The 288,358-nt window shown below is 44.0% G+C and overlaps 1 protein-coding gene across 7 annotated transcripts; it reads right to left on the reverse strand.

The window, feature by feature from the left end:
* Nucleotides 1–17,163: 17,163 nt before the first annotated feature.
* On the reverse strand, nucleotides 17,164–140,703 carry erg (ETS transcription factor ERG). Of its 7 annotated transcripts, XM_078409669.1 has the most exons (11): nucleotides 140,482–140,703; nucleotides 86,926–87,143; nucleotides 46,414–46,565; nucleotides 43,785–43,988; nucleotides 39,897–39,953; nucleotides 32,624–32,704; nucleotides 28,679–28,750; nucleotides 26,730–26,792; nucleotides 23,740–23,793; nucleotides 20,570–20,620; nucleotides 17,164–19,162 (listed from the first exon to the last, which is right to left on the reverse strand). In XM_078409669.1, exons 1-11 carry the CDS (start codon nucleotides 140,497–140,499, stop codon nucleotides 18,642–18,644), a joined length of 1,491 nt encoding a protein of 496 aa, XP_078265795.1. In that variant the 5' UTR covers nucleotides 140,500–140,703; the 3' UTR covers nucleotides 17,164–18,641. The 7 variants fall into 7 exon arrangements, with proteins under 7 accessions (XP_078265795.1, XP_078265789.1, XP_078265790.1 ...); XM_078409663.1 differs by lacking the exon at nucleotides 39,897–39,953 and having other exon boundaries at nucleotides 140,482–140,702; XM_078409664.1 differs by lacking the exon at nucleotides 39,897–39,953 and having other exon boundaries at nucleotides 20,570–20,617; nucleotides 140,482–140,701.
* Between the last annotated feature and the right edge of the window lie 147,655 nt (nucleotides 140,704–288,358).

Raw genomic sequence — 288,358 nt, forward strand, 5'->3', positions numbered from 1 at the left:
ATGGCAAGCACCTTTCACATCTGCCAATGGGATTGTGATCTGATTATCTGTTTCTGTGAAGGTATTTATTTCACAAAATGCTGGAGTAACTCAGCAGGTCAGGCAGCATCTCTGGACACACAGCCAGGACCCGTAGTCGGGATCGAACCTGGGTCTCTGGCGCGGTAAGCGCTGTAAGGCAGCAACTCTGCCGCTGTGCCACCGTGATGCCCAAATGTTGGATTAGACGTCTGTGCTTGGGGATTGGGGGGTGGGGAAGGGAGTCAGTCTCAGTCTACCCCATGACAGAAGGGGAAGGAGTTGTACAGTTTGATAGTCACAGGGAAGAAGCATCCCCTGTGGCATTCTGTCCTGCATCTTGGTGGGACGTCTGTTGCTGAAGGTGCTCCTCAGGTTGACCAGTGTGTCATGGAGGGGGTGAGCTGTATTGTCCAAGGTACTCCGCAGGTTGAGGAGCATCGTCCCGTCCAAGACCACCTCCCATGAGGTGGTCCAACGCCGCCCCGAGGACTGATGAGTTTGTTAATCCTGTTGCTGTCCACGGCCTTCGCCCACCTGCCCCAGCACACAACAGCGAAGAAGATGGCACTGGCTACTACCGATTGGTAGAACATCTGCAGCATCTTACTGCAGACGTTGAAGGAGCAGAGCCCTTTCAAAACGTACAGCTGGCTCTGTCCCTTCTTGTACAGGGCCCCAGCGTCCCTCTCTCCTCCTGTAGCCCACCACTAACTCCTTAGTCTTCACAGTATTGAGCTGGAGATGATTCAGCCTACACCACTCAACAAAGTCTGTATTCAGCTTCCCTCCCCTCACTGATGCAGCCCACAATTGCAGAGTCATCCGAAAATATGCTGTCGTCCGGATAAAAGATCAGCCACGATCGAATGGTGGAGCAGACTCGATGGCAGAGTGGCCTAATTCTGTCTCGTTGTCATTCAGGCCCAGAATCAGTTGGCTGTTTTTTTCCCAAGTCTCTTGATATGAAGAGTGAGTGAGGGAGGGAGGTCAGATTGGACGGGTTGACTGAGGTTGGAGCTGTAAAGGAGCTGCAGTTGGATCTGTTGAACCCACATTCCCCCTAAACTTCATGCCACATGAATCCTTCCAAGGAAGGCAGAGAACATACTTCATTATTTCCATATTTCTTACATGATCCCACCACCAGTCACATCTTCCAGTCATCCCATAGAAGCCATTGCCATTTAGAGAGCAATCCCATTTCCCCATTAGTTCTCCCTGGCATTTAATATCCCTGCAATGACCTCCAGGTTCAGGAATAACTTCTGCCCAATAAACCGAACACTACGAACACCAACTAAACTTCGATGTGCAAACTGTCTTGGTAAACCGAACACTACGAACACCAACTAAACTTCGATGTGCAAACTGTCTTGGTTGCACGAGGGACTTTGTTGCTTTTGTTTTGTTCAGCATCATATTGGGTGTTTTTATTGAAATTTTTTTGTTTGTTTTTTATGTTATCTATTGAGTACTGTGTTTACAAACCTGTTGTGCTGCTGCAGGTAAGAATTCATGTTCCGATTCGGTATATACAGTATGATAATTAACAGTACGTCACCCATTCCTTCTCTCCCGAGATGCTGCCTGACCTGCTGAGTTACTCCAGCATTTTGTGAATAAATGATAATTAAACACTCTTGACTCTCTTCATAAGTTCCAGGATCAGAATTAGGCCACTCAGCCCATCAAGTCTACTCTGCCATTCAATCATGGCTGATCTATCTTTCCCTCTCTGCCCCATTCTCCTGCCTTCTCCTCACGACCCTGACACCTTAACCCCATAACCTCTTGACTCTTGAACTCCCTGCAGATTCTGCCATTTACCTATACTCTGGAGGCAATTTGCGGAGCCATTTCATCTACCAATCTGCAAAACTCTGGGCCAACTGGAGGGAACCAATGCAGCTACAGGGAGCACATGCAAACACTGTACACATAGCACCACAGGTCAGGATTGAACATGGAACCCCCGAACTCTGAGGCAGCCCTTCTGCTAGTTGTGCCACTGTGCCGCCTGTAAATTAGCAATAGTCTGTATTCATTACAAAACATGCAAGGAATGCAGAAACAAGGAATGGCAGATACTGGTTTACAAAAAAAAAAGACAGTGTGTCCAGAGATGCTGCCTGATCTGCTGAGTTACTCCAGCTTTTTGTGTCTATCTTTGCTTTAAACCAGCATCTGCAGTTCCTCCCTACACACTTCCTGTCTTTCCTGCCTAACTTCCTTGCTTTCTACCCAATAACATTTTCAGCCACTCATGCTTACCTTCCACTCATCATCAGACTGTTTTATTATAACATTTGGCCGTTTTATCGTGGGCCGTTTTTCCAATGAAGCAGTCGGTTAGATTGCCCCACTGCTTTGATGGACAAAATCAGTGTTTCACTTTCACCTGTCATGAATGAGGAGTGAACTCTTGTCAATTCAAATTGTTAGTCACAAAGAACTACAGATCAATAGTCAATAGTCAATAGTCAATAGTCGTTTATTTGTTAACCAGAAAAAGACCCAAAGTATCGAAGGATTCCAATCCGAAACATAGCCTATCCATGTTCACCAGAGATGCTGCCTGACCCGTTGAGTTACTCAGGTACTTTGGGTTTTATTTGATATAAATTGCTGGATGTGTTCTTGCCTGCCATGAAGTTCTGTCTGAGTGTTCCCTAATAAGAAACATAAGCAAACCTCAAGTTCTACGCAAGTAATGAAAGTTTGGTTATTTCAAGTACAATGCAATGGTAGCATTAAGGAGACCTTCTCCCATTATATTGTGACCAAGATCACCATTGACATTCCTTGATGCCTCACTGCAAATCTCAAGACTGACAATCATCAGTCTGATATTATTCATGGTTACTTCAGCTGGCATGCTTTTTTACATCTTTCCCTCGACAACAGCCCCACTGGATCCTTCCCCATGTGAAGCTGCAACAATTCACACAGCACCTTTAGTGAAGCAAAACCTTGTAAGGTATTTTGCAGAAGTGTTATTAAATGTAATACCACACTGAACCACATAAGGCATTACGAAGACAGACACAGACAAATATCAACGGGGTTGGCAATGTGGAGAATTGTAGAGGAGTTAGAGAGACCCGGCTACCAATGATGGAGTCATTCATGGAGAATCAAGGAGCTGCAGATGTTGGTTTACCAGAAAAAGGCAAAGTGCTGGAGTGACTGAGCTATTCAGGCAGCATCTCTGGAGAACATCGATAGGTGACATTTTGGGTTGGCATCTCTGTAGAACATGGGTAGATGATGTTTTGGGTCGGGAGTGAAGAAGGGTACAGACCCAAAATGTCACCTTTCCAAGTTCTGCAGAATTGCTGCCTGACCCACTGACTTACTCCAGCACTCTGTGCCTTTTGTGGCATTATTCATGTTTAGGGAAATTTAAGAGGCCAGAATTGAAAGGTGATAGATGTCTCAGAGAGCTATAGTGGAACCTAGTCATGGATATTGATATGGTTAGGTGGAAAGGGGGCATTGATGGTGGAATGGATCAATAGAGCTGAATGGGTTATTTCTGTAGAAAGACACAAAATGCTGGAGTACCTCAGCAGGGCAGGCAGCATCTCTGGAGAGAAGGAATGGCTGATGTTTCGGGTCGAGACCCTTCTTCAGACGGGTTAGGGATAAGGGAAACGAGAGATATAGATGATGATATAGCGAGATAAAGAACAATGAAAGAAAGATATGCAAAAAAGTAATGATGGTTAGGGAAACAGACCATATATAGCTGTTCGTTGCGTGAAAACGAGACGCTGGTGCAACTTGGGTGGGGGAGGGATAGAGAGTGAGGGAATGCCAGGTTATTTCTGTGTGGGGACTCTTCAATGGTGTGTTGGTCGTGATCTCAGTACGAACACCCTTGGATCCCTATTGAAAACTGATGATCCAACATGGAGGGAAGTGCATGAACAACCATCTCAGTTTTGGAGTGAGTCACTTCTGCCAGTTGTGGAAAATCAGCCCTTTTTCACAGAACCCCTGCTTTTCATTCATATTGAAAACCACGCTATAATGAGTCAAGTCTTAATGTAGAAACAAGGAACTGGAGATGCTGGTTTGCACAGAAAGACATAAAGTGCTGGAGTAACTCAGTGGGCCAGGAAACATCTCTTGACACAGCATCAGTCAAGTCAATGTTAGATTTACACCCAGCCGGGAAGTAAAATCTCCAGCTCAAAGAATTTGACTGAATGATAGAGTGTGTGAGCAGTTTATCCAAAGAAACCAGTCCCAATTCACAGTATACATCAGGTAAAGTTTGTGGCACAAGAGACCTTGTGTCAGGGGTTATAGGGAGAAAGCAAGAGAATGGTGTTGAGACGAAAAGATAGATCAACGAAAAGATTGAATGGCGGAGCAGCCTCAATGTGCCGAATGGCCAAATTCTGCTCCTAGAACCTATGAACCTCCTTTAGCAAGAGCACTGTTAGTGGAGAAAAACATGCAGCGTCCACTTTTATCTGAAGCTTAAGCCTTCAAATTAATCAAAAGAATAACATCAGATATTAATCAACAAAATGAACTCCTTACATTTGCTCTGCTGGATATTGACAGAAGATTAATTTAACCCACACTACATCTCTCTCTTCGCTATTTTAGCAGAGCAGTTAACGCTTGGGTTAGCCTGTGACACAATGAGGAATTTTGACAACTGTGTTAAGTGTTATGTACTGCTGTGCCACATCCTTATTTCCAAATCGTTGGTGCATGAGATGTTACTAGATCAGTGTTAGGGCGGCACAGTGGAGCAACGGTAGAGTTGCTGCCTTACAGCGCCAGAGACCCAGGTTCAATCCTGACCATGGGTGCTGTCTGTGTAGAGCTTGTACATTCTTCCTGTGATCCGGTAGGTTTTCTCCAGGTGCTCCGGTTTCCCCCCACACACCAAAGACGTTCAGGTTCGTAGGATAACTGGCAAGTTGTACAAAAGTTGTGAAATTGCCCCAAGTGCGTGTAGCAGTGAGGATAGTGTGGATAGAGAGTTCTGAGGCATTGCAAGCCATTTACGGTACGGTTAGTGTACAGTGTGATGGCTGGTCAGTGCGGACTCGGCGGGTCGAAGGGCCTGTTTCTGCGCAGTATCTCCAAAGTCTAACGTCAAGTCAAGTCAAGTCAATTTTATTTGTACAGCACATTTAAACACAACCCACGTTGACCAAAGTACTGTACATCAGTTCAGGTACTAATAAACGAACATACAATGGCACATAAACATAACAGCACATACATAAACAGTTCATAGCATCCCTCTCCCCATCAGACGCTAGGGAGTAGAAATAGGTTTTGAGCCTGGACTTAAAGGAGTCGATGGAGGGGGCAGTTCTGATGGGGAGAGGGATGCTATTCCACAGTCTTGGAGCTGCACTGCAACCGCAAAAGCGTGGTCACCCCTGAGCTTAAGCCTAGACCGCGGGATAGTGAGTAGCCCCAAGTCGGCCGACCTGAGGGACCTGGAGATAGAGTGGTGGGATAGAAGATTTTTGATATAAGGGGGGGCAAGCCCATTTAGGGCTTTATATGTGATTAGGAGGAGCTTGAAATTGATTCTGTACCTTACTGGGAGCCAGTGGAGAGAGGCCAGGATCGGGGTGATGTGGTCCCTTTTACGGGTACGCGTCAGGAGTCTCGCTGCGGCGTTTTGGACCAATTGTAGGCGGGACAGGGATGATTGACTGATCCCAGTGTATAGGGAGTTGCAGTAGTCTAAGCGGGAGGAAATGAATGCATGAATGATTTTTTCAGTGTCGTCAGATTTGAGGAATGGTTTGATTTTCGATATGGTACGAAGCTGGAAGAAGCTGGCCTTTACCACAGCGTTGACTTGCCTGTCAAATTTTAATGCCGAGTCAAATATCACGCCCATGTTTTTGACGTGCGGTTTGACCAGGGGGGATAGGCTTCCAAGGCTGCCTGTTATCGTTTTAATGGAGTCGGGGGAGCCGAATAGGATGACCTCAGACTTGCTCTCGTTTAGTTGAAGGAAGTTCTGTGCCATCCAACATTTTATGTCCTCAAGGCAGTGCATGAGGCTGATTAAATTTGACCGGTTGTTGGGTTTCAGGGGGAGATAAAGTTGTGTGTCATCCGCATAGCAGTGGAAAGAAATGCCGTGCCTTTGAATGATTTGGCCGAGGGGGAGCATGTATAGAGAGAAGAGAATGGGGCCTAGGATGGAGCCTTGTGGAACCCCGCAGGAGAGGCTAGCTGGGGAAGAGGAATAATTGCCTACGTTGATGGCGAAACTCCTATTTTTGAGGTAGGAAATGAACCAACCCAGGGCAGTGCCATCAACGCCAACCCCGTACCGGAGACAGTCAATAAGGATGGTGTGATCCACTGTATCAAACGCTGGGCTGAGGTCGAGAAGGAGCAAGATAGCACAGTCGCCGGTGTCGATGGCGAGAAGCAGGTCGTTGTGTACCTTCAACAAGGCAGACTCTGTGCTATGGTGGGCCCTGAAACCTGACTGGAAACCTTCCAGGATTGTATTTTGGTGTAGGTAAGGCATTAATTGATTTAGAATTGCCTTTTCAAGGACTTTTGACAGGAATGGCAGTTTTAAAATGGGCCTGTAGTTGCTAGGTAAGGTGGGGTCTAGGTTAGGTTTTTTCAGGAGGGGCTGGACCACCGCGTGCTTGAAACAGGTTGGAACGGTGCCAGTGGCCAGAGAACTGTTGATAATAGAGAGGATGCTGGGACCGGCTATTGCAATGACATCCTTCAGAAGGGTAGTGGGGACAACGTCAAGGGGGCAGGTTGCAGGTTTCATGGTGGAGACCAGCTTTGCAAGGGAGGATAGAGTGATGGGTTGGAAATAGTCCAATTTAGATGAGCAGACCAGTGAGACAGCTAGGTCACGGGTGGGAGGGGAAATATTCATTCTAATGTTCTTGACTTTGCTGGTGAAAAATTTAGAGAATTCTTCGCACTTAGCAGGGGACCCAACTAAGCTGGTACTGGGGGCAGGACATATGACAGAGGTAATAGTGCTAAATAGGATCTTGGAATTTTGAGAGTTTTTGGAGATAAGGTCAGAAAAGTATTGTGCTCTCTCAGACTTTACTGTTTCCTGGTATTTGAGAAGATTGTTTCTCAGAATTTCGAAGGAAATTTGAAGCTTATCAGATTTCCACCTCCGTTCTGATTTTCAGCACTCCCTTCTTAGGGCTCTGGTGGTGTTATTGAGCCAAGGCCGACCTTTGGGCTTAGGCTTTTTCATTTTAAGAGGAGCAACAGAATCCAGGATGGAAGAGCAAGTGGTGTTAAATAAAGAGATGAGATCCTCAGTGCTGAGATGGGAGGGAGAAGCCTCAATAATGTAGATGTTGGGGGCAGCTATGAGAGCCTCGGAGAACTTACTGGCAGTCAGTGCGTTTATGTAGCGGGAGTAACAAACAGGGAGACGAGATTTGGCGGGAGAGAAAGGCAGAGATGCATCAAAATTAATAGCGCTGTGATCTGATAGACAAGCCTCAGTAATTTCAATATTGCAGATTGGGAACGCGGACGATAACACTAGGTCAAGTGTATGGCCTAGCTTGTGAGTGGTATCATATATCATATCATATCATATATCTACAGCTGGAAACAGGCCTTTTCGGCCCTCCAAGTCCGTGCCGCCCAGCGATCCCCGTACATTAACACTATCCTACACCCACTAGGGACAATTTTTTTTTAACATTTACCCAGCCAATTAACCTACATACCTGTACGTCTTTGGAGTGTGGGAGGAAACCGAAGATGTCGGAGAAAACCCACGCAGGTCACGGGGAGAACGTACAAACTCCTTACAGTGCAGCACCCGTAGTCAGGATCGAACCTGTGTCTCCGGCGCTGCATTCGCTGTAAAGCAGCAACTCTACCACTGCGCTACCGTGCCGTATGTAGAGTCAGATTGAAGGACTCAACCAGGTGCATAAATTCACTCACAAGAGGCTTAGTGGGACAGCAAACATGAATGTTAAAATCACCAAGAATCATGACCTGGTCAAATTTGGGCAAAATGCTAGAGATAAGATCAGCAAATTGGGTGATGAAATCCTTATGCATTTTTGGTGGGCGATATACAAGAACAATTAAGAGGGGATAGGCGAGGCCTACTTTAATAAGTTGCACCTCGAAACTGGAGAAATGATCAGCGCTCAGGAGGCGGCAGTCGAAATGTTTCTTAAACACAGTGGCTAGGCCCCCACCTCGTCCGGAGAGCCTAGGCGAGCTGAAAAAGTTACAGTCATCAGGACTAAAGCCTGAAAGTGTTTCACTCTGCTCTTTATGGGCTGCCTAGTTCAGATCCACACCCAATATTTTCAAAGTTGATTGTATTTTGAGAGCAGTGAGTAGATTGGAAATGTTTGGGGTTGAAGGTAGTTGAATAGCTGGGGGATGGTTGGAGGAGGATAATGCACACTTTGTTCTGGAAAATACCAGCTGTGGGTCCAAGAGGCAAAGGCACAAGTTGAGTTTCACATTTTACATTACAAGTCAAACATTTCTCTATCCTCATATTTCTGGCCCCACAGAGCATTTTTGAGTTGTTACATTAACAAAGAAATTGGAAGTATATGCTGGTGCCATTGAACTCATCCTGAACACTTCACGCCTCAAAAATTAATATATCAATGATATAACAGGAGGGACTGCAACTTACAGCAAAATTTCAGTGGCAAAAATAAATGAATGTTAAACGTTCTTTTACCAGGCTGACGTTGGAATTAAAGATTAAATTACATGGTGCGACTGAAAGGATTAACATTATATTGCCTGTGATTTAGAGGTTTTAGAGGTGATTATATCAAAGTTTCGAAGTTTACAAGGGAAATACTGAGAGGCCAGAGAGAAGATATTTCTACTGGTTGGGGATATGACACCTGGAACACTATCTAAAACCGGGGAGTAAGAGAGTGGCCAAGAAATACAAACCAAATGCAGAAGAAATTTGGAAGTCACCAATTGGTAATTGATGGTATCACAAAGTGCTGGAGTAACTTAGCAAGTCAGGCAGCATCTAGGAGAGAAGGAATGGGTGACGTTTCGGGTCGAGACCCTTCTTCAGACACCATTCCTTCTCTCCGAGATGCTGCCTGACCCGCTGAGTTACTCCAGCATTTTGTGATACCTTCGATTTGTTCCAGCATCTGCAGTTGTTTTCCTACACAATTGGTAATTGATGCTCAGTCAGCTATTAATTTTAATTAAATAGACACAAAATGCTGGCGTAACTCAACGGTACAGGCAGCATCTCTGGAGAGAAGGAATGGATGACATTTTGGGTCGAGACCCTTCTTGAGATGTCACCCATTCCTTCCATCCAGAGATGCTGCCTATTCTTCTGAACCACTCCAGATTTTTTTTTGTCTATCTTCAGTATAAACCAGCGTCAGCAGTTCTTTCCGACACATAATTTTAAATGTTACATTCATAGGTTTGTGTGAAAACTAGATATTATTAAGGAATTGGAGAAAAGGGAGATACTTAGAAGTAGGACCACCAAAATAATAATGTCAGTATTATTCACATTCAAGTAAGTACAGAAATCGGTGACGTTTTAGGTCGAGACCCTTCTTCAGACTGAGAAGTTGAGTCTGAAGAAGGGTCTCGTCCCGAAACGTCACCCATTCCTTCTCTCCAGAGATGCTGCCAATTCCGCTGAGTTACTCCAGCTTTTTGTGTCTATCTTCAGTTTAAACCAGCATCTACAGTTCCTTCCTACACATAAAAGTTAAGGCAATGTACCTGAAAGCTTACAGCATTCACAAGTAAATTAATGAATGGCACAAATAGAAGTAGACGGATATAGACAATAGACAATAGACAATAGGTGCAGGAGTAGGCCATTCGGCCCTTCGAGCCAGCACCGCCATTCTATGTGATAACGGCTGATCATTCTCAATCAGTACCCCGTTCCTGCCTTCTCCCCATACCCCCTGACTCCACTATCCTTAAGAGCTCTATCTAGCTCTCTCTTGAATGCATTCAGAGAATTGGCCTCCACTGCCTTCTGAGGCGGGGAATTCCACAGATATGCCCTTATTGTCATCATTAAAATGTGATTGCGGGGTAACCATAGGTGGGAGTGCAATATTCCATGGTTTTAACATTGATGAAGGATAGGAAAACGTGGTAAAGGAGATGGCGCGTCACTATTCATAAGGGGCGAGATCAGAGTGGTGGTGAAAAGTGCTCTCGACTCGAGAGATCATGAAGTAGAAGTAGGATCAATAAGGATCAAACTAAGAAACAGCAAAGAACAGACAAAATTGATGGAGTTATTTATAAGCTCCCAAATATTAGTTGTGACTAGACCAAGTGGACCCGTTGGGCCCAAACCTCTCCTCCCCCACTCCCCCCTTCCCTCTCCTCCCTCCCCCTCCCTCCCTAGGAGATATATTTAAACTTTAAAATGTGAATAACTTAAAAAATATAACACCGATTTCAAGAAACGTCTTCCATTAGCACCAAAGGGACGACGGTGAGTAAGGTGGGCCTAAAATTGTCACGCTATCATGTACCATTTTGGATGTAGTTCTGGAACAAACAAACAAACAAACAAACAAACAAGAGTTTTAGTATATAGATATTGCTTGGTATAATTACTGTTAGAGGTGCCTATAATAAGATAATTATGGCAGGTTACTTATAGACTAGGTAAATTTGCTTTAATAAGATGGAAGATTAATTCATGTAATGTATATGAGATGCTTGAAAAGAAGATTATACGAGGTGCTTACTATTAAGCTATTAACACTGGAATAATATGCCAGTGGAAATTCTGGATCCATTGGCTGCATAAACATTAGAATCTGCTGGGTGAACCCTAGCAGCATTTCCCCTGTCCCATTCACCTATCCCTGACGTCTGTACAACTTATACCTAAAGTCGGAACAAGGAACTGCAGATATTGGTTTACAAGAAACAACACTGAGTGCTGAAGAGTCAAGCAGCATTGCTGGAGAACATGGATAGGTGACGTATTGGGTCAGAAAGTCTGAAAAAAGGTCCCGACCTGAAACGTCACCGATCCATGTGCTCCAGAGATACTGCCTCACCTGCTAAGTTGCTCCAGCACTTTGTGTCCTTTCTTTTAGACAATAGACAATAGACAATAGGTGCAGGAGGAGGCCATTCTGCCCTTCGAGCCAGCACCGCCATTCAATTTATTTGTTCTGATGTTTTGAATTTTTTTATTATTTTTTTATTTTTCCTAGTTCTGATGAAGTCTTTGATTTGGAACAGTTTTCTCTTTCGAACAGTGATGCCACAGGTAGCGTAGTTTTCTCACAGGTCCAGGAACCCAGATGCGATCCTGACCAGAGGCATTGACTGTGGTGTTTGCATGTTCTCCCAATGACAACATAGGTTTCCCCAGATGCACTGATTTCAACCCATATCCCAAAATACATTCTAAATATCAGGATAATTGGTTGGAAATTACCCCAGTGAGAGAATTGGGAGCATATGTGAGAGAATAGAGAATTGATGCAAATACTCTGTGTGCTGGCAGGCACAGCTGGCTGGCAGGGTAGAATGGCCTTATTGGTAGGAAAGATAAAAAATATACCAGAGATATACAAAGTTCAATTCGCTTGCCCAGTGCTTGCAGTATTTTTCATCATCTGCAGTTTATTGGTTTTCTAATTAAGGAAACTGACAGATTGTGGGTGTTGTTTGTAAGTATTTTTGTGGTGCATACGTTTTTGCTGGGTAGTCCAAGAGCTTTGCTCGATTACATCCCTAGACAGAAGTGCCAGTATTGGGCTCAATGGAACCTACTTAGGAAGGTCCCATTTTATGTCTACTTGGCTTCATGCACAATGAAGACCTTAAAGTAACCCTTGCTTTTTCTCTCTCTCCATCCCTCCCCATCCTAGTTCTCCAACTAGTTCCACTGTCCTCCTGACTTAATATTACTGATTGTAGTCCACATTGTCACCTTCCCCTCAGCTAACAATGAACCATTCTACATTTCCTTATCACCATCTGCTTTGATCTGTCGTTTCCACGCCTTACCCTTCCATATCTCTAGACTCCCCCTCCCCCGACACTCAATCTGAAGAAGGGTCTCGAAGAAACATCACCTATAACATCTCGCCAGAGATAGATCCTGCCTGTCCAATTGAGTTACTCCAGTATGTTGTGTCTATCTTTGGTATATACGCTGCCCAGGGTCCACGTTTGGAGAAGAATCACAGATATGACATTTATTCTTTTATTCCATGTAAGTGAATATCTCTGAGTAAGTCCAGGCATTGTGTATGATAGCGCATTAGACACATGGAGGAAACGGAGGGAAAACCACAGACTTCAGAAGGCAGTGGAGGCCAATTCTCTGAATGCATTTCAAGAGAGAGCTAGATAGAGCTGTTAAGGATAGCGGAGTCAGGGGGTATGGGGAGAAGGCAGGAACGGGGTACTGATTGAGAATGATCAGCCATGATCACATTGAATGGCGGTGCTGGCTCGAAGGGCCGATTGGCCTCCTCCTGCACCTATTGTCTATTGTCTATTCATTCTTCATCACATTGTCATACGTGACAGGTCACAGTAATATTCGTTGCTTGCATACCTTTGGTATGCAAATATTCGCCCCATAAAGGGTGCTTACAAAGTTACAAACACCCCCCATGTGAACAATGTACTAACTGGTAAGATTTCCAATCCTTCCTAAAAGTCAAGATACCCTAAAGTCTAAAGAGGGTGTCAGGGGTTTTGGAGCGAAGGCAGGAGAATACAGTTGAGAGGGAAAGATAGATCAACCACGATTGAATGGCAGAGTAAATGATGGGCCGAATGGCCTTATTCTCATCCTAGAACTTATGGACTCCATTTTTGTTCCCCAGTTTTACAAGAACAATTGTACTTATATATAGCATCATTAAGGAAGTAAAGTATCCTGGCTTTAAAAAAAAATCCTGCATCTGTAACTTTGTGTGGAGATCAGGGCATTTCCACATGCCCATCTCTCTCACTTAAAAAAATATATAGAGAAACCCCCATGTAAACTTAGTCCAGACCAACCAACAATCACACATACTCTAGTTCTATCCTACACATTAGGGACAATTTACAGAAGCCAATTGACCTATGAACCTTGGGATGTGGGAGGAAACAGGTGCACGTACAGACAGCACCATTAGTCAGGATCAAACCTGGGTCTCTGGCACTGGAAGGCAGCAACTCTACCACTGCGTCACCCGCTCTCTCCCTTTTCCCCATCAGTTTCCCCATCTCTACATTTCCATCTCTATATATCCTGCAAACACAAGCATTCTCCTGGAATACCTACCCTTTGTACCTACTCTTTCTGGACCTCCTGCTCAAAGTAAACCAAAGTAACCCAGTCATCTGTTAACCCATGGCTGGGTCATATACATTTCCTATCTATCATTAAACCTCGTTTCACATTATCACCTACCTTCATTCCGCATCAACTCTGAAGGTCATTTAACCTCATCGCGGCACAAAATTGCAAGCATTTTCAGGTTGACTTGATTTTATGACAGTCTCTTTAAATCGGGCCATCCAGGGATTGGTTCTAATTTGCCAACATGTGGAATAACTGAGGCAAATAGCTTGCAGTCTTTTCAGAGGAACTTAAAGTGATTGATTAGGTTCGCTGAGATAACTTGGGAAGAGGCAAATGGAGCTTAAACGGTTGGGCCAAATGGTTTCTCTACCACAAAATGAAGGATAAATGGCAAGCAATTTGGATGCAATTAAAACAAAACTTTTTATTTTAAGTGAGCAAGTTTGATTTGGGACGGAAATTGTAAATATTGCTTTTGTAAATATTAGATATAAAGAGACAGATTGGCATACTGCACATTGCACTGTGTAACTTTTTATTTAAAGCCAGGACATGCAGCTTCAAAGTGTAATGTTCGTTATATAGTGTACATTGCAGATTTTGGTTTTGAATTAAAGGCAGATAGAATTTAAGATGACTTTTTCCAACTCAATTTTCATCAAAATCTGTAGTGTTAAGGCAACTGGTTATAGCCCAGCTTTAGTCGTGGTTAAAAGAAATTCCTCTGGAGATTACTTTTTGAACTCTGTCATTTTTTTGAACACATCGAGACTCTGCCTTTTTTTTTGATTTCTTGATGTAAAATTAGATGAGCTCTCAGGCTGAATTCAAAATGGTTTCTAAGAATAATATGTAAGGCAGCAAAGTAGTGTCGCTGTAGATCTGCTGCCGCACGGCATCAGAGACCCGAGTTCGATCCTGATCTCAGGTGCGGTCTGTGTGGAGTTTGCACGTTCTCCCAATGACTGCACAGGTTTCCTCCGGGTGCTCCAGCTTCCTCCTGCATCCCAAAGACGTTTGTAGGTTTAATGGCCTCTGTAATTAAAAAAACGGCCCTGAGTGTGCAGGGAGTGGATGCGAAAGTGGGATATCATAAAATTATTGTGATAGGGCATGTTTCTACGATGTATCATGAAACTAAACTAACGTTTCGAAACCAAAACATAATCTCTGCAAATATCACTTCCCTGATTAGATCACCAGTTGTTTGCATGTTGTACTTGCAAATGTAAAATGAACTTTTCCAGGGAACTGCAAAGGGGACGTACAACGAGTTCTGGGTGTCCGAGTGCATCAGTCACCGAAAGGAAGCATGCAAGTACAGCAGGCAGTGAAGAAAGCCAATGAAATGTTGGCCTTCATAACAAGAGGAGTTGAGTATAGGAGCAAAGAGGTCCTTCTGCAGTTGTACAGGGCCCTAGTGAGACTGCACCTGGAGTACTGTGTGCAGTTTTGGTCTCCAAATTTGAGGAAGGATATTCTTGCTATTAAGGGCGTGCAGTGTAGGTTTACTAGGTTAATTCCCGTAATGGCGGGACTGTCTTATGTTGAAAGACTGGAGCGACTAGACTTGTATACACTAGAATTTAGAAGGATGAGAGGGGATCTTATCGAAACATATAAGATTATTAAGGGGTTGGACACCTTAGAGGCAGGAAACATGTTCCCAATGTTGGGAGGTCACAATGTTGGGGGAGTCCAGAACCAGGGGCCACAGTTTAAGAATAAGGGGTAGGCCATTTAGAACGGAGATGAGGAAAAACCTTTTCAGTCAGAGAGTTGTAAATCTGTGGAATTCTCTGCCTCAGAGGGCAGTGGAGGCCAATTCTCTGAATGCATTCAAGAGAGAGCTCGATAGAGCTCTTAAGGATAGCGGAGTCAGGGGGTATGGGGAGAAGGCAGGAACAGGGTACTGATTGAGAATGATCAGCCATGATCACATTGAATGGTGGTGCTGGCTCAAAGGGGCGAATGGCCTACTCCTGCACCTATTGTCTAGTGTCTATAACTAAAAAGAAAAACAAAGAGGCATTTACACTATTTACAGAGCATGGAATATTCTTTTATCACACCCATGCCACTATCGTAGTGTTAATGAAGACTTGAAATGGGAGACAGTGGCTGACCGGATCCCAAACCAAAGTGAAATCCCTGACAAAATCTCACTCTGCTTCAAACTGGAGTAAAAAAAACCCACAAAGTGCTGGAGTAACTCAACAGGTCACGCAGCGGTTCCCGAGAACATGGATCGGTGACGCTTTGGGAGGGGACCCTTCTTCAGACATTGTAGGTTGGGGAGGGGTGGGGGGGGGGGGGGGGGGAGATAGCTGGAAGAGATGAGGGCAGATAAAGCCTGGAAGGTAATAGATTGATAAAAGTGAAGAAGGTTTTTTTAACAGGCAGATAATGGACGAAGGCCAGAAATGAAAAGAGCGAAGGTGTAAGACAAAAGGATTGAAAAGGTTTGAATTGTGAAGCTAGAGGAAGGCATGTAGGTAAAAGGGGAGAAATAAGTGCAAGTCCAGGTGGGGCACAGGGGAAAAAGGGGGGGGGGGGAGGGTGTTAGTGGGGAAGAAGGGAGAGGGGGAGGATTTTGTAGTTACCTGAAATTGGAGAATTCACTGTTCATACCTTTGGGTTGTAAGATACCCAAGTGGAATATGAGGTGTGGTTCCTCCATTTTGCATGTGGCCATGTGGCCTCCCTCTCACAATGGAGGAGGCCCGGGACAGAAAGGTCAGTATGGGCAATGGAAAGAGGAGTTAAAATGGTTAGCAACTGGGAGATCTGGAGTTTAGATGGCTCTGTAATCTGGATTACGTCACTCAACTGGAGAGAGGAACCAATGACAAATGTGCCTTGTACGTTGCAGCAACACTAGAAAATCCTCTGTTTTACATTTGTCACATATATTACGCATATATGTAATGAGAAAGAATAATTTTGGCTCCAAAGACTCATCCGTTGAAATCCTGTTAACCCATCCACCTCATTTGATCCACAAATTTAAGCTATGATTCTTTCATTGCACCTGCCTACAATAACTATTTATATCCTGATTCAGGCCACTATTATTTTACCCATATTACAGAAAGCAATGTTCTCTTAAAATGATGATACCTCAAATATCTGATTTTTTGGCACAATATCAATATAATTGAATAAAAATTACATGATTAAAAACAATTTTTTTGATTTTGTGCCAAAGCACCATCTTTTAAGGTGATTAGATCCAACTTATTGGATATTAAGTTACTTAAACATGTGGAATTCACTGCCTCAGAAGGCAGTGGAGGCCAATTCTCTGAATGCATTCAAGAGAGAGCTAGATAGAGCTCTTAAGGATAGTGGAGTCAGGGGGTATGGGGAGAAGGCAGGAACGGGGTATTGATTGAGAATGTTCAGCCATGATTACATTGCATGGTGGTGCAGGCTCGAAGGGCCAAATGGCCTCCTCCTGCACCTATTGTCTATTGTCTACATATAATTAGGATTACCATCCCTTCCGTTGGCCTATGCACACTCTCCCATCATACATGACCATACATGACCACACGAACAGATGCTGTCATAAGCTTGAGGTATCAACGGAATCAACTACACTAACGGAATCGAGGGATACGGGGAGAAAGCAGGAGCGGGGTACTGATTTTGGATGATCAGCCATGATCATATTGAATGGTGGTGCTGGCTCGAAGGGCCGAATGGCCTACTCCTGCACCTATTTTCTGTTTCCATGTTTCTATGTATGAGTAACAATGTGAAACAAACTCAGAAATGAAAGCCAGGCTTATTTTAATACATATATAATTTGCATCCTATGTGCTAAGAGTTTCATATGTAAACATAAAGCATATTTCATTAAAAAGAGTTATAAATCAAGGCTGTAACATTTAATCGCGCGTAATTTTTTTTTCTTTTTCTTTTTTTCTCCCATTTTTGTATGTTTTTTTAAAAACTATTTTGGTGTTCATGGTTGGCCGAGGTCAACTCGTAGTGTCAGAAAACAAAGGAATATATAAATGCATAAGTTACATAATAAGTTTACAATATAAAATGCAAATAACCTTGATTTGAATACTTATTTCTTACAAACGCACAGCGTTCGCGACTCTTCACAACTGGCGACCGCCTAGGTTTAAAAAAAATGCATTGAAATCTCCTCAGGTTTGATAATGGGCTTTTTCCCCAGCCCAAATGTGCTGGTATAAAAATGTCAGAACCCCAAGTTTCAGGTCCCGATCAGTTTTACATCAAGCACATTCACAAAATCCCGATTGTTTTCAAAATGTTATAATTCCAGACAATCCCAGTTTTCCAATTCTTAGAGATTTGCTTTAAAAAATTCATTATATGAGGAAGTGTTTTGGCTCCAGATTTCCGTTTTTGATTTCCCCTTCCTATATTCACGACTATGAAAATTATCCTGGTTTTTTTTGGTGACTTCTTTGGCGAAACTTTGTACATCCAATTGACATTGTCTTGTTTTTGCATGTCCATTTGCAAAACAAAACACACACGCACACCAGTTCATTCCTCTCTAACTAACTATTCTCCTGCTTCATTGCCTTCATCTAATTACCAGTCCATCACAAAGCCTTCTGCACATACTCAAAATCCAAATGTTTGGCTCAAACCATGCAAAGTAAGAAATCATTGTACCAAATCATTGCAGTTTTGTCCAACAGTCTCCCAGGTTTCGGAGATATCTTCCACAATTTTTGATTTTGATATATTTAGAATGATAAATCCTGTTAACAAATAAATTCCGGAAGGTATAAATATTTCATTTCAGAGAGCAAGAGTTTAACTACTGAAGAATATCCACGATGTTACATTTCAAGTCTCTCGTCGGTCGGTCCTACATTTATATAATTTTGACTTTTGTTTTCTCTTGCTGTGTGTTGATTTTTGATTCTTAAATTCCATAATCACAATATTGCATTCCATGCAACACTCATTTCTTCCTGATAGCCAAAGGTAACCAGTTTCTTGATCCTTAATTCTTTTTTTCTCATTTCAAATGCCCGTTACAAAATACTGCCCTTCCAGTAACCCAACTCCAATCTCCCACAGACAGATATCAAGTTTTTTTTCCTCAATTCGTCAACACACGGTTTATCTCTTCCAGTATTTGAGACTTATCTCATCTTCAGTATGTTCATGTAGTTTGAGTCTAAACTTTGGGAGGGAGGGGGGGGGGGGGGTTCTCCAATTTTAAAAGTCCATAGTTAGTAACACAGTGTTGCATTCCCAGAGCAGAAACTCTAGTCTTTATTGAGAATATGAGCTTTGTTCAATAGTAGGTGCCAAGATGGGGTGGCATGTGGGTGGCGGGATGCCTGGCATTTGGGTAGATGCTCCCAGTCGGAGAATTCCAGTATGGACCCGGTGCTGCGAAGAAACTAGACGATGTCACAGGTAGAGCCTGAGGATGGGAAGCCACAAAATTCATCTTTGGCTGATGTGCGTGATAGGAGCTCATGTACGAGATATCTGTTGGGTACTTGTACACAGAAGACTCGGGGGGGTGGGGCTGCAAGGCTTGTGCGATGCCGTGGAAGTCAAACTTGTAGGCATAGCGCTTGCCATGGACCTTGGTCATGATGTTCTTGTCGTAGTAGTAACGCAAGGCCCTGCTCAGCTTGTCATAGTTCATGTTGGGCTTGCTCTTCCTCTCCCCCCAACGTCTTGCCACTTCATCCGGGTCCGTCATCTTGAACTCTCCATTGGTCCCTTCCCAGGTAATGCAGGTGGCGTTGGTGCTGTCGGACAGAAGCTCCAGCAAGAACTGCCACAGCTGAATCTGACCACTCCCTGAAACAGAGCGAACGAGAGGATTACAATACAATACAATACAATACAATACAATATCTTATATTGTCATTGTACAAGTACAACGAGATTGAGAATGTCGCTTCCATATCGATGCTATCAAATATCATATCATCATATCATATATATACAGCCGGAAACAGGCCTTTTCGGCCCACCAAGTCCGTGCCGCCCAGCGATCCCCGTACATTAACACTATCCTACACCCACTAGGGACAATTTTTACATTTACCCAGCCAATTAACCTACATACCTGTACGTCTTTGGATATATAAATATATAAATAAATCACGGCAAAAATGAAAACAACAAAAGGGGGGGGGGAAAAGAAAAAAAAGGGAAACAAGATAAAGTGCAAAAAAAGGTTCATGCAGGGGTCAGTTGTGCCAGATGACCCTGGGGGGCAGAGACAGATCATGGCAGGCTCTCAGCAGGACCGATTCAGAGCAGCTATAGCTCTAGGGATAAAGCTGTTTCTTAGTCTGGAGGTGTGGGCGTAGAAGGCCTTGTACCGTCTGCCAGATGGAAGTAGTTCAAACAGACGGTGGCATGGGTGTGTGGAGTCTTTGTAGAAGCTGGTGGCTTTCCTGAGGCCAAATCGATTATGCCAAATCTTGACCAAAGGAAGCCCACAGCTTCAGTGTTTCCATTTTTATTAAAACGAAAGGGGAGAGATTCAAGACTTACCAGGCACAAAGCTGGGAAAGGTAAGTAGAAAGAAAAAATAAGTTCAGAAGTTCATAAATCATCAGAGCAGAATTAGGCCATTCGGCACATCAAGTCTGTTCCGCCATTTAATCATGGCTGATCTATCTTTCCCTCTCAACCTCATTCTCCTGCCTTCTCCCCGTAACCCCTGACACCCACATTAATCAAGAATTTATCAATCTCCACCTTAAAAATATCAATTGACGGTCTCCACAGCCTTCTGTGGCAATGAATTCCACAGATTCACGACCCTCTGACTAGAGAAATTCCTCCTCATCTCCTTTCTCAAGGCATGTCCATTTATCCTGAGGCTATGGCCTCATTTTCCCACTAGTGGAAACATCCTCTCCACATCCACTCTATCCAGGCCTACCGCTATTCGGTAAGTTTCAATGAGGTCCCCCCTCATCCTTCGAAGCTCCAGCGAGTACAGGCCCAGAGCTGCCAAAACGCTCATTATATGGCAAAATACATGCAGACGTTTCGATAGAGTGAGAAAGGCTGACAGAAGTATAATGTTTGACGGTATTGGTGATAGGAATAAACACAGAGACATGATGGTGAAAACCATCTTGATAGTAAAGATGAGAGAAGGAGAATTAATCAAGGAATTGATGAATGTTAATTAGTGTTAATTTTTATTCTTTCATTAAAACTGCTTTTTTGTTCCTTTCAACATACCTGGGTTTGCAAGTCTGCTGCTCGTTGGTCCAAGAATCTGATAAGGATCTGCTAACATTAGAACATATGTTTAAATGGTGACCTAATTCAGAATCTTCTGAGAATATTTAAAAACATAAATATAAGATTCATATTGCAGAAGCATCTACATTCATCTGCAGATTCAATTGGTTAATATTGGTTAATAATTTCACACAAAGGGTGATGGATGTATGGAACGAGCTGCCGGAGGAGGTAGTTGAGGCAGGGACTATCGCAATGTTTAAGAAACAATTAGGTAGGCACATGGATAGGACAGGTTTAGAGGGATATGGGCCAAACGCAAGCAGGTGGGATTAGTGTAGCTGGGACATGTTGGTTGGTGTGTGGGCAAGGGCCTGACTCTACTCTGTATGACTCTATGACTCTGTATCATTGGTGGTATTCCTGAGCCACGTGAACTAGAGAGGTTTGAGGATGTCCTCTGACCTAGTTATCTTTTATCAGCTAGAGCAGCAGTCTAGACACTGCATTGGACCCCGAACCAGCAAAATGTTTTCCAAGCCCCTGACCATCTGCGGTGTCGTTTCTGGCCAGAATCAGATGTGGACAATTGGAGAGAATGTGATCAGACCTTACAATGGGTCCATCCTCTCACCAATGTCCACCACCACCATGTCTCATAGAACATGAGCAAGAACTATGTTCCACAGGAACAAACCCTTCGACCCACAATGTTTGTGCTCAACATGATGCAAAGATAAACTAATCTCATCTGCCTGTACGTTTTTGTGCTTAGAACAGCACAGCACCATAACAGGCCCTTCGGCCCACAATGTCTGTGCTGAACATGATGCTAAGTTAAACTAATCTCCTCTACCTGCACGTGATCCATAACACTCCATTCCCTGCATATCCATGTGCCTATCTAAAAGCCTCTTAAATGCCAGTATGATATCTTCCACTACCACCCCAGGCAACTCATTCCAGGCACCCACCATTCACTGTGTAAAAATCTAGCTCTGTAAGCTTGCTACTTGAAACGTTGCCCCTCTCAACTTAAAGCTATGTTCTTTAGTCTTTGACCCTTTAGTCTTTCTCCACCCTGCGGAGAAAGGTTCTGACTGTTTCCCTTCCCAACCTTTTTAACCCCAATTCCTTTGTTCAATTGTGTGCCAATATTAGCTACCTCATTTCATACAGCAAAGTTGGCTAACTACCTAAGATATCAAAGGGCTTCTGGTGTTTGCAAAATTAGATCTTAACAAGAAGGCAGAGAATAAAACAATAGACAATAGACAATGGACAATAGGTGCAGGAGTAGGCCATTCAGCCCTTCGAGCCAGCACTGCCATTCAATGCGATCATGGCTGATCACTCTCAATCAGTACCCCGTTCCTGCCTTCTCCCCATACCCCTTCACTCCACTATCCTTAAGAGCTCTATCCAGCTCTCTCTTGAAAGCATCCAACGAACTGGCCTCCACTGCCTTCTGAGGCAGAGAATTCCACACCTTCACCACTCTCTGACTGAAAAAGTTCTTCCTCATCTCCGTTCTAAATGGCCTACCCCTTATTCTTAAACTGTGGCCCCTTGTTCTGGACTCCCCCAACATTGGGAACATGTTTCCTGCCTCTAATGTGTCCAATCCCCTAATTATCTTATATGTTTCAATAAGATCCCCCCTCATCCTTCTAAATTCCAGTGTATACAAGCCCAATCGCTCCAGCCTTTCAACATACGACAGTCCCGCCATTCCGGGAATTAACCTAGTGAACCTACGCTGCACGCCCTCCATAGCAAGAATATCCTTCCTCAAATTTGGAGACCAAAACTGCACACAGTACTCCAGGTGCGGTCTCACCAGGGCCCGGTACAACTGTAGAAGGACCTCTTTGCTCCTATACTCAACTCCTCTTGTTACGAAGGCCAACATTCCATTGGCTTTCTTCACTGCCTGCTGTACCTGCATGCTTCCTTTCATTGACTGATGCACTAGGACACCCAGATCTCGTTGAACTCCCCCTCCTTCTAACTTGACACCATTCAGATAATAATCTGCCTTTCTATTCTTACCTTCAAAGTGAATAACCTCACACTTATCTACATTAAACTGCATCTGCCATGTATCCGCCCACTCACACAACCTGTCCAAGTCACCCTGCAGCCTTATTGCATCTTCCTCACAATTCACACTACCCCCCAGCTTAGTATCATCAACAGAGCAGATGAAAATAACTACTGCTGATAACGGTGGCCAAATACTTCTTTAGTTTGTATAACATTTTCTGGTTTACTGTTTTAACAGTTAGTAGATTAGAGCTTCCACTTTAACATGCAATTAGCAATCTAGCCACATTACATTTGAAATTAAGCTTGTTTTTCAGTGAAATTGTGGTTTCCCCCCAAATATGTTTGCTTAATTATAATTGGGAAATGTTTTTTAAACTGGTGTGCAATCAGGTAATATCAGAATTTTATCTGCAACATCTATGTATTTTAGTCAGGTATCCTTTTGAAATTTTATTTGTACACCTGATTTTATGCTTATTGGCAGCAGTAATTATCACATGCGTTCAGCCTCAGATAGCAAGCACAGTAATTTTCTTAGAGAGGAATGTTTAGGGAGGGAGGTCTATTGTGAAATTCCTTCTCGCAGGGACGATGTGAGAAGACTTGTTGTCCTTTACATTTGACAAAGGTACACCTACAGAATCATGGAAATGTATCCGTGTAGGAAAGAACTGCAGATGCCGGTTTAAACCAAAAATAGACGCAAAATGCTGGAGTAACTCAGCGGGACGGGCACCATCTCTGGAGAGAAGGAATGGGTGACATTTCGGGATGAGTCTGAAGAAGGGTCATTATGGACTCCAACCCTTCTTGTGGTCACCTGTTTTGTTCTGGCCTTTTCTTGCCTCTAATTTTCCTCTCCCCCAACACCCCCCCCCCCCCCAACCCCCACCCCCATCCCCACCCTCACTATCTTTCAGACTGAAGAAGGGTTCCAACCTGAAATGTCACCTATTCCTTTTCTCCAGAGATGCTGCCTGACCCACTGAGTTACTCCAAAGACTTGTGTCTATCTTTAAGAATTAGTCGTGTGGGATCAAAGGCTCTGAAAGAATGCTGATATACCAACACAGCTAAACTGGCAGCCGGCATAGTTTAAAATGTACAATTGCATGTACCTATTGGTTGCCGGGGCTGGTCTTCAACTTTGGTCACATTTGTGGAAGGGGTTCCTGGCAAGGAAGAAAAGTTGTCAATTAAGATCTTTTAGAATATTTTCTTCCTACTGCGTTTTAAAAGACACCAGGACAGGTACATGGATAGAAATGGTTTAGAGCTATTTGACAGGCAAGGGGGACAGTTTAAATGGGGCACCTTGGTCGGCATTAACGGATTGGACCGAACGGCCTGTTTCCGTGCCATATGACCATATAACTTTATGACTCTATTCAGAATTCAAGGTTGCACCATTTTAATTGAAGCATCAAGGTTATGATGCTGCCACTAAAGTGTCACGTGACAGGAATAGGCAGCAGATCATTAGATGGCATCTTGTATGCACGGGCCAGCCTGCTACAACTCTCACAGCTTTTAAGGCGTACCCGCCCAGGGGGTCATGGATGAGTAAATAGATGAAACACTGGTCTCTTCCTTCCTACACAGTGGGACCCCAACCCATGACAACTGTAACTCACATCAAGAGCTCACACAAAGGTGGCCCTCATTGGGAATATGGGGAGGATAATTCCACACAGAGGGTGGTTGGTATATTTAACTCAGTTTAGTTTATTGTCGCGTGCACCGAGGTGCAGTGAAAAGCTTTTGTCACGTGCTGACCGGTCAGCCAAAAGACAACACGTGATTACAATCGAGCCTTATTGAACAAGTTGCTGGAAGAAGTAGTTGAGGCAGGTGCAATAACATTATTTCTAAGATATTTAAACTGGTGGGGGCGGCACTGAGGCAAAGCGGTAGAGTTGCTGTCTGACAGCGCCAGAGACCCGGGTTCGATCCTAACCACAGGTGCTGTCTGTACGGAATTTGTACATTCCCGTTATGACTGCGTGGCTTTTCTCCAGGTGCCCCCTGTTTCCTCCCACTCTCCAAAGACGTACAGGTTTGTAGGTTAATTGGCTTTGGTAAAATGGTAAATTGTCCCTGGAGTGCAGGACAGTTTATGGGGATCGCTTGTCGGTGTGGACTCGGGGGGCGGGTCTGTTTCCGTGCTGTATCTCTAAACACTCTCAATGTACGTACACAGGAAAGGTGCAGAGGGATATGTGCCAAACACGTATAAATGGGACTGGCTTCGATGGGGCATCTTGGTTGGCACGGTCAAAATGGGCTGAAGGGCCTGTTTCCATGCTGTGTGACTCCATGCCTTTAAAACTCAATATTGTACTATAGTCTTCCTCCTCAAAATGAAAGTGAGCATAAGCATCCTCTGCTGTAGCTTTTTCCCCGCTGTGCAATCTGCCTCCCAAATCTCCTCACAAGTAATTGGCAGACTGGGATGTGTGAAGAACAATAAAGCAGGACGTTGTTTAAGTGAAGTGACATGGCATAACTCAATGGCAGCTAGGCGTCTGTAGGGTAACACAAATTTGGCATCCATGTGCAACGAGTAATTAGCAAGGCAGATGGAAAGCTGGTTCATGCTGCAAGAGGGTTCGAACGTAAAAGTAGGGATGTTTCCTGCAGCTGTACAAGGTGTTGGTGAGAAAACATTTGGAGTACCGCATGCATGTCGATCGGTGTCCTTAATCGTGATGGAATATGGTGGCATTGGAAACAATCAGGGGAAGCAAAAATTGAAGATCATAAGACTGAAATAGAAACAGAAAATTATGGAGATGGTCAGCAAATCAGACGTCATTTGCTGAGAGGGAGATATTTAACATTGACTATTAAATATTCAGTTTTTCCTTTCATTGATGCTGCCTGACCTGCTGACTAGCTCCAGCACTTTCGGTTTCCATTTTAGGTCCAAAAAGGTTAATTCCAGGTTGGCCAAGTTGTTTTACAAGGAAATGTTGAGGAGGGTTTGGCCAGTACTCATCAGAATGCAGAAGAATGTGATCTTATTAAAGCACATACGATTTTGAAGGGTGGGACAAAGTAGACGAGGGAGGTTATTTCTCTTATAGGGGAGCCAAACATTACCAGATACAGTTTCAAAATAATGGGTTACCCACTTGAGACAGGTACTTAAGGCAGGGCCTATTGCAACGTTTAAGAAACAATTAGACAGGTACATGAATAGGACAGGTTTGGAGGGATATGAGCCAAACGCAGGCAGGTGGGATGAGCGTGGGTGGGAAATGTTGGTGGGTGTGGGCAAGTTGGGCTGAAGGGCCTTTTTCTACGCTGTATGAATCTTTGGATTACAGAGAAACAGGCAGAAAATAGAGTTAGCCCAAGATGAGAATAGCCATGGATTTTATGAGCAGTGGAGAAGTTTTAAAGGGATGAGAGACCTCTTCCTGTTTCTTCTTAGGCTGACACACTGGAATTTAGAAGGATGAGAGGGGATCTTATAGAAACATATAAAAATATTAAGGGATTGGACAGGCTAGGTGCAGGAAAAATGTTCCAGATGTTGGTGGAGTCCAGAACTAGGGGTCACAGTTGAAGAATAAGGGGTAGGCCATTCCCTACCCCTTAGGAAAAACTTTTTCACCCAGAGAGTTGGGAATCTGTGAAATTCTCTGCCACAGAAGGCAGTGGAGACCAATTTACTGGATGTACTCAGGAGAGAGTTAGATATAGCTCTTAGGGCTAACGGAATCAAGGAATATGGGGAGAAAGCAGGAATGGGGTACTGATTCTGGATGATCAGCCATGAACATATTGAAGGGTGGTGCTGGCTCGAAGGGCCGAATGGCCTACTCCTGCACCTATTTTCTTTGTTTCGATGTTTCTACCCGAGTAACTAGCTGCTTCCATTCAATTGAGCTCTACTGGTGGATTGACCTTTGGATCAGGTCGGCAGGGACTGGTGTCTGCCCATGGAACTCATTCCAAGGGTTGCATTCCCGACAAATAATCCTTGTCACCTTGACGAAGACAGACTTTACAGAAAAATAGTTGCCCTGCTGCAACTTTGTACGCGGTATCTGCGGAGACAAAGGCCCCCATTGATCAATGTAACCGACTGTAAACTAATTACCCTTTGGCGGAACTCCAGCGTGACCTCCCCACCCGGTTCGTCTGGTTGCATCATAAGGCAGATCTAAATATGGAACATGGAATGAATGAAATATTCATCAATGAACAATTTCTGACAGACTCTCTTGCAGGACTATGGCAGACCGGTGGGTGGTGATAACTCCAGACGTCTAGTGTGAGCAAAACACATTGGGATTATTTGTCCTTTTCAATGGAACCAAAAGGTGGGCGTCTGGCTGTGGGACTAGTCGGGACGTGCTCACTCGAGACCACCACCCGCACTTTGCCATTCATAGAAACATAGAACCATAGAAAAATAGGTGCAGGAGCAGGCCATTCGGCCCCTCGAACCATCACCGCCATTCAATATGATCATGGCTTATCATCTAAAATCAGCACCCCGTTCCCGCTTTTTCCCCATATCCCGTGATTCCTTTGGCCCTCAGAGCTGGATCTAACTCTCTCTTGAAAACATCTAGTGAATTGGCCTCCACTTCCTTCTGTGGCAGAGAATTCCACAGATTCACAACTCTCTGGGTGAAGAAGTTTTTCCTCATCTCAGTCCTAAATGGCCCACCCCTTATTCTTAAACTGTGACCCCTGGTTCTGGACTCCCCCCCCCCCCCCCCCCCCCCCCCCGACATCGGGAACATTTTTCCTGCATCTAGCCTTTAAGAATTTTCCATGTTTCTATAAGACCCCCCTCTCATCCTTCTAAATTCCTGTGAATACAAGCCTAGTCGACCCATTCTTTCACAATATTATCGCACTTTAGCAGACCTCCGGCTTAGATTGCACTGTTGGCCTTGTTGCCATCGTTGAGCTGTGGTTCACGGACAGTCACTGAGCTCCCTGCAGTGGATCCCTGCAAAAAGCCTCGGTTTTCAAGGCTCATGTTTGTGCACTCTCCACCAATGTTGGTCTTTACGCATGTCGAAGACTTTCCATGCAAGTCACATCAAAGGTGCCTGAGGAATCACTGGCCCCTTGATCCGACCTGAGCAACATGAAGTCCGTCATGGCAGGGGGACACAACTGGTGCACACCATCAGGTGCCCAGATACGTAGCAGAAGGCCTTGTCCTCTCTGTGCTCCGTTCTCTCTCATTTCCATGATAGAGCTTTGACTCACTGGAAGGTGGCTGCCATGGGCGAAGATAAATCCATAATATGCGTTGAACCAAGGAACTGCCGATGCTGGTTTACACATTCGGATACAAAGTTCTGGAGTAACTCAACGGGTTAGGCAGCATCTCTGGAGTAAATGGATAGGTGACGTTTTGACCCGAAACGTCACCTATTCCGTGTTCTCCAGAGATGCTGCCTGACCCGCACTTTGTATCCTCAAGCAATAATATGCTTTACAACACATTGCAAGCCATGGATGGAACCATTGCAAGCACTTGTTGTAGTTACTGATAGGAACAGCGCAGAAGCCATTTTAATGCAGAGACGCACAGCATTGTTTTTGATGAATCTGTGTCCAGTGTCTTGGATTTCCATGGGGAATTTGTTTGGGCATTAACACAATGGGGCGGCACGGAGGCACGGTGGTGGAATTGCCCCCTTAGAGTGCCAGAGACCCGTGTTCATCCCTGGCTCCAGGTGCTGTCTGTGTGACGTTTGCACGTTCTCCCCGTGAGCACATGGGTTTCCTCCAGTTTCCTCCCACATCCCAACGATGTGCAGGTTTGTAAGTTAATTAACCCTCTGTAAACTGCCCCAAGCATTTTGGACAGAACTGCTGTACGGTGATCATTGGTCAACGTGGACTCGGTGGACTGACGGGCCTGTTTCCACACTGTATCTCTAAAGTAAGCTAAATTAAAATTCGCTGGGCGTATTTATCACACTGAAAAAGGGTATAATTCAATCTCTGGGTGTATGTTCCAACAGCAATATTTTCACTGATAGTCCATCTCCCAGTTACATCGACATTGCAGAATCTTACCGGGTCGCACTGACAGTCTTTGGGTTGGTTCAGGATAAACGGATGGATTTGGAAAAATGAATGTTGCACCCCCTGAAAAGACAAAGAGGAAATAACAGTCAAGCAATTACGTGCAAAAGAGCAATGGACCAAATATAAGTGCATCAGGTTGCAATGCTGCTCAGGGCAAAGGGTGGCGTCCCTGATCCCAAGGTCACTGACTACTTGGCCCCAGTGCTTGGAAGGTTGGTGATTGCTGGTTAGTGTTTAGTCATCAACATCATCCAGCATCGACGTGGAGTCTGGGGGCGTGGGAATTGCGGGAAAAGAAATAACGATTGGCCTGAACGTGACAAACATTTCTGTGCAGTGACATTCAGAGGAGATCTTCATGAGCAGATTTACATTGAGAAAACAGGTAATAATCAAAGCATTTATCTACTGCAGTAAGGGTTGGGTCAGGCTTCTTTAGAGGGTTCCTCCTTTAAAGAAAGACATCATCACTTGTCGGTTGCATTCCACGTGCTAAGAACTGTCTCTTGACTGAGAGGGTCAGAGAATCTGCCACATCATGGTGTGAGTCACTGTGTTCTAGACAGCAACAGCGATAAACTGGAGGCAATATTAAAGGAGGGAAATAAGAGGTGGTGGTAAGATTCTCAGACCAACACTGGTGCAATTGCCCAGCCCTTTCACTTTGATGTCATAGAATGTGTAAGTTGATTCCTGCCAATTGTTGATCAGGCAACATTCATATTCTTGTCAAAGGAACAATGGCGATGTGAAGCTATTCTATTAGGGAATGCCTGATGGAAAAGGTGAGGGAGGTGATTATAATTGCACTGGGATAAATAATGTTGCACTCAGTAAAGTGGTAAAATATCCATCATCTAACAACAGACTGGGAGCCCTTTTGCCAAAGGTTGCTTGGAATCTACAGCACAGAAACAAGCCGTTCAGACGAAATATCCCAAGTCAGTCGTAAAAGTGCACACAAAGTTTGTTTGCTGTTATTTACCTGCTACCTACTTGCCGTGACCTCTTTGGGTGTACCAATGCTCCCATTTAACTTTTTCAACTTGCATCTAATAATATGTTTTACATTTTCATTGGTTTCAGTATACATATAAACGCCCGCTAAATTCTTAGCATTTAACTTCCACCCTGCCTTATAAATTCATGTTCACAAGTTCGAGGTGCAAAATTAGGCCATTCGGCCCATCAAGTCTGTTCCGCCATTCATTCATCTTTCCCTCTCAACCCATTCTCCTGCCTTCCCCCATAACCCCTGACACCCGTTCTGATCAAGAACCTGTCCATCTCCGCCTTTAAAATATCCATTGACTTGGCCTCCACAGCCTTCTGTGCCTCCCTACAAGATCTGCACTTACCTACCACTGGAATTGGTTTCTCTCCATCCACCTCATTAAACAATAGAGTCTTCTATTAGATTTCCTCCAAGTCATCCATTCTCTGGATAAGTGAACATTGGCCTGGTCGATTGTCCTCAATAGGATATCATTCCTAATAATATCTCTGTAAAATTTGGCCAACCTGCTTTAATGGATGGAGATTGGAAAAGACCTGCTCCTGTTTAGCCATTCCATCTTTGGTGTTATTCTCTTTCTGTGATTTTGGGGCATTATTCATCCAGAAATAAACCCCAATCTTTTGTTTCAACTTTTTCTCGCCTTATCAATCCGTTTCACGCCTTTCATGAATATTATCTCTATTCCGACTATTTCCTTATTTTGAATTGCTTTTAGTTCTTAGGTGTTGTTGGTATGATGTTGTATTTTGCCATACAGATAAGTTGCATTTATTTTTCATTCCTGGATTTCTGTGGAGTTGGCCTGATTTCTGACCAGAAAATAACACGGGAGAAATTGCAGATGAAGCTATTTTTCCCTCACATTTTCTGGGTGAGGAAGGAATCTCTCTCACTAGGGTCTCTTCTACATCCCGCAGCTCCGCTCTTGCTCTCCCTCCCCCCACTCGCAACAAGGACAGGATCCCCCTCGTTCTCACCTTCCACCCCACCAGCCAGCGGATCCAACATATCATCCACCAACATTTCCGTCACCTACAACAGGACCCCACCACTGGCCATATCTTCCCATCCCCTCCCCTCTCTGCGTTCCGCAGAGACCGTTCCCTCCGCAACTCCCTGGTCCACTCGTCCCTTCCTACCCAAACCACCCTAACCCCGGGCACTTTCCCTTGCAACCGCACGAGATGCAACACCTGTCCCTTTACCTCCCCCCTCAACTCCATCAAAGGACCCAAACAGTCTTTCCAGGTGAGACAGAGGTTCACCTGCACCTCCTCCAACCTCATCTATTGCATCCGCTGCTCTAGATGTCAACTTATTTATATCGGCGAAACCAAGCGCAGGCTCGGCGATCGCTTCGCTGAACACCTGCGCTCGGTCCGCATTAACGCAACTGATCTCCCGGTGGCCCAGCACTTTAACTCCCCCTCCCATTCCCAGTCTGACCTCTCTGTCATGGGCCTCCTCCAGTGCCATAGTGATGCCCGCCGGAAATTGGAGGAGCAGCACCTCATATTTCGCCTGGGCAGTTTGCGGCCCGGTGGTATGAACGTCGACTTCTCCAACTTCAGATAGCTCCTCTGTCCCTCCCTTCCCCTCCTCCTTCCCAGATCTCCCTCTATCTTCCTGTCTCCACCTATATCCTTCCTTTGTCCCACCCCCGACATCAGTCTGAAGAAGGGTCTCGACCCGAAACGTCACCCATTCCTTCTCTCCCGAGATGCTGCCTGACCTGCTGAGTTACTCCAGCATTTAGTGAATAAAAGGAATCATAAGAGTTGTATAGCAGAGAAACAGGCCCTCAAGACAACCATGTCCATGCTGAGCTTTTTCCCATCTACATTAATAACATTTGACTGTGTTCGGACTGTATCCTTCTATGTTTTGCATATTTAAATGTCTGGCTAAATGCCTCCTAAAAGTAGTAATTGTACCTGATTCCTCCACTTCCTCTGGCAGCATGTTCCAGATATCAACCAGTCCCCTGCATATAGAAAAAACTTACCCCAAGTTAAAACTGCTTCCTCTCACTTCAACCCTAGGTCATGTTGTTTATGATACACACACAATGGGAAAAAAAAGTCAGGAGGCTGGAGGGATAACACATAGAAGCAGTGGCAAGAGTGGCAGAAGAAAGAGAATACTGTTGGAGATTCATGCCGTCTTTGTAGATAGGAGAAAATATTCACCTGGTCGCAACGACAGACATTTACGTTACCAGTTGAAAATTAGTCGGGCCCATTAGTAGGTAACAGATAAACTCTGGAATCATCCTTAAAATTGAATATTATTATATAACACCACACACTCGATTGAACTTCCACACCTATGCGTATTGCAATATCACTTTGTAGACTGATGAGGAAAAACTGTAACAGCAAGGATTATAAGGTCTTGCATTTGCCACTTGTTAATAAATATCTGAAAAATGTACATTCTTTTGCCATCCTCCTCAGTAATGGGTACCAAAGTCAATAGGAGGGGCATGCAAAAGTTGTGCCTCACCAATTGCTGTGCATCCAATTTTGTAAAACTCATTGTCCATGTACAGCATCGAATATTCTTCCCGCCTGTCACAAAATACTTCAACACCTCTTCTCCACATCTCTAGACCCTCTATAGCCCAACCAAGATTCTGATATTGATATCTACAGATAACCTATATGCCCTGATCCGAATCTTATCGATCCAATACTTTGATACTGCAACCTAATTTTGAAAGGCTTATTTTACAGGGAAGGGGATAAACAAGAAAAGGTCTGGCTAAGACCTGAACATCTTGTGTTTTGGGCAATGCTAATATCGCCCGCAGTGGTTCACTGTATGTACTGGGATGTAAGGGCGAGGGGGGAGTGGGTTGAGGGGGGGGGAGGAATGGAAAGTTTGTAGATGACAGCTCAGCTTTAACATATTACCTGTGTTTCTGGCGTGCATCAGACGCGGAGAGTTTTGCAAGGCTTTATCGACATCATCTGAAGTCAAATGAGGAAGTGGTGCTGCAAAATAGGAAATGATTCGATTCAAAAGTCACCAAAACGTTATCCTATTGAAAAGTGACAGCTACACAGGAAGACGTTTGTGCCAACTATGGATTTATTTATTTTTTAAAAATTGATGTTTAAAATTTATTTACTGTGAGTTGGAGATGGGAGAGGGGCATAACATCGCAGCAAACCATCCACTGTTTAGCAAGCAAGGTCAATTTACTCAGAAAACAGAGACTGTTTAAAGAGCGGAGGAGAAGGAAACCAACAACAGCTTCTCCCAATAAAGGCAGGATAAGTGCTGCAGAACACCAAATTGCAGTGATTGGAATGTAGTTATCTCAGTTATATGGTATGGTGTGAGGCTGAGATCACCAAGTTTGATTAGCAGGGACATCGCCCGATTATCTCCATTCTGGCTGGCTTGGTATTGTCACTAAAACGCAACATTGAAAACATTTGTTCTGGCCTGCATCTGACTAGGCTGAATAAAGGCTCCCAGCCATCCTGCACCTCAGGCAATTTCCACGACTGCCAATGACCACAGCACTATTTTGCAAACCTCTAGTTCTGTGAATCCGTGGAATCTGGATGAGTTCGTAACACCGATTATCACCCGTTGGATGGGTATTATCAGTTCTCATTTACTATAATGTGTAGGAAGGAACTGGAGATGCTGGTTTGCACCGAAGGTCTGAAGAAGGGTCTCGACCTGAAACGTCACCCATTCCTACTATCCAGAGATGCTGCCTGTCCCGCTGAGTTACTCCAGCAATTTGTGTCCATCTCATGTATTATAAAGCTAGGATAAGCAGCTGAAGAGCCAAGATTCACTTATCAAGTATTCACCACCAGGGCTGAGAAGAGTAAAAGGCTGGTGAACCAGTGGTAGAGTGAAGGTTTTATGACGGTTTTAATGTCTAAAGTTTTCAGGTGGAAAGAGAAAATAGGGTTCACAGGTTTCAAGTCCTGGAAAAGAATGAGTTCAAGTAAATAGAGATGATACATCGTGTATTGATTTCAAGGGGGTGGGGAAGAAGGGAATATCAAAAATGCAGATGCCAGAAATCCAAAATGAAACAGAAAATACTATGAGGAATAAACAACTGTTTAGGCAGCATCTGTGGGGAGAGAAAATGAGCAACTGAAATGGTCATAGTAAGATGTTAGACAAAGCTCTCAAGTAGCATTTGCTTATTGATAACCTGCTCAACAGTTAATAGTTTGGGTTTCACCAGGACCACTCATCTCCAGATCTCATCACATCACAACTTTGGTCCAAATGTGGACCAGAGAGTATAATTTCAGAGGGCAGAAGGGGGGGGGGATTGCCTTTGGCATTATGGCAGATGGATCGGGACATCAAGGAGTTCCAGTAAAACTGAACGATGAACTCAGGGTGACCACGGCCATGGAGCGTCAGTCTGCAAGCAACACCTGTGCAGCTTCATATTGGGATGCAGAGGACAAAGTCATCAAGGGCTCATTCACGGATACAGGGAGAATGGGCTTTAGAATAAACATCTGCAAAACAAAGCTCCTCCAGCAACTTGCACTTGCTCCATAACGATGTCCTCCAACAATCAAAATCCACAACAAGATGCATGGAAATGGGCCACGCCCCATTATCTCAGGAGCCAAATCGCATTGAAGGCAGGCATGAATGTTCAAAGTCAGTGTGCCAGCACAGCCTTGGCTGTCTGAGGTAAAGAGTGCTTGAGGATAAAGATGTTAAAGCTGCAACAAAGTTCATGGGCTGGCCACAGAGCAGCACTCCTGTTCAATTGTGAAACATGGACTACCTGTAGCAGGTACCTGGTGGAGCAGCGTTAGAGGACATCAACAACATCGCCTGGCTATGCCGACCCCTGCGACTCTAACCCAGTGCCGCCGCCAGGACAACGGGCCCTTATGCCAAGAGAAGACTCCGTTTTTAAGAAGCTTGAAGGATACAAGATGTAATCCACTAGATGTAATCACAGTGTAATATGTATAGTTAGATTTTTACTAAATTGTATGCATCAAAGGCATTTCACTGTACCTAAGTACATGTGGCAATCAGCTACCATTGAGGCATTCACTGACCGAATAGGATTAAAAAAACTCCTCTCTTTCAGGCCTAAATCCCCAGCCTTACACTCGTTACACACAGCTGGCTCCCCTGAGCAAAATTTATTGATTGATATGTGATTGAATGACTGATTTGATTAATTGATGTGTGATTGAATTATATGTGATTAATTGATTGATAGGTGATTGATAGATAGATTGATTGATATTTGATTGATTGATCCGTCGATCCATCGATCCATTGGTTGATTGATTGATTGATCAATTAATTGATTGATCAATTAATTGATCAATCAATCAAAATTGATCGATCATATAATTGGTTGATTGATCGATCGATTGATCGATCGATTGATTAATTGATCGATTGATTAATTGGTTGATTGATTGATTGGTTAATGATTGATTGATTGATTGATTGATTGATTGATTGATTGATTGATTGATTGATTGATTGATTCTTTATTGCGTGATAGGAGATGTGTAAGAGGAATATTCAACCTCTACGCTCGAATGAGGGATTACCATATGGGCAAAGAAAAAGATTCAAAGACGTTCTCATAGTCTTCTTGAAGAATTGTAAGATTCCCAGTGAGTTGTGGGAAAGAGCACTTGGAGTTACCTTGAGTCCACTTGGTGGGAGGATGTAAAAGCACATGAGTGAATGGTAGAAGGAACCAAGCATCTCCAAAAGACTCACCCAACATCCAAAACCTTCAGTGCCACCTGAGCCAGAGATTAGAGTGCCCATTCAACCTCATCGGTACCTCAAAGTCCACAGAACCATAGTGGAAGCAAATTATTGTCACTCCCAAGGACTGCTTAAGAGCAAAATTATAACTCAAAATTGCAATCAAGGGATAGGCTCTCCATTTCTGCAGTCAAACTCTGCTCAAAGCAAAATGAGTGTAGTTTGAGGGGACCTATCATCAAGGTCCAGGACATCATGGCAAGAGTTCTTCAAGTGTTCTTCAAAGATTGAATTCCAAAATGAGCTGGAGGCTCATTTCCATCAAGCAGATGCTAGGCGACTGAGATTGGGCCTGAATACCATCACGGGCTATAAACCAAAATCAGGGACAATCTCTGGCAATTATGTATCTTTACCAGATTAGCTCAATGCTCTTCACTCCCATTTCAACTGAGGCACTTCCCTCCATCCCCAACTGGCTCTGTCCCATCCATCTCCATGGCAAGATTCAAATCTGCTTGCATAAAGGAAAGCAGCCAGTATGGATGGTGTCCCTGGACAATCTACTGGCCATAGTCATCATTGACATCTACAATCTCTTCCATCATTCCACTCCCCAGGAAAAGTACATTGACCTTTCTCAATGAGTACCAACCAGTAGATCTAACATTGGTGATATTGAAGTGTTTTGAAAGATTAATAATGGCCCAGAGTCATCCCAAGTCTCCCGGTCAATCTAGACCCCCTTGCATCTTGCATACAGGAAAAATTGGAGGAACAGCATCTCATATTTCGTTTGGGCAATTTACAGCCCAGTGGTATGAATATTGATTTCTCTCACTTCAAGTAACCCCGGCATTCCCTCTCTCTCCATCCCTCCCCCACCCAAGTCGCACCAGCTTCTCGTTTTCACCCAACAAATAGCTAACAATGGCCTGTTGCCTATATCATCGCTACTTTTTTGCATATCTTTCATTCATTGTTCTTTATCTCTCTACATCATCATCTATACCTCTCGTTTCCCTTATCCCCTAACCAGTCTGAAGAAGAGGTCTCGACCCGAAACATCACCCATTCCTTCTCTCCAGAGATGCTGCCTGTCCCACTGAGTTACTCCAGCTTTTTGTGTCTATCTTCAATCTTTACATTTGCTGGCGATACCACTATTGGCGGACGGGTCAACAATAATGGTGAGATGGAGTATAAGAAAGCTTTCGTGAGCTTTGTGCCATGGTATCAGAACAGCAACCTAGCACTTAACCTCAGCAGGACAAAAGAGTTAGTTGTTGACCAAAGGAAGTGGGGGGGGGGGGGGGGGGGCATGAGAAAGGGAGGGGGAGGGTGAACTCAACCCTGTCTTCTTCAATGGAACAGCTGGAGATGCAGTCGGCAGCTTTGAGTCCTTAGGCTTATCACCAGCAAGCTAACCTGGTCCCATTACACCGATGCGGTGAGCCAGAAAGTACATCAGTGTATTTTCTTGCCGAGGCATCTGAGAAGATTGGACACATCCGCAAAGGATTCTCCCGAATTTCTACAGATGCCCTATAAAAAGCATTCCGACAGGGTGCATCTCCGCCTGGTGTGGCAACTGCTCTGTTCTTGACTGCCTGAACCTGCAGAGTGGTGAAAGCAGCCATGGCCATCGCAGGCTCATTACTTCATTCCTGTCCACCGTCACGGTGCGTTGCATCAGGAAATGTCATAAGGTCATAAGGGATAGGAGTAGAATTAGGCCATTTGGCCAATCAAGTCTACTCCGCCATTCAATCATGGCTGATCTATCTCTCCCTCCTAACCCCATTCTCCTGTCTTCTCCCCATAACCTCTGGCACCTGTACTAATCAAGAATCTATCTATCTCCACCTTAAAAATATCCACTGACTTGGCCTCCACAGCCTTCTGAGGCAAAGAATTCCACAGATTCCCCACCGTCTGACAAAAAATAAATTTCTCCTCATCTCCTTCCTAAAAGAACATCCTTTAATTCTGAAGCTGTGACCTCTGGTCCTAGATTCTCCCATTAGTGGAAACATCCACTCTATCCAAGCCTTTCACTAATATCAACAAAGATACCTGTCATCCTGGGCATTCCCTCCTCTCTTCTACCTTCTGTGAGAAGATACAGGAGTTTGAAAGCCCAGACATCCAGACTTAAGTATGGTTTGTGTAGAAAGGAACCGCAGATGCTGGTTTAAACCAAAGATAGACACAAAAAGCTGGAGTACTCAGCGGGACAGGCAGCATCTCTGGAGAGAAGGAATGGGTGACCAAGAAGGGTCTCGACACGAATCATCACCCATTCCTTCTCTCTCAGCCTATCCCGCTGAGTTACTCCTGCATTTTGTGTCTATCTATTGTATAGCTTCTTCCCCACAGCTAATAGTCTCCTGAAACAACCACCTATTTTACACCCACTTCTCGAATGAGTGGTTGCCTACTCTCATTCTACTGCATCCAGTTCTTTTGTCATTGCATTTGATTATTTTATATATTTTTGCACTGCTTCAGATTACACTAAAATCTTCGCACACTTTTGCAGTTTTGCACAAATATTTAATGTGGTATATATCATTACTGTTTATTCTGTGAGCTTCATGTGAACATGGAATCTCATTGCATCCTGATGTACATGACAATAAGATGTACATGTGAATCTAAATCTAAATATGAATCTGAATCTGAATTGGAAGTCTTCTATGTCTATCTGCGTTTGGCGGCATTAGGTCTGTACTTGCTGGGGTTAGGAGGGAGAGATGGATCAGCCATGATTGAATAGCGGAGTAGACTTGATGGGCCGAATGGCCTAATTCTGCTCCTATCACATGACCTTATGACCTGATGATCTGTTAGAGTCTTCATCATGGGCCTTCTAATGAATGTTCTGATGAAAGGTCGTCAAACCAAACATTAACGTCCTTTTTCTCCGCCAATGCTGCCTGGCATGCTGAGTATTTCCAGCAATTGCTGCTTTATATTTGAAAGGGGACTGAGCTACTTGTGGGTGTAACAGCTGCCGACTGACAAAACAACCACAATGGTGTACCCTCTTGCCCAGAAAGCAGTGTATACTGTAAATTGAAAGAAGTCATGTTTATTCTACTGTGTACTCTAGTCTCTTTGAATTCTGAATGGTTTGCACCTTTCTGATCTGTGAAAGACCGAAATATACAGGAGGACACAGGAGTAAACTGGAGAAGATCCATAAGACTGAGCAATATCAACAGAGGTTTGGGACCTTAGGATAGACTGGAGGAACATGGCCCCTGAAATATTGAAAGGATACTACAAGTATCAGTGTCTACGTGATCAAAGTGACGGAGGATTTATTTAGGACAGATTTAGTTTAGTTTAGTTATTTTAGTTTAAAGATACAGTGCAGAAACCGGCCCTTTGGCCCACCGAATCCGCGCCGACCAGCGATCCCCGTACACCAGCACTATCCTGCAGACTAGGAACAATTTACGATTTTTACCGAAGCCAAATTGATCTACAAACCTGTATGTCTTTGGAGGGTGGGAGGAAACCCGAGTCTCTGGCGCTGTAGGGCAGCAACCCTCCTGCTGCGCCACCATGCCACCCCTATACATTTTTTTCTTTCTCCCTCCCTCTACCTCCTTCCAGATGTGAGGAAGCTGATTCATGCAACAAGTTTAAAGTGTGTGGACAAGATGTTGTTACCAAAATGATGGAATCATGCAAACAACATTTGGATGCAGTTGATGGGAGGATGCTTTCTGCTTGGATAAGTTAGGATGAAGACCGACTCTTGGTTTTAGTTTTGGTTTTAGAGATACAGCGTGGAAACAAGCCCTCCTGGCCCTCCCGAGTCTGCGCCGACCAGCAATCCCCATACACTAAAACTATCTATAAACACACTCCAGAAACAATTTACAAATATACCAAGCCAATTAGCCTACAAACCTGTGCGTCTTTGGAGTGTGGGAGGAAACCCGAGCTCCTGGAGAAAACCCATGCAGATCACGGGGAGAACGTACAAGCTCCGTGCACACAGCACCCGTAGTCAGGATCGAACTCGTGCCTCTGGCGCCGTAAGGCAGCAACGCTACCGCTGCGCCATCGTGCCGCCGACCCTTAGTATGAAGGCTTGCAAAGGCACTTTGGCTGCAAGTCACCTCCCCATCCATGACTCAGCTACATAGACCATTTTAGCGAGCTCAAAGCTAACCTGAAAGGGGACTTTGGGATCATTCAAGTGAGTTGTTGGCGGATGTCACAGTTCGAAAAGCGAACGAAAGAGATGAATTTCAGATTGACTTACATTACTGGCAGAGTGGAGGAGAAGGAGGAAGGGAATGGCTGGTGGGCGAGGGTGTTATTTGGGGTACAGGCTAGCACTAGCCCTTCAACGTGCTATGGAGCTGGGAGAATGGTTTTTGCTCCTCATGGCTCCCCATCAAGCTGTATATGAAAAAGACTCACCTTTTCGGTGATGGCTATTTCCTTGACCACAGGCAGGAGAGGAAAACCTGAGGAACACTTGAAAATGCATCGCTAAATTAGTCACCATTTGATGACCACTTAATGTCCACAAATAAAAATCACAAAGCACAACAGTTTCTGATCAAAGGTCACATAGACCTGAAACATTAATTCAGTTTCTGTAGACACAAGGAACTGCGGGAATCTTGAGCAAAGCACAAAAACAATTGAGAGTAACTCAGCGGGTCAGGCGGCATCTGTGGAGGGATTGGACAGGCGACGTGTCGGGACATTTCTCCAGACTGCGAAACGTTTCTGGTTAGGACCCTTCTTCAGACTCTGAAGGAGGGTCCCCACCTGAAACGTCACTTATCCTTTCCCTCCACAGATGCTGCCTGGCCTTTTTGAGTTACTCTATCGCTTTGTGGTTAACTCTGTTTCTGTCTCCACAGATGCTGACTGACTTGCTGAATATTTCCAGCATTCTCTGTATTTAAAACAGTTTTGACCTCAGGTTTTCCTGTCGTGGATATGGCTTAGCGATAGAAAGAGTGAAAATGTTTTAATTCAGCTCTACAAGAGTCACGAGGAGCAGGGTTTCTCCCTAGTTACAGAGCCGAATAGCAGATACCCCATCCTCCACCATCATTGCCCCTCATTGCACTCAAATTACCATAAAGGTAAATAGTTTCAAAGTGATCTATTTGAAATGGCTTCAGTATTTCTTGAGGCACAACAAACCAGCAGCCTATTACAGTGAGGCCTAAGGCCAATATTTTGCAAGGCCTTCAAACTCTGATCTGTATGTCGGTGGTTTTACGAGAAAATAAACCATTATTACTCTGTATCCTAACATTTGGTTTAAAATCAGTTGTAATTAAGCTTATATGGCATCATTACTTTCGACATAAAAATCAGCAACTTTCACATTTATCGTAATTCTCCTAACCCTTTTCCGCTGATTGTTAGCGTTTGCATCTAGCTGATAGTGATTATTCTTTCGTGGAGAAGACAGCACAATCCCAGGTGAGAACTCCAGGTAAAGATCTCGCTCCAGTACCGAAATGCTCCAGCGGGGGCAACTTGACTTCATTTGTCCCAGTTGACCTCATGCCAATACTAAGATGGCTGAAACGTGATGATAAATGAGCATTAATACCATAGCTGGTACTGTGCCCTCCTCTCCGCTCTTTACATTGCCATTCAGTAGCACCCTCAACCTTTGACTACGCAAATAAGTTGCAGGAAGAAGCTTCTTCCTTGTCAGCAATTCACTGGACACATCAATATGCAATTGATTGCTTTAATTTTGTTTAATTTCGAGATACAGCGTGGAAACAGCCCCTTCGGCCCACCGAGTCTGTGCCGACCAGCGTTCCCTGCACACTAACACTTTCCTACGCACACACAGGGACAATTTACAATTTTACCAAGCCAAATAACCTACAAACCAGTACTTCTTTGGAGTGTGGGAGGAAACCAGAGCTCTTATTAGGCAGGAAATGGTGTTGGGTAGACGGATGGGACTGAAGGCTGATAAATCCCCAGGGCCTGATGGTCTGCATCCTAGGGTACTTAAGGAGGTGGCTCTAGAAATTGTGGACGCATTGGTGATCATTTTCCAATGTTCTATAGATTCAGGATCAGTTCCTGTGGATTGGAGGGTAGCTAATGTTATCCCACTTCTTAAGAAAGGAGGGAGAGAGAAAACGGGAAATTATAGACTAGTTAGTCTGACATCAGTGGTGGAGAAGATGCTGGAGTCAATTATAAAAGACGAAATTGCGGAGCATTTGGATAGCAGTAACAGGATCGTTCCGAGTCAGCATGGATTTACGAAGGGGAAATCATGCTTGACTAATCTTCTGGAATTTTTTGAGGATGTAACTAGGAAAAATGACAGGGGAGAGCCGGTGAATGTGGTGTACCTCGACTTTCAGAAAGCCTTCGACAAGGTCCCACATAGGAAATTAGTGGGCAAAATTAGAGCACATATTATTGGGGGTAGGGTACTGACATAGATAGAAAATTGGTTGACAGACAGAAAACAAAGAGTGGGGATAAATGGGTCCCTTTCAAAATGGCAGGCAGTAACTAGTGGGGTACCACAAGGCTCGGTGCTGGGACCACAGCTATTTACAATATACATTAATGACTTGGATAAAGGGATTAAGAGTACCATTAGCAAATTTGCAGATGATACAAAGCTGGGTGGTAGTGAGAACTGTGAGGAAGATGCTATGAGGTTGCAGGGTGACTTGGACAGGTTGTGTGAGTGGGCGGATGCATGGCAGATGCAGTTTAATGTGGATAAGTGTGAGGTTATCCACTTTGGTGGTAAGAATAGGAAGGCAAATTATTATCTGAATGGTGTCAAGTTAGGTAAAGGGGACGTACAATGAGATCTGGGTGTCCTAGTGCATCAGTCACTGAAAGGAAGCATGCAGGTACAGCAGACAGTGAAGATCTATCCTATAGTTTTTGCAGCGATCCACCTACACATCCACTCCTCCAATGCATGTCAGCTATTGGTAGATCTATAATGCAGTCCTATCAATGTAATCATTCACTTCCTATTTCTATAACATCTGTCATGCTATTTCCTGCCTCCACCTTACCTCAAAATCCTAAAGAATGACAAGAAAAGTTGCCAATAAGCTGGAAAGCTCTTCCTGGCAATCAGGTAATAATCCCCTCCCCCAACTCCACCCCAGCACCACCCCTCCCCCCTCCACCACCACCTTCCCCCTCCCCCTCCCCCTCCCCCCCCCCCACCCCCCATGCCCCCTCACCTCCTTTCCTTATCTGCAGATCCACACAACTACAAAGCTTTAGGCATCACAATAGAAACACAGCCCCTCTACATAAATAACATGATCTCCGAGGATGACTGGATTACAGAGAAGAAGAAAGAAAAGACCAAAAAGAGAGAGTTTGCACCTCACCTCCCAGCTCCTACTTTGGAGACCTTTGAACTATTTTTAATCGGACTTGATCGGACTTTATCATGCACCAGATGTCGCACCTTTTATCATTTATCTGCACACTGTGGACGACTTGATTGTAATCGTGTTTAGTCTTTTCTTCGACTGGATGGCACGCAAACTAAACCTTTTCACTGTACCTCGGTGCACATGACAATAATATGCTAAACTAAAGTCCACCGAGAACGTGCATGTACATAGAGTTCAATTCAGGTCAGAGAGTGGCATGAAGGTGGAGCGAGATGCCAAGTGACACAACAGAGGTGACTGGCGTGGATATGTTTCAGGCCATGCTAGTAGAGTAGACAAGGAGGACAGAGGCGATGGATGGACAGACAGATGGGGTGAGAGGCGATGGACAGACAGATGGGGTGTGATGAGAAAGGACAAGAGAAGCCTCGTGCAGAGCATAAACCCTGGGATAGACCGGTGGCCGAATGGTCGGTTACTGTGCTGCTTGTTCCTTGCAAGTAAAAGCAGAATTTTCTGCCTGACTGAATGATTCGTCTCCTCCTCCCAACTAAATAACAGGAGGCATGGAACAGTATCCCAGTCTGAGTTGCAACCTTCACCACAGCAGAGGAGGTGTCTAATATGGGGCAAGGACAATGGAATTATTCAAGGGAATTAATTTTATTCAAATATCATAGCATCTTATTGAAGTGTTATAACTACACCTTAATAACTGTATTGCAACCCATTTTAGATTCACGTTACAACTAGTAAATTGTAAAGCAGTTAAATACAGTGCTGATGTTTCAGGCACATTGCTGCAATGCAATGTATAGGATGGGACAGGTTTTACTTTGAGTGATAGTTTAAGCATGTGAGAGAAAATAAAGTTGGACTTGCACAAAGGCAAGGTCGAGCCCAAACAGCCTTGAAGGACACTGAACGTTCTTACTCTCTCTGAGGTACTGCAGGTGTGACAGGAGGATGTCCGCATTGTAGCTTGGGGTGAGGCGCTGAAAATCCTCCTTGGTCATTTTGCAGAGCCCCTTGCCGTCCACGTTCTGAAAGAGCGGCACATCCACATCGATCAGGCCGTACTCCTTCATTGCCCACTCCAGCCATTGCTTCACATGATCTGTGGACCACAGTGTGGGATCTACATGTGAGGGAGCAGAGCGGGTTAGGAAGGGGGGGGGGGGGGGGGGGGGGGGGAGGGGTGGATAAAAACGAAAGCACAAACATTAGCAGTGTCAAACAATGAAGGACCTTGCCTTCCACAATGTCATAAGTTCATACCGAAGATAGACACAAAAAGCTGGAGTAACTCAGCGGGGACAGGTAGCATCTCTGAAGAGAAGGAATGGATGACCCAAAACGTCACCCATTCCTTCTCTCCAGAGATGCTGCCTGTCCCGCTGAGTTACTCCAGCTTTTTATGTCTATCTTTGGTTTAAACCAGCATCTGCAGTTCCTTCCTACACATACGTCATCAGTTCATAAGTCATTGGATCAGAATCGGGCCATTTGGTTCATCAAGTCTACGCCGCCATTCAATCATGGCTGATCTATCTTTCCTCCTCAACCCCATTCTCCCTGTAACCTTTGACACTCTTACTAATCAAGAACCTGTCAATCTCCACCTTAAGATGGCTTGGGTGTCCAAGTCACCTTGGGTGTCCAAGTCACCCAATGGCTTGACCTTCACAGCTGTCTGTGGCAATGAATTCCAGAGATTCACCACCCTCTGACTAAAAAAAATCCTCCTCATCTCCTTTCTAAAAGATGGTAGGTGTTCAATTCCCATGGGTTTCTTCCAGGGTTCTTGACATCATGTTAGTCCATATACGTATCTCCTGCCACTCATTATATTGACTTGAAAACTGAACAAATTAAAGGTAAGCAACTCTACCAGTTTCCATCTGGAAGCTTTTTTTATAGCATGTAGTATGACTTCACAATTAAAGGACTTTACAACTGATGAAATTAACTTTGTTACTAATAACCCCAGCAGTAATTTTCAGCCTTGACGGAAAAAAAGACAAATCAGCAAGGTTTGTGTAGAAATGGCACTTTTTACTGCGTTAAATTGTTCCCAAAGTGCTTTACACCCAATGAACCATTGTTAAAGGACAGGCACTCCAATAAAATGAGTAGAAAATGCCACAGCTGTCTTTCTCAGAGCCAGGTTCCATAATCAACCGTGAAATAAAGATCAGATAATTTGTTTTCTTCAAATTTCTTCAAATTTGAGGGACAAATATTGTCCGGGACACCAAGGGTAATTCCCCTGGTTGTCTTTGGAGAGCTCTACGGGATTGATTGTACTCAGCTAAGCGAAAGGGTGGGGGGTTTGGTTCAACAATAATTTCAAAGGACAGTACCTCAAAAAATGTCACACACGGTGGAGTTTCAGTTTGTTCAAATATCAGAAATGGTATTAGAATCCAATTGCTTTGTTTCAGAGGCAATAACTTCATAAACTAGGCTACAGCTCCATGAGCAAGGTTAGCACATTGGCCACCCCTAATTTCTCTTGAAATGAGAGGCTTTCATAGAAACATAGAAAATAGGTGCAGGAGTAGGCCATTCGGCCCTTCGAGCCTGCACCGCCATTCAATATGATCATGGCTGATCATCCAGCTCAGTAACCTGTACCTGCCTTCTCTCCATACCCCCTGATCCCTTTAGCCACAAGGGCCACATCTAACTCCCTCTTAAATACAGCCAATGAACTGGCCTCAACTACCTTCTGTGGCAGAGAATTCCACAGACTCACCACTCTCTGTGTGAAGAAATGTTTTCTCATCTTGGTCCTAAAAGACTTCCCCCTTATCCTTAAGCTGTGACCCCTGGTTTCTAGTCCTTTTCAGAGGGTGTTTTAAGAGTCAACCACTTTGATTGATCTGATTACTTTTTTGGGACAGGCCAGGTAAGGATTTCATCTCCTCAAAAATGTTAGTGAACCAGGAAGTTTTATGCAATTATCCAATAGTTGTGTTGTCATTGAGTGCATTAGCTTAAATTCTGGATTATTGACTGAATTTAAATTCCACAACTGCCCTAGTGGGACATGAACTCAGAATGCTAGTCAAAGCCTCTAGAATATCGGCCTAGTAAAATAACCAAAGCATCATCGCCATACTGCAAAGCCGAAGAAAGTTCCAAAATGAAGCAAAGTGCTGGAGTAACTCAGCAGGTCAGGCAGCATCACCAGAGAACATGGATGGGTGGCATTTCGGGTTGGGACCCTTCTTCAGACCGAAGATGGGTCTTGAGCCGAACCATCACCTATCCATGTTCTCCAGAGATGCTGCTTGACCTGCTGAGTTACTCCAGCGCTTTGTGTCCTTCTGTATATTAACCAGCATCTGCAGTTCCATGTTTCTACTCAGAAAGTTCCATCTGTTTTGCATTCTGTTTGCAAACACCCAATTTTGTCACGCTGAGAAGGTTTTTATTTTCTGGTTTTGAAAGCCTTGACCCATGCTGGGGTGTGCGTCTATGTGTGTTTGGCCTTTTGAGGCCATCTGTTGGGCAAGTTAACAGCCACATGCTTAAAAATTATCCCTCGCGATAATTACCTGCCGGTACAATCACTCTCCGCTCATTAGTGGTCATGTTGGGAGGTGGTACGTGCTTCTCCTCCATGTAGTTGCTGTAGCTCATAGGAACACTCTCCGGGCTATTGACCATCTTGCCCGCTTTGGCTATACTGCAGTGTTCTGGTGAGTTTCTGCACAAAGAACAAAAAAGAGGTTGCGCGAAAATCAATGGTATATTTACGAGTAGAAAGCAGGTGCTCTGTGGCAGGGAGAATGAGGGAGCTTGGCGATGCGTTCGAACGCACAGCCACTCCTAAGCTCACACACACACACACACACACACACACACACACACACACCCACACACACACACACACACACACACACACCCACACACGCCCACACACGCCCACACACACACACACACACACACACGCACACACACACACACCCAAACACTCACACTTAGCATTAGAGGGTATGAATGTTTTATTATGCAGCGTGTATTTCACGTCCCCCTAAAACAACAGATGCATTACATAAAACTCTGTGTAGGGGGTTCTTTTGGCGGAACAAAATGTTAGTGATTTGGGGTCTCCGAGGAGCATTAAACCATTTAACGAGACTACTTTTAGCAAAGGGAACATGAGATGCAGAGATCAAGTTCTGGTCAGCGAAACAAGGACTCGTTGGCTGGAAGGAAATGGCTTGCTAAGCATGAATCAACTTGAAAACACATATCGACGCATGACATTTTTTAGTAACTGTGTGGGTCTTTTTATCCTTTTGAGTCAGGTCCAACTTTAACCAACACCTTCTCCTTCCACCCCACTGCCCTGCACAATGGGATGTCCAAGCTGTTAACTTATTAGCAGGGCAGCATGCCTCTATGCAGATCGAGTGCCTCATTCCATTTGAACATCTTGATCTCAATAGTAGATCTCCACTGGAGACATGACAATTTCTGGCAATGTTGTTCGGCTCCTGTAGTGATCTGTATTGATGCGGGATTTTTAATGCCATGCTGGTTTGAGAGGGACCTCATTGAAACTTACCAAATAGTGGAAGGCCTGGATAGAGTGGATGTGGAGAGGATGTTTCCACTATTGGGAGAGTCAAAGACCAGAGGCTAGAGCCTCAGAATAAAAGGACACACCTTTAGCAAGGAGATGAGGAGGAATCTCTTTAATTAGAGGGTGGTGAATTTGTGGAATTCTTTGTCACAGAAGGCTGTGGAGGCCAAGTGAATGGATATTTTAAAGGTGGAGATTGACAGATTGTTGATTAGTATGGGTGCCAGGGGTTATGGGGAGAAGGCAGGAGAATGGAGTTGAGAGGGAGAGATAGATCAGCCATGATTGAATGGCGGAGTAGACTTGATGGGCCGAAAGACCTGATTCTGCTCCAGTAATTTATGAATTTATGAAATTTTCCAGAAAAGCTAGGTAGAAATAAGCATAACGATTCAGAACAGGGCAAGGAGGTTAATAAATGTCCTGTTTGACTTCTTTCTGGAACTCGGAATAAGACTGACAGGGGTTATATCCAAGAGTGGCCTCTTGTCATTCTGTCCCTGTCCCCGTAAATCAGTTCACATCATTCCTGCCTGTTTCAGCCAGGGATTGACTCTGCAAAATTACGTCGGGGCGCAGGAATGAAAGTGGCCCAAGTGTGGACCAACACTTGCCCTGACAAGGGCCCCAAAGCTGAGGTCAGAGCTCAGGTCTTGGGGGCTTAACATCCTCCAACAGTAAGGTGAGAGGTGGAAAGTTTAATGGAGATGTACAGGGCAATTGATTTTACACGGAGAGTGGTGGGTGGTAAAATACGCCCAACCTTACTGGGGTAACTGCTCATTCTTCCACACTCTCCTCCTCGCACCAAAGGGCCCTTTATGCACATGCGACACATTGGGTAAGAACCATCATTAAACCAGTTACAAGGTGCACTTGAACTCAATCCCATTCTTGCTCAGTGTCCATACAATTGTCGCTTCCTACAGAGGTCAAGACAGAAGCCTTGGGCCACTTTCACCTTCATTCATTGAAAGGTTGTTTTATTTTACTTTTTTTAGTTCTCGGGATAGAGCGCGAAAAGAGGCCCTTTGGCCCACCGAGTCTGCGCCGACCAATGATCCCCACACATTAACACTATCCTACACACACTAGGGACAACCTGTACATCTTTGGAGCGTGGGAGGAAACCGAAGATCTCTGAGAAAACACATACAGGTCACGGGGAGAACCTACAAACTCCGTGAAGACAGCACCCATGGTCAGGATCAAACCCGGGTGAATGGCGCTGTAAGGCAGCAACTCTACCGCTGTGCCACCGTGACGCCCCAGTTCTGATACTAATCATTCACATTTGAAGACTTTGTAATCTTACCTCTCAGCAGAAAACAGTGGTGCTTTTCAGTACATTGAAAAAGAACAGCGGACCACTCAGGAATACGTTTTATTTCTGTCATCTTTTAGACATTCTTTAAATACCATCTGCCACAAATTCCCCAGCAATTTACACGGATGGAGCTTTTTAAAAAATATACATTTTCAGAATCCCTGGGTCAAAATCTTGGCAAACCCTTATTCATCACGGAAGCACAATAACTTATGGCTGATTTATTTACTCGGATAGGGAAATTATTGTGGCCTTGCCAGAAACAAATTTTTGGACGGATTGAAGGGTACAATACAGAAGACTGGCCCACCGAGTCCATTCCGACCATTGATTGTTGTATGTTTATTCCGCTGACTGGTTAACACGCAACAAAAACCTCAGTACACGTGACAATCAATTAAACTCAAACTCATTTATTTGTCGTGTTATTGCATTAATGTGGCCTAAATGCTGCAGTAAGTAAAAAATGTAATTGTTCCATATAACATTTTAAAACTTTTTACTCATGATTCTTGACTCTTAACTCTTGACTCTTCATATGGGTGGAGCTTGAAGACAGCAGTTCATAAGTTCATAAGTGATAGGAACAGAATTAGGATATTCGGCCCATCAAGTCTACTCCCCCATTCAATCATGGCTGGTCTATCTCTCCCTCCTAACCCCCTTCTCCTGCCTTCTCCCCATAACCCCTGACACCCATACTAATCAAGAATCTAACTATCTCCGCCTTAAAAATATCCATTGGCTTGGCCTCCACAGTCTTCTGTTGGTGGGTGTTCGGCAGAGATAGATAACGAGAGATAGAAAGAGCTGATGGAGAGAGAGTGAAGTGGAGAGAGGGAAGGGTGGATGTAGATTTAAAGGATGGAAGGTGACAAGTGGAGACACAAAGAGGCTGCAGATGTTGGAATCTGATAAGTTAAGATGGTGATAAACAGAACCAGATAAGGAAAGAGCGATGGGCAGGTAGAATCAGATGGGAGATGGAATAGGAGACCCAGTAAATGAAATGTGTGAGTGATAAACAGATGGAACCAAACGAGGAAGATGAACAAAACTGGGCGAAGGGGTGTGGGGGGGCTTATGGTGGGATTGGTGGGAAAAGGGGATAGGAGAACCTGGGTCGATTGGAATGAGAAAGAAGCATGTGTGCAGTAGGTTACCTGAAATTGGGATTTTTGTTGCTCATACCATTGGGTTGCAAAATGCGCAGGCAGAATGTGAAGTGTTGTACTTCTCGTTTGTGTTTTGCCTCACCCTGGCAGTGGCCAAGGCCAGATAGATCAGAGTGGGAATGGGATGTGAGATTTCTAAAAATAATCGCTTTGGTTCACGTTCACAAGTTGTAGGAGTAGAATTAGGTCATTCGGCCCATCGAGCCGACTCTGCCATTTAATCATGGCTGATGTCTGCCTCCTAATCCCATTTTCCTGACTTCTCCCCATAACCCTTGACACCTGTTCTAATCGAGAATTTGTCTATCTTTGCCTTAAACATATCCACTGACTAGGCCTCCACAGCCCTCTGTGGCAATGAGTTCCACAGATTAACAAGGGGCCACAGTTTAAGAATAAGGGGTGGGCCATTTAGAACTGAGATGAGGAAAAACTTTTTCAGTCAGAGAGTTGTGAACCTGTGGAATTCTCTGCCTCAGAAGGCAGTGGAGGCCAATTCTCTGAATGCATTCAAGAGAGAGCTGGATAGAGCTCTTAAGGATAGCGGAGTCAGGGGGTATGGGGTGAAGGCAGGAACGGGGTACTGATTGAGAATGATCAGCCATGATCACATTGAATGGCGGTGCTGGCTCGAAGGGCCGAATGGCCTCCTCCTGCACCTATTGTCTATTGTCTATTGTCTATTGTCTACTACCCTATGACTAAAGAAGTTTCTCCTCACCTCAGTTCTGAGGCTATGACCTCTGGTCCCAGACTCTCTCATCAGTGGAAACATCCTTTCCACATCCACTGTATCTATAGCTTTCATTATTCTGTACGTTTCAATGAGGTCCCTCTCAACCTTCTAAACTCCAGCCAGTCGAGGCCTAGTGCTGTCAAATGCTCATCTCTTTGGTCTTTGCCTGAAATGGAGAACTGCCTTGCTGAACATGTTACCTCTCCCCAGCAGTTTTGAATGTACTAAATATAAAATAAATGATCTTTAGAAATTGATGTAAACTATGGTATATAGCAACAGCTGCTAAAATGAAACAATGACTGCTGAAGGTGACTCAAAAGTCTAAGATTGTCCTGGAGTTTCTTTGAATTCAAGATTAATCCCCAGGGATTTTGTTGCAGGTAATGCTGGAAAAATAACTTCGGGTGTTAACAAAAATGTTTTAAATTAATTTCCTTTTAAAAAAAAAGTTTATTAATTAGCTGTAAAAATATTGAACATGACTGGAAAGCCGGTTCTGACTGGGTGGTGGTTTGGATGTGAGACGTCTCACAATAGACAATAAACAATAGACAATAGGTGCAGGAGGAGGCCATTCGGCCCTTCGAGCCAGCACCGCCATTCAATGTGATCATGGCTGATCATTCTCAATCAGTACCCCGTTCCTGCCTTCTCCCCATACCCCCTGACTCCGCTACCCTTAAGAGCTCTATCCAGCTCTCTCTTGAATGCACTCAGAGAATTGGCCTCCACTGCCTTCTGAGGCAGAGAATTCCACAGATTCACAACTTTCTGACTGAAAACGTTTTCCCTCATCTCAGTTCTAAATGGCCTACCCCTTATTCTTAAACTGTGGCCCCTTGTTCTGGACTCCCCCAACATTGGGAACATGTTTCCTGCCTCTAACGTGTCCAACCCCTTAATATCAAGACTACATCCAACCTGACGAGGTTAGCTATCCAGCATTTACACATGGAGCAGACATCAGCAAACACATCACAGGACAGAATGTAGCAAAATCAATAACGTTTTTTATTTTATAAAACATAGAACACGGAACAGCACAGCAAAGGAACTTGCCTTTCGGCCCACAATGGTTGTGAACACCTTGCTAAATTAAACTGATATCTGCCTGTACATGATACCCTTCTATTCCTTGCACTTCTATTTGCCTATCTAAGAGCATCGTAAACGTTACTATCATATCTACCTCCACCACCACCCCTGGCAATGGGTTGCCGGCACCCACCACGCTCTGTGTTAAAAAAAACTTGCTTTGTGCATTTCCATTAATCTTTCCCCCTCTCACCTTATAGCCACGCCCTCTAGTGTTGGACATTTACACCTTCGGAAAAAGGTTCTAACTGTCTACCTTAACTGTCTGCCTCTCATCATTTTAAAGAGGATTTATATATATTTATCTGATAGGAATTTAGATAAACAAAGCAAACTCAAGTTGAAAAGTGGCACCAGCTATTACATGTTCATAAGTTCGAGGAGCAGAATTAGGCCACTCGGCCCATCAAGTCTACTCCGCCATTCAGTCATAGCTGGTCCATCTTTCCCTCTAAACCCCATTCTCTTGCCTTCTCCCCGTAACCCTGGACACCCATATCAATCGAGAACCTGTCAACCTCGGCCTCAAAAAATACCCAATGACTTGGCCTCCACAGTGGTCTGTGGCAATGAATTCCACAGATTCACCACCCTCTGGCTAAAGAAATTCCTCCTCATCTCCATTCCGAGGGTACGGCCTTTTATTCTGAGGCTTTACCTAGACTCTCCCACCACTGTAAACATCCTCCCGCATCCTACTCGATCCAGGCCTTTCGCTATTTGGTAAGCCTCAATGAGGTCCCTCCTTATTCTTCTAAACTCCTGTGAGTACAGGCCCAGAGCATATATCTCTTCAAATGATAGACTGATCCTACAGCAAATAAGGATATGTAGATCCGACAACACATGTATCATGCAGCCAGATATCAAATCGAAAACTCCTTCTACAATAGATGAAATGGGTGCCACTTATCAATGGCTCAAAACGCATTTTTTTACTTCTCCCAGCCATGGCTGTAATGTAAGGTTGTAAATTCTTAAGATTCGGTCTAATTAGTGATTCATAGTTCAATGGCCCTGTATTTCTCTTAAAAAAGAGTCACACTGCTTAAGTCACGGGCACACTGGCTTAAGATGGCTAAACATAACTTCAATCAAGATCACACACATGCCTCGAACATCAGGATGTTACAACGTTTTCGTTCATTTTAGAACGCGCAGCAGTCGTGTGGAGCTGGCACATGTAAATGAAAGGGAGGAGAATAGGAAGGTGGAAAGACCTTCCCTTCTGACGTTTGCCTTCACTACCAGTGCAATGAAACAAAAACTGTCGTCTTTAAAAAAAAAAAAACTACAGTTGTTTGGTCCTTTGGTGTGTACTTTGGACATTTCCTAACAGCCGACTTATAAACACGACTGCCTGGTTGAAACTTTGGACCGCTGCAGGGCCACAGCTGAATGGTGCCGCAGAATGCCCAGAGGAAGAGGATAGTTAAAATATGCTCGCTTGTCATCGTGTGCCAAGGGAGAGCTGGAAAGTCAGAGAGCAGAATAACAACTCACCAAAAAGAATTTGATTTGTTTTCGTACGAATGAAGCTTGATCGCAGGGCAGAATATGGCCTGGCTCACAGTGTGCCTGCTATTGTCAACAGTGGCGCAGCAGTAGAGTTGCAGCCTTACAGCGCCAAAGACCCCGGTTCGATCCTGACCACGGGTGACAATAGACAATAGACAATAGGTGCAGGAGGAGGCCATTCGGCCCTTTGAGCCAGTACCGCCATTCAATGTGATCATTCTCAATAATACCCCGTTCCTGCCTTCTCCCCATACCCCCTGACTCCGCTATCCTTAAGAGCTCTATCTAGCTCTCTCTTGAATGCATTCAGAGAATTGGCCTCCACTGCCTTCTGAGGCAGAGAATTCCACAGATTCACAACTCTGACTGAAAAAGTTTCTCCTCATCTCAGTTCTAAATGGCCTACCCCTTATTCTTAAAGTGTGGCCCCTTGTTCTGGATTCCCCCAACATTGGGAACATGTTTCCTGCCTCTAACGTGACCAACCTCTTAATAATCTTATACGTTTCGATAAGATCTCCTCTCATCCTTCTAAATTCCAGTGTATACAAGCCTAGTCGCTCCAGTCTTTCAACATATGACAGTCCCGCCATTCCGGGAATTAACCTAGTAAACCTACGCTCTCAATAGCTAGAATATCTTTCCTCAAATTTGGAGACCAAAACTGCACACAGTACTCCAGGTGCGGTCTCACTAGGACCCTGTACAACTACGGGTGCTGTCCGTATAGGGTTTTGTACGTTCTCCCCGTGACCACGTGGTTTCCTCCGGGTGCTCCGGTTCCCTCCCACACTCCAAATTTGTGCTGGTTTGCAAGTTCATTGGCTTGGGTAAAATTGTAAATTGTCCCTAGTGCGTAGGACAGTGTTAAAGTAAGGGTGATCGCTGGTTAGTGCAGATTCAGTGGTCCGAAGGGCCTGTTTCTGTGCTGTCATTCTAAGGTCCAAAGATATGAAATGTCTCCTGGTTGATATGGAGAGAAAGGGTATGGATTGTTGATGTAACGTACAGAATAATCCAAAGAGAAACGTGGTACAATCCTATATATTTGCTACTCCAGTTTGATATTTAAGAATTTAAAACATAAAACTCCTTTACTGTTTTCATAAAAATTGCCTCCAAAGTTTACTGAGTCTATAGTGGGATAGATAGACTAGGCTTAGAATTTGTGGTCAGATCATAAATCACAGCAAATTACTGCACTGACGATAATTATTTGATTTCAGCTGGCTCTATTGCTGCTTTCTCTCTCTCTCTCTTTCCCTTTTTTCTCTCCCTCTCTCCCTCTCGCCCTCTCCCCTTCTCTCCATCCTTCTCTCCCTCTTTCTCTCCCTCCCCCTCCCTCCCTCCCTCCCTTCCTCCCTCCCTCCTTCCCTCCCTCCCTCTCCCCTCTCCCTCTCCATCTCGCTCCTTCTCCCTTTCCATATTGCTCTCCTTCTATCTCTCTCTCTCTCTCTCTCTCTCTCTCTCTCTCTCTCTCTCTCTCTCTCTCTCTCTCTCTCTCTCTCTCTCTCTCTCTCTCTCTCTCTCTCTCTCTCTCTCTCTCTCTCTCTCTCTCTCTCTCTCTCTCTCTCTCTCTCTCTCTCTCTCTCTCTCTCTCTCTCTCTCTCTCTCTCTCTCTCTCTATCTCTCTCTCTCTCTCTCTCTCTCTCGCTCTATCTCTCTGTATCTCTATCTCTATCTCTCTCTGTATCTCTATCTCTGTATCTCTCTCTATCTCTATCTCTATCTCTCTCTCCTTATCTCTCTCTCCTTATCTCTCTCTCTCTCTCTCTCTCTCTCTCTCTCTCTCTTCTCTCTCTCTCTCTCTCTCTCTCTCTCTCTCTCTCTCTCTCTCTCTCTCTATCTCTCTCTCTTTCTCTCTCTCTATCTCTATACATCTCTCTATCTCTATCTCTATCTCTACTCTATATCTCTCTCTCTCTCTCTCTCTCTCTCTCCCTCTCAATTGCAGGATATTTTGACATCTGTATAGTTCCTCGCTCCTGACCTGTGTGTCGCTGCACATCCACACAACTTGGAGAAGCCACTGCCCCTTTCCTTCCCAGAGATGCCAAAATTTAATCTTGAGGCCTGTTGGGTTCATGGCCACAGGAATGTTTTGGGTTGGTCCTGATTTGAAATGTTGCCACAAGGCTTCCAACAACAGTTGGAAACAGCTGCTAAGACCAATCACGAATTCACAAAAAAATCTCTGGTTCCAATTTGCCTCGGGTTTTGCAGAAAGCAAAAGAAAAGAGACCAGAAGCCGGAGATTCTGACGCGAGGTCATGAACTTGAAATGATAACCCCGTTTCTCTCTCGGCAGCTGCTGCCTGACCCACTGAGCAATCTGTCATTTTCTGTTTTAGTTTGGAGTTTAGAGATACAGCATGGAAACAGGCCCTTTGGCCCATCGAGCCCAAGCTAACCATCGACCACTGGGAGTATCTTCAGCAGAAGAGCTGTAATAGTTCAAGAGGTACTCATGATTGTTTAGTTTAGTTTAGTTTAGTTTAGTTTAGTTTAGTTTAGTTTAGTTTAGTGAAAAAACATTTGTTTGCCTGCTATCCATTACAAGATTATACATGAATACAAAACGAGCCATCCGCAGTTCACAGATAAAGAATAAAGGGTACAAAGTTTACATATACAAGATATAACTTTGAAGTCCGGTAAAGTCCTATTAAAGATAGTTCAATGGTCTCCAATGAATAGGGAAGAGCATTCCAGATTTCAAATCGCCATAGTATGGAAATGAGGCATTCTGATTTAATGGTGAAATAATCTGCTATTTATTTAAACTTTTTAGTACTGTGATGAAGAAACATTTCTTTAATCTCTTTACTTGCTTGTGCATTCTCCTTGTGACCTCGTGGGTTTTCTCCAGGTGCTCCGGGTTTCTCTCACATTCCAGTGACAGACAGGTTTGTAGGTTTGTAGGTTAGTTAGTAGGTTACAGTAAGTCGTAACATTTTCCTGGTGTGTGTAGGTTAGCGTATGGGGTGATCACTGGTCAGCACGGATTTGGTGGGCCGATGGGCCTGTTTCTGCACTGTATCTCTAAAGTCTAAATGGAATCGAAAAGGTATTGGAACTGGGTGAAAAGTGAATGAGGTTCTGGATCTTATCGAATGGTGGGACAATCCTGCGGGTTTATTATGGTTATCTCTACTTTTTCTTGTGATCTCATAAGCTCACTCTCACTGTGAAAAAATAGATTCCCTGCACCCACTCTATCAAATCCATTTTATTTGGATCACCCCTTCAATCTTACACACTCTGACGAATATAATAGACAATAGACAATAGATGCAGGAGGAGGGCATTCGGCCCTTCGAGCCAGCACCGCCATTCAATGTGATCATGGATGATCATTCTCAATCAGTACACTGTTCCTGCCTTCTCCCCATACCCCCTGACTCCGCAATCCTTAAGAGCTCTATCCAGCTCTCTCTTGAATGCATTCAGAGAATTGGCCTCCACTGCCTTCTGAGGCAGAGAATTCCACAGATTCACAACTCTCTGACTGAAAAAGTTTTTCCTCATCTCAGTTCTAAATGGCCTACCCCTTATTCTTAAACTGTGGCCCCTTGTTCTGGACTCCCCCAACATTGGGGACATGTTTCCTGCCTCTAACTTGTACATAACTTGTATTTATGAAATATCTTCTCACAATTTCAATTTCTTTCTGGTGCGTTGGCATTGCACCCTGTCCAAAGACCAAACTCCTGAGGTTCAGCAATTTCCAGACATGGCCAAAACTGAACCCAATACTCCAGATGTGGTTTAAACAAGGCCACATAAAGTTTTGAAGCATCACTTCCTCATTTGAATCCCAACGCTCTCGAGATAATGAAGCGCATTTCAACAATCTTCGTGCTTTTGTAGAAATTCTGAAGTGGTTTGTGTAAATCATCATCCAAGACTCTTTGCTCCTCCAATTTCTTGGGGTCATCTCACTTGCAGAATATTCCAATCAGTGTCTTTAGGAACCAAAATGGATGTGCATGCACTCTTTCTGACCTTGAACTCACTGTCAGTTAGGATCATCTGTCTGATAGGTAGTATAATCTAGAAGGCACAAGGAATCAGAGGCCAAGTCAACGGATATTTTTAAGGCAGAGATAGATAGATTCTTGATTAATATGGGTGTCAGGGGTTATGGGGGGAAGGCAGGAGAATGGGTTTAGGAGGAGAGATAGATCAACCGTGATTGAATGGTGGAGTAGACTTGATGGGCCAAATGGCCTAATTCGATTCCCGTCACGTCAGAACTTATGAATCCATGCTATTTTGGTGAACCAGATGAAGAATTGGCTGGGTGATAGGATGGTGTGAGCTTTGGTGTTTTTCTGACTGGAATCTGTAACCAATGTTGTAGTGCTGAGACTGAAATAGGAATCATTGTTGCTTGTAATATATATGTGAATTACTTTTATCAGCATGTAAGGGGTATGATTGGTGTGTTTGCACATGACGCAAAAATTGGTGACGTCATGGATAAGGAAGAAGGTTGTTAAAAGATGTAGCTATACATTAAACAGCTGGAAGGTTGGGTAAAGTGCTGCCGCATAAGGGTGGCAGAGTGGTGGAGCAGTAGAAGTAGTAGTGGCAGTAGCAGTGCAGTACCTCAGGGTGGCGCACTGTTAGAGTTACTGCCTTGCAGCACCAGAGACCTGGGTTTGATCCTGACTACGGGTGCTGTCTTTGTACAGTTTGTATGTTCTCCCCGTGACCGCGTGGGTTTTCTCCGGGTGCTCCGGCTCCCTCCCACGTTCCAAGGACGTGCAGGTTTGTAGGTTAATTGGCTTCTGTAAATCGTCCCTTGGGTGCAGGATAGAAGTAGCGTATGGATGATCATGGTTGACGTGGACTCGGTGGACCAAAGGACCTGTTTCCACGTTGTATCTCTAAAACTAAAACTAAAATGTGGAATTTAATCCAGACATTTGCAGAGTAATGCGATTGAGAGGTCAAGTTCTTGTAGAACCTATATAATATATGGCAGGTTGGGGTACATATCATCATATCATATCATATATATACAGCCGGAAACAGGCCTTTTCGGCCCTCCAAGTCCGTGCCGCCCAGCGATCCCCGTACATTAACACTATCCTACACCCACTAGGGACAATTTTTACATTTACCCAGCCAATTAACCTACATACCTGTACGTCTTTGGAGTGTGGGAGGAAACCGAAGATCTCGGAGAAAACCCACGCAGGTCACGGGGAGAACGTACAAACTCCTTACAGTGCAGCACCCGTAGTCAGGATCGAACCTGAGTCTCCGGCGCTGCATTCGCTGTAAAGCAGCAACTCTACCGCTGCGCTACCGTGCCGCCCATACAGAGAGACATTATAATGCAAGTCCATAACCCCATGAAAGTGGCAACATATGTGGACAAGATAGTGAAGAAGCCATTTAGTAAGCTTGCCCAAGGCATTGAGGTTTAGAGTTGGGATGTCATGCTGCATTGGTTAGACTGCGCCCATGATGGGTATAAAAAGGATAGACAGTCAGAACCTGTTTTCCAGGGCAGGGGGGGGGGGGGGGGGGAGGGGGTCTAGGACTAAAGGGAACAGTTTTAATGTGAGGGTGAGGAATTTAAAGGAGATCAGAAGGGTACATTTTTCACATAAAGGGCAGTGAATATTTGAAATAAGTTGCCAGAAAATGTAGTGGTGGCGGATACGATTGCAATGTTGAAATTGCATTTGGACAGATACTTGGGTAGGAGAGGAGTGGAGATACATGGGCCTCATGAGGGCAAATGGGATTAGTGTAGATAGGCATCAAGTTGGAGATAGATGAATTGGGCTGTAAGGCCCCATTACTCTGCTGTTAGAGTCATAGAGACATTGAGTGAAACAGTGTGGAAACAGGCCCTTCAGCCCAACTTGCCCACACCGGCCAACATGTTCCAGCTACACTAGTCCCACCTGCCTGCACTTGGTCTATATCCCTCCAAACCTGTCCTATCCATGTACTGTTTCTTAAATGTTGGGATAGTTGCAGCCTCAACTACCTCCTCTGGCAGCTTGTTCCATACACCCACCACCCTTTGTGTGAAAAAGTTATCCCTCAGGTTCCTATTAAATCTTTTCCCCTTCACCTTGAACCTCTGTCCTCTGGTCCTCGATTCCCCTACTCTGAGCAAGAGACTTTTACTATGAATACTTCACTCTTAGATCTCCAATTTTTGTTTTAATGCTAACATTATTCCTTAGGTGCCATCCCAGATGGATACAAAAGAACCCGTGAACTTACCTCAAAGGACAGGAGGAGAATTCCCCCATATAACTTGGCCAATATTTATCCCTCAAACAATTTCTCTAACGCAGTTTATTTCATTGCCACTTGTGGAGTTTTGCCATGACAAATGAGAATACACTTTTAGGGTCTGGATAAGAGCTATAAAGCTTCCGCTACTCAAACCCCATGAAAAGCACTATGTAAATAATGTGCAAAACAGTTACTCCACCATATCCAGTACAACAACAGCCTGGGATTTATATATGTGGCAGCTCCAAGATAGTTCATTTATCACACCTTTGTAAAGGGCATTGCTTTTTTAAAAAAAGGCTATTCTTAATGAGAGTTGCCATATTAGTAATGTGTTGTTAACCAGACTAGGGGGCTGCTTCTTTAGATAAAGCTCAGTGTCATGCACTTTATAGAAATGAGTCGGGGTGAGTTTGTATGAATCTGCCGGAACTCTGCCTAATAACACGATGCCTTTAGGATCTTGCTCTACTTCCCAGCAAAAATATATTCTTATTTCTCGTTTATATTAAAACAATTATATTAAAACTCCATTCACAGTCTAATGTGAAAAGCCCTCTGAAGGTCTACATGGAATATTCTACTGCATCTGTAACTCAAAACTAGGAAACTGTGAGCATTTGTTAACTAATTTTAAAAATCACACTCAATGTTTTAAGAATTCATTAATGATCACACTATTTTAGTTTTGGTATCATAGTATTAAGTATTCATGAAGGTTCAACGAAAAAAAATCTTCAAATAAAAAATTTACAATGCCATCGATCTTCTGTGATTGATTCTTGGCCTAGAAAGATTATGAGGGTACTGAAATTGGCTCAGAAAATGGGACCCAGCGTGCTGGAGTAACTCAGTGGGTCAGGCAGCGTCACTGTAGAACATGGATAAGTGATGTTTCAGGTCAGGATCCCTCTTCAGACTCACCTATCCATATTCTCCACAGATGTCGCCTAACTCACTGAGTTACTCCAGCATTTTATGTCTTTTTTTGTTTTGTTAACTGGCATCTGCGGTTCCTTGTGTCTCACAAAATGGGGTTGTGTTTTAATTTAGTTTGCCTTTTAAAGTCACAGTTCAGGTGTGATCTTTGGAAATGTGGATTTCATAGGCACCAGTTATTGAGCTCCAGTTGTATATAAAAAAATAACTGCTTCTCTAACCCTGGCCCCTGCTCTTGGGTAGAGGCCAGGCTATCTTGGTCCAAAGAAACAACAGGAAATGACTGGCTTTCATTGTCATTTTTGCAGCCCTCTGGCAATTTGAAACTGAGTGTCCGAGGTGAACAGAACACACTCGAGATACAAGACTTGAACGTAGAATGAGTTAATCCCAGAATTGGCTTCAAGCCACAGGATAACCTTTGTCCCTGCTTTCTTATTCCCGGTGGAATCCTGCATCCTTTCAGTGACTTGTTCGTATCATAACGAAACCTTGCGACATTCACTTCCTCTGTACGTTTGGTATGCTCCTGTTGACTAATTCATGGTGATAGTCAAGGAATTATTTGCCACAGGAGGCTGGTGGAGGCTATGTCAGTGGATATTATTAAGGCAGAGATAGATAGATTCTTGATCAGTACAGGTGTCAGAATTTAAGGGGAGAAGGCAGCAGAGTGGGGTTAGGAGGGAGAGATAGATACACCTATGATTGAATGGTGAAGGGGACTTCATGGGCCGAATGGCCGAATTCTACTCCTAGCCCTTATAACCTCAAGGGTTTCTCTGCCTCTTTGTATTTGAGAAATATGGCATTAACTTTGAATCCTGGAATGAACCTTGAGTTACATATTCCCCTTTCCTCTCCCAGGAATTCTTCCTGACTTTCTCACCATGAGTCTGAAGAAGGATCCTAATCCAAAACGTCACCTATCCACATTTTCCAGAGATGCTGCCTGACCCACTGATTTGCTCCAGCACGTTGTGTCTTTTATTCCATGAGCAGCCTAATGTTAAATGTTAAATGAATGTTAAATGAACAAAATCTATGAAAGGCATCCTTGCCCCAGCTAAAAATCACACATTACGTTAGACCTTAGAGTTTAGAGTACAGCATGGAAACAGGCCCTTTGGCCCACCTAGTCCATGCAGGCCAGCGATCACCCCGTACACTAACACTATCCTGCACACTGGGGGCAATTTACAATGTACACTAGCCAATTAACCAACAACCCCACACATCTTTGGGAAGTGGAAGGAAACTGGTGCAGTCATAGAAAACCCACGCAGTTAGTTACAAGACGGAAGACAGTGGTTCCAAGGACCTGCTGCCTTTCACTTGTACCTAGTTTGGCTACTCCGCAAAAAGACCAAGAAGTATAAGGTGAGTGTGAGTAATTTGATTTGTTGCTGAGTACATAAAAGAATGACAGGATCGGACTTCTACGTTGAAAATCATACATAAACCATAAAAATTATGTTTGAGAGCAAAGAAAAATGCATGCTAAAGTAAAACAGAACCAAAAATCTACATTGAAATACAATGAGAACAGACTGCATGGAGAAAGGGAAATAACATTCAAAGGTTCAACGGGTCAATGGTACGATGGTTCTTTATTGTCATGTACACACAGCACAGTGAAATTCCTCAGACTGAATCAGGCAGCATCTGAAGAAGGGTCTCGACCCGAAACGTCACCCATTCCTTCTCTCCAGAGATGCTGCCTGTCCCGCTGAGTTACTCCAGCATTTTGTGTCTATCTTCGGTTTAAACCAGCATCTGCAGTTCCTTCCGAAGCAGTGAAATTCTTTGGCACTACCCACAAATGCACGGTCGTCATGTTTTGCTGCCATTTACAACGAAAAAGAAAAAACCAAAGAGAAAGTGTCCAAAGTCCGGTCCACATGTTGCAAGTACTGGAAGTACTGAAGTACAAAAAGCCAAAGAATCAGATAACAGGAGAAAGGAGCTCTTCGATAGAAGCTAGGCACAAAAAGCTGGAGTAACTCAGCGGATGGGACAGGCAGCATCTCTGGAGAGAAGGAATGGGTGACATTTTGGGTCGAGTCCCTTGGAAGCATCAGGGTCAGTAAAAGAAAGATCAAGAAACCAAACATTATTGTATCCATGGAGAGAGATTTGAAGTTTCTGGTCAATTAACTTTATTTCGAGTTTGAGAAAGAGAAGAGTCAGATGATTTTACGTGATCTCTGGCAAGGAAATCATAAAATGGGCTGAATGCTTATTTGTTGGATTTTTCGAACGTTGTATCCACAAAGAAATACCCCCATTAAACCTTTCGTTAAAAGCGGAAGCTTTCGTTTGTTAATTGTGCACGGTGAACTCATGCTACCATTTACCACCAACACATTCATGGATTTTAAAGACCCCAAGAGCAAAAACACTGCTGGAAATCTGAAATAAAAACAGAAAGATTTGGAAGTAACAATCCACTTCAAGTAGCAGCAGGAGAGAGAGAAACAGAGCTAGTGTTTCATGTTGCAAATTGCTTCGCGAGACTTTCCTTTGTGCAAATTAGTTGGCATATTGCTCTACAACAATAAGTGCAATTCCAAAGATCTTAAAGGAACATAAATTACTTTGGATGACTTTCAAATTAGGAATGACAATACAGAAACTTATCTCCTTCAACTTTTTTATTATAACGACGGTTTTACTGTCAAGATGAAGATGTATATATCACTATGCCCAGCGAGAGTCATCTTTCTTTCCAATGGTTCAATTCAATAGACAATAGACAATAGACAATAGACAATAGGTGCAGGAGGAGGCCATTCGGCCCTTCGAGCCAGCACCGCCATTCAATGTGATCATGGCTGATCATTCTCAATCAGTACCCCGTTCCTGCCTTCTCCCCATACCCCCTGACTCGCTATCCTTAAGAGCTCTATCTAGCTCTCTCTTGAATGCATTCAGAGAATTGACCTCCACTGCCTTCTGAGGCAGAGAATTCCACAGATTCACAACTCTCTGACTGAAAAAGTTTTTCCTCATCTCAGTTCTAAATGGCCTACCCCTTATTCTTAAACTGTGGCCCCTTGTTCTGGTCTCCCCCAACATTGGGAACATGTTTCCTGCCTCTAATGTGTCCAACCCCTTAATAATCTTATACGGTTCGATAAGATCTCATCTCATCCTTCTAAATTCCAGTGTATACAAGCCTAGTCGCTCCAGTCTTTCAACATATGACAGTCCCGCCATTCCGGGAATTAACCTAGTAAACCTACGCTGCACGCCCTCAATAGCAAGAATATCCTTCCTCAAATTTTGAGACCAAAACTGCACACAGTACTCCAGGTGCGATCTCACTAACGCCCTGTACAACTGCAGAAGGACCTCTTTGCTCCTATACTCAACTCCTCTTGTTATGAAGGCCAACATTCCATTGGCTTTCTTCACTTCCTGCTGTACCTGCATGCTTCCTTTCAGTGACTGATGCACTAGGACACCCAGATCTCGTTGTACGTCCCCTTTTCCTAACCAAATTCAATGATCAATGGTACATTATTGTCTCGTGTGTCTTTGTACAGTGAAACGCTTTGTTTTGCATACAACCCGGTAAAATCAGACAGCAGTACTCAAGAGTCGTCGAACAGACATATCTTCTGCTCTCAGCGGCACCCCCTTCAATCTCGCCACCCCACTGCCGAGTCCCCCCCCCCTTTGTTCTCAGTGGGTCCCCCCATCATTCTTGATGGCCCTCCGCCCTGACCCCGTTCAATCTTGGCGGCCCCTCGCCAGGTCCCCCCTTCGTTCTTGACGGCCCTCCTCACTTGCATTTTCATGCACCTGAAATTCCTTCCGCAAAGGGAGGCACCACAGAGCCCCCTCCATGCTGCAAGACTCGAGTCAAAGGCTCGGTGGAAAACTGCTTTCCTGAAAGAGTGAAGCTCCAGTGGCACTAGAAATGCTGGAATCCGTCCAAGATATAACTCCCTGTGTTCAACCCCAACCAAAGTTATTCGAGGAATTTAAAAACATTGTGATCGCTTGGAAGCCAGTCTTTTAATTGTCTTGGTGGAATTCAGTATCTCTGGAGAGAATGGGCAGCCAACGCTAAGGGTTGGGAGCCTTTTCTAGACTGTCCCAAAACTTTAGCCTGTCTACTACCTTCACAGATGAGGCCTGACTCACTGAATTCCTCCCGCGCTGTGTTTTGCTCACGATTCTAGCATCTGCAGTTTGTATCTCTAACCAACTTCATTGTTTGACAACGGATACAGGGAACCCTCTCTGGATAATAAAGCAAAATAGTAAATAATAAAGAACCTTGATTGTGAGGTTTTGCTCCAACAATGCAACAAGGCGGCACAGTGGCGCAGCGGTAGAGTTGCTGCCTTACAGCGAATGCAGCGCCGGAGACTCAGGTTCGATTCTGACTACGGGCACCGTCTGTACGGAGTTTGTACGTTCTCCCCGTGACCTGCGTGGGTTTTCTCCGAGATCTTCGGTTTCCTCCCACACTCCAAAGACATACAGGTATGTAGGTTAATTGACTGGGTAAATGTAAAAATTGTCCCCGGTGTGTGTAGGATAGTGTTAATGTGCGGGGATCGCTGGGCGGCACAGACTCGGTGGGCCGAAGGGCCTGTTTCCGCGCTGTCCGCTTTTCTCTAAATCTAAATCTAAAAATTTAGAGTCACTGCCTTACCGTGCCAGAGACCCGGGTTCGATCCTGACCATGGGTGCAGTCTGTATGGTGATTGTACGTTCTCCCCGTGACTGCGTGGGTTTTCTCCGGGTGCTCCGGTTTCCTCCCACACTCCAAAGACGTACAGGTTTGTCGGTTAATTGGCTTGGGTAAAATTGTAAATTGCCCCTGGTGTGCGTGGGATAGAGTTAATGTACGGGGGCCGCTGGTCGGCGCAGACTTCAGTGGGCTGAAGGACCTACTTCCGCGCCGTATCCCTAAACTAAACTAAACTAAACTAACAGCACTGACTTGGGAATTAAAAAGGCAAGTAAACAATTACCGGAGGAATGCTTGTGTGAATGCAGCGAGAACGAAGGAAATGGCATCAAATGACAAAGGAAACCAAGAGGTGATGCAACACAAGGTGGTGATGCAACAACGGTAACAGAGAGAGAGGAAGGTATCAGATAGTGGAAATCTAAACCTTCATTCCCTTCACTATCCACACACATGTGCATTACACAACACCCAGTCAGTTTAGTTTATTGTCACGTGTACCGAGGTAATTGAAAAGTTTTTGCTGTGTGCTACCCAGTCAGCAGGAAAGACAATACATGATTGCAATCGAGCCATTTAAATTGCACAGATACATGATAAGGGAACAACGTTTAATGCAAGGTAAAGCCAGGAGAGTCCGAGGGTCACTGAAAGATAGTCGTTCAGCACTGCTCTCTGGTTGTGGTGGGATGATTTAGTTGCCTGATAACAGCTGGGAAGTAACTGTCTCTGAATCTGGAGGTGTGTGTTTTCACACTTCTATACCTTTTGCCTGATGGGGGAGGGGAGAAGAGGGAGTGGCCAGGGTGCGACTCGTCCTTGATTGTGCTGCTGGCCTTGCCGGGGCAGCGTGAGGTATAAGTAAATCCACGGTTCATCAGCATTACTTTGACCACATTTACCAAACTCACAGCCTCCATCAACCTGGGTCAAGAACACTGCTTGCAAATTCATTTCCAATCATTTTTACTTGGAAATATATCACTACTCCTGCGTGTGGAAGCTGTGGAAGAACTGCAGCAGATCAAGAGAGCAGCTCGCTGTCAGCTTCTCATAGACAGTTAAGCGTAGATAATAACAGCAGGCATTGCTGCATTTATTGAAAACTGACTTTTGCAGAGTAAATCAAGTGTATGAAATCATGAGAGGAATACATCGGGTAGATGCACAGAGTCTCTTGCCCAGAATAGGTGATTCGAGGGCCAGAGGACATAGCTTTAAGGTGAAGGGGAAAATATTTAATAGTAATCTGAGGGGTAACTTTTTCACACAAAAGGTGGTGGGTGTATGGAACAAGCTGCCAGAGGAGGTAGTTGAGGCAGGGACGATCCCAATCTTTAAGTAACAGTTAGATAGTTACATGGATAGGACAGGTTTGGAGGGTTATGGACCAAACACAGGCAAGTGGGACTAGTGTAGCTGGGACACATTGGCCGATGTGGGCAAGTTGGGCCTGTTTCCATGCTGTATCACTCTGTGACTCCAGTTAGGATAACTGCATTCTTTTCAGGCTAGAGGGATATAACTTGTTTAACTAGTGGTGAATCCCCAGGATGGTTATTGGCCCTCAGTTATTTACTATTTACCATTTTATGTGCAAGTTATGTATAATTTATGAATGTTTTTGTGCATTCGGCCGAGTCCATGTGCCAGCGAAGTTGCTGCAAGAAAGTTTTATTCATTGTTTCTGTGCCTCACTCCACTTGGGTATATGACAATAAACTGGACTGGACGATTTGGGATTGTTGGTACCATGCCTACAGTTCATTTGAAGACTGAGTGCCACAGATGAAGGTCGAATTTACTTGATGCTCCATGTCCAAGTGATTAACAGTGAATGAGAATGACACCCAGTACCAGAGGTAGACTCACAATGCTGGAGTAACTCAGCGGGTCAGGCAGCATCTCGGGAGAGAAGGAATGGGTGACGTTTCGGGTCGAGACCCTTCTTCAGTCTGAAGTAGCGTCTCGACCCGAAACTCCACCCATTCCTTCTCTCCCGAGATGCTGCCTGGCCCGCTGAGTTACTCCAGCATTGTGTGTCTACCTTCGATTTAAACCAGCACCTGCAGTTTTTTTTTGTTCAGGAACACCTACCACACACATGTCAGAATGTTTACGGTTAAAGTCTCGCTAAAAATCGAGTCGATGCTTGCATTTTAGCATTGAAGGGATGACGCCCATCATCTCCGAAAGATGTGTCGTATCAGAAAATGTGCAAGAAAGAACTGCAGATGCTGCTTTACACCAAAGATAGACACAAAATGCTGGAGTAACTCAGCGGGTCCGGGAGCATCTCTGGGTAAAGGGAATGGGTGACGTTTCGGATCGAGACACTGTCTGACCCGCTGAGTTACTCCACCATTTTGTGTCTATCTCCAATCAGATGACGTAAGTTTGACCGATTGCAGATAGTGGCATTGGAGAGTTACACTGTGACTGTTAAAACAGACACAAAGTGCTGGAGTAACTCAGCGGGTCAGGCAGCATCTCTACAGGACATGGACAGGTGACGGGTTGGGACGCTTTTACAGGAAAGAGATTAAACCATTAAGGAGATAAGATAAATATATCGTGAGTGAATAGCTTTCTGAAATCTTTGTGAACTTTACAATGAATGTTTATAGGTGTGTTGTTCGGCTTTAACTTGACAAGATTGAATGGATGTTGACAACACTAAGGCGTGTTCAGAGCCCCCGGAGAAAACCCACACGGTCAGAGGGAGAACGTAGAAGATCCGCACAGACGGCACCCAAGGTCAGAATTGAACCTGGGTTTCTGCCGCTGTAAGGCAGCAACTCTACCACTCTGCCACTGTGCCGCCCAGATACAATTTAACTAAAAATTATTTATATGTTCGTGGGATGCGAGCATCACTGGCAATGATGACATTTATTGCCCTTTGCTATTTGCCAACTGTGGAGACAGCTAGCAGTCATCCACATTGGAGTTTGGATTCATATATATGCCAGGACAGGTAAGGATGGGAAAATGTGTAGGAAGGAACTGCAGATGTCCATGTCCTTTAAAGCGAAGATAGGCACAAAGTCTAAGTTTGAAGAAGGGTCTCGACCCCAAAACGTCACCCATTCCTTCTCTCCAGAGATGCTGCCTGTCCCGCTGAGTTACTCCAGCATCTTGTGTCTATCTAAGGATGGGAAAATCTTTTTTTCTGAAGAGGAACAGTGAACCAGATGGGATTTTACAATTCTCGGATAATTTCATGCCTACTGTTAGTAAAACTAGCTTTAAAAACAACCCAGATTTATTTAATTAGTTGCATCTAAATTCCCCAAATACCATGGTCGTCCTGACCTCTGGAAACAATGGTCCAGAATTCTGGCTCCTAGTCCATTAACTTTATCAATGCACTATCCTAAGCCAATTGTACATTGTATTGTAAACTGATTCTGCCCATATTTTAAACGCTTCTCTTATAATGTACAGGAGTTGGTACATCACCGCAGCATTTTGAAAGAGAATTTTGGAATTGTCTATCCCAATCAGGGGCAGCACTTGGACCAGCGGTAGAGTTGATGCCTGACAGCGCCAGAGACCCGGGTTCAATCCTGACCATGGGTGCTGTCCATATGGAGTTTGTACGTCCTCCCCATGACCTGCGCGCGTTTTCTCCGGGATCTCCAGTTTTCTCCCACAGTCCAAAGGTACATAGGTTTGTAGGCTAATTGCCTTGGTATCACTGTAAATGTTTCACTCGTGTGCGTCCTCGTGTTAGTGTGCGGGGTTCACGGGTCGGCACGGACTCGGTGGGCCATAGGGCCTGTTTACGCGTTGTATCTATAAACAAAACTAGACTGAAATCAAAAAGTCATTTCCCCATAAAATGAGGAGAGCTGAGCCCTGGTTTTACCTTCTTGACTTGTCATTCTGAGACCCATGAAAGGCGAGCAAAAAGAAACATAGAAAATAGGTGCAGGAGTAGGCCATTTGGCCCTTCAAGCCAGCACCACCGTTCAATATGATCATGGCTGACCATCCAAAATCAGTACAAAATCATCCAAAATCAGTACCGTTCCTGCTTTCTCCCCATATCCCTTGATTCCGTTAGCCTAAGAGCTATATCTAACTCTCTCTTGAAAACATCCAGTGAATTGGCCTCCTTCCTTCTGTGGCAGAGAATTGCACAGATTCACAACTCTCTCGAAGACACAGGGGCCTAAAAATTCTCACCACCAGCCTCCACCATTCAATCATGACTGACCTATCTTTCCCCCTCAAACCAATTTTCCTGCCTTCTCCCCATAACCCCCGACACCCTTACTAATCAAGAATGTGTCAATCTCTGCCTCAAAAAATATCCATTGACTTGGCCTCCACAGCCGTCTGTGAATGTTTTAAACGACATCTGGGGCATTCTCCCCACTGTGGCCCATTGGATGATAATCAAACACAGATGATTAACTCTTCCTCTTAAATTCCAGCCCTGTCCAAAATCCATTCCGCTGAATTATCACCATCAACTTTGGGAACAAATGACATTCTCTTCCCACCTCCTCAAACAATCGCACCTTTTTCTAATCTATTTTCTTCGTTTCGGTTTTGCAGATAGCAAGATGGGCGATTCGATAATGAATCCAGAGAGAAGCCAGCAAGGCAGAAGTAGATATGTTTTTTTAATTATTATCAAGGAATGAAATTTTGTGCAGCTAGGGATCTCAATCACACATTAGTTCATCACCATAAACAAGTGACACATTGTAAATCTCTAATCAGCTTTGGTACTGGCCGCAATTAAAAATAGATCACTTTGTGGTTTATTTTGGCAAAAACTGCAATTGGCTAGGGCTGTCCCTTAACTCAAGCACATGGCCGCCTGTCTTCACAACGGCCAGACATGCTATAAATATAAGCTGCAGCTCTCTTTATGTTAACAGTGCACAGAAGCAGCTGTTTTAAGTTTGACCACACACTATAATTTCTCCACGTCTCAACATCCAGGCAATGTGGCAGTTTCTTTTCATGTGTGATGCTGAACTAAAGCAATTAGACTGGCAAGAAATGCTCAGTTTGCAATGACGGGCACAAATATTCTCAGATGAGATCTTTAACCAGGAGAGTATGGGGTGATCTGGATAACATAAAGCAAAGGGAAATTTTAAAAACAAACGTTTCAAACCACAGCTAACTGCTGGGAAAAAGAGCACATTATGTTGAAATGGGTTAGAATAGTGCAATGGGTAAGGACACTGTTCGCTTGTGGCAGGTGTCAGCACCAACTTAGAACATGTGTAGGAAAGAACTGCAGATGCTGGTTTAAATCGGAGGTAGACACAAAATGCTGGAGTAACTCAGCGGGACAGGCAGCATCTCTGGAGAGAAGGAATGGGTGACGTTTCGGGTCGAGAAGTCTGGAGAAGAAATGCTGCCTGTCCCGCTGAGGTACAGAGGGCGTGGCTGTGTTCTGCAGCTGCGGCTCACCAGCAGTCTCTCTGTCTTTTTTTTGTTTTTTGTCTATTGTTACCGTTTAAATGTATCTTTTGATCTATTTTTAACTCTGTATTTGTGGGGGGTGGTGGGGGGGTGGGGGAAACCTTTTTTTCCAATCTCCTCCTCAACGGAGATGCGACCTTTACCGTGTCGTGTCTCCGTTCGTGCTACGGCCTAACACCGTGGAGTCGGTGGCCTCCAGCTGGGATCGACCTTGAAGACTCCGGTCGCAGGGCCTGGACTTACCATCTCGGAGGCTTCGGCCGTGGGCCCTGCAGACCGCAACATCGGGAGTTCGCAGGTCCCTGGCTGGCGACCGGCTTTCGGGAGCTCCAGCCGTAGCAGCTTCGACCGCCCCGAAGCGCGAGGTTTGATTGACCCGCTCGCAGGCCCCTCATCGCCCTGCGTGGCCTGGCCGCGGCACTTTCCATCACCCGGTGGGGGTCTCAGGACCTTCATCGGCCTGCTCGGCTCTGCCCTGGGTCTTTCCATCGCCCGTTGGGGGCTTCAAAAGTCGGGAGCCTCGATCGCCTCGTGGCACCACGGGAGAAGAATGAGGAGGAGATAAGACTTTTCTTTGCCTTCCATCACAGTGAGGGTGTGCCTGGAGCAATCACTGTGATGGCTGTTTGTGTTAAAATTGTAATTGTGTGTCTTGTGTTCTTTATTGTCTACTGCCGGACCCTGACGTGAGAGGACGCTGGCCCTATTTGTTCGCCGCTTCTCCGTCAGGACAGTTCGTTTGTTTGTTTTTATGTCATGACTGTTTTGTAAAGCGTCTTTGAGCATTTGGAAAAGTGCTATAAAAAATAAATGTTTATTATTATTATTATTATTATTATTCTCAGGATATTGACATTACCGGCAATCCCGCGCCCCCAGTATTTGAGCCAACTGAATAGTTTGTTCGGCCACATCAAAGTCAGCCACTTTGGTGTGGAACTGGAGTCGCATATAGGCCAAGCCATGTAAGGGCAATGGGTTCCTTTCCTGAAGGGCATTAGCAGAGGTTTCTAGTCCCAATAGTGAACTATGAAATACAGGTGCTCCTCAACTTACAATGGGGTTCTGTTCCGATAAACCCATCGCAAACCAAAAATGTTGTATGTCGAAATGCATTTAATACACCTGGTCACGTGGCCGCAAGCAAGCTGCAGGTCGCTGCCATCGCCCTTTGCACCATTGTAAAGTCGAAATATCGTAAGTCGAAGCATCGTTAGTCGACCAGCACCCGTCAGTAGTTACATTCTATTTGTGCTACGCCTACCTTTTCTCTTTATTGTATTCTGGACCCTGAGGCAAATGGTTGAAGCCATCAGAGGCACAGTGGTGCAGCGGTAGAGTTGCTGCCTTACAGCTCCAAAGACCCGGGTTCGATCCTAACTATGGGTGCTGTCTGCACGGAGTTTGTACGTTCTCCCTGTGACCACCGGGTGCTCCGGTTTCCCCCCACATTCCAAAGATGTGCAGGTTTGCAGGTTAATTGGCTTCTGTAAAAATAGTTCCCAGTGTGTAGGATAGAACCAGTGTGCGGGTGATCGCTGTTCGGCAAGGGGCCTGTTTCCACGCTCTATCTCTAAACTAAACTAAACCATCGAGTTATCTGTGGTGCAAATAGCTTGTTTTTGTGCATATATCAAATTGTATAAATAGTTAATTATTATATACTCTTGTGCTTCATACCTTATATATAAACATAGCACAAAAAGTAAGGAAATTTGTGTTTGGTAGATTATTTCTTTGTTGTAACAATGCTTCTTGGCAATAAATCTTATACCGTTGGAAAGCCTGTTTATTTCCCTTTTAAATGGTGCCACATTTGTAAGGAACATGCATTTGTGGGATGAGCAGCAGAGCTGAGTATATGGGTTGCGCCCATGAAAAATTTGCCAAATCTTCTCTGCCAATGCCAAACAGCTTATTCTGCTGTTGCTATTGACTCTTGTTTTGAGCTTCTGGTACCCCCAGGTGCTGACAAGAATGGGATGCCATCCCACAACAGTGTGTGACCAGGCTGGTGACCAGCATGAGGAGGAGGTGCCAGGCTGTTATGGCTGTGTATGGTTCTTCCACACGCTACTGTGGCTCCTGTTTATTAAATGAATAAATTGTTAAATTGCCAATATGTCTTGTTTCTTCAGACTTCAATCATCCAATCCACCAAACAACACCGAACAAGAGTCAATGGCAGAATAAGCTGTTTGGCATTGGCAGAGAAGATCTGCTGCTCATCCCACAAATGCATGTTCCTTACAAATGTGGCACCATTTTAAAGGGAAATAAACAGGCTTCCCAACGGTATAAGTTTTATTGCCAAGAAGCATTGTTACAACAAAGAAATAATCTACCAAACACAAATTTCCTTACTTTTTGTGCTATGTTTATATAAACCTACAATTCCATTGGCATTTTAATGATTTTTATTTTCATGCACTTTGAATCTTATTGTCTCCGTGCTAATTGTTAATGAAGAATTTCACTGTATTTATTTATTATTCATATTATTTTTCATATTTCAGATACAGCGCGGAAACAGGCATTTTCGGCCCACCAAGTCCGCACCACCCAGCGATCCCCGCACATTAACACTATCCTACACACACTAGGGACAATTTTTTACATTTACCCAGTCGATTAACCTACAAACCTGTACGTCTTTGGAGTGTGGGAGGAAACCGAAGATCTCGGAGAAAACCCACGCAGGTCACGGGGAGAACGTACAAACTCCTTACAGTACAGCACCCGTAGTCAGGATCGAACCTGAGTCTCCGGCGCTGCATTCGCTGTAAGGCAGCAACTCTACCGCTGCGCCACCGTGCCGCCTGTACTGAGGTATATTTGAGGTATATTTGACAATAAAGTACCAGTGGACATTCCTTCCATAATCAATGATTCTGGTGAAACAACCACTCTTGAAGAATCAGCATTCGGGTAAAATATCGGAAATCAAGCTTGGTATACCCCAGAAGATAACAGCCTTTTTAGAAAAGGTACAGAAAAAATGGGGACATTTCCTTAAATGTAGTTGCCTATTCTGCTGAGCAAACATGTACATGCACCTGACTTGATCGGACTTTGCTGGCTTTACCTTGCACTAAACGTTATTCCCTTATCATGTTTCTATCTATACACTGTAAATAGCTCGATTATAATCTTATATTGTCTTTCTGCTGACTGGATAGCACGCAACAATAAAGCTTTTCACTGTACCTTGGTATTCGTGACAATAAACTAAACTGTAACTGTAAACTGTAATAAAGACTAACCACAACCATCCTCTCTTAGAGGGTGCCGTAATAATGTAGCTCCATGAGCTGGATAAAATCAGCAGCTTTCTATATCCATTTAACCCCACCCCCACCCGAGTGACTCCATTAAAGAAAGTCTCAATCAAATTAAATTCAGGGACTACGGAAATGACAGAGACCCTGCATTTGGAAAAAATAAGATTTGCCTTAATTGACAAACCTGAGTTATTTTTTAAAATATGGTCTCCATTTATTGAATTTTTAGAAAAGTAAATGGGTTTGGCACAGGACTAAAATAAAAATTTAAAATTAAAAGTTGAAACTTGAGTTAGGGGTTGGATGTACAACTGTGGTTATTGTCTCCCGGATCTACTCCCTTTAATTTTTATAGTTATATCTTTTTTTTAATCCTCTTATTCTCTCTTCCCAATAGTTTATAGTTTTTTTTGTTTTTTTTTGTTTTTTTCCTTTCTTCTTTATTTTTTTATTTTCTCTCTTTAAAATTTTAAAATTGAAGCTATGTAAGAACTCTGTAACAAATGTGTCTTTTATTTCTACATAAACCCCAAACTTTCCAATCCCCTGTTCAAAAAAACATGACATTGGACCTTTCTCCAACTATTGGCTCCAACTCATTCTGGACTTCAATACATGTAACAATGAGACTATTCAGTATTATCCAACTGCTTCAAAAAACACCTCTACAATTGCATGTCAGCTAGAATTTTATTTTTAGAAGGAATTTTAGACACTGCGGCATGAAAGAACAAATGACTAGCCACAAAAGCACTATGTTATTCCTCCGGCACCCATCGCCATTTGTTATCGTTTAGTTTAGTTTAGAGACAGCGCGGAAAAAGGCCCTCCGGCCCACCGAGTCCATACCGACCAGCGATCCCTGCACATTAACACAAGCCTACACACACTAGAGACAATTTACACGTAGACAAACCCAAGCTAATCAACCTACAAACATGGACATTTTTGGAGTGTGGGAGGAGTGTTTGCATTCCTTCTCTCCATCCCTCCCCCACCCAAGTTGTACCAGCTTCAAAGACGTCTTGTTGAGTCTCATTGTCTGTGCTCATTCTCACCTAGGCCACAGCTAACAATGGCCTGTTTCCTTTATCATTGTTACATTTTTGCAGATCTTTCATTCATTTGTTCTATATCTCTCTACATCACCTCTCGTTTCCCTTTTCCCTGACTCGCAGTCTGAAGAAGGGTCTCGACCTGAAACGTCACCTATTCCTTTTCTCCAGAGATGCTGCCTGGCCCGTTGACTTACTCCAGCTTTTTGTGTCTATCTTCAATTTTAAACCAGCATCTGCAGTTCCTTCCTACACATCTATTCGGCCTTGTTCCCCATTAGTATCACCCAATCTGAAACGTTGCCAATCTATTCCCTCCCCAGATGCTGCCTGACCCATTGAATTCCTCCAGCACTTAGTGTTTTGCATATGCCTTCCGGGGCCTGGCCAACTCCCCTTTGATATGATACGATACGATTAAACTTTATTCATCTCCAGAGGGAAATTGGTCTCTCGACAGTCACAACACACAAAGTACACAAAAGCTTGAAATTAAAAGCCCAAATGTGCCATGTTTCAACAATCCTTACAGGCAGCAATTCGACGGAATATTGCAATGCTCTGTGAGTGACCTGTTTGTGGTTATGTTGTAACTTCACTTTCTGTATCTTTGAAATCAATTTTCAGATTAGTTACAGAATCTTTGCCAGATGTTTATTGTAAAAATCAGGAGACAGTCCACACAATTCAACTCTGAACTGTCAACATCAAAGGGAAATATGAAGAACAGCCTTCCATAATCAACGACTTCTGGAATTATAACTCCAATATGAAGTCATCTAGGTCTATCTGAGAGCAAATTAATTAACGTCTATGTTATGCAGTTCATTTAATTTAACAATAACAATGTATAATTTATTTCCAGAGGAAAGAATTAAAAATCTGTATAGAAAAAACAGTTGGTGATAATATGAGAGAAATTGTTTGAGTGGCATTTTTCTACCCATTATTCACTTGGAAGAAGGTTATGTCAACAAAAGACATCATAGAATTATTACTGTGTCCCGTAGTTTCCAGTCTGGTAAAGCATGGATACAAATCCAGCAAAGACTGGATTTTAACTCATGAATGTGCGTGTAGTGTGCAGGACTGCTGCACACAACAGTTAGTTGAGATATCCTTTGCAAAGCCCCTGATTCCCGTTCAAGTGAGGTGCGGCAGAAATTTATGTCGTTGTGGGCTTTCCATTTTGACTTGGTGAATGGTCTGTGATTTAAATCTATGATACTTAGTCATTGCCTGTCAAACTTTCCCACGAACCAAACAGGAATGGAACTAATACAATACAATACAATACAATACAATATATCTTTATTGTCATTGTACCCAGGGGTACAACGAGATTGGGAATGCGCCTCCCATACGATGCACTAATTTAGGTAATTTAGACAGCAGCAACCCAACGAAACGAACAGTTGTAACAGTTTTGGACAGGGTAAAGTGCAAGTTGATCTATGCGTTGTGGCCATCCGGCTCAGCAGGACCGGTTCATAGCAGCTATGGCCCTGGGGATAATGCATGCTGAATCACTACCAACCATGTTTTTACAGTGTCTATCTTTACTCATTACTAAACAAAATGAGAATGTTACATTAAAATCCCATTCTTTTTCATCTTTGTGACTAAGACTTATCAGTTAAAACTCCGTAATTCATATTTGTGAGCCAACATATACTGTACTAAATATCTTTTTTTTTTCGTTGCACTGCTCAATCAATTTTTAGGGAACACTTTAAATTCTATTGCCTTCCAATGCATGAAATACATAGCAACACAGCCCAAAGGACATAGGTTTAAGGTGTAGGGGAAAAAATTTAATAGGAAACCAAGGGGTAACTTTTTCACACAAAGGGTGGTGGGTGTATGGAACGAGCTGCCGGAGGAGGTAGTTGAGGCAGGTACTATTGCAACGTTTAAGAAACATTTAGACAGGTACATGGATAGGACAGGTTTAGAGGGATATGGACCAAATGCAATCTGTTGGGACTAGTCTAGATGGAACATGTTGGTTGGTGTGGGAAAGTTGGGCCAAAGGACCAGACCAAAGTCACTGAAAGTAAGCATGCAGGTGAAGCAGGCAGTGAAGAAAGCTAATGGCATGTTGGCCTTCATAACAAGAGGAGTTGAGTATAGGAGCAAAGAGGACCTTCTGCAGTTGTACAGGGCCCGAGTGAGACCACACCTGGAGTATTGTGTGCAATTTTGATCTCCAAATTTGAGGAAGAACATTCTTGCTATTGAGGGAGTGTACCGTACGTTCACGAGGTTAATTCCCGGAATGGCGGGACTATCGTATGTTGAAAGACTGGAGCGACTAGGCTTGTATACACTGGAATTTAGAAGGGTGAGAGGGGATCTTATTGAAACATATAAGATTATTTAGTGATTGGACAAGCTAGAGGCAGGAAACGTGTTCCCGATGTTGGGGGGAGTCCAGAACCAGGGGCCACAGTTTAAGAATAAGGGGTAGGCCATTTAGAACGGAGATGGGGAAGAACTTTTTCACTCAGAGAGTTGTGAATCTGTGGAATTCTCTGCCTCAGAAGGCAGTGGAGGCCAATTCTCTGGATGCTTTCAAGAGAGAGTTAGATAGAGCTCTTAAAGATAGCGGAGTCAAGGGATAATGGGGAGAAGGCAGGAATGGGGTATTGATTGTGGATGATCAGCCTCGATCACAGTGAATGGTGGTGTTGCCTTGAAGGGCTCAATGGCCTACTCCTGCACCTACTGTCTATTGTCTATTGTCTATTGACCTGTTTCCACGCTGTATGACTCTATGATTCTTTATGATCAAATGCTTAGCTAGCTCGTGAATAGCCAAAAACCTAGAAAAGTATTCTCTTGTAATCAAACTCTCCACCATTTCGATTGCTAAACTGGCTTTTAATTCATCATTATTTTAATAATCTTCTTTTAAAAATGTTCAGATTAAAGTACTTTTCCAACAGAATACCATCTGAAAGAATTGTTCTTTGCCTTTAATTTAAACATCTTGTGAAGGATTTTGCTATGTATCAAACAGTGATTGGCTCAAAGTGAATTTGCCTCAAATTAGATGCTTCCCGTGAACTTTAGCGCTGAAGCTCGTCTTTAGTATTTATTTTTATAAATGTAGATTTTAATTTCTTGCACACAGTCAGATTGAAGATGAAATATTTGACACCAACCATAGACTACATATTTATTGGTCTCACTTCCTCAAAAAACATGACAGTTATTACCTTTTGAAGCAAAACAAAACTGCAGGTGCTAGAAATCTGGATTAAAAGCAGGCTATGCAGACTAATCTCAGCCGGTCAGGCGGCATTTGTGGAGACAGAACCTTGAATGGAACTGGATTAGTGAGAAAACAAGTGTTTTAAATTGCAGAGAGGTGTAGACCATAAGACCATAAGGCAAAGAAGCAGAATTAGGCCATTCAGCCAATTGTGTCTGCTTTGCTATTCGATCGTGGTTGATCTATTTCTCCCTCTACCCCAGTCTCCTGCTTTCTCCCCATCACCTTTGGCACCCTTACTAATCAAGAACCGATCAATCACTGCTTTAAAAATAGCCACACCTGTCTCATTGGCTCCACACCAGTCTGTGGCAATAAATTATACAGAATCACCACCCTCTGGCTAAAGAAATTCCTCCCTATCTCCATTCTTTTATTCTGAGCCTGCGTCCTCTGGTCCTAAACACACCCACAACTGGAAACATCTCTCTGCATCCACACCATCTAGGCCTTTCATTATTCAGTAGGTTTCAATGAAATTCCCCCCACTTATCCTTCTAAACTCCAGCGAGAACAGGCCCGGAGGCATCAAACGCCCCTCATACATCAACACGTAAGGGTGGAGATAACAGGGGGAATGTTTGCGATAAGGAAGACACAAAGGCACGTGAGTGCAACAGATAGAGGTGCTGCCACATAGTTCCAAAAACCACGGTTTACTCCTTGGGTGTTGATCATGTTGGTATTCACCGTGTCAGTGCGGCACAGTGGCACAGTGGTAGAGTGCTGCCTTACAATGCCAGAGACCCAGGTTCGATCCTGACTATGGGTGCTTTTTAGATTTTAGATTTAGAGATACAGCACGGAAACAGGCCCTTCGGCCCACCGGGTCCGCGCCGCCCAGCGATCCCCACACATTAACACTATCCTACACACACTAGGGACAATTTTTACATTTGCCCAGCCAATTAACCTACATACCTGTACGTCTTTGGAAGACGTGGGAGGAAACCAAAGATCTCGGAGAAAACTCACGCAGGTCACGGGGAGAACGATCAAAAACTCCGTACAGATGGCGCCCGTAGTCAGGATCGAACCTGAGTCTCTGTCGTTGCATTCGCTGTAAGGCAGCAACTCTACCGCTGCGCCACCGCGCCACCTGCCCGTACAGAGTCTGTACGTTCTCCCCGTGACCGTGTGGGTTTTCTCTGGGTGCTCCGGTTTCCTCCCACATACCAAAGATGTGAAGTTTTGTAGGTTAATTGGCCCTAGTGTGCGTAGGATAGTGCTAGTGTACGGGGTGATCGCTGGTCGGCGCGGACTCGGGGGGGCCAAAGGGCTAGTTTCCGCGATGTATCTCAAAACCAAACTACATTCGCAACAAATCTTGCTGAATTGACGGAAAGGCCTCGTGTCTGAATAGTCATTAATGAAAGTTGCTCATTCATCCCCCAGTTATATTTTCTTTATAACCGTGATAAAGGGAGCTTCAAATGCTGGCCAACACATTAGTGGCCACTTCTCAGAAATGCAATTTGGAAGTTAAGTGTCCCAGTAAAGATTCCTGGACTCCATTTTTTCACATTAATCAACAAAGATTAGTAGCTACATTTCTCCAAATCACTCTGTAAATGAAAGAATGAACGACTTGCATTTGTCATCGCACATTTAGAACTCAGAAAATTAATAACCAACAAGTTTCTTTTAAAGCAGTTAGCAATGTTAGCTTGAGCTGTTAAAAAAAAACCCCAGTAGATTTGCAATCCAAAGATTTAAAATATATAATTCAAACCCACTGCATTCCACACATGGTATTTCCATGATCCCAATAGGCCTGAAGCCATAATATCCCAGAGGGATTTTTTCTCTTGCATAGTCGGTACAGCGTTGTCAAACTCGGCTTACACATTACCTTTATTAAAGCCGCTCAGATTGTTTCTACGATATCACCGGGGATCGATGTAAACGTCAGTTTGTTTTAAGATTCAATTTTCCAGAGTAAGCCATAATTTATCCCTTTTCCACACATGCCGTGCCTGTCGGTAAATCTATTTTTCCCCTCTCTTCTGCACTGCACAAGATACAGGGTATGTTTTCCAATGGCACTTTTCCCAGAAAGAAACTTAACACCTCGCACAAAAATTCCTGTATATGTGTTTTTAACATTGCAACAGTATCTGCCCGGCATCTACTAAATCAGCTAGAAAACTCTTTGAGCTTTTGGGATTGTTAATGGCATCATGTAAATAGAATTCCACTTTATTACTTAAGACATTGAGCTGTGTAGGAAAATAACTGCAGGTGCTGGTACAAATCGAAGGTATCACAAAATGCTGGAGTAACTCAGCAGGTCAGGCAGCATCTAGGAGAGAGGGAATGGGTGACGTTTCGGGTCGAGACTCTTCTTCAGGTCTGAAGAAGGGTCTCAACCCGAAACGGCACCCATTCCCTCTCTCCTAGATGCTGCCTAACCTGCTGAGTTACTCCAGCATTTTGTGATGCCTTCGAAGACATTGAGTTGATGATTTGAAAGTTAAAATATAATTAAAGCCATCAATACATTTTCATTAGGCAGTATTCCTATTAAATTTTCACAGACATCAGGATTCACATCAGGAAACAGGCCCTTCAGCCCACCAAGGTGGCACATTTATACTAATCTTACATTATTACCATTATATAATTCGTCCTCATTCCCATTAAATGCCGCTCGCCTGCACACGAAGTGGCCTATTCACCTACTGACACGTACATTTTTTTGGGATGTGGGTGTAAAACAGAACACCCACAAGAAAAACCTAGACAGTCGCACAAGAACTTGCAAACTCCACACAGTCAGCACCCAATGTTAGGATTGATACTCTGTCGCTGGAGCTTTGAGGGAGCAGCTCTACTAGTTGCACCACTCGGCCATCTCTAAATTTAACAATAAGTGAAAATAAACCCCATTCATAACTTGGTTACTTTGAGTACCTTGAATTTCCAAGGGAAACTGTTTCCCTTTCTTTAGCCGCCCATCAGCCACTGTATCATTGAGCAACCGGGAGGGCAGACCCTAGTGCTCCACAGAGTTCCACTGACATCAAGTCGTGGAAGGGAACCTAAGAGAGTGGGAATAGGGACAACACTCTATTCCCAACCAAGTACAGTCTGTAAAATTTTCACCAAGTGCGATCGATTGGAGAGCTGATATCTAACCCTTAAATCATAAGAACATAAGTGAAAGGAACAGAATTAGGCCATTCAGCCCATCAAGTCTACTCCACCATTCAATCATGGCTAATCTATCACTACTTCCTAACCCCATTCTCCTGCCTTCTCCTCATAACCTCTGACACCCATACTAATCAAGAATATATCTATATCTGCCTTAAATATACCCACTAACTTTGCCTCCACAGCCTCCTGTGGCAAAGAATTCCACAAAATAACACACCATGACCTAGCATGAAGAGGGACAAGGAGGGGCAGGAGGAGACTATTCACCCCATTGAAAGAAACATCACCTGTCCATGTTCTCCAGGGATGTATGTCTGACCCATTGACTTAGTCCAGCACTTTGTATTCTTTTTGCTTGTGGACCAGCATCTGCAGTTCCTTATTTCCAGCCCCCTTGAATCTGTTCCACTGTTCAATCAAATCAGGTACTTACTCATTCTTAAGGTGTGGGCAAACTCTGGTAAGGCAAGTATATATTTACTTTAGACTTTAGAGATACTGTGTGGAACCGGGTCCATTGGCCCACCGACTCCGTGCCGACCAGCGATCACCCCGTACACTAGCATTATCCTACACACTAGGGACAATTTACAATTTGCAGAAGCCAATTAAACCACAAATCTGCACGTCTTTGGAGTGTGGGAGGAAACCAGAGCACCCGGAGAAAGCCCACACAGTCACAGGGTAAACGTACAAATTCCGTACAGACAGCACCCGGGGTCAGGATCGAACCCGGTTCTCTGGTGCCGAAAGGCAGTAATTCCACCGCTGCGCCACCCCGCGGCCATATTCTCCATCCCCAAATGACCTTGAACTGAGCATTTTGACAAGATATTGAAAAATCAACTCCATTGGCACTGTCCGGAGTCTCATACAGGCAACATGCAGTAAGAAGGGCACACTTTCTGCCCTGACAGCACAGGTAAAAGACACGTGGCAGATCAGAAGGGTATTTACTCGTCATACATACATCTATACAATTTGTCGCCCATTGTCCATCCTAGGATTTGTCCTCTTCCCCATTTGATATTTAAAGAGAATAAAGTAATTTGAGTTTATTAAGACAGGTTTCATTTTTACCATGTTCCGACAGATACGCCAACTCATCATGTCCTGGAGATCCCAGCAGAGAGCAAAGAACAGACTGGAATGCGGATGCAGAAGAGAGAAGAGAAAGTTTCACAGAGGGAATAGTTTCAGTTTTCCTATTGAGTTGAGAGGAAAAAGTAGAATAGTTGAATTGGTTATAGAATGAGATCAGAGGAATCAAGTACATAGAGTATTGGGCATTACCTGAGCAAAGAACGACACGGAGCACAATCAGATTAATAACCTTCAACCTTAAATAATCCCCACCACTTTGATTTTTTTCCCCAGTGCTTGCAACATTTTTACTTTCCTCTTTGAAATATTTTTCTCCCTGATTTTTGAAAGGTCTATTGAATATGTTTATACTACCCTTTCAGGCAGTAAATTATCAAGCACAACTCTTTAATTTTTTTAAAAATTCAGCACCCCTGCTACTTTTACGAAGCATCTTAATTCATGTATCGTGGCTGCTGACCTTACTGTTTCAATTCTCTGTTTCCACAGTCAAAATCCCTCTAATTTTGAGCAGGAAGAATAAGATGTGACCTATGCCAAATGTATTATTTTTGGTAGTAACTTAATTTTGTGGCTAAGCTTATGAAATAGAAACATTTCTACAATTTTCCTAATCTCCATTCTTCACAGAAATTATTGAGAGTGTTTCCTTTTACATTTGCAGTTCACTCATTATTGCGATGAATGTTACATATTTATCATCTGAATTTTAGAATTTGTTTCAACAATTCTTCTGTGGTCCTCAACACACATCCAATAACCAACATCCGCAATTCCTTCTTTCTCCAATTACCAGTGTTGCAGAAATCTTCGGAATGAGATTTCCTTTCCAACTGAGTCAGATTACACCTATTTCTGCTGCATTTAATTTTAAGAGCACACCAAATTACTCTTTTCATCCAAAATGAGTAAACCTTAAGGTAAATGAACGACCTGGCAAGTTTAAAGTGGTGCTTTATGACCAAAGTGATAGGATTGCAGGCATTTCTTATAGTAAACCATTACAATGCATTAAACATACTGATCTTATAGAGGTGTATCTAATCTTATAGAGGTGTATAAAATCATGAGATGAATAGATCGGGTAGACGCACAGTCTCATACCCAGAGTAGGGAAATCGTGAACCAGAGGGCGTAGGTTTAAGGTGAAGGGGAAAGATGTTATAGGAATCTGAGGGGTAACTTTTTCACAAAAAGAGTGGTGGATGCATGGAACAAGTTGCTGGAGGAGGTAGTTGAGGCAGGGACTATCGCAATGTTTAAGTAGCAATTAGATAGGTACATGGATATGACAGGTTTAGAGGGATATAGGCCAAACGCAGGCAGGTGGGACTAGTGTCGATGGGTGGATGCATGGCAGATGCAGTTTAATGTGGACAAGTGTGAGGTTATCCACTTTGGTGGTAAGAATAGGAAGGCAGATTATTATCTGAATGGTGTCAAGTTAGGAAAAGGGGATATACAACGAGGTCTGGGTGTCCTAGTGCATCAGTCACTGAAAGGAAGCATGCAGGTATAGCAGGCAGTGAAGAAAGCCAATGGAATGTTGGCCTTCATAACAAGAGGAGTTGAGTATAGGAGCAAAGCGCTCCTTCTGCAGTTGTACAGGGCCCTGGTAAGACCATACCTGGAGTACTGTGTGCAGTTTTGGTCTCCAAATTTCAGGAGGGATATTCTTGCTATTGAGGGCATGCAGCGTAGGTTTACTAGGTTAATTCCCGGAATGGCGGGACTGTCATATGTTGAAAGACTGGAGGGACTAAGCTTGTATACACTGGAATTTAGAAGGATGAGAGGGGATCTTATCGAAACATATAAGATTATTAAGGGGTTGGACACGGGGGAGGCAGGAAACATGTTCCCAATGTTGGGGGAGTCCAGAACCAGGGGCCACAGTTTAAGAATAAGGGGTAGGCCATTTAGAACGGAGATCAGGAAAAACTTTTTCAGTCAGAGAGTTGTACATCTGTGGAATTCTCTGCCTCAGAAGGCAGTGGAGGCCAATTGTCTGAATGCATTCAAGAGAGAGCTATATAGAGCTCTTAAGGATAGCGGAGTCAGGGGGTATGGGAAGAAGGCAGGAACGGGGTACTAATTGTGAATGATCAGCCATGATCACATTGAATGATGGTACAGGCTCGAAGGGCCGAATGACCTACTCCTGCACCTATTGTCTATTGTCTAGTGTCTATTGACATGTTTGTCAGTGTGGGAAAGCTAGGCCGAAGGGCGTGTTTCCACATTGTATGGCTCTGTGACTCTATACAGCCGCACGTAATGAAATAGTTTAATGTGGGCCAAGAGGATGCCAATTTTTAAATAGGGTGCCTATGAAACACAAGGCCTGAGTTATGATATCAAATGGCAGAGCTCAATAAATCTAAATCTCGGAAGACAGCCCTTGACACATTATTGATTTCTGCATTATGAGGTTGTGTTTAGCCGCGTGCCTGCAATTCTACGTTTTACAAAAGGACAATAAATTCGAGCTTCAGTTACATAATTGCTCTGTAAAAGTGAGTATTTGGTAACAATGTGTACTTCATAGGGAACACACACTGATTCTACATTTGAATGAAACATGCATCGGGGACTCGATGCTTTAGTTTTACAACTTTGTACATGCCTAAAGTGAGGAAATCTTTCTGGCCAAAGTTGATTATTCCCCCTGAAATCTTCAACCATTTGAACTTCAGTAAATCTCAGGCTTCTGAACTGCCCAGTCTCCCTGGAATTCCCCTAAATCATGTTGGGGGGTTTGATCTTATAGCATTAGGCCTTAACATAGGATATCAGGCCCCATTAATATCAATAGAGAGTTTCGGCATGTCGATTATGAAGCAAAAGGAAAAAAGGTTCAAATATCTTGTTGTAATTAGCTTTTAGATAATTATTTCTGTGTGCGTTTCTGAATTTGCTGAATCTGATTTAAACCTGCATGAGCCAAATCATTAAAATAATAGTCATTCTATTTGAAGTTTTATACATAAATTACTGCTCAGAAATTCTTGGCTTTTTGCTTCCACTACATACTCTTGCTATGGATATTCTTGCTATGGAGGGCGTGCAGCGTAGGTTCACTAGGTTAATTCCCGGAATGGCGGGACTGTCGTATGTTGAAAGGCTGGAACGATTGGGCTTGTATACACTGGAATTTAGAAGGATGAGGGGGGATCTTATTGAAACATATAAGATAATTAGGGGATTGGACACATTAGAGGCAGGAAACATGTTCCCAATGTTGGGGGAGTCCAGAACAAGGGGCCACAGTTTAAGAATAAGGGGTAGGCCATTTAGAATGGAGATGAGGAAGAACTTTTTCAGTCAGAGAGTGGTGAAGGTGTGGAATTCTCTGCCTCAGAAGGCAGTGGAGGCCAGTTCGTTGGATGCTTTCAAGAGAGAGATGGATAGAGCTCTTAAGGATAGCGGAGTGAGGGGGTATGGGGAGAAGGCAGGAACAGGGTACTGATTGAGAGTGATCAGCCATGATCGCATTGAATGGCGGTGCTGGCTCGAAGGGCTGAATGGCCTACTCCTGCACCTATTGTCTATTGTCTATTGTCCATTGTCTATGGAGCCGAGTCAGCACTTTGTACTCTGTCTCTGAAATTTATTCCATTTTGTATTCAACTCCCCATGTGCTCTCGATTACTGCTAGGCTGTTGGAAAAATTAACGATTAACCTCAATAGAAATGTTTATATATTCTTGGTTCATTCAGTATATCATAATTTTTGAAAATGAACTGCATCAAAGCAACCTTCTGTATGTTTGTGCACTTAGAAATGCCACAACTGCACTAATTTTCAAGTAAAAGATTTGGCAATAAATAGTCTTAAGTTTTAACCCATTCTTTTTGAAAACCTTAAGTTATCCAAATCTGAGGAAAATATTTCGAACAAGTACACTCAGCCAAGTCATAAATAGTTGAAGCAAAATTGGATTGGCTGTGGACCTGGAGTGTTTGGGATAATAAATCTCTGATTTATTCTTTTTGAAACAAAATATAATATTTAAAAAAGGGGGATTTCAGAAATAACTTTTTTCACCTTGGAAATGTTGGTTAACCAGAAAATTGATTGGCAATCTAACCAAAATAACTTCCATACATCAGTAAAGGTTTATTATCTTTCTAACTTAAGTAGTGTGGAATAGACAATTTCCTTTACAATCACCTGATATCAGTGCGAAGAAATCCCAACCAATATAATCGTACACCATCAAAAAACTAAGTTGTAACAAAAGACTGTAAGTCATAGTTGCAATGAATTTCAAAGCCCAGAAGTGAAAGGGAAATGTCTAAACTTGTAACACCTTAAATTCTAGAATGGGCCCTGTTGGGTGCAATGATATCAAAATTGAGGCTTCACACAAAGATCGTTACCTGGATCCATTGACCTGATTAGGATTGTACTCCATCTTGATATTCACTCTGGCCGGTGGCTGTGATAACCACTCTTGCTGAGGAACCCGTGGGCTGATCTTTGAAGTCTGTCCATAGTCACTTGATGAAGAAGCTGTCATTTCCGTCTTGGCTAGGTGTGGCGTTCCGTAGGTACACTCAAATAAGGACTGGTCTTCACTGACTACCGATAATGCTTCCTGTGGGAAAGAAAGATATGCAGGTCATGTCTGAGATTCTTTTTCCGAATCTTAGTCTGCATTGAAACGAATGAAACATTACTTTTGAGTTTGGTTCACTAAGAATGTGCTTCAAGTATTACCATTTTGGTGGACAATGCAAGTCTTTTAAAATGATGTCTTCAAGTCAACTCTTTTTTAAAGAGGAGATAATACCAAACACAAAACACCAATGAAATTAATAGTCTGAAGAAGGGTCTCAACCCGAAACGTCACCCATTCCTTCTCTCCAGAGATGCTGCCTGTCCCGCTGAGTTACTCCAGCTTTTTTGTGTCTATCTACGGTTTAAACCAGCATCTGCAGTTCCTTCCCAAGCAATGAAATTAATATCTTTTTCCTGTAATTCAAAGTTACCAATTTCAAATGAATTGATATTTTAATTGAAAGATTTGGGAGTTAGTTCTGTCCCAATTGAACTCAATTGGTAATTCAATGTCAGGTTCAAAGAACCATGAATATTAGATTGCATTTTTATATTTCTCGCAACATCGAAAACCATTCAGCCTTCGAGTCTTCTTGGAGCAGTCCCATCAATTCTCTTCCCTCAACTGTTTACAGTGGAATATCTTTAGAATGAGGGAGGAAACCAAAATGCCTGGAAGAACCCCATGCAGTCACAAAGAAAATATGCTAACTCCACAGAGAAGGCACCTGAAGTCAGAATCAAACCAACGGCTCTTATGCTGTGAGGTAGCAGAGCAAATCATCGTGCCCTATGCCACCCTTGTCCCCTTGTCGTTGATTTGCTTTTGCCAAATTCCTTTGCTTCACTAAGAATTCACATCAATTTATGTGACCATGTTGGACAACACTTAAAAGTGAGTGATTATTCTGTTCCCGATTCAACCTTTACCCACTACATTCCATGAGGCCGCTGCAGGAGCTAAAATAAGGGCAGGTACACAAACGAGACAGTAACTGCAATTAAATTGCCCAGTGATTTTTCTCCAGCATTTCTGTATCTTCCACAATAGGCAGAAGTTATGCTCAGTAACTCATCCCACTTGAAATCTTTGAAGCCGCATTTTACTATTCTATTGCATGCAGCAAGAACCAGATCATAAATATCAAAATAAGTAAAATATTTACATTGCACAATATAAAAAGAAGGAAACATTGAACTAGTCTGTCTGTACTCTTGGAGTCATGGAATAGTCAGTTTCAGTTTAGTTTATTGTCACGTGTACCGAGCGAGGTACAGCGAAAAGCTTTTTGTTGCGTGCTAGCCAATGCAGCAATCATGCAGCACAGACACAGGCCGAGAACTTTAGTCATACGGTAAATGCACACAAGAGTCGATCATTGAAGCACAGTTTCACTTCCTCAGTTGCTGCCTGATCCATTGAGTGTTTTCAGCATTTTCTGTTTTTTATTTCAGAACTAGTACAGCTATCGTGGGAGAACAAAACCAAAGGACACTCTTCCTGCTTTACCGTTACAAAGTGTCCCTCTTCACTTGAATTCTTCCAGTTAGATCATCAGTGCCATGTCTAAGGACCTGTGTGTCCTCTTAACCTCTGGCCAATCCAGAAAATCGTTTCAATGGAAGTGGGTGAATGTAGGTTGCATTTACCACCACAATTGTAGCCAGTCAGTGTTTAGTTTAGTTTAGAGTTACAGCATGGAAACAGGCCCTTCAGCCCATCAAGTTCATTCTGACTATTGTTCACACTTGTTTCTAGGTTATCCCACTTTCTCATTCACTCCCTTGCGCACTGGGGGCAATTTTTACAGAGGCCAATTAACCAACAGACCCGCACGTTTTTGGGGATGTTTGGGGAAACCGGAGCACCCGGATGAAACTCACGCAGTCACAGAGAGAACGTGCAATACTCCACAAGGACAGCAGCTGAGGTCACCGGACATAAGGATCTAATCCAGGTCCCCGGCACTGAAGTAGAGAGCTCTTGTGTCATCAGACAGTTGAGCTTATAGGACTTGGTATTACAATCCCTACTGTAATCGGCACCTTCTTAATCTCTTGAGTGGGGGTAGGGGTAAAGACTTCATTGGGGTCATCAGGTGGGCACCCTCCTTCCTTGGTGTTTCGTTGATAGGCCTACGACACCTCCAGAGGGCTCAACAGCGATACCTGGCGTCCCAGGTGCCAGGGTTTTTTGCAGCCCAGTTGGAGTCTTTCCTCTTCAGCCACAGCCAGTTGCTGCTTCGCTCGGAAGCCTCTGACAGCGACCTGACGGCTTGCCGGAAGGCCTGTCCTCGGACTCCCATTCCCTTCAGGTGTCTTTCCAAGACATAGATAATCATAGAAGTAATCCTCGGTTGAAAATTACATCTAGATCGTGCTATCATGATCTATGTTCTATCCATATGCAGTTTTATAGCAAGGCAGTTCAATGCCAATCCCCCACCTTGGGAAAGTACTCAATGTGGTTGAAATTCATCTTTAATCATTGGTGTGCATGAAAGTGTACCCACTATAGCATGACATAAATTATACCCACTACAACATGACTGGAGCATTCGATCAATACAGTTGGCAGCCAATACTCACACACAGTTGATAATGGTAACCAGAATTGAATTTCTTTTCCTGTATGTCATAAAGCGGTAAATAACGCTTCATTTTTTAGAAAAATAATCACAAAAGTAAGAGCAAATTTAAATAGACAATAGACAATAGACAATAGGTGCAGGAGTAGGCCATTCGGCCCTTCGAGCCAGCACCGCCATTCAATGTGATCATGGCTGATCATTCTCAATCAGTACCCCGTTCCTGCTTTCTCCCCATACCCCCTGACTCCGCTATCCTTAAGAGCTCTATCTAGGTCTCTCTTGAATGTATTTTGAGAATTGGCCTCCACAGCCCTCTGAGACAGAGAATTCCACAGATTCACAACTCTCTGACTGAAAAAGTTTTTCCTCATCTCTGTTCTAAATGGCCTACCCCTTATTCTTAAACTGTGGCCCCTGGTTCTGGACTCCCTCAACATTGGGAACATGTTTCCTGCCTCTAATGTGTCCAACCCCTTAATAATCTTATATGTTTCGATAAGATCCCCTCTCATCCTTCTAAATTCCAGTGTATACAAGCCTAGTCACTCCAGTCTTTCAACATATGACAGTCCCGCCATTCCGGGAATTAACCTAGTAAACCTACGTTGCACGCCCTCAATAGCTAAAATATCCTTCCTCAAATTTGGAGACCAAAACTGCACACAGTACTCCAGGTGCGGTCTCACTAGGGCCCTGTACAACTGCAGAAGGACCTCTTTGCTCCTATACTCAACTCCTCTTGTTATGAAGGCCAACATTCCATTGGCTTTCTTCACTGCCTGCTGTACCTGCATGCTTCCTTTCAGTGACTGATGCACTAGGACACCCAGATCACGTTGTACGTCCCCTTTTCCTAACTTGACACCATTCAGATAATAATCTGCCTTCCTATTCTTACCACCAAAGTGGATAACCTTACACTTATCCACATTAAACTGCATCTGCCAAGCATCCGCCCACTCACACAACCTGTCCAAGTCACCCTGCAACCTCATAGCATCTTCCTCACAGTTCACACTGCCACCCAGCTTTGTATCATCTGAAAATTTGCTCATGGTACTTTTAATCCCTTCATCCAAGTCATTGATGTATATTGTAAATAGCTGCGGTCCCAACTCCGAGCCTTGCGGTACCCCACTAGTCACTGCCTGCCATTCTGAAAGGGACCCATTTATCCCCACTCTTTGCTTTCTGTCTGTCAACCAAGATGGGATGAATAAGGATGAATCAGAGAAACTACCAGTAATGTGTCCTTTAGGTCGATGTTCGGTATCCAGCATTTTCACAACTTGCCCCACTATGAATATGAAACCACAGATGTTGTCCAACATTCATGAAGTAAAAATATTGGTCTCTTCATCAAGGGAGTTCACCAGTTTACAAACCATTGGCCCAATTAGTCAGATCATGAAAGGGAGTAGTTTAGTTTCGTTTGGAGATGCAGTGTGGAAACAGGCCCTTCAGTCTACTGAGTCCGAGCAGACCAGCGACCATCCCATACACTAGCACTCTCTTACACACTAGGGACATTTTACAATTTTACTGAAGCCAAGTAACCTACAAACCTGTACGTCTTTGCAGTGTTGAAGGAAACCGGAGCACCCAGCGAAAACCCACGCGGTCACAGGGAGAACGTACAATATCCATACAGACAGCACCCATAGTCAGGATCGAACTCGTGTCTTTGGTGCTGTAAGGCAGCAACACTACCAGCTGTGCCACTGCGCGGCTCTCAGTAGTTACAAGCTTAAAGAGAATGCAGGCCAACTGCTTAGCTCAGTATTATCACCCCTGCCTCTGAGAAGGTGTGAAGTTAAGCCCCTGGCCGAGACATTGGCTTATCTCTCTCTGTGCAGTGTCATCTTTCACCTTAAACCAAACTCCCTGTTGGCCTTAACCGTAATAAGAAGGAACTACATTTGCTGGTTTAAACCAAAGATAGACACAAATTGCTGGAGTAACTCAGCGGGTCAGATGCTGAGTAAAAACAACAGGTCTGAAGAAGGTTCCCGACCTAAAGTTCTCTGGAGATGCTGCCTGACTCACCGAGTTACTCCAGCACTTTGTGTCGATCTGCTTAGCCTTTTTTTCGCTTGGTCAACATTTTGTTTTATAAAGTAGATTTATTGGTCATTTATATTATTGCTGTTGTGAATATAAGAAAATAACTGCAGATGCTGGTACAAATCGATTTATTCACAAAATGCTGGAGTAACTCAGCAGGTCAGGCAGCATCTCGGGAGAGAAGGAATGGGTGACGTTTCGGGTCAGTGTTATCTGTAATACAATAATACTTGTATCCTTGCACTTCATAAATATTTTTCAAAATCTATCCAGGCGTCATATATATTATCCTTTAACTATGAGCTTTGTCTTTGTTTATAATTCCAGTTTAAAACTATCTGCTCATAAATGAATGATAGGGCGGCACGGTAGCGCAGCGGTAGAGTTGCTGCTTTACAGCGAATGCAGCGCCGGAGACTCAGGTTCGATCCTGACTACGGGTGCTGCACTGTGAGGAGTTTGTACGTTCTCCCCGTGACCTGCGTGGGTTTACTCCGAGATCTTCGGTTTCCTCCCACACTCCAAAGACGTACAGGTATGTAGGTTAATTGGCTGGGTAAATAAAAAAATTGTCCCTAGTGGGTGTAGGATAGTGTTAATGTACGGGGATCACTGGGCGGCACGGACTTGGAGGGCCGAAAAGGCCTGTTTCCGGCTGTATGTATATGATATGATATGATAATGATCGAGATATCAGTTTAGTTTAGTCACATTTAGTTTAATTTAGTTTAGTTTAGATAAGTTTAGTTTAGTTTAGTTTAGTTTATTGTCACGTGTACCGAGCGAGGTACAGCAAAAAGCCTTCTTGTTTCGTGCTTTCCGGTCAGCTTAAAGACTGTACATGATTACAGTCATTAGTCAGAGGGTGGTGAATCTGTGGAATTCTTTGCCACAGAAGGCTGTGGAGGGCGTCAGTGGATGTTTTTAAAGCAGAGATAGATAGATTCTTGATTAGTTCAGGTGTCAGAGGTTATGGGGAGAAGGCAGGAGAATGGAGTTGGGAGGGAGAGCCATATCAGCCACGATTGAATGGCGGAGTAGACTTGATGGGCCGAATGGTCTAATTCTACTCCTATCCCTTATGACCTTATAACCCAATGACCTTAATCAAGCCGTCCACAATGTACAGAGACCAGATAAAGCGAATAACGTTAGGGCAAGATAAACTCCAGTAATGTCCGATTAAAGATAGTCCGAGGGTCTCCAATGATATCAAAGGATGATCAGGTTTCGCTGCATATTTTGCCCTGTTCTGTCCCCAAAACTGCGTAATGGCAACATAGAGGACTGGACATAATTGTATCTCAATCAGACTTTGGAACAATAGAGGAAAAACACACAGCAAAAAAATGTTGTGAAGTTCCATAGCAGAAAAGTAGTTGGGGACTTTACCTGACTTTATCTTGCACTAAACGTTATTCCCTTTATCCTGTATCTGTACACTGCAGATGACTGGATTGTAATCATGTATAGTCTTTCCACTGACTGGATAGCACACAACAAGAAGGCGTTTTACTGTACCTCGGTACACGTGACAATAAACTAAACTAAACTAAAGAAGTCTAATGTAAACAAATGTTTAGATCATTGATTTAGAGCAGATTGTTTTAAACTGAAATTCTAAAAGAAGAAAAAGCTCATTGTTACATGTAGGGAATTTAATCAAAAAAGACATAGAAAAGGTACTTGTCAAATGTAGCTAAGAAAACCATTATCTTTGTCTCCAGGGAAGGAAGGCAGCTAAAATAATTGCATTTGATTGATGTGGCGATGACATTGAGTGCAATGTTGCAATGGTGTTTTTAATGACCCAGGATCTTGTTTCAGTGCAAACCATTTCTCCACATCCTTGTGTTGTGGAAACATGGGGAAAAGTTTTCACAAACATTATTCAACAGAAGTTGAAAACAAATTGAAGTTGTTAACATGTGGCAAACCAACAAAATGATCACAGACCAACAAAGTGCTTTGAAAATATTTAAAAATCAGTTGGCAGATTTCGGAGTGCGGAGTTGGTGTCAGGAGGAACTGAAAGCGCTTCATGTATGCCTTGTGCAGAAACAGTCTGCTGACACAGAGTGGTTTAGGTTTGAGTTTATTATTGTCACATGTACCGTGAAAAGCTTTGTTTTGTATGCTATCCAAACGGATCAGATGCACCATGCATAGATATAGTCAGTTCAAACTCAAGTAAAAGAGATAGAGCAAAGAGGAAGATACAAAGTACTGAATATAGCAGAATATAACAGTGTTGGAGACAATGGAGGAAGCGCAATTAGAGTTTGAAAAGTATCATATTTAACTTCAGAAGTTATAGGAGCAGAATTAGGCCATTCGGCCCATTAAGTCAATTCCGCCATTCAATCATGCCTGATCTATTCTTCACAATGGGGGTCCTGGTGCTCTATTGTTAACAGGAATATCAGTGATTAGTACGGGTGTCAGAGGTTATGGGGAGAAGCCAGGAGAATGGGGTTAGGAGGGAGAGATATATCAGCCATGATTGAATGGTGGAGTAGACCTGATGGGCCGAATGGCCTAATTCTACTCCTATCACATGATCTTATGATCCTATGGTCTATCCTTCTCTCTCTCAACATTCTCCTGCCTTCTCCCCATAACCCCTGACACCCATACTAATCAAGAAGAATTCATACAATCTTGTAAATGTCAAGTTCCCTTTTGCTGGCAATGTTTTTTAACTGACCACATTTTTCTCTCAGCTAAAAGAGTTGGGATTATTACACCAAATCCCTACCTTTATTTCAGCAAGCAGGGTGGGATATAAAGTCTGTTGTGGGAAAAAGTTTGCCAATTCAACGGCCAAACCTGTGGCCAACACCATTCAAGAGTCTGTTCTTTCCACTGATATTGCTGTTAACAATTGAGCAGTGGGACCCCCATTGTGAAGAATAAACCAACAGAATGAATCATACTATTGTGAATGGATGTTCTTTCCAGAGTTAAATTGGACAACAATGCTGAAAGAGATTCAGCTGTTTTTCTACTGCTAAAGCCCCGAGTAGTTTAAAAACCCAAGGTTCGTTTAACTTTCCAGTAGAGAAACAGAAGGAAAGAATGCCATAAGGGGGTGGAAACCATGGTGGAAGGAATTGTACTACAAGGTCCCAAGGTATCAGGTTACAGGTTATAATGACATGAGCTCGGGAATGTAACGTGAATGGAAATCCTGGCGTTGATTAAATATGCCCTTGGCTGTAAGTCATTGGGTATTTTTAAAGCGGAGGTTAACGGTTTCTTGATTAGTAAGGGTGTCAAAGGTTATGGGGTGAAGGGAGGAGAATGGGCTTAAGAGGAATAGATATATCAGCCATGATTGAATGGTGGGGTTGATTTGATGGACTAAATAGCCTAATTCTTCTCCGATGACTAATGAACTTATGAATGTAAGTAAGCAACAAAAAGCAACCTTGCAAGTTGTTAAGAAAGATCACTGACCAAATAAATACGAGAATTTGGTTTCTCTCTCCACAGATGCTGCCTGCCCCACTGAGTAGTTCCAGCATTTAATATTTCATGAAAGGTAAAGATTGTTTGAATATTTTCATAACTGATCTCCGACTGGCTTCCTTCCAAAGAAAACAGTCCCTACTTATTCAGACTGCAGGAATATGGGATCCACCATCTTCCTTTGCAAACTGTAATTATCCTTACAACCTTTGATCTTGCTGCCAAGCAGATGTTCGTCCAATTATTATTGGAATGTGAATGAACACAATATCAACTGTTGTTTCTCGGGATTCTGTTCCACAGATTATTCTAACCTCTATTCTTGTTCTATTCCTGCAGTTTGAACCATTGGGCTAATATCCATTGTTACATCTAACATCTCGACCTGCCAAAGTTTTAAAAGACGGATATAATCTATCGTTTTGATTATCCTCCCTCGCATATCAACAGGTTGGGATTCGCTCATCAAATAAATCTGTTTTATCATATTTTTCTGAAATGTCCTCAATTAAATAGTCAGAGAGTCTTACAGAGTGGACACAGGTCCTTTCGGCCCAACTTTCCCACACCGGCAAACATGTCCCTGCATTTGGCCCATATCCCTTTACACTTGTCCTACCTATGTGCCTGGATGTACAAATATACCATGCACAAACGTGTCCATTTGTACCGTGTACAAATGTTGAAGATAAATGCTGAAATCCTGGTTTAATGTGGATTGCAGAAGGGCAGTCCAAGTAGCCCCATGCATACCGAAAAACGTCTGCCTCTCGGTGAAGAAATGCCTTCTCTCGCGTTTGGCCCTTATCCCTCTAAACATATCCCAACCACATACCTGTCCAAATGTTTCTGTACCCAGCAAAATAGACAATGGCTTAGAAGTTTAGTTTTCACTGATTTACCAGCGCGAACTAAACATAGAAAATGATCTCAGGTTGGGTTTCATTTGGGACATAGCCAAGTATTTTAATCCGATCCAGTGTTGGATTTGCCTGGTCAACATATGTCTTGCCAAGAATTACCAACCCAATGTGTGGCTCACCCAGCTGCGTTTAAATGGCCCTGTAGTCAGCTACCATACGGATTATTTTAAAATTAGAAACCTATCTGAGTTACTTAACTATGAGGGGAGATTTGGAAGAAGGGAAGAGATCCCTCTTTAATGTGGCTCAATAATGTTACCATCATTTGCAAAATGTTTACACCTACAATTTAGCATTAAGAAAGCATGACAATTATTAATTCCCCGAGCAGGTTTTATCACAACAAGGTTGAACTTTGGGTTCATTTGACAAAACTCCCTTCTGGAGTGTTAAAAAGAAATTGTTTGAAGTTGGATGCTGAGCAGTTATATTTTTCTGACATATTTTTATTGCTCTGCTTTCTATTCAAGCTTTTTCGACCTTGAATATGTTTGTGTCCATTTTTTTTGAATAGCGTTGCCATGCAAACCTATTTCCTGCGCTCATATCCTTTCCTACCTCATCCAAACGCCAAGAAAACAGCAGGAAAAGCAAGTGAGAAACTTGAAAACAAATGACTTCCACTGAACAATAAGCAGCAAGTAGGCAAAAAACTACTGGTATCTGGGGAATGGGGCAGCTTAATGCCTGCGATCAGGTCTTTTAACCCTTACAGGAAGCTCGGAGGACAATCGCAATATAGACGTCGTGTGATGCAAGGCTTTGTCTGTTTAAAGCTGAGAACTAAAGATATGGTGGAAGGTTTTAAATAGGACAAAGTTGACAGGATCATTCATTCTAGTATCTCACATTACAGTGCAGGATGTGAGGGGAACAAAATGCCACATTTCTCACCTTCATCTTTCAACATCTCTCTCAAATTCATTAGCTTCAAAATTCTTTGGCACTTAAAAAATAGCACGGGCCCCCGGGATCCATGCATATCTATGCAAGCGCGTGGAGAAATGATTTCTGATGTACACAATGTACAGGCAATCATTTTACTAAGAATGACCAAGCTCCATTATGTACAGAACTCATTATGTACTCAAGGGCGGCGCAATGGCGCAGCGGTAGAGTTGCCTCCTTACAGCGCCAGAGACCCGGGTTCAATCCTGACTATGGGCGCTGTCTGTATGGAGTTTGTATGTTCTCCCTGTGACCGCGTGGGTTTTCTCCAGGTGCTCGGGTTTCCTCCCACACTCCAAAGGCGTACATGTTTGGAGGTTAATTGGCTTCTGTAAATTGTAAAAATTGCCCCTCGTGTGTGGGACAGTGCTAGTGTGCCAGATGATTGCTGGTTGGCACGGACTCGGTAGGCGAAAGGGCCTGTTTCCCCATTATATCTCTAAAGTCTGCATTTCTGAATGATACAATAAATTAGAACAACGTAGAATAGACGTCAGACATGGGGGTGGCTCTTAAGGTAGAGGTTGGCAACAGGATCAGCCACTGCATGTGGTGGAATCTCGTTGGGCAGATTTAAGGTCATAAGGTCATTAGGGACAGGAGTAGAGTTAGGCCATTTGGCCCATCAAGTCTACTCCACCATTCAATCATAGCTGATGTATCTCTCCCTCCTAACCCCATTCTCCTGCCTTCCCCCCATAACCTGTACTAATCAAGAATCTATCTATCTCTGCCTTAAAAATATCTACCGACTTGGCCTCCACAGCCTTCTATGGCAAAGAATTCCACAGATTCACCACCCTCCGACGAAAGAAATGTCCCGCATCTTCCTCCTAAAAGAACGTCCTTTAATTCTGAGGCTATGACCTCTAGTCCTAGACTCTCCCACTGGTGGAAACATCCTCTCTACATCCACTGTATCCAAGCCTTTGCCCTTTTTGCTCTTTTTGCCCTTGAATGGTGGACCGCCTACAGGAGGAAGTACTGAAAGTCTCAGATGGTCAATGATTGTTTTGACTGAGGTGCTCTTAGGGAGAGAGCAGAACAAATTCCCTTAAGATGGAAGACAACAATATTGTAGAGACATAGCGTCATAGAGTCATGTAGTCACGTTGCATGGACAAGTTGCACTGAAGGGCCTGTTTCCACACTATATGACTCTGTGACTCTATGACTCAATAAGCTATGGCCCTTTTGAAGCAGGTGCGAGGAGCTAAATGATCCTTATCACGTATTGAGTCATGGAGCCATACGTCACAGAAACAGCTCACCGAGTCCGCACTGATCATCGAACAATCATTTCCTTCCTCGACCAAAACACTAATTCCATTTTATTCTCCTAGTGTTTTCTTGAACCTCTCCCAGATTTCACCACTTGCTTACACACTTGAGAGCCACTCATTGCAGCCACAGAAGCTACCTGCACATCTTCAGGGTGTGGGATGAAATGGAAGCCCTGGGAGGAAACCCACGCTGTCACGGGGAGAACACGTAAACTCCACACACAAATGGACAGGATGCTGATGCAGTAGGGCGGCAGCACTACTTCCTGAGCCACCCCATATTTATTATGTCTCAGTGTAACTTAGTAGGTCAGGCAGCATCTCTGGGGAACATGGATAGGCGATATTCGGGGGTCGGGACCCTTCTTCAGACCAATCATTGAAGAAGGATCCTGACCTGAAACGTCACCCATCTGTATTCTCCAGAGATGCTGCCTGACCCGCTGCGTTACTCCAGCGTTTTGTGTTGTTTTTTTGTAAACACTTAATGTTACGTGTAGTTTGACCGCATTGACAATAACTCACTCGGGTTGTTTTGTGTTTAAAATAGAACATAGAAAAGCACAGTACGGGAACAGGCCCTTCGGCCCACCATGTCTGTGCCGAACATGATGCCAAGTTAAATTAATCTCCCCTGCCTGCACATGATTTATATTGCTCCATTCGCAGCATATCCATATATCTATCCAAAATCCTCAAAAGTGCCACTATCATATTTGCCTCCACCATCATCCTGGCAGCGTGTTCATATCATATCATATCATATATATACAGCCGGAAACAGGCCTTTTCGGCCCTCCAAGTCCGTGCCGCCCAGTGATCCCCGTAAAGCTAGTCATTGATATATTCTATCTCTCTACCCCATCGATGCCTCTTATAATTTTATGTGCATCTATCAGATTCCCCCTCAACCTTTGGCGATCTAGTGAAAACAATCCCAAGTCTGTTCAATCTCTCCTTATAGCTAATAGCCTCGAATCAAGGTAGCATTCTGGTAAACCTTTTCTGCACTCTCTACAAAGCCTTCACATCCTTCCTTTAATGGGGGACCAATGCTGCATGCAATTCTCAATCATATATGATGGAGATACATCAAGATGCTGTCTGACCCGCTGAGTTACTCCAGGCTTTTGTGTCTATCTGCAATTCTCCAAATGCAGCCGAACCAGATTCTTGCACAGCTGCATCATGACTTTCTGACTCTTACACTCAATGCCCCAACTGATGAAGGCAAGGTTACCATATGCCTTCTTTACCACTCTATCTACTTGTGTTGCCACTTTCTGGGAGTTATTGACCGGAACCCTTAGCACAAGTGGCATAAAGTTGTGTTGGGTGGCACAAGTTGCAGGGTTTGGATTTGGATCAGCCCCTTCCATTTTCTCAATGTCAACAAGTGAAGGAAACTGGTGGGGTATCAGATCTCTGCACAGAGACGTTACACAGATAACTGCAGCCAACCTGCGCCAAGCGGTTTGCATCTAATCATCAACCATCTCTTCAACTGCAACTGAGTTCTCTGGAATATGTGTCGCAATGCGTTTAATTTGTTCTCGGGACAGGCAAGGTTTTATTTCAGAAGCAATAAATAATAACTTCTTGAACCAAGATGCTCGCACCACCCACCCAACGGTGGCAGGAGATACAAAGAACTGCAGGTGCCACTTTACACACAAAAAAGAAACAAAGTGCTGGAGTAACTCGGCAGGTCCGGCAGCATCTCTAGAGTACATGGATAAGTAACGTTTCATGTCGGGACCCTTCTTCAGACAGGTTGTTCACCCGTGAAGAAATGAGGGAGGACAGGGAAGGAATGGTTTTCCCTTGTTGGTGCAAATTATAAAAGACAACATTTAATCAATTAAATTTGTTGAATTTGCAAACTTTTTTCCCGACTACAAGGTCAGAAAATTGTGAGGACTTTCATGATGAAAAAAGTTGCAACTGTGGTTCCTTACGCAAACCAATTTCTTTGCATTTGCAACTAAGGAACTGTGCCTGCCAATGATTTATGGACCTAACCATGAAACTCTGTCTTGCATTTTGCTTTTCTCTTCCCTCTCTTACTCAAAACCATAAAGCGACTGCAATGTTTTGCAATACTCAGCTTCTTCATTTCACGAGGGTACATTTTAAAGAAAACAATAATCTCGTTCATATCCATAGCACATTGTTAAATTAAACCATGAAAATTAGCTGCATTAGTTCTGAATTTCTTTTCACCAGGAGAAATGAGCCCATTACGCTGTTTTTAGTTTAGTTTAGCTGAGAGATACAGAGCGGAAACAGGCCCTTCAGCCCATCGAGTCCGCGCCGACCAGCGATCCTAGTACCCGAGCACTGTCCTACAGACTAGGGACAATTTACAATTTTACTTAAGCCAATTAACCTACAGCCCTGGACGTCTTTGGAGTGCGGGAGGAAACCAGAGCACTCGGAGAAAACCCATGCGGTCACGGGGAGAATGTGCAAACTCCGTGCAGACATCACCCGTGGTCAGGTTTCGCTACCACAGCCACATCTGCTTTCTTGGGACTTGTCTGCAGCCTCCATCTTCTGCCCTGTTGCTCACCCGTGGTCAGGGTCGAACTCGGGTCTCTGGCGCTGTAAAGCAGCAACTCTACCACTGCGCCACCGTGCCACCATCATTATTGTGCATAAATCACGTGTAAAAATCATGGATCAGCACTTTGAATTACAAAGCATAGAAAATAGAGCAGTGCAGTACAGGACCAGGCCCTTCGGCCCACAATGTTTGTGCCGACCACAATACCAATTTAAACTGCACGTCTGCTTGCCTGTGTTTTACACCCCTCAATTCCCTGTCTGTTCATTGTCCATCTAAAAACCTCTTAAAAGTTGCTCCTGTACCTGTTTCTTCCACTTCCCAGGCTCGGCATAAAACAACTGCCTTGTAAATCTCTTTTAAATTTCCCCCCTCTCACCCTAAACCCATCCCCTCTTATATTTGACTCACTTTAATGCAGAAGTCTGAAGAAGGGTCTCGACCCGAAATGTCACCCATTCCTTCTCTCCTGAGATGCTGCCTGACCTGCTGAGTTACTCCAGCACTTTGTGAAATAAATACCTGTACCAGCATCTGCAGTTATTTTCTTACACTTAATGCAAATATCACTACCCCTTGTTTTTTCCCCCCTACTACAATCATCAATGTACCTGGTTCATATTAATTTGTTTGAACGGAAGTTGTATCAAAAAGCCATGCTTCATTACCGTCGTAAAAAAGCTCACAAAAAAATGAGGTGTACGTGATGAAGATATCAGTGAACTGTGTGTGAATTAGTATCTCCATTACATCTTTTTCTGTGTATAAAAGAGCATCATTGCTCATGGTCTGTGAGTCTGGAAGCTGTGGCTGATTATGAGGTTCAGAACTATTCATGCCACAAGCATGACTGGCCTGCTCTGTGTACTGGGGGCCAGGGACCCATGTGCTATTGGCTACCACAGGGATATGTCTTTAAAAGCAATCACCCGCGTCCCACAGGTCAGTACGCAAATATTGTGGCAGCTGCCAAACGAGCAGCTAGTCCCGAAAACACCCAGGTTAGATTCTAAAGCTCTTAAAGAGATGCAAACCAAGATAACAGGCGCAGGTGGCGCAGCGGTAGAGCTACTGCCTTACAGCGCCAGAGCTCCGGGTTCAATCCTGACTACGGGTGCTTGTCTGTGCGGAGTTTGTACGTTCTCCCCGTGACCTGCGTGGGTTTTCTCCAAGATCTTCGGTTTCCTCCCACACTCCAAAGATGTACAGGTTTGTCGGTTGATTGGCTCGGTATATGTGTAAATCGCCCCTCGTGTGTGTAGGGTAGTGCAAATGTGTGGGGGGTCGCTGGTCGGCACGGGCTGGTTAGCACGCACAAAAGCTTTTCACTGTACCTCGGTACACGTGGCAATAAACGAAGTTAACTAGCTAAAAGAGACATCTAAAACCAGAGGGCGAAGGTTTAGCATGACAAGTATTGGAAGGAATGTGAGGAAAATGTGGAACACACTGTCTGAGATGTTGGAGGCAGATATTCTCACTGCATTTAAAATGTATTTGTACATGCACTTGAGTCACCAAGCCATAGATGTGCTGATAAAAGAGCACCAGTACAGATTGGTACTCAGTGTGGACACTGTGAGCCAAAGGGCCTGTTGCTATAGTGTATGACTCAATGAATAATTTCAGGCACGTATACCAACCAGCAATTTATGAATTGAAACTTCCTAATACAGCGAGCAGTGAGGACTACATTTCTAACTTGAACCCAGACTGTGGTTAAAAATGAGGATCAGAGAAGACTTATTACAGTTTGGGATGTGGATTCGGTAAGGGTTTCCTCTGTTGGTCACCCACATTTACACTTACTAACCAAAATGACATGACCTCATTTTATTTAGAGTGGTGTGTATGTGTGAATCCAACAGAAAGAAACAGGTTGTAGTAAATGAGGAGTGATGAAGAGAACCTGAAATCAGAAAGCTCTCTGATCTTGTTACCACATCTTGAATAAACCACTTTAATGTGAACATTCAATATGAGCCGTTTTAAGTGCAAAAAGAAAGCAGCCCATACGAAAAAAGTCACCATGGCATTGACTGAATTAAAAATATCTCCAGATTGTTGCTCTCGACTTAACCCAAAAGCTACCAGGTCCCACACTCCAATAACGTACAGGTTTGTAAGTTAATTGGCTTCTGTAAATTGTAAATTGTCCCCAGTGCTTAGGATAGTGCTAGTGTACGAGTTTCCATGCTGTATCTCTAAGCTAAGCTGATGTTTACCTCAATTTATTGTGAGTTATTTACATAAGTCGTGCACTTTTCATTCAGTCTCTGTTGTTAAATGATGGAAGCGGCCGATCCTTTGCTTCTGCCATCTTATGTGTAAACTAGAATGGAGAGGCAGGGATGAATCAAGAGATGAACCAAGGCAGGGTAGTGCCAAGCTGAATTTCCTGATGGGTGGCACGCCAACAGAAAGTTGGTCCAAACAGGCACAACGGCCGTAAAAAATGTTTTCATGTTCACTTTATGCATAAGAAGGTAAAAATGGGTTCACAATTTCTAGGCATATGTGTTGAAAGCAAAGATAATTATTAGACTTTTTGTTCTTTCTCTCTTCTGCTACAATATCTTTTGCTCCTTCCTATTCTTATTTCCTTCCTCATTCTCCATTTTATTTGATATTACTTTTAAAATTATATATTTCTTGTTCTATTTATTTTCGCAAGTTCTGTTCACAGCCTTTACCTAACCCACCTGGTTCAGTCCGATAGGGACAAAATGCTGGAGTAACTCAGCGGGACAGGCAACATCTCTGGAGAGAAGGAATGTGTGACGTTTCGGGTCGTGACCCTTCAGTCTAGGGTTGCCAACTGTTCCGTATTAGCCAGGACATCCCGTATTTTGGGCTAAATTGGTTTGTCTGACACGGGACAGCTCTTGTCCCGTATTAGGATTGGACGGCGCTGTAGGCCCGGACATTATAGGCCCGGACACTGTAGGCCCGGACACTGTAGGTCCGGACACTGTAGCCCGGGGGCCGCAGCAATCCCGGATAGTGTAGGTCCGGGGAGCCGCCTAACGGAGGTTGCCTAGCAACCCGCCTCCCAGCCCGGGCGGCCGCCATTGGTGGAGCGGGAGCACGTGGCCGCTGGCTGGGTGAGGTCACGTGGGACGCGGGGCGGTGACGTCACCTTGTCCCTTAATTGGGAGTGAGGAAGTTGGCAACCCTACTTCAGTCTGAAGAAGGGTCTCAATCTGAAAAGTCACACATTCCTTCTCTCCAGGGATGCTGCCTGTCCCACTGAGTTACTCCAGCATTTTGTGTCTATCTTCGATTTAAACCAGCATCTGCAGTTCCTTCCTACACATTTGGTTCTGTCTGATGATACATTTCCACTCTCCTACCCAGGGCTAGCTCGATTAATATGTGATTTTGATGGGTTGGAACCCAATTTAATGCTTCTATTTTTGCAAAGATACAATGTTTGGAATTTTATATGTTTAACTCACAAGTCAAGTTTAATCTACATTTTTGTCCTTTCCTTCTTTGTGTTTTAATTGTATGTGTTAGATGTATGTTTTTAGTGTTCTTTAGCTTGTTTTATGTGGGAGGTGGGGAGGGGGGGTTGGGGGAAACCTTTTCTAATCTCTTCTTAACTCGATGGAGATGAGATTTTTTTCCATGTCGTATCTCCGTCCGCACTGCGGCCTAACATTGAGGTGTTGGCGGCCTTTGATGGAGACCGATTTTGAGAGCTCCACCGCGGTCGCCTGCGGACTTACCATCGCGGAGCCCGCCATCCCTTTGCTAGGGGTCAACCTCGGAACTCCAACCGTGGGTACTTGCGGACTTAACATCACGTAGCCCGCGCTCTCTAGTCAGAGACTGACTTTGGGAACTCCAAGCCTCAGGGGATTCGACCGCCCCGACATGGGAGTTTCGATCGCCCCGACGCAGGAGTTTCAATCGCCCTGACGCAGGAATTTCGATCGCCCCGACACGGGAGCTTCGATCGCCCCGATGCAGGGGCTTCGACCACCGGCAGCAGGAGCATCGATCGCCCCAACAGATGGTTCGACTGTTCCGACCGTGGGAGAATAAAGAGGAAGAAGAATGGACGTTTTTGCCTTCCATCACAGTGAGGAATGTGGGGAATCTGCTGTGGTGGATGTTTATGTTAACTTTTATGTTGTTGTGTGTCTTGTTGTTTTTTTTTCGTATGGCTGTATGGTAATTCGCATATCACTGTACCATACTCAGTACATGTGACAATAAAAGATCTTTGAAGCCTTTGAAAATACCATCAATTGGTAATGGAGAGGTAATGAACACAACAAAGGCTAATTGGCCATTCCCTATGGAGGACTGCTGAATGTGGCATTGAAGCAAGATGCTCAGTCCAATGGAACAATTAGTTTACATTAGTGTGGTATCAATTAAAATATCACATGGGTTCCTAATCGTAGCATTGAATTAATAAAGTCAGACCTCTGTAAAAATTCTGTGTAATGCCAAGCGGAAACAAAAAAAAAATTAATGGATATACCAGATAAATATAAACTATAGTATATTATTCACAAAATGCTGGAGTAACTCAGCACGTCAGGCAGCATCTCGGGAGAAAAGGAATGGGTGACTCAACATTTCCTCCATTTGTTCTGATGCAGAACAAGAAACTTTCCTTGTAATTAAATATTTCCATCCTATTCTCCCTACAAAGTTCATCCTGTATTTTCTTGTTGACTGTTGTATTTTCTTGTTTCCTCCTAAAACAAACTTGAAGCAGCACATTCATAAACCTGCAAGCAAATCCTGCTTTACCACCCTCCCCAAGATACATTTAGAACATACAAAATACAGAACAGCACAGCGCAGGAACAGTCCATCAGCCATCCTGCCAAACATGATGCTAAGTTAATCTAATGTCTGCCTGCATGTGATCCATATCCCTCCATTCTCAGTATATCCAAAAGATTCTTAAATGCCGCTATCGTATCTGCCTTCACCACCAACCCTGGCATTGTGTTCCAGGCACCCTGGGTGGCAAAAAAATTGTCCTTCACATCTCCTTTAGACTTTAGTCCTCTCCCCTTAAAGCTCTGTCCTCTAGTCTGACAATTCCACCCTGGGGAAAAAGGTTATCCTCTTTACTACGATATTACGCACTTCTGGATACCATGGAATTACCGCCTGTCTTAATTGCCACCTAATGTTTTAAAGAAAGGCATTCACACACTTACTGGTATATCTCAGCGGTTTTCCTCGGTTTCATGTTTAATGCGCTTTTTAAAAGAGCTGAGCAGAGTTAACCTGGGAATTGACATTTATTTCACTGCAGAAATCTCTTCCTTGACGTCATGAGATTCCATTTCAAGTGACATCATGAATGAAGGGCCAGCCAGCCCCCATTCATGATGCCACTGGAGAAGAGCTTTGTGATGCTGCTGAAGAAGTCATGCCCCAATTTGTTCAATTTACCTTTCTGTGAGGAATAGCGTCGAGCCTTAAAAAGAAGATCTTCGGTCGCTGCTGGGTCCAGGATCGGAGGAGCCGGGGTTTGGACGGGATGTTAAATCAAGTCTGCTGTCTCGGGTGTATATGCGTCACCTTTCCAGAAGGAAGATGGGGACTTCTCAGTTTATTCAGTTCAGTTTATTGTCACATGTACCCGAGGTACAGTGAAGAGTTTTTGTTGCGTGCTAACCAGTCAGCGGACTGGTTACAATCAAGCCATTTACAGTGTACAGATACATGATAAGGGAATAACAATTAGTGCAAGGAAAAACCAGTGAAGTCTGATCAAAGATAGTCCGAGGAGGGTCACCAATGAGGTCGATTGTAGTTCAGGACTGCTCTCTGGTTGTGGTAGGATGGTTCAGTTGCCTGAATACAGATGGGAAGAAACTGCCCCTGAATCTGGAGGACAGATTCTCCATATCATTGTGCCACCATCCATACCTCAATCGACATTAGAAAACTAAATGCAAACAGGTGCTGCTACATCACTGCACTTCAAACATTTTTGGCCAAGGGTTGCGATATTAACATGGGTCTCTTTCTTGTCTTTTACATGCGACGGTATCAAATGTAGGACAAAATGAACGGGCCATTTAATGCTGCAAAGTGCGACTGGGCACAGATTTTGAACAACTTTCAGAGCAATTCTCTTTAGTTTTACAGACTTCTGCCATTAATTTTTATTTTTCATTTTGCTTTATATTCTGTTTGTTCAGGTGTGGAATGACAACCTCCACAACCCTCTTCAAACCTCCTTCATGGCATTGGTTTTGGACATAAAACGTCTAAATGTGCATGCTGCAAAAATCACCTAGAGTCATAGTCATAGAGCGGTACAGTGTGGAAACAGGCCCATCGGCCCAACTTGCCCACACCGGCCAACATGTCCTTGCTACACTAGTCCCACCGGTCTGCGCTTGGTCCATATCCTTCCAAACTGATACAATCCATGTACTTGTCTAACTGTTTCTTGAACGTTGGGATAGTCCCAGGCTCAACTACCTCCTTTGGCAGCTTCTTCCATATACCCACCACCCTTTGTGTGAAAACATTACACCTCAGATTCCTATTAAATATTTTCCCCTTCACTTTGAACTTATGTCCACTGGTCCTCGATTCCCCTACTCTGGGCAAGAGATTCTGTGCACCTAATTCTGTGCATCACGTGGTATGTGTTTCAAGAGGCCTGCAATTTCTAATTCACATTTGCAGTTTGAACTGAGGTTAGGTTGCCTGGAAACCTGGCAACATGGGAACGGGAATGCTGGGTGCCCACAAAGTAATGACCATGGGTCTCAAACCAGGCCAGAGAGCTGCAGATACCACCACTTGATCCCACTGAAAATTGCCAGCTTGAATTGCCAGCCACTGCATCGTCCTACAACTACCTCAGTTAAGTCTTGGAAGAAGATGAATTGATAGTTGTGGACTGGTGGTGGGAGATGAGGAGAGAGAGAGGGAAGATGACTGGACATGGTTAGAACATGACCCGGGACTTTAATGTAGAAAAGCAAAACACAAAAATGCAGATGTGTTGAGAATCTGAAATAGTAACAGAAAATGCTGAAAACAGGGAGTATCTGTGGAGAGAGATATGGTTCAATTTGATTTAGTTTCTTTTATTGTCATATGTACTGAGGTACAGTTAAAAGCTTTTTTGTTGCGTGCTATCGAGTCAGTGGAAAGACTGTACATGATTACAATCAAGCCGTCCGCAGTGTACAGACACATAATAAAGGGAATAACTGGAATAGACAATAGACAATAGAAAATAGGTGCAGGAGAAGGCCATTCGGCCCTTCGAGCCAGCACCGCCATTCAATGTGATCATGGCTGATCATTCTCAATCAGTACCCCGTTCCTGCCTTCTCCCCATACCCCCTGACTCTGCTATCCTTAAGAGCTCTATCTAGCTCTCTCTTGAATGTATTCAGAGAATTGGCCTCCACTGCCCTCTGAGGCAGAGAATTCCACAGATTCACAACTCTCTGACTAAAAAAGTTTTTCCTCATCTCTGTTCTAAATGGCCTACCCCTTATTCTTAAACTGTGGCCCCTGGTTCTGGACTCCCCCAACATTGGGAACATGTTTCCTGCCTCTAACGTGTCCAACCCCTTAATAATTTTATACGTTTCGATAAGATCCCCTCTCATCCTTCTAAATTCCAGTGTATACAAACCTAGTCGCTCCAGTCTTTCAACATATGACACTCCCGCCATTCCGGGAATTAACCTAGTAAACCTACACTGCACGCCCTCAATAGCAAAGGGCGTTTAATGCATGATAAAGTCCAGGAAGTCCAATTAAAGAAAATCCGAGGGTTTCCAATGTGATAGATGGTAGGTCAGGACCGTTCTCTGGTTGGTGATAGGATGGTTCAGTTACCTGATAACAGCTGGGAAGAAACTGCCCATTAATCTGGAGCAATGCGTTTTCAAACCTCTGTACCTCTTGCCTGATGGAAGAGGGGAGAAGAGGGAGTATAACTTGCAATGTTACTGTTTGGTAGATTTTCCCATTTTTTGATAAAAGATCATAAACCTGAAACCCACACTTCACGCTGTCCTCGGGCAAGGCCTCCAGCATAATCAAGCACACGTCTCACCGCGTCCATGGAGATAATGGGAAAATCTCCAAAACAATAACATTGTACGTTGCGGAGAAGGGGAAGACCTGGGGAGAACAAAGAGATTGTGCGTGGCACGGTGAAGAATAAGACAAAATATGGATGACATACATTGATGTTGGATAGGAGAGGGTGATGAACAGGAGGCTTCAAAGTGGAGCAGGGCCAGCAGCGCTGGACATCTTGGTTCCATATTTAGACAAATATTATTTAAAGAGGCCTGCAGTGGCCCCTTTCAAGAAAGCTAATGAGGCCACATGGTTTTTCACGAATGCAGCCCAGCTGGACGCCAGCTGTGTTCGGGATAGCCCAAGTTTAAAAAGGAGGCCTCAATCAGGCATTGGACCTGTTAATCTTCATGATCAAAGGGTCTGATGTCTTGACTATTCCAACACACACTTCTGGTCGAACATTCAAAATCACGTTCTCCTGTTTACGCCACACTGCTGAACTGTGTTGGCTCTCAATTAAGCTACATTTCAAAAATGTTTACGCTTATTTTCAAAAGCAATCCATGCTTTCCTTGAGTCCCAGTTCTTAAAGCTTGCTGTCTGCACTCCTCTGATTCCGGCTGACGAACATCTCTGCATTTAATCATTCCACCAGCGCTGTCTTTTCAGTTGGCAATGCCCCACGCTAGAATCTCATCACAAGCCCATTCCCCTGCCTCTCCATCCTCTGTGCCATCGCTTGAAACCTGCCCCTTTAACCTTGAATTTGGTCATCTTTACCTGATACTTCCTTACGTTAATCGAATGTCAAATTTTGTTTGATGATGCTTCCTCGGAACATTTTGCTACTTTAGAAGCATGGGTGAGGAATGCCATACTTTGTCCAACATTTTTGTCCACAATGTGACAGGGATTGGATACTCTGTGCTGGCAAATCACTTCTGAGTTCTCGGTCCAAGTCCTTTGCTCAGACGACACCCACTCTACAACATGATATCAAATGACGTGCACGATTCAATAGATCTCACTTGCAAAAATGTTCAACCGTGCAAACAAGGCCTACAGTTCTACAGTGCAAACAACACTGACATAATCTTGGCTGCAGAACTGAGGCCTGCTTCTGCATTAATTAAATGACCTAAAGCTTTCTCGGCTGCTGCCAGAGAGTCTGAAAGATCCATCTTCCTCCGGCTATGTTCCGACTCCAACCTTTCACCTTTCCCCGGTTACCCTTTTATCCCCCTTTCTCATTGACAGCGTCAGGAAATCCTGAACACCCTTCCATCCCGCCGAACCCGTTCTGACCCCATCCTTCTGCTGGTCACCGCTGTTGCCCGCCGCACACTCCCGTCCATCCCCGGCCTTCTCAACTGCCAGAGTGGAGGCCTAATGCCAACTAGAAGAACGGCACGTTGGCGCAGCGGTAGAGTTGCTGCCTCACAGCGCCAGGGACCTGGGTTGCGATCCTGACCACAGGTGTTGCCTGTACGGAGTTTATACGTTCTCCCTGTGACCTTGTGGATTTTCTCCAGGTGCTCCGGGTTCCTCCCACACTCCAATTAATAGGTTAATTGGCTTCTGTAACGTTGCCCCTAGTGTGTAGGATGCAAGACTGGGAATAATGCAGAACTTGTATTTGGGGATCGTTGGTCCAAAGGGCCTGCTTCCACGTTGTAATTCTAAACTAAACTAATCTCAAGTCTTATATTCTGCCTGGCCAGTCTAAATCCAAGTGGTACGAACATTGACATTTCCAATTTCTTTACCCTTGTCTTCGGTGTTCCTCTTCCTCTCTCCTTCAGAATCTCCGGTCCTCCCTTTTTCTTTCCCATGCCTCTCCTCTAACACCCCATCACCCACTTTTGCCTGCCTTGCCCTCCTGGTTCCATTTACCTATTACCCAGATACAGCACTCACTTGATCCCCCCCCTCCCCCCCCATTTGGTTCCATGTCCTTCATTTCTCCCTTTTAAAGTTTCCCATTATCATAAGATGATACTCCATTGGCATCGGTCTTGTTTTGCTAGGTTGAGCGGTTGCCTGATGCTTTGTGTTTTAACAGTCATTTCTTTCTTAACAGATGCAACCTTTGTGTTCCCACTGATCATCCAGTGATATCTCCACCTTTATCCTCCCCTCTCTCCACCTGGCTCCATCAGCCTCTCTACCTTATCTGTTTTCACCTGTTGCCACCTCCCTCTGATACCCAGCTCCACTCCACCCCTTTCCTACACCTGGTTACATCTTCCCACCACCCTCTCACCTCTCCTCAGTCCACCTACACGTGCTAGCCCCTGCCTCACCACACCCCCTCTTCCCTTTGTACTGGCTCCCTTTTCTCTCTACACTCTCATCCTGACTGCATGCATGTTTTCGACCCAAAACATTGACAATTCCTTCCCCACCCCCCTCACCCATCCCCACACAGATGCTGCTTGTCCCACTGCGTTTCTCCAGCAATTTGTCTCCATCTCTTTGAACTTCCTCCACCTTTCTTCTGACCTTTTCCCTCAATGTTCTCTTTCTCCTGGCATTCACTTCACATTAGCCCACAACCCCTTGAAAATCATGGCTGTGATCCATCAACTATAAAATCATGAATGGAACAGATAGAGTGAATGCACAGAGTCTTTTGCCCAGGGTAGAGAGAATCAAAAACCAGCAGACATAGGTTCAAGGTGAGAGGGGCATCTTTCGCTCAGATGGTGGTGGGTGCATGGAACAAGCTGCCGGCTGAAGTAGTTTCAAAGACACTTGAACAGATACATGGATAGGAAGGTTTAGGAGGATATGGGCCAAACACAGGCACATGGGACTAGCTTAGATGGAGCATCTCGGTTGGCATGGGCAAGTAGTGCTGAAAGGCCTGTTTCCATGCTGTATGACCCCATGACAAAAGGTGTTCATGCAAATTTATGTGTGTAAGGTTTGTTCTATTATGTGCAATGCTTTAGCTAAGTTTAATGCAATCTAGCAGGCTGCAGAAAAATAGTATAAGCTCTCCACATTGAGTGGCTTTAACATGTACTTTTATGCACATTAATCTTCCATTGTGCTATCTAAGTATCTTGATTTTATTTTGCTTCAGACTTCAACACCCGACTTCTTTTTTAATGCATTTACCAAATATTGGGCATTGCAAATCTGGTTCAGAATCTGCATGCACACGCTGTACATCTGAAATGTTGATCACTTTAGCGGCAATTGAGCCCCAGTAAAATAGGCGCATGATCATTACATTTCTAACCAATACGAAGACATAGCCCACAATATTTGAACTGAATTGTTTGCACAGCAACTGAATGTAAACATTTTCACTGCTGTGTGTGTCTAAAAATGCAGAGCCTCATGAAAAATCAATATTTTACCAATGTTAACCAGTGTTGCAATATCATCATTGCCATATATTATGTTATAACTTCTTCTTCTTCTTCTTAAGCCCTTTGCTCCTCTAGCGAGCATAGGCCATTGACAAATGTCCTCCACCTCATTCGGTTGTTGGCGGTTCTTTCGAGTTCTCCCCAGTTGAGCCCACTCCCAGACATTTCTGCCTGGACACCTCTTCTCCACCTCTTTTCCTTTTTCCCTGGGGGCTCCTTTTCAGGGCTTGCCGAGTAATGTTTGAGGCAGGTTTTCTGAGGGTGTGTCCAATCCAACTCCATTTTCTCCTTCAGGTTTGTAAGTCAATGGGATCCTCGTTTGTTCTTTTCCACAGGTCCACCACGTTGCTTACTTTGTCTCTCCACCAGATGTTTAGTATTCTCCTGAGGCAGGTGTTAATGAATGTTTGCAGCCTGTTTGTTGTGTTTTTTGTTGTTTTCCATGTCTCTGATCCATACAGCATCACCTGCTTCCCATTTGAGTTAAAGATGCGTATTTTGGTGTTGACTGAGATGTGTTTTGAGCTCCAGATCTTCCTGAGCATGTTAAACACCTGGCACACTATTATAACTACTGGGTATACTATTTTTCCACAGAGCAAGTGCTATACTGCAAAATGAGAAACAGCAGTTTAAAAACTGACAGAGAGCAAACCAGCCAACCAATTTAAAATGCATCTAGCATGGAGGTCAAATTATCCTCATTCACTGACCCGGTCATGTTTGAATGGCCATATATTTGTCACACATCAGACCTGAGCTGTGGAAAACTCTGGAAAAGGTGGAAACAATAATCCCAAATGATTAATGGGATGTAGTTTAAAAAAAGGTAAAATGTACAAATTCTTCAATCTAAAGAGAAAAACAGAGGGTGCATAAATTATTAAATATAATTTTTAGGTTGGGGTTTCAAGATACAGCGCGGAAGCAGGCACTTCAGCCCGCCGAATCCTCGCCGACCAGAGACCATCCCGTACATCAGCATTATCCGAGACACAAGGGATAATTTGCAAATCTTTTTTACCGAAGCAAATTAACCTACAAACCTGTACGTCTTTGGAATGTGGGAGGAAACTGGAGCTCCCAGAGAAAGCCCATGCGGTCACGGGGAAAAGGTACATATTCCTTACAGGTTACACCCGTAGTGAGGATTGAACCCAGGTCTTTGGCACTGTAAGGCAGAAGCTCTACCGCTGCGCTACCATGCCACCCTAATATGATAAACTCTATTTTTCCTTGCACACATATGCCCAAACAGAGCACTCTTAATCCTCCACTGACACTACCCAGAAGCCGTTAAAGGGTAAGACTGTGTGTCGGGATATGGTAGCAACTATTTCAGAATATGAATGGAGGAGTAAAAATGGACGTCACCTTGTATTTGTGCCGATAAACGGTTTTCCATGCAGCGTTAATACCAAACTGAGTCTGCACAAAAGCTACGTTAAATCGTGACTTGTGCACATCCCACCAGGGGTAGTCGCCATTTATCACAGCTGTACCACTTTGCCAAGCAGCATTCTGGGAAGCCAACCATTAAAGTCAAGCACCTCATGGAAACCAGTAAACCACGAGAAAGAAAAACTATGGTGCCAGTGAATGAGATATCAGGAGGGAGAGCCCATATAAATACCAAGAAAAATAATATGGTTTCACCAGATTTGTGAAGGTTGGTTCCACAGCACTATAAATATGAAGAAGGGTCTGAAAAAAGGTTCTGACCCGAAACATCACCTATCCATGTTCTCCATACACACCAGAGAGCAGCCTTAGCTACTGTCTACCTCATCGGAGTCCCTCAGACTATCTTTAATCAGACTTTTCTGGACTTGTTATTTCTGAAACGTCATTTCCTTTATCATGTATAGGTACATTGTGGATGGCTCAATGACAATCATGTATAGTCTTTCTGCTCATTGGTTAGCACGCAATAAAAGCTTTTCACTGATTTTCAGTCATAGAGGTGTAAATCTGTGGAATTCTCTGCCTCAGAAGGGAGTGGAGTCCAATTCTCTGAATGCATTCAAGAGAGAGCTAGATAGAGCTCTTAAGGATAGCGGAGTCAGGGGGTATGGGGAGAAGGCAGGAACGGGGTACTGATTGAGAATGATCAGCCATGATCACATTGAATGGCGGTGCTGGCTCGAAGGGCCGAATGGCCTACTCCTGCACCTATTGTCTATTGTCTATTGTCTACACATGACAATAAACATAGCTAAAAACACACACAAACATAAAAAACACACTCTCTCTCTCACACACACACATACACACACTCATATTGATTCCCCAATATTCCACAGAATTGTTCCCCCACCCCCTTCTACCACCACCATCACACACATACCAAACTTACATTGGCTTTGTATCATCCACTGAAGCAGAAACTGCTAGGAATAGGAGGGTGGCCACCTGAAAGAGAAGGCAGTCCCTTTTCTGGTGCAACACAGCTTGGAGCTGGGTTAGCAGTAGCGCTGTGGTTTCTTGGTAGTTAAATTCAACAGAAAGGACCTTTTGCTAGTTTGAGCAGTCTGGTCACTCTGGGAGGTGCATGGGGATCTCCAGTGAGAGTTTCTGATCTGGCTTGTGGAGAATCACATTGTGAGCTGTGGACCTTTAAGTGGCGTCTAAAGACAGAATTCAACAGGTTGGGTTCATTTAGTTTAACTTATAAAAGGACTGGACAAGCTGGATGCAGGAAAGATGTTCCCAATGTTGGGGGAGTCCAAAACCAGGGGCCACAGTCTTAGAATAAAGGGGAGGCCATTTAAAACTGAGGTGAGAAGGAACATTTTCACCCAGAGAGTTGTGAATTTGTGGAATTCTCTGCCACAGAGGGCAGTGGAGGCCAAATCGCCGGATGAATTTAAGAGAGAGTTGGATAGAGCTCTGGGGGCTAGTGGAATCAATGGATATGGGCAGAAGTTGGGCACAGGTTACTGATTGTGAATGATCAGCCATAATCACAATCAATGGTAGTGCTGGCTCGAAAGGCCGAATGGCCTCCTCCTGCACCTATTTTTTATGTTTCTATGTTTCGATGTAGCTACTAAATGAAGGCCATTTTAAGGACACAGGAGCTCCATTTTGTGTCAGGAAGATTTCAAATATCCATGGCACAATATTAGATGTCTGACAAATGCTGGGAAACAGTCGAACTCAACTAATAATATTGAGTACAATTTCATGGCGCAACCTGAAATGCCCACTGAGACAATGTATAAGCAGTTAAGTTGGATCAGGTAATGCCAACAAAACAGTATTATCTAGTCCAATCTCTGCACAAATAGGTCGGTTTCGGCCCACCCAGTCCTTGCCGACCAGCGATCACCGCATACACTAGCACTATCCTACATAGTAGGGACAATGTACGATTTACAGAAGCCAATTTATAGACAATAGACAATAGACAATAGACAATAGGTGCAGGAGGAGGCCATTCGGCCCTTCGAGCCAGCACCGCCATTCAATGTGATCATGGCTGATCATTCTCAATCAGTACCCCGTTCCTGCCTTCTCCCCATACCCCCTGACTCCGCTATCCTTAAGAGCTCTATCCAGCTCTCTCTTGAATGCATTCAGAGAATTGGCCTCCACTGCCTTCTGAGGCAGAGAATTCCACAGATTCACAACTCTCTGACTGAAAAAGTTTTTCCTCATCTCAGTTCTAAATGGCCTACCCCTTATTCTTAAACTGTGGCCCCTTGTTCTGGACTCCCCCAACATTGGGAACATGTTTCCTGCCTCTAACGTATCCAACCCCTTAATAATCTTATACGTTTCGATAAGATCTCCTCTCATCCTTCTAAATTCCAGCCTTGTCGCTCCAGTCTTTCAACATATGATAGTCCCGCCATTCCGGGAATTAACCTAGTAAACCTACGCTGCACGCCCTCAATAGCAAGAATATCCTTCCTCAAATTTGGAGACCAAAACTGCACACAGTACTCCAGGTGTGGTCTCACTAGGGCCCTGTACAACTGCAGAAGGACCTCTTTGCTCCTATACTCAACTCCTCTTGTTATGAAGGCCAACATTCCATTGGCTTTCTTCACTGCCTGCTGTACCTGCATGCTTCCTTTCAGTGACTGATGCATTAGGACACCCAGATCTCGTTGTACGTCCCCTGTTCCTAACTTGACACCATTCAGATTACAATCCTGTACGTCTTTCGAATGTGGGAGGAAACCGGAGAAAACACATGCGGTCACAGGGAGAACGTACACACTCTGTACTGACAGCACCCGTGGTCAGGATCGAACCTGGGTCTCTGGCGCTGCAAGGCAGCAGCTCTACTGCTGCGCCACTGTGCCGATTCTTTATACTTGCTCCAATCTTGTTAATCCATGCAATGGCTGGGGTGGAGCAAACTATAATGTGTGATTTATTTTCCAAATGTCCCAGCGAGCTTTAACGCCCTAAAAATTGATGCAGATGCACAAATTCCATTTGAAAGCAACTTGAACTGGAAATTTTGGCTTCATGCTTAAAAAATTCTGATGACATAGAGCCTTTGATTCGCTGAGAAGAAACCAAACATTGATAGGGTCATGACAAACGCATTATGCATTTAAGAGCAATCTGCTGTGTTATTGTATAATCAGAAAACAGGGAGTGTTTTTTTTGTGAGCCATAAGTCAACCTCACTCTGCTGGCTGACAATAGACCTGAAGGCTGAGTAAGAATCAGTTTGAGGAAGAGGAAGTGGTGTCGGAAATGAGATTAGACCCGATCCAAGTGTTGAGCTCTGATAACCCATCTGTAAAAAAGAACTGCTTTAACTAAAAGAGCAATTAACCTTCGCCAGAATGGCTCAAGCCAACCGTTAAACAGAGCACAAAACAAAATAAGAGAGAGAGAAGAGAGAGAGAGAGAGAGAGAGAGAGAGAGAGAGAGAGAGAGAGAGAGAGAGAGAGAGAGAGAGAGAGAGAGAGAGAGAGAGAGAGAGAGAGAGAGAGAGAGAGAGAGAGAGAGAGAGAGAGAGAGAGAGAGAGAGAGAGAGAGAGAGAGAGAGAGAGAGAGAGAGAGAGAGAGAGAGAGAGAGAAAGAGAGAAAGAGAGAAAGAGAGAAAGAGAGAGGAATTAACAAACGCTGATTGTACGAACGCCTTACTGAGGTTCCCAGAGGCTGCCCATTGCACTGTGTGCAGGGCCCTACGTACATAAATCATGCTCTACACTGTATCAACACAACTGCAGTCAACCATTTTAACCAACTATGGCCCTTTATTAACACTGATGTAGGATCTCAAACTTTGCGATGGGTGGAACAAAATATTTCCAGAATACTGCCCTCCGTTGAAAGTTTTGATCAATAATGATGAGGGGGGGGGGGGTGACCTCAGTGAAACCTACCGAATAGTCAAAGGCCTAGATAGAGTGGATGTGGAGAGGATGTTTCCACTAGTGGGCGAGTCTAGGACCAGAGGGCATAGTCTCAGAATAAAGGGACGTACTTTTGGAAAGGAGATGAGGAGGAGTATCTTTAGTCAGAGGGTGGTGAATTTGTGGAATTTATTGCCACAGAGAGTTGTGGAGGCCAGGTCATTGGGTATTTTTAAGACAGAGATTGACAGATTCTTGATTGGTAAGGGTGTCAGGGGTTATGGGGAGTAGGCAGGAAAATGGGGTTGAGGGAATAGATCACCAATGATTGAATGGTGGAGTCGATTCGACGGGCCGAATGGCCTAATTCTGCTCCTATAACTTGTGAGTAGAAAAAAGTCATAAATTATTTAATTTGCTCTTCTTTGTTGGAAAGAACAGGCCAGAACTACAGTTGAGAGGATTAAAAGTGGAAAGAGAGTGAAGTCAAAAAGGCTTATATTATAGCCAGTGCTCGAGCCAAAGATAATGTTTCCTGTCCCTTCTGGCCAGATAACAGAGTGCAGGGTGGGGTAACCAGCGGAAATAAACAAATCTCTGAAGTGCAATGTATAAGTTCAAATCATGTTATGCACTCACTGAACATGTTTACCGTAGGATTTTGAAACTGAAAGATCAGTCATCCTAAAGGTAGAACTAAGTAACCTTGAGGACACAAAGCACTGGAGTAACTCAGCAGGTCAGGCAACATCTCTGGAGAACATGGATAGGTTTCAGGTCGAGACCTTTCCTCAGACCCTTCTCCACCTGAAACATCACCTATCCCCGTTCTCCAAAGATGCTGCCTGATCTGCTGAGTTCCTCCAGCTTTTTGTCTATTAACCAGCATCTGCAGCTCCTTGTTTCTACAAAGTTACATTTTGTATACCACCTTGCACAACCTGTGTCACACACAGGGCTTTAAACCCAATGAGATGCTTTTGAAATGTAGCCACTCCTATAATAGAGGGGTGCAGATATTGGTGATCCCTTTTTATTTAATTGGTAAATTTGTACTTTGATAAGCGTGTATAGATTTTGTCCCAAACAAACCTTCCCAGCATCTACACGTTGCTGAAAGAATCACAGATCAGGTGGACAGGACATGAACGTCTGATGGCACAATCCCAAAGTAGTTACTTTATGGAAAGTTGGCTGAGGGCAAAAGGTCATGTGGTGAACGGAAAAAGAGATTCAGACCGTCTCAGAACCCCCCTGAAGAGTTTCAACATTGACGCACATGACTGGGAACAATGAGCATTTGATCATCGTGTTTGGCGTACTGTAAACACGTGAAAAATGATGCTCGATCAAGTGGGGAAGCTAGAATGGAGGAAGCAAAAGAGAGAAAGAGAATCACGAAAATCAAGACCCGCTGATGTACAGCATTCCTACAACTCTTTCACTTATGTGGAAGGAAAGTTTGTGTCTTGATTGATCTAATTAGCCATCTTCCTGCACATCCCAACACGACAGACTAGATCCCATGGTCTTAATCGAGAACAAGGGGCAGCACGCTGGCATAGCGGTAGAGCTACTGCCTTACAATGTCAGAGACGCAGGTTCGATCCTGAGTACGGGTGCTGGCTGTACGGAGTGTGCATGTTCTCCCCGTGACCTGCGTGGGTTTTCTCCGAGATCTTCGGTTTCCTCCCACACTCCAAAGACGTACAGATTTCTAGGTTAATTGGCTTGATGTAAATGTAAAAAATGTATGTAGGGTGGTGTTAGTTTGTGTAGATCGCTGGTCGGTGCGGACTCGATGGGCCGAAGGGCCTATTTCCACGCTGCATCTCTAAACTAAGCTGCACTAAACTAAACTAAACAAGATGTGGATGGCTCGATTGTGATCATGTATTGTCTTCCTGCTGTCTAGTTGGCACGCGACAAAAGCTTTTCACTGTACCTTGGTACACATGACAATAAACCAAACTAAACTAAAAGAGGGAAAAATAACAATAAAAGCAACAACAATCCTTGAAGAAACATCCCTGGGCAATTCATTTTTCAGACAATGATGTAGTTATCAGATGCAGTAACTCTCGAAAGTTTAAAGCATATTTCAGCGAAAAATGTTGATCCTTTTTACTTATTATGTGAAACATGTTAGCTCATCAATTTATTTCCTCTCTGAAATGCACTTTACAGGTAACTCATCTTGTTATTTATTGTTACATATTACAGCGGAATGTTTGACATATATACAGTAAAGCATCTCTGCCACTGGAATTAGTTGAATAACAATGAATCAGGTCAGGTGGTGAGCTTGTTTTCACTGTTCATAGCGTCCAGCGACGAAAGATATTCACCAATTAAGAACCGAATTAGAATGGAGCTGACAAGTTTCACATAATAAGTATAAAGGGATCGACGTTTTTCATTGAAATATGCTTTAACCTTTCAAGAGTTACTGCATGTGATAAGTATGTTATTGTCGGCATGTTGGCATAGTGGTCGAGTTGTTGCCTTCCAGCGCCAGAGACCCGGATTTGATCCTGACTACGGGTGCGGTCTGTATGGAGTTTGTACGTTCTCCCCGTGACCTATTTGAATTTTCTCCAGGTGCTCCGGTTTCCTCCCACACTCCAAAGACATACAGGTATGTAGGCTAATTGGCTTGGTAAAATTGTAAATTGTCCCGAGTGTGTGCAGGATAATGATAGTGTGCAGGGATCACTGGATGGCAAGGACTCGGTGGCCGAAGGGCTTATTTCCGCGCTGTGTCTCTAAACTAAACTAAAAAACAAGAGTTTGGGCAGAGTGCATACTATTATACTGCTTCTGTAACAATCTCCCTTCTCACATCCCATAAACCACCACCAAAATTGAACTAGTTTGCTACAGTAGCTCCCAAATTGATAAGATTTTTTTCTGGATTACACAAATTGCTTCAGAGTGGCTCACTTCTATGTCTGGTTCACTTTGCCCGGGAAATTGGTTTGAGCATTCTGCTGCGCCTCGAATGGATGAGCATTAACAAGGCCACAACATATTACTGGTCCTGACTTTCCAAGGTGTGGTCCTTATGACTCAGAGAGCAGATAGTGTGTCAGTAGCTCCAACATCACTGATGCATCGGGGAAGGGAGTTCACACATATCGGGATTTCCAATCACAAAACGCTTGGGGAACTAGCCATCTGAAGTGAACTTTACATGGGAACCTCGGCCAAAGAGTGCGACCCTTGATCAATAAAATATGAATGTAACTTTTAAAACCTCAGGCCACTGGAAAAGTAGCAGGGACGTTCTGGCCTTAATACTAACGTTGAAAACGAACCTGTTGCGTGAACGTGCTGAATCCTCAGCAGTCTTGTCTGTCATTTTATTGGGAGGCAATTTCCTTTTTAAGAACACTGTGTGTGTTTCCTCTTCAAAACTGTGTATAGTACTTAGCATGCCCGGTATGTTGGTATGGCTATGATGAAAGTAGCCAATGTTTAGCAGCAAGTCTGCATATTTAATCAGAGATAAAGGGACCAAACTGTTACAGTTTACACTGGCAACGAAGATGAAGGAACTGGCAATGCAGTTGCTGTCGGTTCGAAAACGCTGTGAGTTTGTGTGCCACGATAAAATGAACTTATGCTTTGATTTTTGATTTGATTTTTTGCTTTGGAATTCTTGCAGCTGTGTCTGTAACTGGATCAACCTGCCAGTTAATTCTCCAGTTTCCAGAGAGGCAATAAACATTCCTAACTAATGTAATTAAAGCAAATCTTTGCAAATCAACCAACATTGAACATAAATAAAAACACAATAATGCTCAGTGCATTTGGTGCAGCTATATTGCATTTGATGGTTCAATGGTGCTTTTATTGTCACACGTGCAAAGCGCTAAGATAGTTAAAAAAATAATTCATACAAACAGCCCAGAAGACTATTGCCATACCCCCGATCTTCGAATTGCAAGTGTACGTTAGCACTCACGTCGTTTAGTTTTAGTATCGAGATACAGCGCGGAAACAGGCCCTTTCGGCCCACCGAGTCCGCGCCGACCAGCGACAATAAATCACCAACAATACCAGCAAACTTGTCCCTTCCCACCCAAACCACCTCCTCCCCGGGCACTTTCCCCTGCAACTGCAGGAGATGCAACATCTGTCCCCTTACCTCCCCACTCGACTCCATCCAAGGACCCAAACAGTCTTTCCAGGTGAGGCAGAGGTTCACTTGCACCTCCTCCAACCTCATCGACTGTAATCGCTGTTCCAGGTGTCACATTTTCTACATCGGCGAGACCAAGCGCAGGCTCGGCGACCGTTTCGCTGAACACCCCCGCTCAGACCATCTTAACCTACCTAATCTCCTGGTTGCTCAGCACTTCAAAAGACATTCTGGCCTTCCATCACAGTGAGGAGAGGACTGGAGGAGACTCACTGTGATGGATGTTTCTTTTTTTTGTGTGTTGGTTGGGGTTGTGTAATTTGCCTATTTTAATGCTTTTATTGTGTCATTTGCCTATTTTAATGCTTTTATTGTTGGACTGTGGGTGACTGAATTTCGTCCAAAAAATTGGATGACAAATAAAGATATCTTGAATCTTGAATCTTGAATCTCTTGAATCTTGAACTCCCCCTCCCTTTCCCGATCGGACCTTTCTGTTCTGGGCCTCCTCCATTGTCAGAGTGAGGCCCAGTACAAATTGGAGGAACAGCACCTCATTTTTCGCTTGGGTAGGTTAAACCCCAGTGGTATGAACATTGACTTCTATAACTTCAGATAACCCTTGCTTTCCCTCTCTATCCCCTCCCCCTTCCCAGTTCTCCCACTAGTCTTACTGTCTCCGACTACATTCTATCTTTGTCCTGCCCCCTCCCCTGACATCAGTCTGAAGAAGGGTCTCAACCGGAAACGTCACCCATTCCTTCTCTCCAGAGATGCTGCCTGACCCACTGAGTTACTCCAGCATTTTGTGTCTACCAGCAAACATATTGACTATATTTAATTCCACATAAGGATGCATTAGATGAGAAATGTTGGTTTGGAGTTCAATGAAAAATCTCATCCTGAGAACCAAACTTTTCTCCTTAACAATTGTATTGTCTTCATGATTTCCAATGATTTCCATCAGCATGATTTCCATCAGCAAAGCGTGTTCAATTCGTAACTGTTAGAATCCAATGTGCCTACTGTCCAGGTTTGTAGGTTAACTGGCTTTGGTGAAAAATTGTACATCATCCCGAGAGCTTCGGATAGTGTTAGTGTGTGGTGTGTTTGCTGGTCGCCGCGGACTCGAAGGACCGAAGGGCCTGTTTCTGCGCTGTATCTCCAAAGCCTAAATTCTAAAGTTCAAGTTCAGCGCAGAGAACTAGTTTCTGCCTGTCCCACTGAGGCGATCCAGCATTGTGTGTCTATCTTCGGTGTAAACCAGCATCTGCAGTTCCTTCCTACACATTTTGTCTGCTCCACTGCAAAATTTCCTCAAGTTTCCATTCCCCCTGACACTCAGTCAGTCTCAACACGAAACGTCACCTATTCCTTTTCTCCAGAGATACTGCCTGACCCGCTGAATTACTCCAGTATTTTGTGTCTCTGCAGCACAGACAATTGTGTTCCATCGAGGCAAAAAAGCGAAAAATATAAAATTGATCCGTATTTCACGCATCTGAGACAATTTGCCACAAAAATTTGAATTTTCTGTCTTCAGAGCAGAAAATGAAAAATATTAAAAGCTGTGTATCCTGGAAAGCGGAAACAGATACAGAAAAAATTGGAGATACTGAGCAATGTCTATGGAAAGAGAAATGTTTCAGGTCGAAGTCCCTTCTTCAGCTGAAAACGCAAATCATTTTAATTATTTGTCAAAATTGTTCATATATATATATATATACATATATATATATATATATATATATATAAGAAAATAACTGCAGATTCTGGTACAAATCGATTTATTCACAAAATGCTGGAGTAACTCAGCAGGTCAGGCAGCATCTCGGGAGAGAAGGAATGGGTGACGTTTCGGGTCGAGACCCTTCTTCAGTCTGAAGAAGGGTCTCAACCCGAAACGTCACCCATTCCTTCTCTCCCGAGATGCTGCCTGACCTGCTGAGTTACTCTAGCATTTTGTGAATAAATCGATTTGTACCAGAATCTGCAGTTATTTTCTTATATATATATATATATATATATGAACAATTTTGACAAAAGCCCTGAAAGACAATAGTTTATGTAGAATAGCCATGAGTATTCTGGGCAGAAAAGAAGCTCGACATCATGACCCTTTATGTCAGTAAGGTAAGCCAAATGAAAATCATTTAATAATATTGTAATGGCAGATGCCCCATACAGGAGAATGTCATGCTCAGAGAAAGCAACGAGTGTCATGTGGAAAACACAACAACTTTGCAAAGTTTGCTTTTCCCTACATCCATTCTTAGCATCAACACTGCTCTATCTCCTGAATCACTTGGCTTCTTGACTGTTGAAACCAGTGTAGGGGTCCACAATGTTGACCAATATTTATTGGCACCATCAGACACAGATAGACGTGCACGACTACAACTCGTAAATATACCAACAAAGAAGGTAGTTTACTTGGCCCACAAGGAACTGCAAAGAAGAAGACTCAAACACAACAAGGCAATGCCAAGATATCCCCTTTCAACGGCACAGCACCTTTGACAACTCTGGAACTGGTTAGTCAGAAATGGCGTTGAAAATCCATAAATGCTAAAAAAAATAGCTTGCTTTGTATTCTTAAGTGACCATGATGGTCTTCTACATTTTGACACTGGATCATCTCTTCACATTGTAGAGATGTAGTGCCGACAACCAAGTCAAAAGTGTTTAATTGTCTTATGCAAAAGTAAAGGAACTATTAAACTCTTACTTGCTACAGTTTTATAGGCACGTTGGTTTAGTTTAGTCTAGTGTAGTTTATTGTCACGTATACTGAGGTACAGTGAAAAGCTTTTTGTTGCAGAATGTTTCCTTACATGAAGGTGGGGAGAGTTGTAATATATTTTATGTTACTGTTATGGTAATACATTTTCTTCTTTAGAACATTTCCACTTTAAATCTCGATATGGCACTTAGCATTCAGACGCATCAATGAAAAAGCTGTTTTCATTTCACATTATGTCCAGCAGTCAATGACCAGCATAACTAATCTCTGATTTATGGGGTAAACTGTGCTTGGACCATGTAGACACAGACCCAGCAGAGCTTGTGTATTCTCTGAACGATAGGGAGTGCGTTTGCGAACCTTACGGTAGCTATCAGTCATCGGTCATACCACCAGTTTGAAGACAGACAAAATATTATTTGTAACATCTCGAACTGAATCCAACTGATTTGATTGCATTCTATTCCATTAACATTTTATAAAACGCCTTTGGTATATCTAGAAGTAGAAACAAGGAACTGCAGATGCTGGTTCAGGGGAAAAAAAGACATAAAGTGCTGGAGTAATTCAGCAAGTATGGCGGCACTCCTGGAGAATTTAGATAGGGCGATGAATCTGCACTGACCAGCGATTACCCAATGCACTAGCACTATCCTACACACTAGGGACAATTAGCAATTTTACCAAAGTCAATTAACCTACAAACCTGTACATTTTGGAGTGTGGAAGGAAACCGGAGCACCCGGTGGAAACCCATGTGGTCACAGGAAGAACGTACAAACTCTGTACAGACAGCACCCATAGTCAGGATCGAACCCGGGTCCCTGGCGCTGTAAGGAAGCAGTTCCACTGCTGCACCACCGTGCCGCCCTCCTGCGTCACGGTGCCTTCAACAGAGTTTCATAATTGGAATGATACTGTTACCTTGTGCTCTGCATACCCTCTTTTAGGATGTGCATACCCTCTTTAAGGACAGTATGCTGCAATCGTTTATTCTCAAGTTATATCTTCAGTAGAAATGATGGTCATCTTTTGGAAGCTGCATAAGCCTCTCTCTGCGCTCAAATGTTGCAAGCTGCCAAAGCTGCTAAAGTAAAGGCTTGATAAAGCAATCTTACAGTATCTTGCGTTCTGCCTTGTCATCAGAAACCACAATAAGTTTGACATCAACAGAAAAGGCCAGAAGGGGTTGCAGGAAAAGTTAACCGCACATTGCCCAATTGCTCAGTGCTTCAAAGCTGTTGCAACAATGCATAGGTTCAGTCCAGGCATAACCTGCACTTGACAATTAAATTTAAAAGGGTCGAACCTCATACAAGCTTCCCCATAATGCAAACATTTCCTATCATTTTCACTGCACAAAATTAGAATCCAAACCACCAAATATTATACCCATCTACTGAGTTCCAATAATTAAAAATCCAGCTCGTTGGAGACCCTTGGACTATCTTTGATCGGACTTTACCTTGCACTAAACATTATTCACGTTAATCCCTTTATCGTGCATCTGTATACTGTGGATGGCTCGATTGTGCATTGTATTGTCTTTCCACTGACTGATTAGCACGTGACAAAAGCTCTTCACTGTACAACGGTACACGTGACAATAAAGAAAAATAAACTAAACTAAACAAATCAATTTGGACCATTCATTTTTAATTCAGTTTAGGCACACTCTTTAATAATATGCAGACAATCAAAGGATAATGCATGGTATCTTGACTTTAATGTTCAACAGAAATGAAACCCTCCTGTTACATTTCAACAAGACACAAAATATGGTCAACTGCTCCATTTTCTCCAGTGTCAAACCATTACCTAATTATTTGTGCAAGTTATATTTTGATGTTACAGAGGAATCTTAGGATGCCAATCCATACTTTCCTGAAAGTGGCAACACAAGTAGATGGAGTGGTAAAGAACGTGTCTGGTGTGCTTGCCTTCATCAGTAGGGACATTGGGTGTAAGAGTCAGGAGGTCATGGTGCAGTTTTATAGGACTTTGGTTGGGCCACATTTGTAGTATTGGGTGCAGTGTGGACGCCCCATCTCAAGAAGGATATGGAGGCTTTGGAGAAGCTGCAGAAGAGGTTTACCAGATCAGATGGCTGCTTGGATCATATGGCTGGACAAACTTGAATTGTTTTCTATGGAGCAGAGGAGTTAAGGGGAGAGCTGACAGAAGTATATAAAATTACGAGAGGGGTGGGTAGGATGGACAGTCAAAAAAGTCCGAAGGCGGAAATATCATTAACTAGAGGACATAGCTTTGAGGACAGATTGGAAAAAGTTGAAGGATTTCTGTGGGCCTTTTATTTAGACAGAGAGCGAGGGTGCCTGGAGTACACTGCCGGGGCTGATGGTGCATCTAGAAAGGGCGTGCAGCGTAGGTTTACTAGGTTAATTCCCGGAAAGGCGGGACTGTCATATGTTGAAAGACTGGAGCGACTAGGCTTGTATACACTGGAATTTAGAAGGATGAGAGGGGATCTTATCGAAACATATAAGATTATTAAGGGGTTGGACACGTTAGAGGCAGGAAACATGTTCCCAATGTTGGGGGAGTCCAGAACCAGGGGCCACAGTTTAAGAATAAGGGGTAGGCCATTTAGAACGGAGATGAGGAAAAACTTTTTCAGTCAGAGAGTTGTGAATCTGTGGAATTCTCTGCCTCAGAAGGCAGTGGAGGCCAATTCTCGGAATGCATTCAAGAGAGAGCTAGATAGAGCTCTTAAGGATAGCGGAATCAGGGGGTATGGGGAGAAGGCAGGAACGGGGTACTGATTGAGAGTGATCAGCCATGATCACATTGAATGGTGGTGCTGGCTCGAATGGCCGAATGGCCTACTCCTGCACCTATTGTCTATTGTCCAAACTAAAATAGCATTTAAGAGGCTTTTAGATGGTCACAGGGTATGAAGGGATGTGGATCACACACAGGCAGAGGGGATTAATTTGTCATCCTATTCTAAACAGGCATTGTGACTCAAGGACCTGTGATTGTGTTGCACTGTTCAATGTTAGATGTTCTCTATGTGCCTTAATATCAATAACCAAGATTCGTGGAAAACACTGCCACAAATATGGTGGTCAAAATAAACCCCGTCTTTATTGAAGGGGTGGGAAATTCTTCAGAGCAGATCTCACTCACTCTTACCAGTAACTCACTGGACATCCAATGGAAACACTGCAGTTCAAGGAATTTCCCATCCTGTTTCTCAGCTATCTCAGCACCACATCAAAAATGCCACTCGCGACATTTATTTGCGGAGATAGCAGCCGTTTAAACAACTTCTAAATAAAACTAAGTAAATATTGAAAGAAGCATAGGTCAGCGATAACAGAATTATTGGCCTAACAAATGATTTCCAGTAACAGTTTGACTCATGATAGGCACAAACAGCTAGAGTAATTCAGCGGGTCAGACAGCATCTCTGGAGAAACGGAATAAGTGACATTTTGGGCCGAGACCCTTCTTCAGCCTCTACGTTCAGCTTCACGCTGAAGAAGGGTCTCGACCAGAAACGTCACCTATTCCTTTTCTCCAGAGATGCTGTCTGACCCGCTGAATTACTCCAGCTTTTTGTGTCTACCTTCGGTTTAAACCACCAGCATATGTAGTTCCTTCCTACACAGTTTGACTCACGCTGCTGAATAGGAAGAACGCAATCGGTTCCACAAATAGTGCCCCAGAAGGAACACCTATGCCTTCTTCATAAGTTCATAAGTTCTAGCAGCAGAATTAGGCCATTCGGCCCATCAAGTCTACTCCGCCATTCAATCGTGGCTGATCTGTCTCTCTCTCTCTCTCAGCCCCATTCTCCAGCCTTTTCCCCACAACCCCTGACACCGGTACTAATCAGGTAGCAGTTAATTATGCATTCATTAATTGTGAGTGTTTGCCCTAACCTATTGCATGGTTTCCGTGATAATAACATGATTTTGGGGGAGAATAAGAAAACCCCTCTTATTTGGCTATTGAAAAGAAGTCCCATTCTCCTGCGAGACGAAATTGCGGAGCATTTGGATAGTAGTAACAGGATTGTTCCGAGTCAGCATGGATTTACGAAGGGGAAATCATGCTTGACTAATCTTCTGGAGTTCTTTGAGGATGTAACCAGGAAAATTGACAGGGGAGAGCCGGTGGATGTGGTGTACCTTGACTTTCAGAAAGCCTTTGACAAGGTTCCACATAGGAGATTAGTGGGCAAAATTAGAGCACATGGTATTGGAGGTAGGGTACTGACATGGATAGAAAATTGGTTGACAGACAGAAAGCAAAGAGTGGGGATAAATGGGTCCCTTTCTCTGAATGCATTCAAGAGAGAGCTGGATAGAGCTCTTAAGGATAGCGGAGTCAGGGGGTATGGGGAGAAGGCAGGAACGGGGTACTGATTGAGAATGATCAGCCATGATCACATTGAATGGCGGTGCTGGCTCGAAGGGCCGAATGGCCTCCTCCTGCACCTATTGTCTATTGTCTTAGTCCGTGCGGAGTGGCTCAGAGGAGAAAGATAGCTGTAAGTCATTGGGTTGCTTTCTCTGCAGACCCTGAGGGTTTAGCTTTTAGACAGGTCATAATTAAATTCACTCCGCTTTCCCTTCTTGGTGAAAACGCTAATCGATTCACCACAGCCCATTTCACCTGAAATGGATTCCCCACTTCTCACCTCAGGCAAATTGATTTTGGACTGTGAGCACAATTGTTGACCCTGTGGTCAATCGGATGTGAATCACCTTAGAAATAACATCTTTTTTAAATTTCAAAAATAAAAACTGTCTTCATCAAAATCAATTTTTATACAAAAGAAATGCATGGCTTTCTTAATGTTCACCGTCTCGGTCAGTGATTCAGTTCAGTTCAGTTTATTGTCACGTGTACAGTGGGAAGCTTTTGTTGCGTGCTATCCAGTCAGCAGAACAATACATTATTACAATCGAGCCATTTAGTGTAGAGATACATGATAAGGGAATAACGCTTAGTGCAAGGTAAAGCCGGCAATGTCCATTCAAGGATGGTGTACACTGAGTTTAGGCACCGCCTGTGAACAGACAAAGAAGGAACTGCAGATCCTGGAATCTTGAGCAAAACACAATAGACAATAGACAATAGACAATAGGAGTAGGCCATTCGAGCCAGCACCACCATTCAATGTGATTATGGCTGATCATTCTCAATCAATACCTCGTTCCTGCCTTCTCCCCATACCCCCTGACTCCACCATCCTTAAGAGCTCTATCTAGCTCTCTGTTGAATGTATTCAGAGAATTGGCCTCCACTGCCTTCTGAGGCAGAGAATTCCACAGATTTACAACTCTCAGACTGAAAATGTTTTTCCTCATCTCCGTTCTAAATGGCCTACCCCTTATTCTTAACCTGTGGGCCCTGGTTCTGGACTCCCCCAACATTGGGAATAGGTTTCCTGCCTCTAACGTGTCCAATCCCTTAATAATCTTGCATGTTTCGATAAGATCCCCTCTTATCCTTCTAAATTCCAGTGCATACAAGCCTGGTCGCTCCAGTCAACATATGATAGTCCCGCCATTCCGGGAATTAACCTAGTAAACCTACGCTGCACGCCCTCAATAGCAACAATATTCTTCCTCAAATTTGGAGACCAAAACTGCACACAGTACTCCAGGTGCGGTCTCACTAGGGCCCTGTACAACTGCAGAAGGACCTCTTTGCTTCTATACTCAATTCCTCTTGTTATGAAGGCCAACATTCCATTGGCTTTCTTCACTGCCTGCTGTACCTGCATGCTTCCTTTCAGTGACTGACGCACTAGGACACCCAGATCTCGTTGTACGTTCCCTTTTCCTAACTTGACACCATTCAGATAATAATCTGCCTTCCTATTCTTACTACCAAAGTGGATAAACTCACACTTGTCCACATTAAACTGCATCTGCCATGCATCCGCCCACTCACACAACCTGTCCAAGTCACCCTGCAACCTCATAGCATCTTCCTCACAGTTCACACTGCCACCCAGCTTTGTATCATGAAGTGATGAAGGCTGCAGGTGAAAAGGAGACAAAGGTGTCAGATAAGGGGAGAAGACAAGTGAAGTGGGAGCACAAAGGCTGAAGGCAGCCGGGCGAGGAGAGGGGCGAGGGCTCGCTGGATGATCCGGATGGAGATGACGGCTGGAGGCCCTGAAGCAGCCTGGGCCTCACCTGGACCAGGCCTTTCCCCAGGAGACCAAGCCAGCGGACTGGACTAGACTTAGAAAAATGATGCCAAAACCTGGCGACTCTTGCATGCGGTCTCAGTGGGCTATTTCTATGCACTCTACACTAATCGAGGATTGTGCTTAGGTATGGCAATACTTTGCAGTGGTGCAGCGATAGAGCTACTGCCACACAGACCCGAGTCTGACTATGGGTGCTTGTCTGTACGGAGTTTGTATGTTCTCCCATGACCTGCGTGGGTTTTCTTTGAGGTCTTCGGTTGCCTCCCACAATCCAAAGACGTGCAGGTTCGTAGGTTAATTGGCTTGGTATAAATGTATAAACGTTTTTTTAAATTCTACAATGTGTGTAGGATAGTGTAAGTGTGTAGGGATCGCTGGTCGGAGCGGACTCAGTGGGCCAAAGGGCCTGTTTCCGCGCTGTATCTCTAAACTAAACTAACCTAAACTAACCTAAACTACTGAACTGTATGCAAAAAAAACAATTACACTGTATGTCTGTATATGTGATAATGAAGAACCATTGAACTTTGAACATTGACCATTGAACCAAGCTTCAGTGCATGCCTCGGCACGCACGCATGCAGCTTGGAAATGCGCTGGTTCATGCAGATTCACAGCTGCTGCACAAATCAGACTGCTCGGGTGCTGCAGGTCCCTGCAGCTTTTGTGAAACCATGGACTTTGTGCCTGAGCATTGGCTCAGGACCCCAGTACCTTCCTGCCTTGAGCAAAGAGGATGTTCTAAAGCAAACACGGTCTTTGTCTGGCTCTGCTTACTTAAAACACTCACATTTGTTGACATTTTTAATCCCAAAATGAGTGTGTGGAGGAAACGAGAATAAATTACATTTCAGACAAAGTAATTTTTGAGCCAGTTTCTTCCCCCAGTCAGTTAGGGTTCATTTTATGCAGGGAGGAACCGCTGATGCTGGCTTACACCGAAGATAGACACAAAATGCTGGAGTAACTCAGCGGGTCAGGCAGCATCTGTGGAGAAAAAGAATAGGTGACCTTTCGGGTCGAGTCTGAAGAAGGGTCTCGACACCTATTCCTTTTCTTCAGAGATGCTGCCTGACCCGTTGAGTTACTCCAGCATTTTGTGTCTATCCAGGGTTCATTTTATACCTGTCTGCATACTTGTTTTTTCATTCTGCGCAACAAAAGTACACATTGTAGGCTATCTAATGGTACACATTCTGTGAAATAATGTCACCACTAGCTGCTAAAGCTGAAACATGTACAAACTCCATAACACCATATAACTATATGCCCCTAGGTTCAGCGGGGGGAAATGGAGACAGCAAACCACACAAACCAACAAAGAGATGAATGTGGTGAGATTATGAGGCTCATCTATATCACACCCCTTTCCTCATCCTCTACCACAGAAACTTTCTTCATTCACTGGCATCCCAATCTTCAGTATCACCTATTGCTGAGAGAGGAGTGGACCATTTGAGGGAAGAAATAGAGAAAAACGTTTTTTTCTTTTCCTTTAGCCATCTAACTAAGCTCTGTGAAACCATGGATACCATGGTTGTCAGGGGTTATGGGGGGAAGGCAGGAGAATGGGATTATGAGGGAGAGATGGATCAGCCATGATTGAATGGCGGAGTAGACTTGATGGGCCGAATGACCTAATTCTGCTCCTATCACTTATTAATGTCATATTAATCAGTGAACTGATCCAACTCCCAGGAAGGTAAAGGCAGCAACCCAAAAGCCATTAGTTATCTCACTCATCCTTTTGTTCAATTTAGAGATACACCAATGAAACATGCCCTTCAGCCCACCGAGTCCACGCCAACCATCGTTCACACGGGTCTGTGTTATCCCACTTCTGCATCCATTCCCTGCACACCAGGGGCGGCTTTGCAGAGGGCCAATAAACCTACAAACCCGCACGTCCTAGAGATGTGGGAGGAAACCGGAGCACCCAGAGAAAACCCACGCGGTCACCAGCGAAACGTGCAAACTCCACACACAGGCAGCACCCAAGGATCGAACCCGGGTCTCTGACGCTGTGAGGCAGCAACTCTACCGCTGTGCCACCCTTTACAGTGAATCTAGCCAGGCAATCAGCTATTGAAGACCCAAAAGTCTGAAACTAATTCTATCCCTTTCACATGCTTTCTGATGAGACTCCCGACAGAATGATTAGGAGAAGGAAGCTTGGACAATTATTCTGTTTCTAATTCAAAGCACTTGGGTAAGTTGTAATGTCGCCCCTTCCCCAGTATTCTCAGGCAATAAACCTGAGACCTTCCAATTGTCCTTTGTCTGTGTTAAGCCATGAAGGCAAACACTTTCATTCTGATTCAGAATATTTTAATATTTGAATGAGATAATAGATGCAGAAAATCGATGCATTTTTCATTTCCTGATCATTTGAGAGAGTAAGTCACTAATTCTACGTGTTCGGCGCAGCGGTAGAGTTGCTGCCTTGCAGCGCCAGAGGCTCGGGTTCGATCCTGACTTTGGGTGCTGTCTGTACGGAGTGTGTACGTTCTCCCCGTGACCTGCGTGGGTTTTCTCCAGGATCTGCAGTTTCCTCCCGCACCTCAAAGCCGACAGGTTTGTAGACCGATTGGCGTGTTAAAATTGTAACTTTTCCCTAGTTTGTGCAGGAAACTAGTGCGCAGGGATTGCTGGTCGGTGCGGACTCGGTGGGCTGAAAGGCTTGTCTCCACACTGTATGTCTAAACTAAACTAAACTAAACTAAACTAATCTAAACTAAACTAAATTAAAGTTTTCAAATATGTAGAGCAGCAAAGCAAGGCTGTACATTGCACAGGGCCAAGTCAAACTACAGGTCTGAGCAGGTTAGGACGATTTCAGCTGTAGAGGAAGATAAAAGATTTCCAAGGATTTCAGGCAGTTGAGGTGACTGAGGTTGTTTAATTTCGCTGAGGACAGTTTTTTAAATTGCCTATTTCAATATCACTGGAATTTTTTTTAACTGAAATCACACAAACACAATGTTAATGCAGGCTGACTTGAAAAACATGAGCACCCAGGAGAGAGCTACAGATTATTACCTTACAGCAATTTTGGTTGTTTCATGTACGATAATGTACATCTGGAAATAAGTTGCAAACTCTAACCTAATCAGGTATTTATATATAGTCACACATGTGTGATTACAAGCTGAAATTCACGTTTAAAAAAAAACTGAAAAGTGATACATTACACACAGCCTTTACCCCAGAGAGTGTCTGTATATATACAGAGAGTGTCTGTATATATTCTGCATGAACATATAACATGATATTCACAGAGGTTTATTCCCCTTCTCGTTGTTCATTTCACAGAGAGTGCTTTATAGCTGATCAGATGTATAACATTAAAAGGAATACATTTTACTCTTTCTGCCTGAGGTGCTACTCCATGTATAAATTAAGTTGATTACTTAATAGTTAATAAATGAGTTAAGACACAGACGTTTTCTATTCAGATTCACTAATACCTAGAAAAAAAAAATCTTTTGTAGCCTCACGGAGTAAAATGGTAGCAGTTCACTTACTCTGGTTTTTACCAACAGCATTTTACTCCGGCTTTGTATTTTGTATAAAAGACACTGCAAACTATAGTAGAAACTGATATCCTTTAATGGAAATTACAGCTAGAATGAAGGAATATATGTACTCATAAATATTTATTCCACTACCATTACCTACCATTACTCGCAACTACAAGTCATGGATGACTTTTGATTTTTCCTACAATCAGTTGATGGAGTTCTAAGTTCAACTCACTTTTCTAAAGACCTGTGGCCAAACACATAAGAAAAGGCCAATCCAGCCTTCAAGCCTGTCCCATCATTCAATTAGATTAGGGGTGACTTGTATCTTAATACTGCATAGGCACAAAATGCTGGGGTAACTCAGCGGGACAGGCAGCATCTCAGGGTAGGAGGAATTGGTGACGTTTCGGGTCAAGACCCTTCATCAGACTGAAAATCAGGGGGGAGGGAGACACAGAGATATGGAAGGATAAGGTGTGAAAACGAGAGATCAAAGGGGATGGTGTTCAAGGAAAATGTAGAATAATAAAAGGAATGGGTGACGTTTCGTTTCGAGACCCTTCTTGACACTGAGAGTCAGGGGAGAGCGAAACACAGAGATATGGAAATAGAAGGAATGGGTGACGTCTGCTTATTAATTTTAGTTCCATATCCATCATAAGTTCATCCCAATGACCGTTTGGAGATTCTTCCATGTTCCTGTAACCATTTCTATGACTGGGTGCTTTATAACATCACACTTGAATTACATCTCAAATTTTCAACTTATGCCTTCTTATTCTCTCTCCTTCCATGCACATAAAAAAATGATCAAATTTTATCATCGGATTAGAACACTCCGTAATTTATGCTCTAGGCATCTGGAAATCATGACGCTCAAAGCTGATGTAAATTGAGGGTGTGTGAGGTGGATGGGGTATGGAAGTGGAGGTAAGTATCTAAAGACAGAGGGGCAATATAGTGGAGGGAATTGAAAGCTAAAATCAGAAGGTTAGATTTAATGCAGTGCTGACTAATAATTAAAGTTAGACACAAAATGCTGGAGTAACTCAGCGGAACAGACAGCATAACAACATAACATAACATAACAACACTTTATTGTCACTCGGCACAACACCGAGCGAAATTTCAGCAGTCACACAAAATACAGCAAAAAAGAAAAGAACACAGGACACCCGACCCCAACACAAACATCCATCACAGTGACTCCAAACTCCCCTCACTGTGATGGAGGCAACAAAACTTCCCCTCTCTTCCCCCCGCACCCACGGACAGGCAGCTCGACCCCTACCGAGGCAAACGACACGCACAGCCCCCGCAAGGGGATGGAAGGCCCCCCGGCCGAGCCGCCCCGGGCACCGAAACGTCCCGCAGCCACACCGGGCGATGTTAAGTCCAACGGCCGAGCCACACCGGGCACTGATACGTCCCGCGGCCGCACCGGGCGATGTTAAGTCCAGCGGCCAAGCCACACCGGGCACTGAAACGTCCCGCAGCCGAGCCGCACCGGGCACTGAAACGTCCCGCAGCCACACCGGGCACTGAAACGTCCCGCAGCCACACCGGGCACTGAAACGTCCCGCAGCCACACCGGGCGATGTTAAGTCCAGCGGCCAAGCCACACCGGGCACTGAAACGTCCCGCACCCGAGCCGCACCGGGCACTGAAACGTCCCGCAGCCACACCGGGCGATGTTAAGTCCAGCGGCCGAGCCGCACCGGGCACTGAAATGTCCCGCGGCCGAGCCGCGCCTGCGATGTTAAGGCCCACAGCCGAGCCGCGCCCCGGGGAAGAGACCCAATAAAAGAAAGGTTTCCCCCCGCCCCCCCCCCCACCCCACAACCCCCCACCCCCACCACACATACACAGCCAAAAACAGAAACAAAAACCATCCCAACACCGACACAAACAAAAAAAAAAGAAAAAAAGACAACAGACTGCCAGAGAGCCGCAGCCGTTAGGAAGGAATGAGTGACGTTTCGGGTTGAGACCTTGCTTCCTCTCTAGATAGAAGGAATGGCAGTTCTTTCCTACTAATAATAGACAATAGACAATAGACAATAGGTGCAGGAGTAGGCCATTCAGCCCTTCGAGCCAGCACCGCCATTCAATGCGATCATGGCTGATCACTCTCAATCAGTACCCCGTTCCTGCCTTCTCCCCATATCCCCTCACTCCGCTATCCTTAAGAGCTCTATCCAGCTCTCTCTTGAAAGCATCCAACGAACTGGCCTCCACTGCCTTCTGAGGCAGAGAATTCCACAACTTCACCACCCTCTGACTGAAAAAGTTCTTCCTCATCTCCGTTCTAAATGGCCTACCCCTTATTCTTAAACTGTGACCCCTTGTTCTGGACTCCCCCAACATTGGGAACATGTTATCTGCCTCTAATGTGTCCAATCCCCTAATTATCTTATATGTTTCAATAAGATCCCCCCTCATCCTTCTAAATTCCAGTGTATACAAGCACAATCGCTCCAGCCTTTCAACATACGACAGTCCCGCCATTCCGGGAATTAACCTAATGAACCTACGCTGCACGCCCTCCATAGCAAGAATATCCTTCCTCAAATTTGGAGACCAAAACTGCACACAGTACTCCAGGTGCGGTCTCACCAGGGCCCGGTACAACTGTAGAAGGACCTCTTTGCTCCTATACTCAACTCCTCTTGTTACGAAGGCCAACATTCCATTGGCTTTCTTCACTGCCTGCTGTACCTGCATGCTTCCTTTCATTGACTGATGCACTAGGACACCCAGATCTCGTTGAACTCCCCCTCCTCCTAACTTGACACCATTCAGATAATAATCTGTCTTTCTATTCTTACTTCCAAAGTGAATAACCTCACACTTATCTACATTAAACTGCATCTGCCAGTAAATGCAGAAGGGACATCACAAGCTAAATCAGAGAGGAGAGAATTTTGGATAAATAACTTTAAGGGAATCAGTTGAGAGGCAATCAGTCGAGCATTATCGTACAGTCAGTGACTTATTAAAATATTTATTCTGCCAATGTTGAAATTTTCAGGGCAGAATAGCCTAATTGTTGAACTCCTAGGAAGGCTATAACCTTAGACATACATAACCATAGTTCAGATTCAACTCCACAGCACAGAATGTGCACAAAGACTATTCATCAATTTAATTATTACTGGTGCCACTTAGTCTTCAATAATAAAATCCTGCTGAGGTTTAAGAATCGCCCCTCAGGGCATTTTGAAGCCATAACATAGCTTTATACAAGTGTAGTTAAAAGTAAAGTATTCATTTTTTCTGAATAATTCCTGGCGCTGTTAAAAAAAAAATTGTCAATGTCCCGCGTAAAGCAAGTTGAAGATTCTCACCTGGGACAGGTGGTTTACTGATGTTTCTTTTACAGGGAGAGGAGGGAAAATCCCAGAGAAAGCTGATGGACTGGTCACCTCTGTCTGCATTTCTCAGCAAGTGGGTGAAATGTGGGACATGTCGCCTTCACCCCAAAGCTGCAGTTCTGACGACCAAAGTAAGTGCTTCCATCTTTATAGCAGAGAATTTACATTTCAATAGACAATAGGTGCAGGAGGAGGCCATTCGGCCCTTCGAGCCAGCACCGCCATTCAATGTGATCATGGCTGATCATTCTCAATCAGTACCCCGTTCCTGCCTTCTCCCCATACCCCCTGACTCCGCTATCCTTAAGATAGATGGAAATTTAGTTTATACTTTAGTTTAGTTTAGTTTGGTCTAGTTTAGAGATACAGCATGGAAACAGCCCCTTCGGTCCACCAAGTCCACTAACACTGTCCTACACACTAGGAACAATTTTACGATTTTGCCAAAGCCAGTTAACCTATTTAGTTTAGTTTAGATTTACTCAGTTTAGTTTAGTTTAGTTTAGTTTAGTTTAGTTTAGTTTAGTTTAGAGATACAGCATGAAAATAGGCCCTTCAGCCCACAGAGTCGACACCAACCAACAATCATCCCGTCTGCCAGTTCTATCTTACACTCTAGGGGCAATTTACAGAGCCAATTAACCTTCAAACCCGCACATCTTTAGAATATTAGAGGAAACTGGAGCACCCAGAGGGAACCCACATGGTCATGGGGTGAATGTAAAAACTCCGTACAGACAGCACCCGTAGTCAGGATCGAACCCGAATCTCTGGTGCGGTAAGGCAGCAACTCTACAGCCACGCCCCTGTGCCACCCAGTACACACCAAATGATCACACCACAGTGTAGTCAGTAGCAATTTCTTATTCAAAAACATTTTTTCTGGCAAGGAAAAGAAAGCTAGTGGGGGGGAAAAGATTAGTGAAGAAATGCAAAGCCACCATAACACAAAGAGTTTGGTCAGTCAAAACCGTCAAAGTGAAACCAGAAAGATTATGATACTGCACATTTGCTGCGCATTCAAGCACTCAGTTGATTTTTGCTCTGTATGCCTCGGCTGCTCTGCTACTTAAATTGCAGCCCCAGCTGCGGTTGCCAGAATGTCCTGAATGGCAGGCTCTCTCCATGAGCAAGAGCGTGAAGCTGAAACCTGGGCCACCAAGCATTCATCCCACACACAGGCTACGCAGAAAAACTGCCTGTGTGTGCTGGAACATTCTACGCTAGCAGAGTTGGCATCTGTTTGCCTCGAGAATGATCTCTCGCTCACACTGTTGAAGCTCTCCAGCTCAACTTGGAATAACATAGACTTCAGTGAAATGTGACAGAGCTCTATGCCAAGCGCACTGTATTTAATCTGTGGAGACAACAGAGTCCGAGTGAGTTACATTTTTACAATTTATCGTCCGTTTTCAAGTTGGCATCTTCAAGATGGCCGGAATCAGTCTTGCTTGTGGGTCGGACGCTCAAATGCATCAGCGTAGAAAAACATCGAAAGGCATCAAAGTAAAGTTTTATTCCAACTTTAACTGGGACAATCCTGCAGAGGTTAACTTTCCTCATCGACCAGAGCTCATACAAATGGCTTCCCACTCTTAAATTTCGACAAGGAAAGGGTTCTTAGGAGCTCCAAAGTTTTCCCGCGTGTGGGCACAGTTGGAAACTAAAGAAGATACTTGTTATGCGTCTTCTTTAGGCTTTTTAAGTAGTTGGTTTAGGAATGCAAATGGGAAAAAAGGCTTGTAGCAATATCAAAACCCAAGAGTGGACCTGTGCTCCATTGACAAACAAGAACCAGCCATGCACATACACTCCACCACACCCAATGGACTGCTGGGCTGTTCACAATTTTCTCACTAGTTTAAAAATAACTTCAAAATATAGCAGTGGTGTTTTGTAAAAACCTATCTCAGCAACACTCATTGATCAGCAGCCTCACACATGAGGAATTTCGTATTCAGGACACATAAATAAATGGGAGTGTTGAATCAAATGGAGATTTAAGATAAATACAGATTCCACACACTTTTGCACAATCCTGACGTTAATGAAAACATCTTTCCTTCTGCTTCCTCGATGGTGCTTATTATTCTTTAGTGAGAGGCTAAATTTCTTGGAACGAAAATTGCTATTTTTAAAGTTGCAAGAATAAGCTGAATGAGCTTTTTTTGTATTAACACGGCGATTCACATTTATTAATCGCAAAAGATAAATTAATTCCGACAAATATCCTGGATTGTCTGTTGAAATTTCTCATCAACTTTCATCTAAACTAGGTAAGTTTGCAAAAACATTGAAGCCAAGCGCGTACTTGAGATAGTTTACGATGCTCTCAACAATCTGGCACCAGTTGACTCCAACTTAAATATTACATACAATCTGGAATATCTGGCAAGGGCAATGAAATTACCCGCTAACTCCGTGAAGGGAGTCAACCTTCACACTCAAACCTCGCTGGGCAGTGGCTTACCTTACTCTCCTTCTTTCAATTGATCACACAACCAAACTCGCAAAATTGGCAAAACCGAGATAGTGAGAAAACTCAAGAAAGCAATGTCTATGCATCTCTCTTCTGCCCAGGGCGTGCGTTAGAATCTCAATCTTTTCCTCAGAAAGATTTTCAGGCAAGCCAGACAGACCGGGTAGGGAAGAGGAAATTTTACAGGCAACACAAAGGATATCTGCTCATCGCCTTCCATTGTGAAAAAGAGGGTGTTGCTTTTTCCACCCGCTCGACGGATTTGGTGAAGAGCAATGATTTGCAACACAGCGTTTTAAAACAGAACTCGAGCGATTCTTACCTTTATTGAGGTGGCCATTTTCGCACAAAAGTACGTTCTTTTTTTTTCCAATCTATATACTGTTAAAGCCGCCTATGCCCAGTCAGAGTGGTTGAAGTTTTTTTTTAAGAGGCGGCGAGATTGTGCTAAGTCTGGGAAATGAAGTCAGGCTGTAGCAGGAAGAGGTTTCTATTGGTCCTGGCTGGCTTAGCTCGAAGAAGCAGGATATTTTGGAGTTCAGAGATAAGAGAGACCAGAAAACAATGTTGTTTTTCTTGATCTATAGTTGATGATTTCTTTTTTTTTCTCTGCACTGCATTTCTAAAGCTGGTCTTCAAGGCAGGTGCTAAATGATGCTGACTGACTTTTACCACAGGATACAGATGTCACACTAAAACATGAGCTTAAAAACCTGACCTTGACTTGAATGGAGTGAACAATATTATTATTATTTTCTCCATTCCTTCCCCACACCACTACATTTCCCACCCCTTTCTCTCCTGGAGATGGTGATTCATGTTTGTATGAATCTGATCTTCGCTTTCTCACAAGAGTTGTCGTTGTTATTAGTGGGAGAATGTTGCAGAGAAGATAACTGGCATTCAACAAATTATGTATACCAATATATGACAAGAAGAGGACAAATATATTGGCTCCTTACCAATCCAATGTAAGTCAATTCAAGTCAAGTCAATTTAATTTGTATAGCACATTTAAAAACAACCCACATTGACCAAAGTGCTGTACATCTGATTAGGTTCCAATGGAAAAAAAAGTGAAACATACAGTAGCACGCAAACAGTTCACAGCGCCTCCTCAATGAGCCTCAAACACTAGGGAGTAGAAATAGGTTTTGAGCCTGGACTTAAAGGAGTCGATGGAGGGGGCAGTTCTGATGGGGAGAGGGATGCTGTTCCACAGTCTAGGAGCTGCAACCGCAAAAGCGCAGTCACCCCTGAGCTTAAGCCTAGACCGCGGGATAGTGAGTAGCCCCAAGTCGGCCGACCTGAGGGACCTGGAGTTAGAGAGAGGGGTTAGAAGATTTTTTATGTAGGGGGGGGAGTGTCCATTTAGGGCTTTATACGTGAATAGGAGGAGCTTGAAGATGATTCTGTACCGTACAGGGAGCCAGTGGAGAGAGGCCAGAATCGGGGTGATGTGGTCCTTTTTACGGGTACCCGTCAGTAGTCTCGCTGCGGCGTTTTGGACCAGTTGCAGGCGGGACAGGGAAGATTGGCTGATCCCAGTGTATAGGGAGTTGCAGTAGTCTAGGCGGGAGGAAATGAAAGTGTGAATGATTTTTTCTGTGTCGTCGAATTGGAGGAAAGGTTTGATTTTAGCTATGGTTCGAAGTTGGAAGAAGCTGGCTTTTACCACAGCGTTGACTTGCTTATCAAATTTTAATGCAGAGTCAAATATCATGCCGAGGTTTTTGACATGCGGTTTGACTAGGCAGGATAGACTTCCAAGACTGCCTGTTATCAATTTGATGGAGTCGGGGGGGCCGAATAGGATGACCTCAGACTTGCTCTCATTTAATTGGAGGAAGTTCTGTGCCATCCAACATTTTATGTCCTCAAGGCAGTGTGAGAGGCTGTTTAAATTTGACTGGTTGTTAGGTTTCAGGGGGAGGTAAAGCTGAGTGTCATCGGCATAGCAGTGGAAAGAAATGCCGTGCCTTTGAATGATTTGGCCAAGGGGGAGCATGTATAGAGAGAAGAGAATGGGGCCTAGGATGGAGCCTTGTGGAACTCCGCAGGAGAGGCTAGCTGGAGCAGAGGAATAACTGCCTATGTTGATGGCGAAACTCCTATCTTTGAGGTACGAAGCGAACCAGCTCAGGGCAGTGCCATCAATGCCAACCGCGTACCGGAGACGGTCAATAAGGATGGTGTGGTCCACTGTATCGAACGCTGCGCTGAGGTCGAGAAGGAGCAGGATTGCACAGTCGCCGGTGTCGATGGCGAGAAGCAGGTCGTTGTGTACCTTCAACAAGGCAGACTCTGTGCTGTGGTGGGCTCTGAAACCTGACTGGAAACTTTCCAGGATGGTGTTTTGGTGCAGGTAGGGCACTAATTGGTTTAGAATTGCCTTTTCAAGGACTTTTGACAGGAATGGCAGTTTGGAAATGGGTCTGTAGTTGCTAGGCAAGGTGGGGTCTAGGTTAGGTTTTTTCAGTAGGGGCTGGACCACCGCGTGCTTGAAACTGGTTGGAACAGTGCCAGTGGCCAGAGAACTGTTGATAATAGAGAGGATGCTGGGACCGGCTATTGCAATTACATCCTTCAGAAGGGCAGTGGGGGCAGGATCAAGGGGGCAGGTTGCAGGTTTCATAGCGGAGACAAGCTTTGCAAGGGAGGATAGAGTGACGGGTTGGAAGCAGTCCAATTTAGATGACAGACTAGTGAGACAGCTAGGTCACGGGTGGGAGGGGAAATGTTCATTCTAATGTTCTCAACTTTGTTGGTGAAAAATTTAGCGAATTCTTCGCACTTAGCAGGGGACCCAACTAAGCTGGTACTGGGGGCGGGACATATGACAGAGGTAATTGTTCTAAATAGGACCTTGGAGTTATGAGAGTTTTTGGAAATAAGGTCGGAGAAGTATTGTGCTCTAGCAGACTTTACTGCTTCCTGGTATTTGAGAAGATTGTTTCTCAGAATTTCGAAGGAAATTTGAAGCTTGTCACATTTCCACCTCCTTTCTGATTTTCTGCACTCCCTTCTTAGGGCTTTGGTGGAGTCATTGAGCCACGGCCGACCTTTGTGCTTAGGCTTTTTCATTTTAAGGGGAGCGATAGAATCCAGGATGGAAGAGCAAGTGATATTAAATAAAGAGGCGAGATCCTCAGTGCTGAGATGGGGGGGAGAGGCCTCAATAGTGCAGATGTTGGGGGCAGCTGTGAGAGCCTCGGAGAATTTACTGGCAGTCAATGAATTTATGTTGCGGGAGTAGCGAACAGGGAGATGAGATTTTGCGGGAGATAAAGGCAGAGATGCGTCAAAAATGATAGCGCTGTGGTCCGATAGACAGGCTTCAGTAGTTTCAATGTTGTTGATTGGGAATCCGGACGATAACACTAGGTCGAGAGTATGGCCTAACTTGTGAGTGGGTCCCGTGGTGTGAAGAGTCAGATTGAAGGACTCAACCAGGTGCATAAATTCACTCACAAGAGGCTTAGTGGGACAGCAAACATGAATATTAAAGTCACCAAGAATCATGATCCGGTCAAATTTGGGCAAAATGCTAGAAATCAGATCAGCAAATTGGGTGATGAAGTCCTTATGCATTTTTGGTGGGCGATACACAAGAACAATTAAGAGGGGATAGGCTAGGCCTACTTTAATTAGTTGCACCTCGAAACTGGAGAAATGATCAGCGTTCAGGAGGCGGCAGTTGAAATGTTTCTTAAACACAGTGGCTAAGCCCCCACCGCGTCCGGAGAGCCTAGGCGAGGTGAAGAAGTTACAGTTATCAGGACAGAGTTCCACGAGTGGAGCAAGCTCACCAGGGTTAAGCCAGGATTCTGTGAGCAGTAAGAAGTCCAATCCACGGGTGATGAAGAAGTCGTTGAGGATGAAGGTCTTGTTCTGTGGGGATCTTGCGTTGATCAGGGCCACTTTAGCAGGGACAGCAGGGACAGCAGGTGAGCTTCGGTCCGGTAGCGGCTCCCACGCCAGCGGGCGGAGGTTCAGGGAGACCACGCCGCTGCGCTTCACAGATGGCCTTGCTGGGAGCCCACGGGCCGGCAGTCCAGGGACCGGGATGATCGGTCGAAGAGCGGCATACCTGAGCTCGAGGGAGCGCCGGTGGATGGAGCTGTAAAGTCGACCAGGTCCGACTTCGCAGCGCTGGGGGAGGTAGGCCGCTGTTGGATGAGCGCGGGCGAGGTTTTTTAAATTTTCGAATGTTCCCGCGCGTTTACCCCGCCTCCTAGCGCGGTGCGTGCGGCGGTGGATGTAAGGCTGGGCCCGCACATCTACCGGGAGTTGATCGAGGAGCGATCGCTGGAAGAAACTTTGTCCGGGACCTGGACTGAAGAAGTCGACGACGGAGGGTCGGATCAACAGGAGGGTTCGGCGGTCGTAAACCAAAGTGGCTCGAAGAACACTACGATCTCCAGGTGAGCGACGACAGGCAGCCAAACACAACGGCGCGGCCATCTTTTTCCCTACCAATGTAGGTAATGCAGCAAACACCTACATTGAGTATTTTAAGTTGGGAGGTTGAGCATAGAAGTTGGGTGGTCATGTTGCAGTTGTATAAGATGTTGATGAGGTCGCATTTAGAGTATTGTGTTTAGTTCTGGGCACTGTGTTAGAGGAAGGATGTTGTCAAGCTGGAAAGGGTACAGAGAAGATTTACGAGGATGTTGCCAGGACTAGAGGGTCTGAGCTATAGGGAGAGGTTGAGTAGGCTGGGACTCTATTCCTTGGAGTGCAGGAGGATGAGAGGTCATCTTATCGAAGTGTATAAGATCATGAGAGGAATAGATTAGGTAGATGCAGAGTTTCTTGCCCAGAGTAGGTGAAATGAGGACCAGAGGACATACAGTATGTTTAAGGTGTAGGGGAAAAGATTTAATAGGAATCTGAAGCGTAACTTTTTCACACAAAGGGTGGTGGATGTAAGGAACAGTCTGCCAGGGGATGTAGTTGAGGCAGGGACTATCCCAACATTTAAGAAACAGTTAGACAGGTACATGAATAGGACAATTTTAGTGGGATATGGGCCAAACGCAGGCAGGTGGGACTAGTGTGGATGGAAAATGTTGGCCGGTGTGGGGCAGAAGGGCCTGTTTCCACAATGCAAATCTCTATGACTCCATGACTATGATTCCACATCTCTCCATTCCCTGCCTATCCATGTTTAACTATATTCAATGGAATCTTAGCAATCTAAATGATTTATTTTTTTTTTGCATATTGGTTATATCTGCAAGTGAACTATGATCAAACGATGAACTCATCCCCAGAGAATATTTCAAATCATTAGGTAAGAATGAATTTAACTCATGGAATTAATTCTTTCCTATCATTTGTCACTTTTCCATCTATTTTATTTCTCTAATGTTTTATTATTTACTGCTTATTCGTGCAGCCAGAGCAGTCTCTAACCAGTTCCTTAAGCTTCCTCGATGGCCTTAAAATCTCTTCTTGCTAAGCATTTCTGGGTAAAGTGATACTACCGAGGATTGATGTTTCCTGTAATAAAGGTCACTCACTGATGTTATTCTAAATATCAGTGTAAGGCTTTGCTCATTCCTCTCATTGTCTTTTTTTTTACCAACATTGCCTTGCTAAGATGCATGTGGACACGTCATTTACAGATTAGAAAGAGTTACAGAAGAAGGAAATGGATGAGATTGCTGTCCTGTGCACTGAACTAAAATGAATGAGTTGTTGTCTTATGACCTAGGCTTGTATACACTGGAATTTAGAAGGATGAGAGGGGATCTTATCGAAACGTATAAGATTATTAAGGGGTTGGACACGTTAGAGGCAGGAAACATGTTCCCAATGTTGGGGGAGTCCAGAACCAGGGGCCACAGTTTAAGAATAAGGGGTATGCCATTTAGAACTGAGATGAGGAAAAACTTTTTCAGTCAGAGAGTTGTGAATCTGTGGAATTCTCTGTCTCAGAGGGCAGTGGAGGCCAATTCTCTGAATACATTCAAGAGAGAGCTAGATAGAGCTCTTAAGGATAGCGGAGTCAGAGGGTATGGGGAGAAAGCAGGAACGGGGTACTGATTGAGAATGTTCAGCCATGATCACATTGAATGGCGGTGCTGGCTCGAAGGGCCGAATGGCCTACTCCTGCACCTATTGTCTATTGTGTATTGTCTATTGACCACTCCTAAGGTAGTACACAGAGGAAGGTGCAGGTCACCATTGAGAAAAGAGTGACTTTGTTGTAACGTGGTGACTGGGAGACCAAGTGTTTGCAGCATTATCACGTGAACAGTTTAGTTTAGTTTAGTTTAGATATACAGTGCAGAAATAGTCCCTTTGGCCCACCGAGCCCCGCGCCGACCAGCGATCACCCCGCACATTAACACTATCCTACACATACTAGGGACAATTTACACACACATCAAGCCAATTAACCTACAAACCTGTACGTCTTTGGAGCGTGGGAGGAAACCGAAGATCTCGGAGTAAACCCATGCGGTCACGGGGAGAACGTACAAACTCCTTACAGACGGCAGGGGAAGAGAAAAGACATTCTGGCCTTCCATCACAGTGAGAAGGGACTGGAGGAGACTCACTGTGATGGATGTTTCTTTTTGTTTGGTGTTAGTTGTGATTGTATGTGTTATTGCATTTTTATTGATTAATCTTATTGGTCTTATTGTTCAACTGCGGGTAATGTTTCATTTCACTACACATTTATGTGTATGTGACAAATAAACGACTATTGACTATTGACTATTGACTTAGTCGGGGTCGAACCCGGGTCTCTGTCGCTGCAAGCACTGTAAGGCAGAAACTCTACCGCTGCGCCAACGTGTGGCCCAGTTCTTGCCTATCATAAAATAGTTCTGATATTGAATCTAACAGTGGCTAGTTTTAATTAGAACATAGAACATTGAACATGGAACAGTATAGCACTGGTTCCAGCCCTATGGCTCATGATGTCAGTGTGCACCATGATGCCAATTTAAACTCCACACATACCTACACATGGTCCATCTCCATTCTCTCTCTCTCTCAGTTCATGTGTCTGTTGAAATGCCTCTAAAACATTACAATTGTATCTACGGCCAACAATTCCCCTGGCGTTCCATGCAGCTACCACTTTCTGTGTGAAAAAATGCGCCTCGTAAATTTCCTTTTGCCTTCCCTCTCTCATAATAATATGCCCTCAAGTATTTGACATTTCCACCCTTGGGAAAAATATTCTGATTACCTACCCCATCTATCCACTCACAATTTTATCTACTTCTACCAGGTTGCCCCTCAGCCTCCGAAGCTCCAGAGAAACAATTCAAATTTGTCAAATCTCTAGTTGTAGCCAATACTCTCAAATCCACGCACACTTCTGCTCCTTCTTCTTCTTAAGCCCTTGGCTCCTCTAGGGTGCATAGGCCATTGACAAATGTCCTCCACCTGGGGGGTATAGCTCAGTGGTAGAGCATTTGATTGCACACTTCTGCATCCTATCCAAAACCTCCATCTCCTTCATGTACTTGGGTGACCAGAACTGTACACAATCCTCCAAATCTAGTCTGGGACCTTGCATGTTGCTAAAGAGATTACAAAGATCTCAGTCAAATACTCTTCATGCAGAGTTCCAGCGAGGTTAGATAATTAGGATATGCAAAGATGATAATAAATGTCTAAAAATATATTGCTCAGGATATCTTTAATGCAAATGCATGGAGTGAGCAAACAAAAATCCTTTCTATTGTATTTCAATGCATTTTGTATTAAAATAAATCTGAACATACAATTAATTGTACAAATTAGGAACAGTGCTACTCAAACCTGCTCTACCACTTGGTAATAACATTATTGTTGTGAATTCAGCTCGCAACAAGACAACAACATCGTATTTGGGAAAGCTAATAAGTGCTGGGTCATTTACTAGCCTCTTGTATACACTGGAATTTAGAAGGATGAGAGGAGATCTTATCGAAACGTATAAGATTATTAAGGGGTTGGACACGTTTGAGGCAGGAAACATGTTCCGAATGTTGGGGAATCCAGAACAAGGGGCCACATTCTACCTGTGACCACGTGGGTTTCCTCCGGGAGCTCCGGTTTCCTCCCACATGCTAAAGATGTGCAGGTCAATTGGCCTTTGTCAATTGCCCTTAGTGTGTAGGGAATGAATTAGAAAGTGGGATAACATGGAACTAATGTGAACAGGTGATCAATGGTCGGCGTGGACTCGTTGGGCTGAAGGGCCTGTTTCCATGCTGTATTTCTAAACTAACACCAGATTCCTCTGCAGATCAGAAATCTGTAATCTCTCACTATTCACCTAATATGCATTTTCTTTCCTGCTAAAATACATACCCCATTATAGAATCTAACCCTATAGTGGCTTGACCCTAGTCCCAATCGATTGTGAAGCTTATTGGAAGTTAGGTGCAGATTTACAGTCAGAACCATTGAAAAATGTGTTGGAAATAACAGAGCCTTGCTTGACTCTAGAATGCCCAGAGATTGGGTCTGTGTAGACTTACTGGTTAAGATGATTCTATCATGGGACATTGAGTTTAATTTCTGAAGGTGATCAAATTTGCGAAAGATTCTCGACAACCTCACTCAATTGATGAAATTCAAGGCTTTTGCGAGGTCAAAATAATCATGGATGGCGGCTGATGCAGCTCCATGCATTTCTTTTGGAGTCGTTGTGTGATGATAATCATATCTACGTGCTTCCAACATCATGAACAGGCACTGGTGAGTGTAATTTTAAATTCCTTCTCTCCAGAGATGCTGCCTGACCCGTTGAGTTACTCCAGCATATTGTGCCTTACTTTAGTGTAATTTTAAAGATCTTTTAAATGAAAAGATCTATGTTTTCAAGCCAAAAAAAAAAGCATAAATGATACTTTCACCCCAGTTGCTGTCAAAGCGAAGAGTTCTATAAAATTAGACCTGCCCTTTATAGTTGAAGGATAAAAATAATAACTTCCTCATTTCGAACAATTTCAACACAATTGGCCCTGAGACTGGTCTTAGAGGAAAAAAGAACAGCGGTGTTTTGTAATAACTGCTGCAACATCACCCTGTTTCCTGCTGATTAGAACGCTGAACTGAACTAAGCTGAACTGAAGCAGACAGGCTGCAAAATGTACTACGGCTCCCTGCAGACAACATACATAAGGCATGTGGTTAGATATATCCCATTCTCTAGAATGGTCATAATTTCTTTAAAATGTATCTTCCAAGTTGTGTAAATTTGCATGACTATAAGATATATGGAAATAATCACTGAATTAATCCTGACATGCTTGATAAAAGAACAAGGTGCTGGTACGCGATAAGAAATATGAACCTATCTTTCTCTTTCAGCTGCTATTTAACTTGCTTTGTGTTTGGCAATTTTCTGCCTTTATTTACTTCAGACTTTACTTTAGGGTTTACAAATTAAGTTCACTCACTTCCTGTGAACCTATGAACGAGCCAGTCACTCTGAACTATTTTAATACAGAATGGGTGAGAATGCAAAACATAGGAGAGTTTTTGCTTCATTGCATCATACATTTTAGATTTTAATAAGAGACCTAAGAATCATTTCTTTACTCCGTTATCAATTCCCTGAATCTTCTCAGTATCTTGAGCAAAAAACAAACTGCTGGAGGAACTCTGAGATTTACTCAATATATTGAGTAATGGGAATGGCATATGACATAAACGACACAAAGTGCCGCATGAGAAGCCTAATCCACAAATCCAAATAGCTTCCCATCTGATTTGAATGAGAGAGCTGGGATTAGTTTTGTCAATTGAAGATACCATAAAACCATAAGACATAAGAGCAGAATTAGGCCATTTAGCCCATCGGGTCTATTCCGCCATTCAGTCATGGCTGATCTATTTTCAACCCCTATTCTCTTGTCTGCTGCCAGTAACCTTTGATGCCCTTCCTAATCAAGAACCTATTGATCTCCACCTTAAAAATATGCAATATCTTGGCCTCCGTAGCCGTCTGTGGCGATGAATTCCACAGAATCACAACCCTCCCGCTAAAGAAATTCCTCCTCATCTCCATTTTGAAGGTATGTCCTTCTATTCTGAGGCTGTGCCCTCTGGTTCTAGAATCTTCCATTATTGGAAACATTCTTTCTACATCCACTCTATCTAGGCCTTTCATTATCTGGTAGTTTTCAGTGAGGTCTCCCTCATCTAAACTCCAGCGAGTACAGGACTGTCTACGGTAGATCAATTAAATCTGGGGATGAACAAAAAGCCAAAATTAGTGGATAAATACATCTCAAAAGAAAAGGGAACGAAAGGTGATTATAAGGGCAGGACACATATAGTCATAAAAATACTTATCAATATAAGCAGTGATTAAATTGATTTGAAAGTAAACATGCCAGATATAGATAAGGGTAGTTTAGTTTAGCTTAGTTTAGTTTAGAGATACAGCGTGGAAACAGGCCCTTTGGCCCACAGGGTCCGCGCCGACTAGCGATCCCGCACATTAGCACCATCCTACACCCACTAGGGACAATTTTTACATTTACCAAGCCAATTAACCTACAAACCTGTACGTCTTTGGAATGTGGGAGGAAACCGAAGATCTCGGAGAAAACACACGCAGATCAGGGGGAGAACGTACAAACTCCGTATAGACAAAACCCGTAGTCGGGATCGAACCCAGGTCTCTGACGCTGCATTCGCTGTAAGGCAGCGACTCTACCGCTGCGCCACTGTGACCGCCCAATTATTTTGGGTGGTCACGGTGGCGCTGAGGTAGAGTTGCTGCCTTACAGCGAATAAGGTAGAGAATAATTTAATTGATCAAGTAATTGGTTTTCCTTACTATTCTAGTTAACACGTGGGTGACTATTCTACTGATCATTCAACATTCTATCATTTTAAATGTTTACTGGAACAAAAGCTGTTATTATACATATTTTACAATTAGCCCTATTCATTACTTTCCGAATATTAAGCTCTCCTATTTCCATTCCCTTTCTCCTAAAATTTGGTATCAATAATTTCTCCAAAATATCTTCCTCTTTCTCGACTGTAGATTCTGGCCGGAGGCTAGCTGCCTGGTCTCACTGTTCATTGGTGTCCTGGTGCACTACGCCACTGTGTGGTCCTAGACAGTCTTGCACACACAATGTCTTGCATAACCTTCAACCCCCTCAATAAGATTATGCAGTGCAAGTGCAAAGAGGAAGTTAGATAATTGTTCACTTTCTTTCACATCCTTAACACTTCACTGTCAAATAACTACTTTTGAAGCATAGATGCCACAATCATGGCTCTAATACTACCCCCAAAAGAAAGGAAGTCTTATCCTGCAAGACAAAGAAAAAAGGCCATCTTTGAGGAGTCAAGTCCATTTTGCCTGATGTTTCTGATTGTCAGGTACCAGCACTAGATTCAGTTTAGCCATTTCCAAGCCAGCTATGGATAGCTTGCACTTTTCAGAATACCCATAATAAGGTAGCAGTGTGCTTTATCAATTGGTGGCTTGACAACACGGAAGGTTCTGGATCAGCTGGCAATATGCAGCAAGCTGTTTTGTGCTGCTGGTTCCAGTTCAATCTCAATTGAATTGAATTGAATTGAATACATTTTATTAGCCAAGTATGTATACATACAAGGAATTTGTCTTGGTGCTTTACTCACAAGTAACAACACGATATACAGTAGACAATTAAAAATAAAACATTATAATTTAAACATGTGAAGAATGAAATAGGTCATTGAAATAGGGCCAAGAGGTCAACTGATTAGTAAAGCAAGATCTCAAATAAAGTCAGAGTTATTCATCACACCACAGACCTCTCGGCCCAACTCATCCGAGCAAGATGCCTAAATATGCCAGTCCTATAGTTGAAATATACAAATAGAAAACGAGATAAATGATTTGATTAATTTATGGTATTGAGGATGGAAGAATGTTACCACAACTATTCATAACTTCTGAATCATCCTTCACTAGTGCCAAAGGATCTTATTGCATTCATTCAAACGGGCAGGTAGGTGCTTAGAGAAATACGTTGTATCAAAGTCCCCAATTGAAACATGTAGCACTCTGCCAGGATAGAATAAAGCATCAGCCTAAGATTTGCAGGAATAAGGAACTGCAAATGCTGGTTTACAAAAAAAAAGACACAAAATGCTGGAGTAAGTCAGGCAGCATCCCTGGAGAACATGGATAAGTAATGTTACAGATCAGGGCCCTTCTCTTTTGGCTTATTTTTCTGGCTTATTTCAGAATATTTTATTTTTCACCTCGGATAACTCTTCTACAACTATCTCTCTGGTCATTCTATAATTCAAATATTTGCCTTAATTGTAGGAATGAAGTGAAAAACTAGTCAAATGATAATAGGCACTCTCTCTTTCCACTATCAACGTGTTGTGGCTATATTGTAAACCATCTGTAAAAATATCCTGTAGCTTTTCACAAGGACATCTTCAATTGCTCCTTCCAATTGCACATCTTCCACTACATTAAAGAACAAGGATGATGCACTAATTGGAAAGCCATCTTATGTAAACTTCCCTTTAATCGTGAACCATTCAGGCTTCGAACCATATGACCATTACCTCATTGTCACTGGGTAAATTGCTGGAGAGACAATATTATTGTAAGGATGTGAGGCATGGACTCTCACTCGAGCACTGTCCAAGTCTCTCGATGGTATCTACACCCGAATGCTCAGAAAAGTTCAAAATGTCAGTTGGAGGGACTACAACACCAACGCCCAGCTCTATGGGGGAGATTCCACCTCTGACCGAGAAGATCAGGTCGAGAAGGATGAGGCTCGCCATCCAGAAACACCAGCAAACAAGGTTGTGCTGTGGGAACCCACCCATGGAAGACGGAACCCGGGACGACCAAACAAGACCATGCTGAAGACATTGATGGAAGACGCATATGTGGAGACAAAAGAGCATCGTGCCAGCTGTACGGAGGACAGAGATGTGCGGTGCATCCATCACCGTGCCCGTCGGAAACCAGCACCACTGCGTCGCTAAAGCTTTCAACAATTTTAATGAAATTTTTATTAAAATTGCTGGAATCCCTGGTTTTAATGTTAACTTTCAGGGATGTACATATATTGCGACCAATAAATTATTGCAACTCAAAACAGCTGCAGATGCTAGAAATCTAAAATAAAAACAGAAAATGCTGGAAATACTCAGACAGTCGGGCAACATCTGTTTCAATTCGTTCTTCAGAACACATTTCTAAATATAGATCTACAGGTGTTGCCATTTGCTTCTAGCATTGTTTGATTTTATTCACCACTTTAGCACCTCCTTACTTCACCCAATTCAAGTTTCCTTCCTTTTCCTCTCATGTTTATTTCCTCGTGAGAATCCCAGTCACATAGTCTTTTGTGCGGCTTGGTGGCGCAGCTGTAGAGTTGCTGCCTCACAGCGCCAGAGACCCAGGTTCGATCCTCACTACTGGTGCTGCCTGTACGGAGTTTATACCTTCTCCCCTTGACCACGTGGGTTTTCTCCGGGTGCTCTGGTTTCCTCCCACACTCCAAAGACGCACCAGTTTGTAGGTTGATTGGCTTTGGTAAAATTGTAAATTGCCCTAATGTGTCGTACAATGTGGACACGTTGGCTAAAGGGCCTGTTTCTGCGCTGTATCTCTAAACCAAACTATACTAATTTCAATCTTTATATAAGGTGGAAAGTTTCTGACGACCCTGTGTTTATTAATTTCCTATATTTTTAATGGCATTATATTCAATTATCTAATTTTAATTTCTTTTATACTTTAATCTCCCTTTTATCCAAAGAATCCAACCTTTAGTGGATAAAATGCTTTTCTGTTCTCCTCCTCTCCAGTAACTCCAATGATGAATAAAGTCAGAACAATATAAACTGGATGAAGGTCATAAGTCACAAGGAATAGGAGTAGAACTAGGCCATTCGGCCCACCAAGTCTACTCCGTCATTCAATCCTGGCTGAGCTATCTCTCCCTCTTAACCCCATTCTCCTGCCTTCTCCCCATAACTAAATTTCCCCAGTGTGGGACGAATAAAGGAATATATTATTAATCTCTGACACCTGTAGACAATAGACAATAGACAATAGACAATAGGTGCATGTGGAGGCCATTCGGCCCTTCGAGCCAGCACCGCCATTCAATGTGAGCATGGCTGATCATTCTCAATCAGTACCCCGTTCCTGCCTTCTCCCCATACCCCCTGACTCCGGTACTAATCATTGTGATTTACAGTGGACCCACTTTATGCCTTTGATGGTTGAGACCAATTTAACTCCATCTGCCTTTCCCCTCACACATTCATATGCTTCACTTAGACCAGGATTACTTTATATCCATCGCATTTGAGTCTGACCTGTTGTTGCCGTGTGGAAGGCAGATTTTTTCCGACAGCGGGTGTCATGGTCAACATCGACAGTCTGGTCTTTCCATTCAGTTGATGTCTACTGACGTCCTCACTGAAAGATTAAATTGGTGATGACTGTCACTGCAAGCTCAATGGGATTTTGATCTTCAACCTGTTGCCATCAAATAACACTGTCCCACATATTGCATCAATTTACTTGCTATTATATTACCATGTGAATCGGGAGGCACATCAGGACAAAGGTGTTCCAACTTCAATTTAGGTAATTTAGTTTAGTTTAGCGATAAAGCTCCAATTTCTTTTCCTTAATGAATATTTTTGCTTCTGCCGGGAGATTATGTAGCTTTCACGTGTGACCGGGTGTGTATGTATGGGGCGGAATGTTGCTAGATGTTGGCTGTGGTTCATAATGGCAACAGCAGACAGAGTCATACAGCGCGAAAACAGGACCTTTGGCCCACCATATCCAAGTTGGTCATGAGATATGTAGGAAGGAACTGCAGATGCTGGTTTACACCGAGGATTGAAACAAAATGCTGGAGTAACTCAGCGGGACAGGCAGCATCTCTGGAGAGAAGGAAAAGGATGACGTTGAAAGGTCTCGACCCGAAACATCACCAATTCCTTCTATCCAGAGATGCTGCCTGTCCTGCTGAGTTACTCCAGCATGTTAATCATGAGATGCTTAGCTATACAAATCCATTTTGCCGGCAATTTTACCGTAGCCTGCTATGCATTGACTTACTTACACATGTTGACTGACACAGATCTGGGACTAGCTAACAGTTCTGGAAGGTCAAATTTTTAACCTAAGGGACTACAATAACTTGCACACCATTGTTAGCGTGATTGCCCTGTCCATTCTTCCTTCATTTTTTAAACAATGTCACATATGCATATCTCGAGGGGATCCTTCCTTCATTGAATAAGATACGAGACGTTTTTCATCTTCTCCTGAAAGTTTAATATTCTAACTGAAAGATAGCACATCAGAAAGTATTGCACTTAGTGTTGCCAACTTCCTCACTCCCAAATACAGGACAAAGGGTGACGTCACCGTCCCGTGCCCCACGTGACCTCACCCAGCCAGCGGCCACGTGCTCCCGCTCCATCAATGGCAGCCGCCCGGGCGGCCGCCATTGGTTGAGCGGGAGCACGTAGCCGCTGGCTGGGTGAGGTCACGTGGGGCGAGGGGCGGTGACCTCACCCTTTGTCCCGTATTTGGGAGTGAGGAAGTTGGCAACCCTACTAATACGGGACAAGGGCGATCCCGTACGGGACAAACCAATTTAGCCCAAAAATACGGGATGTCCCGGCTAAAACGGGATAGTTGGCAACCCTAATTGCACTCCTTCACACACATGTTGACCATGAACTAAGTGCTCGTTGATTCATACTCAGAATTAAGGATGCTCCCTCTGCCGACAGCTACCATTTAACCGCTTTTGACCTGAAACATCAGGGACAAGAGATGAAGCACTGGAAACGCAGTTCCTACCAAAATTATTGACACAAAACTTTAAGCCTGAACATAGAACATAGAACTGTACTCTACAGGAACAGGTCATTTGGCACTGAGTGTTCTTGTCGAACATGATGCCAAATTAAACTAATCTCCTCTGCAAGGAGTCTGATTAATGAGGAGCGAGCAAGAGCAGAAAGCAGTCCTACTCTGAAATGAAATGCAAAGGTCTTGCAATTTTTAATTGTCGGAATGTTATAACAAGGAACTGCAGGTACTGGTTTACCGAAGAAAGTCGCAAAAGTCTGGTGTAACTCAGCGAGGCCGGCTGCATCTCTGGAGAACATGGATAGGCGACGTTTCGTGTTGGGACCCCCTTCTAGACTGAATGTTGAATTGGAATGTGGGAGGAAACCGGAGCACCCGGAGAAACCCCATGCGGTCACAGGGATAATGTACAAACTCTGTGGAGACAGCACTCGTAGTCAAGGTCGAACCCGGGTCTCTGGCGCTGTAAGGCAGCAACTCTACCGCTGCACCAGTGTGCCACCCCTTTAGGGGGATATGGCCCAAACACAGGTAAATGGGACGAGCTTAGATAGGCAATCTCGGATGAGGTGGGGCGAACATTGTATGTTCCACATTGTATGACTCGATGATTCTAAAACCAGAAACAGCAGCATTGAGAAGAGGGTGAGTCCTGGTTGTTTTCCATCCCCTCCCTTCCCCACCCCTCGCGAACTTGAACTCTGGTGCCTGCGGCCAATTAAGCCGCTCTATCCTACTTCCCAGACGTAATCTGCAAAACCAACAAAGCTTTAATCAAACTTGGGATCTGCTGGTGGGTAGAGACATTCGCTGCTTCAACCGGCTGAGCCCTCAGGGAAACCACCAGTCAAGTCTGAGGAAGAACACGTGCAAAACAATTGTCTGGTAGACAAACCAGTAACAGCACCTTCTCCCGACATAGAAAGACCGCTGAGAGAAACAAAAAGCTGGAGTAACTCAGCGGGACAGACAGCATCTCTGGAGATAAGGCACCCATTCCTTCTCTCCAGAGATGCTGCCTGTCCCGCTCCGAGTTACTGACTCCAGCCTTTTGTGTCCATCTTCGGTTTAAACCAGCATCTGCAGTTCCTTCCTACACATAAAAAGATCGCTGTTCTCAGTCCCCCACTGCCATCTCACCTGAAGAGAGAAGTTCTCCGTGACAATTCATGCATTTATTCAGCAGGAAATCTGTTTTTTGCAAAAACAGGAAAAGTCCGGATAAAACGCATGTGCAGGAATTCATTACTGTCATGTGCTCGATTATAAGCAGCTGGAAGAGATTTTCTGGTTAAACAATAATCTTCTTTTTTTTTTTGTTGCAGACTGTATCGGCATTTATTCATGGTGCATGATTTATAAAATGAAAAAGACCTGCAGTCCGGGGCACCCAGACTGCGGCACAGTTTCTTGTTATCTGCATTAGACAGTGTTTGATGGATAATGTGCATGAAGATTCACTTCCCAGTTTATTATGGGTCTGTCAACATAATCCCTCCCATGTGGGTTCCCTTAGCTCACATCATCAACCTGCAGCCATAACTCGGTTTATCTTTCTCCACGGATGCAGCCTGTCTTTCTGGGTTTTTCTAGCTGCCTCTGCTGTTACTGTACCTCACATTTCCACCGGCATCTGGCGTAGATGGGCTCAGAGAGTCAGAACCTTTATTCCCAGGGTGGAAATGTCCATCGCTAGAGGGCACACCTACAGGATGAGAGGGGGGTAGTTGAATGGAGACGTGCTGGGCAGGTTGTCTTGACGCAGAGGGTGGTGGGGCCCTGGAACGCATTAACAGGGGTTGTATTGGAGGCAGATACAACATTTAAGAAGCTTTTAGATAGGCACTTGGAAATGTAGGGAATAGAGGGATATGGATCACTTGCAAGCAGGTGGGGTTAGTTCCACTAGGCGTCGTGTTCGGCCGAAACATTGTGGGCCAAAGGGCCTGTGCTGTGCTGTTCTATGTTATATGTTGCCATGACAGGCTACATGCAAATCATCATCATCCTATCTGTGACTTATCATCAACCTTTGACATTTCTGACATCTCTACCCTGGGCCTCCTCCATTGTCATAGTGAGGTCCAGCGCAAATTGGAGGAACAGCATCTCATATTTCTCTTGGGCAGTTTACACCCCAGCGGTATCAACATTGACTCCTCTAACTTCAGATAGTTCCTCTGTCCCTCTTTTTCCCCTCCCCCTTCCCAGTTCTCCCACTAGTCTTACAGTCTCCTACTACATCCTATCTTTGTCCCGCCCCCTCCCCTGACATCAGTCTGAAGAAAGGTCTCGACCCGAAACATCACCCATTCTTTCTCTCCCGAGATGCTGCCTGGACCCGCTGAGTTACTCCAGCATTCTGTGTCTATCATCAACCTTTAGACTATAGAGGTACAGCGTGGAAGCAGGCCCTTCGGCTCACCGTGTCCGCGCCGACCAGCAACCACCCTGTACACTAACACCATCCTACACACGAGGGACAATTTATAATTTTAAGCAAAGCCAATTAACCTACAAACCTGTATGCCTTTGGAGCATGAGCGTGAGAGGTGGACTTGTCCTTGACTGGCCTCACTCGTGGCCACAGAAAAGCCTGTCCATTCTCCTGACTACAGAGTCTCTTATCAGTATCACTATTGCTCATCTAGACTTTGCCCCAATCTGCTCTACCTCCTTAGAAGGCTTAGGAAGTTTGGCATGTCCCCAAAAGCTCTCACCAACTTCTATAAATGCGCCGTAGAAAGCATTTTATTAGGATACATCACAGCATGGTTTGGGATCAGCTCCATCCAAGACCGCAAGAAATTGCAGAGAATTGTGGACGCAGCCCAGACCATCACACAAACCAACCTCCCTTCCATTGACTCCATTTACACTTCACGCTGCCTCGGCAAGGCCAGCAGCATAATCAAGGATGAGTCGCACCCCGGCCATTCCCTCTTCTCCCCTCTCCTATCGGGCAAAAGGTATAGAAGTGTGAAAACTCACACCTCCAGATTGAGGGACAGTTTCTTCCCAGCTGTTAACAGGCAACTGAACCATCCTACCAACAACTAGAGAGCAGTCCTGAGTTACTATCCACCTCATTGGAGGCCCTTGGACTATCTTTGATTGGACTTCACAGGACTATATCTTGCACTAAACGGTATTCACATTATTCCCTTTATCATGTATCTGAACACTGTGAATGGCTCGATTGTAATCATGCATAATCTTGCTGCTGACTGCTTCGCACGCAATAAAAGCTTTTCACTGCACCATGGAAGGAACTGCGGATGCTGGTTCCCAAACCTGTGCCTACTTTGAAAAAGTTCTCCTCCTCTCTCCGATTAGAATTCTGCAACACTCTCTCTCACTGCTCCCCCTCTGTGATTTTGCCCCAAGATTATTAAGGGGTTGGACACGTTAGAGGCAGGAAACATGTTCCCAATGTTGGGGGAGTCCAGAACAAGGGGCCACAGTTTAAGGGGTAGGCCATTTAGAACTGAGATGAGGAAAAACTTTTTCAGTCAGAGAGTTGTGAATCTGTGGAATTCTCTGCCTCAGAAGGCAGTGGAGGCCAATTCTCTGAATGCATTCAAGAGAGAGCTAGATAGAGCTCTTAAGGATAGCGGAGTCAAGGGTTATGGGGAGAAGGCAGGAACGGGGTACTGATTGAGAATGATCAGCCATGATCACATTGAATGGCGGTGTTGGCTCGAAGGGCCAAATGGCCTCCTCCTGTACCTATTGTCTATTGTCTACCTCCAGGCTTTACAACCACGTTTTAACCCAGAATCGCTATCACAGCATCAGTCCGAAGAAGGGTCTCGACCTGAAACATCACCCATTCCTTCTATCCATGAGATGCAGCCTGTCCCACTGAGTTATTCCAGCATTTTGTGTCTATCTTCACTTGGTACACATGACAATAAACTAAACTCATATACATCAGAACCAGATTCTAAGTTCTGAATCTCTTAATTATGCCGAATGCCCCTTCGACTCTTTACACAGCCGACACGCTGCCAAGGGTATGCAACCAAAAATGTTCTTGGTCATTTCCCTTTGCAGATACTAATTGGCTTGCTGTGTTCTTTCACTTGCTATAGGCTACATATTATGATGGTTCAGCTGTTTTTTTAAAACACGACAATATTGACAAAATGAATTCTGGTACAGTAATCTCAGGGCTTTGTATAGGCTTTTTACATCAATGTTGTAGTTTGCAATAAAAGACAACAAACTCATTAAATCTAGCAAGGGTTTAAATAAGAGAATTAACGTTTCCAGCAAAACAGCGGAGGATATACGGTATAGAGGATATATAGGGTGGCACGGTGGCGCAGAGGTAGAGTTGCTGCCTTACAGCACTAATGACCCGGGTTCAATCCTGACCACGGGTGCTGCCTGTGCGGAGTTTGTACGTTCTCCCCATGACTGCGTGGGTTTTCTCCGAGAGCTACGATTTGCTCCCACACTCCAAAGATGTACAGGGTTGGAGGTTATTTGGCTCGGTATAAAAAAATGTAAATTGTCCGTCGTGTGTAAGATGGTGTTAGTGTGCAGGGATCGCTGGTTAGTGGCGACTCGATGGGCCGAAAGGTCCGTTTCCGTGCTGTATCTCTAAACTAAACTAAGCTAAATATCCACTCAAAGACTTTAGCATAATAGTGATTTCCAAAATGTTGTCATCTTTGCCTATAAATCTGAGCAACTTTTCAACTAAACCATGCTGAAGTTTCACTCTCGAAACCTTGGCTGCAGTAACTTCCAGATTGTCAGTCAGAAGTGATTCATTAAAAAATAAAGGAATCAGCCTGCTTGCCAGAGTAAAGGCCCATATCAGTCAAGTTTGCTGTTGAAGGCTGCAAGTAACTCCAGAAGATAGAGACATATAAATCACCTTAGGTGGAGAGCTCCCATGAATCTCACCTTAACAAATGCAGACTCTGGCTCCACATCTATATTTAAGATTTACAGCAAAGATACTCAGATCCAAGGAGAATATTCCCCACAACATAATAGCCGAAATCTCAAAGTCAAAATAAATAGCATGTCGATGACACAATGCTGAAAATGACTTCTTGGTCTGACGCTTGATTGCGATATAGTTAGAGAAACCAAATTGAACTGTTCAGACCCGCTAATCGGTGCTGGCATTCAGTTGTCCTGTGGATGATCTGATTTCTAACTTAAGAAGATAAAATGCTGGAGTAACTCAACACCGCCTCAACAGGTGAGAAGTGAGGGAGGATTTATATAGGGGAAGAGGAAGAGTGGGAGGGTGATGTAGGCCAGGGCCGTCTTAACGCATGGGCCTGATGGGCACTTGCCCGGGGGCCCACGAGCATAGGGGCCCCATGCTGATCTGTGTCTGTTAAGTGACTTGCAATAAATAAATACTACTTTAAAAATGTAGGTTCGATAAGTGCTTTTTTCGCAACATTTTCGGTCACTAAGTGCTTCTCACAACGATCTGTAAGTGCTTTTCGCAACAATGTAGCACCCTAAGTCCATCGCTAAGTGCTTTTCGGTAAGTGCTTTTCGCCGGCACGACAGGGGGGGGGGCTGGTAGGGAAAGAGGGGTGGGGGAGAGTAACGGTAGGGGCCCCAGTACACTGCTTTGCCCGGGGGCCCATAATGCTGTAAAAATGGCCCTGATGTAGGCACCTAAAGTTGGAGAATTCAATGTTCATACCATGGGGTAGTACGCTGCCAAGCAGCCTGTTCCCTGTATCATAGTTACTTTTTTGCATTTCTTTCATTCAGTTGTTCTGTATCTCTCTCTATTTCACCGTCTTTCCCTCTCACTCTCCTTTCGCCTGACCCTCAGTCTGAAGAAGGCTCTCGACCCGAAACGCCACCTATTCCTTTCCTCCAGAGATGCTGCCTGACCCCCTGGGTTACTCCGGCTTTTTGTGTCTATCTTTGATGTAAACCAGCATCTGCAGTTCCTTCCTACACAAGCAGAATTATGAGATGGACGGCTTGATTGTAATCATGTATGTTGTTCTCTTTGACTGGATAGCACGCAAAGTAAAGCTTTCCATTGCACCTCGGTACACGTGACAATAATAAACTAAACTCTAAACTCCTCAGATGTTGTTCCTATAGTTTGTGTATGGCCTCAATTTAGCAATGGAAGAGGCCCAGGACAGAAAGGTCAGAAATTCTCTGCCACAGAAGGTAGTGGAGGCAAATTCACTGGATGTATTCAAGGGAGAGTTGGATATAGCTCTTCGGGCTAACGGAATCAAGGGATAAGGGTGAGAAAGTAGAAATGGCGTTCTGATTCTGGATGATCAGCCATGATCATATTGAATGGCGGTGCTGGCTCGAAGTGCCGAATGGCCTACTCCTTCACCTATTTTCCATGTTTCTAGTACGGGAATGGGAAGAGGAGTTAAAGCAGATAGCAACCAGGAGATCCGGGAGGCCTTGGCAGACTGAGAGCAAGTGTCTGGTGAAACGGTCGCTGAGTCCACATCCTGAGATGGTTGAGCCCAAGTTTGAATCTCCAAACATTTCTGCTGCTTGATATGTCTCTACAATCAGTCCTAAAGAACTACAACCATAAGCCTAGTTCAAGCACAAGTACTGAATGTGTGGAATTGCACTCATTGTTTTCATACAGGAAGTCTGCTTCAAACGCACCACTTAAGTGCAAGACTTCAAGCCTTGTCTAAACATTCCATAATTGTTCAGTTTTATTGCGCGGCCCTTGACTAATGACGAGTTCCTTGACAAATTTAATGGATCATAGTACATTTTGGAAATCATATCACTCCTTGTCAAATTAGGGCTCAGGTTATGTGTTTTGACTCTTTAATTGAATGAGTGATTGAGTGGCCGGTGGTGGAAGTTTACACAATGTTAATTTTTTTTCATGCAATTAATTGACAGACATCCTTACCCCAACTGAAGTCCAACCCAGGAATAAAATAGCTGTGTACATTTAGCATGTTTGGCTGTGTTAACTATGTAGCAGAGTTAAGTGCTGCTGTAGGGGCAAAAAAAAATTGCTAAGCTCACTTGCGATGATCTGTACAGTACACTATTAATAAAACAGTTGATTGTTTTTATTTAATTCGTTTTATTTAATTAAAATAATTTAATTGAGGTCGAATTATAAGCACAATATCTGTGATGAGGCCCATTTTATGTTTGAATGAAGTCTCTTATTTGTCCATTATTTAAATAGTGGGACCACAGCTGTTTATGATCCAAAATATTCTTGTGGATATGGTGAGAATTCAAAAATTTCAGATAACATACAGGTTGGGAGTGTGGTAAGTGTAAGTAGGAAAGTAAAGGACTACGAGAAGGCGCAGACAGAGTAGCAGATGACATTTAGTACAAAACGTGAAGTGATTCACCTTGTCAGAAAGAATAAGCAAAGATAACATAGACTTCATGGCATAGTCTGAAGGGTCTACAGCAATATGGACCCTTGGAGCACATGTGCATAAAACCATAATGAGGACCGGGCACGCGGAGACAATGGTAACTAAGACTGGGTTTCATAAATAGAATAAACAATATTAAAAGCAGTGCAGTTATGTTGAGCCTGTATAAAATACTGGTTCGGTCATAGTTGTCTCGCACTCTGATCATCCATTTCACTTTAGGATATGAATGTACTCAAGTGCTTACAGAAATAATATACAAAAAAATATTCCTGGTGTGAAGAGTCAGCTAGAAAAAGGGACAGAAAGTGCAAGAGTAACTCAGCAGGTCAGGCAGCATCTCTGGAGAACATAGATCTCCAGACTGAAGAGGGTCTTGACCTGAGACGCCACCTATCCATGATCTCCAGAGATGCTGCCTGACCTGCTGAGTGACTCCAGCTCTTTATGTCCTTATGTGTATTAACCAGCATCTTCAGTTCTTTGTTTCTACATTCAGCTAGAAAAGTTTAATTATAATTGGTTTAGCTCAGGTAGATAGAAGATGCAATTGCTCAGTTTTTAAACTTTGGGTAAATGATGATAAATGTGAGTTCAGGCAGATACAATAACAACATCAGAATGAATGGCACAGTGGCGCAGCGATAGAGTTGCTCCCTAACAGCGCTTACAGCACTCGAGACCCGGGTTCGATTCTGGTTGCGGGTGCTTGTCTGTACGGCATTTGTACATTCTCCCCGTGAACTGCGTGGGTTTTCTCTGAGAAATTCGGTTTCCACTCACACTCCAAAGACGTGCAGGTTTGTAGGTTAATTGGCTTGGTATAAATGTAAAAATTGTCCATAGTATGGGATGTGCGAGGATCGCTGGTCGGTGCGGACTTGGTGGGCCGAAGGGCCTGTTTCCGCGCTGTATCTCTAAACTATAAAAAAAACATTTGAAAGACATTGGGACAGGTACATGGATAGGAAAGGTGTGGAGGAATAAGGGCTGAACTTGGGCAAATGCGACTCGCGTAGATGGGGCACCTGGTCACCATGGACGAGATGGCCCATTGGGCCTGTTTCCATGCTGTGTGACTCCATGACTCGATGTAAGGTAAAATGTATTTATTCCAGAAGAAGTTATAATCCAAAACTTGCTGCCTATGGAAAAGAATCAATCAGTGCATTCATATACACTGGAATTTAGAAGGATGAGGGGGGATCTTATTGAAACATATAAGATAATTAGGGGATTGGACACATTAGAGGCAGGAAACATGTTCCCAATGTTGGGGGAGTCCAGAACAAGGGGCCACAGTTTAAGAATAAGGGGTAGGCCATTTAGAACGGAGATGAGGAAGAACTTTTTCAGTCAGAGAGTGGTGAAGGTGTGGAATTCTCTGCCTCAGAAGGCAGTGGAGGCCAGTTCGTTGGATGCTTTCAAGAGAGAGCTGGATAGAGCTCTTAAGGATAGCGGAGTGAGGGGGTATGGGGAGAAGGCAGGAACGGGGTACTGATTGAGAGTGATCAGCCATGATCGCATTGAATGGCGGTGCTGGCTCGAAGGGCTGAATGGCCTACTCCTGCACCTATTGTCTATTGTCTATTGTCTATTGTCCATAAGGGAATTGGACAGGTATTTGGGAGAGGATAATTTGCAGATCTATGAGGAGAATGGAATAATTGGATTATTCTGAGGGAACTAGTAAAGATTTAATGGGCCATAAAAATTCGATAATTACATGGTTCTTTGATTCCTTGACTCTTGATAAATTAATGCTGACATGAAATCAATTATCTTTATGTAAACATCTAAAGATTAGTATTACACAATATAATTCCATTCTGTATTCATAGCAATACTCTAATTTTTTTTCTGGCATAGTTCAAGTATAGTACACTGCATGACATGTAGCTTTCCTGTATTTGAAAATTAAATCTGTCTTTCTGTAAAATTATCTTTATCTGCACTTCTTGGACCCACCCACTCTCCCACCGTCTCATTTTCTTCCATCTGCAAGAGAATTTATTCCTGGAGTTTCTGTATATCCTCTCTCTCATTTCTCCAGCTATCTTACTTTAGAAAATAAATTACTTTTACTTCAAACATTACTTCTGTACTCACTTGCTTGGGGTGCTGTTATATCTTAGCATGCAGACAGCTTGAGGCTGAGTTGCACCTTTAGGAAATGTATTTAATTTTCTCAAGCCCGCTGAGTGCACATGTCCGACAGAGATCAAACATGATAGCTTTGACGGGAACAATTTTTTATCAATACTCGTTCAATTATATAAATACCCTGTATTACAACATAACCCACATACGTGGCTGCATGTGGAGCTTGCATTCCATCAGCGCAATACAAAACTGCAGTTAGCAGGAGATATTTATAATGTGCAACTGCTGCTGGGAATGAGGAAGCAAATAATGTCTTAATATGAATGCAATCGTTTAGCAGGCCACAATGTGTTTGCATGTTTGTACGTACGCGTGTGTACTGGAACACGTTCAAGTGCATCTGGGACAGTTTGAGTACTTCATTGAATTTTCAAAGACAGTCTTTCCAAAGTTCAGGGTGGCACAGTGGCGCACTGTTAGATTTACTGCCTTTCAGCGCCAGAGACCCGGGTTCGATCTTGACGACAGGAGCTGTCTGCACGGAGTTTGTATGTTTTCTCTGTGACCGTGTGGGTTTTCTGCAGCTTCCTCCCACACTCCAAGGACGTACAGGTTTGTAGGTTAAGGGATAGGGGACAGAGCAGGAACAAAGTACTGGATAACCACCCGGATGATAATGAAAGATGGCGTAGAGCTGAATGGCTGAATGGCCTACATATGCTCCTTCTTTTATGCTTCGATAAGGGGAATGTCTTAGGGGTATTTTGGTTTTGAAGCAGCTTCAACAAGGCAATGCCCAACCCATTGGGGAATCACGTTCTGAGAAAGACTCTAACCAGTCAGGCAGTTACTCTTTTCACAAGAAGCACTCTTCACTCTGTTAATTGTAAGTAAACAATTTATCGGACAATTTGTCTACTGACTCCGCTATGAACTGGTTCAAGACTGCTGTGTTGGTTGTAAGGATGTACTACTGTTGATAACTCAACCTGTTGACAGATTTAACTCCCCATTAAAATATCTCAAATGATTATTATAATCATCTCCTAAATTAGTACCCTGAGGGCAGCACTGTGGCGCAGCGGTAGAGTTGCTGCCTTACAGCGCCAGAGACCCGGGTTCAATCCTGACTAAGGGTGCTGTCGGTATGGAGTTCATAAGTTCATAAGTTCATAAGTGCTAGGAGCAGAATTAAACCCTTCGGCTATTCAAGTCTACTCTGCCATTCAATCATGGCTGATCTATCTCTCCCTCCTAACCCCATTCTCCTGCCTTCTCCCCATAACCCCTGACACCCGTACTAACCAAGAATCTATCTATCTCTGCCTTAAAAATATCCATTGACTCGGCCTCCACAGCCTTCTGTGACAATGCATTCCACAGATTCACCACACTCTGACTAAAGAAATTCCTCTTCATTTCCTTCCTAAAGGAACGTTTTTTAATTCTGAGGCTATGACCTCTGGTCCTAGACTCTCCCACTAGTGGAAACACTAGTGGAGTTTGTATGTTCTCCCTGTCACCACAGGGGTTTCGATTTTTAGATTTAGATTTAGAGATGCAGCGCAGAAACAGGCACTTCGGCCCACCGGGTCCGCGCCGCCCAGCGATCCCCGCACACTAACACTATCCTACACCTACTAGGGACAATTTATACATTTGCCCAGCCAATTCACCTACATGCCTGTAGGTCTTTGGAGTGTGGGAGGAAACCGAAGATCTCGGAGAAAACCCACGCAGGTCACGGGGAGAACGTACAAACTCCGTACAGACGGTGCCCGTAGTCAGGATCGAACCTGAGCCTCCGGCGCTGCATTCGCTGTAAGGCAGCAACTCTACAACTGCGCTACCGTGCTGCCAAGGTTTCCTTGGGGTGCTTCAGTTTCCTCCCACACTCCAAAGACGGACAGGTTCGTAGGTTAATGGGCTCCTGTAAATTGTAAATTGTCCCTCATGTGCAGGAAGGTGCTGGTGTACAAAATTATTGCTGGTCGGCACTAACTCGGTGGGTTGAAGGGCCTGTTTTCACATTGTATCCCTAAAGTCTAAAGTCCAAAGACTAAAGTAGGGGGTGCAATGAAAATTCTGCACAGAGCAAATAAACTGGAAGGTGTTCACTCAAAGATGACTGACAACAAAGTTTGGGTAAGTTTCTATGAAGCCGAAGATTATGTATAATCTATTTGCATTTAAAAAGGGATTAGGACATTGATGTGGTGAATATGACGAAGGATGTTGTGGTGAATATGAGCAGGATGTTTGTGAAGCTGAAACACAGATTTTGAGTCCAAAAATCTCTGGGCGATCAAGATTTTCTTTTCCCCCTCAGCACATTGCTTTCACTGCTTGAAAGGAGGGTGGTCGGAGATTCAACCATGACTTCCAAAAGAGGTCTAATAAATACTCTGTTGTCAAGCAGCGTGTTCGCTAATTTTGTTCCATAAAGTACGGGAAGGCTGAAGCCAAGATCCTCAGCTCGCCACCACACGGCACATTTACCAATCTCAGTACCAGGAACTTTTTGGACCCTGAGCTGATCTCCTAACGTCATCTCCTATACATCTCAAAGACCAGTAACCAACACATCCTTAACATTGCTGTTCCATACCAAGTAAGATCCCTGATATCCAAGTCTTGATCTACACCTTGGAAACCTCAGTGCTCTGGGGAGAAGGCAGGAGAATGGGGTTAGGAGGGAGAGATAGATCAGCCATGATTTTAGATTTTTTTTTTAGATTTAGAGATACAGCACAGAAACAGGCCCTTCGGCCCACCGGGTCCGCGCCGCTCAGCGATCCTCGCACACTAACACTATCCTACACCCACTAGGGACAATTTTTACATTTGCCCAGCCAATTAACCTACATACCTGTACGTCTTTGGAGTGTGGGAGGAAACCGAAGATCTCGGAGAAAACCCACGCAGGTCACGGGGAGAACGTACAAACTCCGTACAGACGGCGCCCGTAGTCAGGATCGAACCTGAGCCTCCGGCGCTGCATTCGCTGTAAGGCAGCAACTCTACCGCTGCGCCACCGTGCCGCAGTGGAAAGGTGGAGTAGACTTGCTCAGCTGAATGACTTAATTCTGCTCCTATCATTTATGATCTTATGATCTGATGATCTGATGATCTTATGATCTTATGATCTTATGATCTTATGATCTTATGATCTTATGATCTCCGCTGACAATTTTATTTTTCCATTTTGGGACATTTGACAATAAAATACTCTTGACTTGACTCTTGACCAGTTTTATCAACTACAGCTCATCCAAAGTCCTGCTGCCTTTGTCAGGCTACCCCAAGCTATGCTCCCTGACCAGCGGTTTCAGATTCCCTAAAAGCTCATTTAAAATCCATGTACTTTTATTCCAATCATTTTGTGGCCAAAAATCCCACTACCCCTTTCCATCCTCTATGGGATATGGGCCAAACACAGGCAGGTGGGACTAGTGTGGATGGGACATATTGGTCGGTGTGCGCAAGTTGGGCTGAAGGGCCAGTTTCCACGACTTGATGACTCTCTCTCTCTCTCTGTAATCCCTTCACGACCAGCAAACTGTAGAGTCATGCATTTTGGTAAGAATAAAGGCGAAGACTATTTTCTAAATGGGGAGAGAATTCAGAAATCGGAGGTGCAAAGCGACTTGGGTGTGCTGGTGCAGGATTTCAAAAAAGTCAATTTGCAAGTCGAATCAGCAGGTAAGGAAGGCAAACGTCATGCTTGCATTTATTTCGAAAGGGCTAGAATACAAAAACAGGGATGTGATGCTGAGGCTCTGGTCAGTACGCATTTGGAATATTGTGAGCAATTTGGGTCCCATATCTGAGGAAGGATGTGCTGGCACAGGAGGGGGTCCAGAGGAGGTTCACAAGAATGATCCCAGGAATGAGTGGGTTAACATTAAACGAGTGTTTGGCAGCACCTAGCCTCAACACACTGGAGTTTGGAAGGATGAGAGGGGGATCTCATTGAAACTTACCGAATCGTGAAAGGCCTGGATAGAGTGGATGTGGATAGGATGATTCCACTCGTGGGTGAGTCTGGGACCAGAGGTCATAGCCTCAGGATAAAAGGACGTTAGAAAGGAGATGAGGAGGAATTTATTTAGCCAGAGGGTGGTGAATCTGTGGAATTCATTGCCACAGAAGGCTGTGGAGGCCAAGTTAATGGATACTTTTAAGGCAGAGATCATTTCAGTTCAGTTAGTTTATTGTCACGTGTACCGAGGTACAGTGAAAAGCTTTTCTTTCGTGCTATCCAGTCGCAGAAAGACAATGCATGATTACAATCAAGCCATTTATAGTGCAATGATACAATAGATTCACAATTGATACGGGTGACCGGGGATTATGGGGCAAAGGCAGGTGAAAGGGGTTAAGAGGGGAAGATAGATCAGCCATGATTGTATGGCAGAGTAGACTTAATGGGCTGAATGGCCTAATTCTGCTCGTATCATTTATGAACTAATGAAACGTCGCTGAATTCTTACACCTCTCGGTTCTTGTGCAGTCCTGGGTTCCTTTAATTATCAATGCTAGTTAATGCCAATTGGCCAAGCCTGCAGTTAATGGGAATGGGGCATCTTGCAAAGTCATTGCCGCTGTTCCAACTTGCCACCTGCACAGTCTATTTTAATGGGAGCCAAGGATGATGGGGGTTGGTGTGTTCTGTCACAGTGAGTCACAGTGATACTTCACCTTCATACAAGATTACATTAGAACAGGGCAGCACAGGAACAGGCCCTTCGGCCCGCAATATTTGTGCCCAACTTAATTTTTTCTGAATCTGAAGGGGAATCTTTTTCGCACAAAGGGTGGTGGGTCTGTGGAATGAGCTGCCAGAGGAGGTAGTTGAGGCGGGGACTATTGCAACATTTAAGAAACGATTAGACAGGTACATGGATAGGACAGGTTTAGAGGGATATGGGCCAAACGCAGGCAGCTGGGGCTAGCATTGATGGGACATGTTGGTCGGTGTGGGCAAGTTGGGCCGAAGGTCCTGTTTCCACGCTGTATGACTCTCCATGACTATGACTCTTTCACATTCTACTTTTTCATTTCATCAATTATGTTGATGAAACACTATCTCCCTCCTCAGGTTCAACTTGCTGGGCTTTTCTGATGTTTCTGACCATTCATAGTTGTACCTCTACCATTTACATTCAGCCAAGTATCTTTATGTCCCTTCATGTGAACATTACCTGAAGAATTATGGTTCACTGTTATTTTAGTTTTTGCGCATTCGCCAATTTCACTAAATAATGATGGATCACATTGCTTCCACTGCGCCCGTAAAGTGGAATTAAAGAATGGTTTGTATTTACATTGCACACTTACATTGCTCTGGATACTCACTCTTTACTGTCAATAAGGTACTTTGGAAAAGCATAACAGTTGAGATATAGGGAACATGGGAGCCAGCGTGCATCATATAAATCCCGACAAACAGAAATGTGAAAATGATTACATAATCTGTGTCGTTGCCGTTGAATGAGAGTTAATAATTGCCAGGATATTAGGGGATAACTCCCTTTTCAATCTGTACAATAGACTTCATCTGGCAGCGTGGGCAAGGCCTCAATTTAATATCCCATCCTAAGAACGTCACCTTATACATTTCAGCACCCTTTCACTACTTCATTGGTGCATTAGCCAAGACCTTTCAGCTTGCCTTTAGTGCGTGATTTTACTAGTTTCTGACCCACTAAGGGATGAGTGGCAATAAATAAATGATATTCAAAACACATGCTACAGCAGTAAGCGTTTGTGAGCTGAATGGAGCCATTGAGAGAGCCACAGCGTGGAAACTGGCCCTTCGGCCCACTGAGTCCATGCCGACCATCAATCACCCATTTGCACTAAACCTACGCAAATCCCATTTTTTTATTCTCAATGCGTTCTTTCAATGGGGCAGGTTGAGCCAAGCCCCGGCTACACCGCCCCATTAATTACGTGGAAAATTATATGAAGCAGGGTGGTAAGAAAGCAAGTACTAATATTTGCCCTTTAAGGACTGGCATGCATGCCGATTAATTTAGTTTACAGTATGACATATGGAACAGTGCGATCTGGGTATGGGTTTCTAAATAAAGGGTGTTAACATAGAAACATAGAAACATAGAAAATAGGTGCAGGAGTAGGCCATTCGGCCCTTCGAGCTTGCACCGCCATTCAATATGATCATGGCTGATCATCCAGCTCAGTAGCCTGTACCTGCCTTCTCTCCATACCCCCTGATCCCTTTAGCAAAAAGGGCCACATCTAACTCCCTCTTAAATATAGCCAATGAACTGGCCTCAACTACCTTCTGTGGCAGAGAATTCCACAGACTCACCACTCTCTGTGTGAAGAAATGTTTTCTCATCTCGGTCCTAAAAGACTTCCCCCTTATCCTTAAGCTGTGACCCCTGGTTCTGGACTCCCCCAACATCGGGAACAATCTTCCCGCATCTAGCCTCTTCAACCCCTTAAGAATTTTATATGTTTCTATAAGATCCAGTGGTTAATGTGGTTTATTCTAGATAATTGTTATGAAGATGCACTCCCACATCTTGCGCCAAATGAAATCTGCTTCATAGACTACTTGCCAAACTAGAGGTCTCGCCATCATTTCACGACACACATTCGTTCTATTCAGCTCACAAAAAAAAAAAATTACTGCTCGTTTTCAGCAAATTATGAAGGACTGTTATTCTGAAGAAGAAGGAAAAAGTCAGTTTCCCTCGCCCTTCCCTTCACTGCTCCCCGTCCTCCTCCCTCACATGCACCCAGTCCAGAAGATCGCACAAAATATCGGTAAGCAAAAGAGAATTAAAGAGCAGCAGTCTCTACCTTGTGTTGCAAATGTGGCAGAAAGGAGCGGATAGCTGCAGTTGGCCGGACATCTGGAGCACAGAATGAGCAGACCAGGCACGGGAGTAAGTGTGCTCGTCTCTGCCACATCTTGGCAATGACACCATGAAGCAGATTCCTGTCCCATAAAAAAAAAAACCTCTTGCAATATCTGCGCCGTGTCTGCTCATATTTTCCCCACATGTACTGCTTAGAGTTAGATCAGTGGATGTGACCAGACCTCAGCAGCACCAAGTGCGGTCTGCAAAACGGCCCAGTATCCATAACAGTTTGAGGAGTGTTCCCATCTTAAACAATTCTGTCTAGGACAAAATGCTGGAGTAACTCAGCGGGTCAGGCAGCAACTCTGGAGAGAAGGAATGGGTGGGGCCCTTCTTCAGACTGATGCCAGGGGAGTGGGGCGGGACAGAGATAGAATGTAGTCGGAGACAGTAAGACTGGTGGGAGAACTGGGAAGAGGGAGGGGGATGGAAACTCTTCCTTCACTTCACCTCCACTCAGCCACAGGAGCAGAGACAAACAACAAATGGTTATGAAGTCTTTGTCCATTCAGCTTTCTACGACATTTTTAAATGATTGTACTCTACACCTTTACGAGGATGGAGCCAGGGCTCGAGGGTCTGAGCTGTTGGGAGAGGTTGAGCAGGCTGGGAATCTATTCCTTGGAGTGCAGGAGGATGAGGGGTGATCTTATAGAAGTGTACAAAATCATGAGAGGAATAGATTGGGTAGACGCACAGAGTCTCTTGCCCAGAGTCGGGAAATCAAGGACAAAAGGACATAGGTTTAAGCTAAAGTGGGAAAGATTTAATAGGAGTCTGAGGGGTAACATTCTCACACTATGAGTAGGTGTGAGAAGTAGCTTTGCAAAGCATCCCCTTCCTTGTAGCTCCCCAGGAACATTCATCGTTTCACAATTTTCAGACATTAGTCTTTAGACTTTAGAGATACAGTGCAGAAACAGGCCCTTCGGCCCACGAAGTCCGTGCCGAACAGCGATCAACCCCTACACTAACACTATCCTACACACGCTGGGGACAATTTACAATTTTACAGAAGCCAATTAACCTACAAGCCTGTACGTCTTTGGAGTGTGGGGGGAAACCAGAGCACATGGAGAAAACCCACACAGTCACAGGGAGAATGTCCAAACTCTGTACAGACTGCACCAGTAGTCAGGATTGAACCCTGGCCTCTGGCGCTGTAAGGCAGCAACTCTGCCCTGCGCTACAGTGCCATCCCAAAAGTTTCGATAATTTGCGTTTTGTTGACCACCATAGTAGAAAGAATAAGGGCTGAAGGGAAGGGAACTTTGCTGAAGAACTCTGAGTGGACTGGGCCTGACGTTATTGATGCGATAGATAGAAGCTGCCATTATTTATTTGTTTGGAGAGTAGACTTTCAAAGTTGTCCATGTTCTGAACACTCAAGAGTTTCAAACATTCAGAGTTTCACAGTGGTTCATTACTTATTTTGTGTATATAGTTATGGAAAACCGTCATTAACTGAAAGGCAGGATGGAAGTGTCAAGGACCGGGGGGCATAGCTTTAAGGTGAGAGGGTTCGAAGCTTAAAGGAGATGAGCAAGGTTATGTTTTATTTACAGAGAGCGCAGTGGGTGACTGGAACGTGCTGGCACGGGTGCTGGTGGAGGTAGATGCAATAATGGTATTTAAAGGCTTTTAGATAGGAACACGGATATGCAGGGAGTGGAAGGATATGGATAGAGTCATTGAGTCATACAGTATGGAAATAGACACTTCACACCAACTTGCCCACATCGACCAACATATCCCATCTACATTAGTCCCACCTGCCTGTGTTTGGCCCATATCCCTCTAAACCTACCCTATCCATGTACCTGTCTAAATGTTTTTTAAATGTTGTAATAGTACCTGCTTCTACTATCTCCTCTGGCAGCTCATTCCATGCACCCACTAGATCACGTGCAGGCAAAGGAGATTAGTTTAACTTGGTATTATGTTTGGCACAGACATTGTGGGCCGAAGGGCCTGTTCTATGTTCTATGTTCTATGATCTATGTTCCAAGCAAGCCTGCACAGAAAGCAAAGGAAAACAGAGCAATTTTTGTTATCTCCGAAGTGTCCATTGTCTGGGACCTTCAGTTGAGTTCAGCAGCATTCACCTCATGCTTAGACTGCCCCCTCCTGCCACTGTTTAATAAAGCTGCAGCAACACACCACGTTTCCTGATCTCACAGTCTCCCAAAGAACTTTACAGCCAAATTAATTACTTTCTGCGGCAAAGGGGCTCGTGTTAAGCCCCCCCTCTCGCTCAAATAACTGGATGTCAGATGTGTAAAGAATGAAAAATTATAAATATTTCACGTGAAATTCAACCCTTCACATCTGGTTTTAACAGAAGGAGGTCAAGTAATTAATCTGATATGAAGAGGTGTGTTGGAGCTGGGCAACAAATTTGTACTCAGGGGACAAGCCGGGCGAAGGAAGGGGAGACCAGGCAACAATTCATTCACGGAGGGCGAGCGATGAATCTGCTGTCAGGACTTTAGACTTGAGAGATGCAGCGCGGAAACAGGCCCTTCGGCCCACCGAGTCCGTGCCGACCAGCGATCATCACTCTGAACACTTGCACTATCCTACACACTCGGGAAAATTTACAATTCTTGTACCAAAGCCAATTAACCTACAAACCTGTAAGTCTTTAGAGTGTGGGAGGAAACCAGGACGCACGGTGAATACCCACAGGGGCACAGGGAGAACTTGCAAACTCCGTACAGACAGCACCAGTAGTCAGGATTGAACCCAACGCTGTTAGGCAGCAACTCTGCCGCTGCGCCACTTTGCCGGCCCTGTCAGGGGGTGGCAGCGGACCAATCTGCTCAGCCAAGCGGGTGCGGTGGGATTAGCAAGGCACTGATCTACTCCCAGGACGTGGGTCAGATTAACCAGGCAAACAATCAGACCTCACATCTATCACGTTACCTCTCACAACCTACAAATCTCGCCATTCCCTCTGACTTTCCCATCTCCCCAGATATCATGATCGCTCACTCTTTCCTCTTAGAGTCAGAGAGTCATGCAACATGGAAACAGGCCCTTTGGCCCAACCTGCCCATGCTAACCAAGAAACCCCATCGACACTAGTCCCACCTGCCGCGTATGGCCCACATCCCTCTAAACCTGTCCTATCCGCGCACTGATCGGTGTGTAGTCCATTGAGATCAGGAAGGGGATTGTGGGATATGCAAGGAAATATACTCAAGCAGAAGGGAATGAATCAGAATCCAGAATTCCTGATATCACACGACGTTTCTGAGGGACTTTAATTATCATTGGAAAATCAGGTTATTTTTAAACACAATTTATTTTTCAGGTTTCGAGCTGGGCTTGTAGGAGTACAGTTTGATAGTTATCCTAGACCAAGTGGACCCATTGGGCCAAACCTCTCCTGCATTGGTGCAACACCCTCTCCTCTCCCCCTCTCCCCTCCTCTCCCCCTCCACCCCATCCCCCTCAACCCCCCTTATCCTCCCTGCTCCCTCCCTACCCCCCCCCCCCTCCCTCCTCCCCCCCCCCTTTCCTCCCTCCCTCCCCCCTCCTTCCCTAGGAGATAGATTTAAACTTTAAAATGTGAATAACTTTAAAAATATAACACCGATTTCAATTAAACTTCCTCCATTAGCACCAAAGGGACGAACGTGAGTGAGGTGGGCCTAAAATTGTCGCACTATCGTGTACCATTTTGGCTGTAGTTCAGGAACAAACAAACAAACAAACAAACAAGAGTTTTATTATATAGATTCAAGGTTATATATCTGGATCAGTTTCATTTCAGCTGCAATTTGAAAATCAGACTATTTTTAAACACAATTTATTTTTCAAGTATCAAGTCAGGACTGCAGGAGTGCAGTTTGATGCCGTTATATTTAGGGCTGTGTGTCTGGTTCGGTTTTGTTTCAGCTGCAATTTCACCCCTCTTCATAAAAATGAAGAACATTTCTCTCTGTCTCGACGTCGCATTTAAAGGCTCGAATTGAAATGCCACGGAAAACCATTGGAATGAACTGGGAGCAAGTCAGGGCTTTCTGAAAAAGTCCCCCGATCTGGTTTTCATCGAAATGGAGTTGACTGTATTTCACGTTCTGGAATTAATTATACCACTGACTGAATAGTTTGACAAGTGCGATATTAAAGTGAAATATAATCTCGTCCTCTGAAGGGTGCTTTAAAACCTTTTTTTTTTAATGGCCTCTCGCCAGCCGGTTCTCCTCCAGTCAGTCCTCAGTCCCCTGTCCCACCGTGTCCAGCTGTGACAAGAATAGCCCAACAGTATCTGTCTGCAGGTGGACTGGACTGGAGCTGCTCATGGAGTCGTAGAGTGATACAGTGTGGAAACAGGCCCTTCGGCCCAACTCGCCCACACCGGCCAACATGTCACAGCTACACTAGTCCCACCTGCCTGCGTTTGGTCCATATCCCTCAAAACCTCTCTTATCTGCTGTTGACAAAGTCCACTAAACAGGGTGGCTCCTGTAAGGAACCCCCAAATCACTTCACATCCATTTTCCTCACCATGGCAATTCATTGTACCAATACACACAACATCCACAATCTGGAAAAATGAAGACACCAGTCCTGTGGGAAAAGCATTCCCTCCAGCTTTCCCTCCAAGACATTGCCGGCACGGTGGCACAGCGGTAGAGTTGCTGCCTCACAGGGCCAGACACCCAGGTTCCATCTTGACTATGGGTGCTGTCTGCACGGAGTTTGTATGTTCTCCCCATGACCTCGTGGGTTTTCCCCAGGTGCTCCGGTTTCCGCCCGCAGTCCAAAGACATACAGGCTTGTAGGTAAATTGGCTTCGGTACAGATTGTAAATTGCCCCTAGTGCGTAAGATAGTGCTAGTGTATGGGGATCGCTGGTCGGCACAGACTCGGTGGGCCGAAGGGCCTGTTTCCGCACTGTATCTCTAAACCAAAGTAAACTAAGATATGCTCCAACCTAATGTGGAAATGTGTTGCAATCCCTCCATAGTTGCTCAGTCTAATTCCTGGATCCACCTCCATGATAACAGTGGGATCCGTCATGTTCGTACCAACCATTTTTGCCCATCTATACAAACCCAATTTATTCTCCCTAGGTCCATTTTCTTCCATGCCATGTTAAATTTGCCACAGTGATTGCTGCCCTTGAAAAGATTGGCACCAGTTTTATAACAAGGACACATAATGACATGTAAAGATCCACTCAAATCTCCTTCTACCTTTCATCATCTAAAATCTATTGACAGAGGCCTCTGTTTTCCGCCCCTCGTATGATTTCCTAACCTCTATTTCCACATTCTCGTCACTCCTTTGGAAGGAAGTTTCTTCTGAATTCTATGTTGATGGCCTGTAGTTTTGCTCTTCCACACCTGGAAACACTCAGTATAAATTGAATCAGGCTGCAAAGCATGTGCTGGAATCCTAATGCGTGAATAATTCCCAGCTATATGAACCAGGGCAAGATGCACATAAAATGTACAACTCTTAGTCACAACTACTATCCGACCTTTCTTCATTAGAGTAAACACAAACTCCCACCTAGCCAAGGTTGATTGCTTAGTACTGAGGAAGAAGCTCTCCACTCAATTTGATGTGCACAACTACCTGGTCATATCTACCAACTCTCTGAGCACTGTGGTGAGGGGTGTAGATTATAAGATCATAAGACGTAGGTGCAGAAATAGGCCATTTATCCCATCAATCCTGCTACGCCATTCGATCATGGCTGATCTATTTTTCCCTCCGAACTCCATTCTCCTGCCTTCTCCGTGTAAACTTTGACACAGTGGCACAGTGGTAAAGTTGCTGCCTTACAGCTCCAGAGACCCGGGTTCGATCCTGATCATGGGTGTTGTCTGTTCAGAGTTTGTACGTTCGCCCCGTGACCGCATGGGTTTTCTCCAGATGCTTGGGTTTCCTCCCACACTCCAAAGACGTACAGGTTAGTGGGTTAATTGGCTTCCTTAAAACTGTAAATTGTTCCTGCTGTATAGGATAGTGCTAGTGCATGGGGATCACTGGTCGGCGTGGACTCGGTGGGCCGAAGGGCCTGTTTCCGTGCTGTATCTCTAAACTAAATTAAACCATTGAAGAACCTTGCAATCTCTGCTTCAAAAACACCCACTAACCTGGTCTCCACCATGTGGGTTCTGTATGTAGGGAGTCAGAACACAAGAGAGGCCTTTGCCAGGACCATAACCAAAATAATAGTGGTCAGAGTAGCAAGTCAGCCCTCTGTCCCTTCTTTACCATTCAATAAGATCGTGGCTGATCATTTACGTCAACACCGATATTCTGTGCTAGCCGTTGAATACTTAATTTTAAAAAAGGCAAGGCAAAGAAGGATTTGGACCTAGGCCAACTAAATTGGGTTTGTATAGATGGGGAAAAGGGTGGGTATGGACAAGATGGACAGTTTCCATGCGGTTCAAATCTATGACGTTAAAAATCCATTGAACTCTTCCTTAAGAATTATGAAGTCACTGCACTTGGAGGGAAGAAATTTCTTCACATCTTCACATCACATCTTAGAGGGATATGGGCCAAACACAGGTGGGTGGGACTGGCGTAGATGGGGCATCTTGGTCAGCAAGGACAAGTTGGGCAGAAAGGCCTGTTTCTGCGCTGTGACTCTAGGCTCCTATCTATAACTCTATCTTTGTCCTGAAAGACTGCCCCTTACTTTGGTTCCTTGAAGGAGTCTTGTTTCTAGACACCCATCCTGGGGAAACAGCAACACTGCATTCACCTCATCAAACCCCGTGAGAATTGTTTTGTTTCAATGAGATCATAACCATTTAGTTTCTAGTTCCAGTTACCGACTGAAAATTGGGGTTGGGGGGGTGGGGTGAAGAACTGGAGGTGAGAAAAGACCAGGATCACTCAGGGCCAGCCACAAATGACCTCAGGCAGGGTGTTGCCGGGCAGGTCCATTGTTGGCGAAGGAAGATAGGGAAGGTATAGCGAAGGGCATGGTAGTTAAGGGCCTGAGGTCATTTGTGGCTGGTCCTGATTAGTCCCGATCTTTTCTCGCCTCCAACTCTTCACCTCCCACAGTTATCCCTTGCACCTCAACAACAACATCATCAGTCATCACGTCTCCACAAATCTCAATAAACACACTTCTCTGCAATCATGTCTGCTTACCATCACTCCACACTTAACCTGTAAATCATTGAGGATTTCTTTAAGAAGAGCCGGTGAGAGAGAGGGCCATCCAGGTCTCCCAGCTGTGATTAGTCGATAACATTAACGGGGTTCTTGCATCGCAGTATGGCAGGGCTAGAACCAAATCAATGTCTTCAGACTGGAAATCACGTGAACACTGATTTCATCTCCTGCCTTTACTGCATCTTCCAGTCTCTGCCAATTGTGTCATTCAGTTTAGTTCAGAGACACAGCGTGGAAACAGGCCTTGCAGCCCACCGATTCCGTACAGACCAGCAATCGCCCATACACTAGTTCCATCCCACACACCAGCGACACTTTACAGGAGCCAATTAACCTACACACCTGCGCGTCTTTGGAATGTGAGAGGAAACCGGAGCACCCGGAGAAAAGCCACGCGGATAAAAGCGATCACAGAGAGAACGTACAAACTCCGTACAGGCAGCACCCGTAGTCAGGATCGAACCGGGGTCTCTGGCGCTGAAAGGCAGCAACTCTACCGCTGCGCCACTGTGCCGCCCATAATGTTACCCCATTATCCGGGTAGTGGGATAAGGATACACCCCGTCTCAGAATCAAAATGCATTCAGTAACAATGTCAAGGATGGCCCTTTATAATGCATCTACCCTGGTGAAGATTCTCCTAAATGTTAGACTAGTATTACTCTCCAGCGTTTCATTTCCTGGTATGTAATGCCTTGCAGTTCTGATAATATGGTTGTAAATCATTTTTGCACCCCCCCCCCCCCCCCCGTGCCTCTTGATACATTTGTAGAATAATGGTAACCAGAATTGCGCATAGTACTCTCATTTTGATCCAAATAAAATTCAATACATTGAGCATAATCTCTCCATTTTCATTTCTATCACAGAATTACACAAATCAACTCCAAATCGAATACAATCCCTTGCAAATGCGCAAGACCCAATGTAGCATTCTTTATTCAGGTTTCCAGGGAATCTATTATGCCAATATAATTCTAATGATAGAGCTGACTGCATATTTCCTGCGTCGTTGTGTCACTTGATGCATGTTGTTCTCATTTGTAGGCCATTATGAAACTTGAGCATTTTACGAGTTGGGAATCTTAGGTTTATTTTTCTTTCAATCGTTTAGCCAGTACCTTCCAAGTGCTGAACCTTCCGATGCTGTCCATGAACATGTTTCCAATTAAGAGATGGTATGCGTCACTGGAGAGCATGCAGCAAGTCTGTTCAGTGTCCCAATATAAAATGTAGAATGACCCCAATCAGAAGAGGCAGGAACCTAAAAGGGGGGTTTTGGGGGTGGAGGGGACCAGTAGAAATTATTTTCAGGCAGGAAGGGACAGATACAATCAAAAGAGCTGGACTATTTAACCATAGAAACTTATTGCAAATGCAAGCCATCCATTTGAAAGAACAATGCAATTAGACTCACTTCATTTATCCACAGTCATGCACTTTTTTAACCTTTTTAACTACTTCATCCATTTCCTTCTTTAAAATTGCAAATAAATTGCTTTCAAGACCCATTAAGGCAATGCATTCCAGATCATAATAACTTTTTTTGCTTCAAAAATGCCTTTGTCTTCTTTCTGGCCCTTTTGCAATTCTGTGAAATTTGTGCCTTCAGATGCAGATTTTCCTTCCAGAGGGTACTGTTTCCTCCCCCCACCCTCACCGCCACTTAATCTGTAAAAAAGCCCATGTAACTAGCGAAACAGAGGAGGAAGGAGGGAAAGGGAGGAAGGGAAAAAATAAAGCAGGGTGCGAGAAATGTGAAATAAAGGAGATAACGAAAGGCAGAGAACGGGGAAAGAGGATGGATTGTAAAATAGGAGTGTGGGATAGAGGCAAAATGGAACAGCAAGGACGCGAGCCCAGGGAGTTGAAAGAATGAAGATCTTGTCAGGATTTAAAGATTTGATAAGGAAGAGGAGGGACCTCATTGAAACTTACGGAATAGTGAAAGGTGGATATGGAGAGGATGTTTCCACTAGTGGGAACATCTAGGACCAGAGACCATAGCCTCAGAATAAAAGTACGTTCCTTCAGAGAGGAGATGGGGAGGAATTTCTTGAGTCAGAGGCTAGTGAATCTGTGGAATTCATTGACACAGAAGACTGCAGAGGCCAAGTCAATGGATATTTTGAGATTGATATATTTATGATCAGTACGGGTGTCAGGGGTTATGGGGAGAAGGCAGGAGAATGGGGTTGAGAGGGAAAGATAGATCAGCCATGATTGAATTGTATTCAAGCGAGAGTTGTATATAGCTCTTCGGGCTAACGGAATCAAGAGATATGGGGAGAAAGCAGGAACGGGGTACTGATTTTGGATGATCATCCATGATCATATTGAATGGCGGTGCTGGCTCAAAGGGCCGAATGGCCTACTCCTGCACCTATTTTCTATGTTTCCATGTTTCTATGAACGGCGGAATAGAGTTGATGGGCCGAATGGCCTTAATCTGCTCCTATGACTTATGAACTTGTAAATGAGCACGGGCACCGATAATATGGAGAAGGGAAACAAACTGAAAAGGAAAACCATGGTGAAGGAGCATGGTTAGAGGACATTTTTCCAAATGATAAAAAGCACTTTTGCCTTTTTTATGCTTTCTTTGGTTCTTTTCTAATTTTTGATCGATGGGTTAGATCTGTGGTCCTCACTCAGTTCAGGGATTATTAAATCAAAACAAGTTTAGCCAAAGCTTATTGTTCATCACTCACTTCACAGTGAACTCAGGCACAGAGACTGACTGCTGCAACCTCTCCCCTTACCAAGCCTCTCACTGGGTACACATGCACACAAAGGCACACGTGTCCATATGATATAAAGTCAATTTCTCCTCTGAGCAAAGTTGATTTGCCAAGAAAAACCTCGCTTATTACGGGAGTTTTCGAATCCATAATTTACTTTTCCACAGTTAAAGTTTCAGACCTGACACACAATAACCACATGCTGCTAACTGTAGACGCATGGTCATTTTAGAAACAAAACACGTTAAGCCAAGTATTTAGCGATCGGAACGCTTGCTCAGGGATTCAAGGCCCTTTTGCCAAGACAAGTCCACACACAGATCCTGAGGCATATTCACCTTGCATTGAAAGAACAAGAGTCAAGAGTGTCTTATTGTCAAATGTTCCGAAACGGAACAATGAGATTCTTACTTGCAGCAGCATATCAGATATGTAGACATAATACTCTGCAAAACCCATAATAAACAATAAAAACAAGTTCTGTATATACAGGTCATAGAGGGCGGCACAGTGGTGCAGCGGTAGACTTGCTGCCTTACAGAGACCAGAGACTTGGGTTCAATCAGGACTGCGGGTGCTGTCTGTACGGAGTTGCCCCTGTGACCGCGTGGGTTTACTTCGGGTGCTCTGATTTTCTCCCACATTCCAAAGACGCGCAGATTTGTAGGTGAATTGGCTGCTGTCAATTGCCCCTAGTGTGTAGGATGAGAAACTAGGATAACATAGAACTAGTGTAGGTAGACACAAAAAGCTGGAGTAACTCAGCGGGACAGGCAGCATCTCTGGAGAGGAGGAATGGGTGGCGTTTCGGGTCGAGACCCTTCTTCCTGGTGTATGTATATTGTGGCCAATTAGGAAAAGGGGAGATGCAACGTGACCTGGGTGTCATGGTGCACCAGTCATTGAAAGCAAGCGTGCAGGTGCAGCAGGCAGTGAAGAAAGCGAATGGTATGTTAGCATTCATAGCAAGAGGATTTGAGTATAGGAGCAGGGAGGTTCTGCTGCAGTTGTACAGGGCCTTGGTGAGACCGCATCTGGAGTATTGTGTACAGTTTTGGTCTCCTAATCTGAGGAAAGACATTCTAGCCTTAGAGGGAGTACAGAGAAGGTTCACCAGATTGATCCCTGGGATGGCAGGACTTTGATATGAAGAAAGACTGGATAGACTAGGCTTATACTCGCTGGAATTTAGAAGACTGAGGGGGGATCTTATCGAAACATATAAAATTCTTAAGGGGTTGGAGAGGCTAGATGCGGGAAGATTGTTCCCAATGTTGGGGAAGTCCAGAACCAGGGATCACAGCTTAAGGATAAGGGGGAAGTCTTTTAGGACCGAGATGAGAAAACATTTCTTCACACAGAGAGTGGTGAGTCTGTGGAATTCTCTGCCACAGAAGGTAGTTGAGGCCAGTTCATTGGCTATATTTAAGAGGGAGTTAGATGTGGCCCTTGTGGCTAAAGGGATCAGGGGGTATGGAGAGAAGGCAGGTACAGGTTACTGAGCTGGATGATCAGCCATGATCATATTGAATGGCGGTGCAGGCTCGAAGGGCCAAATGGCCTACTCCTGCACCTATTTTCTATGTTTCTATGTTTCTATGTTGTTCGTTGGTCGACGTGGATTTGGTGGGCTGAAGGGCTTGTTTCCAAGCTGTATCTCCAAACTAAATCTACTGCCGATTTTCCAGCAACAGAGCCTTGCCAGATTATCCATTTTGCCAGACCAAAGGAGGTCATGTAATAATGGTACAGAAATACACGTCTGACCCACTAATTGTACCCCTCCCGTGTCTCTAACGCACCACGGACTGCTAGAAACTTAAATAAAACAAATATCACAAAGGGTTACTTGGCTCTTCCAAACCTCCATTCACAGACCATGTGCAATCTATCCCAACATGGACTCTCCCCAACCCATCTAAATTCATGCCAAAAGAGCTCTGCAGAAAACGCACAAAATCCCAAGCCAAGCAACAGAAAATACCTCTCAACGCATCTTCATCGTTAAACTCTAAACGCATGACCCAGTCTAGTCTCAACAGAATAGCAAGCGTCCCTTCCTGTGCAGGATTCGATCACCCCATCCCATGTCTGGCTGCTAAATCTTGCACATTTACCTGGTGTTTATTTTGGTTTATTTTCTAAAAAAAAAAAGAGTTAATTATCTTTGATATCAACTGTGTTTTTTTTATTAAATTCCAGGAATCCGCTCCATTTAATCTGCCGGCGAGGATGATTTTGTGATCCATAAAGTGTGTAGGGAGGAGAGACTTTCTCTTTTTTTCCTGCCGCGTTATATAAATCAGCAACAATTGTGCGAAGGCGGTGAATTATTAAAATCCCCCGGGATAGAACTGCTGACCCTTCTGTGCGGAGCAGAGATTTTCCAGCGCAATAAATTACTTCCAGGTATTGTAATGTGGATTTTTTTGTCTCGTTCACATCACATTCCTCGGTTCTCCCTTTAATGGAGGACGTTTAAAATGAGGACAGCAAGGCAGGATTATTGGACAAATGTGGGGAGGAGGGGGGGGAGATATCCAACGTTCTCAATCCTACGCCAACTCACCCTAATTCCTTTTCCCCCGGAGGCTGATAAGATGGTCAGATAGTCAATGACTACATTGTCTGGTGGGGAAGGACGAGTTAATTAAATACATTAGTAAGGGTGCGCAATTTGGGTTTTTACGTAATTTTTGATTTCACACGGCTAGCTAGTGATTTCCTAGCCCGTGAAATCCAATAGTGAAGACAGCTGGATAAACACTGTTTAGTCTAGTTTCGATTTAGTTTAGAGAGACAGCATGGAAACAGGCCCTTCGGCCCATAGAGTCCGTGCCAACCAGCGATCCCCGCACACTAACACCATCCTGCACACACTAGGGACAATGTGCAGTTTTACCAAGCCAATTAACCTACAAACCCGTACGTCTTTGGCATGTGGGTGGAAACCGGAGCACCCAGGGAAAACCCACAAAGATCACGGGGAGAACGTACAAACTTTGTACCGACAGCATCTGTGGTCAGGATCAAACCCGGGTGTCTGGCGCTGTAAGGCAGCGACTCTGCCGCTGTGCCACCGTGCTGCCCACAGCTCTTGGGCCAAAGGTTCATCCGGCCTCTCGGGCAAACCTGGTGCCACCCTGCTCTCAGGCTCACTCTCCACCCCAAATGAAACCATTCCCAATGATGTTCCTTGATCCGTAGAGCAATGAAAAACTGCAGATGCTGAAAAGATGAGATAAAAATGAAAACGTATATGCTGGAAATACTCAGCAGGTCAGGCAACATTTGGCCAATTCTGACGTCATCAATCCGAATTGTTAAATCAGTTTCTCTCTCAGCAGATGCTGTCTGACCTGCTGGGTGGTTTTCAGGTTCTCAGTTACATTTCAGATTCCTTGCAGACTTTTTGTATTTGCAATGTGATCTCATTTGAAGCAATATATGCTATTTTGGTCTCATAGCTGAATGAGAATATAGTTTTCTTGAAGTTCGTGTAGTTCCTTGGATTTATTCCTGGAATGAGGAAGTTGGCCATTGAGAAGAGTCTTAGTCACTGAGAGATCCATCACAAGAACAGGTCCTTCAGTGATCTGCGGTGATCAGCAAACACCTATTTACACTAACCCCATTGTAATACCATATAAGTCATAGAGTCATACGGCATGGAAACCGGCCCTTCAGCCCAACTTGCCCATGCTGACCTACATATCCCATCTGCTCTCGTCCCACCTGTCTGCATTTGGCCCACTTCCCTCCAAACCTATCCTATCCATGTACCTATCTAAATGTTTCTTAAACGTTGCAATAGTCCCTACTTTAACTACCTCCTACGGCAGCTCGTTCCGTACCACCCTCTGTGTAGGAAAAACAATGTTCTCATCAACATCCTCCAGATGCTACCACTCACAAGAATCAAGAGCGTTTTATTGCCATATGTCCCAAACAGAACAATGAAATTCTTACTTGCAACAGCACAACAGAATATGTAAACATAGTACTCTATAAACAATAGAAATAAAATTTTAAAATATATGTGTGTGTGGATAACTAGATATATAGATATATACGGAACTTTTTATATATACATATAAATATACATACACATACAAACGCACACACAAACTTATATATTTTTTAATGCAGCAAATACAGCGACATGTGTGATAATTCATGCAGACTGAAAACAGTCAAAGTTCTGCGTTGTGAGTGTGTGTACACATATATATATATATATATATATAAAATATATATATATATATATATATTGCAGCCCAGTGGTATGAACATCGACTTCTCCAACTTTAGATAGTTCCTCTGTCCCTCTCTTCCCCTCCCCCTTCCCAGATCTCCCTCTATCTGCCTGTCTCCACCTATATCCTTCCTTTGTCCCGGCCCCCTGACATCAGTCTGAAGAAGGGTCTCGACCCGAAACGTCACCTATTCCTTCTCTCCTGAGATGCTGCCTGACCTGCTGAGTTACTCCGGCATTTTGTGAATAAATATATATATATATATATATATATATATATATATATATATATATATATATATATATAGATAGATAGATATATGCACACACATATATATACTTATACCTACACACTCAAGTGGCCAGTGGTCATACATACAGTGGCCAATGAACCCATCAACCCACACATTTTTGGGATGTGGAAGGAAAATGGATACCCAGAGTAATGTATGAGAACATGTTTCGGGGCAGAGTCGATGCATGCCTCTGTTCCTCACTGTGAAATGAAATAAGCAACTAGGACTAATGTTCAAAGACATGAACAATTATAATTTCTGACTTTCATTGGCACTTTTTACAAGAGGGAAGCAACAAGTTAATAAGGCTAACATAAGAACAGGCAGGATGTCACGATATATAATATTGTTGCAACTTGTTCCTTTTGTTTATTCAGCGGATGGCCGCAGAATGCACAACTATTAATCAGCACAGATGTTGCTTCCAATCAAAATTCTATCCCTTTATCACCTTAACCAGTGGATCCAGAGGAGGTTTCCCAGGAATGAGTGGGTTAACATATGATGAGCATTTGATGGCACTGGGCCTGTACTCGCTGGAGTTTAGAAGGGTGAGGGGAGGACGTCATTGAAACTTACCGAATAGTGTTTCCACTGGTAGGAGAGTCTAGGACTAGAGGTCACACCCTCAGAATTAAAGGACATTCCTTTAGGAAGGAGATGAGGAGGAATTTCTTTAATCACAGGGTGGTGAATCTGGGGAATCCTTTCCAAAAGAAGGCTGAGGAGGCCAAGTCAATGGATATTTTTAAGGCAGAGATAGATAGATTCTTGATCAGTACGGGTGTCAAGGGTTATGGGGAGAAGGCAGGAGAATGGGGTTAGGAGGGAGAGATATATCAGCCACGATTGAATGGCTGAGTCGACTTGATGGGCCGAATGGCCTAATTGTGCTCCTATCACTTATGAACTTATGAACCTATATTATGAACCTATAGGGCGGCACGGTAGCGCAGCGGTAGAGTTGCTGCTTTACAGCGAATGCAGCGCCGGAGACTCAGGTTCGATCCTGACTACGGGTGCTGCACTGTAAGGAGTTTGTACGTTCTCCCCGTGACCTGCGTGGGTTTTCTCCGAGATCTTCGGTTTCCTCCCACACTCCAAACACGTACAGGTTTGTAGGTTAATTGGCTGGGTAAATGTAAAAATTGTCCCTAGTGGGTGTAGGATAGTGTTAATGTACGGGGATCGCTGGGCGGCACGGACTTGGTGGGCCGAAAAGGCCTGTTTCCGACTGTATATATATGATATGATATGATATGATATGTGCAGGCAGGTCAGAGTTGGTCTTGGCATCAGGCGTTTGGCACAGACTCTGCGGGCCGAATGGCCGAATTCTGCTCCTATCACTTATGACCTTATGACATGTAACCACCCCTTCCTCCCCACCGCCCCCACCCTGAGCACCCATCACCCCCACAGATCAGGGCATCACAGGCAGCAAACTGGCAGAAATGTATTTTACTGACTAACTTTGAAGTGAGCCGCTGAGTCTGGGACAGTCTGAATCATGTCCTTTTCCTGGGCTCCGGAGGTGTCGCAACAAGGCACGACTCACAACTCCTGTGTACAAGGGGAGACAGATAGAATTAGAGCACTGGAGAGATGACACCCTCTGCATGTGCAAACAAACACAGTGTGAATTGTGTGAGAGAACCCTCCGGCCAAATTTATTGTAAACCGACTTAATTACAGAAAGATGTAAGAAACTAACTACAGATGCTGGTACAAATCGAAGGTAATTATTCACAAAATGCTGAAGTAAATCAGCAGGTCAGGCAGCATCTCAGGGGAGAAGGAATGGGTGATGTTTCGGGTCGAGACCCTTCTTCAGGAAGAAGGGTCTCGACCCGAAACATCACCCATTCCTTCTCTCCTGAGATGCTGCCTGACCTGCTGAGTTACTCCAGCATTTTGTGAGTAATTACAGAAAGATATATTTACAATGGCCAGCAGCGGATGACATCAGCTACATTCTAGACTAACCTCTGCATGCTGAGTTTTCCAATTTCAAAAATAGACCAATGATGTCAGATGTTTTGAAGAGTGAATTATTTTTGGTTGAGGAGGTTGTCCTGTGATATTGTTTAATGCAGCAAATACAGCAACATGAATGCCATAATCCATGGAGCCTGAAACTCCGTTGATTAAAGTTCGTCAATTGGGCGCCATGGTGGCGCAGCGGTAGAGTTGCTGCCTCACAGTGCCAGAGACCCGGGTTGGATCTTGACCACAGGTGCTTGTCTGTACGGAATTTGTTACGTTCGCCCCATGACCTGTGTGGGTTTTCCCCGGCTGCTCCGGTTTCCTCCCACACTCCAAATATGTGCAGGTTTGTAGGTTAATTGGCTTGGCATAATTGTAAATTGTCTCTACTGTGTGTAGGATAGTGTTAAAGTGCGAGGATCGCTGGTCGGCGCGGACTCGGTGGGCCGAAGGGCCTGTTTCCACACTGTATCTCTAAACCACACTAAGCTAAAGTTTGGCGTTGTGTGTGTTGATTTAAACTATTCCTGGCAAAGTAGTCACAACCAAGCATGGTGGGGCTGTCAAGGCCAGTCCAATGAAACATAATCCCCATTCGATATTTGCACATCAAGATTTAATGACAATTAATTTAATGGCCAGATTTAATGGTCAATTAATGTCATCATGGCGGTAGAGTTGCTGCCTTCCAACACTAGAGACCCGGGTTTGATCCTGACTACGGGTGCTGTCTGTATGGAGTTTGTACGTTCTCCCTGTGACCGCCTGGATTTTCCCCGGGTGCTCCGGTTTCCACCCACACTCCAAAGACGTACAGGTTTGTAGGTAAATTGGCTTTGGCAAAAAATTGTACATTGTCCCTAGTGTGTAGGTTAGCGCTAATGCACGGGGACCGCTGGTCGGCGCAGACTCGGTGGGCCGAAGGGCCTTTTTCCGCGCTGCATCTCTAAACTAAAACTAAAGCTCAACCTAAACAAAATCCGATCATATCCACGAATGCAGCTTCACAACCTTTAGAACTGTTTACACCTCGTGGATAACCACATGCCATTATTACCAATAATTGGCATTTATATCAATATTATTAATAACAACATAAATTATTGTTTAAAAGTTGATTGATTTAGAATGGATCAGAATAAAAAGATTAGGGTAGAAAGATAGGAAGCGTAGTGGACCATTCCGTTTCTCAAAGCTGTTCTTCTATCAGTTGCGTCTTCAAAATTATTTGACAAACAGCAAGGAAGCTCTTCCAGTTTCCCGCCCGATATGTATCCTGCCAACATCACTATAACCCATAACAGAGTCTGTATGAACTTGCAGTTTCACGTATTGTAATGGTGACTATACCTATAAATCATATCATTGCATGTAAAGAACTATGGATTGTTTTGAAAGGCATAACATCAATACTTGGGATCGAGTCATAGTCATAAAGAGATCCAGCGTGGAAACCGGCCCTTCGCCCCGTCAACGTCCGTCAACCATCCATGTTACACTAATCCCATGTTCTATTCTCCCCACATTCCCCTCAGCTCCCTACCCCCAGCTTCTACTATTCGTCCACTCACTCATAGCAACTCACGGAGGCTAATTAACCTGCCAACATGTCCGCCTTTGGGATGCTTGTGGAAACCGGGGCCACCCAAATGTCTGAAGAAGGGTCTCGACCCCCGAAATGTCACCCAGAGATGCTGAGTTACTCCAGCATTTTGTGTCCATCTCCGGTTTAAGCCGCCATCTGCAGTTCCTTCCTATACCACCCAAATTAATGCCACGCGGCCCCAGGAAGAACTGCGAACTTGACACAAATCGTGCCCCCAGTCAGGGTTGAACCAGGATGCCTTTCAATGTGAGGCAGTAACTCTACCAGCAGTGTCACTGTGTCATTCCTGCAGCCTTGCCTGCTCAGAGATGAATGCAAGTATAATGCTTTTAATTTACTTACTGTACTAAAAATAGTATGGACTCCACTGTGCAAAAGAATACAGAACATCCACCCCAGGTCTTTTTGTTGCATGCTATCCAGTCAAATAAATATCTATATCCGATTACAATCAAGCCATCCACAATGTACAGATACAGGATGATGGGTATAACATTGTACAAGAAAAAGTCCGGTAAAGTCCAATTACAGGTCGTTCAAAGGTCTCCAATGAGGTAGACAGCAGGTCAGGACCGCTCTCTGGTGAGTGAGAGGATGGTTCAGTTGCCTGATAACAGCTGGAAATAAAAACTGTCCCTGAATGTGGAGGCATGCGTTTTCAAAATTCTGTACCTCTTGTTTGATGGGAGTGGGGAGCAGAGGGCGTGACCTGGGTGAGACTGGTCCTTGATTTTGCTCACGACTTTGCTAAAGTGCAGATGGAGTCCATAAAATGGAAGGTCAATTAGTGATGGTCTGGGCTATGTCCACAACTCCTCCCTGGCCTCTCCTCCCTGTCCATCCCACCTTACCTACATGCTGCCCCTCCTGTCTGAGCACCATTAATAACAAGGGAGACACAAGACACTGCAGATGTTGGAATCTTGAGTAAAAAGCAAAGTGCTGGATAAACTCAGCGGGTATGCATCTGCAGAGTGAAATGGATAGATAATGTTTCAGGCCAGAACCCTTCCTCAGACTGATGGCGTAAAGGGGAGAAAATAGGTAGAGAGAGATAGTAGTGTGGCAAAAATTGGCAAATGGTAGGTGGATTGAGATGCAGAGGTGTGATTAGCAGATGGATGAAGATAGTAATAAAGGGTTGAAGTGAAATGGGGACACTATGGTGCCAGATTAGGAAGGAACTATAGTGAAAAGTAAAGCTGGGTGAAGAACATGGGTTGAAGGCGGCATGAGAAAGAGGGGGGATAAAAGGAAAATGGGGGATTTGGAGTAAGATGAGGTGGGAGATAAGCAGTAGGAGGGGAAAGCAAAGGGGGTAATGGAGGTAGTGGGAGAAAAGTGTATGTACTCAGGGGGGGTAGAGTGGAGGAAGACAAGGGTAGTGAGAAGGGGATCGAGGAGTTTACTTGAAGTTGGAGAAGCCACCCTTTGAATTCACCTATTTAGCATTCAGTGCCAATTTCTACAGGAACGGGTTGTTTTATGTTGCTTCCCTAAGAGTAAGAGCTTGGGTGACAGCTTAAAACATTTCTTGATGCTTACAATTAAAATTTTTGGTCTGAATTGGCACTGGTTGACTTTCACAGCAGAAAGCATAAAATTTGCCCTCATGTGAATGACCCCACTAAAGAACCACAAGACTATATAAACACTTGAGGCATGCAGTCCATGTTTAATTTTGTTGCAATTTACCATTCATGCAAATGTTTTGTGTCAGGTTTAGAAAAAAATAATTGTGAGAATTAGAAGAAGAAAAAAGCCAGTCATTTCCTATTCATTTCTTCTGACTTTGCATAGGCTGAGAAACATCCCCATCACATAAAAATGTGATCTAATTGGCCTTGAGTGGGTAATTAGTTACAGAAACTGATCTACTTTGGCGTTTTGGATTACATAATGACACGCCTTGAAAACCATGCATCCCATGACTTAGTCTGAGCAGTATCACGAAACCCCACAATTATCTAAAAATAATTAAACATTGGCAACGTTTCAAATATGCATTATGTTGAGACATTAAACATTTGATGAGATTTAAGCTGTAAATCTAAGTACATATAACAGTTACACAGTGTACTCAATTCTATCAGTGTACGAAACGTAATACATCCATTTAAATTTCCCAAGCTCTGAATGCCTGATATTTCACCCAAAACAATTTAAGTAGAAGCTTATTGTTAGTTGTGGAACTACAATTAGATTTATGTGAAAAAAAATCTAATTGCTGAGGTGGATAGTATAAGTACGGGAATAGGATCACTATTTTTTTCATAGATCACCAAGTAATTTACCTTGGATCAGGTGTGTGGGGTCTCCGCCATTTGCAGCTTCCCCTTCAAGTCACATAGTATCCTGACTTGGAGTGTATCAGCGGTCCTTCATAATTGTTGGTCACTATCGCAGAAGTCTTTGCCCAACAACGTTATACAAATAGAGAATGGTCCTGAGCTACTATCTAGACAATAGACAATAGACAATAGGTGCAGGAGTAGGCCATTCGGCCCTTCGAGCCAGCACCGCCATTCAATGTGATCATGGCTGATCATTCTCAATCAGTACCCCTTTCCTGCTTTCTCCCCATACCCCCTGACTCCGCTATCCTTAAGAGCTGTATCTAGCTCTCTCTTGAATGTATTCAGAGAATTGGCCTCCACTGCCCTCTGAGGCAGAGAATTCCACAGATTCACAACTCTCTGACTGAAAGGTTTTTCCTCATCTCAGTTCTAAATGGCCTACCCCTTATTCTTAAACTGTGGGCCCCCCCAACTCCCCCAACATTGGGAACATGTTTCCTGCCTCTAACGTGTCCAACCCCTTAATAATCTTGTATGTTTCGATAAGATCCCCTCTCATCCTTCTAAATTCCAGTGTATACAAGCCTAGTCGCTCCAGTCTTTCAACATATGACAGTCCCGCCATTCCGGGAATGAACCTAGTAAACCTATGCTGCACGCCCTCAATAGCAAGAATATACTTCGTTGGAGACCCTTGGACTGTCTTAAATTAGACTATACCATTTACGAAACATTATTCCCTTCATCATGTGTCTGCACACTGCAGGTGGCTCGATTTTAATCGAGTATAGTCTTTCCGCTGACTGGTTAGCACGCAACAAAAGCCTTTCACTGTACCTCGGTACACATGCCAATAAGTGTAGGAAGGAACTGCAGGTGCGGATTTAAACCATGACACCAAACTAAACTAAACTAAACTAAACTAAAACTGTCACCTGAAGGACTGTTACATCAATGCCTAGATCGCAAAATAAATATAAATGAAACATTAAAATGCTGGAGATATTCAGCAGGTCAGACAACATCAGTGGAGAGAGAAACAGAGACAACTCAAGTCCTCCAATCCGTGCAACATCCTGATGCGTTTCCTCTGTTTTCTCTCCAGTGCCACCACATCTTTTGGTGATGACCACAACTGCACCCAATATTTTCGAGTGCAGTCCAATTGGCGTCTTGTCAAGTTGCAACATAAAGTCCCAACTTTTATACCCGGACACATGAAAGCAAGCAAGTCACATGCTTCTTCACCACTCCAACCTACCTGTGTTACCACTTTCAGGGAACTATCTGTTTCAAGCTCAAGGTCCCTTCATTCATCAACATCATCAACTTAGCACCATCCCAGGTAGTGCAGTGCACCTCGATGGTGGTGTGGGCCGCTGGAGACCCTGCATCAATCTGGGGCTCGAATGGACCGGGCGGCGCTCCAAGAGGCCGAGCGCGTGGACCAGACGCGGCCTACAGCGGTGGAGCAGCCGTGGAGGACACCACAGCTACGCATGGCCAGGCCGACCCTGCAACGTCGCCAGGACAACCGGCCTTCATGGTCAGGTTAAGAAGTCTACACCTATAACTTGAAAATGGCACCAAAACAGGAAACTATGTGCACTGTCTTAGTGTACTACTACTATACACTTGTACTGTATCTGAGATGCTTATCCAAGATGTATCTAAGTGCTTATGTATACTTGTGCTGAACTGTATACAAAAATGAGTTTCACTCTGCCCCAGTACATGTAACAAATAAAGTGCCATTGGAAACCATTGGAAACCATTGGATACCATTCACTGTATATGTGCTACCTCTATTTGACTTCATAAAGTGCAATTTCACTTTGTATTTTGCTCAAGATTCCAGAATTCACACAGTGCCTTGATGTCCCCTATGTGCCCATTTAAACGAGTCCTATTTGTTCGCATTTGACCCATATCCATCTCGAAACCTTTCCTATCCATGCACTTGTCCAAATGCCTTTTAAATGTTGTTATTGTCCCTGCCTCAACCATTTGACCTGTTGAATATCGCAGTATTTTATGTCCTTATTTCAGAATTCCAGTATCTGCAGTTTTTTGTACAGCTGGTGGCTTGAAAAACATCAACACTTAGAAACATAGAAACATAGAAAATAGGAGGAGGCCATTTGACCCTTCGAGCCAGCTTCGCCATTCATTGTGATCATGTCTGATCATCCACAATCAGTAAACCAGTGCCTGCCTTCTCCCCGTATCCCATGATTCCACTAGCCCCTAGAGCTCTATCTAACTCTCTTTTAAATTCATCTAGTGAATTGGCCTCCACTGCCTTCTGTGGCAGAGTGTTCCACAAATTCACAACTCTCTGGGTGAAAAAATTTCTTTTCACCTCAGTTTTAAATGGCCTCTCCTTTATTCTTAGACTGTGGCCCCTGGTTCTGGACTCCCCCAACATAGGGAACATTTTTCCTGCATCTAGTTTGTCCAGTCCTTTTATAATTTTATACCTCTCTATAAGATCCCCTCTCATCCTTCTAAACTCCAGTGAATACAAGCCCAGTCTTTCCAATCTTTCCTCATATGATAGTCCTGCCATCCCAGGGATTAACCTCGTGAACCTGCGCTGCACTGCCTCAATAGCAAGGACGTCCTTCCTCAAATTAGGAGACCATAACTGCACACAATAATCCAGATGTGGTCTCACCAGTGCCCTATACAACTGCAGAAGGACCTCTTTGCTCCTATACTCAAATCCTCTCGTTATGAAGGCTAAAATGCCATTAGCTTTCTTCATTTCCTGCTGTACCTGCACACTTACTTTCAGTGACTGGTGTACAAGGACACCCAGGTCTCGTTGCACTCCCACTTTACCTAATCTGACACCATTGAGATAATAATCTGCCTCCTTGTTTTTTTTGTTTTTTGGGGGTTTTTTTTTTTAAAGCATATGTACAAATAGAAATAAAAGACACATTTGTTACAGAGTTCTTACATAGCTTCAATTTTTAAATTTTTAAAGAGAGAAAATAAAAAATAAAGAAGAAAAGAAAAAAAAACAAAAAACAAAAAAACTATAAGCTATTGAGAAGAGAGAATAAGAGGATTAAAAAAAAGATATAACTATAAAAATTAAAGGGAGTAGATCCGGGAGACAATAACCACAGTTGTACATCCAACCCTTAACTCAAGTTTCAACTTTTAATTTAAAATTTTTATTTTAGTCCTGTGCCAAACCCATTTACTTTTCTAAAAATTCAATAAATGGAGACCATATTTTAAAAAATAACTCAGGTTTGTCAATTAAGGCAAATCTTATTTTTTCCAAATGCAGGGCCTCTGTCATTTCCGTAGTCCACATTTTAATTGTGGGGGTTATTGTTTTTTTCCAAAATTTAAGTATTCATTTTTTCGCAGTTATTAGACTGTAATCAAGAAAATGTACCTCCTTGTTTTTGCCACCAAAGTGGACAACCTCAGATTTATCTACATTATACTGCATCTGCCATGCATCTGCCCACTCACGCAACCTGTCCATTGTGAATTATTTGATATTTTTATGCAAAATATGATTGATATATGAACTTCAAAGGTTAAGAATGACATTGCGGCCCTGAAGCAGGCACAGTCATCTTTTGCCATGTCCCTGCATCACTCCTTAGTATTGGAAGAATATTTTTTAATACTGCTCCTCATAATGTTAATACAAGAGGTGCTCAATCACCTATGCAATAAACAATGAGTGGATCTATTCAAAAAAGGCATTCAAATGTTATTTCAGACAAATCCTACTCAATCCTACTCCATGGATTCGGGGACTTTGAAGTTAATGGCGCTGCGCCCATTTTTTAAGGCACTGCGTTGAAACTGAGACTCGTAGAGTTTCCAATTCTAGCCCAGGAACACAAAGCTGTGAAGCTCCTCAGTCTTTCCTTTTACCTCTAATCCATGCCAGCTGTCCAAACCCTAGTCTGAGGAGCGGCTTCTTGATTTACCTCATGTTCCCGTCTATTATTCTTAATCTTGGCCATGTTGCACACTCTGGGCCTTCAGCTTTTCACTTCAACTACGCAGTTTTTTTTTTAAAAGCAGTATCCGCTTTGGCAGTATCTTCCCCCAAATCAATTTCCATATTTTCCAGTTTGCTGCTCAGGCAGACTGTGCTGCGAGAAAGTACTGTTCGATGTTAGAACGATGCGGTAGAGCAAATGTCTGCCCTGCGAAGATTTTCAGCTGCTCTAAATCAATCAATTATCAATCATATTTTGCATAAAAATATCAAATACGTCACAATGCTGTGTAGTTGGTAAAGCATTTTTCAGTCGGAAAAAGGCTTTATTCGTTGGAATTTTAGCAAATTTGCAGATGATACAAAGCTGGGTGGTATAAGAACATAACTGCAGATGCTGGTACAAATCTAAGGTATTTATTCACAAAATGCTGAAGTAACTCAGCAGGTCAGGCAGCATCTCAGGAGAGAAGGAATGGGTGACGTTTCGGGTTGAGACCCTTCTTCAGACTGATGTCAGGGGGGCGGGACAAAGGAAGGATATAGGTGGAGACAGGAAGATAGAGGGAGATCTGGGAAGGGGGAGGGGAAGAGAGGGACAGAGGAACTATCTAAAGTTGGAGAAGTCGATGTTCATACCACTGGTCTGCAAGCTGCCCAGGCGAAATATGAGGTGCTTTTCCTCCAATTTCCAGTGGGCCTCACTATGGCACTGGAGGAGGCCCATGACAGAAAGCTGGATGGCAGTGTGAACTGTGAGGAAGATGCTATGAGGTTGCAGGGTGACTTGGACAGGTTGTGTTAGTGGGCGGATGCATGGCAGATGCAGTTTAATGTGGATAAGTGTGAGGTTATCCACTTTGGTGGTAAGAATAGGAAGGCAGAGTATTATCTGAATGGTGTCAAGTAAGGAAATGGGGACGAACAACGTGATCTGGGTGTCCTAGTGCATCAGTCACTGAAAGGAAGCATGCAGGTACAGCAGGCAGTGAAGAAAGCCAATGGAATGTTGGCATTCATAACAAGGGGAGTTGAGTATAGGAGCAAAGAGGTCCTTCTGCAGTTGTACAAGGCCCTAGTGAGACCGCACCTGGAGTACTGTGTGCAGTTTTGGTCTCCAAATTTGAGGAAGGATATTCTTGCTATTGAGGGCGTGCAGCGTAGATTTACTAGGTTAATTCCCGGAATGGCGGGACTGTCATATGTTGAAAGACTGGAGCGACTAGGCTTGTATACACTGGAATTGAGAAGGATGAGAGGGGATCTTATCGAAACGTATAAGATTATTAAGGGGTTAGACACGTTAGAGGCAGGAAACATGTTCCCAATGTTGGGGGAGTCCAGAACCAGGGGCCACAGTTTAAGAATAAGGGTTAGGCCGTTTAGAACGGAGATGAGGAAAAACATTTTCAGTTAGAGAGTTACGAATCTGTGGAATTCTCTGCTTTCCATCACGGTCTGGCCTTTACTGTGATCCTAGCCCTCATTTGGAACCACCTTACAAAATTGAAATGTCCATGATGGAGGCCATCCGATAGGCCCCTTGCAATAAATCAAGCAACCTCATCTCAGTTCTCTCACCAATGTCTAGGTATCCATCAAACCCACATCATCAATTCAAAAAGGTTCTTAAAAAAGTACCTGTTTGCTTCCACCTTCAGTCTGACCACAATCACAACTCAAATGTGTAACTTGCAGTGATCTGTGAAGGAACTGGGCCCTTTTAAAGTTTCTTCAACCCCCTAATAAGAGATTTCATCTGTTTGTCACACAAATAAACCTTTAGCTTTTCATACAAAGTAATAGTATTGCTCTCCTCCTTCCACAAATGGGTTAGATTTATTATTGTCACATGTACCGAGGTACAGTGAAAAGCTTTTGTTTGTGTGCTATCCCATCAAATTATTAATACAATACATGAATACAATAAGGCCAAAGACAAGTACAAAAGGTGGAGCAAAGAGAAACTACCAGAGCACAGAATATAGGTCCCAACATTGTAGCGTAACGGTTCTGGGGAAAAAGTCCAAAGTCCACAATGAGGTAGGTTGGAACATCAGAACTGTACCCTAGCTTGTGGAAGGACCATTCAGAAGTCTGATAATAGAGCAGAAGAAGCTATTCTTGAGTCACACTTTCAAGTTTCGGTATCTTCTGCCCCACAGGATGGTGGTGAAGAAGCAATGATTATTGTTATTTTCTTCACCCCGGAGCTTGATTATACGATGTTATGACAGGAACACATTTACCCTTTCCCTGTACAAGGCTGTGAATTCGTTTCCTGTTCACCAACACATCTGCCAGGACACTGCCTGCCAGTAATACCACCCTACCAACCGAGATAGACACAAAATGCTGGAGTAAGTCAGCTGGACAGGCAGCATCTCTAGATAGAAGGAATGGGTGACATTTCCGGTCGAGACCCTTGTTCAGAAGAAGGATCATGACCCGAAACGTCACCCATTCCTTCTATCCAGTGATTCTGCCGGTCCCGCTGATTGACTCCAGCATTTTGTGTCTATCTTCGGTTTAAACCAGCATCTGCAGTTCCTTCCTACAGTAATACCACCCTGTCCAGATAATATAATACTTGTACGTTCTTCTATGTTGCTACTTAAAAGTTAAGTAAAAAGGACAAAGCTTCAAGACCAAATACTGTAAGTAAAACACAATCACCTACTGTAACTAACTGCACTCAGGGCCGTCTTAACGCATGGGCCTGATGGGCACTTGCCCGGGGCCCCACGAGCATAGGGGCCCCATGCTGATCTGTGTATGTTAAGTGACTTGCAATAAATAAATACTACTTTAAAAATGTAGGTTCAATAAGTGCTTTTTTCGCAACATTTTCCATCCCTAAGTGCTTCCCACAGCGATCTGTTTTGCAACAATGTAGCACCCTAAGTCCATCGCTAAGTGCTTTTCGGTAAGTGTTTTTTGCCGGCACGACGGGGGGGGCTGGTAGGGAAAGGGGGGTGGGGGAGAGTAATGGTGGGGGCGACGGGGAGGGTGGGAGGAGGAGAGAGTGGGGGTGGGAGGAGGCAGAGTGGGACTGGGGAGGGGGACAGAAAGGGTGGGGGTTGGTGGTGGGGGGAAGAGAGAGTGGGGGAAATGGGGGTGCTGGGGAAAGGGGGGTGGCAGAGAGTAACAGTTGGTCTGGGGGAGAGAGAATGGGGGGGTCTGAGAATGGGCACTGGGGAGGGGGACAACAGGGGTCGTGAAATTGTGTTTAGGATTTTTATTCCTAGTGTTGGTCGTTTCCACCCTTGGAGAATGGGGGGGTCTGAGAATGGGCACTGGGGAGGGGGACAACAGGGGTCGTGAAATTGTGTTTACATTTTTATTCCTGTGAGTAGTTGTCTTAGGGGCCCCAGTACACTGCTTTGCCCGGGGCCCATAATGCTGTAAAGATGGCCCTGACTGCACTGGCTGATCCAATAACGTATCAAAATTTATGCCACTTAATACAGATAGTCCTTAAAAGATATAAACATAATGTCATCAACTATTGCCCAAATACCCAAGGTACCACCCTACTGAGTAACAGGAGAAGGAGCAGGAACAACTAGAGAGCTGTCCTGAGCTACTATCTACCTCACCGGAGACCCTCGGACTATCTTTAATTGGACTTTATTGGACTTTATCTTGCACTAAAAGTTATTCACGTTATTCCCGTGACAATTTGCCTTCCCTCTCTCTCCATCCCTCCCCCCTTCCCAGTTCTCCGATTAATCTGACTGTCCTTGTTTACATTTTATCTCTGCTTTTTGTTGCTTTCTCCAAGTTAAGAACGATCTATTCTACATTTTCCTTGACCTCCGTCCCCTTTTTCTCATTTTCACACCTTACACTTCCTTATCTCTGTATCTTCCTCTCCCCTGACTCAGTCTGAAGAGGGGTCTCGACCCGAAACGTCACGAGATGCTGCCTGTCCCGCTGAGTTACTGCAGCATTTTGTGTTTCAACTTCGGTTTAAACCAGCATCTGCAGTTCCTTCCGACAACATAACTAACTAACTAACTAACTGACTTGAGCAGTTAGGTAGCACAAGCTGAGTTCACCAGCAAGAGAAAATTATTGGCAGGAAGTAAACCAAATAGATGATACTGACAAATCTCCTAATCACTTTCCAATGACCACAATATTCTCAGACTTGAATAGCAGAAACATGGGCACACTGAGACTGCACTGGTTTATTTACTTTTAAAAAATGTAACAAATAGCTTTCCTCATAACTCATCTCTAAGGAGGACTGTTGTTACCCTGAATTTCATGCCATTCTTTAATGATCTCAATTTACCCAGTGTTAACAATGACCAGCCATGATCACAATGAATGGCGGTGCTGGCTTGAAGGGCCAAATGGCCTCCTCCTGCACCTATTTTCTACGTTTCTATGTTTCAATCCATTCATAATTCAGGTAGCTTGTGTCTGTGCGAAATAGTCAGATTAAAAGGTACACAGATCAACAATCTACAATTAACAAAGAGAGGATTTTAGTACGGTATGTTAAATGAATCTGAGACATTGGAGGTGAGGGAAGACTTAATAGAATAATAATAATATACAGCAGACGAAATGTGTAGGATTCTACACAAATTTTTTTCACAATTTGTTTGTAAAAACAAATACATTGTTATACAATAACTATATAAATTGTTAACATGTATATAGCTTATTATTGAAAATGGAGTTACAGTAGTTATTATCCTTAGCATCAAGTGCATAGGCAGTTTAGAAAGTAGTTTGGTATTATAGAGTCATAGAGTGATACAGTGTGGAAACAGGCCCATTTGGCCCAACTTGCCCACACCGGCCAACATGTCCCGGTTACTAGTCCCACTTGCCTGCGCTTGGTCCATAGCCCTCCAAACCTATCCTATCCATGTACCTTTCTAACTGTTTCTTAAATGTTGGAATAGTCCCAGCCTCAACTACTTCATTTGGCAGCTTGTTTCATACACCCACCACCCTTTGTGTGAAAAGGTTAACCCTCAAATTCCTATTAAATCTTTTCCCATTCACCTTAAACCTATGTCCTCTGGTCCTCGATTCCCCTACTCTGGGCAAGAGACTCTATGCATCTACCTGATCTATTCCTCGCATGATTTTGTACACCTCTATAAGATTACCCCTCATCCTCCTGCGCTCCAAGGATTAGAGACCCAGCCTACTCAACCTCTCCCTATAGCTCACACCCTCTAGTCCAGGCAACATCCTCGTAAATCTTTTCTGAACCTTTACAAGATTGACAATATCTTTCCTATAGGATGGTGCCCCGAACTGAACACAATATTCTAACGTGGTCTCACCAATGTCTTATACAATTGCAACATGACCTCCCAACTTCTATACTCTATACTCTGACTGATGAAAGGCCAATGTGCCAAAAGCCTTTTTGACCACCTTATCTACCTGCGACTCGGCCTTCATGGAACCATGCACCTGCACTCCTAGATCCCTCTGTTCTACAACACTCCCCAGAGGCCTACCATTAACTGTGCAGGTCCTGCCCTTGTTAAATGTCCCAAAATGCAATACCTCACACTTCTCTGTGTTAAATTCCATCAACCATTCCTCCGTCCACCTGGCCTTTCGATCCAGAACCTGCTGCAATCTTTCACAACCATCTTCACTATCTGCACAACCACCCACTTTTGTATCATCAACAAAATCTTGCCCTGCATATTCTCAGCCAAATCATTGATGTAGATGCTAAACAGTAACGGGCCCAACACCGAACCCTGGGTTTGGTTTTCTTGGTTGAGAACTTATCCTGCTGTTATAGCACAAGTACTTTGGGTTTTAATAGAAATTTAACTATAAAACTATGAGAGGCATAGACAGAATGGACAGTCAGAACCTTTTTTTTTTCCAGGGCGGAAATGTTCAGCACCAGAGGGTATAAGAATAAGGTGAGAAGGGGAAAGTTTAATGAAGAAGATGGTTTTACCTAGAGTGATGGGGACATTGTGAGAGGTGGTGGTGGAGGCAGATATAATAGTGGTGTTTAAGAGGCTTTCAGATAGGCACATGGGAGTCCAGGGAATAGAGGGATATGGATTGTGTACAGGCAGATGAGAGCAGTTTAATTTGGCATCATGTTCGGCGTAAACATTGTGGGTTGCAGGGCCTGTTCCTGTGCTGTACTGTTCTATGTTCTTTGTTCTTTGAATCAGCTTAAGTCCAGTAGTAGCTGGAAAGGGAATATGCAGCATTGTATTTCAGGCATGAATGAACGTTCCACATCTGGATTGCGTTTGGAGGTTTTTTTTTTTCTATTTTGAGATCCTGATTGTCCTGCTGCGCATTTTTGACATTTTCTGGGGAAAATAATTTCCCACCATCTCTTGAGATTTACCCAATTCTCTTAAACCAAAACAACAATCATTCTTTTTTTTTTTTTTGCAAATCGCAGAACAGAGCAGAGACATTTTCAGTGTGAAAGTTGAACAAGTTGTCTGCAAGCATACCTCTAGTGAAGCACAGTGGTACAACAGGTAGAGCTGCTGCCTCACAGCGCCAGAGGCCCGGGTTCGATTTTCACCTCAGGTGCTGTGGTGTGTGTGGAATTTGCATGGTTTTCCTGTCGCCATGTGGGGTTCCTCCGGGTGCTCCGGTTTCTTCCCACATCCCAAAGAGGCGCAGGTTTATAGATTATTTGGCCACAGTATCTTGCCTCTAATGTGTCGGGAGTAGATGAGAAAGTGGGATAGCATAGAACTAGTGTGAATGGGTGATCAATGGTCGGCATGGACTCGGTGGGCTGAAGGGCCTGTTTCCATGCTGTAGCTCGAAACTAAACTAAGTCAGATCCAAGGAATTGTATTGCCTTGCAGGCTACTTTTATTTTGTTCTATCTCCATGTAAATGGTTCAAGTGATGGTGAATCACTAACCCTCTTTATAGTCTTTGCATTTCATTGCAATATGTTCGCTGGGCTTTGACCTAAGTTCAGCCCTGAAATGGTTGCAGGTGCTAGGCTGCTGGAACACTCCCGGCTGCTTTTCCAACCTTTTATTCCTGGATTCCTACCACTGGGAACTGGAACATCCAGGATCAGGAGCAGCTTCTTCCCTACAACCATCAGGTTATTAAACAGCACGGTAGCGCAGCGGTAGAGTTGCTGCTTTACAGCGAATGCAGCGCCGGAGACTCAGGTTCGATCCTGACTACGGGTGCTGCACTGTAAGGAGTTTGTACGTTCTCCCCGTGACCTGCGTGGGTTTTCTCCGAGATCTTCGGTTTCCTCCCACACTCCAAAGACGTACAGGTATGTAGGTTAATTGGCTGGGTAAATGTAAAAATTGTCCCTAGTGGGTGTAGGATAGTGTTAATGTACGGGGATCGCTGGGCGGCACGGACTTGGTGGGCCGAAAAGGCCTGTTTCCGACTGTATATATATGATATGATATGATAAGACATGCTCCAAATAGGTTCCAAACTATATAGACTTGGGGACATTATTTTTGCACTATTATTGTCTATTTATTTGTCTATTTGTTTTTTAATATATTTACCAAACTTTTCATGTTTATGATAGGTTTTACAGATTACTATGTTACATATGGGGGAGGCACGGTGGCGCAGCAGTAGAGTTGCTGCCTTCCAGCACCATTGCGTACAAAATACTCCCAACCTTTGCTATTTTTAACTTAATATTCCATTCTTATCTTCCTATCTTCTTCTTGCCTGCATGCACATACATTCACACACATACACACACGCAAATAGACACATGCGCACACACACCCATGCATGCACACACACACACACGCATGTATGCACACACACATGCACACAAAGTCCCGGCGGGCCATGCAAAGCCATACTTCAGTTGCAGGCCTGGCTCGTGCAACCCAAGGAGGGAAGCCACCGAACCAGGCCCCCACTCACCCCCGAAGACCAGGAACTGGAGAGGAGGTTCAATGGAGGAAGGAACAATGGAGGACCCGGCGTGGGGGTGACCACCGTGAGGGTGGGGGAGAACAATGGAGGACCCAGCATGGGGGGGGACCACCGTGAGGGTGGGGGAGAACAATGGAGGACCCAGCGTGGGGGGATCACCATGAGGGAGGGGGGCGAGGGAGGGGGAGGGGGGAGAACAAAGGGGGACCTGGTGTGGGGGTAACTTTGTAACTTTGTAAGCCCCTTCTTTGTGGCGACTATTCGCATACCTTTGTATGCAGACAAAGAATTTCACTCTAACTTGTCACACGTGACAATAAAGTATTCATTCATTCATTCATCCATTCATTCATTCATTCATTCATTCATTCAGGTGGAGGGAGATGGTGGTGGCGGCAGACGCTGGACAAAGGGCTGGTGAGAAGGAGCCGGGGGTCTCACCTTCCATACCCTCAAGGTCAGCTGCCAGAGGCACCCTGGGGCATGAAGGTTGAAGATGGCTGAGCAAGGAGAGGGACGACGGTTCACGGGACAACCAGGTGGAGGAGACGGCTGCAAACAGGCCTGTATGGCCAGCTGCAGCTCAGACTGTGAAGTGGTGTCAGAACCTAGTGTCTCTTGCATATAGATTCAGCGGGCTCTTTCTATGTATCATATACTTATTCTACTTATAGTGTATATGGCAATAATCTTACTGACCTGTATCCAATAAACAATTACTCTGTACTTTGGTGCACATGATAATAAAGGATACACATTGTACACCCGTACACCTACACATACATACGTACATGCACTCTGTCCTACACATACATACGTACATGCACTCTCTCCTACACATATATACGCACATGCACTCTCTCCTACACATATATACGCACATGCACTCTCTCCTACACATACATACGTACATGCACTCTGTCCTACACATACATACGTACATGCACTCTCTCCTACACATATATACGCACATGCACTCTCTCCTACACATACATACGCACATGCACTCTCTCCATCTCACATTGCAACTCTCCCTTCATTTCCCACTGACACTGGGCCTTTTCTTTCTCTGCTGACCCTTCAATAGTTAGGAAGTCGTCACCTCTGACCTTCCCTCTCTGCATGGCTTTCAGTTCTCATAACTCAGCCATCAGCCGTCAGCTCCCTTGGCCAAACATGGCTCAGGATACTGGGCTGATATCAGCAACCTCCGGCCATGAGGGAATATCATGTGTGTGATCTTCAAACTGTTTAAATTCCCCACTCATAGTATCACAACAAGCCTGCAAGGTAGACAGAAGGAACTGCAGATGCTATTTTACAAAATAACACACAGAGTGCTGAAATTACGCAGTGGGTCAGGCAACGTTACTGGTTCAATTGTTCAATGGTTCTTTATTGTCACGTTTGCACTGTACAGAGAAATTCAAATTGCATTGCTTACACTATGCGGTACGGTGGCACAGCGGTGGTTGCTGCCTTACCAGTGACCCTGGTTTGATCCTGATTATGGGTGATGCCTGTATGGAATTTATACGTTTTCTCCGTGACCTGCATGGGTTTTCTCCGGTAGCTCCAGTTTCCAGTTTCCTTCCCATTCCAAAGACGTACAGATTTGTAGGCCAATTGGCTTAGGTAAAAAAATTGTAAATAGTCCCTAGTGTGTTGTGTGTGCCTGTATAACGGGGATCGCTGGTCGGCGCGGACTCGGTCGGTCGAAGGGCCTGTTTCCGCGGTGTATCTCTAAACTAAACCAAAAAAATGAAACATGCACAAGTTGCCATATTTTGACACCATTTACACAAAGAAAACTTTCAACGTCCGATCCACATGCTGGAAGGTACAGGTGACCATTTAACTGGGTCAAAACCATCTAATGTACTTACACTCCAGCATAGTACTCACTCTCCTGCAAGTATACCATCCCTAACAATGCTATTGACTAAGAAAGTTATGAATGGATTAAGCTCATTTGGATAAAATAAACATTTTTCATTTTCCACTGTTGATGACTCATGCTTGTTGTAAGTTCATTTTTGAGTTTGATTGCTATGTTGCCTTGTCCACACTGTAAATTTGAGAGGCATCAGGCCAATAACTACAATTCCAGTGATGCATCTCCCTCACATCCCAAATGTCATTGGAACATTGGAAGCAACAGGCTAAGGAAAAACATCAGACTCAAGACAGAAACTTCGTGTGAGACAATTTTGCGTCAGTAATGTGGTGAGAACAAACATTTCTAACGGTCTTGGACAGTATGTTCGTTACTTTATATGATTATTGCAACACTGGGAATTCAGAGCCCATGCCTTGTAATGTAAGAAGATAGAACATAGAACATGGATCGTAGAACACTACAGTGCAGGAACTGGCTCTTTGGCCCACAGTGCCCATGCCAAGTTAAACTAATCTTCTCTGCCTGTGTGTGATCTGTATCCCTCCGATCCCTGCAATATCCATGTGTCTATCTAAAAGCCTCTTGAATGCCACTATCGTAACAGCCTCCACCACCACCCATGGCAGACATGGGGATTTTAATACATTTTGGTAGTTTAAGAATCTGATTTTTATTTTAGAATTCTTAAAGCAAAAGCTGGTATCAGTGAAAGTGGTCACGAAATGTTGGATTCTTGTCAAAAATCCATCCGCTTCATGAAAATCCTCAATACCTCAACGTCTGACCATGACACTAGACCCTTGGCAATGTAAATGATTCTAAACTGCTGCCTGATGGGCACAACCGGTCTCTCAATTTTAGCCGGTTTTACCTTGCTGGCTTGACCTTGCACTGAGCGTTATTCCCTTATCATGTATCTACTACACACTGTAAATGGCTCAATTGTGATCATGTATTGTCTTTCTGCTGACTGGATAGCATGCAACAAAAGCTTTTCCCTGTACCTCAGTACACGTGACAATAAATTAAACTAAACTGAAGAAGGGTCTGGACCCGAAACGTCACCCATTCCTTCTCTCCTGAGATGCTGCCTGACCCGCTGAGTTACTCCAGCATTTTGTGTCTACCTTCGACTTAAACCAGCATCTGCAGTTTTTTTTCCCTAAACTAAACTGAACTTTGGCAAAGGACAAAAAGTGGCCTCATGGCAGAATGTCCATGTCGCAAAAACAAACAACATAAATGTCTATGGTGTTTGTTAAAATTGAACCGATTCAACCAAATAGACTAAGGTGTAATAACAGTAGCTGAATAAGTTTAATTTAGTTTAACTTAGGTTATTGTCATGTGCTGTGGCACAGTGAAAAGCTTTTGTTGCATGCAAACCAGTCGGTGGATAGACAATGATTCCAAATCGAGCCATCCACAGTGTACAGATACATGATAAAGGGAATTGGTATTAAAAGATTATAGAGCAATTGTAAATGTATTGTATTGTAACAGTCTTGTAACTGCGTATATAGCAATTGTAATTATACAGTAATTGTAATTGTAACTGAGTTGTCGGATGAAATATAAATATTTGTCATTTTCTACTCTGCCCTCAATCCACGTGAATTACCCACCCAAACCACTTGAAAGCCCAGTTTGACAATCTCTTCGTCTAGGCTTACAACATCACATTCAATTGCAGTTAGGGGAACAAGCTTAAAGGTTGAAGGAGTTAGCCCTTTGGCATGGCTTTTCCCACTATTGTACGACTTCCTGCAACCGAGTTTCAAATCAACTGTGGCAATATCCGGCCCCGTGCAAATATTTCAAGATGCATTTGGCAGCAAAGGATTTAATTTCTCTTTGATCTTAAAAAAGAATACAGTATTCATAAAATATATGCAATGGTCCGTGACCGCCAGGTTCAAGAACAGCTTCTTCCCATCAACTATCAGGCTCTTGAACCACACTACACAACCCCAACCACAACCCCACCTCAGCAATGATCTGCTGTGGTCTCTGTATACATTGCACTCCATTTACCAGTTGTAGGAAGGAACTGCAGCTGCTGGTTTAAACCGAAGATAGACACAAAATGCTGGAGTAACTCAGCGGGACAGGCAGCATCTCTGGAGAGAAGGAATGGGTGACATTTCGGGTCGACACCCTTCTTCAGATTGCAGTCACCAATTCCTTCTATCCAGAGATGCTGCCTGTCCTGCTGAGTTACTCCAGCATTTTGTGTCAATCTTCTCCATTTACCAGTCTGGTACTGTGTAAAACCAGTAATGCATGCATTCATGCCAGTCTCCTGAAGGTTAGCTTAGGTTAAGGAAGTCCTAGTTAGCGTACAGCACCTTAACGGTGTGCTTATTTAATGTGTTGTTGTTAATAACAGAATATATTGGGGTTGATTAATAATTGTTGCCAACTAAATTACAGTACCAAATCTTCCCTGAAGGAAGAAAAACAAATCAGACATGCCTTCCTAGTCAGTGCTCTGCACTTCCCCTTGGCCTTAGGTGCAATGCTTCATATCAAGGGAAATTCCTTTTTCTCAAAACAAAGAGATTTCCTGGGGTGCTAAAAAGCAAAGTGGACTGAAACAATTCTTTGTGCGTTGAGCATCCAGCTGGGAGAGGTCGAAGCAAAATGTATGGAGGAAACCTGCTAACTCTTTCCAAATGGGCAACAGTCCATGCCAACAATTAATTGCTATTTAACTTGCTAATGGCATCGCCATATCTACAGCATGTCTAGAAATGTTATTTAGAAACAGCACTGATTATTGTTTAGTTTAGGTTTAGGTTTGGTATTATCACATGTGCCGAAGTACATGTGAACAGCTTTGTTTTGCATGATATCCAAACAGATCAGAAACACCAAACATCGATACTATCAGTTCAAACTCAAGTGCAATAGATAGGGCAAAGGGGAAGATTCAGCTTGCTGAATATAGTTCTCAGCATTGTAGCGCATCAGTTCCTTAGACAAAGTCCCATGTCTTCAATGGGGTAGAGGTGAATTGAACAGTACCCAACTTGTGGAAGGGCCATTCCGAAGCCTAATAACAGAGTGGAAGAAACTGTTCCTGGGACGCGCTAGAATATTGGATCAAAGTAGCATTTTCTCAGTGACCACCTGCCTGGGAAGAATTTGACTCTGACACTGACTTCAATATGAAAACCATTTTCCAATTCCCATATTAAAATCCTTCCATTGATTCACTTAATCTACTTTACCTATCATAGACACGAAATGTTGGGGTAACTCAACGGGTCAGGCAGCATCTCTGGAGAAAATTAATAGGTGATGTTTCGGGTCAAGACCCTTCTTCAGTCCCTACCCTACCTATCAGTTGTGTCCGGACAAGAGCTACCCATTTCCTTTACCTCACTAGAATAAATTGGATACAAAAAGCTTAGGGGTGGCACAGGAGTAGATTTGCTGCCTTACAGCGCCAGAGATCCGAGTTTGATCCTGACTATGTGTGCTGTCTGTCTATACATTCTCCCCATTACCGCGCATGCTTTCCCCGGGTGCTACAGTTTCCTCCCACACTCCAAAGACATACAGATTTGTAGGTTAATTGGCTTTAGTAAAAATTGTAAATTGTCCCTAGTGTGTAGGACAGTGCTAATGTACGGGGATCGCTTGTTGGCGCGGACTCGGTAGGCCGAAGTTTCCGTGCTGTATCTCTAAACAACACAAAACTAAACTAAACCTCTGACATTTGAGAGAAAATAATCCAAGTCTATCCAACGTCTCCCTGTAGCTGAAACCTCTAATCCAGGCAGCATTCTGGTAGAACTTCCTCGGCACCTTATCGAAACCCCTCGCATCTTTCCTGTCATGGGGAGACCAGAACGGCAAGCAATACTCCAAATGGGGACCAACGAAAGTCCTATAAAGCTGCATCTAAGTGTGAGTACTACAAAGCGAAAAAGAAAATTCTCTGGCTGCTTTCAAGAGAGAGCTAGATAGAGCTCTTAAAGATAGCAGAGTCAGAGGGTATGGGGAGAAGGCAGGAACGGGGTACTGATTGTAAATGATCATCCATGATCACATTGAATGGCGGTGCTGGCTCGAAGGGCCAAATGGCCTACTCCTGCACCTATTGACTATTGTCTATTGACAGGCAAATAATGTAACAACAGTTGAATGAGATCAAACTTGGGTTTTAAAAGCTTTGAGATCCCAGAAAAAAAAGTTATAAACAATTCGAAGAGATGTTTAAACTGACACAAGGGTCTGTGAAGTTGCACAGTATCAGAAAGCATTAAAACCCTGGAGTGTTTATGCTGAATGAAAGGCGTGAGCAGACGAAGCCTCAGACAGAACTCTGGGTTGAAAACTGTTTAATTTCCATCCTATAATTACAACTCTTTGTTTGTTCTAGTTAAATGAAACTTTACGAAGAGAAGCGTGTAATCCTTCAGGAATTTATTGGCAATTTGGCACCAAAATGTTGGAGTAAATAATTAAATAAAAATCCCCACAAAGTGTTTGTTTGAATGTGATATAGCTCCAAAAAGGACAGATTACCTTAAGGGATAGCAACTTTTATTATTTGATGAGTTGAACGCATGGGCAGAATGAAAATATTTGTGCCGCAGAAAACTTGGCAATTTAATAAAACAGCTCACTTTCATTAGTGAGTGGAAATTAATTACCGTAAAATTCTACCCGCACACTGTTCCTACTGTATCTCGTGGATAGGATTTCTCGAGGTAAATGCAATAAATAAACAAAGTAGACCGTAAATGATGCCGGGGGAGGTAGTTGAGGCAGGGACTATTGCAACATTTAAGAAACCATTAGACAGGTACACGGATAGGACAGGTTTAGAGGGATATGGGCCAAATGCAGGCAGGTGGGACTAGTGTGGATGGGACCTGTTGGTCGGCGTGGGCAAGTTGGGCCAAAGGGCCTGCTTTGACACTGTACAACTCTATGATTCTATGATAGTTATTTGTGGTAGCAAAAATAATTTAGATTTATGGGACCGATCAGGCTTTCTGCCCAGATTTCCACCCTATATTCCCCTCGTGTCACACTTAACCAGGCTTGATGTGGAAGGCCTAATGTGTCCTCTGTACACTTGACTCCAGCGGGATGGTTGGATTAACACTGACGGGCAGCGTAATGCATTGACCCTGCTCCCCAAAATGCCCTCACGACCTCTCCCAGCTGGCAAAGGCTGCCAAAGCAGCTTTATCAGCTGTGAAGTCTGTAAATGATTTTAATAATTTTTCAGTATCTCTGATGTTCAAAGCAGTTTTAAAACTGCAGAGGTTCAAATGACTAATTAAATAAAGTAAACCCAAAAATGAGTAACAACATTAAAATAAAGCAAAACACCTTTGCAGCAATCATAAGATCACAAAATCACAAGATCCTAAGTGATAGTAGAATAGACAATAGACAATAGGTGCAGGAGTTGGCCATTTGGCCCTTCGAGCCAGCACCACCATTCAATGTGATCATGGCTGATCATTCTCAATCAGTACCCCATTCCTGCCTTCTCCCCATACCCCCTGACTCCGCTATCCTTAAGAGCTCTATCTAGCTCTCTCTTGAATGCATTCAGAGAATTGGCCTCCACTGCCTTCTGAGGATTAGGCCATTCGGCCCATCAAGTCTACTCCGCCATTCAATCGTGGCTGATCTATCTCTCCCGCTGAACCCCATTCTCCTGCCTTCTCCCCGTAACCTCTGACACCTGTACTAATCAAGAACAATGATCCGCCTACCAGCCTATTCCACAGGTCCGGAATCCTTCATAAATCACGTCCATGGGATCACCAGGCGTGACCAAGGGAAGGAACGAGGGGTCAGGGCATTGCCTCCAACGCCTTCAAAGTCGCCTGCAGGAGGTGCCCCCGGGACACAGGTGCGGTCTGGCGAGGAGAGGGACGATGGTTCGTGGGCCGAGCTGGGTGAGGGCGACGGAGGAGGTCCTGCAGTAGCCTGGGGCTCGCCTGGATCCGGAGCCGCTCCAGTACATCGAGCGCGTAGACGGAACTCTGAATTTTTTTGTAAATGGGGGCAGGATATGGCGACCGATGCGTGTGTGATCTATGCAAAAAGAATCTCACTGCGCGATGCACACGTGGCAATGAAGCGCCTTTGAACCATTGACCTGAGGAATCCCAGCAAGATTGGGCCACATTGCAAGGCTCCAGGTGAAACAGAGCACCAGAGTGCAGTTAGCAGATGCAACACCCTCTTGTCATCTGCTAAGCTCCAGAATTCCACGCAAGCGCAGGTCTAGAATTTATGGCCGTTCAAATTGCTGAACACCACACAAACACCCGCAAACCTCAGCCAGATCCCACTATTTAGTTTTTGTATTTATAAATTTTTAAATGTGTAAATGTAAACAGGGCAGTCTAAAGTGAAGGACTTAATTAATATTTCCACTTCCTTGGAAAAACTACCTGCAAAACTTCACAAAGTTCAACTTTCTGACTGAGTCAGGAAATAGAAGTCTCCACTTGACTCAAAGCTGATCAAGAAACAGACATTAGGTAACACAACCACTCGTTTCAATGTTCCTTGGCACCCTCCAGCGCTTCGAGTTGTTTTTCTGACCTTTATTGGCTGGCTGAATGTGGTGAGGTGCTTACTTGTGCGCAGATGTGACTGTCTGGATCTAAGTGTGCACTGGAAGGTTGTCAGGACTAAGTCACCAGCCATCTTTCCACAGGGACAGGGGGAATAAAGCATTCCGACCGCGATGACTAGTGAGAAAAGTGACTCTGAGCAGCACTCCGCTTGCCAACAGAAAGAAATAGAGGTGGATTCAGACAAAAGCAAAAGGCAGCATCGCTTCTGGGAAAAGTAACAGAACAATGGAAAGCGATCGAGAAGGAAAGAAAGCACAAATAGATGGAGAATAGTGGAAAGGCAAAGCTGGATGAAAACATAAAGGATATATCAAACTGAGAATTATGGGACGTAAAGGATAAGCAAAGGAAACGTGTGTAGGAAAGAACTGCAGATGCTGGTTTAAACCGAAGATAGACACAAAAACCTGGAGTAACTCAGCGGGTCAGACAGTGTCTCTGGAGAAAAGGAATAGGTGACGTTTCAGGTCGAGACCCTTCGTCAGAAAAGGAATAGGTGACGTTTCAGGTCGAGACCCTTCTTCGGAAAAGGAATAGGTGACGTTTCGGGTCGAGACCCTTGAAGGGTCTCGACCCGAAACGTCGCCTATTCCTTTTCTCCAGAGATGCTGTCTGACCCGCTGAGTTACTCCAGCACTTTGTGTCTCTCAAAGGAAAGACTTTGGTGAGGTAATAAAGAAATATTTAGGGTAAGAGTGAGGGACAAAGAAAAGACATGTAAGTTCATGACCCATAAGCACAAGGGTTGTCTCCTGCAGGGATGAGTTGAAGCAACAATATTATTTGTGGTCATTTGGAGATTAACTGAGAATAAAGAAATCTGCATGCAATTCCCTTCATTTTTATTGCAACTTTGCCAGCGCTAACATTTCACTAAATCTTTCAAATAATATTTTGCATGGCAGGCGGGGAGGAAGATTTGTACTCCTAGCATCAGCCCAATGGGATGAGGCCTGCCACATCACATTAGTTGGCGAAAATCCACTCGTAGAAGTGCCCACAATTTCTTTTTTCTTTGGCAAAAGTGCGTGTACATCGTTTCTGCCTATGATAACATCGAGCCCGTTCCATACAAGTCAGAGCTCACACACAATAGAGGGGGTCTGAAGAAACAAAAACTGGTGCAGATGAGTAAATAAATATAAATAAATATGGGGCCGCACGTTGGCGCAGCGGTAGAGTTGCTGCCTTACAGCTCCAGAGACCCGGGTTCGATCCTGACCATTTTTTAAAATATAAAAGTTTTATTCCAAAGAAAAACATACAAACATACTAAGCAAAATGTGATCAAACAAAAGCCGCCTGTATCGGCAGTTTACAAAATAAACAATTATCACATTAAAATCCCGCCATCTCTGTCAACAATACATTCAACCCCCCGTGGCGACCAGCGTTCACGGAAGGCCTCCATTGTCCCCGTGGACACCGCGTGTTCCTTCTCCAGGGACACGCGGGCACGGACGTAAGCCCGGAACAGGGGTAGGCAGCCGACCTCTGTGAGGCCGTCCACTGCCCGCTGCCTGGACCCGCGGATGGCCATCTTGGCCAGGCCCAGGAGCAGACCGACAGGGAGACCCCCTCCTCCCTCCTGACCCTCTCCCCTCTGTACCGGGTGCCAAAAAATTAAAAGCGTAGGGCTAAAATTGAGCCAGAACTTGAGGAGCAGCCCCTTCAGATACTGGAACAGGGGTCGATCCTGACCATGGGTGCTCTCTGATTACAGCAGTTTGTGCGTTCCCCCTATGCCCTTTTTCCGAGATCTTCGGTTTCTTCCCACACTTGGTGTGGTGTGGCTTGGTGTAAGTGTACATTGTCCCTAGTGAGTGTAAGATAGTGTTAATGTGCGGGAATCGTTGGTTGTTGTGGACTCAGTGGGCCGAAGGGCCTGTTTCCGCACTGTATCTCTAAACTAAACTAAATCTAGTGTTGATCACGGGATGATTGCTGGTCGGCGTGGACATGGTGGGCCAAAGGGTCTATTTCCCCAATGTTTCTCCAAAGTCTAAAGTAAAATATCTTTAGGATCTAGGGTAGGTGAAAGAAATTCTGCATGGATATACTGTCTGCATCAGTGAGAATTAAAGAAAGCCACGGTTTATTTATTTTTACCATTCATGGCAACCGAGGCAAGGCCAGCATTTACTGCTCATCCCTAATTGCTTATTCAGAAGGTGATGTGCCTTCTTCAATTTAGGTGAAAGTAGTCCCACAGCATGGCTGCTGAAGGAGTCTCAGCATTTTGAGGTCATAGAGTCATAGATTGATACAGTGTGGAATCAGGCCCTTCGGCCCAACTCACCCACACTGGCCAACAATGTCCCAGCTACCCTAGTCCCACTTACCTGCGCTTGGTCCATAACCCTCCAAATCTGTCCTATCCATGTACCTGTCCAACTGTTTCTTAAATGATGGGATAGTCCCAGCCTCAACTACCTCCTCTGGCAGCTTGTTCCACATACCCACCACCCTGTGTGTGAAAACGTTACCCCTCGGATTCCTATTTAATCTTTTCCCCTTCACCTTGAACCTATGTCCTCTGGTCCTCGATTCCCCTACTCTGGGTAAAAGACTGTGCATCTACCCGATCTGTTCCTCTCATGACTTTGTACACCTCTATAAGATCTCCCCTCATCATCCTATGCTCCATGGAATAGAGACCTAGCCTACTCACCCTCTCCCTATAGCTCACACCCTCTAGTCCTGGCAATAATTGATTTGGAGGAGATGGTGTCTCCATGCTCCTCCACACTCCACATGCTCCTCCACATTCAAAACAGCACTGAAGTCTCACCTATTCAGTACTGCCTTCAACCACTGAAGGTCACCCCACCTTCTGTCTCCCTTCTCTGTTTGTTTACTTATTTATCTATTTATTTACTTCCCTATGTTCTCTAAATCCCTGTAAAGCGTCTTTGAGTATATGAAAAGCGCTATATAAATGTAATGTATTATTATTATTATTATTATTATTATTATCTATCACTTCCACTCTGGAAACCTTGGTGAGTTGCTGTGGTTAGAGAGCAAACTGAGCAAGCCAATTTGTCAAGCTTCTTCATTGTTGCTGGAGTGTTCAACTTCTTCAGTGTTGCTGCAAACGTTACCTGGATTAGAGGGTTTCAACTACAGGGAGAGGTTGGACAGACTTGGATTGCTTTCTCTGGAACGTCAGAGGTTGAGAGGAGACTTGATAGAAGTATATACAATTAAGAGAGGCTTAGATGGGGTAGACAGTCAGTACCTTTTATCCCCCAGAGTGGAAATGTCCAACAGTAGAGAGCATAGTTATAAAGTGAGAGGGGGAAGGCTTAATGGAGAAGCTCGGGGCAAGTTTTTTACACAGAGTGTGGTGGGGGCCTGGAATGTTTTGCCAGGAGAGGTGATGGAGGCACATAGGATAAGCGGCACATAGGATAGTGAGTGAGGCTTTTAGATAGGCACGTGGAAGCGCAGGGAACAGTGGGATATGGATCTTGTATAGGCAGATGAGATCAGTTTACTAGACATCATGTTTGCACAAAATTGTGGGCCGAAGGACATGTTCCTGTGCTGTACTGTTCTATGTTCTTTGCAGGTGGAGGAGTTGAGTACAGGAGCAAAGAGATCCTTCTACAATTGTACAGGGCCCTGGTGAGACCACACCTGGAGTATTGTGTGCAGTTTTGGTCTCCTAATTTGAGGAAGGACATTCTTGCTATTGAGGGAATGCAGCGTAGTTTCATGAGGTTAATTCCCGGGATGGCTGGACTATCATATGATGAACGAATGGAGCGACTGGGTTTGTATTCACTGGAATTTAGAAGGACGAGAGGGGATCTTATAGAAACATATAAAATTACGAAGGGATTTGTCACGCTAGAAGCAGGAAACATGTTCCCGATGTTGGGGGAGTCCAGAACCAGGAGCCACGGTTTAAGAATAAGGGATAGGCCATTTAGAACTGAGATGAGGAAAAACTTTTTCACACAGAGAGTTGTGAATTTGTGGAATTCTCTGCCTCAGAAGGCAGTGGAGGCCGATTCACTGGATGCATTCAAAAGAGAGTTAGATAGAGCTCTGAGGCCTAGCGGAATCAAGGGATATGGGGAGAAGGCAGGAACGGGGTACTGATTGTGGATAATCAGCCCTGATCACATTGAATGGCGGTGCTGGCTCGAAGGGCCGAATGACCTACTCCTGTACCTATTGTCTATCTATATATGTATCATACTTGAAAGTTGCCCCGGTCTTGCTGCATGCTTGGATGCTTCATGTTATGTGGACTTAATAAACAAATTGCATATCTTGAACATCTGTGCAATTCATCTACAGTTATAATATTAGACAATAGACAATGGACAATAGACAATAGGTGCAGGAGTAGGCCATTCAGCCCTTCGAGCCAGCACCGCCATTCAATGCGATCATGGCTGATCACTCTCAATCAGTACCCCGTTCCTGCCTTCTCCCCATACCCCCTCACTCCGCTATCCTTAAGAGCTCTATCCAGCTCTCTCTTGAAAGCATCCAACGAACTGGCCTCCACTGCCTTCTGAGGCAGAGAATTCCACACCTTCACCACTCTCTGACTGAAAAAGTTCTTCCTCATCTCCGTTCTAAATGGCCTACCCCTTATTCTTAAACTGTGGCCCCTTCTTATAATGGAAGGAAAGTAATTCACAAAGCAACTGCAGATGTTCAGGCCGAGATTACAGCCCAGTGCAACCCCTGGAAAGGTTGCCTTGTCTGAGATGATTGATCTCCAATAGGTACAAACGACGTGTGTGGAAAATAAACTCAAAGTGCTGGAGTGACTCAGTGGGTCAGGCAGCGTCTCTAGAGAAAGAGATGGGTGAATTGGGTTGAACCCTTCTTCAGACTCTGAGTCTGAAATAACCAGCATCTGCAGTTCCTTTCCACACAACAACTTGTGTGGTGCTGGCTGTGACTCCAGCCAGCAGACACTAGATTTACCAGTCCCCTTGATCCCTGGCAGAGTTATATATTGCCTTTTGGAAATCATTTTCACCTCATCTCTTGTATTCATTAATTTTACCCACATTTAGTCTGAGTTTGTCACAAAGTCTGAAGCCAGGACCCTTTTCCAAAATGGTATTACACACCAAAGGAGGCAATTCTAATGAACCAGTCAAGCTTCTTTAGTCTTCTATTCTTTAGATTGCAGATGCTTGATAGGAAATTGGGTGCAGCCATAATGGGTGATTCACAAATGTTAAGGAGTTTCTACTGTTCTCTGATGACTCCTGTCACTTGTTGAGGAGAAGCAGGTGAAGGGGATGGAGAGGTGGGTCGTGATGAAGGCAGAACAGCAGCACACGGCTATGGGTACTATTTGTACGGAGTTTTTACGTTCTCCCTATGGGTTTTCTACGGGTGCTCCAGTTTCCACCCACAATCCAAAGACATACAGATTTGTAGGTTAATTGGCTTTGGTAAAATTGTAAATTGCAGATTGTAAATTGTCCCTAGTGTGTAGGATAGTGTTAATGTTTGGGGTGAACGCTGGTCGGCATGGGCTCGGTGGGCCCAAGGGGCTGTTTCTACACTATCTCTAAAGTCTAAAACAGCAAGCTGTGGTATTAATGCCACAAGAATCATAAAAACTTATTTTTGTTGAAATAATTATTTAACTAAATGCCTCATATTGTCCTTACCAGACCTAGCAAATTTCTTTTAGGATATCTGGTCAGTTTACTGTACATGACAGTACATGTTTACTGTACAACCACAACTCAAGAGCACATTTTCCAAATAATCTTAGCAAATTTACTAAACGGTTCCTGATTTTGCACATCCTCGTTTGATATTAACATGAGATATTGACAATTTCAAGTGGCCACCATTGCTGCCTAAAAGGACCCTGGCAAATTCAATGATAGTCAATCTTCACGCCCAAGTTGAGTACATACAGATCCCTGAACAAATATCACCACTGCACCCGTAAAAATTGGAGCTTCTGCCCCATCTTTCTTGAGAAAAAAAATAAAAAATAATTTATTTCAAGTGCTGAGTTTTTTTTCTTAGTCTGAAACAATGGAAGAACACATATCATGAGTGTAGGATGTTCCAAATGCTTTACAGTCATTGAGTCATAGTCATACAGCATGGAAACAAGCCCTCCAGCCCAACTTGCCCATGCCAACCAACATGCCCCATCTACACTGCTCCCACCTGCCTACATTTGGCTCATATCCCTCTAAACCTACCCTATTGATGTACCTGTCCTAATGTTTCTTCAAAGTAGTACCTGCCTCAGCTACCTCCTCCAGCAACTCGTGCCATACACCCATCAGTCTTTGTGTGAAAAGGTTTCCTCTCAGGTTCTCATAAGGAATAAAGTCCTAGCTGGCTCAACCTCTCCCTATCACTCAGGCCCACGAGTCCAGGCAACATCCTTGTAAATCTTCTCTGCGCCCTTCCCAGCTTGACAAAATCTTTCCTATAACATGGTGACCAAAACTGAACACAATACTCTAAATGTTGCCTCATTGCCAGTCAATGAACTGGTTTTGAACTATTGTGATGATAAAAGTGAAACCACCACCGCAAGGCACAATACGAAATGGCTGATGAGTGGTGATCAACTTGAGACGTTAACTCTGTTTTGTTCCCTCCACAGATGCTCTCTCAGTGTTGCCAGCAGACTGTTTTTATGTCAGATTTCCAAGCAGTGCAGCTTTTATTTATAGAAAACAAATGGGATATTGACACAAGAATTTAGGTAATAATATAATGCTGAAACTACTTCACAATTCAGGCAACGCCACTGGCAAGAGAAACAGAGTTAGTTCGAGCAGTGCAGCACAGGCACAGGCCCTTCGGCCCACAATGACTGTGCCAACCATGAAGTAAATTTAACATCTGTCTGCAAAGGCTCTATATCCCTTCATTTCCTGCCTCTTCATATCTCAGTCTCAATGTATCTTGAATTTTGCTGTTGTATCTGCTTCCACCACATCCCCTGGAAGTGCACTCCAGGTACATACTACCCCCCATGTGTAAAAAAAAAACCCTCTTAAACCTCCTTTAAGCTTTTCCTCTACCTTAAAGTTAAGCCCTCTAGTGTTTGACATTTCCACCCTGGGGTGAAAAAGACTCTGACTATCTGCCCTATCTATGCCTCTCATAATTTTTTTATAACTTTCAGCCTCGGACACACCAGAGATAACAATCCAAGTTTGTTCTTTTCATACCTTTCATTCATTTGTTCTTTGTACCTAATAAATACCTCTAGTTTCATTCTCCCCTGACTCTCAGTCCAAAGAAGGGTCTCGACCTGAAACATCACCTATTCCTTTTCTCCAGAGATGCTGCCTGACCCGCTGAGTTACTCCAGCATTGTGTGTCTATCTTCCTTCCTATACGTTTTGTCGTGAAATGGTGAAGTACATACAGAATCCTAGACTGGTAGAGCAGGCCAAAGCCCAGATCCTGAACATGGTGGATACTAGTCCAAACTAACAATTATCCTCTTTGTCACAGGCGGATGACCCAAAACTCCCATCATCGGCAATATCTCTGCGTCGTTCCTCCTGGAAATGGAATATCAACCACATCCTCTGTTTATCAGCACTTGTGTAGGAAAGAACTGCAGATGCTGGCTTAAACCGGAGGTAGACACAAAAAGCTGGAGTAACTCAGCGGGTCAGACAGCATCTCTGGAGAAAAGGAATAGGTGACGTTTTTTGGTGGAGACACTTCTCCAGACTGAGAGTCGGGGAAAGGGAAACGAGAGAGATAGACGGTGATGTAAAGGGATATAGAACAAATTAATAAAAGGTATGCAAAGAAGTAACAATGATAAAGGAAACAGGCCATTGTTATCTGCGGCCTGGGTGAAAACAAGTATAGACAATGAGACTCAACAAGGCGGCACTGAGGCTGGTTGGTACGACTTGGGTGGGGGTGGGGGTGGAGAAAGGGGGTTTGCAAGGGTTATTTGAAGTTAGAGAAATCAATGTTCATACCACAGGGTTGGTAGCCTCCAGAGCGAAATCAGTACTTTATGGGAATTCAAATATTTATTTTACAAAACGTCTGTTGTGAGAGACGTTACTCCCTGGACCACAGATAGACAATAGACAATAGACAAAAGGTGCAGGAGGAGGCCATTCGGCCCTTCGAGCCAGCACCGCCATTCAATGTGATCATGGCTGATCATTCTCAATCAGTACCCCTGATCTAGAATAGAACTTTGAAATATCCCTTGCCTGTACAACTGCTAATAAACTACCTGGCCCACACTTGTCAGTTCGTTCAGCATTCATTAGGATGTGTAGCGACATAAGATATTTAGTGATCTTATTGTTTTGGGGGTACCCCGCCTTCTTGTTTTCGTTGACCTTTAAGGCTTTTGTTAAACTGTTCCTGCGACCGCCTTAAGAACAGATTTTATTTTTGAGGGGGGGGGCAAATTTGGATCCCTGGTCGGAGTGAATATAACTTGACCTGCCGTTTGCACGACCCGTCAGCATCCCCCACCCCATTCGGTACCTTCCTCTCAGCTGAGTGAAGTCTCGGCCGAGTCCAGTGACAGAGGAGGAATAATCCAACGTTCCCCACTGAGTAGTGAGTGGGTGAAGAAATCTGAAGAAGGGTCTCGACCCGAAACGTCACCTGTTCCATTTCTCCAGAGATGCTGCCTGCCCCGCTGAGTTACTCCAGCTTTCTGCGTCTGTCTTCGGGTGAACTGATGCCGACGGTTTCAGTGAGTTAACAAGCCCCCATGTGTTACCCCCAGTGACAACAGGGCAGGGGGGAACACGAGGTTCCCACCAGACGGAGAGGTGGGACCCAGATAAATGGGCGATGGGGATGGCACTGAGGGCCAGGGGGTGGGTTACAGCTGAACTCTGCCCGCTGTGTCATCCCAAACGTGTATTTAAGATATCATTACATTAAAATAGCCCCTAATGCCATTTATCCAATACTTTTTTTTTTCGTGTAAGAAGGAACCGCAGATACTGGTTTATACCGAAGATAGACACAAAATGCTGGAATAACTCGAAGGTTTTTATTCACAAAATGCTGGAGTAACTCAGCAGGTCAGGCAGCATCTCTGGAGAGAATGAATAGGTGACGTTTCGGGTCGAGACCCTTCTTCAGACTGAAGCCACTTCTTCAGACTGAAGAATGGTCTCGACCCGAAACGTCACCTATTCGTTCTCTCCCGAAATGCTGCCTGACCTGCTGAGTTACTCCAGCATTTTGTGAATAAAAACCTTCGATTTGTACCAGCATCTGCAGTTATCTTCTTATAATGCTGGAATAACTCAGCGGGCCGGACAGCATCTCTGGAGAAAAGGAATAGGTGGCGTTTCGGGCGACGTGGCTACCCAAAACGTCAACTATTCATTTTCTACAGGTGCCTGCTGTCTATATCTGTCTACTCTCTCTCTCTCTCTCTCTCTCTCTCTCACACACACACACACACACACACACACACACACTCTCTCTCTCTCTCTCTCTCTCTCTCTCTCTCCTCTCTCTCTCTCTCTCTCTCTCTCTCTCTCTCTCTCTCTCACACACACACACACACACACACACACACTTTCTCTCCCTCGCTCTCTCTCTCTCTCTCACACACACACACACACACACACACACTTTCTCTCCCTCGCTCTCTCTCTCTCTCTCTCTCTCTCTCTCTCTTTCTCCCTCCGGATGGAGCGTCGGAAATTGAGGGGAGCCCTGACAGAAGTATATAAAAATGTGAGAGGCTTAATAGAGCAGAAAGAACCTTTCCCCAGGGTGTAAACGTCAAAGATTAGAGGCCACGCCTTTCAGGTGATAGCGGCAGTTTAAAGATGTGAGTGCCAGGGATGGCGGTGGCACTTACAGGCACATTGTTACCCAGGGAATGGAGGAGAGTGGATCTGTGCAGCCAGAGGAGGTTAGTTTATCTGGGCATCATGTTCGGCACAGACATTGCGGGCTGAAGGATCTGTGCCTGTGCAGTACTGTGTAGGATGCTGGTTTCAACCGAAGATAGACACAAAACGCTTGAGTAACTCAGCGGGTCAGACAGCATCTCTGGAGATGCTCCAGGGATGCTTTTCTCCGTTCCTTCACATATGCTGTCTGACCCGCTGAGTTACTCCAGCTTTTTGTGTCTATCCTGTGGCTGTACCGGTCGATGTTCTACTTTTTTTTTTATCCCCCGAAGAGGAGCGATCACAGCTACCAGCCTTGGAGGGCATCTACAACACACGATGCCTCAGAAAAGCCACCAGCATCCACAAAGACCCTTCACACCCCTGCAACAGTCTGTTCGAACTTCTACCATCGGGCAGACGATACAAGGCCTTCTACGTCCGTACCTCCAGACTCAGGAACAGCTTCATCCCCAGGGCCATAGCTGCTATGAACCGGTCCTGCTGAGCCGGATGGTCACATCTCACAGTGATCCGGCACAGATCTACTTGCACTTTATTCTGTTTTAAAACTGTTACAATTTGTTTCGTTGGGTTGTTTAAATTAATAATTAATACTGACTAGCTAATTAAATTATTGCATCGTATGGGAGGCGCATTCCCAATCTCGTTGTACCCCCTGTACAATGACAATAAAGATATATTGTATTGTATTGTATTGTATTGTATTGTATCAAAAACATAAACGTATCCACGACGATACCCCGAATAAAACTCGTCGCGGATTCTCTCCTTTGTTTTTGCATTTTTAAACATAGTTTAAAATCTTTTAAAACTTTCAAATGCATAATTGTTAATCGCAGCGATAACGTTAAATGAGCAGTTTCAAATACAGTAAATCATTAAATTGTGTAGGAAGGAACTGCAGATGCTGGTTTAAACCGAAGATAGACACAAAAAGCTGGAGTAACTCTGCGGGACAGGCAGCACCTCTGGAGAGAAGGGATTGGTGACGTTTCGGGTCGAGACCCTTCTTCAGACCCAAACATTAAATGGTGTGTGTGGTTTTTTTTTTGTTAAATCCGCCCGCATTTGTCCTCTTAACCGAGCGATGCTTGGGATCTTGAATGAATGGTTCCTAATCTCACCGTTAAATAGTCGAGACTAATTTGCTTACTTTCCTATAATAATAATAATAATAATAAGCAGATAGGTGGATCTAATTGCCTGAGGCTTTGGAGGATTCTACCCATTTTCCATCTCAGAGGTTTTGTGCAAATTGTTTTAACTCGTTACATTATTTTAAAACTCCACTTAATAGTTGCACCGCTGAATTAGTTTCCCAGCGGTCAGATCTGCCCCGTGCACGAAATATGAACCCTCTATTTAGTGGGGGAAACGCCATCATTGAAATTGTTTCCAGAGATTTTTTTTTCTGCATCGCAGCGACACGACTAACCGGGAGATCACGGACTGACATTGTCTGCTGACATACCAGCCTGCAAGAGATCTCAGTCTCTCTCATGCCCTCGATATCAATTTTCAACGAGGCCTGTAATTACATAATGTCACATATTCCTTTTCTCCACAGAAACGTAGAAACATGGAAAATAGGTGCAGGAGGAGGCCATTTGGCCCTTCGAGCCAGCACCGCCATTCATTGGGATCATGGCTGATCATCCACAATAAGTAACCCGTGCCTGCCTTCTCCCCATAACCCCTTGATTCGCTAGCCCCTATAGCTCTGTCTAGCGATAGATAGATGCCGTCTGGCCCGCTGAGTTGCTCCAGCTTTTCTTTTGGCTCTATCTTTAGTGAACTAGGTTAATTCCCGGAATGGCGGGACTGTCATATGTTGAAAGACTGGAGCGACTAGGCTTTTATACACTGGAATTTAGAAGGATGAGAGGAGATCTTATCGAAACGTATAAGATTATTAAGGGGTTGGACACGTTAGAGGCAGGAAACATGTTCCCAATGTTGGGGGAGTCCAGAACAAGGGGCCACAGTTTAAGAATAAGGGGTAGGCCATTTAGAACTGAGATGAGGAAAAACTTTTTCAGTCAGAGAGTTGTGAATCTGTGGAATTCACTGCCTCAGAAGGCAGTGGAGGCCAATTCTCTGAATGCACTCAAGGGAGAGCTGGATAGAGCTCTTAAGGATAGCGGAGTCAGGGGGTATGGGGAGAAGGCGGGAACGGGGTACTGATTGAGAATGATCAGCCATGATCACATTGAATGGCGGTGCTGGCTCGAAGGGCCGAATGGCCTCCTCCTGCACCTATTGTCTATTGTCTATTGAACTGAACCATTTGTGTCAGATGTGCCCTCAATGAGGCGGCCAACATGAAGTGTTCAGAATAATGTCATCAACAGTGAACGCGACAAAGTGTAGCAAGGATAGGTGGAGCCTTCAACGGGCCTTACATTTTCTTGGTCATCGGTGCCGGCTCTGGTTTCCTCTTAACCTTTTCATACCTCTGATTTCACTCTCCCTTGACTCTCAGTCTGAAGATGGGCCTCGACCCGAAATGTCACCTATTCCCTTTCCATTAGAGACGCTGCCTGCCGCGCTGAGTTACTCCAGAATGTTGTGTCTATCTTCGGTGTAAGCCACCATCTACGGTTCTTTCCTTCACGGAGTGTAGCAATGGCTGGGTGAATAATCTGAGGAGGTGTTTTTTTTGCGGTATTTGAAAGTCTGGAGTTCTATGGAGGGGTTTTTTTTGTGTTGCTTTTCTTGCAAATTAGAGCACATTTTCTTAAACAATGTGTAGTTAGTTTGTTGGGGAATTTTCGTTTGAATGAACTACTATTCGTCTGCCAGCTTTTCTCTCTCTTTCTTATGACAGCATATATGTTCTGAATACCACAATCAGTCGGCCACGATTACTAATATAACAGGCACCGCTTTTGTCTGAGGAAGGGCCTCGACCCGAAACGTCACCCATTCCTTCTCTCCAGAGATGCTGCCTGGCCCGCTGAGTTTTTTTGAGTCGATCACCGCATTTTCAAGCCGTTGCCAGTCTCAGACTGCTTGGTACCTGCACGTTTCCAGTCTTGTCTTGCCCCGGTCAAACAGCCCCTACGCTGTGGCGTGACTGTTTATTGTAAGTCAGCAATAGACTTTTACTTTAGACTTTAGAGATACAGCGTGGAAACGGGTCCTTCGGGGCACCGAGTCCGCGCCGACCAGCGATCACCCCGACCAGCGATCACCCCGACCAGCGATCACCCCGACCAGCGATCACCCCGACCAGCGATCACCCCGACCAGCGATCACCCCGACCAGCGATCACCCCGACCAGCGATACACTTGCACTATCCTACACAATCTCCAGAAGCCAATTAACGTACAACCCCGCTGAGTTACTACCGCTTTTTGTGTCTAACGTACAAACCTGTACGTCTTTGGAGTGTGGGAGGAAACCGGAGCACCGAGAGAAAACCGATACGATCACAGAGAGAACGTACAAACTCCGTACAGACAGTACCCGGGATCAGGATCGAAACCAGGTCTCTGGCGCTGTAAGGCAAAAACAACAACTCTACCGCGACACCACTGTGCTTGCAGTTTAGGACATAGCACAAGAGCTGGAAGCAATGATTACACTTAACTCCAATGCATTTTTTTGAAACACAATAACCACATTGAACGCCATAAAGTCCTACGTCTATGTTATGGAAAAGAACAACCACTTATTGGGCAATTTGGTCAAATGGTGATACATGTGCGTGTGTAACTGAAGCGTTTTCCAAATGCCAAACGCTCTTTTAGTGCAAGACGGAGCCAAACGCCTAAATAATAATCCGCCGGTTTAAAGGAGACCATTCAGAAGTATTTTCAACGGCAAACAACTAGAGCAAACCCTTAAACATTTGCCACGACAAACCAGCGTGGATTCCAAGCTATTCGCGTGGGTGATGTAATAACCGACCGCGCCAGATAAATAATGGGCCAGACTGTCACACCAACGTCCTGATTGTGTCCACAATAAAAACACATAATACTGGAGAAACACACCGGGTCAGCCAGTGTCTGTGGGGGAGGAGGGGAGTAACACTTCAAGTCGATGATCTTCAATCACAGAACGTGGAACGGTACAGCACGGACACCGGCCCTTCGGCCCACAAAGTCTGTGGCGAACGTCTGATGCCAAGACCAACCCATCCAATATGTCCATGTGATAGGAGCAGAATTAGGCCATTCGGCCCATCAAATCCACTGCGCAATTCAAGCATGGCTGATTTGGCAGATCTATCTTTCCTTCTCAACACCATTCTCCTGCATTCTCCCCATAACGCGCGCACGGTAGCACAGCGGTAGAGTTGCTGCTTTACAGCGAATGCAGCGCCGGAGACTCAGGTTCGATCCTGACTACGGGTGCTGCACTGTAAGGAGTTTGTACGTTCTCCCCGTGACCTGCGTGGGTTTTCTCCGAGATCTTCGGTTTCCTCCCACACTCCAAAGACGTACAGGTATGTAGGTTAATTGGCTGGGTAAATGTAAAAATTGTCCCTAGTGGGTGTAGGATAGTGTTAATGTACGGGGATCGCTGGGCGGCACGGACTTGGAGGGCCGAAAAGGCCTGTTTCCGGCTGTATATATATGATATGATATATGATAACCCCTGAAACGCGTACTAACCAAGAATCTTTCAATCTCTGCCTTGAAAATGTCCATTGAAATGTCCATTTAAAAAAATATCCAATATCCCTCCATTCCCTGCATATCCATGTGCTTATCCGATCAAACAGATTGAGTCTGTATCAGGTGTCATCGATCTGAAAGTTTAGAAACAAGGAACTACAGATGCCGAATTACAACAACAAAACACACCCACACAAAGTGCCGGAGTAACTCAGCGGGTCAGGCAGCATCTCTCTCCACCCGAAACGTCACCCATTCCTTCTCTCCAGAGATTGTATCTTGACCTGAAATTTTAACTTTGTTTCTCCCTCCGTAGAAACTGGCTGACCTGCTGAGTATGTCTGTTTATATTTCACATTTCCAACATATCCAATTGCATTTTGCTTTTCAACACTGAATTCTTTATTTTCAATGCGCCACTCCAACAAGTTTTACCTTCAGAATTTAATATGTTTATGTTATTTATTTCTCAAGTTAACCGAGGTTAGAACCGACAAGATCTTCGGGTGAATCTTTGTTCGATCTGACCGTTGTTCTACAACCGGGATCAAATTACTTCGCGATTCGAAGTTATTGTGCGCGTTAAAAGAGAGAGCTGGATAGAGCTCTTAAGGATAGCGGAGCCAGGGTGTATGGGGAGAAGGCAGGAACGGGGTACTGATTGAGAATGATCAGCCATGATCACATTGAATGGCGGTGCTGGCTCGAAGGGCCGAATGGCCTCCTCCTGCACCTATTGTCTATTGTTTATTGACACAAAGGGCTGGAGAAACTCAACGGGTCAGACAGCATCTCCGGACAAACATGGATCGGTGGCGTTTCGGGTCGAGATCCTTCCTGTCCATCGGCAATGACACTGTGATACTGTTGAATTTAGCCGAAATTATTATTATTATTATTATTATTAAGGTGCATTACGTTGCCAATTTGACCCAAGTGGCATTTAGCAGTATTATAGAATCAATATTGTTGCAGTTCTCCATGCAAACTGAAAATATTTTTTTGTATCACTTGCCCAGTGGTTTGATTGCTGTTTCAAAAAAAGCCCAGTGTTATTCGCTGTCGGAAAGAACTGCAGACGAAAGGGTGTAGGAAGGAACTGCTGGTTGTAACCGAAGATAGACACAAAAGAACTGGAGTAACTCAACGGGTCAGACAGCATCTCTGGAGAAAGGGAATAGGTGACGTTTCGGGTCGAGACCCTTCTTTAGATTGATGCTGGTTTACACCGAAGATAGGCACAAAATGCTGGAGTAACTCAGCGTGCCAGACAGCATCTCTGGTGAACTAAAATAGGTGATGCTTCGGGTCGGAACCCTTCTTCTGAAGAACCCTTCTTCTGAAGTGACGCGAAACGTCACCTATTCTTTTTCTCCAGAAACGCTGCCTGGCCCGCTGAGTTCCTCCAGCATTTTGTGTCCATCTGCTGTGTTATCGTATGTCCATTTTTCAGTCTTGCTATGGCGGACGGGAGCTTATGTATTCGCATTTTTGCCTTCTTATATTAATAACAAATTGAGATTGAATGTCGCGGATTTACAAAAAGTAAAATATACTTTCCAGGGAAGGTGCTACATAATGATTATGATCATCCCTGCAAGTCCGGGTTAACTGGACATCAGCTGTACAAAACGAGTTATCCGCAGTGGGGAGGGAAATGACTTCACTTCAATAAACCTCGGCCTAGACAATAGACAAAAGGTGCAGGAGTAGGCCATTCGGCCCTTCGAGCCAGCACCGCCATTCAATGTGATCATGGCTGATCATTCTCAATCAGTACCCCGTTCCTGCCTTCTCCCCATACCCCCTGACTCCGCTATCCTTAAGAGCTCTATCTAGCTCTTAAAGCTAGAATAAGATAATTTGCCAAATGTGTACACAAAAAATATATGGACTTTAGTGTCAGCTACCAAGTTGGTCGATTGAAATATATCTCAGCGCCAGCATTTATGGAAGAAAGTTAATATAGAATTTAACACAAACTAGAGGTCACAGACACACGATCAATACAATCGCAGTCTCTATACACCTAGGGTGGTGTATCTCTGGTAGATGGAAGTCTGGAGTCCAATGCAATGTGTAATGGTAGATTTATCTGCCTATTCAAAGCCCCTACTTTAAATGGATAACGATAAATTGCTGGGGCCACTGCAACACAAATATTTCTGCTTGTAAATTTCAGACTCATGGTCAATGACTGTGTTTCTATATACACAGTTTTATATCGTTAATGAAATATTGCACTGTAGTATAAGGTCTGATGAATGATGCCGGCCACATGCGATTTCCGGTAACACGGGCATGAATACAAGACATTTATCGACATACCGACATAGGGGCGTGCAAGAATAAGGGGTAGGCCATTTAGGACTGAGATGAGGAAAAATATTTTCACCCAGAGAGTTGTCGAATCCACAGAAGGCGGTGGAGGCCAATTCACTGGATGTTTTCAAGAGAGAGCTAGATTTAGCTCTGAGGGCTAACGGAATCAAGGTAATTTGGGGGGGGGGGGGGGAAGCAGGAACGGGGTACTGATTTTGGATGATCAGCCGTGATCGTATTGAATGGCGGTGCTGGCACGTAGGGCCGAATGGCCTACTCCAGCACCAATTTTTCAATTTTTCTATGTTTGCATGACAAATTCTCCTGTCGCCTTGCTTATGGGTTGGAGGCAGTCAACCTCAGAAGGCAGTGGAGGCCAATTCTCTGGATGCTTTCAAGAGAAAGCTGGATGGAGCTCTTAAAGATAGCGGAGTCAGGGGGTATGGGGAGAAGGCAAGAACGGAGTACTGATTGTGAATGATCAGCCATGATCACACTGAATGGTGGTGCTGGCTCGAAGGGCCGAATGGCCTACTCCTGCACCTATTGTCTATTGTTTATTGGCTATTGTCTATTGTCAACGCACGGCTCTAAATACGTTTGCACCTCAAGCACAGGGCGAGTGTATAAGGTATCAGCCAGGGGTTTAGCGAACGGTGTCCAGCTTTGTCCAGGACGCAGATCATGTATACGGTTCAATGGACAAATCGCATTATAAAGACTTGAACACAAGAAGCTGGAATGGTGTTCCAGTAGTGGATCCGGGAACCGCTACACGGCCATAGGTGACGTTAAACTAAAGCTGAGTTTGTCTTAAGAGGACACAAAGTGTTGAAGTATCTCAGCGGGTCAGGAAACATCTCTGGAGAATATGGATGGGCCTACGCGATCTCCCGGTTGCCAAACACCTTACTCTACCTCCCATTTCCCACAATGACCTTTCTGTTCTGGGCTTCCTCAATTGCTAGAGTGAGGCCAAACGCTAATTAGAGGAACAGCACCTCATATTTCGCTTGGTCAGTTTACAGCCCAGCAGTTGAATATTTATTTCTCTAATTTCAAGTAACCCTTGCATCCCCTCTCTCTCCATCCCTCCCCCACCCGAGTCGTAGTACTAGCTTCAAAGTCGTCTTGTTGAGTCTCATTGTCTGTAACTTGTTTTCACCCAGCCCACAACTAACAATAGCCTGTTTCCTTTATCACCGTTACTTTTTTTCCCATAACTTTTATTCATTTGTTCTATATCTCTCTATATCACCATCTATATATCTCGTTTCCCTTTCCCCGGGCTCTCAGTCTGAAGAAGGGTCTCGACCCGAAACGTCACCTATTCCTTTTCTCCAGAGATGCTGTCCGACCCGTTGAGTTACTTCAGCTTTTTTGTGTCTATGGCAGGTTTGTCTTGTTGTGTAGATGCATTCATCCATTTGCATCTCAGAAAGCAGAAGGAAGCTCCCGGGTTTTTTTTGGACAACGTTTATTTCTCAACCCATATCACTAAAGTAGATGATCTGATTTATTATCCTGCCCTAACGGGATACAGTGATGAAGTGCTGTACCTGGTGTAATAGGACTGTACCAGATTTAATAGGACTGTCCGATTAATCCAGCAACGCGAACCAAAATTCAACCACAGAAGTATTAAATCAATTTGGAAAAATAACATACGCAACGCACAAGATCTGAAACTACCGATTGCCATGAAGGCACAACTGCTTCACTAACGTCCCTCGAGGATTGGATTATATGCGAGGATAGACACAAAATGCTGGGGTAACTCAGCGGGACAGGCAGCATCTCTGGAGAGAAGGAATGGTTGAAGTTTCGGGTCGAATCCCTTCTTCAGACTGAGAGTCAGGAGAGAGGGAATTAAAGGGAATTAGAATGAGTATTAGGTTTTGACATGACATCCACTGAATGAGTTTTTTTATTTACAATTGGTGCTTGCAGCGATTTGTTGAGCCCCACGTCATGGACTCGTGGAGCACTGGCCAACTGCCCTATTACCAAGCATCCATTTACACTAACTCATTTTATTCTCCACATTTCCCAGTTTACCACATAATTGTACTTTAAAGCCACCGCATTTGTTGCAAGGCGCTTTGGGGTGAGCCGAGTCTGTAAAAATGTCCTGGAATCATTTGTCTTTCTTATCATAAATTACATTTAATGATTGAAGGAGAGGGTCACTGTGAAGGTCGCCGGAGAGAAATAAAGGGAAGAACATTGAATAGAGGAAGGAACTGCAGATGCAGTCTGAAGAAGGGTCTCGACCCGAAACGTCACCCATTCCTTCTCTCCGGAGAAGCTGCCTGTCCCGCTGAGTTACTCCAGCATTTCGTGTCTATCAAGGATCTGCAGATGTTGGTTTACACCGAAAAAAGACTCAAAATGCCGGAGTAACTCAGCGGGTCAGGCAGCATGTCTGGAGAGTAGGAATGGGTAACGCTTCGGGTCGGGACCTACAGACTGTCAGAGGAGAGGGCGACTAAAGGTACATAAAAGGTAAATAAATTAATAAACATATTAATTTAGACAGATCAAAGCCAGCAATGATGATCAAGGAAAGATAGAGCCCACAATGGTCCATTGCCTTTACCACGACGCAGAATATTTGGGACGGATTAAGAGAGAAAACGGAATCGGAAAGGAAATATTAAAAGTGAGCAAAGTCTTAGAACTGCTTGTTCCCACTGGAGCGTGTAGTTCTCCTTCTGGGCCTAGGGTTGAGCGCCATGCCGGCACTAAAGAACATTTTAAACAGATTGTGAAATAGCAGCCCTAACTTTCTGCTCTGAGTTTTTTTGTTTCTGGGGCAGATCCAGTAATTTGAACCGTGGGTGGTCGACACTGAACTCCTGATCTCAGGAGGCGAACTATCGAGTCCTGCAAATCAGCCTGCGGGGATGTGGAACTCAAGACAACGTTCCTCTTCGGTACAGCTTGCGAGGTACGCGAGGGAAGGTAGCGCACTACTAATGGCGAGTTCTCCAAACGCCTTGAAATACCCCAAGGAAATTTTAAGTCAATGTTCTTTAGAAACATAGAACATAGAAAATAGGTGCAGGAGGAGGCAATTCGGACCTTCAAGCCAGCACCACCATTCATTGTGATCATGGCTGATTATCCACGATCTGTAACCTGTGCCCAACTTCTCCCCATATCCCTTGATTCCACTAGCCCCCAGAGCTCTATCCAACTCTCTCTTAAATCCATCCAGTGATTTGGCTTCCACTGTCCTCTGTGGCAGAGAATTCCACAAATTCACAACTCTCTGGGTGAAAAAGTTCCTTTTCGCCTCGGTTTTAAATGGCCTCCCCTTTATTCTAAGACTGTGGCCCCTGGTTCTGGACTCCCCCAACATTGGGAACATTTTAGACAATAGACAATAGACAATAGGTGCAGGAGTAGGCCATTCAGCCCTTCGAGCCAGCACCGCCATTCAATGCGATCATGGCTGATCACTCTCAATCAATACCCCGTTCCTGCCTTCTCCCCATACCCCCTCACTCCGCTATCCTTAAGAGCTCTATCCAGCTCTCTCTTGAAAGCATCCAACGAACTGGCCTCCACTGCCTTCTGAGGCAGAGAATTCCACACCTTCACCACCCTCTGACTGAAAAAGTTCTTCCTCATCTCCGTTCTAAATGGCCTACCCCTTATTCTCAAACTGTGGCCCCTTGTTCTGGACTCCCCCAACATTGGGAACATGTTATCTGCCTCTAATGTATCCAATCCCCTAATTATCTTATATGTTTCAATAAGATCCCCCCTCATCCTTCTAAATTCCAGTGTATACAAGCCCAATCGCTCCAGCCTTTCAACATACGACAGTCCCGCCATTCCGGGAATTAACCTAGTGAACCTACGCTGCACGCCCTCCATACCAAGAATATCCTTCCTCAAATTTGGAGACCAAAACTGCACACAGTACTCCAGGTGCGGTCTCACCAGGGCCCGGTACAACTGCAGAAGGACCTCTTTGCTCCTATACTCAACTCCTCTTGTTACGAAGGCCAACATTCCATTGGCTTTCTTCACTGCCTGCTGAACCTGCATGCTTCCTTTCATTGACTGATGCACTAGGACACCCAGATCTCGTTGAACTCCCCCTCCTCCTAACTTGACACCATTCAGATAATAATCTGCCTTTCTATTCTTACTTCCAAAGTGAATAACCTCACACTTATCTACATTAAACTGCATCTGCCATGTATCCGCCCACTCACACAACCTGTCCAAGTCACCCTGCAGCCTTATTGCATCTTCCTCACAATTCACACTACCCCCCAACTTAGTATCATCTGCAAATTTGCTAATGGTACTTTTAATCCCTTCGTCTAAGTCATTAATGTATATCGTAAATAGCTGGGGTCCCAGCACCGAACCTTGCGGTACCCCACTGGTCACTGCCTGCCATTCCGAAAGGGACCCATTTATCCCCACTCTTTGCTTTCTGTCTGTCAACCAATTTTCTATCCATGTCAGTACCCTACCCCCAATACCATGTGCCCTAATTTTGCCCACTAATCTCCTATGTGGGACCTTGTCGAAGGCTTTCTGAAAGTCGAGGTACACCATATCCACTGACTCTCCCTTGTCAATTTTCCTAGTTACATCCTCAAAAAATTCCAGTAGATTTGTCAAGCATGATTTCCCCTTCGTAAATCCATGCTGACTCGGAATGATCCCGTTACTGCTATCCAAATGCTCAGCAATTTCGTCTTTTATAATTGACTCCAGCATCTTCCCCACCACTGATGTCAGACTAACTGGTCTATAATTACCCGTTTTCTCTCTCCCTCCTTTCTTAAAAAGTGAGATAACATTTGCTATCCTCCAATCCACAGGAACTGATCCTGAATCTATAGAACATTGAAAAATGATCTCCAATGCTTCCACTATTTCTAGAGCCACCTCCTTAAGTACTCTGGGATGCAGACCATCAGGCCCTGGGGATTTATCAGCCTTCAGTCCCATCAGTCTACCCAAAACCATTTCCTGCCTAATGTGGATTTCCTTCAGTTCCTCCATCACCCTAGGTTCTCCGGCCCCTAGAACATTTGGGAGATTGTGTGTATCTTCCTCAGTGAAGACAGATCCAAAGTAACGGTTTAACTCGTCTGCCATTTCTTTGTTCCCCATAATAAATTCCCCTGCTTCTGTCTTCAAGGGACCCACATTTGCCTTGACTATTTTTTTCCTCTTCACGTACCTAAAAAAACTTTTGCTATCCTCCTTTATATTATTGGCTAGTTTACCCTCGTACCTCATCTTTTCTCCCCGTATTGCCTTTTTAGTTAACTTTTGTTGCTCTTTAAAAAAGTCCCAATCCTCTGTCTGCCCACTCTTCTTTGCTATGTTATACTTCCTCTCCTTAATTTTTATGCTGTCCCTGACTTCCCTTGTCAGCCACAGGTGTCTCTTACTCCCCTTAGAGTCTTTCCACCTCTTTGGAATAAATTGATCCTGCAACCTCTGCATTATTCCCAGGAATACCTGCCATTGCTGTTCTACCGTCTTCCCTGCTAGGGCCTCCTTCCAATCAATTTTGGCCAGCTCCTGCCTCATGCCTCTGTAATCCCCTTTGCTATACTGTAATACCGACACTTCCGATTTTCCCTTCTGCCTTTCCATTTGCAGAGTAAAACTTATCATGTTGTGATCACTGCCTCCTAATGGCTCTTTTACCTCTAGTCCCCTTATCAGATCAGGATCATTACACAACACTAAATCCAGAATTGCCTTCTCCCTGGTAGGCTCCAGTACAAGCTGTTCTAAGAATCCATCTCGAAGGCACTCTACAAACTCTCTTTCCTGGGGTCCATTTCCAACCTGATTTTCCCAGTCTACCTGCATGTTGAAATCTCCCATAACCACCGTAGCATTACATTTTTGACACGCCAATTTTATCTCCTGATTCAACTTGCACCCTATGTCGAGGCTACTGTTTGGGGGGCTATAGATAACTCCCATTAGGGTCTTTTTACCCTTACAATTTCTCAATTTTTCCTGCATCTAGCTTGTCCAGTCCGTTTATAATTTCATATGGCTCTATAAGATCCCCCCTCATCCTTCTAAACTCCAGTGAATACAAGCCTAGTCTTTTCAATCTTTCCTCATATGACAGTCCTGCCATCCCAGGGATCAATCTCGTGAACCTACGCTGCACTGCCTCAATTACATGGAATGTCCTTCCTCAAATTAGGAGACCAACATTGTACACAATGCAATGCTATGGTAGTGTCATCATGTGCTAAAACAACGAATTGCACGCGTTAGTGTTTCATTTACCTCTCTGGTTTGATTGGATTCGGACCATTTCCAGTTCAGAGATGCTGCTTGTTTATATCATTATATCCAAATTAATTGAAATTGTTACTTTTAATCACGCCTGATTGTCATTCATGTTTAGCAGGTTATGACATATGACTGTCCATCTTCACAAAATGAGGCAATTTTAAGATGCTGAATTGCAGAAAGATGTCCTTTCAAAACACATTGTGAGATCTTCTCCTGTGATTCAGAGATTTTTTCAAATTTAATTATTTTAGATGGCAATAATTCCATTCCACTGAGTTATAAGGTTTATTCTTCATCAAAACATTAAGATTTGTTTAAATGATTGCTACAGTTCATGCAATATGATAATGGCTTCAGATCATTGCTTTCATTTGTATGGTTCAGAAAAAAATATTTTTGCCCTCACTGCATCCTACAGAAGTTACTGAAAACCTAGCTTAATTATACTAGCTTAACCGTGTAACAAAAAAATTAAACCAAGAAAAATAATTTGTGTTCATAATAAATAACCACTAAACATTGACTAATTCTTCAAATTATGGATTAATCAATTCTAATAAGGTCAAATTGCTCAAACAAATTTGAAACACAGCGAGCCAGAGTTTAAGACATTTTAACATGAAGCCATTTAAACATTTTTAACAAATACATTTATTTTGGTTGCACTCAAATGAGACAGTCTGGTACTTAAAATTGGTACATATTTGGGATATATCACACTTCATACCAAATCAGATTTACTTAGTCCTTTGTAAATTTCTTGTTTCCTTTCCCTTTCTTTTCATTCTGGAAAGCACGTGAAGCATTTAGTCCCAGACTTTGCCAATCCCGAGCTTAAGCCCAACTATTCCATGTGCGCAGTGTTTGTTCCACTCTACCTTCCTCTGGGATCCCATCTGTTTTCCAGTCAGCCACAGAACTCAACGCACAAAAGGTTGCTGGAATTAACTACCGAGCAATGCATTTATATAGCATTGTCACAACCTCAGAACATCAAGGGGCTTCATAGTAAATTTCAAAGTGTAGTCACAATTGTAAAATAGTATTTATATTTATACTGGTTCTTACAATGGTCCAGACACCAAGATCCCACATTTAGCATTGTGATAATGGTCAAGGCATTTGTTTTTCTCCAGAGATGCCGTGTGATCCGCTGAGTTACTCCAGCTTTTTGTGTCTATCTTCAGTTTAACTCAGCTTCTGCAGTTCCTTCCTACACATTTCTTTTAGTATATTGATTGAAGGATAAAAATCATCTAGGTCAAAGGAAAACACAATGCTCTTTTCCGAACAGTAACAATGAGATATTTTACATTGACTAAGAGGCTAAGTCTAGCTAAACCTAAATATGGCAAGCATCATAATATGCAGTAACAGCACTGGCTTATGACTATTCAACAGTGTAATATTTGAAAACACTTTTTAAAATGGAATTTGTGTTTAGTGTATCCATGGGGAAAAAAAACATTTTTGCTCCAGGAGTATATGAAACATCCTCGCTGGTCAAAAATATTACTTTTTTTTCAAAGAATAGTCTAACCAGATTGTAGTTAGATTAATTTAGATTAATCAGTTCATCAATCTAGTTACTTCAATCAAATATAAAAGCAAGGTTTACAGATAACACACAACTTGAAAATTCCAAGGTGCTGTCTAGTCAGGCTGCCCAGAGGGACCAGAATTAGAAATAAGTATTTGCAGAACTATGTTGGAAGTTGAAAGGTAAGTCCAGTTTAAGTTCAAATGCGTACTTTAAATAAGCTACACTTCAAGACTTTTCACCTTAAATTTTCCACTTAGTTATGTTATATTGTATTGCTGAATATTTCAATACTTCAGTGTTTTAAAATGACTTTGAGTTATGAGGAGTGGAGCTGTATTAGTCAGAGAAGAATAGAACTATGAATCCAATGATTAATATCATTAATATCTCATTTGATGGCCACTACATTGCATTAATAAGTTGATGTTGCACTCATAATTAAGTGACATGATTAGCATTATAACAAAAATTAGGAGGAATGATATAACATTCATATTTTATGATATCATGATGAGGATACTTAATTTTGTTTCATGAATTTGCAGTAACCTTTAACTTTTTTTATGACATTTACAATAACAAGGCATGTTCAGTTTACATTGTAGCTGTTCAATGTCTAAAGGGACTTTAAAGGAAATTCTCTTCCTTTTCTGAAACACACAAGCCAAACTGGATGTGGTAATGATGACAACCTTCAGACTAACTTGACTAGTCCAGGTGCGAGTCAGGATAGTGCAATACTGTACCAAGCTTTTTAACTGTCTGAGACATCAATCCTGAATATGGAATACATTTTTAAGTGTATTCTTATTTTGCTCAAATAATGTATTACTGCCGATTGTGTTGGTACTACAAAAGCGTGGCAAAACATGACATATGATGCACATTCCTACCTGGGATTTAGGTAGTCGAGTAACACAGCGAGTACAATTGCTGCCTCACAGATCTGGGTTCAATGCTAATGCACAGAGTTTGCACATTCTCCCTGTGATTGCGTGCATTCCTCCCACATCCCCCCAAAGAGACATGTGGATTGATAGGTTAATTGGCCCTTCATATTACCCCGATGATGGGTAGAATCTAGGAGAGGTGTATAGGAATGTGAGAAGAATAAATGTGGGATTGGCATAGAAATAGCATAAGGGGCCTAAAGAAGGGTCTCGACGCAAAATGTCACCTATTCCTTTTCTCCAGAGATGCTGTCTGACCCGCTGAATTACTCCAGCTCTTTGTGTCTAATGGGGGTTGCTTGGCATGCACTCGGTGGGCTGAAGGGCCTGTTTTGTGTTCTGTAACCTATAAGTTCTCTTCGTGTGATGTTTTGATCTAATGATCCAAGATAAATATTTCCCAGTACAAAGAGCTATGCAAGTAATTTATTACCTCCCTACTCTTGAAAAGAGTGATGCATGACACAGAGGCACACAGACAATGAAAATACTGAGGGCAAGAACACGAGCAAATTCCAACATCTGGAATAACAATGTTTGAGGGATAAGGTATCAAAGCCATTGCAAGATCAGCATCCAAAATACCGCTTGTTTCCAAATATTTATGTTGTTTGGGATTTTTATTGCAGAGCAAAGGAAAATAAATATTGTGCACTTCTAACATGACTCATGCCCATGGAGAACACAACTGCACTTAGTATTCCAAGCTATGCATAAGTTTGATAGCAAAGGAGTTCTGATATTCAAAAGTGTTTCCACCATAGGCCTCAACCTGACGTGGACACATGCCATCATGACCAGTGACCATGAGTCACTGCCTTTTGATTGCCCCCAAATGAATTCACACAGGTGTCCCAGAGCTCCAAGGCACTAGTCCATGGGCTAACGGGTTACAGAGAAATAACAGGGTACAAGAATGAGGAGTCTAATCCAACTGCCCTACAGAATCGAAGAATCGAAGAAACCACTCAGCGATTCATTCTACTACATCATAGTTTCCCTAAAGCACTGTTGACTAAAAGGTGTAAACATCGCGCTACATTATTGCTTCCTGGTTCACTGATATCCATTTATTTAAATTCTCATCTTTGTGGTTGAAATTCACCATAGCCTCATCCCTTCCCATCTTTGTAACCTCTTATAACATTTGAGAACTTAGCTTTCTTACATTTCTAGCTGTTTGGGCATTCCCAGCTTTTTCCTCCCATCACTAGTATCTAGGAACTAAACTCTGAAAAGCTGTTCTTCAGACTTGCTGCCATCTCTTCCACCCCGAAGGTGCTGCCTTATCCTGTCTCTTCAACCCAAATGTTAATTACAGTCTCACTATCTCCCTTTCGTCTGCGTCTGAAGAAAGGCCCTGACCCGTCCATGTTCTCCAGGGATACGCACAAAATGTTGGAGTAACTCAGCGGTATAGGCAGCATCTCTGGACAGAAGGAATGGGTGACGTCTCAGATCAAGACCATTCCTCACGCTGCCTGACGCGTTGAGTTACTCCAGCACTCCGTGTCTTTGTTTTGTAAACCAGCATTGCGGTTCCTTGTTTCTACTATCTCTCTTCTGGCTCAATCAGTTTATTTTGACTGATTGCAGTTCTGCACATTGTGATATACAATAAAAATCGATGTCATTGTAGTTATCCATTGTTGAATAAAAAAATACTCAAACCTTAGTAGAACTTGTACTCTATCTGTTGTTAACGAATTCTAATTTATCAAATCTCCAATGAAAATGATCATGGACAAAAGTTTGAAATATTTTATCACACTTAAAATAATGGAATGGAAATTCAACAACATTCATTTAATTTTTAATTTAGGTTAGTTTGGTTTAGTTTATTTTAGTTTAGTTTAGTTTAGTGATGCAGCACTGTTCATTTGTTTACAATGTAAGATATACCTAATAAATCAAAGAGCAATATTGTGTTTTAAAAACCATGCATTCAGAAGCCAAACTGCCAGTCTTAACCAGATATTCTGGCATTCTTTCTAAATCGAACAAAAACACTAAGGGTTTTTTTTTTGCCTGAGCCGACACCTCATCTCTTCTAATATGCCAATGAAACTCCGAAAAGCCACTCACTATCTAAGTACTCAGTCAAATCCACACAGGAGCCACCCTTCCTACTGTACAAATGCAATATGTGAATTTCGTCGCAGCACGGTAGGTAGGTAGGTAGGTAGGTAGGGCCCAGCTCTATCCACAGGTAATAATTAAGTACACGGAGTAACGAGGGAACGTGGATAATTTCTCCCCTCTCATTTGTTTTGCAAAGCAGGTGAGACGGAGATTTATGTCTGCCAATTGAGCTCCGAAAAAAAATCTGAAGCGAATTAAAACGCCCACGAGGCATTGCCCTTTTAAGCCGCTGGGGCATTCTTGCGACTGGTAGCAATCAGGCGAGCGGCTGCAATAGACAGGAAATCTAAAATTAGTTTTTACTACCTATAATAGAAGATTTACGGTATGGTTTAATTTGTCGTCTCCGGGCTAAAGTGTAAGGAAGAACTAAAACAGCCGCTTTTGGACACGGGGTCCAAACTTTCTCACAGACTCACTGAATGACTGAATGACTGGACACTCTCTCACACACACACAGAGTCGCTGGACATTCGCAGCAACGCCAGCGCGCTTTGCTATCCCGGCCTTTTCCATCCTTCAAGTTAATTCCATTCCTTTTTTTGCTTTTGCCTCGCTTTGTTCTTAACGTTTTTAAAAAATATGTTTCAACACAGTACCAGGCCCAGCTCATTACTCTTTCGCCTACACTTTCCCCTGTGAATGTGGGATTAATAAAGAGAAGGGTCTTTCTTTCACTGTGTACATTTGGTGCTGCCATCTCAATGCGTAAGATGCAAGTCCGTAAAACAGAATATTCCAATGAAAGTAAGAAAATAAATGAAATGCTACTTTAATCAACATCAGCTCACTTTTATCCACCTGGATTCAACCTTACAAAGATCATTCTTAATTCTCGGAACTCAGAATTTATTGGAAATTAAAATATGAAATTATTATTTTATTAAAGAAAATAACGGGATAGTCCTCCACAAATGACAAACGCAAGCTAAAAAGTTGGCTGTGATGCATTATATCCGCTGGCAAAAATAACCATTTGGACAGGATAACTGGGGGTAAACAGATTAACTTCTGGCTTTTATATTTCGAAATCCCAATGAAACGTGATCCTCAAACTAACAGAGAAATCACTTTTTTTTAAACACGTGTCAGATTCAGTTCAAATTAGGGATAAGGCGTTATGTTCTCTCTCGGTCAGTCGGTGTGGAAGCACGATTGCGCGCTTAATATATTGATTAAAGGAGGGAGAGAGTGTGAATAGCTTGGATGGACGTTACTGCAAAGATGTGTGAGATTGAAGGAGAGAAGTGGGGAAACTGGGGGGGGGGGGGGGTAGGGATGGTGGGGAAAGGTGGGAAAGATGTAACTGGAAAGATGCGCGACATTGAAGGGAGGAAGTGGAAACTAAGGGAAATGCCAAGTTGGGAAAGAGGTCATGGAATAAACAGTCACACAGGAAAATAAGCGAGCAGTGCCCGGAATTTGTCGTCGGTTCGATGCCCCGAACGGTTCTTAGGTAAATAATCAATACTTGCTGGGTAACAGAAGAGAAAGTAACCGAGAGGATAGAAACAGCGGAATGAAGCCGCTCCTGTCCGCCCGCTCTGAAGTGAACCTTTCTATCGCCCGTTATTCGCCTCCAACTCTATGCACGAACTTTATAAGCCGTTGTTTCTGTTTATAAATTAACTTTCCAGACTCGCTCAGGATATCACGTCACGACAGCGCCGATACTTTCACTTTTACGGACAAACAAGCGGAGGTAGACATTTCCCCAACATCTGGAAGAAACTTTTTTGTTTTTGTTTTTGGAAAACTTTCGCGCATCGGCTGCAAACCGAAATGCGAGTCAAAAAGTACCGTTGGAATTGCGTAGTAGTAAAAGACAAACGCTACCAGTTTCTGATCGAGTGGAGCCCATTTTGTAATTAGTGCTGATTTATCTCTTATATCTGCAATGCTAAATGATAGGCACCCAGGCGTCTGTGAGCTGGGTCGGCTGCGAAGGGAGCGTACTTACAAAGTCTGGAGCAGTCAAGTTGTTGGGTGTCGGAGGCGCTGCTTCTAGCTGTGAGTGCTGTGAATGGGAGACTCGGTGAATGGAATTCCTTGTTTCCCTGAAATCTCCAATCACGGATCAGAGAGAGTGCCCAGACTCCCCATACACTTTACAGCGACAGCCAGACAAAAAAAGCGGGAGGGAGGGAGGAGAGAGTGAGAGCGAGCGAGAGAAAGTTGAGCAGGGGGGTGGGGAGGAGGAAAAAAAGAGGGGAAGAGTGTGAGGAAGAAATGCGAAGAGTCTTTCGACGGGGGGGGGGAATAAAGTAAGAAGCGAGAGAAAGCAGAGGGGGAGAGATCGTGTCGATCAGTAAGAGGGGTAGCCGAGAGGAATGGAGAGGGGGAAAGGGGGAACTTGAAGCCAGGGGGACGGGAGCATGATCCATGGAAGATTAAACGAGAGGGCAGAGGAAAGCGGGCACGGGGAATATGTGCAGAAGGAATGGGAGATTCGTTAACAAAGCGTCGAAACCGAAAACCGCGAATGGAGGAAAACCGGACGCGAATTTACTGGGAAAGACACAAATGGAAGGGGCAAAAAAATGGAATAAGGGAAGGGGGTGGTGGTGGGGAGGGGAGAGTGGGGGGCTGGAGTCAAAATAGTAGTTAAGTTAAAGGGTGGTAAAAATAAGCAGACAGAAAAGTCATCTGGCCGTGGAGTTGCATTGGAAATGAGACGTGGTTCTGAGTAGAGGCCGTTAGAATGAAATCTTTGCATCTCCATAAACAGATGTTAGCAATATTTGTTAATTGTACAATAAGGCCACAACAGGTCTGTTTTACTGGGCGCACCGGGGGTTCATTCAGACAGAAGTCTGATTGTGGTAGCTGTGTGTTCAGGACCCTTTTTCTCTCTTTTTTTTTCGCTACAGACGTGTTTACATTTCTGCGGTTTCGTCTATAACTTTCTCTTTTTTTTAGAACTTCAGTCCACGCGCATGCCCCATTCCCCAAGCTCCCAGACATTCCTACAGTCTGCCAAAAATATTCTTTGCAAAAAAAAATCTAAGTTTAAAAAAAAAAAGAAACACGCCGACCCCCAAGACTGGGTCAGACGCGGCCGGTCTATGAATGAAATGGGTCGTTTCTCTTACTAATCCCCTCCCATCCATAACGCGCAAAGAACCGCTCTTGCTCACATGCACTCACAAATACAGGATCACTCACACACTCACTCACTCAAACACACATACTCTGACTCACCCGTACACTCAATCTCAAACACACACTCATTCACACACATACACACGCACTCACGCACTCACTCGTACACTCAATCTCAAACACACACTTATTCACGCGCACACACACACCACACGCTCACTCGCTCACTCACACACACACACACACACACACACACTCATTCACACACACACACACACACACACACACACTCAAACACACACACTCCCACTCACTCGTACACTCAATCTCAAACACACACTCATTCACTCACATACACACACACACACGCACTCATTCGTACACTCAATCTCAAACACACACTTATTCACTCACACACGCTCACACACACACACACACCACACGCTCACTCACACACACACACACACACACTCATTCACACACACACACACACTCACTCAAACACACACACTCCCACTCACTCGTACACTCAATCTCAAACACACACTCATTCACTCACACACACACACTACACGCTCACTCACACACACTCTCACACTCACTCGCTCACGCACACTCACTCACGCACACAGACTCACTCACACACAACACACTCACCATTTTACACCAGCCCCCCCCCAAACGCACAACACAGACGCACACAGTTACACACTGCACCAACACCAAATACCCCCCCACCACCACCTTCCACACCATCTTCACCCTAACGCACACGCACACACACACATGCACACCCACGCACACACACACACACACATGCACACCCACGCACACACACACACACACACACACACACACACACACACATCAAACACTACCCCCACCTTCCAAACAATCTTCACCCTAACCCTACGCCCACAGACACACACCCTACCCACGCAAAAAAATAGCCCCAAGGCCTCGATTTCCTGTTTCTTTCAACTAAAGATGGGTCAGTGTGGAAAATAAACGAGGTTGCGGGAAAGGACAATTGCGTGCAACCTGGAAACTCCCTTGCACTTTTTAAAAATGGATTATTTATCCGAAGATGCGATCTTTTTGTTTTTCAAATTCCTCTCTCTAGTTCTCTTCCTTTCTTCTTTCTCTTAGGTTGCTACCAAAACCCCACATCCTCCGCGGGCCACTTGCACGACCTCAAAAAATTGCAAGGCTACAGCTGTAATAATGATGTTCCCTTTTGCCCCTTTATGAGCTGCCAGTGGGGAACGATAAGTCAGGTCGATATCAATGTTTACACACATCTTCCATTTAACAGAGGATGAATGAAAATGTTCGCCGATATGCTTTTGAATAGGAACTCACCATTTGATTAGGAGCTCACCACCGTAACACAAAAACACGATGACTTTAGTTTAGAGATATAGCGCGGAAACAGGCCCTTCGGCCCACCGAGCCCGTGCCGACCAGCGATCCGCGCACATGAACACAATCCCACACAGACTAGGGACACTTTTACATTTATACCAAGCTAATTAACCAAGTCTTTGGAGCGTGGGAGGAAACCGATGATCTTGGAGAAAACCCACGCAGGTCACGGGGAGAACGAACGTACAAACTCCGTACAGACAAGCACCCAGTAGTCAGGATCGAACCCGGGTCTCTGGTCCTTTTCTAAACTCTTCTAAAATGTCCTGGAGTCCTAGAAGAGTCTTTAGAAGAGTTTAGAAGTGGGCCAGAGAACCGGGTTCGATCTTGGCTACTGGGTGCTTGTCTGTACGGAGTTTGTACGTACTGCAGTCTGAAGAAGGGTCTCGACCCGAAACGTCACCCATTCCTTCTCTCCAGAGATGCTGCCAGTCCCGCAGAGTTACTCCAGCATTCTGTGTCTATCTTCGGTGTAAACCAGCATCTGCAGTTCCTTTCTACACACTCTTGTAAAACGGATTATACGTGGTACCGTTTTCTTTTGCAATCCTGATCCTGATTCCTTTTTTCAGTCCGCGCTCGTGTCAGTATGTCAGAAATATCTGGGAGAAGCAGATATGGCAGAAACTAAACTAAACTAAACTAAACACGTTCAAAAGAATATTATTTTGGGACCCATGGCGCCGCCCCACACAGCACTGCGCCGTTGCCGTCCGTGGAAGTTCGGCAGTGAAATGTAAAGCTGTTATTTTCATTTTCGATATCTGCCATTAAAAACCCCGCTGCGTTCATATAGTGCTCGAAAGTACGTCCCAAAGCCCTTTTTGAAATGCAGTTACAGTAGGAAGCACGGCAGCCAGTTTGGCGCAAGGAATTCCACAAACATCATTGAGACAACGATAAGATCATCTGTTTTCAGTGGGGATGGCTGACGAATAAATATTGGTTGGGCTACTGGGAGGATTATCCTGCCCTTCTCGCAGCAGTGTCATGGAACCTTTGAGTCATGGAATCTTTGAGGTTGCGCCCTCATTTAACTTTTGCCACATTGAGGTCAACAGAGGGCTCCCGCAGCGGTAACATTTGAACCCAGAGTTTCTGAAACAGTGAGTTTAGTTTAGAAATACAGCGTGGAAACAGGCCCTTCGGCCCACCAAGTCCGCGTCGTCCAGCGATCACCCGCACACTTAACGCTATCATACACACATTAGGGACAGTTGACTTTTTTTTTTAACCAAACCTGTAGTATAAGAAAATAACTGCAGATGCTGGTACAAATCGATTTATTCACAAAATGCTGGAGTAACTCAGCAGGTCAGGCAGCATCTCGGGAGAGAAGGAACGGGTGACGTTTCGGGTCGAGACCCTTCTTCAGACTGAAACCTGTACGTCTTTGGAAGATGGGAGGAAACCCGAGCTCCCGGAGAATACCCACGCGGATCACGGGGGGGAACATGCAAACTCCGTACAGGCAGTAACTGCAACCAGGGTCGAGCCGGGTCTCTGGTGCTGTGAGGCAGCAACTCCCGTGAGGGCAAGTATAAAGCAGAAAGCTTTAGCCAAATGGTAAGGATACTTAATTTAATATACTAATTGAAATAATTTAATATTTTTTACATTACAGAAAACAATGCGTTTCCACAATGCGTGTTCCACATTTTCAACAGGTCCCAAAAATGTTTTGCATCACATGGATAAAGCCATTTCTAGTACAGTCACAGTTATGGCAACCAATTTATTCATGTTCATAAGTGATAGGAGGAGAATTAGGCCACTCGGCCCATCAAGTCTACTCCGCCATTCAATCAAGGTTGATCTCAACCTTTTAACCCCATTCTCCTGCCTTCGCCCCATAAGCAAACTCATTCAAATCGCATTGTGATAACGAGCAAATAACCCGTTTTGCGTAATGGTGATTTAAGGATAAGTATTAACTGGTGGCGATTGAAGGATGTGTATTAATCGGGGTACCAGAGGAAATTCTCACGTTCTCCTTCAAAATAGTAGTCTGATATCTTACGTCGTCCACCAGGAGACCAGTTTGAAGTACTAACCGGGAAAAAAAGGCACACCTCTGATGCTGCAACATTGGAACCTCAGCCTGGATTGTGGACAAGTCCGGGGAGTGAACCCAAGATACTCGTGGGTCTCTTTCCCTGGTCTCAATGGATTGTCTCCGCCTCAGAAGCAACAATACTGAGCCCGCAGCCCATGCACAATGGGAAATGTACAGGCCGTGCCTGGAGATGTAAATATGATTGTATTGGATGGACGCATGGAGCCCATTATAGATATACTAACATAATTGTTCAACATGTTTATTGAGAGTGAGTGGGTAAGGTCCATGTTCGTCCTGTCTCACTCTCTTATGCGTCGCCGTGAAAATTCCAGTCTTAAGAAAGGTCTCGACCTGAAACCTCACCTATTCCTTTTCTCCAGAGATGCTATCTGACCCCCGGAGTTACAATAGACAATGGGCAATAGGTGCAGGGGTAGGCCATTCGGCCCTTCTAGCCAGCACCACCATTCAATGTGATCATGGCTGATCATTCTCAATCAGTACCCCGTCCCTGCCTTCTCCCCATAGCCCCTGACTCCGCTATCCTTAAGAGCTCTATCTAGCTCTCTCTTGAATGCATTCAGAGAATTGCCTTCCGAGGATGAAAATTCCACAGATTTACAACTCTCTGAGTGAAAAAGTTTTTCATCATCTCCGTTCTAAATGGCCTACCCCTTATTCTTAAACTGTGGCCCCTGGTTCTGAACTGCCCCAACATTGGGAACATGTTTCCTGCCTCTAACGTGTCCAACCCCTTAATAATCTTATATGTTTCGATAAGATCCTCTCTCATCCTTCTAAATTCCAGTGTATTCAAGCCTAGTCACTCCAGCATTTTGCGTCTATCTTCCGTGAAATTATATATTGGGTGTTACTTTCAGACAGGACGCAAAGTCATTTCATTTACTGTATATTTCTGAATATGTGACCATTTTTAAATATCTATGCACGCGTGTCGTGTTCCTGTTTGTCGTGCGGCTTTGTACACGGTTATATTTGTGCTTAAATCAAGACATATCTACAGAGTTTCAACACCAGTTGTGCAGAGAAGCTATATGGAGAAATTGGGATCTTAGTTCTTTTAGAATCAATTCTGATATTTGCATTGTGATAAAGAGGGCCATACCCCATATTAATTGTACTTAAATAGACTCACAATCTCCCCCTGGGTATAATATAATAAATCCACTGCAGAATTTGAGCAAAAGTTTCAGACAAACATGTCAGTGGCCGACCTGAGGAAGTCTTTCTGGGCAGTTTCTTCCAAGATTTTGTAGAATTGGGAATCTTGAGCAAAAAAACACATACTGTCGGAGAAACTCAATGGGCCAGACAGCGGCAGTGGAGGGAGTGGACAGACGGCGTTTTGGATCTGGATCCTTCTTCGGACTGATGGAGCAGGGGGCGGGAGGGGGCTGGTAAAGAGAGGTGGGGGTGGAGCAAAGCCTGGCAAGTGATAGGTGAATACGTGAGGAGGTGGGGGAATGGAAGATGGTTGCCCCGAATACCTAATTTCCCTTCCTCCCTCCCCCCGCCCCTCAACTTTTCCCCTCATCCTGTCCCCTTAGACCTTGTTCCCTCCCTCCGGTTTTACATTTCTCTCCTCCTTTCTTTGTCTCCCACTATTGTGAGCATTTTCCTGCTTTAGCCTTTGCCGCTTATTCCATCCACCTGCCTATCACTCCCAACCCACTCCCTCACCTGTGTCCACCTATCACTTGTGTAGGAAGGAACTACAGATGCTGGTTTAAATCAAAGATAAACACAAAATGCTGGAGCAACTCAGTGGGACAGGCAGCATCTCTGGAGAGAAGGAATGGGTGACGTTTCGGGTGGAGATCCGTCCACCAGTCCATTCCCTCCACAGATGATGTCGGGCCCGATGAGTTCCTCCAGCACTCTTTGTGTTTTTATTCTGGTCAATTCTTCTTCGGCAGTTCCCCAGGATCCAGGACGACGGCTGTTTTGTGGCTTCCGAGGTGCCCAATGTGGGAAAGTGTTTTTCTTGTTGGGAATCATTTCATTCTGCTAAGGCGTTACCTGGACACCCAGCAGTCAATATCGCTATTACAGCTGAAAGATAGCCCCTCCTAATTTACTGCCAATATTTATTCCTAAACAGGCATTCCGTAAAACAATTTATCTGGTCATTATCTCATTGTTGTTTGTGAGAATTTTTTCGGAACACGAATTGACTATTTTGTATCCCACAATAAATCAACTTCAAAAATTAACCAACTTGGACGTGAAGCATTATTTATTTCTTGACACTTAACTTTAGCCATAGTATATGTTTATCCATGCATGTAGTATTTCTCTGTGCATCCTAACCATTTGTGTGTATATGTGATATGGTTTGGATGTAAATTGTATCATTTTGAAACTTGTGTATGAGTCATGGTACCATAGAGTCATACAGGTAGAAAGAGGCCCTTCGGCCCAACTTGCCCACACCGGCCAACAAGTCCCAGCCACACTAGTCCCACCTGCCGCGTTTGACCCATATCTTCCAAACCATCCTATCCATGTGCCCGTCTAATCCAGGTATGTAGGTTGATTGGCTGGGTAAAATGTAAAAATTGTCCCTAGTGGGTGTAGGATAGTGTTAATGTACGGGGATCACTGGGCGGCACGGACTTGGAGGGCCGAAAAGGCCTGTTTCCGGCTGTATATATATGATATGATGATATGATAAAACTCTCGTTTGTTTGTTTGTTTGTTTGTTCCTGAACTACAGCCAAAACAGTACACGATAGCGCGACAATGTTAGGCCCACCTTACTCACCGTCGTCCCTTTGGTGCTAATGGAAGAAGTTTAATTGAAATCGGTGTTATATTTTTTAAGTTATACACATTTTAAAGTTTAAATCTATCTCCTAGGGAGCATGGGAGGGTGGATGAGGGAGGATAAGGGGGGTTGAGGGGGATGGAGTGGGGGAGGGAGGTTGGGGGGAGGGAGGGGAGGGGAGGGGGAGACGGACAGGGGGAGGGAGAGGAGAGGGGAGGGGGGAGGGGGGAGAGGGAGGGGGGAATGGGGGGAGGGGGGAAGGAGTGGGTGCTGCACCAATGCAGGAGAGGTTTGGGCCCAACGGGTCCACTTGGTCTAATTGTTTCTTAAACGTTGGGATAGTCCCTGCCTTAACTATTATACCTTCTCTGGCAGCTCGTTCCATACACCCACCACCCTTTGTGTTAAAAAAAAATACCCCTCAAATTCTTATTAAATCTTTTTCCCTTCACCTTAAACCTATGTCCTCTGGTCCTCGATTCACCTATGGGCAAGATACTCTTATGTGTGTGATATGTTTTGTGACATAGTATGTTCACAAATGTGCTCCGTTTGGATATGTGATAATTATCCTGCATGTGTGTATATTGTTGTTGTTGTTGTTTATTGCATATTGTGTGAATGTTGTGTTCACGTTGAAATAAAAAACATTTAGACAGGTACGTGGATATGACAGGTTGAGAGGGATATGGGCCAAACGCAGGCAGGCGGGACTAGTGTAGATGGGACATGTTGGCCGTTGTGGGCAAGTTGGGCTTAAGGGCCTATTTCCACGCTGAATGACTCTATGAATCAATATGTGCTATTTGTGTCTGATTTCTTACATAACTTACCTTGTAATATTCAACAAAAAAAGAAATTGAAAAACATATTTTTGCAGATGCTTGGATTATGGAACCGAATAAGCTCTTAATAGCTGCCGATGACATTCAGGAAAGCAAAGAGTTAAACGCAATAATTCAGTCCGGCGGAATGTTACTGATTATGTGAATTAGCCAAATAATTATTCGAAGTTGTTAGAATGGAGTCGTTGTTAAAATTATCTGGAATAAGATCACTTCTCGTTCACAATCAACCATTGAGGCACCCAGGGTGTGTTATTCTTAATTCGAGATCCAATCAATCCACATCCAGAACAATCTTTTCTTTGGCTAAAAAAAGAGTGAGCGATCGTTATCAAAATGCGAAATCGTTTCAACTTTCTCTGAAATTTATGGGGGCATTATTTTTAGAGAGAGAGAAAAAAAAGATGTTTTCATATTTTAATTTATAAATACAATACACCTCTTGTGTTCAGGCTGAAACTAAATACAGTCACTTTTAATATTTCGTCCTGTACAAGAATTATCTTTGTGCGAAGGACTGGATGGAAAGGCACTAACTGCCAGATGATCAGACGACACGTACTTTGCAAAGCTGTCGGGCAGAGACGTCGCGACTGCGCCGATCTGTCACACATCTTTATGAGAAATCTTGAGGGATAGGCGGTATTTTTGTTTAACTTTTTTTTTGGCATTTTCTTTTCCAATTCGCGCTGCAGGAGCAAAGGGGAATTGAAAAAAACCCCAACTCGCAAAGTAGAGTCTAGACAGGGGCGATTCAGTCCAAATCTGGAAGCCATTCGGCCAGACTGGGAACACTGTAACCATCACTCGGAGAAAAGTAGAGCTCACATTTCACTGGATAGCTAGCTGGGCACACACACACACACACACACACACTCGCTCTCTCAATTAAAGATGAAAAATGGAGCGATTCGTTCCCCAAAGCGGTAAAACTTGCCTCGTGTAGAATTTTTTTTGTTAAATGTACAATTTGATCATTTCAAAATATTCTCCCTCAAGACTGAACACTAACAATAGCGGCTCCTTGTAGCAAAAGAGAAGTTATACCTCTTAGCCTTCACGTTTAAATAGCACCAATCTTTTACTGGGCCGAACTTGCATTTGTCCGTTAATGTGCTCCAACGCTGTTTGCTATGAATTGTTCACAGATTGCCACAGTGCTTAAAGAGGACGGTTTAAAATCGAGTCTTAAAGGCGTTCGAGAGGGTCCGAATAGATTTTTTCTGGACTCAGTCCAAGTGGACCGAGGCATGTCTCATTGTGGGTCTAGCCAGAGTCACTTGGCTCCAGACCTTGTTGGAGCCTTGATCTCGTCATGGACACTAGCGCTGAGATCCACACAAGGCTTGGTCCTGACAACCAGGCAAGGAAGGACAAGGAGTACAAAACAGACTTGAAATCAGTAGGATTCAAAGAGGAAGGCTGGAATCAAAGCTAACGCCAAGGAAGAAGACCGTGGAAACTGAAGGTAAGGATCCCAGCCAGTAGACAATGTGAGAGGACTTCATCAGGCCATTGTCCTGGGCCCAATTACTTGGTAGTTGAGGCAGGCACTACCACAATGTTTAAGAAACATTTGAACAGGTACATGGATTGGAAGGGTTTGGAGGGATATGGGCCACAGGCGGTTGGGGCAAGTACAGATGGGGCATCTTGGTCGACATGGACAAGTTGGGCCAAAGGGCCTGTTACCATGCTGTATGACTCTATATTACTCTATAATAGACAATAGACAATAGGTGCAGGAGGAGGCCATTCGGCCCTTCGAGCCAGCACCGCCATTCAATGTGATCATGGCTGATCATTCTCAATCAGTACCACGTTCCTGCCTTCTCCCCATACCCCCTGACTCCGCTATCCTTAAGAGCTCTATCTAGCTCTCTCTTGAATGCATTCAGAGAATTGGCCTCCACTGCCTTCTGAGGCAGAGAATTCCACAGATTCACAACTCTCTGACTGAAAAAGTTTTTCCTCATCTCAGTTCTAAATGGCCTACCTCTTATTCTTAAACTGTGGCCCCTTGTTCTGGACTCCCCCAACATTGGGAACATGTTTCCTGCCTCTAATGTGTCCAACACCTTAATAGTCTTATACGTTTCGATAAGATCCCCTCTCATCCTTCTAAATTCCAATAGAGTCATATAGAGCCATACAATGTGGAAATAGGCCTTCGGCTCAACTTGCTCAACTTGCCCACATCGGCCAACATGTCCCAGCTACACCAGTCCCACCTGCCTGCATTTGGCCCATATCCCTCTAAACCTGATAGTTTGATTCCTTTAGATTAACCTGCAGTTCTGCTCAGGGGCAGAAAGATATACCTATGGGCCAGACAGGAGTGGAATCTCAGGTTGTGGTGTGGCAGGCGCTTTGACCTTCCATATCAGGTACGATGGATTTGTTTCCTACACAGACTAAAGGGAGGATGGACAGTGGTAGAATCTGGGGTTCAATCTTGAATTTGTGTGGCGTTCTCCCTGTGACCATGTGAATTTCCTCTGGGATTTTCCATTTGCCTCCCATAGTCTAAAGACAAGCGCACTTGTAGATAAAAACACAACCTGTAAATTGGCCTCTAAAAATTGCCCCTAGTATATTGGGAATAGATGAGGAAGTGGGATTTAGATTTTTTTTTTTAGAGATACAGTGCGGAAACAGGCCCTTCGGCCCACCGAGTCCGCGCCGCCCAGCGATCCCCGCACATTAACACTATCCTACACACACTAGGGACAATTTTTACATTTACCCAGTCAATTAACCTACATATCTGTACGTCTTTGGAGATAACAGAACTACTCCGAATGGGCGATCGATGGTCAACACGGACTCGTTGGGTCGAAGGGCCTGTTTCCTGGATACAATTCAAATGGGGATAATGATAAGGTAATGATGGAGAACAGCACAAATGGAGGAATAGTTCTGCAGGCCTGCTTGGACTAGGATTAAGGACTTTGCCTTTACTACTTGGGAAGAATGGATAAATGATGACATTTGAGTCACATGTGTGTAGAGAGTTTAATGTCAACAGCACATCACTACCAGAGAAATAAGCAATGGTGAAAATGCCATTTAACCAGTGGCTGGTTAGCACACAACAAAAACGTTTCACTGTACCTCGGTACACATGACAATAAACTAAACTCAACTCAACTCAGAATTAATGGTGTAGGAAGGAACTGCAGATGCTGGTTTAAATCGAAGATAGACACAAAATGCTGGAGTAACTTAGCAGGACAGGCAGCATCTCTGGAGAGAAGGAATGGGTGACGTTTCGGGTCGAGACCCTTCTTCAGACTGATGTCAGGGGAGTGGGCGGTACACAGGTAAGGAAGTGTATATATAAGGAAGTGATTACAGGTGTTGTCCATGAGGACATAGAGCACTTTGAGGAAACCAGATGGAAATGAAGATACCCATAGCGGACAAATGGGTTTGACATAACATCTGTTTAGCAAGCAGTAGTGCAAGATTACGGATTAAATATTCCTGAGAAATTGATGTTTAGAAAGGCCAGACAATGGAAACGGGGTCTGGGCCTAGCTCTGATAGTAAAGGATGACGTAAGGGCAAAGTTGCAGACTGGCCCTGGAGATTAGAGAGCAGAACCAGCATGGGGGGGGAGGTAGAGATAACAAGGAACAAAGTATATTAGCTGGAGACGTTTAAAAGACCCTGAACAGCAGGAGCAAAGTTGGAGAAATAATGAAGATATACAAAAAGCTTGCGGCAACAGTAATACAAACGGTCCTGGTGATTTAAATCACTGTCAAAGTCAATTTTGTCTGATGTTATGATACCCTGGCTTTAGAGTACAGAACATCAAAGTGAGCACTGCGTATTCTATGGGGTAAAGGGGGAAAGCCAAATGTCACAGGACAGGGCGGGATTTGAGGTTCAATGGTTAGACTTTCAGGAGCGGGGGAGGGATTCAAAACAGAAGGATCTAAAACATAATTCTCTCTGGATTACTCCCCGTGCCAAGTCCCAGAGAGATTAGAAATGGAACAATTCATCTGGAAGTCCAGGAGTCTCCAAGCTGTGTGCTCTTGTCAAAGCACTATTCAGCATTAGCAGCCTGGTAGAAGTGAGGACATGCATTCCACAACACAGTGGCGCAGCTGTCAGAGCTGTAGCCTCACAGCGAAAGAGATCCTCGCCTCGGGGGCTGTCTGTGTGGAGTTTGCACGTTCCCCCTAAGACACTGTGACTCGATACACGTGACAATAAATGAAACTGAACTGAATGCTGGAATAACTCAGTGGGACAGGCAGCATCTCTGGATAGAATGAATGGGTGACATTTTGGATCGAGACCCTTCTTCAGACTGAGAGTCAGGGGAGTGGGAGACACGAAGATACGGAAGGGCGGCACGGTAGCGCAGCGGTAGAGTTGCTGCTTTACAGCGAATGCAGCGCCGGAGACTCAGGTTCGATCCTGACTACGGGTGCTGCACTGTATGGAGTTTGTACGTTCTCCCCGTGACCTGCGTGGGTTTTCTCCGAGATCTTCGGTTTCCTCCCACACTCCAAAGATGTACAGGTATGTAGGTTAATTGGTTGGGTAAAGGTAAAAATTGTCCCTAGTGGGTGTAGGATAGTGTTAATGTGCGGGGATCGCTGGGCGGCACGGACTTGGTGGGCCGAAAAGGCCTGTTTCCGGCTGTATAGATATGATATATGATATATGAAATATGATATGATATATGGAAGGGTAAGGTGTGAAAACAAGACATCAAAGGGGATGCGGATTGAGGAAAATGTAGAATAGATCATTGTTAGCTAGGGGAAGGTGACAACAAAGCATGCAGAGATAAAAAAATTAATCAGCAGGACAGTCAGACTTGTTGGAGAACTAGAAAGGGGGAGAGATGGAGAAAGAGGGAAAGCAAGGGTTACAATAGACAATAGACAATAGGTGCAGGAGTAGGCCATTCAGCCCTTCGAGCCAGCACCGCCATTCAATGCGATCATGGCTGATCACTCTCAATCAGTACCCCGTTCCTGCCTTCTCCCCATACCCCCTCACTCCGCTATCCTTAAGAGCTCTATCCAGCTCTCTCTTGAAAGCATCCAATGAACTGGCCTCCACTGCCTTCTGAGGCAGAGAATTCCACACCTTCACCACTCTCTGACTGAGAAAGTTCTTCCTCATCTCCGTTCTAAATGGCCTACCCCTTATTCTTAAACTGTGGCCCCTTGTTCTGGACTCCCCCAACATTGGGAACATGTTTCCTGCCTCTAATGTGTCCAATCCCCTAATTATCTTATATGTTTCAATAAGATCCCCCCTCATCCTTCTAAATTCCAGTGTATACAAGCCCAATCGCTCCAGCCTTTCAACATACGACAGTCCCGCCATTCCGGGAATTAACCTAGTGAACCTACGCTGCACGCCCTCCATAGCAAGAATATCCTTCCTCAAATTTGGAGACCAAAACTGCACACAGTACTCCAGGTGCGGTCTCACCAGGGCCCGGTACAACTGTAGAAGGACCTCTTTGCTCCTATACTCAACTCCTCTTGTTACGAAGGCCAACATTCCATTGGCTTTCTTCACTGCCTGCTGTACCTGCATGCTTCCTTTCATTGACTGATGCACTAGGACACCCAGATCTCGTTGAACTCCCCCTCCTCCTAACTTGACACCATTCAGATAATAATCTGCCTTTCTATTCTTACTTCCAAAGTGAATAACCTCACACTTATCTACATTAAACTGCATCTGCCATGTATCCGCCCACTCACACAACCTGTCCAAGTCACCCTGCAGCCTTATTGCATCTTCCTCACAATTCACACTACCCCCCAGCTTAGTATCATCTGCAAATTTGTTAATTGTACTTTTAATCCCTTCGTCTAAGACTTTCCATCGCCCGGTGGGGGCTTCAAGGGGTTGGGAGCCTCGATCGCCTCGTGGCGCCACGGGAGAAGAACGAGGAGGAGATAAGACTTTGCCTTCCATCACAGTGAGGGTATGCCTAGAGCAATCACTGTGATGGCTGTTTTGTGTAAAAAATTGTATCTGTGTGTCTTGTGTTCTTTAATGTCTACTGCCGGACCCTGACGTGAGAGGACGCTGGCGTTGATTATTCGCCGCTTTTCCGTCAGGATAGTTTGTCTGTTTGTCTGTTTGTTTCTATGTTAATTGTATTTGTAAAGCGCTTTGTGCATGTGTTAAGGCGCTATATAAAATAAATATATTATTATTATTATTATTATTAATGTATATCGTAAATAGCTGGGGTCCCAGCACCGAACCTTGCGGTACCCCACTGGTCACTGCCTGCCATTCCGAAAGGGACCCATTTATCCCCACTCTTTGCTTTCTGTCGGTCAACCAATTTTCTATCCATGTCAGTACCCTACCCCCAATACCATGTGCCCTAATTTTGCCCACTAATCTCCTATGTGGGACCTTGTCGAAGGCTTTCTGAAAGTCGAGGTACACCACATCCACTGACTCTCCTCTGTCAATTTTCCTAGTTACATCCTCAAAAAATTCCAGTAGATTTGTCAAGCATGAATTCCCCTTCGTAAATCCATGCTGACTCGGAATGATCCCGTTACTGCTATCCAAATGCTCAGCAATTTCGTCTTTTATAATTGACTCCAGCATCTTCCCCACCACTGATTTCAGACTAACTGGTCTATGGTTACCCGTTTTCTCTCTCCCTCCTTTCTTAAAAAGTGGGATAACATTTGCTATCCTCCAATCCACAGGAACTGATCCTGAATCTATAGAACATTGAAAAATGATCTCCAATGCTTCCACTATTTCTAGAGCCACCTCCTTAAGTACATGAAGTTAGAGAACGGGTGTAAGCTGCTCAAGCGAAATATGAGGTGCTGTTCCTCCAATTTGCTTCTCCCGTCCCCAACGGTCCTCCTCAAAAAACCACAGCAATGTGTTAAGATTGGTGTACATCAGAATTCCTAGTAGCACCTGAGATGAATGGCTCAACTACATTCCTCTCCAATTCCTTCCAGCTGGACATTATTGCCGCGTGTCTAGGAAGAAAGAAGAAGAAAGTAGTTCATTGAGATGAGGCTATTCACACAGTCAATCCTGCACTAATAATATTGAACACCACAAAGATTACAGTCAATACTGTCATGTCAAACTAAATTGTCACATTTCTCAAAGGTAACAACATCATCTTGGAGGGGTACTGTAGGCTTGGTTTGGGTTTGGCAGAATAACCCCAAATTATGAACACATAAATTATAGGACGATGGAAAGATTCAGATGCCTGGACTGGAAGGGCAGTCATGAGATCACTTGTTGCAGATCTTACCTGTTAGATTATTATGCCCATTGTAAAAAGCCGCATTTTTCAGGTTATAGACTCAGTCTGAGGAAGGGTTCCAACCCGAAATGTCACCTGTTCCTTTTCTCCAAAGATGCTGCTTGACATGCTGAGTTGCTCCAGCACTTTTGTGTCTATCTTGGGTATAAATCAGCATCTGCAGTTCTTTCCAACACAGCATAACATAATTTGTCATTTTAAAAAGGATGCAGATTTCCGTGAATTTACATGCATGAAAATATTGTGTTTGTTTGATGACAGAAACAGTGCAACGCATCTCTACACAGACCTACTGTATTTGTGTGGATGACAGTGGTGCGATGCACCTGCACCCCACCTTGATGTATATGGTCAGGACAGTCTATTGCAGGAGCTAGTGTGGTCCACATGTCCACAGAATTAAGGGCGGCACAGTGACGCAATCTTACAGCGATCCTGCCTACGGAGTTTGTACGTACTCCCTGTGACCACGTGGGTTTTCTCCAGGTGCTCCGGTTTCCCCCCACACTCCAAAGACATACAGGTTTGTAGGTTAGTTGGCTTCTAGAAATTGTCCCTAGTGGGACAGAGTCAGTGTACGGGGTGATCGCTGGTCGGCGCGGATTGGGTGGGCCGAAGGGCCTGTTTCCATGCTGTATCTCTAAAGTAAAAAAACTAAAGTACTAAAGAATGTGCACTTATCCCCTTGTCAGTAAACCACTACTTTTTGAGTGTTCGTGTGTTGGGTTAACAGCCAGCTTCTATGTACAAATTGAAGGCTGCTGAATCACACCATTGGTGTGGTCATTCAACTGTGTTATTTTGTCGTTAACATTTCCCATCCCTTCACTTAAAGTTATTCTAGTGAAATTTGCTAAGCAAAAGAGCTTGTGAATAGATCCGTTTGCACAAATATCTGCTTTCATAGCATCACGACACAAACACAGTGTATTCCATTTTAACCACAAGTCGAGCACAGAACCACCATTCTTCAAGAGCTGGGGGCCAGTCAACTCTCTATAACCTAGGGCAGTAAGGCTGTTCTGTAATAGCCTATTATTTGAAATCTATTAAAAATCTTTTTTCTTTCGCATGGTTTTGACTGCGTATGGTCACACATAGTTAAGCTACTTAAAAATGTGGTTTCTAACCGAGGGGCACAAGTTGAAAAGTTGCATGGAGCAATGGCTCGTGGAACTTAATCCAGACAAGTGTGAGGTAATGCATTTTGAGATGCCAAATGCTAACAGGACATATGCAGTAAATGGCAGGGATCTCAACAATGTTGATTTACAGAGAGACCTGAAAAACTCATACATCCCTGAAATTGGCAACACAAGTGCACAGGGTTGTGAAGAAGGGATTGGCTTGCTTGCCTTCGTAGGCTGTGCACGGAGTATAAGAGGTGGCATATGGAGCTGCAGCTATTTCAACATTGGTCTGGCCACTCTACAAGAAGGATGTGGTAGCGTTAGAAAGGTGGGTTTGGGCACATATTGCTAACTGGCATCTTCTGGTGACCAACCAATGTCCAGTTCTGTTCACCACAGCAGAGGAAGGATGTGGTAGAATTAGAAAGAGTTCAAAAGAGATTCATTGGGACATTAACGCTTTGTGTCTATCTTTGGTGTAAACCAGTATCTGCAGTTCTTTCCTACACATTTCATCGGGACATTGCCAGTAATCAAGGGCTTTACTTGAACAGAGAAGTTGGATAGGCTGGGTTTGTTCTCACTTCAACACAGGTGGCTGAGGGGTGACCTAGGGTAGTAGTCCTAGGGTGGGAATATCTAAAACTAGAGGCCAAAGGCTTAAGGTGAAAGGTAAGGTCAAAGAGGTTTGATGTGACCTTGGCAGCATGGATGAGTCATAGAGAGACATAGACACAGAAATATAGAAAATAGATGCAGTAGTAGGCCATTTGGCCCTTCAAACCGGCACCGCCATTCAATATGATCATGGCTGACCATCCAGAATCAGTACCCTGTTCCTGCTTTCTCCCCATATCCCTTAATACCATTAGCCCTAAGAGCTATATGTAACTCGTATGTTGAAAGGCTGGAGCAATTAGGCTTGTATACACTGGAATTTAGAAGGATGAGGGGGGATCTTATTGAAACATATAAGATAATTAGGGGATTGGACACATTAGAGGCAGGAAACATGTTCCCAATGTTGGGGGAGTCCAGAACAAGGGGCCACAGTTTAAGAATAAGGGGTAGGCCATTTAGAACGGAGATGAGGAAGAACTTTTTCAGTCAGAGAGTGGTGAAGGTGTGGAATTCTCTGCCTCAGAAGGCAGTGGAGGCCAGTTCGGTGGATGCTTTCAAGAGAGAGCTGGATAGAGCTCTTAAGGATAGCGGAGTGAGGGGGTATGGGGAGAAGGCAGGAACGGGGTACTGATTGAGAGTGATCAGCCATGATCGCATTGAATGGCGGTGCTGGCTCGAAGGGCTGAATGGCCTACTCCTGCACCTATTGTCTATTGTCTATTGTCTAATACATCCAGTGAATACCTCCACGGCCTTTTGTGGCAGAGAATTCCACAGATTCACAATTCACTGGCTGAAAACTCGTCAGGTGGCTGAAGATAGCTGTGCAAACTAGTTCAAATTGCGGGAAATATTTATTAGGGAGCCTCGGTTTTTATCAGCAACAAACTACACCCTGCTACAGGACGACAAAGTTAACGTATGATTAAATTGGGGCTCAACAAACACTAAGCAGGCATTCCCAGAAACACCAGACTACACTAAGCATCACTACTAAGCAAATTAATTGCCAATGAAACCTTGAAATGAACAGAAGGTGATTGTCTACCTGTTTTGCTGGTCAGATTGTAGAGAAAATGGAGACTGAAAAAAGTTTGGCTCATATCACAACGCCAGCGGCAGGCCTCAAAGCCAAGCTAGCATCTCACAGCTATAGCCCAGTTCCAAGTGACCTATATCTACATTGATAGGGGAGTCTGGCACCAAACATACAGTTGGTGCCACCTTTCGCCCATCCTTATCCAGCATCTCCTCCTGCTCACCACTAGTTCCCGGCCCCTGCTCACCACGAAGACCAGAACGAGAGAGGAGGTGGAGGGAGTTGGCGACGGGTTCTGATGCTGGACAAGGGACATTAGGAAGACCTGGTGGGGTCTTAACTTCCACGCCTTCAAGGTTGGATGCAGGAGGCGCCCTATGGGCACGAAGGGTGAAGGACGGCTGGGCAAGTAGTAGGACGATCGTTCACAAGACAACAGGATGGAGGCAACGGCTACAACAGGCCTCTATGGCCACTGCATTTGGAACTGCGACATGGCGCCAAAACCTGGCGCATATTAACACCTTGCAAAAAGACTCAGTGGGCTGATTCTATGCATTATGTACTTAACCGGGGATTGTATTTACATACGACAATAATCTTACAGGTCTGTGTGCAAAAAAAGAATCTCACTAAATCTTGGTACATGTGATAATAAAGGAACCATTGAACCATTGAACGAAATAGTGAGAGGCCTGGATGGAGTCAATGTGGAGAGGATGTTTCCACTAACGGGAGAGTCCCGGACCAGAGGCCATAGCCTCAGAATAAAAGGATGTACCTTTAGAAGGAGATGAGGCGGAATTTATTTAGTCAGAGGGTGGCGAATCTGTGGAATTCATTGCCACAGACGGCTGCGGAAGGCAAGTCAATGGATATTTGTAAGGCGGAGATTGACAGATTCTTGATTAGTACGGGTGTCAGGGGTTATGGGGAGAAGGCAGGAGAATGGGGTTGAGAGAGAAAGATAGATCAGCCATGATTGAATGGCGGACTAAACTTGATGGACCGAATGGCCTAATTCTGCTCCTAGAACATATGAACTTATGAACTTATTAATTGACACAAACCGCATCATCCCAAGTCTATGTTGTGCCCAGTACACCATTTTGCCTAACCAGGAACTAAGTTCCTGACTTGTCTACTTAATGTTTCTGTCCTGCTAATGTGTTTCATTGTAACCTGTTGCCTGGAAGGAGCCAACGGTAAAAAAAACCAGCATGCTGCCATTTTGTAAAAGTTATGTCGCGTATGTCTTTAAAGGAAGCGGTTTCCAAAGGTACAATGATTACTTTCTTAATAAACATCTCGTCCCCTAATCTAACACAGATCCCTATGTGCAATGAGTGTTCTATCCATATTTATATTTTAATCTATGCATTTGGCATGCTCTACATGGCGCCAAATGTTTTCATTTAACCCGACCCTTCAGATCTTTTAAACCTAATTCTGAAAGACTCTATTTAGAAATCATTAATTTCTAACTAATTTGATATTGGCTGGTTTCTCTGTTTCATCAGTGATCAACTCAGCCATGTTGCAGAAGAAAATAAAGGTAACAAATTAGAAAATATAGTCATCACCTTTGTAACACATTGAAGTATTATTAAAAATGACAGATTAAAAAAAGACACAAAATGCTGAGGTAACTCAGCGGATCAGGCAGCATCTCTGGAGAACAGGGATAGGTGATGTTACGGGTCAGGACCCTTCTCTGAAGAAAGGACCCGACCCAAAACGTTATCTAACCCTGTTCTCCAGAGATGCTGTCGGACCCACTGAGTTACTCCAGCACTTTGTGTCTTTTTTTGTAAGCCAGTGTCTGCAGTTACTTGTTTCTACACAGAACTGAAGGTGGTGTTTGTTTCTTTTTATGCACCTGGATTCAGCCAGATCACCAAGAAATGTCGCAGAATTGGAAACAGAAGTGAGCTTCCACATTCGCTACGAAACATAGAAACATAGAAAATAGGTGCAGGAGTAGGCCATTCGGCCCTTCGAGCCAGCACCACCATTCACTATGATCATGAATGATCATCCAAAATCAGTATCCCGCTCCTGCTTTTTCCCCATATCCCTTGATTCCTTTAGCCCGAAGAGCTAAATCTGACTCCCTCTTGAAAACATCCAGTGAATTGGCCTCCACTGCCTTCTGTGGCAGAGAATTCCACAGATTCACAACTCTCTGGGTGATAACGTTTTTCCTCATCTCAGTCCTAAATGGCCTACCCCTTATTCTTAAATTTGATCCCTGGTCCTGGTTCTTATGCTGGTAAGAATGAGAAGCCAGAACATAGCTCCATCCATAAAATGGATTGTTCCCTTGGATTAATTAGCTGTCATTGTAATACCCTCAATTCCATTCATGTGATAGCCTTTGGGAAAGCTCCAAAAATTATAATTTTTATGCACAGAATCAAAATATGAGATCTACAAAACATATTTTAAATTACTAAAAGCCAGCTACTGTGGACAATCATAACTTGCAAATGCTTTGGTTTGCATTTTAACGTCATATTCACTTTTATGAAGTCAAATTATTGAACAGATATTTTGATTCAAAATTCTCAATTTGTGAGATGACTAAATTCCCAGTTTTTCCAAAGAAATTCCACCATCGTGCCATAGAGCTATACATCATAGAAACAGGCCCTTCACCCCAAATCAGACCAAGTTGGCAGACCAAGCTAGTCCCACAGGCCTGCGATTGGCCCATATCCTACCGAATCTTTCCCATCCATGCACCTGTCCAAGTGGTTGTTAAATATGATGACTGTACCCGCCTCCACCACTTGCTCTGGCAGCTCATTGCACGTACACACCATACTCTGTGTGAAAAAGTTGCCCCTCAACCTTTCTGCCCCTGGGAGAAAAGACTGTGTCTACCTGCCTTATCTATCCCCTCATGATTTTATAAACCTCCATCAAATCTCAGCCTCTTGTGCTTTAGGGGACAAAGACTCAACCTATTCAGCATCTCCTTATAACAGAAACCCTACATAACATTCTCATACGCAGGAAGGAAGTGCTGATCCTGGTTTAAACCAAAGATAGACACAAAATACATTGGAATTTAGAAGGATGAGAGGGGATCTTATCGAAACGTATAAGATTATTAAGGGGTTGGACCCGTTAGAGGCAGGAAACATGTTCCCAATGTTGGGGGAGTCCAGAACAAGGGGCCACAGTTTAAGAATAAGGGGTAGGCCATTTAGAACTGAGATGAGGAAAAACTTTTTCAGTCAGAGAGTTGTGAATCTGTGGAATTCTCTGCCTCAGAAGGCAGTGGAGGCCAATTCTCTGAATGCATTCAAGAGATAGCTGGATAGAGCTCTTAAGGATAGCGGAGTCAGGGGGTATGGGGAGAAGGCAGGAACGGGGTACTGATTGAGAATGATCAGCCATGATCACATTGAATGGCGGTGCTGGCCCGAAGGACCGAATGGCCTCCTCCTGCACCTATTGTCTATTGTCTAAAATGCTGGAGTAACTCAGCGGAACAGGCAGCATCTCTGGAGAGAGGGAATGATTGACGTTTCGGGTCGAGACCCTTCCTCAGACTGACATCCTCGTAATTTTTCTTTCTACCTGTCTCAACTTAACAACATCCTAGAACAGGGCAACTGGAACTGTACATAGTACTCCATTTGTAGCCCTACAAGCATTTAGTGCAGCGGTAACATGACGCCTTATCTCCTGTACTCAATACCCTGACCCTTCCATCTGTCCATCTGTGTCACCACCTTCATGGAACTATGTACATACAACCCTAGGTTCATCTGTTCTACCACACAGGATTCTACCATTCATTCTATTAGTCCTGTTCTATCAAAATCCATCACCTTGTATTTATCTGAATTAAACTCCATCTGACCTTCATTGGCCCATTGACCTAGCAGATCAAGATCCTGTTTAATCAAAGATAACCTTCTTCACCGTCCATTATAACACCAATTGTAGTGGGATCTGCAAACCTATGAACCATATTACCTTCATTCATATCCAAACAGAAAATTACAAGTAGCAGTGAACCAAACACTGATCTCTGTGGTTCACCAGTTGTTACAGATCTCCAGTCCGAAAAAAATCAACCCTCTCCCACCCACCCTCTGTATCCTACCTTCATTCAATATTGTGTGGAATTGGCTAGTTTGCCCTGGATCCCATGCGATGTAAACTGCCAACCCTACCATGCAGTACCTTGTATGTATAGTTAACATCTAGTGCATTGCCCTCATCGATCTTCTTGGTCACCAATTAAAAAAACTCAAACAAATTCTCAATAAAATAATTAAGGCAAATGTGGGTCCCTTGAAGACAGAAGCAGGGGAATTTATTATGGGGAACAAGGAAATGGCAGACAGGTTGAACCGGTACTTTGGATCTGTCTTCACTAAGGAAGATACAAACAATCTCCCAGATGTTCTAGTGGCCAGAGATCCTAGGGTGATGGAGGAACTGAAGGAAATTCACATTAGGCAGGAAATGGTGTTGGGTAGACTGATGGGACTGAAGGCTGATAAATCCCCAGGGCCTGATGGTCTGCATCCCAGGGTACTTAAGGAGGTGGCTCTAGAAATCATTGGTGATCATTTTCCAATGTTCTATAGATTCAGAATCAGTTCCTGTGGATTGGAGGGTAGTTAATGTTATCCCACATTTTAAAAAAGGAGGGAGAGAGAAAACAGGAAATTATAGACCAGTTATTCTGACATCAGTGGTGAGGAAGATGCTGGAGTCAATTATAAAATACGAAATTGTGGAGCATTTGGATAGCAGTAACAAGATCGTTCCGAGTCAGCATGGATTTACGAAGGGGAAATCATGCTTGACTAATCTTCTGGAATTCTTTGAGGATGTAACTAGGAAAATGGACAGGGTAGAGCCGGTGGATCTAGTGTACCTTGACTTTCAGAAAGCCTTGGACAAGGTCCCACATAGGAGATTAGTGGGCAAAATTAGAGCACATGGTATTGGGGGTAGGGTACTGACATGGATAGAAAATTGGTTGGCAGACAGAAAGCAAAGAGTGGGGATAAATGGGTCCCTTTCAGAATGGCAGGCAGTGACCAGTGGGGTACCACAAGGCTCGGTGCTGGGACCGCTGCTATTTACAATATACATTAATGAGTTGGATGAAGGGATTAAAAGTAACATTAGCAAATTTGCAGATGACCTAAAGCTGGGGGACAGTGTGAACTGTGAAGAAGATGCTATGAGGTTGCAGGGTGACTTGGACAGGTTGTGTGAGTGAGCGGATGCATGGCAGATGCAGTTTAATGTGGATAAGTGTGAGGTTATCCACTTTGGTGGTAAGAATAAGAAGGCAGATTATTATCTGAATGGTGTCAAGTTAGGAAAAGGGGACGTACAACGAGATCTGGGTGTCCTAGTGCATCAGTCACTGAAAGGAAGCATGCAGGTACAGCAGGCAGTAAAGAAAGCCAATGGAATGTTGGCCTTCATAACGAAAGGAGTCGAGTATAGGAGCAAAGAGGTCCTTCTGCAGTTGTACAGGGCCCTAGTGAGACCGCACCTGGAATACTGTGTGCAGTTTTGGTCTCCAAATTTGAGGAAGGATATTCTTGCTATTGAGGGCATGCAGCATAGGGTTTTCTAGGTTAATTCCCGGAATGGCGGGACTGTCATATGTTGAAAGACTGGAGTGACTAGACTTGTATACACAGGAATTTAGAAGGATGAGAGGGGATCTTATTGAAACATATGAGATTATTAAGGGGTTGGACACGTTAGAGGCAGGAAACATGTTCCCAATGTTGGGGGAGTCCAGAACCAGGGGCCACAGTTTAAGAATAAGGAGTAGGCCATTTAGAACGGAGATGAGGAAAAACGTTTTCGGTCATAGAGTTGTAAATCTGTGAAATTCTCTGTCTCAGAAGGCAGTGGAGGCCAATTCTCTGAATGCTTTCAAGAGAGAGCTAGATAGAGCTCTTAAGGATAGCGGAATCAGGGAGTATGGGGAGAAGGCAGGAACGGGGTACTGATTAGAATGATCAGCCATGATCACATTGAATGGTGGTGCTGGCTCGAAGGGCCGAATGGCCTCCTCCTGCACCTATTGTCTATTGTCTATAAATTCAGACTATACTTACCTAATTGCTATACTTCGATATTTTGATCATGTTTTTTTTTCTAAAACAGATTACATTCAAAAATGCTATCCGGCTGCACTGGGATTGAGAAAGATATTGTGATTATTGACTGTACTGGACTTTATCTTGCACTAAATGTTATTCACTTGATGCATAACTTTATTATGTATCTGTACACTGTGGAGGGCTTGATTGTAATCATGTATAGTCTTCACACTGAAGATAGACACAAAACGCTGAAGTAACTCAGCGGGCTAGGCAGCATCTCTGGATAGAAGGAATGGGTGACGTTTTGGGTCGAGACTGACTAGTTAGCACACAACAAAAGTTTTCCAATGTACCTCGGTACACGTGACAATAAACTAAACTAAACTAATCACCATTAGGCTAATTAAATAGAGTGGAAACACAAGAAAAAACTACAAAGTGAAGTTCAACTCTGGTTTACTTTGAGCCCGATGGACATGTGTGTCTAATGGTGAAATCCTACCTCACTGACAAGAGGTTTTGCTAAATTGCAGGCATCAGTCATTAATTTTCTGATGAGACACAGGTGCAATCAGCAGGAAGCATGCACGTGGAATTGTAAGAGCCCTTGTTACCTCTGAAAATTGTTAGTGCACAGCAAACCTTGGATACCACCACGTAATTTAACCTTACACTAATCATGAAAATGGAAGGCTGGATATGCCAATTGCAGAGTTTGGGCACGTTAGCGTTGCAAATTCTCTGTGACCCTTTTTTTTTTTTGTTCACTCAAGCCAGCATTTATTATCCATCCTTAATTATACCTTGAATTGAATGAATGTCTGGCACGACTACGTTAGAAAATAGCAATGACCCAAACATGTTGTGGGTTGAGGAGTCACATGTAGACCAAATAGGGTAATGATGTTCTGAATGTTTTTTAATGGTAATCGAGTCGTTTCATGGCTATCATTTTCAAAACAAGCGTCTGATTGTAGATTTATCTAATTACTTGAACTTAAATTTCTCTGGCGCCCTGATTCTGGAACAACAGTCCAGATTTCTGGAAACTGGTCCACAAACTTAACTACCAATACACCAGTTTCCTCACCCCAATCTATCGTACTCACATTTTGAGGAATCACTTACTATTTGTGCTGGACCCAGAAGACAAGGAAACTGAAGCGGAATTGTAGAAAATTATTGGGGAGGTGCAAAAGATGTGATCCACAATCTGGCAGAAACAGGATTCATTACAGCCAGGCGCCCATTTACAGCTCTCTTTTGTTCTCCCTCGGAGTCAACTGGTACATCACAGTGCGGATAAACTTGGTCTTCGGGCTGTTTCATCTGCGCAAATTAGATGTGACTTAGGACGGAGCTAATGGATACTTTTCGGTGGAACACTGCATCCATTAGAGAGGCAAGAGAGTGTAAAACTTGAAAAGTCCTGATTATAGTGATTTGGCCCGGAGTTTGCCCAGTTTCAGCCAAATATAACATAAGAGGGGCTTTTAATACAAAAACCGAATGCAGGAAAATAACCCTGTAGCATGATTAAATGAATGTTTAAATGCGTGCACCCAATTTGCGCCAAGTACTAGAACAAGTTCTCTCCAGTGTTCATAAAAGGCCCTTTATGGCCATGTGCCAATCTGCCCTTCACCTGCTCCTATCGCCAAAAACAATTACAACAGTTGACTTTATTCAACAATGTTCTTTTCTGTGTCTTGACGCACACCTCATCTGCAAAGGCTTTCTGAGAATTCAATTTGTGTGTGTAAGTGTTAAATCTGTGTTGGTTGCAGACCCTTACTTAGGGAATAGCATTTCCAGAACTTTTATTAGTATATCATGAACCTTGATAGCACCAGCAGACAGCACCTGTAAATGTTTGCAGAAAGCCCTTCACAGTGGTGCAGCTGGTAGAGCTGCTGTCTCACAGCCCTGGAGACCTGGGTTCGATCCTGACCTCGAGTGTTGTCTGTGTCGAATTTGCACATTCTTTCTGTGACGGGGTGCATTTCATTTGGTTGCCCCACTTTCCTCCCACATCCCAAAGACATGCAGGTTTGTGGGCTAATTGGACTCTGTAAATTGCCCCTTGTGTGTAGGGAGTGGATGCGAAAGTGGAACTACTGTGAACAGGTGATCAATGGTCGGCATGGACTCATTGGACTGAGGAGCCAGCTTCCATGTTGTATCTTCCAATCAATCAAAACCTTTGGACATTGCTTTCTCTACAACACCTCCCCTTCCTCCATGAAATCCAATTTGAATTCTGAACGAAAATAGCAGTTTTCATCCTTATAATCAACTCATGCTTATCAACTGTGGTCTCCTCAATATTATCCTGGCTTTCGAAATAGACATTCTTGAGTTCCTCCCACTCAAAAACCGTTCAGTACATTACTGAGCAAGTGCTACATTGTAGGAAGTGCCATCCTTTGGATGAAGTATTAGAATCTCCCTTAGTTGAAGGGAAAGGAAATGGTACCTCCCTTGGTACTGTTTTCAGTACAGAGAAGTTCCCAACCAAAACGTCCTCAACCAGCAAACAAACTATCTGACCACAATCATTACCGTTTGTGGGGCTACACTGAGGGTAAATCGACTGCCATATTTCCTGCAATTGGAGTGGCATGGTGGCACGGCAGTAGATTTGCTGTCTGACAGCGCCACAGACCCGGGTTCGATCCTGACTACGGACGCTGTCTGAATGGAGTTTAGGACTGTGTGGGCTTTCTCCGGGTGCTTCGGTTTCCTCCCACACTCCATAACCATAGAGGTTTGTAGGTTAAATAACTTTGGTAAAAATTGTAAATTGTCCCTATTGTGTAAGATGGTGCAGGGATCGCTGGTCAGCATGGACTCGGTAGGTTGAAGGGCCTGTTTCTGCAATGTATCTCTAAACTTAACTAAACTAAAATAAACGAAGTGATTAAACCATTATGCAATATCCCAAATCTTTCTCTCACTGATTAACCTATGAGTGGTATCAGAACTGGTCCATGTTCTGTGATCTCCACCCATCTCATCCTCCTAATTCCCCTTTAGAAAATGTGCATTCAAGCATTCAAATGAAAATGGCTTCATGTGCAAACAAATTTTAAGTCAATCGTTGATTTTGGCTTCATGTTCATAATTGGATTTCCAGAATGGTCAGCTTAATAGAACAAGTCATAGATTCATAGATCAGAGCCATACAGGCAGACACAAAATGCTGGAGTAACTCAGCGGGCCAGACAGCATCTCTGGAGAGAAGGAATGGGTGACATTTCGGGTTGAGACCCTTCTTCAGACTGAATAAGGGTCTTGACACAAAATGTCACCCATTCCTTCTCTGCAGAGATGCTGCCTGTCCCGTTGAGTTACTGCAGCATTTTGTGTCTGCCTTCGATTTTAACTGCAGCATCTGCAGTTCTTTCCTGCACATTGAGCCATACAGCACAGAAACAGGCCCTTCAGCTCAACTTGTCCATGCCGATCGAGATGCTGCATTTACGCTGGTCCCACTTGCCCGCATTTGGCCCTTTTCCTTCTAAACCATTCCTGGTGTAGCAATAATTAGCATAGTTGTTGAGGAGGAAGAAAGGGTGAATTGCAAAAATATCAGAGGAAGTGATTGAATCACTTCTTTTGTGGCACTTTCTCAAACCATTCAACCTTCCCTTAGTTCACAGGTGCTGTAGCCTACTCAATGGTGGACTGGTTTCAGGGGTGACTCACGAACTGCTGAAAAAATACTGAAGCTTAACATCCAAGCAATACAGTGACTACAAAGTTCATCTGTGGTGGTGACCTAAATGGTTAGATTCAAATAAACCTCCTGTTACATGCATTGTCCAATACATATTCACCACAATTGAATGACATTTCAGATGTCGTGGAGAATAGGCAGGAAAACCGATATCATGCATTTTGTGCCAGTCTTGAGTCAAATAAGATAAGGATTATAACATCTAAATATTTTAATTTTGTTTAGTTGAGTTTAGTTTAGTTTGGTTTAGTTTACTTTAGCTTCCGTAGGTCACACAATGGGGAATACGCCCCGATCTTGATCAATGGGGACAGTGTGGAGAGAGTGTCCAGCTTCAAGTTTCTGGGCACTCACATTTCAGAGGACCTAACATGGTCCAATAACACTGCTGCGCTGGTCAAGAAGGCACAGCAACGACTGTTCTACCTAAGAACACTGAAGTGGTCTGGTCTACCCCAACAGCTGCTGACGACATTCTACCGCTGCACCATAGAGAGCATCCTAACACATGGCATCCCTGTGTGGTACCTCAGCTGCACGGAGGCAGAGAGGAAAGCTCTTCAGCGGGTAGTCCATAGAGCTCAGAGGACCATCGGAACACAGCTACCAGCCTTGGAGGGCATCTACAACACACGATGCCTCAGAAAAGCCACCAGCATCCACAAAGACTCTTCACACCCCTGCAACAGTCTGTTCGAACTTCTACCATCGGGCAGACGATACAAGGCCTTCTACGCACGCACCTCCAAACTCAGGAACAGCTAATGGATACTTTAGCTGCTATGAACCGGTCCTGCTGAGCCAGATGGTCACATCGCACAGTGATCCGGCACAGATCTACTTGCACTTTATTCTGTTTTAAAACTGTTACAATTTGTTTCATTGGGTTGTTTAAATTAATACTGACTAGCTAATTAATTTATTGCATCGTAAGGGAGGCGCATTCCCAATCTCGTTGTACCCCTGTACAATGACAATAAAGATATGTTGTATTGTATTGTATTGTATTTATTTTAGTTTCGTTTAGTTTACCTTAGTTTACTTTAGTTTAGTTTAGTTTAGTTTAGTTTAATTTAGTTGAGTTTAGTTGAGTTTAGTTTAGTTTAGTTTAGTTATACAGCATGGAAATGGGCCCATTAGCCCTCCAAGGCCACGCCAACCACTTATTATTGTCAAAGGTTCTGGAAATGTTTAGCAGATTAGGCAGCAAGGTGAGGAGAAAGAAGCACAGCTAACATTTCAGGTCAACCTTCTATCACAAACAGTCACAATGAGAATTAAATCTTTGATGAAATGCAATCAAACTAAAATTTTAGCTGTGTTTTTCCCTCCTCTGGCTGAATACTTACAGCGCCTTCAGATTTTATTTCGGATTTTTGGGATCTGTATTATGCTATTTTTCTTCAACATATCGAACTGAGGGAGATTTTTAAAAAGGCCGTATTTTCCTCATCTTGAGAGAGAGAGAGAAATAGCCTCTATTCCAACAACCGCACTATTTACTTCAAGAATCAAAACAGAAAATGATGGAAATAGAAGCAGAAAAGGGCAAGTCAACTGCTTGTGCCATCTGTCCCATAGAGTCATGGAGTTATAGAGCATGGAAACAGGCCCTTCAGCCCAACTTGGCCATGCCAACCAAGATGCCCCATCGACACTAGTCTCACCTGCCAGCGTTTGGCCCGTATCCTTTTAAACCTAAATACTATTATTTAGGCAGATCTTTTACCTCAGTGCCTCTTTCTTGCACTGATCAACATAATTTAATAACCTTAATATCTTAAAAAAGCTATCATACTTGGCTTGAATATAGACACAATGTGCCGGAGTAACTCAGCGGGTCAGGCAGCATCTCCGGAGAAAAAGGATTGATGACGTTTAATGACGGGACCCTTCTTCAGGCTAAGGGTAGTGGGTGGGGGGGGGGAGGGAGGGGCAGGTGAAGAGCTGAAGGTGAGAAAAAATAGGGTCTTAATCTTTTCTCAACAACTCTTCACCCCCCCCCCCCCCCCCCCCCCCCCACACACACACCTCCTACTTTCAGAAGGGTCCCGACCGGAAACACCACCCATCCTTTTTTTTTTCCAGAGCTGCTGCTAATCCGCTGAGGTACTCCGGCATTTTGTGTCTGTCTTTGGTATAAACCAACACCTGCAGTTCTTTATTTCTACATCTTAGCTTGAACACAGTATCATCAGAATCTCAGCATCAGCAACTGTGTGAATTTCAAGGGTTCACCACCCTCTGGGTGAAAGAATTCGATTCAGTGTTGAAAGGAGCTCCTGTCTAGACATTTGGGGGGGTGAGACAGCATGCTTAAATGCACCAAGTTTCTACCTCACTCAGATTACATTCAATTTTGACACTTCTATGGAAACTGCAGTCCAGAATAAGCAGTTTTGCACAGAAGAAGCAAACGGCGATGAGAAGTGCAACGTTGGTATTCATCATCAACATGTAAATGTGAGCGTCCTCTGGAGGCCAGGCACTCCTGACTTGTTGATGTCAGACAACGCGAAACGATTTGACTGTGCTGAGTTTCGCACGTTCAAGGATGAATGGGAATTTGCCCATGTCACCTCAAGGCCCTTCTATCCACAGAGCAACGGGCAGGTGGAGCGTTGTGTGCTCCATGTAGATAGCCAAGCGTTGCAACCGTAACCCTGTATATGCCATCCTCGAATACCGCAATACCCCCCTTTGATGGGACATGCGGCTGTGCCCCCTCACGGCTACTGAACAGTATCGCTCCTACAGCCCCATCCTGTCCCTCCCGTGGGACCGCAACTAGCTGTCCGGCAAGAAAAACAGGCCGCATACTTCAACGAGAAGGCAAGCGCCGAGCCGCTGCCGCGCCCGGAGCGACAGCAACAGGTGTGGTTTCGCGCCAAACCAACCGAGTGGCAATGTGGTCGGATTGCGCGCAAAAACTTGGCCCCTCGGAGCTACTCCATTTCCACACCGAGCGGGACTGAGTATCGCAGAAACAGGAAGGACGTACGACCCGCGCACGAAGCAGCTGAGCCACGCCCTGGCAACACGCAGCAAAAGAGTGCGAAAACTGAGCACTCGCAGCCCGCATCGCAAGGTAATGCGGTGGGGAAACCGCTCGCAGCGAGCCAAGCCACACTCGCACACAACAGAAAGTCGGAAATACGACTCGCACGAGAAGTGGGCAATTGTCAGTCAGAGAGTAACTTTTTCAGTCAGAGAGTTGTAAATCTGTGGAATTCTCTGCCTCAGAAGGCAGTGGAGGCCAATTCTCTGGATGCTTTCAAGAGAGAGCTAGATAGAGCTCTTAAAGATAGCGGAGTCAGGAGGTATGGGGAGAAGGCAGGAACGGGGTACTGATTTTGAATGATCAGCCACGATCACATTGAATGGCGGTGCTGGCTCGAAGGGCCGAATGGCCTACTCCTGCACCTATTGTCTATTGTCAATACCCCCAACTCGGCTGGTTATGTAAAATAGTTTCTAGTTTTGTAGTTTTTAGTATGACATTCGAAGTATAAATAGCACTGTGTTAATTGTGGTAGAATACAGCGAGGATAAGAATGATATCCTGTGTACATCGTTAGTCATTACCTATAAGTCTAGCAGTAATGAATGACTATGTTCTATTCGTAAGTCCTTTATATGTATACAAGCATAAGTCAGTGATTTCATGATGACGGTACACTTTATATGCCTTGGACGTACACGTATGTGAAAGCCCAAAGTTGAAGGGGGAGATGTTATGTATGCAACGTTGGTATCCGTCACCAACATGTAAATGCCAGCGCCCTCTAGAGGCCAGGCTTTCATTAAATAATCGGGCCTACTCCCCTATCTCATCGGTGTCGGCGTCTCTTCATTGTGCTAGTCACAACTGAGTTATACACAGACATTACAAGAGGCATGGGGGGAGTAGAATGCAGGGTATAGAAGTATGTCTGAAGTTAAAAAACTAACAGTTCAAGCAGCATCTGTGGAAGGAAAATAATTGTCGACATTGAATTGCCAGAGTGAGAGAACTTAAAACAAGGCCAGCACCACCAGGATGTGCAACAGCTTCTTCCCCTGAGGCAGACACAAAATATTGGAGTAACTCAGCGGACAGGCAGCATCTCTGGAGAGAAGGAATGGGTGACATTTCGGGTCGAGTCCCTTCTTCAGACTCGACCTGAAACGTCACTCATTCCTTCTCTCCAGAGATGCTGCCTGTCCCGCTGAGTCACACCAGCATTTTGTGTCTACCTTCGATTTAAACCAACATCTTCAGTTCTTTCTTACACAGCTTCCTCCCCCTGGCTGTTAGAACAATGAACACCCTGCTGCTCCCCAACGCACACGCACACACCTCACCTAAAACACACACGTTGCACTGGCACCTGACATCAATATCAACCACTATGCACCTTGCACCTCAGCCCCACGAGGAACGACATTTCGTTCAAATGTATACTGATATGTTCGAATGACAATTTAAAATAATAATAAGGAGGCAGGGCTGAAGGTTCAATCAATAATGGACAAGCTAATCAATAAATGTGGAAGTTTGAAATAGTGGTCCGTTAAGTGGTAAATGGTTAAAAATGTGGAAAGATTTAATGGTGATGAAACTGGAAATGAGGGCAACATAACAAAAAGTAAATATCTTAGGTCGACAGGCCATAACACAGATGAAGGATAGCTGTGAAATCACTCACTGAAACCAATGACAAACAGCTTTATAAAACCTTTGGAGTAGGGCATGAGTTCTGGTCGTTCCATTACAGGCATGATATGGAGGCTTTAGAAAGGATGCAGAAAAGGTATACAATAATGCTGTATGGATTAGAGGGTATTAGATGCAAGGGGAGTTTGGACAAACTTGGATTGTTTTCTCTGGAGCATTGGAAGTTGAGGGGAGACCTGATAGAGGTTTATAAAATTATGAGAGGCATAAAATTATGAGAGGACAGTTAGAATCTTTTTCCCAGCATGGAAATGTCAAAGATTAGAGGGCATAACTTTAAAGTCTGAGGGGGGAAGTTTAAAGGAGACTTGCAGGGCAAGTTTATTTTTACATTAAGAGTGGCAGGTGCCTGGAACATACTGCCAGGGGTAGTGGTGGATGCAGGATCTTCCTTTCACTAACAAATACCCGTTCATACCAGCAAACTTTCCCTCGCATCTTTTGTAACTTCTGAAAGATTTCTGAATTGCCCTAGCTGAAATGATTTTAATTTGATACACACCTAGTTTCAGAATAACTATTTTAATCCTGACATCTACTGACTCCTGAAATAAGAAAAAAAAAACTGCAAAGAGTAGAAATGCACAGTAGGTCAGTCAGCACTTGCAGGATGCAAAAAAAAAGGCTGACTTTTTTAGAAGCAGACTGTCTCTTGAAGATTGTTTCTTAAGATAAAGAGAAATGGAAAACACTGAACATATTGTGTCATATTTGATAATGCTCCATTTTTTTTTGCCTGTGAAAATCTGCAGATAGCAAAACATTGGGGCGTGACCAGACCTAAAATGGAAAACAGTGAAGCAGAGGGCAAAAAGGAGAGAAAGGCAGACAGCTAGAGGGGACAGCCAGGATCAGTGGATCAGTGATAGACACAAGAAGCTGGAGTAACTCAGCGGGTCAGGCAGCATCTCCGGAGAAAAGGAATAGGTGACGTTTCAGGTCGAAACCCTTCTTCAAAATGGGAGTCAGGGGAATGGGAAACGAGAGATATAGACAGTGATATAGAGACATATAGAATAAATAAATGAAACTTATATAAAAGGTAACGATAATCAAAGAAGGGTGGAGCCCACAATGGTCCATTGTTGGCTGTGGAGTAGGTGATAACAAGTTGTACAGGCAGGACGACAGTGAAACTAATAGACAATAAACAATAGACAATAGGTGCAGGAGTAGGCCATTCGGCCCTTTAAGCCAACACCGCCATTCAATGTGATCATGGCTGATCATTCACAATCAGTGCCCCAATGTCATGTGACGACCTGGGTGGGGGAGGGACGGAGAGAGAGGGGATGCAAGGATTACTTGAATTCATACCGTTGGGTTGTAAGCTGCCCAAGCGAAATATGAGGTGAATCAGTGACAGTTTGTACTGTGAAGAATGAGAAACAGGCTGATTCTGACACCAGATATTTGTGTGATAGACACAATGTGCTGGAGTAACTCCGCGAGTCAGACAGCATCTCCGGGGGAAAAGGATAGGTGACGTTTTGGGTCGGGACCCTTCTTCAGACTGTGCGTATGGGCTTTTTCCTAAGACAGAGTAGGACAATAATTCCCTCTTTCATCTCAACCAATCCAATCGTCTACATACTCATGTCTGCATTATAAAATTCATTTTATTATCATTACTCCTGTCCTGTGATGTAGTATCACAGAAAGTATTTTTACCCAATTTGGAAACTGTCATGCATAATTAAGTTCATCATATTTGATCTGCCGTGTTAGACACATTAATACCAACTGAAATTTTGCCCATAAATTAGATCATGTGGTACTACTACAGGATTGCGAATCATTTTTAATTGGAGACGATCACGAACGCAGGCAATTCTATGTTGTTCTTCATCACTCATTCTTGTGCAAGACCATGACATATAGTCGACAGTGTAACAAGGTGTAGCTGATCAGACCAATTTGCTCTTGAAAGTCCCTTCTACAGAGGAGACAGAGGTATAGGGATGCTCTTGCATCAGTGGTTCTTGATTTTTGAGATTCTTCGTTCCTCTTTACTTTCTTCACTCTAACTTCCCCATATGAACGAGCGCCACTTCTTACGCGGTTATGCCAAACATCACAATCTAATGCTTATTGTTCCCTGTGGTGTGTGTCAATGTTGAAACTCTCCAGGGATGTTCCAAGAGTGTATTTTAGTTTCAAAGAGAAAAGAATCATTTCTATAATTGTATGATGACAGGAAATTTGACTGGTCACTTCCTGTCAGTAGCTTTAGCTTAGTTTATTAATGCAATTTCGGTGTCACATTTCATTACAGCACAGAATGAGGCCTTTAGCCCGTGGATTTAACGATAGCTCACGGAGCAATCCCTTTCCCAAACTAATTTTCTTTAATAGAAGAAAGACGCAAAGGGCTCGAGTAACTCAATGGGTCAGGCAGCATCTCTGGAGTGAAAGGGTGGGTGACATTTCAGTTCAGAACCGTTATTCAGATTGAAAGTGGAGGGGAAGGAACTAGAGGTAGGAAAAGGCCAGAACAAATCAGGGCCGGCAGCAGATGACCAAAGAAAGGTGGAGCCCATAATGGCCCATTGTTGGCTGGAAATTCTGATATTGTGTCCTTGTCATGAACAGTGGCAATTCCACCGGTTATTGAAATTTAAAATCTGAAGGACACAATGTAGAAGCCCTTTCTATTAAAGCAAGAGGATTTTAGCGTGATTGCTTATGTTTTTATTGGGGATTTGTAAGCTCTGTTTGCTATATGAATGCTTCAGGCCATATCCCTTATTATTACTGTTCATATAACAGAGGACCCAGACACACTGGAGTTAGTTGGTATTTGACTTGGCATAGTGGGATACTTATTTAATCCAGAACACTGTGAATGCCTGGTTCTTACTGTTTATGTTGCTGACACATCTAGCAGAACTTCCAAGACAGTCCAAGAAAATATCACTTCCCCCATCCTCCCACAATCTCTGACATTAGCCTGGACTGGCATTGAAGTACAGAGCCATATCCCCCTTGAAATTTAGTAGCTACCAAGGTTCAGAAATGCAATGAAGTCAAGTTCCATTGTAGTTTCCAACCTATTTTAATCCTTGCCCATGTATAAAAGTTTTCAACTAAGAAAAGGCCGTTTGGTCCTAAATATTGGCGACTATTTGATGGGATCAGCACCATGCTATATGATTGTGATTCACTTATGAATTGTGACAGCGAATATTGTCAGATAGTTCAACGATTCAAAATCAAAGCCAATTCCAAAGTCCATATCTACATACACATCCAATGGAGGTAATTGGATAATAAATACTTGAGAAACATTCCTTCGTCCTGATTTGAGGTCATTGAAGCAAATTATTGCAACCCATGTTGGCCCCCAGCAAAAACGCAAGGAACATAGAAACATGAGTCGGGCATTCATCCTACTCCTTGCGACTATGTTATTGAAATAAACCATGGCTGATTTTTATCTTAACTCCATTTAACTGCCTTGGTTGCATTATCCCTTAATACCCTTATCTAACAAAGAAATCCAGCAATCTCACCTTTGAAATGACTTCCAATTAGCAAATTTATACCAGATTTGTGAACAAATTGGACTTCCTCGTCTTGAAGTTTGCTTACTCACTGAATGAATTTGTCAAAACGGAAACGTCATGAAGTTTAGATGAATGGATCATTGCTAATTAATGTGAGTTTGTTCACATCATCCCACTTTGCTTGTTCGGTGTGTGATAAAATAATGATTGTTTAATCTACATGCTATTGTTTGCTTTGAGTTTTCCTGTATGCTCAGATGAAGAAAAGAAAAATCCTGCATTTTTGTAGCCCTCTTCATGTACGAAAGACATTTAAAAAATGCTTTTAAAAGGGAGTGGTTTGGAGAATATAATTGATTCTGTGGCAGATGCGATTTTGAAGTGACTGCCATGTTGGTTTAAAAATGACAATTTGTACACAACTTGTGCCAATGAGATAAGTAATCAGACAATCTGTGATAACAATGGAAACGTGATTGTCGATCAGGGATCGAGGTTAACTAGTTTCCTTTCATCCGACAGTCCCATAAAATCTGCCACATTCACCTTTGAAGACAGATTGGTCTACAGTTTAACATATCATCTGAAAGATGACATTTCCTCATTACTCCAGTTAAGTATCAGCCTAAATTATGTGCTCAAATCTTGGGAGCCGGGCCCAAAAAGCAGTCTTCTGATTCAAGAGATAAGAATGCTACCAAATAAATGATGAAAGCCAAAAAAAACTGGTGAGCCATCTTAAAGACCTCAACTGTACAATATTCATAAACAGATGGAGAAGAACAAAAGTGAGAACCGTTTCTAATAAAGAGGGAGTGGGGTATATGAAAGGGAAAAATAATGTATCTGAAACTAGTTGAGTTCAATATTTGTATTGGTCTGATGAAAAGACCAAATAGATTTTGAGCAGTTTATCAACAAAAAAAAAGGGGGAAGCTATCAGCAGTAATGTTTCAGTCGTTTATTAATAGAAATCTATGATAGTGTTTGCCTGTCTGGCAATGGTTCAAGCTTTCTGTTGAGTCACTATCTAACCCTTTTGTGAAGCAGATGAAAGCTTACATCTGCGTGGCACTCCTGAACAGGAAACACAAAGGAATGCAGTGTGGATGTGGTTCAAATGCTGCAAATGTTATGTGGAGCACAGGAAGGTGGATGGGGTACAACCCAAGAATACAGATAAGCTGCAGGGAAAAGTTATACGTTCGTCAAGATGTGACCCCCGCTCCAATCTTTGGAACTAATGGGATGACGTGGGTTTTGCTTTACATAAATGAGGAATCAAATCTAAACTTGACAAATTCCTTTTTTTTTTTTAAACCCCAAAGTGTCTGTCCTGCAGATCTGCCAGAACAGTTTCAATTTGATCTCAGTTAAAACTTTCACCATTACCCCACTGGTCCGCCTCGGTCTGAAGAAGGGTCTCGACCCGAAACGTCACCTATTCCTTTTCTCCAGAGTTGCTGTCTGACCTGCTGAGTTACTCCAGATTTTTGTGTCTATCATAGCTGACTGCTATGCTCTAGGTCGGAAGAAGATTTTTGAGGAACTTTCACATCTGCCGCAGAGCCAATTATACTCTAGAAACCGCACCCTTTTAATTATCGCCACCAGTTCAATTTGGGTGTTTATGTACAACTTAGATTATCAGATTTCTGGTCTACTGTTAATTTAGCTGTTCCAAGGCAGAGGTCAGGAGGTTTCACAAACACAGCAGATTCTTAAAGTTACTACATCCTCTATATCCGAGGAAATAACTTTCACCTTCCCAATTTTCTCCAATCTTTTCCAGCAGTAGGATTTCACCACTTTACTTTAGAAATAGAGCGCAGAAACAGGCCCTTCGACCCACCGAGTCCGCACCGACCAGCGATCGCCCGATACACCAACACTATCCTACACACGAGGGACAATTTTACAATTTCACTGAAACCAATTAACCTGCAAACCTGTGCATCTTTGAGGTCTGGGAGGAAACCGGAGCACCCGGAGAAAACCCACGCGATCATGGGCTGAACGTACAAACTCCGTACAGACAGCACCTGTAGTCAGGATCGAACCCGGGTCTCTGGCGTTGTAAGGCAGTAACTCTACCGCTGTGCCACTGTGCTGCCTTCCTCTGGTCCTTCAACTGAAATGATTTTATTTGAAATGACTCCAAGCAAAAAAAAACATGAAGATGTTGGAATCTGAAAGAAAGTCTTGAACCACTAACTTTATTTAACTCTCCCTAGATGCTGCCTGGCCTACTGTGTATTTCCAGATTGTTCTGGTTTTACTTGATTTTTCCTACTTTACTGACCATTTAGCAGACTGGCCAATAAGGCAGTTCGTTCATAAGGCATCGAAGTATAGATCGGGATCACACTCATCTGAATTCTATTACATGACAGTTCCCAGTTAATATAGAGTCATAGAGTTGTGGAAACAGGCCCTTCAGCCCAACTTGCCCACACTGACCAACATGTCCAATCTACACTAATCCCACCTCTCTGCATTTGGTCCATACCCCTCCAAACCTCTCCTATCATGTATCATTCAAGAGATGAAGACCAGCATAAAGGCCAGTATGCAGGTCCTCATCAGAGGACCAGAGAATGTACAACTGCCAACAGAGAACATGCCAATGCCACAATGCAAGGTATCTAATCCAAAATTGAGTTCGATATTGCAACAGTACTTTCTTGATGAAATGTAATGGCAGGCAGTACCATTCACCATCAGGGCAGCTTTAACAGTATATATAAAGGTGCATTTTGCCGGCCTTACTCTCAACAAGAGCCTTAGCATCTGATCATCTGAAGGGTTAGCCAGTCATTTGAGTCTTCCTGACTTCCCATTGAAATTAACCACCAGAAAATGGGAAATACGGTCTCAACATCGAATTCTTCAGCCTCCTCTATCGCTGAGCGTGGTTTGATGCCAACAGCATAACCTTGAAAAACTTACTCTATATATTCTCTTCACTTGGACTGTTGGCAGGCTTCCCCATTCATGGTTTTGCTGTTAGGATCATGTAATTTATTATCATCGGTATGAGCCAGGTGTGGTTTGACGTTCAGTTGGTTTTGTGACAGGCAAAGCAATCCTTTTCCGATAACAACAAACCCCTATGATAAAATGAGAACGGCAGCTTTTTAGTTTGGTTTAGTTTAGTTCAGCTTAGTCTAGTTTAGTTTAGCTTAGCTTAGTTTATTGTCACTTTACAATGAAAAGCTTTTGTCGCATGCGAACCAGTCAGCGGAAAGACAATACATGATTACAATTGAGCCACGCATAGTGTACAGATACATGATAAAGGGAATAATGTGAATGATGTTAGTGCAAGATAAAGGCTAGTAAAGTCCGATCAAAGGGAGTCCAAGGGTCTCCAATGAGGTAGATAGTAGCTCAGGAGTGTTCTCAAGTTATTGGTAGGATGGTTCAGTTGCCTGATAACAGCTGGGAAGAAACTGTCCCTGAATCTGGAGGTGTGCACTTTCGTATTTCTTTACCTTTTGCCCGATGGGAGAGGGGAGATGAGAGAGTGGCCAGTGTCCTTAACTGAGCTAGTCCCACTTGCCTATGCCTGGCCCATATCCTTAAAACTTTCATATCCATGTACCTATCCAAGTATCTTTGAAATGTGATCATTGTACCCACCTCTACCACATCCTCCAGCAGCTCCTCGCATGGGCCTGCCACCCTCTATTTGGAAATGATGCCCCACGTGTCCTTTTTAAATCTTTCCCCTTAAACGTATGCCCTCTAGTTTCACATTCCCCCTGTGTGTGGAAAAGACTATGGCTACTCACCTTACCTATTGCCCTCAAGATTTTATAAAACATTTTAAGGTCATCTCTCAGTCTCCCACCCGACCCAGCCTCTCCTTATAACTCAAACACACCATCATGAATCTTTTATGCCTCTTTTCTAGTTTAACGGCTCAATGTCTCAACCCCTGGCGCCACTCACCTTTGGTCCTTCAACTGAATGAATTTTATTTGCAATGGCCAAAAGCAAAAAAAAACCCTGAAGATGTTGAAACCTGAAAGAAAGTCTTGAAGCGATAAGTTTACTGCTAGGAGTTCCACTGTTGGCATCCTCGTATGCCTCTCGTTAGCACATCGGTATGAAACATACAGAATAGTGAAAGGCTTGGAGAGAGTGGATGTGGAGAGGATGTTTCCACTAGTGGGAGAATCTAGGACTAGAGGCCAAAGCCTCAGAATTAAAGGACGTTCTTTTAGGAAAGAGATGAGGAGAAATTTATTTAGTCAGAGAGTGGTGAATCTGTGGAATTCTTTGCCACAGAAGGCTGCGGAGGCCAAGTCAGTGGATATTTTTAAGGCAGAGATAGATCGATTCTTGATTAGTACGGGTGTCAGAGGTTATGGGGAGAAGGCAGGAGAATGGGGTTAGGAGTGAATGATAGATCAGCCATGATTGAACGGCAGAGTAGATTTGATGGGCCAAATGACCTAATTCTACTCCTATTCCTTATGACCTTATGACCTTTGCCAGCCAACAATGGACATCATGGGCTCCATTCTTCCTGCGGTAATCTGTTGCTAGCCTTGATTTGTTCTGGCCTTGTCTCACCTCCAGTTCCCTACTCTCCCATTCCCCCCACGTCCCCCCCCCCCCCTCCCCACCACCGCTCCATCTCTATCTTTCAGTCTGAAGAAGAGTCCCGATCCAAAACGTCACCTATTTCTTTTCTCCAGACACGTCGCCTGTCCCGCTGAGTTACGCCAGCATTTTGTGTCTATCTGCCTGAGGTTAACACCCTTGTTCTTCTGGTCAAAGTAATCACTGGACATTCAGTCAACAATTGGCCTCAAACATAAATTACTCTGCCTTAATCTGATTTTCAATCACTTCATGCTGAAAAGAAATCCATTGTGAGCAATCCAATTTCTTTGCAAAGGAAGGGTCTCAACATTCCCAACTTACCAACAATAAACACTTTTTTTCATAGTTTCCCTGAAAGCGAAAGCTGTCTTAGTGTTATTGCCGCAAAGTCAGGTCTTGAATTGGTACCAGCTTCTTAAGTATTGCTTTACATGCTACTGGAATTATGATAATAGTTTTTGGAGGTCACTGCCAACTTAGAATAAGCGTAATAAGGCCTGTGTTTACATTCAAAACTTTTTGGCTTAAAAGGACCATAATGCCACTTAAAATATGCACTGGATATCGGCCTATTATGTAATTATGGGGTTGCCACCCACCCTTTTATTTTGGCAAGTGCGTTTGCTTATTCAAATGGGCTGCTTATTTTTCTATTATTCATATTTGGCAATATAAAGTCCTCTTTTGTCAAAAACAAAAAGCAGGGTTCAGAGTCCTGGTGAATTTTGCACAAAAACCAGAAGTATAAAGTCTCCCAGCTTTCTCATTCGGGAAAATAGTAATAGGCAGGTTCTGTCTAACATTAACAGTCAGGGAGCAGAAGTTAAAATATTGCATTCGCTCAAATTAATTTACATTCACACCCAGTTAGGTATAATGAAACTGAATAGGCAGAGTAATACCTCACTGGGCAATGAGGGGAAAGCAGAGCGAGGGAATAATTAGACAGAGCTTCCAGGGACGTTACCCTGGCACAATAGACCACATTTTGCATGATAGAAGGATGTATTTCTGATTGGAGGTCTGTGACCAGTGGTTTGCCACAGGATCAATGTTGAGAATGTTATTGTTTTTAACATATATTAATGACTTTGTGGCCTATTCCTTTTCTCCGGAGCATTGTGTGAAGTGCCGGCCACCACACTAGAGGAAGAAAAAATGATAAAATGCTACCTCCTGCACCCGTGCAGAACTCATGGACTTCATCAACTTCACCACCAATTTTCATCCTGCACTCAAATTTACTCGGACCATCTCCGACACCTCCCTCCCCTTTCTTGATCTCACAGTCTCCATCACAGGAAATAGACTATTGACTGATGTCTGTTATAAACCCACTGTTTCCCACAACTATCTCGACTGCACTTCTTCCCACCCTGCTTCCTGTAAAGACTCTGTACCCTACTCCCAATTCCTCCGTCTACGCCGCATCTGCGCCCAAGATGAGGTGTTCCATACTAGAACATCCGAGATGCCCTCACTCTTTAGGGAATGGGGGTTCCCCTGTCCCATCATAGATGAGGCCCTCACTCGTGTCTCCTCGGTACCCCGCAGTTCATCCCTTGCTCCCCCTCCTCCTTGTCGCAACAGAGACAGTCCCCCTAGTCCTTACATTCCACCCCATCAGCCGTCGCACGCAACACAAAATCCTCAGAAATTTCCGCCACCTCCAACGGGATCCCACCACTAGCTACATTTTCCCATCTCCACCCCTTTCCGCCTTCCACAGCGACCTTTCCCTCCGCAACTCCCTGGTTAACTCATCCCTTCCCACCCACACCACCCCCTCTCCTGGTACCTTCCCCAGCAACCTCAGAAGATGCACCATCTGCGCTATACCTCCTCCCTCGATTCTGTTCAGGGACCCCAACAGTCCTTTCAGGTTAGACAGAGGTTCACTTGCACCTCCTCCAACCTCATCTACTGTATCCGTTGTTCAAGATGTGGACTCTTATACATCGACGAGTCCAAACGCAGACTCACCAATCGTTTTGCAGAACACCTTCGCTCAGCCCGCCTAAACCAACCTGATCTCCCGGTTGCTGGCCAGTAATTCTCCTTCCCATTCCTACACAGACATTTCTGTCCTCGGTCTCCTCCATTGTCAGAGTGAGACTAAACGCAAATTGGAAGAACATCATCTCATATTTTGCTTGGGCAGCTTGCAGCCCAGTGGTACGAATATTGATTTCTCTCACTTCAGGTAGACCCGGCATTCCCTCTCTCTCTATCCCTCCCCCACCCAAGTCGCACTAGCTTCTCATTTTCACCCTACAAACAGCTAACAATGGCCTGTTTCCTTTATCATTGTTACTTTTTGCATATCTTTCATTCATTGTTCTTTATCTCTGCACATCACCGTCTATGTCTCTCATTTCCCTTATCCCAAACCAGTCTGAAGAAGGGTCTCGACCCGAAACGTCACCCATTCCTTCTCTCCAGAGATGCTGCCTGTCCCGCTGAGTTACTCCAGCTTTTCGTGTCTCTCTACACTATAGGAAGAATATGATTGCAATGAAGAGAATGCAGAGAACTTAGTTTAGTGGACTTCAGTTTAGCGGAGAGACTGGATAGGCTAGGCTTGTTGTCCCGAGGGTGATGGAGGCCACTAGTTGTACTGAGGGAGGTGTATACAATGAAGGGAGGCATTAAGATTGGGAGGTACGGTTTTTTTACACCTAGAGTGTGTGGAACTTGCTGCCAGTTGAGATGGTGGAATCGATACGATCACTTAAAGAGGCAAGACACAGAAGGTTGCAGACCAATTGCAGACTCATTGGATTAGTGTTGGCATGGACAAGGTGGGCCGAAGGACCTGTTTCATGCTGTACATCTGTATGACACTCTGACTCTAATTTTTGGATTAAAATAACATCGTCAAGCAAGTCCATATCTGACCTTTGAAGTGGCCATCAATAATTAAAACTTTGGCTGTAAAGATAGCAATTTATACTGTTACTTTTAGGAAATTAGGTGAATTTTTCCACCAATCTTCGCACCATCTGCATTGAATGCCATTTGCCATTCATTAGCCCATTCACGTAGATGATTAAGGTCATGCTGTAATTCCTGATAATCCCTGTCTCAGAAACCACCTATTTTAGTGTCCTCTGCAAATTTAGTAACCATTCCTTGCATTTTCTCATCCAAATCATTTATATAAGTGAAGAAAAACAAATCCAGCACTAATCTCTGTGGCACGCAACTGATAGTGAGCCTCTAGTCTGAAAAACACCTTTCCAACAACGCATTCTGCTTCCTACCACACATACAGATGGCGACACACACAGATATATTCAATCTATAGTCTTGGTTTCCTACACAATGTGAATGCCTTAGCTCCAAGAGTTGATGGAAAGATGCAACTGTATTTCTTGGACCTGGAGCCAGCAGGGCATTTTGAGGTGGGAAGAGGTGGGCAGATCTGATACCCAGAAACTAGGGATCTTTACATGTTAGCTGATATCCAATGCTAGAAAAAAATATTAGCTTTGCATCCCTTGGTGTAGTTCTCCCTCTCCTCTTGACCCACAAGCAGTGCTGTGAAGGCACCTTTTCTACAAGCAACCTTGGACTTACTTATCGGCATGAGAAAACTAACTGCTTAAGGTTAAAGCAGAAGATGAATTAATTATGCTGATGATAGACACAAAATGCTGGAGTAACTCAGCGGGTCAGGCAGCATTTCTGGAGAAAAGGAATACATGACATTTTGGGTCGAAACCCCTTTTCCTGACCCTTCTTCGTCAGAAGATGGGTCTCGACCCGAAACATCACCTATTCCTTTTCTCCAGAGACGCTGCCTGACCCGCTGAGTTACTCCAACATTTTCTGTCCATCTTCAGTGTTATCCAGTATCTGCAGTTCCATCCTCCACATCTTATTAATGACTGATCCCAGCCTCGCTTTAATATTTAAGCAGCCGATCTGCCCTCATGGGTATTTATTCACAAAATGCTGGAGTAACTCAGCAGGTCAGGCAGCATCTCGGGAGAGAAGGAATGGGTGACGTTTTGGGTCGAGACCCTTCTTCAGACTGATGTCAGGGGGGCGGGACAAAGGAAGGATATAGGTGGAGACAGGAAGATAGAGGGAGATCTGGGAAGAAGGAGGGGAAGAGAGGGACAGAGAGTAGGAGGGCAGGAGAAATCACGGAGGGGGAGCAGAGAGAGAGCATGTTGCTAAACTCTCGTCGAAGAGAGGAGGAGAACTTCTTCAAAGTGGACATGGGAGCAGATTGGACATCTATTTTACACTCCCCTCTCCATCACCCACCACGGCCCATGTCCCCACCCTTTCCCACTGTAAGTGGACGAGTTGGGGGGAGGGGGGGGTGTCAGACTTGAAAGGTTCAAAAAGTTAATGGTCCTCCTAACAATATCCCATCCCTTCTTTCTGCGGAAAGGGTTACCCATGTTAACTCGTTGCTTTCTCCACGA

The sequence above is a fragment of the Rhinoraja longicauda genome, chromosome 12 (genome assembly GCF_053455715.1).
Source record: "Rhinoraja longicauda isolate Sanriku21f chromosome 12, sRhiLon1.1, whole genome shotgun sequence".
In the NCBI taxonomy this organism is placed as follows: Eukaryota; Metazoa; Chordata; class Chondrichthyes; order Rajiformes; family Arhynchobatidae; genus Rhinoraja; species Rhinoraja longicauda.

What these genes read in the sequence shown, in the direction of transcription:
- erg (XM_078409669.1), bottom strand. An exon ending in CGCTGGAGTTCCGCCAAAGG is followed by an intron (nt 23,794 to 26,729) that starts GTAATTAGTTTA and finishes CTTCCTTGCCAG; the next exon opens with GAACCCCTTCCACAAATGTG. An exon ending in CAGCAGACTTGCAAACCCAG is followed by an intron (nt 19,163 to 20,569) that starts GTATGTTGAAAG and finishes GCTCTGTTTCAG; the next exon opens with GGAGTGGTCAGATTCAGCTG.